The sequence below is a fragment of the Jaculus jaculus genome, chromosome 9, assembly GCF_020740685.1.
Source record: "Jaculus jaculus isolate mJacJac1 chromosome 9, mJacJac1.mat.Y.cur, whole genome shotgun sequence".
NCBI lineage: Eukaryota > Metazoa > Chordata > Mammalia > Rodentia > Dipodidae > Jaculus > Jaculus jaculus.
The window spans coordinates 137027201-137315558 of record NC_059110.1 but is presented as its reverse complement, the minus strand read 5'-3'; the positions used below and the strand labels follow the sequence as shown (position 1 = coordinate 137315558).

Here is a 288358-nt window from a genome sequence, read left to right as displayed (position 1 = left end):
TAGATTTTAGGGACAGATAGCTAATCCAGAACTTGAAGACAGGGTGTTGGAGAGGACATTGGCTGCATGTCAAGAGCAGTCCAGCCCCACATTGGCCAGAAAGGACTAGATGCAATGGATGCTTAGAGGAAGGGAAATAGAATCAGACAGGGTTCTTTTTTTCTTCCACGCAAGATCCTGTTCTAGTCCAGGCTGACCTGGAATTCCCTCTGTAGTGTCAGGGTGTCCTTGAACTCACGGCCATCCTCCTACCTCTGCCTCCCAAGTGCTGGGATTGAAGACATGTGCCACCACCCTGGCTCCAGGGAGGAGTTTTAGCATAGCACAAAGGCAGAGAAGCATGGCCCTTGGAGGTCTGTGGACGCTGGCTTTCCTGAGCACAGTGAGCAAGGAGAAAGGGACAGTGTGTGAGGCTGCACAGGTGACAGGCACCTCAGCCTGAACTGCTGAGGGCTAAGCTGCAAGGAGACAGGACCATGCTTGAGTAAAAGATGGTTCTTTATGGTGGCCTTGAAGTAGGAGTAACAGGAAGAAACTGCAGGTCCAGGACTTGGAGGAACACAGAGGTCTGAAGGAGCCAGGCCTTCCTTGCAGGCTCAGCCAGAACGGGTGAGCTCATGGGGAAAACAGGTTTCTCAGTCTAAAAGGATCATCCACCCATCTCCCCACCAAACAGCTTCCATTTTAGTCGTACAGATATCCACAGCTTTCCCACCCTGTAAGCATGCAAGTGCACTGTGGGACACACTCCCCCCACCCATAGTCATGGCCTAATTTTGGCTAGCACACATAAAAAAAAAGCAGGTCACAGCCAGGCATGGTGGCACACGTCTTTAATCCCAGCACTTGGGAAGCAGAAGTAGGAGGATCACCATAAGTTCGAGGGCACCCTGATACTACATCGTGAATTCCAGGTCAGCCTGGGCTACAGTGAGACCCTACCTTGAAAAAAAACAAAAAAGAGAAAAGAAAGCAGGTACTGCTAAGTCGGTCACCCCGATGCCACCCAGAAAAGGAGAGGAAGTAGGCAAAAACACCGGAAGCAGCCACTGGGGCGGGGCAGCGGGCTGGAGTCCAAGGAGAACCGGCACGTTGGGGGTGGTCAGCAAGCCTGGGGGCGTCCAGGGACCCGAAGCGCAGCACGCACGGGGAGACCGAAGCTCGAGAGAAGGGCGGGAACCCAGGGCTCCACCCGAGTCCACAATCGTTCCACAGCGGAAGTGAGAGGCTGTAACCTACCCTGGGGGCTCAGGGCAGCTCGGGGTCTAGACGTGCGCTGAGCGTGCGTGCGTGCGTGCGTGTGTGTGTGTGTGCGTGCGTGCGTGCGTGTGTGTGTTTTCTGTCACAGCCCTGACACCAGTTCAGCATTAACGCCCTCTGGGGTCATGTGCTTCCTGTGCCCTAGTTCTCACCTCAAATTCACCTATTAGCTCTACCACCACTTATTTTTTCATCATTGTATAAACTATATTAAAAAAAAATGATTTTTTTCCCAATTTTTCGAGATAGGGTTTCACTCTAGCTCAGACTGACCTGGAATTGACTATGTGTAGTCTCAGTGTAGCCTCTAACTCATGGCGATCTTCCTACCTCTGCTTCCCAAGTGCTGGACTTAGAGGCGTGCGACACCATGCCCAGCAAAAATTGATCATTTAAGCTGGGCATGGTGGCGCATGCCTTTAATCCCAGCACTTGGGAGGCAGAGGTAGGAGGATCACTGTGAGTTCTAGGCCAGCCTGAGGCATAGTGAATTCAGGTCAGCCTGAGCTAGAGTGAGACCCTACCTCAAAAAAAAAAAAAAAAAAAAAAAAATTGATCATTTAAAAAATAACTTATTATATAGGAGAGAGAAAAAGAGACTTGGCCACCAGACCCTCTAGTCACTGCAAATGAACTTCAGCCGCATGCACCACCTTGTGCACCTGGCATACGTGGATCCTGGGGAATGGAAGCTGGGTCCTCAGGCTTCGTAGGCAAGCACCTTAACCACTGGGCTTCTCTCCAGCCCTAGGAGGAGATCCTGAAGCTACAGCATACATTTTACAAAAATGACACATGGACCAGATCTGGGGAGAGCACTGACAGACGCATATCCCGACAGGAGACGGATGGACGTGTGCGCGTGTGTGTTTGTGTTTACATGTTTAATGAAATGTTAGAAAACATGCAGGAAAAAGCTTCCTTTTCTTAGGCCAACACTGACTGGACATTGACGCTCTCACCATGGCCCTCTTGACAATCACCCTCAGGGCTCTAAAACCCTGGCCTGCCCTGCTGGCCGGGACAGGGAAGAGTCTCCCTGAATGCTAGCCTGCCCAGAGGACCAGATCCTCTGTCTGTGGAGGAGTGAGGGGCTATCAGCTGTCTACCTCCCATGGCCATTTCAAGGCTCAGCCCCAGACCTACTTAGTCATCCCAGGGGAACCCAAAAGCTGGGCTCTGCTGTTGCATGGTGACGCAGAGCCACCTTCTTCCTTCTTGGGATGTAGCAAAGGCTAAGAGATGGTGCTTTGGAGGGAAGGTATGTCCACAGGGCTCAGGGTCCTTCCCAGGATCCCCGAGGTATGAGGGGGAGAGGAGGTGGATAGCTTTCACGCAGACCCTGACAATCTGTCCTGGGGCTGATGGGCCCATGGAGTCCTCCCTGAATGCAAGGCCCTTCCATAACTTCTCCAGACAGGCTAGGGGACAGGGAGAGAGGGAAGAAGCACATTGGGGGATCCTAAGTGTCCCCCAAATGCATGAAGTGCCTTTGTTGGAGTGTGTGCCGTCCTGTAAGCTGTCAGTACACTCCAGGCAGCACTGTCCTCTCCAGCGCTTTGTTGGAGGGTGACTGTGGTGGTTTGATTCAGGTGTCCCCCATAAACGTAGGTGTTGGGAATGCTAGGTTCCCAGCTGATGATTTGGGAATTAATGCCTCCTGGAGGGAGTGTATTGTTGGGGGCCGGCTTATGGGTATTAAAGCCAGTTTCCCCATGCCAGTGTTTGGCACACCCTCCTGTTGCTGTGGTCCACCCTCTGCTCATGCCATCGTTTTCCCCTGCCATCGTGGAGCTTCCCCTCGAGCCTTTAAGCCAAAATAAACCTTTTTCCCAGAAGCTGCTCTTGGTTGGGTGATTTCTACCAGCAATGTGAACCGGACTGCAACAGTGACCTCACTGGCCCCTCTTCCTCCTGGTGTCTTGGTCCAGAGCCCTGTGATGGCCTGCTCAGCCCGACTCTGCTTCAGAGCCCCGTTCTCGTCATGGGGCGGCCAGTGCCCAGCCTTCCTGGAATTCGGCTCAAGTAATAAATTGGGAAACTTCCTGTGACATTTAAAGCTTTTCCCACAAATAGCCTGCAAGGAGGATGTTTCAGCCCAAATTGGGCCCTGGACACCAGAAGCCGTCTTTCCGGAGCTGAGGCAGCTGCTCAGGCTGCGCACCTTGTGACAGCGGGACCTGTCCCTTGCTGGGAGCGCAGCCCGTGTTTAAGACGCCAAGTGACTCCCAAGTCTAAAACTCCTTTTATTTGTGGTTGGCTCAACGGAAGTCACCTTCATCAATCAGCAGAATTATAAAACTGTACAGGAGGTACAAAAATAGGCCGCTTAACATACATAACTTCATATCATCAAGCTTTAAAAATACACATAGAATTGTACAATCTGGCAGTTTATAATATAAAGCTAAAAGGAGGATTTGGGGTTCCACAAAGAGGACTGTATCAAACAATCAACATATACTAATTAAACAATTAACTGTCCACAGAGAAGACACATTCCACAATATTTTAAAAATCATCTAAAAATTAACATTTTACCCCGACCAAATTACTCACCCTTTAAAGACAAGACTACCTTTAGGCAGAAGGATACAGTATAACTTTTCCTTTTCCAGTTTTAAAATGGCCAGGGGTATTGTCCAAAACATTATCTGATGTGCTTTAAGTAAGTGCAATTGTAATTGGATATACTTCGGAGTAAAAATTAAATAAATATAAATAGGTTCAATAAATAGGTCATTGCAAAAAGAACACTACATAAGGTTCGCAGGTGAGAACACCGTATAGTTGACCAGTAATGCTTAGTAGGTGTATGGGGGTCCCCCCGTCACAGCTTTAGGGACACTGGGAAGGAATACTGTATCCACAAACACGTGGGGTGCAGGAGAGGCCAGGCCACACGGGATGGTCAGCAGCATGGCAAGGGCAGCTCTGGAGGGAGGCTCAGGCACACAGGTCTTTGCAGCTTTTCAGGACACACAGAAAGGACTTGCGTGCCCAGACCAACCAGAGTTACTCATGGAGAATCACACGTTCCTAGAGAAAAGCAAGAATGAGAGGAGAGACGCTTTGGATTCAAAGACAATGGCCGGAGCCTGACAGGCAGAATCTGGGCTCCGCAGTAGAAGGAAGAATGACCTTGGGGAATGCCAAGGCCAGGAGAGTCGAGTGTCGCTGCTCCCGGAGGGGGAGGTGGACAAGGAGCAGAGCTGCTGGAAGCAGATCACAGCAACAGGAAGGGCAAGTGGGGAGCTGAGGAGGCTCTTCCGGTGCTTTCAGACAGACAGACTGACAAGGACCTCATGAACAGACGGAAATCACACAGGGCCCAAGTGCACGCGTTGGAAAGGAAGCAGCTGGGAGGTGACCGCCAAGCAGCCAAAAGGCAGCTCCTGAGTGCGGGGTCACAGCACCCGCGGGAGGTCACTCCAGAGACCTCTCTTCACTGAGGGAGATAGAGCTGTCAATGATAACTGAATCCCATGCGCACACAACCTCTCTGCAAGGTCAAGTCAACCCTGACCAGGACTTAATTATTTTTAGAGTTGGTGGCAGGAAGCACAGGGCTGGACCCACTGTCCTCAGACCACTACCGCGGTCCCGCTCTGTCCTGACCGTGGGGAAAAGCCAACTGCTGCGGCACCGAGAGCAGGGGACACGTCTGTACCCAGGATTCACCTTCAGTCACCCATTGCTAGTGATTTATCAAGGGACACAGTGTTCTCCAAACGCTTTGGTGCCTCATGGAAACTGAAAAGACTCAACAAACAGCAAGAGAAATTCCGGCATGTGGGCAGGAGAGAGGTTCAACAAAAGGCAAACTTCAAACATTTCCTTCCCAACACACAACTCGATGCCACCTTAAAGATGAAGAGAATAAGCTTCTAGTTACACAGCCATCCAGGGACTGGAGAAGCCCCCAGAGACGTGCCACTGCACAGCTCCTCTGGCCTGAAGAAAGACAGCTTCCCTTGTGGGCACAATGGGAAACTAGAGTCCTACCAAGTGGGTATGTGAGATGATGCCCACAGTTCCCATGACAATGGACCCCTCTCCAGACAAACTTGAAGGGCTGACCACTGCCTGTTCCCTAAAGGTGTCGGGGAGAGGACAGACGGAAATGATGGGAACAGATTCTGGGACAGGGCAGTTTTAAGGCAGAACAGGGGCAAACCCCAAACACACGCTCTTTCCATACACCTGGGTTTTCTTGTTAGCCAGATACTTGCTGCCAACTCTTGTGAGAAACTTCACAAAGGCAGCTTTTCCTGTCTGGCATTTTATGTCTCGCCTAGCTCCATATGGAAAATGCTCAGATCAAACCTGCTGAACACACGACTTTGAGAAGTCTAAGCGGAAAGGGCATTTGAAAAGCAAGCTGAGTTCAAATGGGGATACCACACCAAGTCAGGCCCCCACAGATCTCCTTGGCACCTTCCAAAGGGAAGACAGCTACGAGGACAAGGCGAGCAGCAGTGCCCCGTGACTGTCCTGTCCGGCCACAGATGGCACTGCCCGACCTCCTGACCTGTCTTGTGCTGTCACCTCCTGGGCCATGGACAAAAAGTGCTACGGTATGAGATGTGCAGGGAGCCACTGTGGGGCCGAGGTCCCAAGGTCGAAATGGGGTGACCCATAGGTTCAAAGACATAGGACCATATAAGACAAAGCCCACATTGGCCCTTACGGAAGCGAGAGGACGGACTTCTACAGAGGCAGAGGACGCCCTGCGAGAGCGGGCCGCGCGGCAACACCCCAGAAGCCCTGTCTCAGGAAGCAGCAGTGACTCCCACTGGCAGGGCCACTCTTGCCATCCACAAAGGAACGAGCTCCAGCCTGACAGGAGTGCAGCGAACCCTCACGGGTTGGAGGAGCTGCACACAGAGCACCCCCCACCCAGCACTGGCTGCCTTTTAACCCCTCAGGCCCTGGGGGGAGAAGACAGGAAGTTTGACTAAAACTAAAGTTAAAAACTATATTAATTTTAGGGGGAAAGGTACTGATATAATTTACTTTGGCAATACATTTACCTAGTGTTGCTATACTGTTTTAGTCTTCTGCATTAGAGAATGTTCTACATTCTTGAGGGGATGGCAATATTTTGGTATGGCACAAAATGGAAAACTATTATGTCTTGCATTGCTTCTTTGCGAGTAAGCTTCAAGTTAAGTTTAAGCTTACTTATTATATAGCTTTCTTCAGTATGATCAAAATACAGTCACTAAAACTTGCCAGGAGAAACAAGCTGACCCAGGAAGCCCACAGCGACCCTGGTCCTGGGACGCACCCCACAGCTCCCACTCGCAAGGTGTGTGCTGATCTGCTGGCCTCAGGGACAGAGGGACCTCATTGCTCGCCCTCTTCTGTCTGGCTCAGATCTTTCTCCAGGTGGCTGGGATGCTCCAATTTGGTTGTTTCCCTCTGGTCCTGAAGGCCTGTCCCCTAGTCTTGGATGCCCTCACTGATGGCCAGGGAACTCTTCACATCTAGCCCCAGAGGCCAACAACGCAATCCACCATGGCCACTGTTTAGGCCACTGGTGCCCTGGGCCAGCGCTGCACCTGTTCACCGCCAGACACCCACAACATCCCCGCCGTCCACGTGCGTCAGCGGCCAGTCCCTAACTTCACCTGCCGGTGCCCACAGCTCTGCTGCTTGAGGTAACATGGGCGCTCTGGGCACATCTGTGATCAATAAGGTGCCCCCTGTCCCCATCACAACACCTCTGAATGCCCCGTATTGAGCACCCTGCTGCTTCTTGAGCCACTTTTAGCAGAGGCTGAGCGTACTGCATCTCGGCCTAACTGCTCCTAGCACACAGCGAGCCAGAATTCCTCTGCGCCCTTCCTGAAGGGCCCTGGACTGCCAACAGCAGGAACTTTAGGTAGATACGAGAGCCGAAGCGAGTTCATCCAGCACAGGGCGATGGTGCTCCTTGCGCGGCTCTGGGACGGGTCCTCCTTTGCAGACGTCCTCGCCTGTACAGCTTCTGGGCTGCCGTCTTCTCAGCTCCCCGCGGTCATGAGGGGTCCCCGCTCCCACTTGCGAGGGTCAGCGTTATCCTCTGCTAGCTGCAGAGTGGCAGCTCAAGGCACTTGGTGGGGGCAGCCTGGTCTCCCTGCTAAGCTGGCGGGCATCCAGCTCGGGAACGCAGAGGCCAGGCCCGCAGTCACAGACCAGAGGGCTTGCCCGGCTCAGAGGGCATCTGGAGTGGCTCGGGGCTCGGGCTCCGGGGGCTCATGGAAGTAGTAGGGCTGGAAGAGTCTCTCACGGCTGCACAGCTCCATGGCCTGGTAGGTGTGCGACAGGAGGCGCGGGAAGCGCGAGGTGAAGTAGCGCACGAAGTCGTCGGGCAGGGAGCCGAGCGTCTCCTGCACCTCCCCGGGCAGCTCCCGGTAGTGATGCTTCTGCAGATGGGCAGACAAGACACAGGGGCTTAGCAGCGGCCTGGCAGAGGGCTGCCTGCTCCTCTGCAAAGACAGACAGAGCTTTATGCACCCGGAGAGCCAACCCAGCTGTCCTGCGGGCTTCCTGCCTTCAGGAAGAGGCTTCCGGACAAGCAAGAGGCAGCCTCGGGAGGACAGGCGGGGCTTTGCTGGGGGAGTCGCAGGGGCCCACAGGCCTCCCATGAGCTCAAAACCGAGGGAGAATCCTAAAAGCTGTGAGTGCAGTAGGGTCACCTGGTGTCCCAACAGGTTTGGGGGCTGCTCCTGGGCCTAGGGTTGGCCCTAGGTGAAAGCTGCTTGGATTCATTCAGCACAGGCCAAGAGTATCCCTAGACCCCCAGGAGACACACAGGGACCCTTTTCTGAACCCCTGCAGAGTGTGCATAAGGTGGCTGTCGGCAGTCGGAGGGTACAGAAAGAGAAACCACGAAGGGCATGAGCTACGAGGCTCTCCCTGGAGCCTGGCTCTGCACTTCACATTCCTAGAGAGAAAACCCTGCAAGGAAGGAACAGCCTCGAACTTGACAAGTCCAGCTGAAGCTGCCCAGCCTCCGAGGAATCCAGCATGCAGAACAAGATCCGCAGAAACCAACATGAAGGCAGAGCCCTGTGCTGTGCCCCCCACCCCACCGCAGGACCCACAGCGCTCTACCTTATTTCTCATGGCTCGGAGGAGGTCTCGGACAGAGCCGCCTTTGTAGGTTCTGAATTTACGTAGATCTAGAAAAGCATTAAGCATGCAGTGGTTAATCAAGTTAAAAAAACCTCTTTTTTTACTTCCCAAAGTCTTGGGGGAGTAAGCAACTGAAGTAGGACACCAATTCCCAGTCCCAGGAGCACATGTCACCTCTCGGACCTGAAGTAGCATTCACTTCAAGTTCACCTTGTGATCCCATCCTACCAGAAATGACAACTTACAGTATGACGCTGTCACTAGCCTGTCACTCTAAGGAGCAGACATCAAACATGCATCCATGCAACCAGACCCCAGAGGACACACTCAAATGAGGTGGCGATCTGAGAAGTGGGATTTGGAGCCCAACAGCCTCATTCACGTCAAGTTCTTAGAAAAACTCTCCCCTGGGCTTCAGTATGGTCACCTGTCTGCAGGGGCACAGTGATGTTCTCCCGCCAGTCCATCTTCACCACGGCTCTCCCACCTCTCTCTAACTGCTTCACGATTGGGCCATCCAAAGACTCCTTTTCTATCCGGTCACTCACATCCTATGAGGGAAACAGGTAATAGTTGCAGGCCAGGGTCGGGAACGCTAGCACTGGAGGCTATCTCCTGCCTCCATCTCCCATGTGCTGGGATTATAGGTACACACGATCAGGACTAGTGGACTGGCTGAATTCTATTAGGCTGTCCTGGTGGGCATGCTGTGGCATATTTCAGAGCCTCAAAGTGCTAACAGCTAGTTGACACAGAAAGAAGCTGGGTTTGGAAGATACACAACTACACTAACTCTATAGTGGGTGAAAGCCTTTTTGTGTAAATTTTTTTTTTTGTTTTTTTTTGAGGTAGGGTCTCACTCTAGCCCAGGCTGACCTGGAATTCACTAAGGAGTCTCAGAGTGACCTTGAACTCACAGCAATCCTCCTACCTCTGCCCGAGTGCCACCACGCCCAGCTTGTGTAAATTTTTAAAAATATTTTATTTATTTATTTGACAGAAAAAGGGGAGGGAAGAGAGAGGGAGAATGGGTGAACCAGGGCCTCCAGCCACTGCCCTGATGGAGGCACTAACTTGGGTCCTGGGGAATCGAATCTGGGTCCTTTGGCTTTGCAGGCAAATGTCTTAACCGCTAAGCCATCTCTCCAGCCCTTATTTATTTTTTTTAATGTGAGAGAGAGGGAGAGAGAATTGGCAAGTCAGGGCCTCCAGCCATTGTAATCAAATTTCAGAAGCATGTGACCTTGCATGCATGCGTCACTGTGGGCCTGGCTTACGTGGGACCTGGAGGGTCAAACCTGAGTCCTTAGGCTTCTCAGGCAAGGACCTTAACCACTATGCCTTCTCTCCAGCCCTGTAAGTGTTGTTTTTGCTCTCTATTCTGTCCTCAATGTGACCTGGATTTGAGAATTTTCACATTACCTCCTATCAACATAGCAACTGATCTCGATCCTATATATACCCATTGCTGCCATGGAATATTGCACTGGGCCCTCACCTCCAAAGCCACTGGACTGGTTACTAAGCATCTACCATGGGCATGGCAGTGTCCTCACTAGGAGCTGGGTCAGAGCACTGGTTTTGCTTTGTTCTGTCCCCATTTTCAAAGTCTGGAAATGGTTGAGTTGTTGTTTTTTCCTCTTTGTTTTTTCAAGGTAGGGCCTCACTCTAGGCCAGGCTGACCTGAAATTCATTATTTAGTCTCAGGGTGGCCTTGAACTCTCAGCGATCAGCAATACTCCTACCTCTGCCTCCCAAGTGCTGGGATTAAAAGTGTATGCCACCACGCCCGGCAACGTTGATTTTTTTTTTTTCCCCTAAGGTAGGGTCTCACTCTAGTCCAGGCTCTCCTGGAATTCACTATGTATTATACGGCTGGCCTCAAACTCATGGTAATCCTCCTATCTCTGCCTCTCCAGTGCTGGAATTAAAGATGTGCACCACCACACCTGGCCTTAAGGAGTTTTTAAAAAGTTATTTGTAAGCAGAAAAAGAGAAAGAGAGGGAATATGAACAAGAATGAGAATGGGTGTGCCAGGACCTTCAGCCCTTGAAAACAGACTCCAGATGCATAAGCCACTTTGTACACTTGGCTCTACGTGGGTCCTGGGGAATTGAACTCAGATTCTGAGGCTCTGAAGGCAAATGCTTTAACTGCTGAGCCATCTCTCCAGCCCAAGGGTTGGGGTTTGGATGGGGAAACAGCGCAGGTACCTGGAAGAAGTGGAGCTGCTTTTCTAGGCTCCAGAAGAATGGGTGCTTCAGCACACGCTTTGCAGAGGGCCGCTGTTGAGGGTCCCTGGCGATCATTCTCTCTATCAGCTCCCGGGCAATAATGTCTTCTAAAAAAGAGGTGAACAAGACAATCCACATCACCTTTAGCCAAGAGCCACAGTGAAACACCAAAAACCTTAAAAATCTGCAACCCTTTGAGGGAAGATTTTGCTACAGGAATTGATTCTAATAAAACAAGAACTCACACCAAATTTCAGCTAGTAAAGGAATCTTACCGGTGTATTTTGTGAAAAATAAGTGTTAAAAACATCCAATACTCAAGGCTTAGGAGACACTTCTGTGTCACTTGTTACTGGATGATGAGCTGTTAAAATGATGCTGGTAAGTATGGATTGATATGGGCAGCTACTCAAGATGGAGCTGAAGCTGGGTATGGTGGGCCTGAAACCCCAGAGTTCAGGAGGCTATGGGAGGAAGATCACAGTATGACCAAGAGCAAGGCCAGCTGTGAAGGTTACACAATGAGACACTGTCCCAAATAATAAAAACAGAAAAGATTTAGTTTAAGAGTGGCATGTGAAAAAGCGGGCCGTGGCAGTGCACGTCTTTAATCCCAGCACTCGGGAGGCAGAGGTAGGAGGATTGCCATGAGTTCGAGGCCACGCTGAGACTACATAGTGAATTCCAAGTCAGCCTGGACTACAGTGAAACTCTACCTCAAAAAACAAACAAACAAAAAGTAGTATGTGAGATTTAAACCTCTATGTAGCTCAGTTTGATCTACAACTCTTCCCCCACCCCTGTAGGGCCTTGTTCTAGCATAGGCTGAGGTGGAATTCACTATGTAGTCTCAAGCTGGCTTCAAATCCACAGCAACCCTCCTGCATGTACTCCCAAATGCCAGTAGGAAAGGCTGGGCATGGTGGCACACACCTTTAATCCCAGCACTCGGGAGGCAGAGAGGTAGGAGTATTGCTGTGAGTTCAAGGCCACCCTGAGACTACATAGTAGTGCATTTCAGGTCAGCCTGGGCTAGAGTGGGACCCTACCTCAAAAAACAACAAACAAAATGCCAGTAGGAAGGGCCCTCTCATCACAAGGTAGGACAAAGAATGGCCTTCAGCAGGGCCCTGAGTAGGTCATATAGTTAGTTGATGATCTGGAGGAACCATGGAGTGATTCAGCTTTCCGAGGAGGACTGTAGCCAGCCTTCAGCAGCTCTATGAGTCAGCATTTCCCAGGACCCAGGTAAGCAGCTGAGAGGCAGAGGGCATGCACCCTAGACCACATACTTACCATGCTTGTCTGAGTGAAAACAGTCAAGGCTGCAGGCGCCCAGGAGGATGTTGGCCTGCCGCTGCAGAGACTTGCCAAAAGGGTGGCTACCCTCAGAGATGACGTAGTAAAAGACACAGCCTGCAGAGAAGATGTCCACTGTGTAGGTCTGAAAAGAATGCACAGTGGGAGACTGGCGTGGTGGCACACGCCTTTAATCCCAGCACTCGGGAGGCAGAGGTAGGAGGATCTCTGAGAGTTCGAGGCCACCCTGAGACTACATAGTGAATTCCAGGTCAGCCTGAGCCAGAGTGAGACCCTACCTGGAAAAACCAAAAAAAAAAAAAAAAAAAAAAAAGAATGCACAGTGGGAGAGGCCTCAGGTGGCTGTCGTCAACTTGTAGTCCTGCCTTCACTTCAGGCCTCTGGAAGGTGTCCTGAGATGTGTGATGGCGGATGTGACTTGCCCACAGTAGCAAAGAACACGCTGTAGTGCCGCCCCTATGTCCTGGCCACAGTCAAGGTCATCAACTTGGAGCCAAGAGCCTGGGATGCTGGCTTGGCCTCTTGCCAGCGAGAAGCCACTCACCACTCTGTGTTCAGCAACCTCAGTCTAGATGAGGAGAATGCCTGTGTTTCTCATAGGGCTGCTAAGAAGATTCCACAGGCTGATGTGTGAAAACAGCCACTTAAACCAGGACTTGGCCTCTGGGAAGGCTTCCTAAGTTGTGAGCTATCTTTAGCCCATCAACAGCAAAGACCTCATAGACAGGGAGCTGTGTGCTTGCTTTCCTGTTGTGACCCAGAGCCTAGAAGGTCTCTATACACAGTGGGTACAAGTAAAGGCAATATTTCAGCTCAAAAATAGCCCCAGAAACAAACTACCTGATTGGTTTCTAATGAAGTTGTTTTTGATGGTATCTGATGACACCTTCCACTTACCCCATGAAAGCACTGAGTCTGCAGCTAAGCTTTGTCCTAAGATTTACTCTACTTAAGAGTGTAACAGCAGGGTTTTTGAATGGGGCTTGAGGCCCCACTTTGGGGCTCCACCTCTTAGATTTCCCAAACAACTTGTAATGGAAGGTTAGAGGCTCAGCACCTTCCATGGTGGCAGTGGCAAACCTGTAATACAGCATGTTCATTCACCCTCATGCCATCCTGGTGTGGCAAGCAGAGCAGATGCCATCATTTCCAGATGGGACATGGACAGAGTCCTTGGGTGCATAGTAACACACCAGAATAAGACTAAGGTCTTCTGATTCTAAGCCTAGAACTCTTTCTTCTACCTCATCAGAATTTTCCTCAGACAGATGATAGATACAGGACAGGAAGAACAAGGCCACCACAGTGGCGCTCTCGCCTGGCTCTCCCTTCACCTTCTCCTGGTGTCACCATGCTTCCATAACCCTGGCACAGACACTGGGGGAGGAGGTGCCTTTCCTGCCTGCCTGGGCCTTGGTGAAGCTCTGCCCCAGACACTGTTTCTGCCAGCTGAGCTTGCTCTTTAAACACTCTCAGCGGATCCAGTCTAAGTGCCAAGTCTGAGGTAGGTTGAATTTGAAGAGACAGAGGGGCGGCTACAAAGTAGCTGTGGAATGGGGGGGTCAGCAGTCAGGGAGTTAAAGCTGGGCTCCAGCTTAGATGGCTTTGGACGCCTGTGCGATGGCTGAGCCTCGAGTCACAGGTCACAGAAATGCTGTGTCACATGTATGCTTAACGTAACAGAGATGAGTAACTGCAGTCAGCCAGATCTGAACCTGAAGCAAAGACCCATCACACATGGCCAGAAGGTCACTGCACATCACTAGCTAACAACAAGAGGATGGACCATCACAATACAGAACACTGTACTGGCGATCCAAGTTGGCGTCACAGACAGAGGCACCATCTGCCCTCATATGCCTCCTGACATAGTGACCTGTGATCCACTCCTTCCCCAGATGTTTCACTTGAAGCTAATGAAGCCTCTGACTTTTCTTTTAGCTCACAGGAAATAAAAAGGACAGTGAACCATGACACAGTGTCACAAGGAAACAAGCCAGAACATTCATGGGTTCTCTAATCAGGGAACAGAGCTGCAGAGGGGGCTTAGCAGGCTGGGCGTGGTGGCGCACACCTTTAATCCCAGCACTCGGGAGGCAGAGGTAGGAGAATTGCCGTGAGTTCAAGGCCACCCTGAGATTACCTAGTGAATTCCAGGTCAGCCTGGGCTAGAGTGAGACCCTACCTGGAAAAACCAAAAAGAAAAAGAAAAAAGGAGGTGGCTTAGTGGTTAAGGCACTTGCCTGCAAAGCCTAAGGACCCATGTTCAACTCTCCAGACACACAAAGGTGAGGCAAGCACAAAGTCACACATGCCCACTATGTGGTGCAAGTATCTGGAGTTTGATTATAGTGGCTGAGGTCCTGGTGTGCCAATTCTGTTTCTCTTTCAAATTAAAAAAAAAATTAAAAATCAGGGAACAGGGCTGGAGAGATGACTTAGTGGTTAAGGCATTTGCCTGAAAAGCCAAAGGACCCGGGTTCAATTCCCCAGGACCCACGTAATGCACAAGGTGCTTGCTGCCTGTGGCTGGAGTTTGTTTGCAGTGGCTGGAGGCCTTGGTGCGCCCATTCTCTCTCTCTCTCTCAAATAAGTAAATAAAAATAAAAGTAAATATTAAAAAAGGAACAAATCAAGGAACTGCATAGGTGTGGAGACTGCTGTGAAGTTTGAGAGGTAGTCAACTGTAATTGAGGCACCTGATAGGTCCTTGTATATAAAACCTAGCTGTGTAAGATCTGGGAGGATTAGCTGGGGAAATATAACTATGGGCTAACTATTAGGAAGCAGAATGGAAACAGTGCTGTTAAGAGATGGTGTGTGCTGAGGAGACAGAAGGTACTTGTGATGCTTTGATTCAGGTGTTCCCCATAAACTTAGGTGTTCTGAATGCTAGGTTCCCAGCTAATTGAGATTTGGGAACTGACACCTCCTGAAGGCAGTTTATTGTTGGGGGTGGGCTTATGGATAGTCAGCTCCCCCTTGCTAGTGTCTGGCACTCTCTTCTGTTCCTGTTGTCTACCTTATGTTGGCCAGGGAGTAATTTCCACCCTCTGCTCGTGCCATTGTTTTCCCCTGCCATCCTGGAGCTTCCCCTCGAGCTTGTAAGCCAAAATAAACCTCTTTTCAACACAAGCTGCTCTTGGTTGGGTGATTTCTACCAGCTATGCGAACCTGACTGAAACAGTACTTGTTCTTAGGATATGGGTGCTTAGTATTTAGTGGTAAAGGGCTGGGACACCTGTTCCTTATATTCACATACTTCAGCAACAGGTCAACATAGGAAGATACAGAGATCATAGCAGAAGCATTGCCTAACACAGTAATCTAAGTAGGACAGAACCTAGGACATACAGATCTCTAGTGATATGTGTCCTCACCTCCAAACCTTGAATGTGAAGTGCTGACCCTGGGTACAGTGGGCTGCGTAGTTTCCCAAGGACTGTGCCATTACTTACAGGGTTCTCCTCGCAGTCTTCACTCAGCATCTCTGGGGCAATCCAGCCTTCGGTGCCAGGTACCCCAGAGCGGCGGCTGAAGCTGTGCCTGCCCACTGCCAGCTTCTTGCAGAGGCCAAAGTCAGAGATCATGGCCTTGATCCTGCCATGTGCATTGGGCATGGAGAGGAGAATGTTGTGGGGCTTCAGGTCTCTGTGAACTAAGAAAACTCCACATTTGTTCAATGTTTACCATGGGCAGTCTCCTACAAGGGGGAGGGGGACCCTTGTTAAATGGCCCCAAATATATCTTACCATTTTTAAGTTCCTCATTTTCAACTACCTAGGGCCCCCTTCTCAAATTCTGACAGAACTTATCACAAAACTACCTATGGCAACCTCCCATGAGATAAAGCCCACCTGGGCTAGCAAGACACCCCAACCCAGGCTCTTGGCCTGGCAAAGAGAGCTTCTCACCAATGTTGAGGGAGTGCAGGTGTGCCAGGCCCGAGGTGGTCTGCTGCAGCAAGGTGATAGGCTCTAGACCAAGGTGGGCAAAATCCTTCTGCTCCACATACTGCAAGAGATATGAGGACAAGGTCACAGCAAGTGGCTCCTTGGGACTTCTTGGCCCCTGAGCTCATTTCCTTTGATACCACTTTACTAATCACATTCTTTGTCCAAATCCATATTTTCCAAAAGACCTCCTAAAAACATAGGCTGACTTACATCAATTAACAAAGCTCCAAGAGCTTACTCATTTACAATGAGAAAGATAAGGCAAGGCAGTCCAGAGCCCCATACAGGCAAATATATAGGGGAATCCAAGTGACACTGAAATATGTAGGGTGAGTCTGAAGATGAAGCAATGGGAGCTGGTGTGATGCTCTTATATAACCTGGAGTCGTCAACCAGCAACCTCCAAGCCCACAGGCCCATGCCAACCACAGCCAGAAATGGGAAGAACCAGCTAGCTTCCCCAAGGGGAAGGGCAAAGACATGCCAACTGTGGTGGTTTGAATGTAAATATCCCCCACAGCCTCCTGTGTTTGTGAATAAGCCTCACAGTCAACTCCTAGCTAGTAGTCTTTGGCAGATGGAGCCTTGCTGGAGGAGGTATGTTATGGGGGGGGGGGCTTGCAGTTTATTAGACTAGCTCTAAGCCTGGTACTTAGACTACTTCCATCAAGGTATGTAATAAGATCTTGCTCATGCCACATTTTCTCCACCATGATGAAGCTTCCCCTCAAAACTGTCAGCCTGAAGTAAACCCCTTCCTCCCGTAAGCTGCCCCTGGTCAGGAGTTTGTCCAGTAACGAGAATGTTAACTGGCACACAAACTGAACCCAAGCCTGCCTAGGACTGCTGAGCAGATCATTCCATAAGAGCCAGGGTGGGGCTGGAGAGATGGCTTAGTGGTTAAGGTGCTTGCCTGTGAAGCCTAAGGACCCAAGTTCAATTCTCCATGTCCCACGTAAGCCAGATGCCTAAGGTAGCACGTGTGTCTGGAGTTCACTTGCAGTGGCTAAAGGCCTTGGCATGCCCATTCTCCCTCTCCCTCTAACTAATAAATAAAAATAAGTCAGGAAAAAAAAAAAAAAAAAAAAGAGTGAATCTGGCCATGGTGGTGCACGTCTTTAATCCCAGCACTTGGGATGCAGACGTAGGAGGATCGCTGAGAGTTGGAGGCCATCCTAAGGCTACAGAGGGAATTCCAGGTCAGCCTGAGCCCGAGTGAAAACCTGCCTCAAAAAACCAAAAGAAAAAAAAAAAAAGAACAAATTGGTAGGTCTCAAACATTCCACGTGGGGAAAGAGTCTACACTGGCTGTGGCAAGGCTGTCACTGACTCCAGGCACCAGGAAGGCAGCCAGACCCACCTCCTGCAGGGTGGCCACACACAGCTCAATGGCAATATACTGGAACTGCCGGTCCTTTTCCGTGCAGAAGTAGCGGATCACGTTGGGGTGCTCGTCAGATTCTCGAAGCAGCTGGACCTCACGGTCCGCGAAGCTGAAACACTCAGGGAGGATCCTTTTCACAGCGACATCGCGGCTGTCGAACATGCCCCTGAGAGATGAGCAGCAGCACGTGGGTTTGGCTAGTGCTAGTCAGGCTGTGCACGCCGATGAGCCCCGCAGACCCCAGCGCTCTGCCTGTAATGCAGCAGCCACTTGAGCCCTGAGGCCCTGACCAACCACCAGCAGCCATGGTCATCACCTCCCTCCTAGCATGTGAGCTCCCTGGAGGTAAGAATAACCTGCCTTGGCCAGCACTTTGACCCTTGGCCATGCCCGAGGCCTGGCACTCAGCCTTCAATCACCCAACAGGCAACCTGGCAGGGAGGACATAGGGCTGGATAGTCCACTCACCGGTACACAATTGTGCCCTCAGCTCCATGGCCCAAGACATCCTTGGGACAGAATGAAATTTTCCCAACAATTACCATGCTGGTCTCTTCATCTGGGATAAAACAGAGTAAGATGTCATTTGACATAGCTGTCTCCTCACTGAGGCTGAAAGGCCTACCAGCTTCCTGATATACAAGTAAGAGCTGGGGTTTAAGTTCTTCCCTGTCAGGCTCCTGCTGGACAAGAGTGAGCTCAGTCTACTTCCCCTTTACGCCCAAGGTCACTGCCTCCTCCCCTGCACTTGTTTCTGCCTTGACATTTTGTGGGAGTGCATGTCTAGAAACCTCCCCAAAGACAAGGATTCTGTAGAGTCTCACATATATATTTTTACCTATATATGGCTTTATATATTTAGAGGTTAAAAAAGGATTTCACCTCAAAGACCTGTATCTGAAACACTTCAGTATGGGGGGGGGGCAGATAAAATGAAGAAATTGCTTGGAAGTCAGAGCTCTGAGGTCCACGAACAGTTTCTGTGGCAATTCCCCAGCATATGGTCCCTGACAACTGGCTAAGGCAACTTCCCAAGAGGAAAGTGGATCACAATTCGTTTTTTTTTTTTTTTTTTTTTGGTTTTTCAAGGTAGGGTCTCACTCTAGCTCAGGCTGACTTAGAACTCACCATGTAGTCTCAGGGCGGCCTTCACTTACAGCGACCCTCCTACCTCTGCCTCCTGAGTGCTGGGATCAAAGGCATGCGCCCCCACACCCAGCTCGCTTTATGGTTCTTGAATACTGCTCAAAGGAAAGGCACAACAGCAACTGGCCTTACCCTTGTCATCCTGTTCCAGCAGGGGGCTGGTGCCAGCCCCTCTGGAGGCGGAGCTGCTGGAGTGAGAGTGGTCGGAGGCTTTTGGCGACAGGCTGGGGCTGCTGGTGCCCGAGCTCTCAGAGAAGTGGCTGGATGTGTCCAGTGGCTCCGCGTCCTGGGTCAGGTCTCCATCTGAGTGGAAGGGCATCTGCTGCTGTTGCAGGAGCTGGATTTTCTGCAGCTCCTTCTGGAACCGCTGGTGCTGGAGCTGGTGCTGCTGGTGCACGCTCTGGGAAGAGAAACCCATGTGCATTTGGTGTCTCTCACTAAAATGTGTCTGAAGATAAGCAGGTAGACTTGTAAACATGAAAAAAACACATCGGCTGTTTGCATGACCCTCACTGACACAAGGCAACTGATACAGAAGTTCCAGAACACTGTGGGGGGGGGGGGGCGGGGGGCGAGGACGGTCCTTACCAGAGGGTAGGTGATGATGAAGGCCACCCAGCCGACCAGCAGGAATGTGCTCAGAATGATGGTTGCCACATCTTTGAGCATGGAGTCCACGGGGGCCTCAGACTTGGCGGGCGCACGAGCCAGCTTCTCTTCCACATCTTGAGACACAGTGGTTGGTGTGTTTTCTGAATTCTGGTCAACCAGATTGATAACCTTGTATAGAAGAGATTTGCTATGTCACTGCAAATTCTAGTCAGTGAGTGGTAACAGGGGAGACTGGCGAGAGGGAGGAGTTGGGTACGCCAGGGTTTCAGTGTCTGATTACAGGTACTCATCCACCAACCACGAGTACCTAGAGACAGGGTATGTTTGGGGGCCTCTTTGGCCATCACTGTTTGTAAGCTTCTGGGTTCTCTGGCTCTGCTTGCCATTGCTGTTAGGTGAGCTGGGAATACAGATGCATGTGCCACTGTGTCTAGCTTGTGTGCGGTCTGAGGAAGATTAAATTTGGGTTGGCAGGCTTACAGGCAAGTGCCTTGAACTGCTGAGCCACCTCCTCAGCCTAACAGGAACTTGTTTTTGCAGTTGGTGGGCACTACTCAGGCAGGCTCAAAAGTCACCAAAGTGTGAGAATTAGTGGCTGTTGAGTACTCAGTGTTAAGTAAATAAGATGTCTGTATCACTCCTCCAAGGCTCAGGGAACATCACAGAAGAGGCAGCAGAACGAATGTAAGAGCTGGAGGCTGGGAAAGAGTTCTGTGGAACTGTGTGTGGATAGGTCAGGGCCACTGCACTCAAAGTCACAGCACCTATGGTAGCCTGCACAAGGCGGGGCTTGCCAACACTGCTCCACAGTGGAGGGCAGGCTCATGAGGCCTGGCCCTCCCTGAGGAGCTGATGGCAGTTGAAGGGCGCTGGGCGAGGGGGAGTTGTTCTTTTCAATAGTATAGCCACTGGTAAGTGGTGAGAAGGAAAGGAAGTTCAGCTGGAGTGGGAGGGGGATAAGCAGTAATGAGTGTATATCTGATCAAAATACAAGTTGATGGCTGGGAAGATGGCTTAGCGATTAAGGCATTTGCCTGCAAAGCCAAAGGACCTAGGCTCAATTCCTCAGGACCCACACAAGCCAGATGCATAAGGTGGCACATGCATCTGGAGTTCATGTGCAGTGGCTGGAGGCCCTGACACACCAATTCTCATCTGCTTCTCTCTCTCAAATAAATAAATAAAAATTTTAAAAAAGATTTTAAAAAAAGAGGGGCTGGAGAGATGGCTTAGCAGTAAAGGCACATGCCTGCAAAGCCTAACAACCCATGTTTGACTCTCCAGATCCCTGTAAGCAAGCGCACAAAGGTGAGGAAAGCACAAGGTCACACAAGCCCACTCGGTGGCACAAGTGTCCGGAGTTCGATTTTGGTGGTTGAGGCCCTGGCATGCCAATTCTCTCTCATTTATTTATTTATTTTGTTTTTTCGAGGTAGGGTCTCACTCTAGCCCAAACTGACCTGGAATTCACTATGGAGTCTAAGGGTGACCTGAACTCACAGCAATCCCTTTACCTCTGCCTCCCAAGTGCTTGGATCAAAGGCATGCGCCACCACGGCCAGCATTCTCTTTTTTATTTATTTATTTGACAGTGTCAGAGCAAAAGGCAGATAGATAGAGAATGGGCGTGCCAAGGCCTTCAGCTCCTGCAAATGAACTCGAGATGTGTGCGCCACCTAGTGCATCTGGCTTATGAGGGTCCTGGGGAATTGAGCCTCAAACTGGAGTCCTTAGGCTTCACAGGCAAGTGAGTAACTGCTAAGCCATCTCTCCAGCCCTCTCTTTCTCTCTTTAAAAATAAAAATTAAAAAAAAAGAAAAGGAAGGGAAAGCTAAAGCAGGGGTGCTGGGGTGCTGGGGAGATGGCCAGTCAGTGAAGTGCTTGGACTTCTCAGCACCTGTGTCAATGCTGGGTGGGCGTGGCAGCTGCCGGTAACCCAGTGTGCAGGGTGTAAGCAGGGAATTTCTGGGATAGCCGGGCTGGCTAGACTATCTGAATCAGCTCTGGGCTGAGGTGAGAACTACCTCAGCAACAAATAGGAAAGCAACTGAGGAAGAGCACCTAATATTAATGTCTAGCCTATATATACACACACATGCACAGAAACCTACACACAAGTGTGCCCATACGCATACATGCATGAATGTACACTGCACATACACAAACAAAGAAGTGAAAAAGAACAGCATGGTGGTACATGTATTCAGGAGGCTGAGGCGGGAGGCTTGAGAATCTCAGGCTGGCTTGGGCTACACAGTAAGTGCCTTTAAAAAAAAAACAACAAAGGGAAAACTGCAAATATGTACATACATGCAGGCATGCAATTAATAAAGTAGCTACTTTCTTATAATGCTTGTTAACTTTAAGTGTACGCAATTCCAAAACTAAAATAATTTATTTATGAATTCCATTATTTTTACAAAGTTTGGAAAAAGTATCAAAAGTCTTTATTAAAGAAATAGGGCTGGAGAGATGGTTTAGCAGTTAAGGCACTTGCCTGCGAAGCTAAGAACTCATGTTCAAATCTCCAGGTCCCATATAAGCCAGACGCACAGTAGCACAATGTCACACATATGCACAAGGGGACACATGGGTCTGGAGTTTGTTCGTAGCAGCTGAAGGCCCTGGCGTGTCCATTCTCTCTCTCCCCCTCTTTACCTCTTTATCTTTCTCCAAATTAAAAAGGAGAAAGAAATAAAGAAAGAAATAGTAAAATTGGGAGACAGCTCAGCCAGTTAAGTGTTTGCCTCTTGAGGACCTGAGTCCAATCCCCAGAACCCATGTGCAATGCCAGGCATGGCAGCATGTGTGTGTGACCCCAGTGCTGTGGAGGCTGAGACAAGTGGGTCCCTGAGGCTTGCTGGCGTGGCAGTCTCGCCCAGTTGGTAAGCTCCAGGCAGATGGAGAGACTGAAGGGGTGGGTGACCCAGGAGGTGGTCCTCTGATGCCACACGCACGTGCTCACTTGCTTATGCATGCCGCCCCCCACTCCATGCAAACCAGGGCTTATTAGAAGCTCCAAATTAACCCAGATAAAAATGTAGCTTCCCTAAAAGTTCCTTAGAATCACTGAGACTTTGTGGAACAGCTTAGAAAAATTCCTGGATCTGTATTCAAGCACCTAGTGTGCTAGGTTTATTGTTACTATTTGCCCAATAAAATTAACACATAGTCTAAATTAACACAGTCAGTCTCCTGACCACACGTGAGGCCCCACAGGGTTATTTCATTTCAACACCCCTCTCTTCTAACACATCTGCCTCTGATGCCTAGTCTCCTCTTCCAGCAAGCACTGTAATTCCTTTTGTTCATGCCTCTCTGCCCCAGGGTGCAGCCTGTCTGATGGATGAGGAATGTTTCCTGAGCATGTGACAATCATTTGGATAGTACTGCTCCCAAATATTTCTTCAGAAAGTCAGTGGTGAAGCTGGACATGGTGGCACAGCCTTTAATTCCAGCACTCAGAAGGCTGAGGTAGGAGGACTGCCATGAGTTAAAGGCCAGCCTGGGTTTGAGTGAGGTCTGCTTCAAAAAAGTCAGTCTTGGTCTGCCTTATCATCACATACTCAATGTCTGAAAGACCCCTTGCTCGAGATCAGATGGTTAAATATAAAATCTGGACCATGGCTACCTGTGGATACTAGATTAAAGGTACTGACTTAGCTGCTGCTTCATAGTTTTACACATGTTCAATAATGAATATGAATGACTTTAATAAGACCTTAGAGCAACACAAAAATCACTGTTTTAGGAATCAGTATATTTCTCTAACCCAGCTAACTCCAGAGGTGACTGACAACAGACACTGTGCCCTCGACTCTTTAAAGACCATAGTTTTACTGTGCCTCTGGCTAAAATCTAAGTCTCTCAAGGGATTTATTATGACTACAGTCTTCCTCAGACCCTCCCCTAGCCTAACCCATTGGTGTCACCCCCTACTCACCCTCTGCTGGCCATGTGGGGTCCCACAGAGTACCCACTTTGTACTCCACAATGCTGAGCAGTGAGAATCAAAGGAAAGGTCTCCCCAGTCCTCCCATTTCTGACCAGGTGAAGCCAAAAGAACAGCAGCAGAAATGGAAGCACAAGGAGGAGGGCTGGGGTGTTGCCCAAAGCCTCAGGTGACCTTCCGGCTCCTGTAGTAGGCCCTTTCCACTTTTTCCTCCTTGGCTTTAGGCCAAGGTATGCTATGATGACCCCTGGTACTGCCCTATTGTGGGGACAGTCACACTAGTGACCTAGCTGTCTCAGCCAATGCCCTGGACTAGCCTCCCTCAACACCTGACAGGAAGAATCAGCACAGGTCAGTTCACTTCCTCACTCACTTCCTCAAAGTTTTTCTCCGAATCGGCAGGAATCACATTTTCCCGATGTTTGGGTAAATTGTTGGGAAATCTCTCCAGCATCTTGGTAGATGCAGACAGTGGGGTTTCGTGGTGGCCTACAAGAGGAAAAATACCTTCAATGAGAATGTTTTCCTACACAGTGTTAACAGTCAACACTAAATTTTAGCAATAGTCACTGCTCCCTGAGGAGTCCTTTCTACCAGGGAAACCCTCACACCTATACAGTGTGAGAAAATGAAAGGCAGTTACCAAAATTTGTCATCAAAACAGAAATTTTATTACTTGGTAGAATATAGGGCTCTGCTTCTTATAGTGAGAATAAAACATCTATGTTCTTGTCATGAGAGGTATCAGGACAGTTGGGATGTGTACCAAAACAAGGCCTATGCAGGGACAGGCCAACACACAGGTGAGGCATTACAATCTTGTAACCCAAGGACTAATCTTTCCTAGCATCATCACTCTACTAAGGCAACCAAGCGCCTTTCTGCACAGTTTAAGTGCTCTGCTTCTATTTTTTTTTTTATTAAGATACTTAATTTTCATTTATTTGACAGAGAAAGAAGGGGGGAGGGAAGGAAAGAGAGAGAACAGGCGTACCAGGGCTTCCAGCCACTGCAAATGAACTCCAGATGCGTGCGCTCCCTTGTGCATCTGACTAACGTGGGTCCTGAGGAATTGAACCTGGGTCCTTTGGCTTTGTAGGCAAGCACCTTAACCACTAAGCCATCCCCCCAAGCCCCACAGCTTCTATTTTTAAAAAAAAATTTTATTAGCATTTTCCATGATTATAAAAAGTATCCCATGGTAATTCCCTCCCTCCCCCTCCACACTTTCCCCTTTGAAATTCCATTCTCCATCATATTACCTCCCCATCACAATCATTGTACTTACATATATACAATATCAACCTATTAAGTAACAGCTTCTATTTTAAAAAAATATTTTATTTATAGCCCCCTAACACGACTGTGTACCAAGTACCATGTGTGGAGTACAAGGATATGTGTACCAAGATGAAAAACAATAGGAATTAGTCTGAAATGGAATTTCTTGATCTGGAAAATCCCTCTTTTTGACCTCATCTGACCTCACTCTCCCCAGTTCTCAACCTACAATGTGCTATGGCGCTTTAAGGAAAACCCACTTTCGTTGTGAGCCACCACAGGCTTTCCCTTATATACAGAGTCCTGAGAAATACTTTGTTCTGGTGCAGGACTTCCCATGCCTGTGTCACATTCCTGAGCCAGACTTCTTGGTGGGACCAGGAATCTGAATGTGGGTGACCACAGACGACTGAGGCCACTAACACGGCTATGTCCTTCCACATGCCATCTTCTGTCACAGTGTCCTTCCGGCCTGGCCTCTCCCCTAATGCTCCTTCTTACTGCCCTGAGCCCTGCCTATATCTGTTTAGCCCCTTCCAAGAGACCACTATACAAGTCACCTAGGTTCCTTCTCATCTGTGGGCTCTGGAAGCTGGGCCTTTAGTGCAAACCTGGGGTCCATAAGCATTTTTGTACAAACGGCACCGGCCTTTGCTTTATTTACTATCAGCATCAGCAGGTCCAGACTCTAGAGGAAAAAGCTCAGGGCGAGCAAGCCCTGGCTTGGACCTGGACCTCCTGCTGTGGCCCTCAGGGGCCTCTCTGAAAACGCACCGATGTCACAGCATCTGGGTCAAGATCACTGCTGGGGGAGGAGCGGGGAGGAGCGGTGACAGACCATGCCTCCAGAGCTAAGATCCATTTTATCTGCTAGATAAATGGGAAGGTGAGTTATCTCAATGCCAGCCACAAAACCCAAATCAAAGAACAGATTTGAGGGAGAAAGAGAGGGAGAGAATATGAGAATGGGTACACACAGCCTCCAGCCACTGAAAACGAACTCCAGATACATGCATTACCTTGTGCATCTGGCTTACATGGGTCCTGGGGAATTGAACCTTGAACTGGGGTCTTTAGGCTTCACAGGCAAGTACTTAACCACTAGGCAATCTCTCCAGCCCCGACTTAACCACTTTAAAAAATATATTTTTATTTATGAGAGAAAGAGAGAGAGAATATGAACAAGAGTACAGTGCCTTTTGCCACTGCACCCAAACTCCGGATGCAAGGGCCACGTCATGCCTCTGGCTTTATGTAATGGGGAACTGAACCCAAGCTGCACGTCTTGCAAGTAAGTGCCTTCAACCACTGAGCCATCTCTCCAGCTCTTAACTACTTTTTAATATCTTGTCAGATTTGTTTTCTTGCTTAAAACAACCTGTCTATTTTAAAGAGATCTCACTTTCCAACTCAGCCATACAGATTTTCCTCTACATTTTTTTGGTATTTGCATACACATCTCCTTTGTGTCACTTCTTAAATACTGGCAGGCAGTTTATAAATCCTTAATTTAATATATAAAATTGAGTACCCTTGTAATTTTAATCATTCTTGCTGTATTAGCCATTTTCCCCCTCACCACAGACACATTCACGCATGCTTGCCAAACTACTTCAGCAGAAAAGCGCAAAAAGAATCCTTTTTCCGGGTGTGGTGGTGCTTGCCTTTAATCCCAGCAGAGGCAGAGGTAGGAGGATCGCCATGAGTTCGAGGCCACCCTGAGACTACATAGTGAATTCCAGGTCAGCCTGGACTAGAGTGAGACCCTAACTTTGAAAAACCAATAAATAAATAAATGAATATAAAAATAATCCTTTTGCTACTTCCTTTGCCTACATTTGGTAAATATATGTATTATTTTCCAAGATAAAAATGGCTATAAAAATGGGAAGAACAAAGAACAGGACATTGATGGCCTGCAAAGGGAACACCTGGGACTCAAGCACACCTGTCTCCCTTCTGCAGCTCCTGAGCCCAAACTCTCCTGAGCACTGGAATCCACCCTGCCTGGCTGGAAATCTTCCCTGTCTTTGGGGCTGAGAGGCAGCAGTGTGTTGGGGGGGCGGGGTGATACAGGAAGAGAAGATCAGATTCAGGAAACTGTCATCCTGCTCTGGAGCACAGTGGCTCTCACCTCCGCCTTTGCTAGCCGTGCTCAGCACCTCGGGGTGCCCCCTCAGCCTCTACTTCCCTACCAGGGCCACTACGATGACAGTGACAGTGAGGGGTTGGTGGGCATGTGGTGCGGTATAAAGCAGACTCATATGCACAAGTCTCTGGCTTCACTCTCAGCAGGGGAAAAAATGAACGGAAGGGAAAAGGAGTCGGTCTGGCAGAATGGGAAGGAGTCGCTGCAAGATTATTAGTCTAAAGTAAGCCTGAGGAGCATAATGAGACTCTGAAGAAGAAAAGGAGAGGAGAGAAGGGGGTGAGAGGAGAGGAGAGAAACTCCCTAGGACCACTCTGCCCTGGCTCAAGGGCAGCCTCTGATTCTTCATGACCACCAGTTCTGGTTTCTTGTCAGATTACATAAACGTTATCCTTGTCCTTCATGACTCTCGATTGTCCTGGGTCTACAAACCTCTCCTCCCAAGTCACTTACAGTAATTCCTATTCCATATGAAGGGCCTCACTTTTCTTAGTTACAAAAGTTATAAAATGGACAAAACGGAGAAACCTACCTCAGGTCACTTTGATGAAAATTCTATCTCAGATAATTATACAAAGTACTTGAATTTTGGAACATTAAATAAATGCTTTTTGAGAACTGACTTGGTAACCTGGAACTTAGCAACTTCCTTTGTAGTAAATGTTCCCAGGCCTAAGTATCTTGCAAACTGGCAATTCCAGAACGTGCCCAGCAGGGGACAGCATACACCACCTCCGGCTCCCATGAGACCAGCTCTTACCTATGAGAAGCCAGTAATTCCTCAAGTAGTTCAGCTTACTCTTCCCTTTGAGTCCAGGGTCAAACTTGAGGTCTGTGCTGGGGGTGATCACACACTCCCCTTTGTCTCCAATGGTGACACCATCAGTCTGAGGGCCTTCCAGCAATGGCAGGGTGCTGCCGCGAGGCTGTGGGCAGGGGCGCGGTAAGCTGAGTGCCCTCACAGAAGAGCAATGGCCCCAGGCACTGCAGCACACCTATCCAGTTCCTACCCTGAGCCCCACAGGGAGCACTGCGCCAAGCAGTTTCTAGTGAGGGCTGGTCCGTGGCAACTAAGTGAGACACAAAGGCCCTGGGACACTGATGCCTTCTCCAATTTTTTTTTTTTTTTTTTTTTTTTTTTGAGATAAGGTCTTCCATATCCCAAGCTGGCCTTGAACTTACTACAAAGCCAAAGCTAGCCTTGAACTCCCGATCCTCCTGCCTCCATCTCTCAAGTTCTGGAATTATAGGCATGTACCACTAAGTTCCTGGTTCTTTTCAGATCTCTGTCTGGGTACAAGGGACCAGGAGGTATATGTGTACTAGGAGAAGCAGATCTGTGTGATGGGGAAGGAGGGGTAGCTACTCGTCACAATTGATGCTAGTAAGAGTATGGAGTAAACTCCATGGGTGTGCCCAATGATAGCTCAGCACTGCTAGAGCTGACAGAGGCAGGCATGGCCCTGCTGCTAGAGCAGCTCACCACCTCACTGGGCAGACAAGATACAACAAAGCCAGGCATGGTGGCGCACGCCTTTAATTCCAGCACTTTGAGGGCAGAGGTAGGAGAATCGCCACGAGTTCGAGGTCACCCTGAGACTACATAGTGGATTCCAGGTCAGCTTGGGCTAGAGTGAGACCCTACCTCAAAAAACCAAGTAAGTAAATAAACAAAAAAGAAGATATAACCAACCAGCCAGATGTGGGAAGACTAGGAGGCACAGCCAGAAGGACAGTGCCTGGAACATTCAGATAGGCAGGGTGCTTGAGGAAGGCTGGCAAGGTCCCAGGAAGCTTGGAGAGCTCACAAGAGGTGGAAGGGAGTTGAGCAGGAAAAGGAAGAAGGAGGGTATTGAAGTGGGAGAATAGCACCAACCGAGGCTCAGGAGAAGATGAACAGGGAACTCACAGAATCAGCGAGATGAGTCTGGCTGGACCATGCAACTAGCCCGGAGTAACTAGCAAGGTGGCAGAGGACACGGTGGGACTGGCTTGGGGAGGACCTAGGTACCGCTGGGGAGTTGAGACCTGAACACAACAGTAATGCATAAACTGCCATAAACTGGGCTTCTTGGTTCTGACAAGCTGCCTCTCCCACAGATCTTGCTCTCAAAGTAGACTCTGAAGCTTTCAGCTCTCTGTCCTCTTCTTAAACGGTAGCATGTGCACGTTCTTCGCTAAAGAGGAACAAAAGCCACGGAGACTGCACCTGTGAGCCCCACCACACACTTACCACGACTGCAACGCCATCATGCACCATGGAGGGGGAGGCGTACAGGCTGGTGGAGTACTTCCCAACATACAAGGTGGGTCTGGGAAACAAAAGCCAAAAACATGTGTTCTAAAGTCATTTCATGCCCAGGCTTGGGGGAGATCAGAATCACAGCCTCTAACTCACTACAAGGCACGAACCATGGAACTCCCAGACACAAGCAGGATGGCAGATGGACCTGGGTCTGCTTGAGGCACGTGAGGCAGGGGTGGGGCTGAGAGCTCACAGCAAGACCTCGGGCCCCAGCATCACCTGCCACCTGCGGAAACGCCAGCTGCAGAATGGAAAGCTGGATCTCCTCACCGGCAAGCGCTGGGGCTGGTTTAGGTCGCATCTAGGAAAACCTCAGGAAAGGACTGTCTGTGACAATGACCAGGAGGAGCCTGGACACTCAGCACCCATTACCAAAGCTCTCAGGTGACCTGCCGGGCACCCTTTCACACAAGCCACCCCCACACTGCCATGCTGCCTGGGACCCTTCGTGGATTCTAGAGGCTCATCAAAGGAGCAGACAACTTCTACACCACAGACACCAAGGACTAAAAGGCAGGGGAGAGATTCCAGGGTGAGGGTGTAGTTTAGTCAGCAGAGTGCTTGCCTAGTACACTTCATAAAACCTAGTTCCACATAAGACCAGGGATGATGGCAATATCTGTAATCCTAGAATTTGGGAGGTAGAAGCAGGAGGATAGGAAACACAAAGTCATCATCAACTAACTACATAGGAAGTTCAAGACCAGCCTGTAACACACGAGACCCTGTCTTATAAAAAGGAAGGAAAGAAAGAAAGGAGAAAAGAAAAAGGACAGAAGGAAAAAATTTCAGCCTGAGTGAGACTCTAGTCCCCCTATGTGGTGGCCTGTGCTGTCTGGAGCGTCACAGAGCCCTGTCTGTCCTGTGAGGACAGTGGGAGCTGCACCTCCACACCCTCCTGACTGCTACTGCCAGTCCTCGGTAGAGCTGGTCACCTAGGAAATCACTCATGCTTTTCTCACCAGACACCTTCCATCTGAGTTATATATATTGTAGACAAAGCTTTCATGCCCACTATCATATTTGACCTTCCTCACAAATCTATAAAGTAGGAGAAACTGAGGCACGGCATGACTTAGCAACAGGCTATGAGCAGATGGGAATGGAGAATACAAGCGTGCTGCCTTGGATACACACACACACACTGAAACTGTCTTTTTAAAACTATATGTATTTATTTATGAGACAGATATTTGAGAGAGACAGAAAGAAAGAGGCAGAGAGAAAAAGAGAATGGGCACACCAGGGCTTCCAGCCACTGCAAACAAACTGCAGACATATGTGTCACCTTGTGCATCTGTCTTCATGTGGGTCCTGGGGAATCAAACCTGGGTCCTTTGGCTTTGCAGGAAAGTACCTTAACCACTAAACCATCTCTTTAGACCTGTAATAGTCTCTTTTTTAAAAGAATTTATTTCAGTGAGAGAGAGAGAGAATGAATTGGCATGGCAGGACAGCCACTGCAATTGAACTCCAGACACTGCACCACTTTGTGGGCATGTGCAACCTTGCGCTTGCCTCACCTTTGTGCGTCTGGCTTATGTGGGACCTGGAGAGTCAACATGGGTCCTCAGGCTTCAGAGGCAAGTGCCTTAACTGCTAAGCCATCTCTCCAGCCCTGTAACAGTCTTTTTATCTTTATTTATTTATTTTTTTTGTTTTTCAAGGTAGAGTGTTACTCTAACCCAGGTTGACCTGGAATTCACTATATAGTCTCAGGCTGGCCTTGAACTCACAGCAATCCTACTACCTCTGCCTCCTGAGTGCTGGGAGTGAACCACCATTCCTGGCCACTTAAATGATTTTTAAAATGAATATAGCACAATAAAAATTGAAGTACACACACAGTTTTGTTTCTGGAGACAGGGTCTCATATAACCTAGATTGGACTCGAACTTGCTATGTACTCAAAGCAACCTTGAACTTCTGATCCTCCTGCCTTCATCAGCTGAATTCTAGGATTGTAGTCGCATACCACCACGAAGGGTTTTATGCAGTAGTGAGGATCAAACCCAGGGCTTCATGTATACTAGGCAAGCAGTCTACCAACTGACTTACAGCCCCATCCCTAGAAATACATTAAGCTAAAACATAAGTCTTATATTTGTACAATAGATACATTCAAATTGTACTGCATTCGGTTTCCCTACCCAAACGTTTTAGTTAATATTGAAAATTGTTGAGTTTGAGGCCAGCCTAGGCTATATAGTGAAATCTTATCTCAAAAAAAAAAAACAAAAAACATATATATATATATATATATATATATAATGCAAACAAAGAACTCTGGAGCATCAAGGAAAGCCCTAGGTTTTTCTATTCTGAGGTATCCAAGTGAGCCAGTGCTGGGTCCAGGCATTTTGCCCAGCCTAAGTGTCTGTCCCAAGCCCTGACTTCCTCCAGTGCAGGGCATACTTTACAGCAGCAGCTCCAGAATGCCAGGACTATGCTGCCCCTGCCACTCCCATCTGCCCCAAGTCCCTTGACTCACGTCAGCTTGCTCTTGGCCTCCGTCTCCTTGGGGAACGGGTATTTCCACTTGGTGATGCGCCCCACCTCCCCAGACATGAAGGTCAGATAGCGCAGAGTCTCCACAGCGACATTGACGTGCATCACCTTCCTCAAAGCCTCCCGCTGCCAGACGTAGAAGGCCACCACAGGGGAGGCATAGTTTTGGATCCACAGGACGTCCCCAGATTCACTGTCCACAGTTACCACCAGTCCATCACCATTGGACACAAAATGGGACATCTCTGTGCAGACCAAACAACAAAGCATGTCAAGTCTCCCCAGCTCTGCAGCCACTTCCTTTACTTTCTTGGCAAGCTGCAGTCACTTGGCTACAGGAAACCAGACTTCTGGACTATTCTCAGGTCACCTCAGAACAGTTCACTAGTTTCCGATGAACTTATTATTTAGGTTCTTTATTATCAAGACACTGAGTGTTATCTAGCTTATAAAGATAAAATAGGCTTATTCTCCCAAAGACAATTTCTTGCTGAAATTTTTTATACTACCATTCTTTTTTTTTTTTTTTTTTTGGTTTTTCGAGGTAGGGTCTCACTCTGGTCCAGGCTGACCTGGAATTAACTCTATCATTTTAGGGTGGCCTTGAACTCATGGCAATCCTCCTACCTCTGCCTCCTGAGTGCTGGGATTAAAGGTGTGTGCCACCACGCCCGGCTTTATACTACCATTCTATAAGTGAGAAAACTGAGGGGAAAGGAGCCAGCAGAGGTGGCTACCAATCTGGTATTTATAACAATCGTTTAAACCTGTGGATAAGGCTTAAGGTCAGATCTGTGTACATTTTATTCACAAAGGAACACTCAGAGACAGATGAAAAATTTTGAGGTCCTGGAACCAAAATGGTACTGAGACTTGTGAATGCCGAAGTAAGATCAAAATTAGATTTCACTGTTACCATTTGAGTTGCAGGAACATTCACTAGAAAAATAATTAGGGGTGGGCTACAACTAGGGGTGCTCTCTTTTTCTTCTTGTGGTGCTGGGGTTTGAACACTGGACCATTAGCATGCTAGGCAAGTGCTGTACCCACTGAGCCATGCTCAGCCTTAGAATGGCCTTCTTGGAGGAGTTACTGAGATATATATATATTTTTTGAGACGGATTTCCTCTGGGCCAAGTTGGCCTCTAAATTGCCATGTAATTGAAGATGCACTTGTGCTTCTAATCTTGCCTCCACCTCGTGAGCACTGGGGTTTCAGGTTGGGCCACCACATGCAGTGCTGAGGGTCAGACCCAGGGCTTCATGCACACTAGACAAGCACTCTACCAACAGCCCTATCCCCAGAACCCAGACACCAATTTTTTTTTTTTAAATTTTTATTAACATTTTCCATGATTATAAAATATATCCCATGATAATTCCCTCCCTCCCCACCCCCGCACTTTCCCGTTTGAAATTCCATTCTCAATCATATTACCTCCCCATTACAATCATTGTAATTACATATATACAATATCAACCATTTAAGTATCCTCTTCCCTTCCTTTCTCCACCCTTTATGTCTCCTTTTCAACTTACTGGCCTCTGCTACTAAGTATTTTCATTCTCACACAGAAGCCCAGTCATCTGTAGCTAGGATCCCCATATGAGGGAGAACATGTGGCGCTTGGCTTTCTGGGCCTGGGTCCAGACACCAATTTTTATTTATTTATTTATTTTAATTTTTGGGGCAGGCTCTCAGTCTAGCCCAGGCTGACCTGGAACTTGTGGTGATCCTCCTACCTCTGCCTCTTGAGTGCTGGAATTAAATACATGTGCCACCATAACCAGCATGGAAATTAATTAACTAATTAATTTATTTATTGTGGTCTTTTGAGGTAGGGTTTCACTCTAGCCTAGGCTGACCTGGAACTTGCTACGTAGTCTTAGGCTGGCCTCGAACAAACTGTAGTCTTCTTACTTCTGCCTTCCAAGTGCTGAGATTAAAGGTGTGTCAGACACCAATTTTTTAATTCTGTTGCCCACGGGCTTATAGTAAACTCCTTCTGTGACTACAGGGAGTTACCAGATACGGCCTCCACTCACTCTGGCTAAAGTAGCCCAGGGGAAGTCTGGAACCTCATGAGGAAGGGTGTCTTAAAAAGAAACCCTGCTTTCAGGGGAGACTGTTTCCTGTATGTGGAAGAGGCCAGCCCGGCTCTGTGAATGGCCCCTCACCAGGCACACTTACTATAGTCCACATCGTCCTCGGGCAGCGAAGCCGCATAGTCAAAATAGGTGGCGTTCCAGCGCAGCTCACGGGTCTTGGTGTCATACATGGTGATGGTGTATTCTGGGGAGCACAGACCAACCCATTACCACAGAGCAGCGGTGGCGCTTGCTGTTAGAATAAACAACTTCTCTTTAAACTGCATGCTTCAAAGGTCTGGCTATCCACATGGGAAGAGGAGAACTGAGGTCTCACTCACAAGAGCACACACAGCTGAGGGAAATCCCCCTCACTGTGTTCTGGAATTCACAGCACTATGAGTAACTGTTTTTAGCCAAAGGAGTGTGCCACCACGCCTGGTTTCTGTGGTGGTGGGAACTGGCTTCATGTGTGCTGGGCAAGTACCAGCTGAGCTACATCCTCAGGCCTAGGCTGATGGTTTGTTGTGCAGCAATGGATAATGGGAACACCTAAGTGCACACATTCCACCTAAAGCCAGAGCTTGTCCAGCTCACCCCAATGCCCGAGTCTATTTGAGAACAAAACAGTTTTTGTGTCTCAGTGAAACTGGAACCCCTGTCAGGTCTTACTTAAGGGAACAGGGGAACACACCCCAAGCAGTCCCAGCAGCTAGACATAGGATGCTCCAGTTTTACAGGGAGGGTACAGAATGCCGCCGTCTCAGAGCTCCTTCCTCCTCCTAGCAGGAGTGGCCACACCACTTTCCAGGGCCCAAGCTCTACTGACAGGAGCTGCTTCCCATAGCACTTCTTTTCGTCAAAGCTTCTGACTACCTGGATATTTAGATTAAATTTAATGCCCAACTGTATTGAATTCATCCTAGGAATTGTTTTTTTTTTTTGTAATTACCTCCTTCATAGAATAAAAAATAAAGAATTGGTGCTCCAGGGTCTCCATCCATTGCAAACAAACTCCAGACTCATGTGCCACTTTGTGCATTTGGCTTACATGGGTACTGGGTAATCAAACTTGGGTCTTTTGGCTTTGTCAGCAAGTACCTTAGCAGCTTAGCCATCTCTCCAGCCCTCCTTCACAGATTTTAATAGTTTTATTGGTACACAATAATTGTACATATTTCTGGGATTCAAGTTTTTTTTTTTTTTTTTTTTTTTTTTTTTTTTTAGTTTTTCGAGGTAGGGTCTCACTCTGGCTCAGGCTGACCTGGAATTCACTATGTAGTCTCAGGGTGGCCTCGAACTCATGGTGATCCTCCTACCTCTGCCTCCCGAGTGCTGGGATTAAAGGTGTGCACCACCATGCCCGGCTGGATTCAAGGTTTTTTTTTGTGTAATTTTTTCTTTCTGAAATGTTTTCTTGCTTCTTTTAGCTTTAACAAAATCACTTTTTTTTTTTTTTTCAAGGTAGGGTCTCTCACTCTAGCCCAGGCTGACCTGGAATTCACTATGGAGTCTCAGGGTGGCCGTGAACTCATGGCAATCTTCCTACCTCTGCCTCCTGAGTGCTGGGATTAAAGGCGTGTGCCACAACGTCCGGCTGAAATTCACATTTTTGTGGTAGCACTGACATATGTGAGGTACTGCCACAAAATGACTAAGGCAGGCCTCCATTGTAATAGGGCTACACCATTCACTCGTTCTAACATGTGACCACCTGTCACATATGAGGGAAGTGTCCAGCGTGGAGACCCAGCAGTGATTAAAGCAGTCTTGCACTAGAGCAGCTGAGCTGAGCTCCAGTGGGGGACAGAAAGGAGGCATGTACAGTGTGTGACTACACAGTGATGCACGTTAAGAAGTGGCTGTACAAAGGAAATCAAAGCTGGTGTGACATGACGAAGAGCTGCTAGTATGCCTGTAAAGGGACAACGACAGGCAGTGAGATGGCCGTTACCACAGGCCTGTCAACTGTCACATGTGCAGGAGAGTTGAGCTGAATGCCCCTGAACAGAGTGGGAGCTTTTAGCCTGGGGAAGAAGCTTCACAAAGGGACTTTGAGCCGAGCCGAGGAAGCAGAAGACAAGGACCTGCCAGACGCGAAACCAGACAACCTGGGAGACAAGGACACCCCACTCTGAGCCCTTAGGACAGCGCTATCTGAGAGCTGCAGGTAGTCCACCCAGTGAAAATGTCTGAAGGAAGGACATGCGTGGGGGGGGGGGGGGAGCGAGGTGGCAGCTGTATGACAGGAGCTCTGCTGGTCGCAGTCTATAACCCAGTCTGCACAGGACACTGTGGGCCACTGAAGCGTCTACAGAATAGGAGGGGCTCTGACCACTTCCTGGAGAACAGAGCCAGGAACAGAAGCCAGGGAGGAAGCCGTACCCCATCCATCTGGAAACAGGAGGACGTACATGACGAAAGCTCACTCCTTACCTGTCCGTCCAAGATACAGAAGCGAAGCTGATGGGCAGAGACTGTCTGCAAAGGCTGATGACAAGGTCTGCTGCTTCTCGCCAGTTAGGAGGTCGATGACATACCAAATGTCCTGCTTTTTACCTGAGGATACAAGACAAGCCATTGTTAACACCCATCTGCGTGCGGGAAAATACCACCATGAAGGAAGTGGTTCTAGTTGTTCAAGATGTTCTCTGTGCTAGCGGCCAGGTCTGAAATGTGAGGATGGTGAAGACATTTGTGTGGAAGTGACAAAGTAAATAGTAATGTAGACACAGTAATTTCTTGGGCCACTAGGTCTTATAATAATTTAATAACTAAATCGTGGTATACGAATTTTTCTAAACCTTATACAATTAAACTTAAGGAAGGGAGGGTATTACCATGGGATACTTTTTATAATCATGGAAAATGTTAATAAAAATTGTGAAAAAAAAAACAAGGAAATTTTTTAAACTTTCAAGTAGGATTTTATTGCTTTGATTAGTGGCCTTAAGTATGAAAAATATCTTGCCTATAAAAACCAGTACTTTCCCCATGAACTAGGATTTACACAAATACAGAAATGTACCCAGAGGTTCATCTCCCTAGTACCCATAATTTATATTTCTCTGCATCCCTAGCAATTAGACCACATGTAAAGGGGCTCACAGCTATAGTTAGCACACGCGTGAAGGGGCTTAGACTATAGTCAGCTAGTGCCTGGGACTGGTCAGCAGAGTTGTTGTACTCTGATAGTAATAAGGCAAAAGTTACCTCAACCTCTATCTCTAGTCAGTAAGCTACGTTCAGGCCACAGGTTATACCTTGCCTTGGCCAGCTGATTGAAAGATATGAGCTGGTGGACAGCACAGCCAAGCAGCACTTAGGAAGACACACAGCATATCTATCTACGGTAGGCCGCAGGGAACCCTGGAGCACGGGCTTCTGGTGTGAAGACTGGCGCCGTGACCATGATGCGCACCTTTCTGTTCTGTTCATCAGGCCTCTGTCATCCGTATATTCCTAGTTTAGCAGTAAAGTTTCCTTTCTGTTCTGTACACCAGGCCTCTGTCGTCCGTATATTCCTAGTTTAGCAGTAAAGTTTCCTATCTGTTCTGTTCACCAGGCCTCTGTCGTCCGTATATTCCTAGTTTAGCAGTAAAGTTTCCTATCTGTTCTGTTCACCAGGCCTCTGTTGTCCGTATATTCCTAGTTTAGCAGTAAAGTTTCCTTTCTGTTCTGTACACCAGGCCTCTGTCGTCCGTATATTCCTAGTTTAGCAGTAAAGTTTCCTACCCTGAAGGCCTCAGGCCCACTACACAACTGAGGATGACTTTGAACTTCTGATCCTCCTGCCTCCGCCTCTCGAATGCTGGGATTGTAAGTGTGTGCTACCAGGTGAGGTTTATGCAGTGCTGGGATCAAACCCAGGGCTTCGTATGTGCTAGACGAGCTCTCTACCAACCAGGACATCCCCGTCCAGAAGCAGGATACTGACATACCAGCGAAGGTAACAGGGCATGAGAACTTGTTAAAAGTTACACTTAGTGCTAACAGATATAGTATACACAGATTCCACACATGTACAACTTATGTGTGGATCTTAAATGTTCTCAATAAGATCTTCATATGAAAAAGGTCTGAGGATTTTTAGACTGGAATAATGTTACCAAACAGCTGAGACCATGAATGCTCTCCACTTGGCATGAGATATACCTAGTAACTTCAAGGGTCACTGTAGTCTGCACAATCCACCTACGACTTCAGCTGACCGACTGAGCAACTGCCATGTTCTTATATGCGTAGTGAACTCTCTTAAGGCATGAGCCAAAGATGACAGACACACAGTATCCTGAACAGACTGCAAGTGATGAAGAGCTGGTCAAGCTGGAAGGCCAGCTAAGGAACAGAAGATGCTCACATGGCCCAGAGGACAGAGAAAGTCTTGCTGGTCATTTCCCCTCAATTCCTAGACTTGCAGTTCCTTACTCTGGAGGACTGTGGAAGGAAGCAAGACTCCCTGTGTACCTAGCAAAGACTTGAAAGCTGGCCTGCATCTGAAAGTGAGAAATGGACATAAAACTCCCAAGGCATGAAGAGGCAATAAGCACTTTCAGTTCTTCAAAAAGAAAGCTGCTATATAAACACAGGCTATTATTACTGCTAAGATTTCAAAACAAATATAGCTCTCCTTTGTGTTACAAATGCATTGTATTGACATTTTGGCGCGCTGTGCTGCAGAAAGAAGGTGGGCTAGTGCTTTGAAATCTGTGAACCCAAAGTATGAAGGCTGTTTACATAAGCAAGCTGTTAAGTGCTGTTTCTACCCAAATACTCTCATAGCAGGAAAACACTAAGGAAGCCCTATAAATAGTAGGCAGGGCCTGATTTTCCCTCCTTAGCTCAGATTATTGCATTCACCTTAAATTTTATTCATTTGTAGCTAGACATGTTGCAATCATGAAATAACAGGCGTGGGTCAACCCAGCAGCTAAAGGCTTAAGGCTTGTGGAATGAGTAGTCATACTATGGTATCATTTTTTCCTTGGGTGGGAGGAGCCCTACCTTTATTGGTCAGCTAATCCTGGCATGAACAGAACTGAAGCACAGCTCGGACCAGAAAGGCCTTTCCCAGAAGGATCCGCAAAGGGGAGAGAGCAGCTGCTTTCTTGACCTAAAACTTTCCCTGCTTCCTGAACCACTGTCAGAGAGATCCAAGTTTTAGTGCTGAAAACAGGAACTCTTACCCATGTAAAGGATTCCATCTGAACTTCGGCATGGGGACGCCTGCACCAGTTCTGGGATGGTAAAGGGAAGTTTCTTTAAAACAGAAAAACAGAAAAATATGTTAACCAAGTCTTATGAAATTCTTATTTTACCAAACAGTTTGTTTCTGTTAGTCAGTTCTGCTAAAAAGAGAGAAGCACTTTGCAGATGGGAGTTTTTCTAACTGAAACTCAATAAGGGGTGTCCTTCCACATCCACTCCCAACAGGCCCTGGCCTCTGTAAAGACCAACTCCTTTATTTGACACAGAATGCCAAGGTCTCCCAGGTTTCATGTCAAGGGTTGGTCCCTTTCCTGAAAACTTACACAAGTAAAAACAGTCTTGGGAATTTTCAGGATGGGAGAAAGAAGTCTCCTGCCTTGAGAAATTGATCCAAACATGTGAGGCTGGGTAGGGTGACTGCTTTGAGAGTGGGAACAGGGCATTACTGCTGAAGAGGAGCACCCCTGAGACCAAATTCAAGCTTCACAGGAAGATGGCACAGCTACATGAGCAACACAAGGAGCCGAGTTCTGGCTTTTCTTCAGTTATGTGATTCTCTATTAAAAACAGAAGACAGGGCTGGAGAGATTGCTTAGTGGTTAAGGCACTTGCCTGTAAAGCCTAAGGACTCATGTTCAATTCTCCAGGTCCCATGTAAGCCGGATACACAAGGTGATGCAAGCACACACGGTTACACATGTGCACAAGATGGTGCACATGTCTGGAGTTCGATTACAGTAGCTAGAGACCCTGGCACACCAATTCTCTCTCTGATAAAAAAATTAAATTTTTAAGAAAGAATACAATTGAGTCTTTGGATTATAAAAAAGGAAATTATGGTAGGTACCAGGAAAAGAAACTCAAAGGAATCCAAATGTTTCAGTGCATTTCATCAGAAAACTGCCTTTTCTCAGCTGATATGTGACAGGTCCTTTTGGTCACTACTCATTTCAGGGTGCTTATTTTTGGAACACTGTGTTCCTGAAACTTGTGCAGATACCTGCTGTTACAGAAGAAACTCTAGGCTTCTGCTGCACTCTTATCTTTTCTCTAAGGAAGAAAAGATTTCTCCATAGCATTAGTAAACAGAACTGTCAATATTAGTTGATAATTTGGATTTTCTCATCATCCCACTATTCAAACTAAGCCTTGGGAAATGGAAAATGCCAGCAAGAGATGGTAATGCCTGGGGTCGTGCCCAATGTTTCTGAGAATCAGAAAGCTGTCACCGCCTCCAGTCTGGAGTCCTGTGCTCTGGGCCAGGCACTGCTGCAGCTCCCTCTCTGAAGCCAGGCAAGGAGAAGTACCTGCCTCTGGGGCACTAGGTGACAAGGCAGGAAGAAGACCAAAACCACCCTTGGCAAGTCAGACCTCGTTAAGTCCTAATTCCAGCCTAGAAGCTTTGGCTTTAGACACCCCTTGTCTTGACCAGGCTCAGCTCCTACAGGTTTAAAATGGGAACAACACCCGTGGTCTGCTGAGAGGCTCCAACAAGATGACTTGTACAAACCATGTTTCTCTTTTGAGTGACATGGAAAGAAAGCAATGGAGAGAGGGGAAGGTGAAGTGCGTGGAGCTCTACCCAGGCCTCTCCTTCTTCCCTCTGCTTAGTCCTACATATGCAAACCTCAATTCTGAACTAGGCTGGTGAGTGCCGACAGTGCCCTTGGCGTCTAGGCCAGAGGCTTTCTTCCTTGGCTGCGCTCTGGGAGCACACTAGGCTTTTAAGAACTACTATTGGGCTGGAGAGATGGCTTAGTGGTTAAGGCAATGCCTGTGAAGCCTAAGGACCCAGGTTCGATTCTCCAGGTCCCACGTAAGCCAGTGGCACATGCATCTGCAGTTCGTTTGCAGTGGCTAGAGCCCTGGTATGCCCATTCTCCCTCTCTCCTCCTCTCTCTGTCTCTAATAAGTAAATAAAAATGAAAATAAAGGCTTTAAAAAACAAAAGAACTACTACTGAAATAATATGCAATCAGAAAGCACTTGGAATCACACAGCTCAGTAACTGTCACAAAGCAAATGTACCTGTCACCGACATCCAGGTCAGATGAGGAGTCAGACCATTATCAGCATTCAGGTGATCCTACAGGGCCTTTTTCTAGCCATGAACTGCCCAGGGTAACTATTAGTTTTTCCTGCTTTTGAGATTTATGTAAATGAATCCTTCCATGAGTAGCTTTGTTGTGTTTGCCACGTTTTACCCGGTGTTCGTGAGCCAGCTGTGTTGTTTGTAGCTGCAGCTGTAGGCTCTCACACTAACCCTATCCCCACTGAATGGCCAGCTCACAGCATATCTGTCCATTCTACCGATGATGCTAATTATCCAGTCTATATTTGCACGTTATACAAAGTACCGTAGTACATTCGAGTGCGTGTCTTTTGGGAGAGCATACATGTGCATTTCTCTTGGGCACATGCCCAGGGAAGATATGACTGGGATGTAGGTACGTTAGAATATGCAGCCAAACCAGTTGTACCACCTGGCATCTCTGCCCATGGATAGAGCTCTGGTTGTCCCATATCTCCACCAACACAGAGTTTCTCTTTCTTTTGTTCTCAGTTGGACATTCTGGTAAGCAGTCATTCCTACTGGGTAGTAAGTGGCACTGTGATTTCAATTTGCATTTCCCTAATGACACACCTTTTCAAATATTTACTCATCATTTGACTATCCTCGTTACCTTCCCACTGGGGCATTCACTTCTTCCTTTCTTTAATTTTGGTTTTTCGAAGTAGGGTCTTGCTCTAACCCAGGCTGACCTGGAATTCTCTATGTAGTCTCAGGGTGGCCTTGAACTCATGGTGATCATCCTGCCTCTGCTCCGAGTGCTGGGATTAAAGGCATGCACCACCATGTCTGGCATCATTCACCTTTTTCTAATGATCTACAGGGTTCTTTTTGTTTCCCAAATGTGAACCCTTTGTTGGGCTCTCTTCAGAAAGAAAAGTTCTTCATTTAAAAAATTTTTATTTATCTATTTGCAAGGAGGGGGGCATGGAGAATATGAATGAGAAAGAGAGAGAATCAAAGGGGGGGATAGGTACACCAGGGATTCCTGCTCCTGTAAATGAAATACAGACACACATGCCTCGTCACTACAGGACCCTCTTGATTCCTTCAGCGTGTTGGCTGGACCAGAAGCGCCTACTGGTCTGGGTCTGTGGTTCTAAACCTGAGGTGTACAGTTAAAAGCTCACTTAGGGACTGGGGAGATGGCTCAGTGGTTAAAAAGTTTTGCTACTTATGCATGAGGGCTCCTCTGGTCAGAGGTTGTTAAGTTCAACTCCCCAGAACCACATAAAAGGCTAGGCATAACCACCCATCTGTAACGCCAGTCTGCCGGGGGACACTAGAATTACTGGGGCTCACTGAGGGACAGCAGCTCTGGGTTGAGGGAGAGACCCTGTCTCAGGGAAGTATGAGGATAAGCAAAAACAGAGGGATACCAACGTTCTCTAGTCCCCTCACATATGCACATGGGACACATATACCACACAAACAGTCTATACACACACATATAAATATGCAAAAAAAAACCACTTAGGAATTTAAGATGCTCTCAAAAAGCACTGGAGCAGGCATGGTAGCAGGCCTTTGATCCCAACACTTGGAGGCAGAGGTGGACGGGTCACTGTGAGTGAGGCCAGCCTGGGCCTACAGAGGGAGTTCCAAGTCAGACTGGGCTAGAGAGAGACCCTACCTCAAAAAACAAAAAATAAAAATAAAAATAAAATACCAGCACGCTAGTGCCCAGGTCCCATGCAGATCACCTAAATCAGAATCCCCAGTTGACTTAGACCTCCAGTGACTTCACCTGAAAACAGTTACAGATATAGTTAAGCATCCCCAGAATACACAAAGAAGCTCAACACTCTCACCGTCAGGCCTTCATTGTTTTTGCCCCCAAGCGTGTACAGGCTGCCATCGTTGGGATCTGGGAGAAAGGCAGGCCTAGAAATTAAATAATAAGTATCAGTAAACACAGCCAGGACACAGAACAAAAGATGGGAGGCCACCATACAATGATATGGGGAGGGAGGGAGGGAGGGGGGAGGGAGGAAGGGAGGAAGTGTGTGTGAGAGACAACTTCACCTACTGCTCTCTCACTTCAGGCACAGATAAATAAAATAGCCCTAGGGTGTTTGTTAGCTATTCTATCCGGATAGGAGAAAAGCAATTTGTAAGGGAAAGTCATGTGAAACTGCAAAGGTGCTATCTTTTGGTCATGGCACTGTGGATGAAGGTAAAGGCAGTGAAAAGGACCTAGGAAAGTCTGCTTTTTAATTTCCATGTCAACTGTGCACAGAACTCCATCCATTAGTATTTAGGAACAACGGCACTGTAGATAAATGGGTAGGTCAAATTTATCTACAGCTTTCAGCAAACATTTATCTTTTAAATGGAGGCAATAAAAGCAGACTCGGAAAGCCTGACATCAGAGAGAGAGCAAGCAATGGACATGGATCAAGGTCTCAGCCAGCAGATCATTACTGAACAGATGGGAGGTGGTCTTCTGGAAGGTCACTCTATCAGACAGAGCTGTGACTGGTGTCCCTGAGGAACCCTTTCCTGAACCCTTCTCATCTTGGGTTATTCCATCACTTGATGCTCTTACAGGTGACAGTCAGTGTTTCTTCAATAGCCGTCCTTTCTTTCCTTACTCCCCCACCATTCGTCTGTCCTGCCCATGACATGACCCAGTGGACAGGAAGAGATCCAGACTTTGGAAGTTTAGTTCGAAGCTCAACTTAAATTCCATCTCAGACAACCTTATAATGCCACTGCCCTCCTCCCCAAGGGAAAAGAGCCCCTCCCTACTGATGAACACTTCCATCACAGCACCTGTGAGAGTCTATACGCCTCACAAATTCTGTCTGTGTACGTGTGTCCAGCAACTGAATGAGACAATAAAGAGAGGTACTTAGGAAATCGGAGGAAAACTTACTCTTGCACGTGTGTTGGGACCTGCAGGACCGGATCTGCACAGAACAACAAAGGCATCGTCAGACAGGCTCTGGAATGTCAAGGCCCTCAGGCTTCTCAGGACCAAGTTACAGGTTGCACCAACAATGGAGGCTACCCTGCATGAGGTAAGGCATGGGAGGGAACTTTGGGAAACACGTGCACAAAGCCACAAACATGAGCTCTTACACTGGTGACTGAGACTGGACTGAGAACTGACACCAGGCAGAACCGCTGTCAAAAACCCTGCCTTCAGCCCAGCAGGTGCACACAGAGGAAGAAATAGAACACAGCAGACAGGGGACTGTGTCACTATCTGGCACATCAAGTACTTCTAAAACCCAAATCACTACGTTACTGCTGAATACCCGGAGTGGTACTACATACCCCATTAAGAAATGCTAAACTGTGGCTTTGACACCGATTTTGATGGGACAGTAAATGTATGCATGCCTTTGTAGCCACCTACAGCGATCCAGGGCCCTCAAGTGCTGATTTTCTCTGATCTACTAATTCGAGTTCTACAAAATTTAGTATAAAAATAGCATAATGGGCTGAAGAGATGGCTTAGCAGTTAAGGTGGTTGGCTGTGAAGCCTAAGGACCCAGGTTCAATTCACTCGTACCATGCAAGCCAGACGCACAAGGTGGCGCATGCTTCTAGAGTTTGCATGACTACAGGCCCTGCTGCACCCATTCCTTCTCTCCCGCTCTGCCTCTTTATCTCTCTCAAATAAATAATTTTTTAGTGTTTTTTTTTGGGTGGGGGGAGTTTTGCGAGGTAGGGTCTCACTCTAGCCCAGACTGACCTGGAAGTCACTATGGAGTCTCAGGGTGGCCTCGAACTCACGGCGATCCTCCTACCTCTGCATCCCGAGTGCTGGGATTAAAGGCGTGTGCCACCATGCCCGGCAAATAGCTAATTTTTTTAAAAAGAAAAATAGGGGCTAGAGAGATGTCTTAGTGGTTAGATGCTTGCCTGTGAAGCCTAAGGAACCCAGTTGGAGGCTCGATTCCCCAGGACCCATGTAAGCCAGATGCACATGCATCTGGAGTTTGTTTGCAGTAGCTGGAGTCCCTGGCACACCCATTCTGTGTCTCTCTCTGCCTCTCTCTCTCTCTCTCTGTCGCTCTCAAATAAATAAGAAAAATAGGCCGGGCGTGGTGGCGCACGCCTTTAATCCCAGCACTCGGGAGGCAGAGGTAGGAGGATCACCGTGAGTTCAAGGCCACCCTGAGACTCCATAGTGACTTCCAGGTCAGTCTGGGCTAGAGTGAGACCCTACCTCAAAAAAACAAAACAAAACAAAAGAAAATAAATAAGTAAAAACGAACAACAACAAAAAAGAAAAAATAGTGTAAAACACAGAAAAGGCTTTTTAAATAAAGATGTTCACAATGGCATTACAAATGAAGTAATTATTCTTCAATATAGTTATATTATAAAATATCTGCTTGGCAGAAAATGGAAACCTTGTAAAAGGCATAATAAAGTTTAGGGCATGTACAATCTCTACACTATTATATTCATGAAGAAAGCATGTTCTACAGAGAATATTAATGCAACATGCAGAAAATCTTCAATGTACATAGAAAAAACTAGATGGAAAGCAAAAATGCTAATGTTAACTTTTGTTTGTTTATTTGTTTTTTCGAGGTAGGGTCTTACTCTAGCCTAGTCTGACCTGGAAGTCACTATGTAGTCTCAGGGTGGCCTCGAACTCACGGCGATCCTCCTACCTCTGCCTCCCTAGTGCTGGGATTACAGGTGTGTGCCACCATGCCTGGCTTTAATGTTAACTTTTTAAAAAGTATAAACACCTTTCACCTTTCTGTGTCAAAATTTCTACAAAAGCAAGTATTACTTTTTTAATTGGAGAAAAGTACTTTTCTCTAGTCAAGTATATGTTTGCATGATGATAATCTAGCTGAATTTCTTCTGAGTATGCACCAAGAGGCTGAGGGTAGGTGGACGGTGGCTGAGGCAGGGATGTAAGCAGCACCAAGATGTTGTAACTGACCCAAAATCCTACCAGCAGTCAAACCCCAAGGCTACAACCAACTATGCACTTCAGAGCTGGGGAGAGGGGGCACCCCAAGATACAGGAAGTCAGCAGGAAACAGAGGGTTCCTGGGCCAACGTGTCAGTGTTTAAGAACCATGCTTGTTTTCTGGTCTTAGGAAGAGACTGAACATTCCCCATCTGTTCAGTGTAACTGGGTACCTGGGTAAGATGCTGCAAAGGTGTGGGCCAGGTAAAACAAGATTTAATTCAAACAAGATTTTTGTATGCAGAAGTGTACATTTTAGAGGCTCAAGGTAACCGACAGCTGTCCAATCCTCTTGTCACTTGAGATTCTTGAATGAAGGCAAATCTTTTAAACCTTATACATTGACTCAGCTTTAAAACTCTAGCTCTACACAAAAGCATTTTGTGCTAACAACAGAAACACACACCAGATGTGGTCTGTGGGCAACAAACAGACAACTCACTAAACCAAAAACCTCTAGAAACAGGATGAACTTTCAGTCAGCAAGCATATGTTTATCTTTCCCATTAATCACCTCTCAGTACACTCTCACAAACAGACTGATGCAAGACACAGGAAACAAAGCACATGACACTCACCCAACTGCAACAAACCAGGCAGGGTGCAATTCGGTCCCAGAAACTCCAGGTCAGCTCTAAAGCCATGCCAGCCAGGAAAGCAGAATGTCATATTCCAAAGAAAGCATGGCAGTATGAAAGGCTATTCTGTTGTTCATTTCAGCCACGCTATGGTATCACAGAGAAGAAGGACACTGCCAAAGTCTAGCAGGTCCAGACATAAGACACAGAGGCTAACATGATTTGAATCCTGTTCACAGCCTCATCTTTGCTGTATAGTATTGGCTGTCTAATGGACTCGTCTTCAGACGTGGATTTTCCTCATTTTCTATAGCTTATCCACTGCTCACCTGACACTGAGACCTCAGGCTCCAGGATGTGCCCTGCACCATAAGATACAGGAGCCAGCAGGAAACGGGATTCCTGGGCCAGCGTGTCAGTGTTTAAGAACCATGCTTGTTTTCTAATCTTAGGGAGACTGAACTCTAGGGGGATGGCCTTACATTCCCCATCTGCTCAGTGTAACTGGGTACCAGGGTAAGCTTCTGAAAAGGTGTAGGCCAGGTAAAACTCCAGTTATTAAGGTGGCTCTGACAAAGGCAAGCAAACTGCTGCTCAGCGCCTGAGGTGTTAATAGTGATGTAGCTATAGATTTGCTTCTCGTAAGTCTTGTTAAACAACCATTCGACATTTGAAGATGGTCACAGTAGCACATATGTGCGCGTTTAGCACTTCAAAGCCTGGGGCAGGAAGATTTAAGTTCAAGGCCACCTTGGGCTGCATAGCAAGACTCCCCCCCCCCCCCCCAGGTAGGGTCTCACTCTAGCTCAGGCTGACCTGGAATTCACTACGTAGTCTCAGGCGGCCTCAAACTCACAGCAATCCTCCAACCTCTGCTTCCCCAGTGATGGGATTAAAGGTATGAGCCACCATGCCCGGCTCATCTCAAGATGTTTTACTAGAGAAAAAACAATCATTTGAATCCAAGATTTGCTTGAAAATATTGCAGGAAAAAAATGTGCGGGGGCACACGCCTTTAATCCCAGCACTTGGGAGGCAGAGGTAGGAGGATCACTGTGAGTTTGAGGCCACCCTGAGACTATGTAGTGAATTTCAGGTCAGACTGAGCTACAGTGAGACCCTAACCCGAAAAACCAAAATAAGGGGGGGGGCGGTTAAGTCAGGTGTGGTGGTACATGCCTTTAATCCTGGCACTAAGGAGTCTGAGGTGTGAAGATCATTGTTGAGTTTGAGGTCAACCTGGGCTACAGAATAAGGTCAGCCTGGGCTAGAGTGAGACCTTGCCTCAAAATGAGAAAATGTGTGTGTGTGTTGGTGTGAGAGATAGATGGGGGGGAGGGAGGGAGAGAGGGGGGGAGAAATCAAAAAGAGGAAAGATGGCTTAGCAGTTAAGGCACTTGCCTGCAAAGCCAAAGGACCCAGGTTTGATTCCCCAGGACCCACGTAAACCAGACGCACAAGAAGGTGAACGCATCTGGAGTTCATTTGCAGCACCTGGAGGCTCTGATACACCCATTCTCTCTCTACTTGCCTATTTCTCTCTCTCAAATAAATAAAATAAAAATAAACACTTAAAAAAGTGGAGGCTACTCATAACTATTAAGGATGGAAAATAGGAATACAAGGAGTCATTTTCCTATTCTCTGCACATATGCTTGACATTTTCCACACTAATAAAAGGTTAAAGATAAATATCTTTGCAAAGCCAGCAAAATAAAAACAAATAAGCATCACTTGAAAATGTGCAATTAAAGATTAATAGGAAAGCTGCTTTGGATTTGATAGTGAAAATGTACCAGGCAAGATTCTTGCCTAAGACAAGTTTTCATCCATGTGAAAAGAAACCCTGGGCAAACTGTAGGGCAGTGAGCAAATACTGCTGCAAAAGGAGCCACTCTATCCATAGGGAGCCTGATAAGGAGAAAAGCCTTCCTTACCAAGCTGTCTCACTTTCAGGTGGAAAAAAGAGGGTGTTCCCTCACAAGTATAAAAATGTGTGTTATTCAAGGTAAAGGTGTGGTTACCGGTAAAGGCTATGGGAAGATACAGTTGAAAACGATGATTGGTCTCCCAGGATTGGGAAGAAACCAGTCTGCTCACCACTGCCCTGGGCTCCAGCTCCTGGTGTGCAGCTGTGCCTCAAGCAGACAACCTTTCCACTCAGAGAAGCCCACCATTTGTGACAGTCCGATCTTCCTGCTGGCCTGAGATTAAAATAGCAAAATAGGGCTGGAGACATGGCTTAGCGGCTGAGGCACTTGCCTGCGAAGCCCAAGGACCACAAGGTCACACATGCGCACTAGGTGGTGCACATGTCTGGAGTTCAATTTCAGTCTGGCATGCCAATTCTCTCTCTCTTTCTCATTAAAAAATGACAAACAGCCGGGCGTGGTGGCACATCCCAGCACTCCGGAGGCAGAGGTAGGAGGATCACCATGAGTTCATGAGACTACATAGTGAATTCCAGGTCAGCCCCGGCTAGAGTGAGACCCTACCTTGGGGGGTGGGGGGAGGATAGATGTCTATATCTTTCTTTTGTTCAAGTTTGTAAGAGTGAAAATTGAAGCATTTTTACCTCCTACTGCCTACTCAAACTTTCAGGCATTTCCAGGTTCTCATTCAAACCTGTTTGCTCTCTCAGAGTGCACATGGCTCTGGGCTGAACTACAAGGCGAGGAAGATTTTGGATTCCTACCTCCAGCTCTTTCCTCTGAATCAACTGGACAACAGTTTCCCACCAGCACCTTGGTGTCCAAGTCACTCCCCTCTTTCACTACAGACTGGTTCCAGCACTCAAGTTCCCAACTTTGTTAATAAAACCACTCATAACCTGGCTTCTTAAGCTGTGGATCACGAGCCCATATGAAACTGAAGAACTGAAACACTGAAATGTGGAGTCAGGAAAAATGTGGCATGAGAAAAAAATTTCTGGCTGTGCATGACCAAAATTAATTAAAAATCAAGTATCTGGTGTTTCTGGACGTGCTCACAGTGTCGCTGCAGCCGCAGCTCTGAGCATGCACACTTCGCACTATGCACACCATCATGCCACACACTGCCACCAAATGCTGCTAGAGACAGTCAGGTGTAAGACTGCTGTGTGTCAGGTTATGCACTGCACTATTTTTACCAAGCACAAAGAGTTTTCTGCTCTTACAGAAACATAAAGGCTGAGAATGCGGTGTACGCGTGTAATTCCAGAACTTGGGAGGAAGAGGCAAGAAGGTCTGAAGTCCAAAGTCCTCCTCAAGTGCATAGCAGGTTCAAAGCCAAGCTGTGCTAATACTTTCCGTTTTCCTACTGTCATTCCTCAGCATGCATCAAATTATCTTTGGGTTGGGTTACAATGTGAGATTTTAAAAATTGCTACTTGCCTAGACAGGGGCCATGAGGGAGGAGGAGAGGGATGAAGAGGAAACTATAGTAGATATGTATGTAGGGGAGTGCTGGGGTGAATGGCTTAAGTGGAGTCAGAGGAGAGAGTGGGAGGAGTTAGTCACAATGTCATGTTATGGGGCTGGACAGATGGCTTGGTCACTATAAATGAACTCCAGACACTTGTGCCACCTTGTGCATCTGGCTTTACACGGGTCCTGGAAAATTGAACCTGGGTCCTTTGGCTTTGCCAGAAAGCACTTTAACTGCTAAGCTCTCTCTCCAGCCCCAAACTGTCCTCTAAATACTTATGTTTACACCTATATCTTTTTTTTTTTTTTAATTTATTTGAGAGCGACAGACACAGAGAGAAAGACAGAGGGAGAGAGAGAGAATGGGCGCGCCAGGGCTTCCAGCCTCTGCAAACAAACTCCAGACGCGTGCGCCCCCTTGTGTATCTGGCTAACGTGGGACCTGGGGAACCGAGCCTCGAACCAGGGTCCTTAGGCTTCACAGGCAAGCGCTTAACCGCTAAGCCATCTCTCCAGCCCTACACCTATATCTTAATGCTACTTTCATTTCCGAGGTTAGAAAGGCTTCGCTTCCCAAGTGTCAATGACCACCAGGAGACTCAAGATTCATCAAAGTGCTTGGGAAGTGACAGTGGAGTATTCAACATTGAGACATCTCTATCACATCCTCCAAGGCTCATGGACCATTGCGGAAAAGCCAAAGGAAGGGGAGGAGTGCTTTGCAATACCATCTTCCTGACATAAGTGGCCATGGCACTCAGGACACAGAATGGCTGATATTACCTGTAAGAACTGCATAATCAGAGGAGGAAAAATTATAACACCAAAATACAAGAGAGAACAGTGGGAAAGAGGAAGGGATTTACTAAAGGGGGGATTCAGGAGGGTGAAGAGGGAGGGTGATGGTAGGGGATTATGATCATGGTTGGTCTATATGTATGGAGGTTGTCAAAAAAAGTTTAAAAACAGCCAGGCATGGTGGCACAAACTTTTAATTCCAACAGTTCGAAGTCAGAGGTAGGAATATCACTGTGAATTCAAGACCAGTCTGAGACTACATAGTGAGTTTCTGGTCAGCCTGGGCTAAAGAAAGACCCTACCTCAAAAAAAAAAAAAAAGTTAAAAAATAACATAAAATGGGTTGGGGCAGTTAAATAGGAGTTAAAGGTTCTTGCTTGCAAAGCCTAATGGCTTGGGTTCGATTCCCCAGTCCCCATGTAAAGCCAAACAAAGTGGCAAATGCATCCATTGTTTGTTTACAGTGGCTCGGAGGCCCTGGTGAGCCCATACACACATGGGGGCATGAGCGCACGCGTGCACACTCACACACACACACACACACACACACACTTTCTCTCAAATAAAGATACATAAATAAAATAAAACAAAAATTGCTCTTTGAGGCTGGAAAGATGGTTAGTGGGTAAGAGTGCTTGTTGCACAAGCATGAGGAGCTGATTTCAATCCCATACATGCACATAAAAAGCTGTAACCAAACCAGCGTGGTGGCGCACACCATTAATCCCAGCACTCGGGAGGCAGAGGTAGGAGGATCACCATTGAGTTTAAGGCCACCCTGAGACTACGTAGTAAATTCCATGTCAGCCTGGGTTAGAGCGAGACCCTTCCTTGAAAAACAAAACAAAGGCTGTAACCAGGCTAGAGAGATGGCTTAGTGGTTAAGGCATTTGCTATCAAAGTCTAAGGACCCAAGTTGGATTATCCAGTACCCACATAAAGCCAAATGCACAAGGAGGTACATGCATCTAAGTTTCTTTCTTTCTTTCTTTCTTTCTTTCTAAAAAGATTGCACTGAGAGAGAGGGGTGGGAGGGAGGGAGAGAGTGAGAATGGGTGCACCAGGGCCTCCAGCCACTGCAAATGAACTCCAGACACATGAGCCACCATGTACATCTGGCTTATGTGGGACCTGGAAAATCAAACCTGAGTCCTTAGGCTTCACAGGCAAGCGCCTTAACCGCTAAGCTATCTCTCCAGCCTGCATCTGAAGTTTCTCTGCAGTGGCTAGAAGGCCCTATCAAGCTCATTCTCTCTGTCTCAGCCCCTCTCTCTCCTCTCAAATAAATAAAGAAAAAAAATTTTTTTAAAGCTGTAACCACAATGCTTAGATGGGCAGAGAAAGGAGTATTTTTTGGGGGCTCCCTGGTCATCCTGTCTGACTGAAAAATATGAAGCCTCAGTGAGAATAATGCAGAAGTCCAGTAGCAGAAGACATCGGACATCTTCCTCTGATCCCTGCATACGTGCACAAGGGGCACAGACAACTGCATACATGTACATAGACCATGTGCACACATGAGCATCCCCCCAAAATTGCTGTTTGGACTACTGATATTAGTTTCATAAAATATTGTTAAAGAGGAACTAGGGAGATGGCCCCAGTGGTTAAGGGCACTTCCCTGCAAAACTTGCTGGCCTGGGTTTGATTTTCCAGTACCCACATAAGCCATCCACAAAAAGTGGTACAGGAATCATTCATTAATCTGCAGTGGGAGCACACTGTGGCATGTCCATAAACATGCATGCACATATGCAAATAAAGAAAAACTGAAAAAATATTAAATAGACTTTGGTTTGTGATTAGAAGTTTCCAACAGTTTTTGAAATGGCCCTAAACACTTCTGCCCTCTTGTGCATAGTTTTGAGAAGGGGGTTCTCAGAGATGATGATGCCTTGTAGTATCACATATTTATTTGACTAACATTTTTTTAAATTCTCTAGAAAAAATAAATTAAGGTAGGGTCTCTCTCTAGCCCAGACTGATCCTGGAATTCATTATGTAGTCCTAGGCTATCCTTGAACTCACAACAATCCTACCTCTGCCTCCCAAGTACTGTGATTAAAGGCATGTGCCACCACACCTGGCTAAAAAATACTTTTGAATGTTCATTTATGATACATGATACTCTGTTACACAAGGACATTGTCATACAAGTATATGATGCATGTCAAGCATATTATTCCACCTCATACTACCCTTCAAGATTTAGGCCAGGCATGGTGGTACACACCTTTAATATCAGCACTCCGGAGGCAGAGGTAGGAGGATTACTGTGAGTTGAGGTCACCCTGAGACTACATAGCGAATTCCAGGTCAGTGGAGGTCAATTCCAGGCTACAATGAGACCTTACTCAAAAAATCAAAATAAAAAAAAAGATTTAATTCTTTATATAAAAGTTAATCCATCTCATTAGTATGTGAATTTACTTGGGGGGGGGGCTTGGTTGGTTTTAAAATTTATTTTATTTACTTATTTGAAGGAGAGAGAGAGAGAGAGAGAGAGAGAGAGAGAGAGGGAGGGAGGGAAGAAGGGAGGGAGGGAGGGAGGGAGGGAGGTGCAAAGAGAGACAGTGGCAAAGAGAATGGGCATGCCAGGGCCTCTAGCCACTGCAAATAAACTCCAGATGCATGTGCCACTTTGTGCATCTGGCTTTTTACATGGGTACTGGGACACTGACCCCGCTTTATCCTTTGCCTTTTCTGGGGCAAGCACCTTAACAGCTAAGCCATCTATCTGCAGCCCAGGTTGGTTATTTATTTATTTATTTTTGAGGTAGGGTCTCAATTTCAGTCTGTAGTCTCAGGGTGCCCTTGAACTCACTCACAGTGATCCTCCTACCTCAACCTCCCAAGTGCTGGATTAAAAGCATATGCCACCACACCCGTCCCCTGGTTGGTTTTTTTGAACTTTTTTTCTATAAATATTTTTATTTATTTATTTACTTGACAGAGATGAAGAAGAAGAGAGAGAGAGAAAAAAAAAAAGAGAGAGAGAGAGGGGTGTGCCAGAGTCTCTAGCCACTGCAAATGACCTCCAGACACATGCACCACCTTGTGCATCTAGCTATCGTGGGTCCTGGGGAATTGAACCTGGGTCCTTTGGCTTTACAGGCAAATGCCTTAATTGCTAAGCCACCCCTCTGGTCCCCCTGGTTGGCTTTTTGAGACAGGGTTCCATGTAGCTCAGGTTGGCCTCAAGCTTGCTGTTTAGCTGTGGAAGGATCTTGAGCTGATCCTCCGGCCTCTACCTCCCAAGTGCTGGCATTACAGACAAGTACCACCACACCAAGTTCTTCATTTCTAATAAATGGTAAAATTATACATATACTAAGAAAGTGTTGTTTTTTTTTTTTAAATTTTTATTAACATTTTCCATGATTATAAAATATATCCCATGGTACTTCCCTCCCTCCCCACCCCCACACTTTCCCGTTTGAAATTCCACTCTCAATCATATTACCTCCCCATTACAATCATTGTAATTACATATATACAATATCAACCTATTAAGTATCCTCCTCCCTTCCTTTCTCCACCCTTTATGTCTCCTTTTAAGAAAGTGTTTTTAAAATACCTTCTTTACAATTTACTATCAGTGAATGATTTGTCTCCACTTATACCTATGTATCTAGTGTGGTGTAACAATTTCTCAAAAAGGGGTCATGAGTGGGAAAATTCAAGCAGCCCTGACCCAGAAGGCAGCCCAACTCTCACCACTCTGCGAATGCCCGTTTCTCACTGATGTGAGCTGTTGCTTCCCAGTTCTGTGTTCTCTCTCTATAATGACCATCATTTGTTTCCTAACTACAGAATCTCTTCAATGTCACTGGAACCCTTTGTCTTTAAAACCCTTTTTTTTTCGCCTCATTAATGTGGCATTGGGAGTCAGATAAACCTAGTATTATGGTAGTTTGAATAGATTGTCCCCAATGTGTTCAATTTTTTTTTTTTTTTTTTTTTTTTTTTTTTTTTTTTTTTTGGAGGTAGAGGCTCACTCTGGCTCAGGCTGACCTGGAATTAATTATGTAGTCTCAGGGTGGCCTCAAACTCAACGGCGAGCCTCCTACCTCTGCCTCCCAAATGCTGGGATTAAAGCGTGTGCCACCATGCCCAACTGTATTCAATGTTTTATTACAGTTTATAATTTAGGTCTGCAGCCACTTGGCTAGAGGAAGTGTGCTGTGTGGTGTGGCTTTTGGCTTCTCCCTCTGTGTCTGGACCTGAGAAAGCAGGCCAGCTTCTTCTGGCATTATGGAACTTCCCTGGATCTGTAAGGTTCAATAAATATCCCTTCCTAAAAAACTGTTTCTGGTCTGGAAGTTCATCTTGGTGAACCTGAAGCTGTCTGCCATACTTGGGTATAAGTCATGGCCCTGTCAATGACTATCAAGTGACTTCAATAAAGTTACTTATCTCCCTGAAGCTCAATTCCCAAACAAAAGGGAAAAAAGAGAGATAATGGGGCATCTTATGTAATTAAATTAGTATTAAATGCTTGTCAAGACTTTAATTCAGTGCCTTGAAGCAAAGAGTGATCCTTCTAAAGGCATAAATCAGATTACATTGTTATCATTCCCCCTGCCCCAGGCCTTTCATTTGATGTTCCCAATCTCCAGGTCTTCCATGACCACCTGTCTCCCCAGGATTTCCTAACCTTTCTTAATTGAAATATTCTCCACTGCACTTGCCACCTCTGAAGTTCTGTTTTATTACTGCTTTGTTTAACGCCTGGCTCTACCACTGTAAGTTCCATAAAAGTTCATCTGTCTTCTGTTGTTTGCTATGTTCCCAATATGTGAAATGCTCCTTGACCCATGGGAAGTGCTCAATGCATCTGTTGAATAGATGAATTAATAAATGTTAGTTTCTTTCCTACTCATGTTCATCTTACATATCTACTAGTGAACACTTATAAGACATACTCTAACATCCCTTCACACAGATCTACCCTTCTTCCTCCATCTAAGCCTCTGAAAACTGTTGAAAACACTATCATTTGAAACAATACTATATATACAAATATGACTAGCTGGGCTCCGTGTCACTAGGAAATTGACTTACCTACTTCTGGCTGGCCTCTGTACACTGCCTCCTCTCACTGCTGTTTCAAACCTTAACTCCTTGCCTCCTGTCCCTTTTCTCTCCACAAACAACTCTGCCTCATGTGTCACAGGTCAAACACAGGGATTCTGAAGGCATGAGCTCTCGGAGACTTATCACCCTTCACCTTCTGAAAAGTTGCCCCACTCCATCCTTTGAGATTATAATATTTTATTATTGCTGTGACAAGGTACCTAACAAAAACTATTTAAGAATTTATTCTGGCTCACAGTTTGGAGGCCTCACGGCAGAGAAAGCATGGTGGCAGGAGCAAGCAGCAGCTCGTCACCCTGGTCCACAGTAGGAAGCAGAGGGACGAATGCTGGTGCTCAGTTTTACTTTCTTCTTTTTATGTGGTCCAAGAATGGTTATCACCCACATTCAGGGTGGATCTTCTCACCTCAAATAAACTCAATCTAGAAACATCCTCACAAACATGACCAGAGGTTTGTCTCCAAGGTGACTCTCAAGACTCTGTTAAAGTTTATAATCAATATTCCCATGACAGAATCTTTCTTAAAACACATTGTCTTAGGGGCTGGAGGGATGGCTTAGTGGTTAAGGCGTTTGCCTGCGAAGCCAAAGGATCCCAGTTCCATTACCCAGGACCCACGTAAACCAGCTACACAAGGAGGCGCATGCATCTGGAGTTTGTTTACAGTGGCTGGAGGCCCTGGTGTGCCCATTCTCTCTCTAATAAATAAATAAAATATATTTTAAGCCAAGTGCCACATGTTCTCCCTCATATGTGGATCCTAGCTACAGATGATTGGGCTTCTGCGTGAGAAGGGAAATACTCACTAGCAGAGGCCAGTAAGTTAAAAAGGAGATATAAAGGGAAGAGAAAGGAAGGGAGGAGGGTACTTAATAGGTTGGTATTGTATATATGTAAGTACAATGATTGAGATGGGGAAGTAATATGATGGAGAATGGAATTTCAAAGGGGAAAGTGTGGGGGGGGAGGAAGAGTATTACCATGGGATTTTTTTTTATAATAATGGAAAATGTTAATAAAAATTATATTAAAAAAACACAGTGTTGCTGGGCGTGGTGGCGCACGCCTTTAATCCCAGCACTTGGGAGGCAGAGGTAGGAGGATCACCATGAGCTCGAGGCCACCCTGAGACTACATAGTGAATTCCAGGTGAGCCTGGGCTAGAGTGAGACCCCTACCTCGAAAAACCAAAAAAAAAAAAAAAAAAAAAGAAGGAACAAAACAAAACAAAACACAGTCTCTTAGGCTGGAGAGATGGCTCAGTGGTTAAAGGCACTTGCTTGCAAAGGCTGTAGACCACGTTTGATTCCCCAGTACGCACATAAAGCCCGATACACAAAAAGACACATGTCTCTGGAGTTCGTTTGCAACAGCAAGAAACCCTGGCACATCCATACAAACTCTCCCCCACCAAATAAATAAAAATATTTATAATTAAAATAAAATAGAATTTATAAAACCTCTCTGGTCCCCTTTTCTTCTGCACAAGATCTCCTTTCTTTCTTAAATGTATCACAGTAAGGGTAACCTTGAAAGATACATATGCCCACATTACCACCTTCATTGTGACCATACAGTGCATTCCCATTACTCCAAACACTTTCTCACACCCCTTTGGATTCAGTACTCCCAACCATCACTCCAAACAACCAATGATAGGTTATTTTATTTGTCCTAAAGTTTGGCAAGTGGAGATCACACAGTCGGTATTCTTTTGTGTTTGGCCTCTTTTTTTTTTTTTTTTTTTATTTTTTAAATTTTTTTTTTTTTTTTTTTTTTTTTTGAGAGCGACAGACACAGAGAGAAAGACAGGTAGAGGGAGAGAGAGAGAATGGGCGCGCCAGGGCTTCCAGCCTCTGCAAACGAACTCCAGACGCGTGCGCCCCCTTGTGCATCTGGCTAACGTGGGACCTGGGGAACCAAGCCTCGAACCGGGGTCCTTAGGCTTCACAGGCAAGCGCTTAACCGCTAAGCCATCTCTCCAGCCCCTGGCCTCTTCTTAAAATATATTTATTTATTTGAGAGAGAAAAACAAGGGCAGATAGAAAGAGAATGGGTGCACCAGGGCCTCCAGCCACTGCAAACAATCTCCAGATGTGTGCGCCAGCCACCTTGTATATTTGGCTTATGTGGGTGCTGGAGAATCTAACCTTGCCCTTAGGCTGTGCAGGAAAGTGCTTTAACTGCTAAGCCTCCTCTCCAGCCCTGGTTTCCTTCTCTCTACATAATGTTTTTGAAACTCATTCCTGCTATTTTTTTTTTTTTATTTTGTTTGTTTTTGGTTTTTCGAGGTAGGTTCTCACTCTGGCCCAGGCTGACCTGGAATTCACTATGTAGTCTCATGGTGGCCTCAAACTCATGGCGATCCTCCTATCTCTGCCTCCCGAGTGCTGGGATTAAAGGCATGCGCCACCACGCCTGGCACAGTCCTGCTATTTTATCACAGTTAGCTAAAATTGCTCAGTAGTATTCCACTCTTAAGATATGTAACTATTTGTTTACTCATTTACCTACTGATGGATGTTGGGGTTGTTTCTAGGTTTGGGCTATTGGGAATAAAACCTCAATCACTGATGTATTAGTGTTTATGTGAACCTGCTTTCATTTTTCCTGGGAAACCAAGAAATGGAATGGCTGACTCATGGTATTTTCACCTGACAAGGAATTGTCAAACAGCTCCCCTAACCTGCTACAGCATTTCCAATCCCATCAGCAAAAATAAGCTTTTTAAAAATGCTGATTCCTAGGTCCTTCCCCCAGGAAGCTGAGCAGAGGCAGAATCTCCTTTAGTAACATACTGTAGGTGGTTCTGAGGCTGAGCCACACAAGGAGAACTTTACTCGCAGTTCCTCTCCCACCTGTTCACCCTCTTACCACCTGTGCCTTCTCAGCCCCCATTCCTCTACCAAGGTCACACCGTCACAGCAAAATTCTGGTGACCAAATCTAACAGTCACTCTCAAGTCCTCCTTGCTGGGTGTCTACCTGCATGGCATGACAGCACTCAAGCTCTAGCGCCCACTTCCCCAGCCCCACTGCCACCCAATCACAACGTCTGGAGACTTCCTGCCCTAACAGTCCCCTGCTTTTCCTTGTACCTCCCCGATTCAATTTCCTACATTTTTAAAAATACAGCCCTTTGTTTTTTCTAAAATATTTTATTTTTATTTATTTGAGAGAGGGAAAGAGAGAGAGAATGATTGGGAATGCTAGGGCTTCCAGCCACTGCAAACAAACTCCAGATGCTTGTGCCCCCTTGTGCATCTGGCTTACGTGGGTCCTGGGGAATCAAACTGAGGTCCTTTGGCTTTGCAGGAAAATGCCTTAACTACTAAGCCATCTCTCCGGCCCCTAAGTTTTTTTTTTTTAAATTTTGATCTGCTAAATATTATTTGAAACCCATTTATTCCTTTTCATCTCCCTTACCACTGCCAAATGAGGGAGTTGTCACCTCCCACTGGACTACAGCCCAGGTGCCTAATCAGTTCTGAGACTGGGAGGCTCAGTTTCTCAAAGCCACTCTGCCTGCTGCCTAAGGGAGCTTTACAAACACCAAGTCTATGCATGTCTCTTCCACACAAAAATCCTACAATGGCTTCTGTCTGCCTCCCAAGCATCTTCTATACCTGTGACTTGTGTCACAGGCTCCCAAGCCTTCCAGGTCATAGCACTCTTACATATATAATTTGGCCCAGGCCCAAAAAAGGCTTAGTAGTCCTATTTATTAAATAGGTATGTCCAAACAATTTAGTAAGTATTTAGGATTTAGTATCTGAGAAATCATGGGGGGGTACAAGAAAAGTAAAAGAAAATTTATTCATTCTTACCCATAATCACCTTCTTACTAACCTTTCAGGTGCTGTACAACTCTCAAATCTTACTACAAACTGGACCCTGTCACCTCTTTGCCATTCCACAAAGATTTTCACATGGCATTTTATTTAGAGAAACTATTAAAACCTCAGTTTTACAAAAAATATAATGACATTATATCAAAGCCTCTACACATTCCTACCCTCTCTTCCCTACCACCTGACCATGCCAGATCCTGATACACCCACACATCACCCAAGGCCCTCCCTCCCAGGGCAGTTCCCCATTCCCTCTCTCCTCCAGCTCCTGCTCCCCAGAAGCAGTGTTATCCAGGGCCTGTGTCTGCTTCCTCCCTTCCTAAAACCACACAGCTATGAAAACCTACAATAAACTCCCTACCCCAAGAGAAGGTGTGGTCCCAGAGCCACTGTTTTGAACCCTGCCATATGGCATCATAGAAATGAATGTAGCATAAGCTCATGCTGAAATCAAGGACTTCCTCAAGCATGGTATTTGACCCTCATCAAGTACAGGCCCAAGCCTCTTCATGGTTTTCTTCTGTGATGACTTCCCCAGACTCTCTCCAGGCTTTCATGCGGATCTTCTCTGCTCATGCTTGCCTGACCTGTCTCTACCTAAGTCTGTCTGTCCTCCAGTTAAACACCCTTTTCTACAGAAAATAAGAAACAAAGCCGGGCATAGTGGCTCATGCCTTTAATCCCAGCATTTGGGAGGTAGAGGTAAGGAGGATGGCAGTGAGTCTGAGGTCATCCTGAGAGTAGTGAATTTCAGGTCAGCCTTGGCTAGAATGGGACCCTACCTTGGGGGACAGGGGGAGTCAGGTATGGTGGCACATGCTCTTAATTCCAGCACTCAGGAGACAAAGGTAGAACTGCTGAGCTCGAGGCCGCCCTTAGACTACATGGTGTTTTCCAGGACAGCCTTGGCTAAAAAAATAAAAAAGAAAAAAATAAAAAAGAAGAAGAAAGAAAATGAGAAACACCATCCATTGCACCTGGTATATACTCATAATGTCCTGGTGTGTTCCTTAAGGGCCAGGACTGTTGCATGCGGCTTCTCAGGTCTCAGCCAAGGGCTGAGCTGAATTCCAAGCACTCTGGGGCAGGCCCCATCTATTTTATTCACTGTAAAAACATACACAGCAGATAGGTAAAGCTCTCATCTAATTTAGTGACTCACCAGAGTGAGCCCCCAGGTGGTTATTGCCCAGACCTTTGCTCCCATACATAGTCCCCCATACAATGTCATCTGCCCATCTGCAGAACTGAAGGCAATCAGTAATTTAGGAGTCTGTGGTGCATATGGAATATAGTCACTCAAATAAGTTTTTCCTAATGAAAACAATAAACAGCTACATAATAAAAACTGAAAACATAGCTGGGTGTGGTGACGCACACCTTTAATTCTAGCACTCAGGAGGCAGAGTCAGAGGTGGAGGCAAAAGTAGGAGAATCGCTGTGAGTTCAAGGCCACCCTGAGACTACATTGTGAATTCCAGGTCAGGCTGAGCTAGTGTGAGACCCAACTTTAAAAAACAAAAACAAAAACAAAAAACAGCTATCTAGTCACAGTGCTGCTCATTCATTCACATTTTAAAACTACTTAAATTTATGGACAAAATAATGTGGCATTTACTTGGAAAGTAAGGAGGGGAGAGGAGACTGCCATGTGTTGATCATTACTGCAGCTGGGGGCTGGGAGCTAGCTGGGTGCATGAGGTTCTCTTGTCACTGTTCCCTTTACTTTTACAACTGTATAATAAAGCTTTTCTTCTTCTTTTTTTCCTTTTTGGTTTTTTGAAGTAGGGACTTTCTCTAGTCCAGGCTGACCAGGAATCAGTCTCCGTGCTGGAATTAAAGTCTTGGGCCACCACACCCAGCTGTATAAAGCTTTCTAAAAGGGAAAATCTAAAGACAAAATAAAACCAAAAACCAGAAGCTGAAATTAAAGCAGCAGCAGCAATTTCAGAAAACCCTTGTCACATCTCAGAAACAAACGTGGGCATCTACCACCACGCAGCTTGGCTCTCTATGAAGTGTGTGCACACTAGCAATGAAGGGCTGCTATTCCTGCTCCCACTCCCGCCTGCAGATACCCTGAAGGCCTAACCGTCCAGTTCCCCAGGGCAACTGAGACACCCCTATCCCCAAGTCCCCAGTGCCATCATAGAGACCCCTAACAATGGCTGGCCAGAACTGGTGTGGGAGTAACATAGGGGTTACAGGTCAGCTAAACATAAAACGTCTTTGATAAGGTCAACCACAATTTAATTGACTATTTGAAACTAGGGCTGAGAATGGATAACTCTCTTAGAAGTGGCACTGGGCAGACTTCTTCCTTGTAGGAAGAAATAAGAGCCCTTTGATTACAGAACCTTTGAGATCAGGCTGTTCTCTTGACACTGCTCAAAGAGCCTTGCAAGATGGTTCTCTTCCCTTCCTCAGACAGCGCTTACATTTCTGAAACACACTGCTTCTCCAGCAGCATCTCGATGAGCACGGGCTGTTCTGCCCTCCTGCACCCGGGCTCTCCTTCTGACCCCTGTGTGGCCCCACATGCTGGAGACTGACACCAGTTTTCTCTCTACTATAAACTGCTCCAGTAGAACTGAGATGCTGCAGCGTAGACTTAAGCCCACCCCTCACAGTGATCTGAAATGTTCTGGATTGGCCGGCCCTTCTGAAAGACATGTAGGGATCAAGCGACCAGAGAAAACTGCTTTGCCCTCCCTTCCTTTCCTCTCTCCCCTAATCCTTCTTTTCCATTCTCCTTTTCTTTTTCTCTCGGAAGGAGGACACCAATTCATCTATGAGTAATTATGTGTTGATACTTACTACACACATTTCAGAAGCCAATGTTGGGCACCTACTATGAGCTTGATGCTCTGCTAGGTGCTGTGCAGGACAAAGGACACACAGCAGCTTATGAAGTGAGTATTCATGGAGTGGTACAGAACAAATTGGCCCAGGACAGAACACCTTCAGTGAGACAGCAGCAGGCCCAGAGCAAGGGATGACAGACCACAGGAGTGAGGAACCATCACCCACCCAGGACTGTAGGCAGAGCAACCACGGAGAAGACTTTGTAATGGGATATGGGAGCCTGGTTGGTGGCTTATGAGAAGGGTGACAGTGCCCTGAAGGTGGGCTGGATGGCTGAGCAGGCATATTTCAGAGTACAACTAAGGGAGAAAGCAGGGTGAAGGAATCACAAGTGGGAGGAATGGTGCAACAGCCCAGGTAACACAGGCCTGAAACAGTGTGGGATGGAGGAACCAGCTAACTGAGGTCCTGACCAGATAAAGCAAAAGAAAGGAGTGGAAGGTTTTAACCATGGCTGGCAGACAGGTGGCAGTGAAGCCAGAAGGCACAGTGGTGCAGTAAACAGCCCTCGGCAGGTGGTTCATACGCTCTCTCACTGACAGAAGCAGTCGTTCTTGTTCTCTTACCTCTCAAAATACATTTCATACATTCAAGTGACCCAACTAAGGATACTCACTAGTGGCAGCTCGTTCCTTTCCTTGAAAAGTGCTTGATTAGGCCGAGCCTTAAACTTCCATTAAAGTTGTTGGTCCATGCTACAAGGTAGAAGTGGTCTTAAATGCCCCTCAAAGCCCAGCTTTCACAAGAACATTTTGACATGGACATATAATCAAATGCTTGTCAGTTTCTAAATCTTATCACAATTAGGAAAGGATGTAGCAAGTTTTCCTGACAGGTAATTTCGACAAATCACACAATACCATGATGGACCAAGATGATCATGCATAATTACTAAAGCAGCCAGGAAAACTGCCTAGAACTACTACAGCCAAATTCTATGTTCCTACTCATCTTTACCTTGACAAAATTACTGTGGGCTGAAACACTGAACACCACTATCATTCACGAAGGAACTGAAGAGCGAAGACCAAAGACCCCAGCACCTTGTGGGATGCCATAACTTCACAGAATTCAACCTCAAGAAATGGCGGTACCACAGACAGACAGATACCCAAAGGCAAACATAGGGGCAAGTAGCTAAATCACAACCCAAAAGGCACTTTAGCCACATCCTTCCACAGTCATGACCACATGCCAAAGCCAACACAGTTTAGAATACACAGGAGAGTGGAGATCTTGGCTATCAGCAGTAGGAGCTGATGCTAAGCAAACCAGGCTCTCCAGTGAGATGTTTCAGCTTTGAAACATCCCCATCATGAGATGAGAGAGGGAAGCAAGTAGGGTGCAGATAAACACGAATGGACACAAGCTGGTACTTGCTGAAGCTGAGGGGTGGGCATATGAGGTACATGACATAGTATCTTCTTGCTGGGAAATGTTGAGAAATCTTTCATGGAACTTGGAAGAGGGCTCAGTGGTTAAAGGTGTGTGCTTGCTCGTGAAGCCTGATGGTTCAGGCTCAATTCCCCACTCACCCACATAAAGCCAAACAGGTGTTTGTTTTCAGCAGCCAAAGACCATGGGGTGTGTATATGTGCATATGCAAACACACACACACACACACACACACACACACACACACACACAATAAAATAAAATAAAAATTAATTTTAAAAATCTTTCATGTAGGGGTTAGGGATTTAGCACACTGGCAGAGAGCTTGCCTAGCAAGCCCAAGGCTCTGGGGTCATTCCCCAACATGCTCCCTCCCCCTAAAATCTAAGTAAAATGCAGTTGAGTGTGGTGGCACACACCTTTAATCCCAGCACTCAGGTAGGAGAATCGCTGTGAGTACAAGGCCACCATGAGACTACATAGTGAGTTCCATGTCAGCCTGGTCTAGACTGAAACCTTACCTTAAAAAACCCCCCAAAACCTCCAGGTCCCATGTAGCCAGACACACAGTGACACAAGCGTGAAGTATCGCACATGTGCAACAAGGGGCTCACACGTCTGGAGTTTGTTCACAGAGGCTGAAGGCCCTGGCATGCCCATTCCCCCCACACACACCCCACCTTTCCTCTCTCCCTCAAAATATATATGGCTAAAAAAGAAAGAAAGAGGGCTGGAGAGATGGCTTAGCGGTTAAGCGCTTGCCTGTGAAGCCTAAGGACCCCAGTTCAAGGCTCAACTCCCTAGGAACCACGTTAGCCAGATGCATAAGGGGGCGCATGCATCTGGAGTTCGTTTGCAGTGGCTGGAGGCCCTGGTGTGCCCATTCTCTCTCTCTCTCTCTCTCTCTCTCCCTCTTTCCCTCTCTCCCTCTCTCAAGTAAATAAGAATTAAAAGAAAGAAAGAAAGCCGGGCATGGTGGCACATGCAGTTAATCCCAGCACTCGGGAGGCAGAGGTAGGAGGATCACCATGAGTTCGAGGCCACCCTGAGACTACATAATGAATTCCAGGTCAGCCTGAGCCAGAGTGAGACCCTACCTCAAAAAACCAAAAAAAAAAAAAAAAAAAAAAAAAAGAAAGAAGCCAGATGTGGTGGCACATGCCTTTAGTACTGGAGCTTGGGAAGCAGAGTTTGAGGTCACCCTGAGATTATATAGTAAATTCAGGTCAGACTGGGATACAGCGAGACCCAACCTTGAAAAACCAGAAAGAAGCATAAGTAAAATACAAGGCTGGAGAGATGGCTCAGCTGTTAAAGGCACTTGCTTGCAAAGCTTAATGCCTGAGTTTGATTACCCAGTAATCACAAAAAGCCAGATACCCAAAGTGGCTCATGCATCTGAAGTTCATTTACAGTGGCAAGAGGCCCTCTCTTTTCCTATCTCTCTCCATCAAATAAATAAATAATAAATAAAAAAGTCAGACATAGTGGTGCATGACTTTAATCCCAGCACTTGGGAGGCAGATGTAGGAGAACTGCTGTGAGTTCGAAGCCACCTTGAGACTATATAGTGAATTCCAGGTCAGACTGGGCTACAGTGAGATCCTACCTCAAAAAACCAAAAAGAAAGGGGAGGCTGGAGAGATGGCTTAGCAGTTAAGGCCTTGGCCTGCAAAGCCAAAGGATCCCAGTTCGATTCTCCAGGACCCACATAAGCCAGTGCACAAGGGGTGTATATCTGGAGTTCATTTGCAGTGGCTGGAGGCCCTGGTGTACCCATTCTCTCCCTCTCTCTCTCTCAAATAAAATATATTTTTAAAAAAGAAAAAAGAAATATATATGTGTGTGTCTATATAATATCATATTATATTAATTATATTATTATAATACAAAGAGAGTTGGGTCTGATGGTGCATGCCTAAAATCCCGGCTACTCGGGAGCCTGAGGCAGCAGGATTGAAAGTTCAAGAGAGGAATATTCAAACTACAATATATACTGGTATGAAAACTTAAAAATGAAAGGATGGGGGCTGGGGAGATGGCTCAGTGAGTAAAGTGCTTGCTATGCAAGCTTGAAGACTTGAGTTTGGATCCTCAACTCCCACATAAAACCCAGACATGGTGGCCTGTGATCCCACGGTACAGTAATATCACATCACATCACATCACATCACATCACATCACATCACATCACATCACATCACATCACATCACATCACAAATCTGGCCAGCTAGTCTAAGTGAATCAGTGAGCTCCAGGTTCAGGGAGACCCTGGTCTTAAACTGTAAGGTGGAAAATAACAGAGGACAACACCCAACATCAACCTCTGGCCTCCATAAGCATGCATATACACATGCCAGCACTCTTGAATACACATGTGTAACCATTCACATATGAACATGTGTATGCACACCACATATACATGCCAAAAAAAGTTGAAAGTTCCAGAGCTGCAGAGGCCACAAAGTGAAGCCCTATCTCAAAATAAAATGTAAAAGGACTATAGCTCAGTGGTAGAGAGCTGGCTTAGCATGTATGAGCACCTACGTTCAATCTCCCACAGCACCAGAGAGAGAGCAAGAGAGGACCCAACACATGTCCAAGATGCCCCAGAGTGAGAATGGGCTCCGTCATATGACCTCTTGCTGGAGACTTACCCACCCCGGAGGACGGCGACGAGAAGAGGTCTCAGCTTGAGCAGAGAGATGGAAAGGAGATGACACAAGCCTAAGCCAAAGAAGTTCTTGGAGATGGCCAGAACGTCATGTTCCAGCTTCCCTATCACATGCTCCCATCACTGCTCTGCAGAAAGATCTCTTACTGTTCCTGAGGAATGTGCCCTCTGCCTAAAGGCACAAACCATAAAACTCGATGATGAACTGAACTAAATGGTGGCATAAGTGACAGAGGATGCACATAAGGAGGCAAGAAAGTCCCATCTGCTTCGCAGGACTCCCCAAAGACACCCAGTCAGAAGGTTTCTGGAAGCCAACTCAGCATTCCAGAGGCCCCATCAAGGAGGGAGAAATCTTAACAGGAAGGAAAACTCAGCACACACTGGAAGTGCCTTAACAGGCCTTCAGAACCCAGCTGAGGAAGAGACTCAACCTACCTGAGGACCAAGGAAGTGACCCGGGCAGTCTCTGTCCAACACGAAGGGCATAGGGCAAAGTGTCAGGCCTGATTAAGGAGCTCTACGCCAGTGGTGGGCAACCAAAGGAGCAGAGGCTGGAAAGGCAGGTGAGGCTGAAGGTGACGGGCTTCACAGACACATGCTACAAGCTCAGAGCCAATCCCATAGCAGGCGTCGGGTGCAGGGCCACGACTGAAACATTAAGTCCATCAGGATGACATTCACCCTCCTTTTCTGTCCTTCTCTCCTGGTAAGCCCAGGTAACACTGCGCATATCCACACAGGTGACAGGGGCACTCTGGTCTATCTGGTCTGTGGAAGGGGTCTGAGGGCACTGTGACAAGCATGAGGGAGGACTGTGGCAGGTAGAGGGGCAGGACTGGTGGTCAGGAGACTGCTACACTGATCTAGAAGGCAGATTCCAAGGGCCTGGCTAAGACAAGAGGAGTCATAGCCAGATTTGGGAGATTTTTGTATGTTTGCACAACAGGACCTGATGGCCAACTGGACACTTAGTGGACAGCAACAGAGTATCACAGGAAGGACCCAAGGCAAAAAGCATCCATCCAGAGAGAAATTTATGCAGGACTACGACTGTTTTCAAGTTGCGAATAGTTAATGTAGTTCTGACTCCTGAGAGCACTCCAGAGTTAGCCACCCAAAGGACATGTCTGCTTGGGAGAGCAGCCACGATGCACAGTCAGCATATTTTTTAATTCATAGGAATGGCCAGACCCAGTCCATACCTTACTGGAAAGGAGAGAGAAGGAAACAGAATCAAGTTACTAAGGAACAACTGATAATTTAATGAAGGATTAATTGATTGTCAAAAGAGCAATAGTGGGCTGGAGGGATGGCTTAGTGGTTAAGGAGTTTGCCTGCAAAGCCAAAGGACCAGGTTCAACTCCCCAGGACCCATGTAAGCCAGATGTACAAGGTGGCACATCTGTCTGGTGTTCATTTGTGGTGGCTAGAGACCCTGGTATGCCCATTCTTTCTTTCTATCTGCCTCTTTCCCTCTCCTCTCCTCTTCTCTCTCTCAAATAAATAAATGCGGGGAGGGGGAGCAGTATTAACTAGCATTTTATGGAGAAAACATGAAGCCCTATTCCAGTCCTAGAGAAACTCAAGAGTGTGTCCAACCGCAGAAGCACAAGAGAGCTTTGCTAATGTAAAATAAAACATGTTTGCATTTACTCTGAAATTGTAGAAAACACACTCAACCCTGTTCACTGAGAAACTCAAGAGTCTGTCCAACCGCAGACGCACAAGAGAGCTTTCCTAATGTAAAATAAAATATGGACCTCCATTAGCAACTTTCTCCCACTCCTCCACCTCAGGCCCATACCTGAACAGTGGATTCCCGCCTGGGCTCCCAGATTCCTCCTGACCCCATTGCTGATCTAGAAAGGCAGATCCCAAGACGCTTGCTAAGACCCGGCATGAGGGACTAAGAGGAGGAGGCACACTCAGATTCCAGAGCTTCTCCTATGTCTCCACAACAGGACCTGGTGGCCAACTGGACACTGCATTCAGTGTCATTCAACAGAGAGCCTGTTGATCCTATAAAGGGGGGACCAGGCACTGTAGTCTGTTCGGGCACCATGACAAGGTAGTCCTGCACAGCCCTATTTGCTAAGGCAGGGTCTCTCGCTTGGACCTAAGACTTGCTAATTCAGTTGGTCTAGCTAACCAGCTGGCCTCATGCAGCCCCAGCTCTACCTCCCGAGCGCTGGAGCTCCAGGTGCGCTGCTACGCCCACCTGTCACCTACATGGCTGCTGGTCTTCACACCTGCACAGCAAGCGCTTGATCCACTGAGCCATCCCTCCAGTCAGTCCCCTGTGCTTCTTTTGTACAGAACATACGAATATTGCCCAAGCGTTTACGTGATAAATTCTGTAGAGATGATTAAACATTCTTTTCTTGAACGAGATATGGTGATACATGCCTTTAATCCCTGCACTTGGGAGTTTGAGGCAGGAGAATCACAGGTTTGAGGCCAATTGAGCTACACAGTAAATTAAAGACCAGCCTAGCCTACATAGTAAGATCCTATTTCAATAAGGTGAAACAAAAGCCAGGTGTGATGGTGCACGCCTTTAATCCCAGCACTGGGAGACAAAGGTAGAGGATCCCTGTGAGTTCGAGGCCACCCTGAGATGACAGAGTGAGTTCCAGGTCGGCCTGTCTAAACTGGCTCCCATGCTCGCTTACTACTACACTCCTGTCCACGCCCTCTTCAGAACTCTTCAGTCAAGGACACTCCCACCTTTGCCCTCTGATTAGTTACTTTTCATATCACTATGACAAATACCTGCCAGAAATGACTTAAGGGAGGAGAGATTTATTTTGGCTCAGTTTAGAGGGTACAGTACACCCTGGTAGCGAAGGCATGATATCAGGAGAGGGTGAGCCTATGTCAATGGATGTGTGAGGAAGTTGGTTACATCATCATGTCCCATTAGGAAGTAGGCGGACAGTAGCCCTCAAGGCCCATCACCAGTGACCCACTTCTAGCAGCTAGATTTCACCTTTTAAAGTTTCCACAACCTCCTAAAAGAGTGCCACCATGGAAAGAATGTAAGAGCCAAAGGAAGGGCAAGGCTCCTTACAACGTGCTCCCCCCAGACACAAAATGGCCTGGATATCCATGACCTCACACTGCCTGACACTACCTACAAAAGACCATCATAATAGGAGGAAAAGATCAAGACATCAAAATAAAAGAGACTGATTGAGATGGGGAGGGGATATGATGGAGAATGGAGTTTCAAAGGGGAAAGTGGAGGGAGGGAGGGCATTACCATGGGATGTTTTTTATAATCATGGAAGTTGTTAATTAAAAAAAATTGGAGGGCTGGAGAAATGGCTTAGTGGTTAAGCGCTTGCCTGTGAAGCCTAAGGACCCTGGTTCGAGGCTCGGTTCCCCAGGTCCCACGTTAGCCAGATGCACAAGGGGGCACACGTCTGGAGTTCGTTTGCAGAGGCTGGAGGCCCTGGCGCGCCCATTCTCTCTCTCTCTCCCTCTATCTGTCTTTCTCTCTGTGTCTGTTGCTCTCAAATAAATAAATAAATAATTAAAAAAATATATTTAAAAAAATTGGAAAAGTGCCACCATAATATGGGTTGGAAAGATGACTCAATAAAGGCTCTTACTTGCAAAGCCTAACAGCCCAGGTTTGATTCTCTAGTATTCATGTGAAGCCAGATGCACAAAGTGGCACATACATCTGGAGTTCATTTACAATGGCAAAAGGCCCTAGAATGCCCATTCATTCTCTCTCTCCTTCTACTATCTACTTACAGATAAATAAATAAAAAAATTTATTTTAGTTTTTCGAGGTAGGGTCTTGCTCTAGCTAACCTGGAATTTACTACGTAGTCTCAGGCTGGCCTCAAACTTACAGTGATCCTTCTACCTCTGCCTCCCAAGTGGTGGAATTAAAGGCATGTGCCACCACATCTGGCAATAAATTAAAAAAAAAAAAAAAGCTGGGCAGAGTGGTACACACCTTTAATCCCAGCACTCCAGAGGCAGAGATAGGAGGATCGCTGTGAGTTCAAGGCCACCCTGAGACTACATAGTAAATTCCAGGTCAGCCTGAGCTAGAGAGAGACCCTACTCTGAAAAAAGAGTTAGTAAGCACTTTATTTAGCATTCATACATATATTTTAATGCTACTCTCACTTTTGGTTAGAGAAGTTTCTCTTTTCAGATGGCATGACCACTGGGATGACCCAAAAGGCACTATGCATACATATTTAATTTTTTTTACTTCTATTTATTTATTTGAGAAAGAGAAAGAGGCAGAGAGAGAGAGGGGGGGGGGAGGGAGAGAGAGAGAGAGAGAGAGAGAGAATGGGCACACTAGGGCATCCAGCCACTGCAAACGAACTCCAGACACTTGCGCCACCTTGTACATCTGGCTTACGTGGGTCCTAGGGAATTGAACCTGGATCCTTTGGCTTTGCAGGCAAGGGCCTTAACCACTAAGCCATCTCTCCAGCCCATCAAAAAGCAACATAGGGCTGAGAAGTGATGGAGGAGTGTTTGGCACTGAAACATCTCTATCATACCTTCCAAGGCTGGGGTCCATTGCGGAAGAGGTGGCAGAAAGAATGTAAGATCCAAAGGAAGGGTAGGACTGCTTGCAATGCAACTGTCTAGACAGAAAGTGGCCTCCAGATCCATGACCTCGCAGTGCCTGGCACTACCTTCACAAGACCATCATAATAGGAGAAAGGATGATAACATCAAAATAAAAGAAGACTGCCGGTGTGGCAGCGCACGCCTTTGACCCCAGCACTCGGGAGGCAGAGGTAGGAGGATCGCCGTGAGTTCGAGGCCACCCTGAGACTACAGAGTTAATTCCAGGTCAGCCTGGGCTAGAGTGAGACCCTACCTCAGGAGGGAAAAAAAGTGTGCTTTGGGATTGCTAGCTGCCATTACTAGTGAACTGGAATTAGTTATTTGAGATATGGAATCGTCTTGGTTATTTGAGGTTTTCTTATAGTCTTTACACCTGCTTTGCAAGTAGTTTGAGAATAATCTATCATTCAGTAGCTCTGTCAACGTGTGTAAATTTAGAATCAGAAAATGAAGCTGTAACAGAAGATGCAGTGGAAGGCCTAAGGGAGGCAGAACAACATAGCAGAGCTTAGGCTTTGCAGGCACAGACGTGAGCATGAATCCCAGCTCTGTCACCTATGTGACTGGGCACCAGCTGTTTTACTCTTCTGAGCTTGTTTATAAAGTGGTTATAATTCTCATACTAGGAGGATTAAATGAAATGTGTAAATTGCCTACTAGAATAGACACATTTATTTTTATTGTTTAAATTATCAAACTGTTTTTCCTGCATTTTTATAGTTACTTAAAGTATAGAGAAAAGGGAAGACCTCCTGATTGACCCTCTCATAGATAACATCTTTAAACTGAAGTAACAAGAAAATTGTATCCATGCCCTTAATTATTTTCATCTTAATGATAATGAAAAGACCTTGGCTTGCAGGTGACATGTAAGGAAGTTGACTCACTTGTGGTGGCATCTGATGTTTCAGTACTTGTATTCTACACATCTTTCACATATTTCTCCTACTGCCTGGGGGCAGTCAGTTGACATGAATATAAGTTGTTGGGTACTTTAACAAAATGAAGGACGAAGTATAAAATTAATCAACTTGACAAGAAGCCTCTTTGTGTCCATCCCCCCCCAAATTTTTTTTTAAAGAAAAAGCTTTAATAAAAACAATTAAAATTGAGAGAGAGAGAGAGAGAGAGAGAGAGAGAGAGAGAGAGAGAGAGGGGCACTTATTGAGAGAGGGAGGGGATATGATGGAGTGTGGATTTGTGAAGGGGAAAATGGGAGAGGGAAGGGAATTATCATGGTTTATTGTAAGTATGGAAGCTGTCAATTAAAAAAAGTTTTAAAAAATACCATTATTGAACAGCAGGTATTCAAATGTGAGGTTGTGGGGGGATATTTCAAGCGCAGATCGTAATACCCATGCTTTCTAGCCCTACAAGATGCCCTTGGCTCCTTGTTCAAATGACATGTTCTCAGCAGGGCCTGTTAATGTTGTTCCCCCCACATCCACACCTAGCACCATTCCACTTCCCTGCTCCATTTTTCTTCATGCTCTTCTTACCAGAGTTTCTTTCCTGTCTGTTTCCCCTCCAGAATGAAAACTTAAGAGAGTGTTTTCATTAGTTTTGTTCTCTTGCTATAGTCTCAGGGCCAAGAACAGTGGATGCTTTTATAATATGTAACTTTTCTACATTAACAGTTTAAACATAAGTTTTGAAATACTAAGTTACAACCACAAGATTTAGAATTATGTTGCTAATTCACAGTAGCAACGTGTTAATAGATTTTGTACAAAAATATAAATTGAGGGCTGGAGAGATGGCTTAGAGGTTCAGGCGCTTGCCTACAAAGCCAAAGAACCCATGTTCAATTCCCTAGGGACCATGTAAGCCAAATGCACAAGGGGGCACACACATCTGGAGTTTGTTTGCAGTGGCTGAAGGCCCTGGCATGCCTATTCTCTTTCTCTCCTTCTCTCTCTCTCCCTATTTCTCTCTCTTAAATAAATAAAAATTTTATATATTAAACACACACACACACACACAGAGGCTATTGCTATCCAAGGCTTAATTTTAAAATGTAGTTTATGCTAGGCACTGTTTCACATACTTGGGAAGTAAAGGCAGGAGGATCAGGAGTTGAATAGTATCTTTGGCTACATATTGAACTTGAGACCAGCCTGGGCTACATGAGATACTCTCTCAAAAGCAAAACAAAACAACCCCCCCCAGTTTATTCTCAGCCAAGCAAGAGGCTCTACAACATAATAAAAACCTTAACCTTAACTAATGATAATAATTCATCTTTAAGTATCACTGAAGTCCTCCTCCCCGCTCCTCCCACCTAAGCAGTGGCTGGGTTCAACCTCTTCTGGGACTGGCTTTCCCCTGCCCTGCTTTTCAGGTAGTCGTCTTGTCTCCTCTCATCATCCCACAGTGGCTGCTGAAGGACTAACCTTAAAGCAGAGCACTGATGAGTAACTGACCTGCTCAAGCATGTTGATACTAACTCCCAAGTTCCTGTTTAATACGTCAGGCTTAACGCAGCCCATGGCCCTCTCCCCCTGCACTTCCTGTGCACCTCCACACTCCAGGGCTAGTCCTACTCCCACACCTGCAGCTTTGCAGCTTGCTCTGCTCTTTTCCAGGCCTCTCCCACTTAAAACCCCACACCCTCAAAGGCTCACCGCTGACACCACAGCTTAACCAGCATGCCCCGTGCTCGCAGGGGCACGTCACAGTGTATTACTAGAGCCTCCCTTGCTCTACATTTAAGCTCTGTCTTTGCTCCCCATCAGACCATGAACATCTTGTGACAAAGTCTCTATTTTTCTTCTTTTTTTTCCCCCAAGATAGGGTCTCACGCTAGCCCAGGCTGACCTGGACGTCAAGGTGGCCTCGAACTCACGGCTATCCTCCTATCTCTGACTCCCAAATGCTGGAATTAAAGGTGTGCACCACCACACCTGGCTCTATTTTTCTTCTTTATGTCCCATACCACGTTAAATGGAGTGAAAAACCAGGCAAACTTTCAGCTTGAAGTTATAGGAGAGAACAGGTCGATTTGCATATATCTGACTAAGTAATAGACAAGACACCCATGGTTCCCGGCACAGCTGAGCCTCCTTGTAGAAGTGGAGATCCGAGAGGCTCAGCTTCAGCAGATGTGCAGTGAAGGCAGACCACCACCGGGGGGGACACGACGACACAGCAGTCCTGCCTGAAAGTGCAAAACTGAAGGGCAGACCCTGGCATTTAATGCATGCCAAAATGTTCCTCCCAATCCTTAGTGATTTGTTGACGTTCATCTTGTACAAAACAAGAAACTCTGAAATTTAAGGAATTCACTCTTGGGGCCGGGGACATAGCAGTTAAAGGAGCTTGCTTAGAAAGCCTGAGGGTCTGGACTTGAGTCCCCAGTACCCACAGAAAGATGAATGAAGAGGTACATTTGTCTGGAGTTCACTTGCAGTGGCAAGAGACACTGGCATGCCTATTTTCTCAATCTCTCTCAAATAAAAAGAACTGCAGGTTTTTTAAAAAAAAAAAGTGGGGGCTGGAGAGATGGCGTAGCGGTTAAGCGCTTGCCTGTGAAGCCTAAGGACCCCGGTTCGAGGCTCGGTTCCCCAGGTCTCACGTTAGCCAGATGCACAAGGGGGCGCACGCATCTGGAGTTCGTTTGCAGTGGCTGGAAGCCCTGGCGCGCCCATTTCTCTCTCTGCCTCTTTCTCTGTGTCTGTTGCTCTCAAATAAATAAATAAATAAATAAACAAAAAAATTAGAAAGAAAAGGAATTCTGCTTTTATTTTGTTTTTTTTTTTCCAGGCAGGGTCTCATGATAGCCCAGTCTGGCCTTGAACTTACAGCAATTCTCCTATCTCAGCATCCCAAGAGCTGGAACTAAAGCCATAGGCCACTACACCAGCCTTCTGCTTCCACTTAAACCACTGAAAGGCTTAGCCAGTAAGAAGAGAGAGTACATGAAGCCTCAGAACCCACAGCACAAAGCAGGCACTATAGTCTCCTCAAGGCCAATCACTCCTGCTACAGCAGGCCAGCTGGGTCCCTTAAAGTTCTTGATGATCCACATAGAGCTCAAACAGGTGAGATGGGAGGCCTGTGCTATCTGGGCTGCCCTCACCTAAGGATGGGAAGCAGGTTTGCTGCCATTGTCTGTGAAAATGGCATGTCTGTGACCTTCTGACAAATGACAGCATTTTTCCATGTTGAACACCTCTTTGGAACGCTTCCTTAATAAAGGGAAAACACCTGCTGTGCTCACGAAAATAATGAGGCACAGAGCAGTGACGAACAAGAAGATGCTGGTCAGACTGGAAATTAGGATCAAATAAGAATTATTATTGGACAGAGAACAGAGATGACGCTGAAGGGCCAAATCCAGAGATTTGGGTGGCTTTGTCAAGGAAGGTTACTCTGAAAATTAAATATAATTAACTTCCCAGCTGATGATCCACACTGCTAACTACCACAAGAAGGATAAGATTAAAAAACGAAGACGTGAGGGGCTGAAGGAGAAACAAGCCTGGTCTTTCATTCCCCTCACTTCAACAACCCAATGAAGTGGTTAACCTCAGAGAATGCCAAAAGCCCTCAGTTATTTTAGGCTCTATAAAAACAAATGAGTAATTTGAGGAGTTGAGAAGATAACTTCTTGTAATTATGATTACAAGATTGTTATCATTAGAACTCAAATCTCATGCAGCTTGTCTTCATAAAGACCAACTAGCCACACCTATTCCTAAGAAGCCTAGAGCAAACTAAGTTGGAAGACTGGGCAGAAGTGGTTAAGCCTAAGCGGTAAGATGGCTACCTGGGCCACAAACATACTCTTTTCTTCTTTTTACCCCACTCTTCTTTCTTCTTTTATTAAATATCATGTAGTATTTATATATGTATAATATATATATGTTCACTTGGAAGCAGCTAAGCAAATGTCCACATCACCCCAAGACAATTCAAATTACCTTCTTTTAAAGTCCACTTGATCGAGCCTGTTCTCTTGCTGACAGCGTGTAAACTTCCATCCAGTGTTGAAACAAACAGCAAGGTTTCAGGCAGCGTTACTGTGCTCGCACTTCCAAAAATCTGCAACAAGATGTAGGAGAACCTTCACGTCAAGGAGCACCTTCACCTTGGGCATGTACAGTCATAAAAAGGCCCCACCCTCAACATTAGACTCTACAACATCCCCCACCTTCTACACACGAAGACACGAAGGCTGGAGTGCCTACATTCCCATGGAAAGCACATGTCTAGACAACAGCTGAGTCAGCAGTAGACCCAGATCACTTCATTGTAAGTGCTGATCCTATTTGCAGACAGGCAGGTTCATAACCTAATACATTAAGAACAGGAATTCTAAGCCAGGCGTGATGGCACACACCTTTAATCCCAGCACTTGGGAGGCAGAGGTAGAAGGATGACCATGAGTTTGAGACACCCTGAGATTACATAGTGAATTCCAAGTCAGCCTGGGCTAGAGTGAGAACCTACCTTGAAAAACCAAAGGAAAAAAAAAGAAAGGAAAGAAGAATGGGAATTCTGAACTGGATAGATAGATGGCTCAGCCGTTAAAGTTGTGTGCTTGGAAAGCCTGAAGGCCTGGGTTCGATTCCCCAGTAGCCAAATAGAACCAGATATACAAAGTGGCACATGCATCTGGCATTTTTTGCAGTGACAGGAGGCCCTGGCATGCCCGTACATATAGTCTCTCTCTCTCAAATAAATATTAATCCTGTAATTCAATTTCTATACCTTTAAAGGAATAATTCCAGACATTAAAAAAAAAAAAAAACCAGGACACAATAACAATCCTGCATCCTATCTTTTTTTTTTTTTTTTTTTTAATCAAGCCAGGTATGGTGGCACTCACCTTTAATTCCAGCACTCAGAAGGCAGAGGTAGGAGGATCACAGACAGCCCAAGGCCACCCTCAGAATCCATAGTGAATTCCAGGTCAGCTTGGGCTAAAGTGAAACCCTACCTTGAAAAAAAAAAAAATTCCAATGATATCTAAGGCTGAAGTAAATTGGGACATAACTCAATGTTACATATGCATTAAAACAGAACATAAAGCCAGGAGTGGATGGTGGCCGCGCCTTTAATCCTAGCACTTGGGAGGCAGAGGTAGAAGGGTCGCCATTCCTGAGATTACATATGAATTCCAGGTCAGCCTGTCAGCCTGAGCTAGAGCGAGACCCTACCTCAAAAAAAAAAAAAAAAAAAAAAATTACAGTCTGGAAAAAATGTTTATATGCATTATCCAATGAAAAGCACAGAATCCAACATTTTGTGTGGTTCTAATTATTGTCCACGCGGCCCCTCACTTGGCTAGAGTTTGCACCTCACTGCAAGGTTTCCATGGGAGACCCCGTATGTGCGCGCGCAGCCGGCAGGTTCCTAGGTACGGTTTCCCTGTTGAAACCGAGCTGTTCAGCAATGCCACACTTCTGTAATAAGGGTTTCTTTTCCTTTGCTACTAGACTAGCCACAAATTACTTGGTTCCAATGTGAAAGTCTTCAACTGAAAGCAAACCAACACAACTTGTTTAAACTGTAACAGTCTGAATTTTGGCATAAACAGTTTTCAAAATAGGAAAGCAAAACCAGCTTTCACCATTAAACCCCAAAGGAGTCTGACTCTACAATGCCTGGTCACTCTCATTAGGACCTTTACATGACCACCTTTACAGTTAATCCCTTTACGGGAAAGGCCTGGTGGTTCTCTGAGGTGGCGGGACAAACACTGTAGTCCCTGCATTCCTTTTCCATGAGGGAGAACCCACTGGTAGCAGGAGTGGGGGTGGTGTTGGAGCTGCTTCTAGAATCTTGCTCACCCCATCTCTAGGGTGTGCCTGACAGCCTGTAGGGGGTGAGGTTCAGCCCTTGACTCTGCCAGAGCCAGAACCACACGCTGGAAGGGGGAGCTATTTCCTGCTGGCTCCTGGAGCCTAAGGAAGAACAATCTGCTTTTTTTGGTTTGCTGAGGTAGGGTCTCACTCTAGCTCAGGCTGACCTGGAATTCACTCTGTAGTCTCAGGGTGGCCTCGAACTCACGGCAATCCTCCTACCTCTCCTCCCGAGTGCTGGGATTAAAGGCATGCGCCACCACGCCTGGCACAATCTGCTTTTAATTCTACCTGTGAATCCAGGAAAGAGTCTAGGAGGGAACCCTGCCTAGGAAAACACAAGACAAGGGTGGCACATGCCCTACATGAAAATCCAAAGGCCACCATTTGGGAATGGTTGAAATTATTTCCGCTCAGAGGGTCCACAGGGTAACAAGCTACAGCTGGAACTGACCTACCTGCGATGAGGAGTCTGCATGGCCCACAACAGTTACCACAGGAATAGCCATTTTGTGTGCCAGTCTTGGGATTTATTCAGGAATTGGAAAAAAAGGAAAAGAACTGAATTGAACTCTGGGTGCCTGAAGCAAAGAAATAAACCTGGGAGAGTTTTGTAAACATGTTTTCACCATATGGAAAAAAAAATGGATGAAAAAAATTAAAAACTTTTAAAAAATGGATGAAAGACAGAAAAAAAAAATACAAAAGGAAGTCTGAGAAGAAACTTAGCTCAAAGACTGCCGAAGAGAATACCTGGCTCTACTATTCCTGACTTCAGTAAGCTTTCCCTTAAGCTCAGAGACATCCCAGTCCTTACAATAAATTCCTCTCTTTGCTGAAGTTTATAAAAACTAGGTTTCTATCACTTGTAACCAAATTAGTCCACACCCATATACTTCTAAAAAAAAAAAAAAATCAGGGCTGGAGAGATGGCTTAGCGGTTAAGCGCTTGCCTGTGAAGCCTAAGGATCCCGGTTCGAGGCTCGATTCCCCAGGACCCACGTTAGCCAGATGCACAAGGGGGCGCATGCATCTGGAGTTTGTTTGCAGCGGCTGAAAGCCCTGGTGCACTGATTCATTCCCCCCCGCCCCATCTTTCTCTTTCTGTCTGTCACTCTCAAATAAATAAAAAATAAATAAATAAATCAACCACCACCACAGCCTGGCATGGCGATGCACATCTTTAATCCCTGCCCTTGGGAGGCAGAAGTAGGAGGATCATTTTGAGTTTGAGGGCAGCCAAGGACTACAGAGTGAGTTCAAGGTCAGCCTGGGCTAGAGTGAGACCGTACCTCAAAAATAAAGGAGGAAGAGGAGGAGGAAAAAGAGGAAGAGAAGAAGAAATGTGAAATTAGATTTTCTCTATTTTCTGAATTTTCAGTAATATGATCATGTAATCTGCAATTATCTTTTTTTTGTTGTTGCTGTTTTTTGAGGTAGCACTCTATCCCAGGCTTACCTGAAATTCACTATGTAGTCTCAGGCTGGCCTTGAACTCCTGCCTCTGCCTTCCAAGAGCAGAAATTAAAGGTGTGTACCACCACACCCAGCTACAATTAAGTAGCAGGAGATGTATGAATCTGTAGGATAAGAGAAGCTGGAATTTTACGGTTCTTCAGCAAGCCCTGGGAGTTCCAAGGAAGTGCTTTCCATTCCAGGGTAATGGCCAACTCAGCCACCTTTGACTAGTAATACTTAACAATCAGATCATAAGAACCCAAGAATAAGAGCTGGTGTTGTTATCAAAGCCTCAGGTCAGCATAAATAGCCACCCCCACTTCTATGTCACCACACTGAAATCTATCAGCACCCTTCATACTCATGCGGAGGAAGCCAAATGCCTTGTTTGAACAGCTGGGAGAGCACAGGAAGAGCAACTGTCTATGGTTGGCTGGTGAATCAAAATAAAGCATTATCACACAAATAGTATAGTCTTCTAAGAATTTCAGACATACAGGGAGACGGTGAACTTAGCAGCTGAGCCCTGGCTGTCAGTGACAAGGTCTACAGTACTTCCACAAGCTCGCTCACCATGGGCACATCCTGTGCCTTGAAGGCTCTTCACTGCTTCAAATTAGAAGGCGCCTGGAGAGCTGCTCTCAACATTGCCATAATCTCATTTAGGCAAATAAAAAGTACAGGCTTTTTTTTGGTTTTGTTTTGTGGGTTTTTGTTTTTGTTTTTGTTTTGTAGCCCAGCTGGTCTCAAACTCTCTATACAGCTGAAGATGATCTTGAACTTCTCATCCTTCTGTCACTACTTCCCAAGTGCTGAGATCACAGGCATATGCCATCATGTGCAGTTTTATGCAATGTTGGGGATCAAACCCAGGGATTCATGCATGTTAGGCAAGAACTCTACTACCTGAGCTACATCTCCAGCCCCCAGTAATTTTTGAAGCATGAAACTGCCTGCAATTATGGTTGCTATAACTAACATGAATTAAATATATTCCTCGATGCCTTTTGCAATACTGAGCACAGTCAAGAACTATTTGTACCTGAACACTGAAAAACACTGCTTCATGATAATGAATGTGTCTATTACCTTTGTCCAGCCATTTCAGCCTTTGGTCACTTTTCTCTGCAATAAATAAATCAAAACAGGAACAGGCTATTTATTTATTTATTTTTGTTTTTCAAGGTAGGGTCTCACTGTAGGCCATGCTGATCTGGTACTCACTCTGTAGTCTCAGGGTGGCCTCAAACTCACAGCGATCCTCCTACCTCTGCCTCCCAAGTGCTGGGATTAAAGGTGTGTACCACCACGCCTGGCTGACAAGAGCAACAGGCTCTACAACTACACAAATGCATCTGGAATTCATTTGCAATGGCTGGAGGCTCTGGTGTACCCATTCTGTGTGTGTGTATGTCTGTCTTTCTCTCTCTCTCAAATATATGAATAAAAGGAAAAAAAAAAAGTACTGCAGCATCTACCCTTAGTTTCAACAGCAGCTTCTAGGAAACTGCAAACGAGTCTGGTGTCCTTGCGCGTGGACCCACAATCGGTCATGGTGACTCGAGTGTGGCCACTGATGAGGTTCCTCATCAAAGGCAGCGTGGCCGGCAGCGCCGTCTACCTGGTCTACGACCAGGAACTGCTGGGGCCTAGCGACAAGAGCGAGGCGGCCCTGCGCAAGGCCGAGGAGGGTGTGCCCCTGGCCATGTACCAGTTCAGTCAGTACGTGTGCCAACAGACAGGGCTGCAGACGCTGCAGCTCCCAAACTCTCCAAAGCTGAACATCCCTGTCCATGAGTCCTGGAACTCAAGCCATCAGCACCGTGATGTCCGCCTTGTCCATGGCCCCCAAGGCCTGCAAGTACCCCAAGGAAGGCTGGGAATACTTGGAGGAGCATGCCAAGTAGGGAGGAAGAGCATAGGGGCTGGTGAACAGACAGGTCGGCAGAGAACGAGGGATTGGACCCCACTCTGAGGGCAGCTCTGGCCTTGCCGGCCCAATAAAGAATTTGGAAGTGTCTTTGAAAAAAAAAAAAAAAAAACCCAGCAGCTTCTAGAAACTAAACAATAAGGACCACTGCAGAGGGCAAAGAGAGAAAAGGGCAGGTAATGTCTACCCCAAACTGAATATCTATTAGCAAAAAAAGATGATGGGAAACACACACAACACCCCCACCATTACAGTCAATCATCAATCCAAACTGTACATTTATAGAAGCTATATACGACCATATGGCAACATGGTACTGTGGCAGTGCTAGTTTGGTAGAGCAAGTGTTCAAATAAAAATCTTAAACCAGGGCTGGAGAGATGGCTTAGCGGTTAAGCGCTTGCTTGTGAAACCTAAGGACCCTGGCTCAAGGCTTGACTCTCCAGGACCCACGTAAGCCAGATGCACAAGGTAGTGCGTGCATCTGGCGCTTGTTTGCAGTGGCTGGGGCCCTGGTGCCCCCCATTCTGTCTATCTGCCTCTTTGTCACTCTCAAATAAATAAAAATAAAGTAATTTTAAAAAAATCTTAAACCAAGCTGGATGTGGTGGTGCACGCCTTTAATCCCAGCACACAAGAGGCAGAGGTAGGAGGATCGCCATGAGTTCCAGGCCACCCTGAGACTCCATAGTGAATTCCAGGTCAGCCTGAGCTACAGTGAAACCCTACCTCAAAAAAACAAAAAAAAAAAAAAAAAAAAAGAAAAGAAAATCATCATTTAGTATATGTATGCTGGGATTCCTGGAATTTACCACCTGCCACCAATAACCAGGCTGCCTTTTGCAGTGAACGATTTTTGCCAGGGCTCAAATCCAATGCACAAACTAGCCCCAAAGATAAAGCGAAGGCAAACAACTTGAGTTCATTTTGGTTCACTAATGAATACATATTACACAGCATCACAGGTGAGACTTAATTAAAACAGGTGGGCAAGTGAGGGAAGAGTTACTAACATATCCCAAGTACTATGTTTTACAATAAAGTTTAGACATACAAAATCTTGAAGGCAATTAAAGCTGCATGGTGACAAATGAGTAATAAAGTTCAAGTAAATTAGCATGTGCTAAAGAATGAGAGTTTTTAATTATTAACCTTGGCAGTACTGCTTGGGGGGGGGCAGGGAACTCTCCAAAGGGGAGAGAGAGTGTGCACACGTGTTGATGTGGTGCTAGGGGATGGCACTTAATGAATAACAAAGCAGAGATTAGCAAACTAGAGTTCTTAAAGTGTTTTATAAATGTAACAATAACTATAGACTACTTTTAACCGTCTTCCCATATTATCAAGGCTGGTCTTCAACTCATGGATTCAAACACTTCTGCTTTTTAGCCTCAAAAGTAGCTGGGGCTATAGGTGACGTCACCATGCCCAGCTTCAGTTTCAGACTGGATTATTCTGCTGATTCTAATTGATTGAAAGTCACAAGATGGATCAACTGATTTTAAGAAATAAAAGATACTTTCAGGTATACCATAACAAGACAGTCTTGCTGGGCTTCAAGTAAATAAATGTACTTTGTAAATGGAAAAAAAAGGGGGGGGGGGCAGGTGTAGCTACATAGGCCTTTAGTTCCAGCTCTTGGGAAGGGACCAGCCTGAGCCTACAGAGGAAGTTCCAGGTCAGCCTGGACTAGAGTAAGACCCTGCTTTAAAAAAAAAAAAAAAAAAAAAAAAAGCGGGTGTGGTGGCACACGCCTTTAATCCCAGCACTTGGATCACCTTGAGTTCAAGGCTACCCTGAGACTAGATAGATAGTGAATTCCAGGTCAGCTTGGACCACAGTGAGATCCTACCTCAAAAAAAAAAAAAAAAAAAATAGGCCAGGTATAGTGGCACACACCTTTAATCACTCAGGAAGCAGAGGTAGGAGGATCTTTGTGAGTTCAAGGCCACTTTGAGACTACCTGAGGAAAAACAACCACAAAAAGCACCTGTGCATCAATGTCAATTCATCAGGAAGAAGCTCAAAACAGTACTCAATAGCAGAGACCCTTGAAAGGCATTAAATGATATTCAAAAGAAGGATATGTGCTTCCACAATTCTACCTGCAACACAAGGCCTGACCATGGAGGTTATGGCTGCCTTACAGAAGTGCAATGAAGTCTTTCTCAATGGATCATATGAAAGGAGAATGTACCCAATGAGAGCAAAAATAATAATAATAGTAATAATAATCAAGAATTCACCACACCACCATGAAGCTCTCTCCAAAGTGAAAACAAAAAGAAAATAAACAAAAGAAAGCTGTGACAAGCTTCTTCACTCTGCCCAGGAGAGTAGGCTCAATTCTCAGCAACTGAAAGGCCTGCCTTGGAAGGTAGTAGCAGGTGAAGGCCTAATGAGACAAACAGTAATAAGTTTATTCTAGGGGCTGAGAAGTTGGCTCACTGTTAAAGAATATTTGCTGCCAAAGGAAGGGCAAGACTCCTTACAATGCACTCTTGCAGATACAGAATGCCCTGGACATCCATGACCTCATAGTGCCTGACACTACCTATACAAGACCAATATAATAGGAGGAAAAGATCATGGCATCAAAATAAAAGACTGGTTGAGAGCGGAAGGGGATATGATGGAGAGTGGAGTTGTGAAGGGGAAAGTGAGGGAGGGAGGGAATTATCATGATTTATTGTCTATAATTATGGAAGTGGGCAATAATTTAAAAAAGAGGGCGAGAGAGATGGCTTAGTGGTTAAGCACTTGCCTGTGAAGCCTAAGGACCCTGGTTTGAGGCTCGATTCCCAGGACCCATGTAAGCCAGATGCCCAAGGTAGCGCATGCATCTGGAGTTTTTTTTTTTTTTTTTTCCCCGAGGTAGGGTCTCACTCTGGCTCAGGCTGACCTGGAATTCGCCATGGAGTCTCAGGGTGGCCTCGAACTCTCGGTGATCCTCCTACCTCTGCCTCCGAGTGCTGGGATTAAAGGCGTGCGCCACCACGCCCGGCGCATCTGGAGTTTGTTTACAGTGGCTGTAGGACGTGGTGCGCCCATTCTCATTCTCCCCACCCTTTCTCTGCCGCTCTCAAATAAAAAAATAAAAAACTTAAAAATATATATCATTAGAAAGGGGGTAAAAAAGGAATACCTGCTGCCTAAGCATGAGGACTTCTCAGTGGCAACTGCCAAGTTCTACTCCTCAGAACCCACCTAAAAAGACAGGAGTGGCCACGTACATGTGTAACCCAGTCTGCAGAGGGCAGAAGGCTCATTGCTGGGCTCACTGAAAGACAGCAGGCCCAGGTTGAGGGACAGACCCCAGGTCGAGGAGAGAAGTGCACAGCTGAGTGAGAGGACACCCGGGGTCTCCACTGGCCTCCACATGGGTGTGAGTATGTGCATCCGCCATGCATCACAGACACACACACAGTCTAACACATGCATGCATAATAAACAGCAAAAACAAAAAATGCGGGCGTGGTGGCGCATGCCTTTAATCCCAGCACTCGGGAGGCAGAGGTGGGAGCATGGCTGTGAGATCAAACTGTTCAACTCACAACACATGCGAGCCAAAGCAAGATACAGCATGCAGCTAGAACACTGGTGATCGCCGTGTCTACTTTTAAGATTGCAGGCTGCTTCCCAGTCATTCTGAATTCTCTCATGCTCAGTTTGCCTGTGTGTAGGTCAACAATAATCCATCAACCATCCAGATCCTTCTAGCCAGCCTATCAGCTGTTATACTTCCTGATATAAGTCAATAGAAGGTGACCATGACATTTGCTTTGGATGGGAATCAAGCCTCAGGCCAGGGATGCGGCAAAGGGCAAGGCCGAACTGAACACTGTGGCTGCCACTCTGAGCAGCCAAGAGTTCAACTAGCATTTGTGGCAATTCTGGGGTGTGGTGTAATCAACCACTACCCAAGACAGTTAAGATTCTTTGGTTCAGGCTGTTCCTCCTCTTTACTGGATATGACAGACAGCACCTACCTAACAAATACAGTTTATCCCTGAGCACAAAGGTAAGCTCATTTCACAAGAGGTGAATGTATTTCCCCCAAAACTGGTTGTAGGGCCCCAGGCTAAGTGTCTAAGTCCAGTCAACAGAGCTTCTGTGTGTCTTCATGCTCCTTCTGCCACAATGGGAGGAGAGACCCCATCACTTACAAGGCAGGTAAACAAGCCTTGTTCTTAGGGTGTTATCAAATTCCCTGTGGATCCTTGAAGAGTTAGGCCAAGGCCTGCACTTCACAGATATGAAAACTAAAACCCCAGGTGACAAGATCACCTAGTGGCTGGGCTTGAGAAGACACACGGAAGGGCAATAACTGCATTTCAGACCCGGGGGAATTGAGAAACCTACTAGGCTCATTTATCTTGATGGAGGAGTATCTTCAGCTAAACTAATGCAGGGCTGACTTAGACTATAAATTCCTGAGGCCACCACCAGCCTTACAGAAACCAAACTTGATCCTTTTGAATATGCATGTGCAGTTCAGCCCATGACTTTGGAACCCTTTCTTGTGTGGAACTCCAACGGGAAAGTAAATCTCAACCACACAGCAAAATGTTTTTTCCTGATAACAGAGTCTACTCCAAAACTGCCACCTTTTCCCTTTACACTTGGTGGGGTGGAAGGGGTCAATAGAAGCTGGATAAAGGCTCTAGTTAAATGAAAACTGCCCACAAACAATTGTATTTATAACATAATTGCCACCTATCCTTGCCAGATGTTACTAAACATATGATAAAAGTTAAGCATTATGAAATCCGCCCCTGGCTGAGACACCTGGTGAGACCCCAGCTAGACTATCCAGTCACTCATCTACCAACAGAGTCCTCCACACCACTTTCCACTCCCAGTTAGCTAGATAGTCATTGAAGTTGTGGGGCTCCACGCAACACACATCAAATAGCAGGGCTCCTTACTGTTTCTGGGATGTATCATTTTCCAGATGAAAAGGACTGAAGAGATCACCTTCCCCAACCCTCTCCCTGCACGAGAGGAAAGCACGGCTCACAGAGCTGAAGCGAATTGTCCAAGGCGCTACAGGGAACCTCACACGCAGAGCCAGCTCAAGACCTCTGCCTCGCTTCTGGTCCTTCGCCTACTACACCTACACTGTAATTTCATTACTTTAAATCATGGTTCCCTGGGAGCCATAAGCATAAATTATGTCAGGCCTAAACTGGCTAAGCTCCCCGCCAGCCCACTAGGGTAGGTGAGGACCAGCACTCTGCTCTGACATGAGGGCTGGGTCTGCTGGAGGAGCCAAAATGTAACTGACACATACCAAACAGCACTGCAAATTATGCAGGGTGGGGCCTTTACAAAAATGTTCTGGATGAAAATTCCCAGATCCTACTATAGATAGGAGTGGAAATAACATCACAAAAAGTCAAAGGTCACAGCCTTAACCACCATAAAACAACAAAAACAAACAAACAAACAAAAAAAATCCCAGACTGGAGAGATGGCTCAGTGCCTAAGGCACTTGTCTACAAAGCCTAAGGACTCAGATTCAATTCCCCAGTACCCACATAAAGCCAAAGGCACAAGGGGGCACATGCATCTGGAGTTCCTTTGTAGTGGCTAGAGGCCCTGACACACCTATTCTCTTTCTATCTGCCTCTCTCAATCTCTCTCAAATAAATAAATATAATATTCTCATTTAGCCAGGCATGGTGACTCACACCTTGAATCCCAGCATTCGGGAGATGAGTAGGAGAATCGACATAGGCCACCCTGAGACTATGTAGTGAATTCCAGGTCAGCCTGGGCTACAGCGAGACCCTACCTGAACACCCCCTCCAAAAAAAACACACACACACACACAAAAAAAAAAAAAAAACACACAAAAAAGCTCATTTTATTTATTTAAAAGAGAGAGAATGGGCATACCAAGGCTCCTAACCACTGCAAGTAAATTCCAGGTGCATGTACCACCATGTGCATCTGGCTTACATGGGTACTAGGAAATTGAACCTGAATCTTTAGGCTTCACAGACAGCACCTTAACCACTAAGCAATCTATTCCAGCCCTGAAATAATTTTTGTTGTGGTTGATGTTTGTTTGTTTTTCAAGGTAGGGTCTCACTCTAGCTCAGGCTGACCTGGAATTCACTATGTAGTCTCAGGGTGGCCCCAAACTCACAGCAATCATATCTCTGCCTCTCAAGTACTGGGATCAAAAGCATGTGCCACCATGCCCAACTTAAAATATATATATATATATTTAAAAAAAACCTACAGGGCTGGAGGGATGGCTTATCAGTTAAAGCATTTGCCTGCAAAGCCAAAGGACCCAGGTTCAACGACCCAGGACCCATGTAAGCCAGATGCACAAGAGGACACATGCATCTGGAGTTTGTTTGCAGTGGTGGGAAGCCCTGGCACGCCCATTCTCTCTCTCTGCCTCTCTGAAATGTGTGTGTGTACATACACACATATACACGTATGTTAAAAAACAAATTATTTTATTTACTTAGTTTTTTTCTTGGTAGGGTCTCACTCTAGCTCAACCTGACCTGGAATTCACTATGTAGTCTCAGAGTGGCCTCGAACTTAGAGTGATCCTCCTACCTCTGCCTCCCAAGGGCTGGGATTAAAGACATGTGCCATCTTGGCTGCCTTATTTTATTTACTTTTAAGTTTTTTTTCAAGGTAGGGTTTCACTCTAGTCTAGGCTGGCCTTGAACTCACAGCGATCCTCCTACCTCTCAAGTGTTGTGATTACAGGTGTGCTTCTTTTGGTTTTTCAAGGTAGGGTCTCACTCTAGCTCAGGCTGACCTGGAATTTACTATGCAGTCTCAGGCTGTCCTCAAACTCATAGCAATCCTCCTACCTCCACCTCTGCAGTACTGGGATTAAAGGTGTGCATCACCATGCCTGGCTATCTGTCAAATATTTTAAATATATATTTTTATTATTTGCAAAGACAGAGAGAGAATGAATGGGTGCACCAGGGCCTTCTGCCAACTGCAAACAAACTCCAGACACACATGCCACTTTGTGTATCTGGCTTTGCATGGGTACCAGTGAATCAAATCCCAGCCATTAGGCTTTGCAAGCAAGTGCCTTTAACTACTAAGCAATCTCTCCAGTTATAATAGATATCCTCAGGTTGCTGGGATGAACTTCCAAATAAGGCACAGTTATGGAGGAAGGGATTTATTGAAGCTTACAGATTGATGGGAAGTTCCATAATGGCAGGAGGAGCTAGCCCAACAACACAAGCATATGCACTTCAGGAACTCCACAAAAGCAGAGCTCAAGCACTCTGGATATCTTTAGATTGGAACTGCCAAATCCACCCCCACAATTTAGGGCTGGACTCTAGGATCCACCCACAGTGATATCTCCTCCAGCCATACAACTGGAGATCTAAATTACAAACTTTAATATCATCAAGATAAATGATATCTACTGGGGGACTACAAACTACCACATCAGCCCAAGTGTATTTTATTTTTAAATAATTTATTTATTTGCAAGAAGGGATGGAGGCAGGGAGGGAAGGAGAGAAAGAATGAGCACACCAGGGCGTCATGCCACTGCAAACCAACTTCAGACACATGCACTACTTTGTGTAGTTGGCTTTATATGGGTACTGGGGAATCAAACCCAGGCTGTCAGGCTTTGCAAGCAAGCACCTTTAACCACTGAGCAATCTCTTCATACCAACTTTATTTTTTTAATGATGTCAAATTATATATAACTGGGGTTGGGGAGATGGTTCAACGGGTAAGAGCACTTGCCACAAAAGCATGAGGACGAGCACCCATGTAAAAATCGGTTAAAGGGCTTGCTTGCATAGCCTGCCTGCCCAAGTTTGGTTCCTCAGTATCCACATAAAGCCAAATGCACAAACATTTGCAGTGGCAAAAGGCCCTTGCGTGCCCATATTCACTCTCATTCTCTCTCAAATTCTTTTCAAATCTCGCAAAAGAACCATTTTTTAAAAATATTTATATATTTATATATTTATTTATTTGGGTAGAGAAAGGAAGAAAGAGAATGGATGCACCAGGCTTTACGTGGTTACTGAGGCATTGAACCCAGGCAGTCAGGTTGCTCAAGCAAGGACCTTTCCAGCCCCAAGGACCCATTTTAATGAGCAGCCATAAACTGATGGGCCTCCCCCTCTCCATAAGCTATACTGCTTCTCTAAGAGAAGGAAGCGGCTCTCACAAAACAAAGAGATCAGATAATGACTTTTTCATGTTTAAAAGCAAAAAAAAAAAAAAAAAAAAAAGAGAGAGAGAGAGAGAGAGAGAGAGAGAGAAAGAAAGAAAGAAAGAAAGAAAGAAAGAAAGAAAGAAAAAAAGAAAGAACGAACGAATGAACACCTGATGGGCCAGGTTTGGTGGTGCCGTCTTGTGATCCAACACTTGGAGGTGGAGGCAGGAAGATCAGGAGTTCAAAGCAGCCTTGGTAACACAGCAAGTACAAGACTAGCCTGGATTACATGAGATTCTGTCTCAAAAAAAAAAAGAAGTTATACCATCAGATTTCCAGTTTCAGTGTAGGTTTCTACTTCTGGCTCAGTTAAGAGGGCATCTTTGTGCAATTCCCATCCATTTGGACAGAGGAGGTTAAGTAACTTAACTAACTACTAAGAAGACTGCACTGGCACCCCATCTTACAGTTGTGGCTTGTACGTGACTGATGACCTGGAAGAGAGGAGTAAGGCCATAGGCACCAGCCAGCATGGAGCACGGCTGCTTATCAAGTGATGGGCAGGAAACAGAAGCAGGAAGGAATACCAAACAAGGAGATAGTCAGCCACTGGGATCAAGGAAGAGGCCTTTGCAGACATCAAGGAACAGAAAAAAGAAAAAATGGCTGTGCAGGGAAAGGGAGGAAAAAGGAACAATTTTTTATAGGTCACATTCTGCTGTCAACAGGCCCTATTCTCGCAGGAATAGCTCCTCTTCATGTCACCAAGCTGTCTACTCTCCGTAGACCATCTTATTAGGTCCACAAAGGGCATACACTGGCATCTGGACAGTGTGTCCAGATGGCTGAGAGCTTCCAAATGGGCTTTTTTTCCTTCTGAAAACTAATAACATCTCTCTAAATGCACAGGCAGAAAAACAAATACTAAGAATTTCAAAAGCAGGCTGGGCCTGGTGGTACAAACCTTTAATCCCAGCACTTGGAAGGCAGAGATAGGAGGATCAACATTGGTTTGAGGCCACCCTGAGACTACACAGTGAATTCCAGGTCAGCCTGGACCAGACTGAAACTCTACCTTGAAAAACTAAAAATAACTTAAAAAAAAAAAAGCATTTCAAAAGACAAAGCCCCAGGGCTGGGGATAACTGCTCAGTGGTTACAGGGACTTCCTTGCAAAGCATGCTGTTCCAGGTTGCATTCCCCAGTACCTACATAAAGCCAGAAACACAGTGGCACATGTATCTGGAGTTCATTTGCAGCAGCAAGAGACCCAAGTGTGCCCCTCTCCCATCTCAAGTAAACCACCAAATAAAAATTAAAAAACAAGCCGGGCATGGTGGCACACGCCTTTAATCCCAGCACTCGGGAGGCAGAGGCAGAAGGATCACGGTGAGTTTGAGGCCACCCTGAGACTACAGAGGGATTTACAGGTCAGCTTGAGCTAAAATACCTGACTGTCCTCTCTCCCATCATCCCTCACCTAGAGCACCACCACTGGTGTGAACAGACGGACAGGGCCAGCTGGGATGGGGAAGGTGGAGACTCCGGGCTGTTTTGAAAGGAAGAAGAGCACCACTTCTGGAAAGACTTTTCGCTTGACGTTACTACGCCTTACGTCCTGGGGTTGGATTTCAGCCACCTGGAAACTGACTTAAGTAGCATACCACTTTCTAATGATGTAAACAATTCTATAAATATTTGTGAAGTATAGGACAGTGTGATATGATTGTTAAAAGCCCAGATTCTGGGCCAGGTGTGGTGGCACATAACTTTAATCCCAGCACTTGGAGACAAAGATAGGAGGATTGCCGTGAGTTCGAGGCCACCCTGAGACTACATAGTGAATGAATTCCAGGTCAGCCTGGATTAAAGCAAGACCCTACCTTGAAGAAAAAGAAAAAAAGATTCTAGAACCAGGTGACCACCGCTGACCAATGTGTACCTTGGCTTTCTACTATAAAATGAAGGTAATAGTAAAACTCTACTTAACGTGGCTTGGGGAAGGGCCGACCTGAGCTAATATATGCAAAGTCTCAGAAGAGTACACACTACATAGTAAACACTATATTGATGCCAGTTTTTATTAATCAAGAACTGTGTGAGATATAACATGACAATCTAATCATGCCAAACAAAGCTGGGTGTGATGGCCATGCTTATAATCCCAGCACTTGAGTGTTGGAGGTAGAAGGATCAGGAGTTCAAAGCTATCTGTGGCTACAACACTAGTTCAAGTTCAACCTGGGGTACATAAATGAGACCTTGTCTCAAAAAGAAACTAAAACCAATCATCATCCTAACAATGGAGATCAATCGCCACGCTCCCAGAGCCTATTATAATAGGAAACTGCAGCAGTCAAATAATCACACAAAGGGAAAATGACAAGTTGCTTCAAGTGCTCTGAAAGACAAGAGGGAACCACAGAGTGTAGCAGATGACGATCTGGTCTTGTGACGGGGAGGAGGGCTCAGTGTCAAAGGTCTTCCTGAAGCAGTGACATCTGAGGTCAGATCTATGGGGTTGGGAAAGAATTCCCAAGCAAAGGGAACTGGCCTGTGCAAAGGCCCTGAGGCTGAGGATGATTTGCAGGGTTTAAGGACCTAGTGTGGCTGGAAAGAGGAAACAAAGGAGGGAATGGGAGTAGAGGGGGTTGAAGAAGGCAAAAGCCTGAGTGTGCACTAGCACAAAGTAGGCCACAAAACCCAGAACCTTTTTTTTTTTTTTTTTTTTTTTTGTATTTCAAGGTAGGGTCTCAGTCTAGCCTAGGCTGACCTGACCTGGAATTCACTATGTAGTCTCAAGGTGGCCTGGAACTCTTGACGATCCTCTTACCTCTGCCTCCCTACTGCTGAGATTAAATGTGTGTGCCACCACTCCGGGGCAGATCTTGTTTACATGTGTGGTTAGTCACCTCTGCAGCCTACAGGAAGAACAGGAACACACATATGCTGTTGTAACATAAGGAAAGATCTAGAATGAAAGCCCCTCTCCTGAGGTCATGAACTCCACACACTAAACACAGACCACCTGTGGGCACACCCAGCTGGGCTTCCCCTGTGTTTGAATTTGCACTTGCACCAGACTACAGCTGAGTAGCCTCGCTAGTTTACAGCTCATGGTGAGGATAACATACCAAACCTTCACGGGAAGCTTAAGGAGGCTGCAAGGCAGACCCCACCAAGGTCTGCTGGACAACCCCTTGTGTGAGGGTCTTCTCTGGCTAGCCACCTCCCACTGACTCATAGGGTTCCCCCTGAAGGCTAAAACATTTATCCTGTTCTTTCTTGTGCTTGTAATCTCCCAAACACTCTGTTATCTCCACTCCATCTCTGGTGCTGACTCTGTGTGACTCAGTTTCCCATAGGATTTTGTATCCATTCCAGTGCAACTTTCTCTAAAATAGGGAAGATATAAAATCGTCCAGACCCAGGTCAGTGATTGACTCAGTCTCCATTACTCAAATAGGTTGGCAAATAGTCGAAAAATTTATCAATCTCTTCCAGGCACTCCCTGCTTCATCCGTCTTCCTGTTGACTGACTTCAGTTTCTCTAATGACCCAACCCCACCCCCACTGGACTCTTGCTGTTATCCTATTCCTACAGGAAGAGTTAGGAAGGCACCGGAACTCCAAAGCCTACAAAACTACCTTCAAGGAGCTGACTACCAGCAGAGGACAAGGAAAAAGAGCAAGTTTCACTACTGTGCCTCTTGACAGGGGGCTTGGAGGACTTGGTGTCATCCCCAAGCCTTGCCCAGAGCAATCCCCAGCTCCAAAGCCACTCTACCCTCCACAGCTTAGTTCTCTCACTCTTCACCTCTTTTGTGTTCATGACTCCAACCATGTGAACTACCCTCTCTAAGCTCCAAGTTCAAAAGCAAACAAAGTTCTTTGGCTACCCCCATGAGCCTGGCACATACTTAACACATGGTTTTGGAGGGAATGAATGCAGCAGAATGAATTGTATATGTGTCTGTTCTTGTTTGGGTTTCAGTAAAGTCAAGTTCCACTGCTCCCAGTACCAGCTTTGGATTCTATGAGAAGAAGAGAGGGATAAGGCCTTGCATCTTTGAAGCACAATCACGTAAGACTTACTAGGCCCTCCTTAGCCACAGGCTTTGCTGTAGATTCTTCTAGCCCCAGCCAATTAAAAAAATGCCTAAAACCCATGTTAAGAATTTGACTGTAGCTGGACGTGGTGGCATACACCTTTAAGCACTCAGGAGGCAAAGGTAGGAGGACCGCCGTGAGTTCTAGATCACCCTGAGATTACATAATGAATTCCAGGTTAGCCTGGGCTAGAGCGAGACCCTACCTTGAAAAAACAGAAAGAATGAAAAAGAGGAGTATTTCAGAGTGTAGAAGTCCTGATACCCTTGAATGTAGTCATTCTGTCTGATCTTGCTACCCCAGTATCTCCACTTATCTCAAAAATTGCAACATTAGATATTAGTAATCATCTGACTCACTTGAAGGTTTAGGGTTGGGAAAAGACATAGCAAAGAAATCAATAATGCTGAATAGGACCAAAAGACTAACTTCTAGCTGTACATATGTGCTATAGACTCTGAAACTAATCATCACTTAGAGCAAAAGGGAGCTCCCTACTTCTGTCTAACCACAAATCAGATAAGGGACTGAAACTCTACTGTGCACTGAGAACCCCAGAGATTTCCACGCACTGAGCCCTCAGAGCAAGATTAGGGTTGGTTTTAGAACAAACCGTGGTTTGATTCTCAGCTGAGCAGCAAAGCTACAGAAATACTTAATTGCTCCATGTAAAGGAAGCCATTTTCTTCTTTGTAAAACTAGACTCCACAACTGGAAAATGAAGACCACTGGATTGTTCAGAGGCAGCAGCACCTTGATGTCAGATTCCTCAACTCTGGTTTCACAGCTTCCAGACTATTTTAATTTATATGGTGTATTTCTTAGTTTTTGGTTGCTGTGACCACATACCAGACAGGAAGCCTTAAAGAAAGGTGGATTTATTTCGCCTGACAGTTCAAGGTTACGGTCGGTGGTGGAGGGAAGGGTGGTGGCAGGAGCGCGAGGCAGCTGGCCACCCCTGGTCCACAGCGAGGAGGCAGAGAGAGATGAATCCTGCTCAGCTGCCTTCCTTCCCCTTTGTACTCAGCCCGGAGCCCAGACTGAGCATGGCGCTGCCCGCAGCTAGGGTAGGCCTCCTACCTCAACTAAGCTAATCACAGGCATTCCCAGAGACTTGTTTCCATAGCAATTTTAAATCCTATCAAGTTTACAACCAGAGATTAACCATCAATTCTGGAGATGTTAATAATACTTCTATAATGAGAAAAAAATTACTTTTGGTTAATTTTAAAAATACATACATATACATTCCACATGCATATTTGGGAACAGACCTATCACAATTATCAAAGAATTACTGACTCTGCTCTCTGAGCCATAAAGATTTCTGAGGATTTCCTTAACATAGTCTTAATTTTTTTTTCCTCATTATCATTAAAAAAAATCAACTACACGAGCCGGGCATGGTGGCACACACCTTTAATCCCAGCACTCGGGAGGCAGAGGTAGGAGGATTGCCATGAGTTCGAGGCCACCCTGAGACTACATAGTGAATTCCAGGTCAGCCTGGACCACAGTGAGACCCTACCTCAAAAACAACAACAAAAAGCCAGGTGTGGTGGCACATGCCTTTAATCCCATAGTCCCAGCACATGGAAGGTAGAGGTAGGAGGACTGCACAGAGTTCGAGGCCACCCTGAGACTACATAGTGAATCCCAGGTCAGCCTGGGCCACAGTGAGATCCTACCTCAAAAAAAAAAAAAAAAAGAATCACCAGGAACACATGTGTTTGCTCAGGATTTTCAGACACTCCTGAGAGCTGGTGGCCAGTCCTACAGATTAGACAAGATACAAACTGGAATACAGACCTGTATATTAACCCTGGCACTAAGTGATACAATCCTTCTGTCTGTATGTATGTGTAAGGCAGAGGGCAATCTCAGCACAGTGGTCAGAGAAAGCCCCCAGGCATCTTGTGCCCATCTCCACCAAGTAGACCTAAGTTCCATGAGTGCAGCTTGGGAGCTATCTAACCTAAATGACTTTTTTTTTTTAAATTTTGTATTCTTATTTATTTACTTGAGAAGAGAGATAAAGAAATAGGCAGGGAAAGAGAGTAAGAGAGAGAGAGAGAGAGAGAGAGAGAGAGAGGGAGGGAGGGAGGGAGGGAGGGAGGGAGAGAATGGGCGTGCCAGGACCTCCAGCCACTGCAAATGAACTCCAGATGCATGATTTTTTTTTTCCCCCCTAAGGTAGGGTCTCACTCTGGATCAGACTGACCTGGAATTCACTATGTAGTCTCAGGGTGGCCTTGAACTCACAGAGATCCTTCTACCTCTGCCTCCCGAGTGCTGGGATTAAAGGCATGCACCACCACACCCAGTATCCTTTGGTTTTGTAGGCAACCGCCTTAACCACTAAGCCATCTCTCCAGCCCCTAAATGGCATTCTTAATTTGGGAAGGTACTTAGAAATAAGCCTAACAAGTGACTTTTCTAGTTCTACTGCTTTGCTTTGCAGATAAGGAAGGTTGGTAGTGTGTAAATGTGTGTGTTTACCGAAGTCTCACATCACTCCTCACTCCAATTCCCCACCACTGAATGGATGCACTTTTATTATACAGATGAAGAGACTATAAATTACATTTTTTGCACATGTGTATAGTGTGCATGCATGCACATGTGTATGTATGTGTGTGGAAGCCAGAGGACAATCTCTTTGAGATTTTCGAGGTAGCCCAAGCTGACCTGGAATTCACCCTATGTAAGTGACCTTGAACTCATGGTGATCCTCCTACCTCTGCCTCCCAAGTGCTGGGATTAAAGGTGTGCACCACCATGCCCAGCTTTTTTTTTTTTTTTTTTTTTTTTAATGCAAGAGAGTTAGAGTGAGAGATGGTAAGAGAGAGAATCATCAGCACATCAGGACCTCGAACCACTGCAATCGAACTCCAGACACATGTGCCCCCTTGTGCACATCTGTGACCTTAAGTGCTTGCATCTGTGCAGCTGGCTTATGTGGGACCTGGAGAGTCGAGCCTGAGTCCGTAGGCTTCACAGGCAAGCACCTTAACTGCTAAGCCATCCCTCCAGCCCGCACCTAGCATTTTTACATGGGTGCTGGGTAGAGCTCAGGGCCTCACACTGTGAGGCAAGCACTTCACCTACTGAGCTCTCTCTCCAGCCCCATAAATTACATTTTAAACTGCTAACATGACCAACTAAGTCTACTCTTCCACTCAAGGAGTGCAGAACTGGGGCTGTCCACTGGGATTTCCATTCAACTGCAAGGAGTTGAGGTGCTGGAAGTGACATGGCTCTCTAGGGAGAGGCCGAGCCCTGCCTCCAGGATATCCAAGATCCAATTCCACTGACAGGTCAGCTTGGCTCCAAGTGGAAATGGAGATTTGGGTCAGTCTAGTCAAGGTGGTACTTGGTGAGTTTCCTTTTGCTTCTATAGCCAGTGAATAGAATTATCGGGCTGGAGACATGGTTTAGCAGTTAAGGTACTTGCTTACAAAGCCAAAGGAACTTGGTTCAATTCCCCAGGACCTCCATAAGCCAGATATACATGGTGGTGCATGCATCTGACTGAGTTTTTTTGTAGCGACTGAAAGCTGTGGCATGCCCATTCTCATTCTCTCTCTCTCATTCATTCCCTCCCTCCCTCCCTCCCTCCCTTTCTCTCTCTCAAGTAAATAAAGTTTAAGCCAGGTGTGCTGGTGCGCGCCTTTAATCTCAACACTCGGGAGGCAGAGGTAGGAGGATTGTCATGAGTTTGAGGCACCCTGAGAACACAGAGTGAATTCCAAGTCAGCCTGGGCTATAGTGAGACCCTATCTTGAAAAACCAAAAAGAAAAAAAAAATTTAAATTAGAATTCTTGGGCTGGAGAAATGGCTTAGCACTTAAGGTACAGCTAAAAGAAGCCCTTCAGGACAGCCGCTATTAGCTCTCATGGGGAAAGGGAAGACATGCCACCAACTCTACTCTCCTGTCAGTTGCTTCTAATATATATAAGACTATCCTGACAGGGAAAAAAAATTTTTTTTTTCCAATGCTGGTGTTCAAGCTCAGGATCTCCTACCTACTAGGTAAGTGTTCTCACCTCTAAGCTACATCCTCAGCCTAAAAACTTCTTTTTCTGCCAAACTTAATGACGCAGGCCTTTAATCCTAGCACTTAGGAGTCAGAGGTATACGAGGGTCACTGTGAGTTCCAGGCTAGCCTGAGACTACAGAGTAAGTTCCAAGCCAGCCTGGACTAGAGTGAGACCCAACCTTGACCAAAAAAAAATTCCTTTTCTAAAACATACTTTTAATAGATACAATAACTGCACATATCCATGTACACCCAATGTGTTACTGATAAATATATGGTGCACACACACAATGTGCAACAATCAAGTCAATATCATTTATCATTTGTATTGGAAACATTCAAATTCTATCTTGAAATCTACAATAAATTACTGTCAATTATAGTTACTCCATTGTGCTACTGAACTCTTCCCTCTGGTCTAACCATATTTTTGTACCCAATAACTTGCTCATCTCAATCCTTCGCTCAAACCCGTCCCTTAGCAGATAAACCATTACTCTGTGTGTGTGTGTGTGTGTGTGTGTGTGTGTGCACGTGCTGGTGCTCAGGCGTGTGTGTGCATGTGAGGCCAGAGGTCAACACTGGGTGTATTCCTCAGTGGCTCTCTACCTTATTCTTTGAGACAGCGTCTGACTGAGCCTGGTGTTCACCAATTTGGCCAGACTAGTACCAGGGGCTCCTCCTGTCTCTGCCATACCACATTTGAGACACAAACACTTGTCTTGATACCTGTGCCTTTTACATGGGTGCTGGGGTTCCAAACTCAGACCCTCATGGTGGTAAGTACTTTACTAACTAACCCATGTCCCTGCCCCTATTTATTTTACTTTTATTTCTTTGTTGAGCAGGGCTTTACGCTATGTAGCCTAAGCTAATCTAAAATTTGCAACTTTTAGCCAGGCGTGGTGGCACACGCCTTTAATCCCAGCACTTGGGAGGCAGAGGTAGGAGGATTGCTGTGAGTTCGAGGCCATCCTGAGACTTCATAGTGAATTCCAGGTCAGCCTGAGCTACAGTGAGACCCTACCTCAAAAAACTAAAAAAAGTAAAATAAAAAATAAAAAAATTGCAATTTTCCTGCTTCAGCCAAGCACTGAGATTACAGACATGTGCCACCGTGCCTGGACTGGCAACCACTAGTCTGCCATCTGTTTCTATGGCATCAACTTATCTGGCTTTCGAATGAGAACATGTGATATGCTTGTCTACATGTGCCTTATCTCACCACAGGACCCTTCAGTTCCATCCATGTTGTCACAAGTGACAGCCCTTTATTCTTTTTCATGATGGATACTATTCTACTGTATATAGACAGGTCTTGCTGTGTGGAGTCATCCAGTGCTGAGTATCTCCTGAGCCGATACCTTGCCTACTGTGAGAGGTGACGTGCAGAACATGGGAATGTGGCAGTGTCACTGACTCACACGCGTCACTCTTGCACACTGTGCAAGCCCAGCTTACTCCTTCTACAAATTCCTTGTCTCCACTTCCCTAGCTACTGCATTCTTGCTTATAAAACCACAAGGAAGACTTGACCTGTTAGGGATCTGTGAGGGAATCTGGGAAGCTGTACTGTATCAATTCTCAGGCCTTGTAATAAACCAAGAAGATAAAAATAATAAATAAAGCCAGATAGGGTGGCTCATGCCTTAAATCCTAGCACACAGGAGGCTGAGGTAGGAGTATCAGCCTGGATTAGAGTGAGACCTTGCCTCAAAACAACGACGACAACAACACGTGCCTGTCTAAATCACTTATCTTTCAATAGCCAAGGGTATGTGAATATAAGGCCAGCTACCAGGTCATTGATAACAGCAAGTTCAAGTTTATACTCAAAGAAAAAAGTACCCACGGCTCCTGCATTACATTTTCTAAAATTTTTTCTACAGTTATTTACTTATTTATTTGACAGAGACAAAAGAGGGGGAGAGAGAGAGAGAATGGGCGCACCAGGGCCTTCAGCCACTGCAAACAAACTCCAGACGCATGTACCATCTTGTGTATCTGGCTAATGTGGATCCCGAGGAATCAAACCTGGGTCCTTTGGCTTTTGCAGGTAAATGCCTTAACCACTAAGCCATCCCTACCAGCAACCCCCTTTTCATTTTTTTTTTTTTACATTTATATATTTAAGAGTCCTTTTTTTTTTTTTTTGCTTTTGTTTTTTTGAGGTAGGGTCTCACTCTGGTCCAGGCTGACCTGGAATTAACTATGTGGTCTCAGGGTGGCCTCATGGTTATCCTCCTACCTCTGCCCTCCCAAGTGCTAGTATTAAAGACGTGTGCCACCACGTCCAGCAAGAGTCCTTTTTTAAAAGTTTATTTGCTGAGCATGTTGGTGCACGCCATTAATCCCAGCACTCAGGAGGGCAGAGGTAGAAGGATGGCCGTGAGTTCAAGGCCACAATGAGACTACATAAGGAATTCCAGGTCAGCCTGGTCTAGAGAGAGACCCTACCTTGAAACACCTCCCTAAAATAAAGCATATTAAAAATTATTTTATTTATTTGAGAGAAAGAGGCAAAGAGAGGGACTGGGTGTGCCAGGGCCTCTAGCCAGTGCAAACGAACTCTAGACGCACGTGCCACGTTGTGCATCTGGCTTTATATGGTTATTAGGGAACTAAACTTGGGTCTTTTGGCTTTGCAGGCAAGAACCTTGAAAAACAACAAAAAAAAAATTAAAAAAGAAAGAAGGAAGAGGAAAAAAGTTAACTCCATCAAAAAAAAAAAAAAAAAAAAAGGAAGGAAGGAAGAAAAAAAGCAGGGACTGGAGAGATGGCTCAGCGATTAAGGTGCATGCCTGTGAAGCCTAAGAACCCCAGTTCAATTCTCCAAGTCCCACATAAGCCAGATGCACATGGTAGCACATGCGTCTGAGTTCATTTGCAGTGGCTAGAGACCCTGGCATGCCCTTTCTCACTCACACTCTCTCTAATAAATAAATACATAAAAATAAAATCTTAAAAAAAAAAAAAAGCAGGGCATAGTGGTGCATGCCTTTAATCCCAGCACTCAGGAGGCAGAGGTAGAAGAATCACTGTGAGTTCCAGGCCAGCCTGAGAATACTGAGTGAATTCCAGGTCAGCCTGGCTAGAGTGAGAACCTACCTTGAAAAACCAAAAAGAAATCCGGGCGTGGTGGCACACACCTTTAATTCCAGCATTTGGGATGCAGAGGTAGGAGGATTGCCATGAGTTCGAGGCCACCCTAAGACTACACAGTGAAATTCAGGTCAGCCTGAGCTACAGTGAGATCCTACCTCGGAAAAACAAAAACAGAGAAAAGTTAAATTGAGCAATACAGTCTTGTATGTTAAAACATAATGGTGGGTGCTGTTTCCAGTCCTGCCACTCACTACCAGAACCAGTCATCCCAACCTCTCCATAAGGTGAGCTGGCGGCTTCTCTGGCAGAGTGCTGGGTGACATCACTGGATACATGCAAGTGCATTTGCTCTGTCCAGGATTAAGGCACAGGAAATCTAAAGGTCTCAACCTGGCTGCACATTCGTCACCTGAGGCTTAAGCCCTTTTTTAAAACGGTGCCAGGCCTTTTGCACGGTGATTTGGATTTCCTTCACGTGGGACAACACCTGGACATGGCCTTTTACTAGCTTCCCAGGTGATCCCAGATGGCTGGTTTGAGCTGGGGCCAGGAAGCACGTCCTCAAAGAGCGCATGTCCTCCCTCATGGCAGCTGTGGCCTTCAGTGCAGAGGCTTCGCTCATGCCAATGGGCCCCTTAGGAGTGAGCCATGGGCCAATTTTTTCAAGAAGAGATTCAATTTGTCTTAGTCAACAAACTCCTCTGGCTCAACCAGAGATCAATGTCAATACCAGGTTCTGGGGATCTGACAGCCCTATTTGTTCAGAAAATTTATGAAGTTCAGTTTCCATGACAAACACAGCCAAGACCTAGACAATTACTCCCTCATCTGAAATGGGGGGGGGGTGATAATCCACTGGAGAACAAGATGGCTCTGAATTATAATTGTGAATTATCAACTAAGTAAATCATGTTTAATACATAGACAACCATGGATCAAGGTTCATTTTTCATAGTGAGACATCATGCTGAGTGAAAAATGAAAAGGACATGGAACAATCACCAACCATTAATCTCAAGGGGCTTGGCAATGGAAAAAGTTAATCTCACTGCTGATATGAGGAGCCCATTAAGAAAATGCCACACATTTGGGTCATGTCCACTCAAGCAAACATCCTGCAAGCCCCTCGAATTGCATAAAAACATACATTACCAGTGAGATTCCATTAACAGACAGCTGTCTATCTCTCCCCATCTAACCCTCAAAGTCCACAAACCACTTACTTGATGTTGTAACAGACCCTTGCTTTATTGATCTTAATGAGCCTCAAAGAGAAATTCAGTATTTGCTGACTGCCCACTACACACCAGGCTGAACTTCACAGGGAAGGTAAAGGCAAGGCCATTCTCCAGCCTCCAGCATGGTCATCCAGAGAAGTCACACACACAAACCCAGGGCACCTTCCTGGCCCCTCCTCTCTTATACTCTCCTTCCCAGAACCACCTAGGCTAACCTGAGTACCTCCCCTGTGGTCTGTTGTGGTCATGGTCACTTTTTCCTATCATCCCAGGCCAGCTCCCTTGTAGAACCATTTGGGAGGCGGGCTCTTCTGCGATGGCCAACTGAGCCAGCCCGGTGATTAGAGAGCTCTATCTTTTCAGGAAGGAGCAACTTCAGTTAAAGGTTTCTAAGATAAGACTTTCAGTTTTGCTATTTCAGACATATTACAAGGCAAGATGTTACTGAAAAACATGCACCTGCTTGGATATTATTAGACCTCAAGCAAAGAAATTAGTTTAAACGAGAAACTGGATTGACTGGCCTCTTCACCTCTACTCTCTTCAGAGCTGCTTCCATTGAAAATAGCCCGACTTCCTGACAGAATGTCTCAGATGAAGGCAGAGCCTCTACCACAATCTGTCTTCACACTGCCACTAAATGGGGTAGGAAGGAAGCCACGACTCTTGTGGGTGGACATGGATCATCATCTGAGAATTTTCCAGAAGCTTTCAAGCAAGCCTACCAGATTGACCTTCTCCAGACCTCTGGAAGACTCATGGCACCCCTACTCGGTTCCCTCCTTGAGTTCAAGTGGGGAAACTGGACTGATGGATCCATTCATTCCCCTCCCTCTCCCTCTCCCTCCCTCCCTCCCTCCCTCCCTCCCTCCCTCCCTCCCTCCCTCCCTCCCTCCCTCCCTCCCTCCCTCTCTCTCTCTCTCTCTCTCTCTCATGACCTAAGCACCACAGGAGCAGCTTTTGACAGGAGCAGGAAGATCGTGTCCAAAGTTCCTTCCACCACTCAAACATGACCTTGGATGGGTAACCAGGCCTCTCTGCCCCCAATGTTGTGTTTTTTTTGTTTGTTTGTTTTTTTGGTTTTTCAAGGTAGGGTCTCACTCTAGCCCAGGCTGACCTGGAATTCACTATGTAGTCTCAGGGTGGCCTCGAAGTCACGGTGATCCTCCTACCTCTGCCTCCCGAGTGCTGGGATTAAAGGCGTGCACCAGCACGACCGGCTCCCAAATTTCTTATCTATTTTTCTAGAGGGTAAGAGTTCCAACTTGGATGGGAAGAATCATGCCTGACAGGAAGTGGGGGTGGCATATGCCTGAACCCCACTCTCCAAGGCTCTATCTAATATGTTCCCACTGTTAATGAGGGACAGACATTGTATTCCTTATGGAAAAGAAAATTACAGCATGTGCTGGAGAGATGGTTTAGTAGCTAAGATGCTTACTGGCAAAGGACCTAGGTTTGATTCTCCAGTATCCATGTAAGCCAGCTGCACAAGGTGGCGCATATAGCTGGAGTCTGCAGAGGCTACAGGCCCTGGCACGCCTATTCTATCTACCTACCTCCTTCCCTATCTCTTTCACAAATAAAACGAAATAAAAAGTTTTAAATCAATAAATAAACTAAAAATTTAAAAATTACAACTTGTTTGACTAGATGGCCAAGATACCACATATGGTAGTTTGATTCAGGTGTCCCCCATAAACTTAATTGTTGTGGAAGCTAGGTTCCCCAACTGGCGACAATTGGAAATTAAAGCCTCCTGGATGTGGTGTATTGTTGGGGGTGGTCTTATGGTGTTATATCCAGCTCCCCCTTGCCAGTGTTTGGCACACTCTCCTGTTGCTATTGTCCACTTTATGTTGGCCAGGGGGTGATGTCCACCCTCTGCTCATACCATCATTTCCTCTGCCGTCATGGAGCTTCCCCTCGAGCCTGTAAGCCAAAATAAACCTCTTTTTCCCACAAGGTGCTCTTGGTTGGGTGATTTCTACCAGAAATGCAAACCTGACTGCAACACCATGGTACAGTCTAATACACCTGGATCCAGTGCCCCGGGGAGGCTGTCCATTTATTCATATATGATATCAGAGCACAAAATACTCCTAGAATTTTTTTAAACAAGCTTCTGGCAAGTTTTATTAAAGAAAATTTTTACATGGTTTACTTTTCCCCTGTCTGCTCTGGCATGCTTCTAATATCAGAATCACCTGGATCAATGAGAGACAGTGTGCATACTATAGTATTTACCACATGCTGTGCCCAATTCAATATTACTGCCACCGTAGTGATGGACATCAGTTCTGGCCAACATAGCCTAATATTCTATTTCAGATTTCCTCAAAGCTGGGCAGTGATTGGCAAGTTCCAATTTTGGAAATCTGCCCTGTCTCATCACCTACAGAGTCTGCTTGTGCCCCTGCATGTACTTTCCATTTTCCACAACAAGTCGGAGCCTGGACTCCAGGGACATTTTCATCTTCTTTGAGGCCATCTTCCTAAGGGCAGGACGGGTCCCAACCAAAAGCAGTAGCCAAAATGGCCAAAGAGCAAAGAAAAAAAAAAAAAAGCTATAATTTTTTTTTTTTTCTTGGAAAGTCCCTTCAAAGAATACACTTTTGAATTCCCTACGTGGTAGAAGGTCCTGCTGATTTAAGAATGGATTTCATTTCAATAAACAAGTAAAGAATCTAATCCAAAGTGTCCTCAATAAACATTGCGTTCAAACTAAGTAATAGAGCTGTGGTCAAAATTGAAACATGACTCATGTAAAAGTAGTACAAGACGACTGGAAGGAACTGGAATAAGTTATGTAAGGATCACTGGTTTAAGAGTAAACATATGAGGCTGGAGAGATGGCACAGTGGTTAAGGCATTTGCCTAAAAAGTCTAACAACCTAGGTTCGATTCTCCAGTAGTCATGTAAAGCCAGATGCACAAAGTGGCACATGCATATAGTTTGTTAGCAGAGGCCCTGGTGTGTCTGTCTGGCTGTCTATCTGCTTGCAAATTAATAAATAAATAAATAAATAAGTAAATAAAATATTTAAAAAAATAAAGTGCCGGGCATGGTGGCGCACACCTTTAATTCCAGCACTTGGGAGGCAGAGGCAAAAGGATCACCGAGAGTTCGAGGCAACCCTGAGACTCCATAGTGAATTCCAGGTCGGCCTGGGCTAGAGTGAGACCCTACCTTGGAAAAAAAAAAAAAAGTGGGGCTGGAGAGATGACTTAGCATTAAGGTGCTTGCCTGCAAAGCCAAAGGATCCAGGTTCGATTCCCCAGTACCCACATAAAGTCAGATGCACAAGGTGATACATGAGCCTGGAGTTCATTTGCAGTGGCTAGAAGACCTGGTATGCCCATTCTCTCTCTCCCTCTCTATCTATCTGCCTCTCTCTATCTGTCTCTCTCTCTCTCTTTCAAATAAATAATTTTAAAAATAAACATGTTTTTAATATTTTTATTTATTTATTTGCAAGCAGAGAGAGAGGAGAGAGACAGAGGGGTAGGGAATGGACATCCAGGGCCTCCAGCTGCTGCAAACAAACTCCAGATGTATACACTACTTTGTGCATCTGACTTTACATGGGTACTGGGGAATTGAATCCTGGCTGTAAGGCTGTGCCTTAACTGCTGAGTCCCAATATATGCTTTTTAAAAGCTTTCTTTTTTAGTTATTTGTTTTTTTGTTTTAAAGTTATGTGATGATGAAGTAGATAAGTTATTAAATAATATAACTAGAAAGTTATAAATGGCATAACCAAAAAGTTAAAAAAAAAAAAAAAAAACTGATTCGTATAACATGTAAATTGACCAAGGAGGAGTAATAATTTTGAAAGTGACACATGGTTATAAACAAGTTCAGGTATGTTTGTGAGAAAATAAGTCAAAGCAAAAAAAAAGACAAAAAACCTAAGGTGTTACTTTACTGTCAGTGCTACTATGATCTTCCCAGGAAGCACAGCGATAGGGACAGGCCACATGTTTTACGGACAGCAGTCTCCACCAGGGTAACCAATACATTAGCACTTGATTTATGAACAGTCTTGGGGCAAAACTTGAAAAGGCCTCCTAAGCCACCATGCAAAAAAATCTTTGCAGGAAGCAGGCTATCCTTGAAACCAAAGCTTTAGGGTTACCCTGAGGTATTTCAGGGTGCTCCTGAATGCCACATCTGCTCTGATGATCTGAGGGCTGGAGAGATTGCTTAGTGGCTAAGGCACTTGCCTGCAAAGCCAAAAGAGCCAGGTTCAATTCTCTAGTACCCACATACACCACATGCACATGGGGCGCATGCATCTGGAGTTTGTTTGCAGTGGCTAGAGGCTGTGGCACATCCATTCTCTATCTCCTTTCTCTCTCTGCTTGCAAATAGATAAATAAAATTTAAAAAAAAAAGAAAGAAAGATAATCTGAAACCACTGCATACCAAAGATGGCTGCAAAGGAGCTGTTTAATAAACCATAACAAAGCATTTTTTACATAGCTCCTAGGTACATGGGGTGTCAAAGACACTATACAGTTAATACCTGAAAATATAAACAAAACATTTTCACCCACCTTAAAATCCACATTGCTTATTTTAAAAATGGCTATCACAAAACCAATTTAAGCTTAGTTTTGTGTCTCTGGAAACAGCACCACTGCTTGAGGGTTCAGAGTAAATCAGTACAGATTCTGCAATTTCAGTTCTTAGAACTCATTCCCTGCAAATAATTTAAGTTCAATATTTAAAAATACAAAAGTTAGTTTAGCAACAACACGGTTCATCAAATTGTTCCCAGTGGTGAAAATAATTAAAACAGCCTCAGGGTTGGAGAGATGGCTTAGTGGTTAAGGCGTTTGCCTGCAAAGCCAAAGGACCCCAGTTCAATTCCCCAGGAACTACATAAGTCAGATGCTCAAAGGGGTGCTTGTACCTGGAGTTCACTTGCAGTGGCTGGAGACCCTGGCATGCCCATTCTCTTCCTTCCTCTTTCTCCCTTCCTTTCAGTCTCTTTCTCTCAAATAAATAAATAAATAAATAAATAAAACATATTTTTTAAAAAATTAGAGCCGGCATGGTGATACATGTCTTTAATTAATCCCAGCACTCGGGAGGCAGAGGTAGGAGGATCACCATGAGTTCAAGGCCACCCTGAGACTACATAGTGAATTCCAGGTCAGCCTGGACTACAGTGAAACCCTATCTCGGGGTTGGAGGTGGAAGGAGGCTGGAGAGATAGCTTAGCAGTTAAGGTACTTGCCTGCGAAACCTAAGGACCCAGGTTTGACTCCCCATATCCCACATAAACCAGATGCACAAGGTGGCACGTGTGTTTGAAGTTTGTTTATAGTAGCTGAAGGACCTGAAGTGCCCATTCTCTCTTTCTGTATCTGCCTCTTTCTCTCTCTCCCTCAAATAAATAATCAAATATTTAAAAAACAAAAAAAAATAATTAAAAATAAATAAATAACAGCTTCAGGGCAAGGCATGGTGGCACATGACTTTAATTTCAGCACTTGGGAGGCAGAGGTAGGAGAATCATCATGAGTTCAAAGCCACCCTGAGATTACATAGTGAATTCCAGGTTGGACTGAGCTAGAGTGCGACTGTACCTCAAAAAGCCAAAAACAAAAAACAAAAAAGGCCTCACTATCTAAATGGTTGAGTAGTCAAACTGAGATATGTCCATTCAGAGAAGTACTATGCAGGCACAAAGAAAGACAGAAAGATCTCCATGTTTCAGTGTGGGGAAGAAAAGTATGACCTGTATCAGCAGGAAGAATGTCTAGGAGGATATACATCAAGATGTTAGGAGATTACCCACCAAAGAAAGTCAAACCAAAACCAGGAAGAGCTACCTTACTCACTTGTCGGTGTCCTCAGCTACACTGGGGGGAGCATGGGAGGTGGCCCAGAGGCTTTTGGGAAAATGGTCTGGCAGTTTCTAAAAAGGTCAGACTAGAGTTAGCATAGGACCCAGCAATTCCACTCCAAGAATGAAAATATCCACTCAAAGTACAAATAACCCAAATGTCCAATTACTGATGGCTAGACAAAATGTGATGTACCCACATACGGGATGTTCTTCTGCAATTAAGAAGGGAAGGGGCACTGCTGACACGTTCTACATGGGTGAGCCTTGAGAAGAACATGCTAGATTAAGGACGGTAGTTCTGATACCACACACTGTATGAGCCCATTCATGTGCAATGCCTAGAAGAAGACAGCCTTGAACTCACAGCAATCCTCCTACCTCAGTCCCCCAAGTGCTAGGATTAAAGGTGTGCATGCACTACCATACCTGTTGTTTCTTTTTTTAAGGTATGGTCTCACTGTGGTCCAGGCTGACCTGGAATTCATATGTAGTCTCAGGCTGGCCTCAAACTCACAGTGATCCTTCTACCTCTGCTGGGATTAAAGGCATGCACTGCCACGCCTGGCCAGGTTCATACTTAAAAAATTTTTTTAAACATTTGAGAGAAAGAAAGAAAAGGCAGAGAGAGAAAATGGGCATTCCAAGGCCTCCTGTCACTGCAACCACATTCCAGATGCATGCCACACTTTGTTCATCTGGCTTTACGTGGGTACTGGGGAACTGAACCCAGGCTGTCAGGCCTTGCGAGCAAGTGCCCTTAATGGCTAAGCCATCTCTCCAGCCCTCAAAAGACTTTTAGAAATTTCTTCTTGTTATCATACAGAAAGCAGCATACACACAAAAACTGTGAAGAAAGGCAATATGCCTTTCCTTTGAATAATGAAAAATGGAAAAAAAAACACGCATGACCAGCCAGGGCAATTGCTAGGCAACCAGACGCTTAGCCTCTGCCTGTGGCTGGACACAAAAACTCAAATACTTTTTTGCAGGAATGATGGTTAAATTTTTTTTTAAACAAGGGTTGTTTGTTTGTTTGTTGTTTTTTGTTAAGTTCTACTTTTCCCAGTCTATATCTGGTCTGCAACACTCTTCTTTGTAGCTCTGCAACATGTTGCTCTGAGGTAGATGAGTCTGAAACCAAATATGGGACAGTGTACAGACAAAGATAGGAAGCCATTCTAAGCTTCTGGGAAGTACATCCCACCAGCATATGCATTATTCACAGAGTATGATTCACTCTTCCTATTTTTTAAGCCAGCAACACACTCTAATCGTATTGCTAGGCTACAGACACCCAAGTTATTTGAAGATGATACCAACTGAATCCATTAATTGACAGCTTAGGCATTTCTCCCCTGTGTCATTTCTTTGAGGGAAACATTTGATCATTATAAGATATGCAAAATACTGGATTTAAAAATTACTTTTGGGGGCTGGAGAGATGGCTTAGCGGTTAAGCGCTTGCCTGTGAAGCCTAAGGACCCCGGTTTGAGGCTCGGTTCCCCAGGACCCACGTTTGCCAGATGCACAAGAGGGCGCACGCATATGGAGTTCGCTTGCAGTGGTTGGAAACCCTGGCGCGCACGTTCTCAATATCTCTCTCTCTCTCTGTCTCTTTCTCTGTCTGTCACTCTCAAATAAATAAATAAATAAATGAACAAAAAAAACCTAAAAAAAATTACTTTTGGGTCTCAAAAGCAAATAGGTTTCTAATGAAAATGAAACAGCTATCTAATGATTCTTCAACATGAAAAATGGGAGACACACTAGAGAAATGGCTTAGTGATTAAGGCACTTGCCTACAAAGCCAAAGGACCCAGGTTCAATTCCCCAGGACCCACATAATCCAGATACACAAGGGGGTGGATGCATCTGGAGTTCATTTACGGGGCTGGAAGCCCTGGTACATCCATACTCACTCTCTCTCTCTCAAATAAATAATTTTTTTTTTTTTTTTTTTTTTGGTTTTCTGAGGTAGGGTCTCACTCTAGCCCCAGCTGCCCTGGAATTCACAATGTAATCTCAGGGTGACCTCGAACTCATGGCAACCCTCCTACCTCTGCCTCCCAAGTACTGGGATTAAAGGTGTGTGCCACCACGCCTAGCTAAATTAAAAAAAAGAAAAAGAAAAAGAAAAAATAAACAAAGAAAAGTTGGCTGGAGGGATGGCTTAGCAGTTAAGGCACTTGCCTGTGAAGCCTAAGGATCCAGGTTTGATTCTCCAGATCCCACGTAAGCCAGATGCACGTGATGGCACATGCATCTGGAGTTCGTTTGCAATGGCTAGAGGCCCTGGCATGCCTATTCTCTCTCTCTCTCTAATAAAGAAAAAAGAAAAATGGGAATCAAAAACCTGAGGTAAACAAATAATTACCTCCCTGACATGAAGGTGAGACTGTTCCATCACACAATGTGAAAATGAAAACAAAAATCTTATATAGCTCACTGGATTTATAATTCAGGAATATGATCCATCATAACATTCCTTTTTTCTTTTCTCTTTTTGTTTTTTTTCCCAGGTAGGGTCTCTCTCTAGCAAAGGCTAAATCTAGAATTCACTCTGTATTCTCAGGCTGGCCTTGAACTCACAGCGATCCTCCTACCTCTGCCTCCCAAGTGCTGAGATTAAAGGTGTGTGCGCTGGGCGTGGTGGCGCACGCCTTTAATCCTAGCACTCGGGAGGCAGAGGTAGGAGTATCGCCGAGAGTTCGAGGCCACCCTGAGACTACAGAGTGAATTCCAGGTCAGCCTGAGCCACAGTGAGACCTTACCTCGAAAAACCAGAAAAAAAAAAAAAAAAAAAAGGTGTGTGCCACCATACCTGGCTTGAAAATTCTTGAGAATAGGTCTCATACACACTTTCCCTGGCATTCTAAAATGCCATCCTTGAGCTACAGAAATGGCTCATTGGTAAAGGCGCTTGCCTGCAAAGCCAAAGGAGCCAGATTCAAGTCCCCAGAACCCATGTCAGCCAGATGCACAAGGAGGCACACACACCTGGACTTCATTTGCCGCAGCTGGAGGTCCTGGTGCACCCATTCTCTTTCTCTGTCTCGCTCTCTCTCAAATAAATAACAGAAAAAGAAAATAATAAAATAAAATGCCATCCTTCCTCAGAAAGCTGAATTAGTGAAATATACATATGCATGCAAGTACAGTTTAATTTCATGATCAATAGTACTGATAATGTAAACTTAATGAATCATTCTCCTCATGGCCACAGTATCAATAGCTCCCTATCTCCCACCAGGGTAATGCATGCAAGTGATAACTATCAAAATGACCAATAAGGACATTTCTGGTTGGACTTATCTCCCAGATGTACAATGTGTTTCTAGACACACATGGTCCTCAGTTCTCAGTGATTTTTTTTTTTCTTAACCCTTTACCAAATCAAAATACTAGCTAAATAAAGGTGGTATGTTTTAGCTGAGCCGAGAAGGTATTTGGCCTCACATGCTTCTGATCATTTTGATTTCTGAATGATTTAGCACCTGTGTAACACTACCCAACACTAGATACCAGACAAGGGTCTAGAAGGAAAGGGAAAAACTCAAGCCAATCATGGCGGTGCACGCCTTTGATCCCAGCACTCGAGAGGCAGAGGTAGGAGGATGGCCGTGAGTTTGAGGTCACCCTGAGACTACATAGTGAATTCCAGGTCAGCCTGGGCTAGAGTGAGACCCTACCTCAAAAAAAAAAAAAAAAAAAAAAAAAAAGAAAGAAAAGAAAAAATGGTCTGGGGGGGGACTCCAAAATGTTAGGAAGTTAGCACTTTTTGTATTTAGCAAGAGCCTCATTCAGGTAATAAGGATCTTGGAACTTAGGCGCACACTTTTGAAAGAAAATCACAGTATCACCACCAATACGGTGGTTAACACTGTCAAAAAAAAAAAAAAAAATTCCCAGCAGAGACATAATATAGCATTTAAAAGGTGATGCCATTCAGTAAAAGGCACTTTGGAGAAAAGATAAAGAGAGCATGCATTTATTATTTGTTATATGCAAGGCACCTTCCTTCAAACATGCCAGCTACTCCCGTTTCACACCTCAAGAAACAGACTCCCTGTAAGGAAAACTGCCCACCCGAGGACACAGCTAGCCAGTGACCAGCGAGAACACAAGTGTGACTTTCCAGCCACTGTGTCTGCACAACATCCCGCTGCTTACTTTAAGTACAGATAGGGCTGCACATTTCACTTACGATTTTCAAATCATAACTCTTACCATGTTTGGAGGTGAAACACATTTACTGGGAAACACTGTGGGCGTAGAATTCTTTTTTTTTCACCTTAAGAGCTGTAAAGCAACTTTTTGATAAGGGTCTGGAGTACCTGGCAAGTTTGGGTTTCTAAATACAATTTGGAAATATTTACATGAACTGAAACTATAGTCTCAACTAAAGCTAAATAGTTATTTTTGGCTCCTTACCCTACCTTACTCAATAAGGAAAACACTAGAATCTGGCAAATGAATAGTAAATTCAAAGATGGGGGTGGGGAGGAAGCCAATTACACCTACGCCCTGAAGATATGAAATGATTGATTATATGTCAAATACTTGTTTTTTCTATTTCTACTCTTATTTGTGAGCAGCTGCTAGGCAGTAATGAGCTAATCCAAGGGAAAATGTTCAAGTTTGAAACCTGTTGAGCCTAGTTGTGAAGTTCCTATTTAATTATAAGAAAAGCTTTTCTAGGTTCTGTCACAAATAAAGTGTATACACATTTTCTTTTAGAAAAAAACTGAATTTGAAAAGGGTGAACTTATTTATTACCCCAATAGTTTCCAAACCTTTGTGACTCCAGAAGCACAGACCATTATTTACCTAAAATATATGAGTTCAAAGAGTTTGCCACAGAGCTAACAATGAGGCTGGCCTGCGGATCCACAATGTCAACCCTCCGCCTGGACACCTGGTACATGATATGCCATATTAAAGGGAACACAGTACCTTCAAAGAGGTCATTAAACAGAACTTGTACAAATATGTCACGCGCACATCCTGAACAAGACTTTTAAAAGAGCACTCACTTCTTCCAACCATAATAATAAGAAAGCCAAATATGATCACAAAATGTCCTCCTTGGCCAAGGTGCCCATATGCGCGGCCTGAATGAAGGTAATGAAGACAATATACACGGGATCCTATCATTGCCCCTGAAAAGATGATGTTTCCCACACGTGAGAAGACAGTTTTTCTGGGTTTTTGTTTGTTTGTTTGTTTTTGACATGGCTCCAACTGTGGCCTCTATTGGGTCTTAAAAGAGCCCAATACCCGCAGCTTACTTGGCTTAGTAAATACATTAGTTCAGACCCTGATCAAACCAGAAGAACTGGCAGCAAAGCCCTTGTGGCTCCACAAATACCAAGAAACCTACAAAGACAGGTAGGCAGAACCGAGTTGGGTAAAATAATAATAATAATGCTAACCCATTCCCAGTTGCATTCGCTTCTCCAAGTTGCATTTTGTGAAAAGTTCAAACAAGCATTGGAAACTCCACTTTATTCCCTTTCCCCGCCCTAGGTCACACACAGGTGTCCTTCCGCGGCCAGCGCAGGCACAGCCGGGGGCGTGGGGGGGAACCACCTGTGCGGGAGGGTCGGGCAGGTGGGCCTCCTCCTACCCAGGGCCTGAGCCTTCTAAGGGGACACCTCCAAGTTGCGTCCGAGCTCCCGGAGCCCTGGGAGACGCTGACCGCGACAGCCACGCTGGCCACGGAGACGCCTCGGCGTGGCCGGCGACGGCGGTGATTCCAAGCCGGGAAGACGCCTGACCGCCCGTCGCCGCTCCCGCCACCGCCAAGCCCCGAACTGAGGTCTCCCTCGCCCCGGACACCGCGCGACCCTCCCCAGGTCACGACCCGGCCTGTCCCCGCGCCGCCGCCGCCGCCGGCGCTACTCACCCCGGAGCCGGGCAGCAGCAGCCGCAGCAGCAGCAGGAAGAGCAGCCGCCGGGCCGGCATGGCTGGGACGCGGTCCTGGCTCCGAGCCCCGCCGGCCGGTTCCGGGGGCGTTGCGGACTGACGACTGGGCGGGGGCGCCGCGACGACAGCACGGCACCGGCGCAGCTTCGGCGGACACAGAGCTGACTAGGCGGCGGCGACACCCCCATTCCCAGACCTATAAGCGCCGGCTGCCGCCGCTTCTTCCGGTCCGGGCGGGGCCTTGGGGCGTGGCCAGCGTCGGGGCGGGGCCTGGGGCGGGGCCTGGGGCGTGGTCGGCGTGGGGGCGGAGTCGGCGCGGGAGCCGCGCGGTGGGCGGGGCTTGCTGGCCGGCTGGCTCCTCCCTGTCCTCGGGCTGCGGCCGCCTCAGCCGTAGAACCGGGCGCGCGGGGGTTCGGGGCTGGTGGGACGCGGTGCTTTTGAATGGAGGGAGCTGTCCAAGGCTGGGGGAGACTAGCAGCCACTTGCGGCCCCGGAGCCCAAACGAAGTACCCGCGGCTTCAGACCGCAGGGACGGCAGCGGCCCCGGTGCCCAGCAGCCCGGGGTCAGCCTCCCCCGACGTGTGTCCTGGAGAGAGCGAAGGGTTTCTGAGGCGGGCGGACATCCCTGCCAACCCGGGCTTCGGCCCCGCTGCAGTCTCTCAAGTTCACGGCCCAAGATCCCTCAGCTGTGCCTCATCCAGCCCGAGGTCCTTTTCCTGCCTGGCCTTGCGCTCAGGAATTACCCCCAAGTCACCACCGCCCAGCAGCCATCCCCTTCGTTTTGAAATAAGCCACGGCCAAGTCATTCACCAAAAATTATGAGAAGGAAATGGTGTGAGCTGCTCTTGTCGTTATGTGTTTACGTGACCTTTGGAGACGTAGCCTCCTGAAAGCTTGACCTCGTGACGCTCCAGATGACATGTGTCACAACTCATGGGAGTGAGTTGGTAGGCTGAGGACTCCAAGGTCTATTTGAGGGCTTGTGGAATATTAAAATTAAGGACCCCTCCACACATACACACACAGGTCTGTGGTCACTGGATCCCAAGTTGCCCTCCACTGAGCTGGGAGAGGGAGGAATTCATGTTAATTGAAATAGAATAAACTAACATTCAGAGTAAAGAGAAGTATTTTTTTATTTTTGTTTACTTTTATTATTTTGAGGGTGACACACAGAGAAAGAGGCCCTGGTGTGCCCATTCTCTCATCCTCTCCCCTCTCCCCTTTCTGCCTCTTTCTCTGTCACATCCCTTGTGTTTTTTCCAACAGAATTAAGTCTAGAAGTAGAGGCAGGCATGATGGCACAGACATGTAATCCTAGCCCTGAGAAAACAGAGGAAGGAGTATCACAAATTCACAGTCAAGAGCTGGAGAGATGGCTTAGCAGTTTAGGTAGTTGCCTGCAAAGCCAAAGGACCCAGGTTTCATTCCCCAGGACCCATGTAGGCCAGATGCACAAGGTGGCACAGGCATCTGGAGTCCATTTGGAGCTGCTGGAGGCCCTAACACGCCCATTCTTCCCCCTCCCTCTTTTTCTTCAATAAATAAGAATAAAATATTTTTTAAAAAGAATTATAGCCAGGCGTGGTGACGCACACCTTTAATCCTAGCACTCAGGAGACAGAGGCAGGAGGACTGCTGTGAGTTTGAGGCTACCCTGAGAATTCAGAGTAAATTTCAGGTAAGCCTGGGTTAGAGTGAGACCCTACCTTGAAAAAAAAAAAAAAAAAGCACGGTCAAGCTAGGTGATGTGGTGCACCTCTTTAATCCCAGCACTTAGAAGGCAGAGGTAGGAGGATTTCTGTGAGTTCAAGTCCACTTTGAAACTGCACAGTGAATTCCTGGTCAGCCTAGGCTACAGCAAGACCCTACCACAAAAAATAAAGGGGGTGTGTGACTGGAGAGATGGACTAGTGGTTAAAGCGGTTGCCTGCAAAGCCAAAGGACCCAAGTTCAGTTCCCCAGGACCCACATAAAGCCAGCTACACAAGGTGGTATATGTATCTGAAATTTGTCTGCAGTGGCTAGAGGCCCTGTTATACCCATTCTCTCTATATATCTGCCTCTTTCCCACATGCACACAAATAAATATATAGCACACATAAATAAATATTTTTAAAACTCCAAAGCTGGGCGTGGTGGCACACGCACATTAATCTCAGCACTTGGGAGGCAGAAGTAGGAGGATCACTGTGAGTTCAAGGCAACCCTGAGACTACATAGTGAATTCCAGGTCAGCCTGGGCTAGAGTGAGACCTTACCTCGAAAACAACAAAAAACAAAACAAACCAAAAAATGTCTAGGAAAGGAACTCGCTGTACTGTAATTCCGGCATCTTGCTGACTATTGAAAATGTCGCTGTGACCCTGGTAAGGTAGCAGATGAAACACAAAAGGGAAAGCTGACCTCAATGTGACTCATAAATCACCTTTAAAGATCCCAAGAAAAACAAAAGTCATCTAAGGAACCCAGGCCAGGAAGGAATATTTATCTGGCATTCAGCTGGACCAGATCTCCAGGTTTTGATTGACTGTTCTCAGAATTCCCCGCACCCCAGCGCATCCCAGGCTTAGTGAGCATACACGCCACGCGTACTTCTTCTTCCACAGGTGTCACAGGCTAACAAACAACTATATATACATACATATATGTATGTATGTATGTATGTATATTTGGTTTTCCGAGGTAGGGTCTACCTCTAGCTCAGAACTGACCTGGAATTCACTATGTAGTCTCAGGGTGGCCTTGAACTCATGGCGATCCTCCTACCTCTGCCTCCCAAGTACTGGGATTAAAGGCGTGTGCCACCACCCCCAGCTTATTTTTATTAACCAGGCATGGTGGTGCATACCTTTAATCCTAGCACTTGGAGGCAGAGGTAGAGGATTGCTGTTAGTTTGAGGCCAGCCTGGGACTACAGAATGAATTTCAAGTTAGCCTGAGCCAGAGTGAGACCCTACCTTGGAAATATCAAAATATACATATACATATACATATACATATACATATACATATACATATACATATACATATGCATATACTTGTCTTTTTTTTTTTCACTCTAGTCCAGGCTTACCTGAAATTCACTATGTAAGCTCAGGATGGTCTTGAACCCAAGATGACCCTCCTAGCTCTGCCTCCCAAGTGCTGGGATTAAAGGCATGCGCCACCACCCCTGGCTCATCTATAGCTTTAGACAATTTTTTAGTTATAATGAAAAAAAAAAGCTGACATCACTGATAAATACAGAAATAGAAATGTTTTAGGGCTCTTTTGAAATGGACCAGCCCATAAAAAGACCTGGGCTGGAAAGATGGCTTAGTGGTTAAGGCACTGCAAAGCCAAAGGACCCAGGTTCAATTCCCCAGTACACATGCACAGTCAGATACACAAGGTGGTACATACGTCTAGAGTTCATTTGCAGTGGTTAGAGGCTTCCTCCATTACTGACACAGAATATCCAGGGAAGAGTCTAGAAACCTGTGTATTTTACAGTTTCCTCAGGTGACTAAGGGCTGCCAAGATCTGGGCTCCAGCATGCTGCCTACCTCCATAGTTAATCATTGTGCCTACCAAGCCTCAGTGTTTATTTTAGCAAATATTGCCCCCTAGTGGACGAAATAATGAGTTCCAAGCTTGTTTTTGTTTGTTTTGTGGTAAGGCCTAGCTCTAGCCCAGGCTGACCTGGAACAATTTACTCAGTGGTCCCAGGCTGGCCTCGAATTCATATGGATCTTCCTACCTCAGCCTCCCAAATGCTTAAAAGCATGAGCCACCACCCTAAGCACATTGTAAACTTCTGCAATAATTACTAGGTTGACTTGTAGATAGCTAAGTGAGATAGCGGCTACTTTTGAAGAAGAGTATCTTAAAAAAAAAAGGCACTAGATGAATGGGGAGGGAGGGAGGGCATCAAAGGGGTGGGAAACACTGATCTGGACCCAAACAGCAATGGTACCATAAAATTCTACTTCCTAAAAGGCAGACCAAATGGCTGAACCTTCACTAGACCCTTACAGGAAACACCTGAACCACAAGACACTGGAGAGGTAGGATCAAGACTAACCTAAATCTTCTACATCTTCCCTCCTTCCCTCTCCCCCTCCCCCCCTCCTCTCTAACTCTTATATATTAGTTATGTTTTTCCTCATTTTCTTAGTGGACACTGACCTGTAACCCCCACTACCAGCATGGGGCTATCATCCACAATGAGCTTTTGATCAGAGAAACCTACAAGGTTTCCTAAAACAATGACAGACTTTTGTCAGAGTACTTGATGACCCACCAAAGGTTAGTGGTAAGACCCTATTGCTGATGCCAGAAGGTGCTATATGGGCAACTGGGGGAAATGACCAATATCTGTCCAAGCAACTCATGGTCTAACCTAATTAGCAACAAATAACCTGGTGTGATGCCCACACAAGTGCAATAGTGGCACACAGCCATGGTGGGGAACCAACTGCCCTCGATTTGGCTAACTGATCCCCTCAGTGGTACGAGACCCATAGCTGGAGCTGGGAAACAAGTCAGAACCATATCCAAACATAAGCCCACTCTCCAATATCAAGCTACCATTAATCATAGGCTACAAGAGGGCCTACACCTATTAAACTCTCTATCAAAAAAGTAAGTGTTATCTCAATTTTACAGGTGCTAACTTACTCTCCGTTGGAGAATCTGCTTCTCTTTTTCAGATAGATGCAGATCCTAAGGAGAGAGCTGCCCCAACATACCTCAAAAGGGGCCCGACTGAAACTAAAGAAAATTGGTGAAACAAGCAAGGGTGCTGTTTTCCTGATGAACCAGATACCAGCACAAAGGGGAAGGAGACCAACACAGAGAAAAATCAACTCCTACCAAATCAGAGAGCCAGAGCCTCAGAGGCCCCCAACACCTCAGCACTGAAGCAGACCAAAAATGAACCCAACATGGCTCAGGGAAATTTTGCGGAAGAGGGGGCGAAAAGAATGTCAGAGTCACATGTTGGGTCATGATATGCAGAGACATTTATCATACCAATAACTGTGGACTAACTCCACAATGCATGACCCATTTACATCAACAAGGAGGGTCCTTTGGGAGGGGGTAGATCATGGATGAACCTAAACAATAGTACCAAACTGCCTGTATTTGCTGAAAAGAAAACTAATAAATTAAATTTTAAAAAAAGGCAGGATAGAGAGATGACTTAGCATTTAAGGCACTTGCCTGCAAAGCCAAAGAACATTGGTTCAATTCCCCAGGACCCATGTGAACCAGATGCACAAGGTGGTACATGTGTCTGGAGTTCTTTATAGTGGCTAGAGACCCTAACACACTAATTCTCTCTACCTCTTTCTATCTCTGAAGTAAATAAAAATAAAAATAAGAGTGTTGGGCATGGTGACACACGCCTTTAATCTCAGCATTCAGGAGGCAGAGGTAGGAAGATCACCATGAGTGTGAGACCACCCTGAGACTACATAATGAATTCCAGGTCAGCTTGGACCAGAGTGAGACCCTACCTCAAAAAAAAAAAGCAGAAAAAAATTTTTTTTTTGTTTTGTTTTGGCTGGGTACAGTGGTGCATACCTTTAATCCCAGCACTTGGAAGGCAGAGGTAGCTGGCTAGAGCAATACTCTACCTCAAAAAAACCAAAATAAATAAATAATATAAATAACAAAAGTGAAAATCAAAGTGCATCTGGATAGCCAGTATGGTAGCACACACCTTTAATCCCAGCATTTGGGTCACCCTGAGACTACATAGTGAATTCCAGGTTAGCCTGGGCTAGAACGAGACCCTACCTCAAAAGAAACAAGAAAAAAAAATTACAAAAAAAAAGCTGTAAAACCAGAATGGAAGGTCATATTTAAAACGTCAAGTAAGACTCAAGGGATGAGATCTTCATCAAAATAAAAAAAAAAATCAAATCAGATTTTTTTCAATTTTTATTAACATTTTCCATGATTATAAAAAAGTATAAAAAGTATCCCATGGTAATACCCTTCCTCCCCCCCCCCCCCCATTTAAGGGAAATTTAAAAGCTGAGGTCACAGGGCTGGAGAGATGGCTTAGTGGCTAAAGGCATTTGCCTGTAAGGCCTGACAGCCCAGGCTCAATTAACTGGTACCCGTGCAAAGCCCGATGCTCAAAGTGGTACAAACTTCTGTAGTTTGTTTGCAGTGGGAAGAGGCCATGGTGTTTCCATTCCCTCCCTCCCTCCTTCCCCTGCGCTATTTGCAAATAAATAAACAAAAATATTTAAAAAGGAAAAAAAAAAAGAGCTAAGGTCACTAGGAATCGTTTAGTTCTTAGGTAAATAGAACTTTGGCTCTTCTTGTAGGGTGACGGGAAAAGATTGTGATTCTTATTCTGAGAACTTCCATTTACCACAGTGTCACACCCACTCCTGGCACTACTGTATCCACTTTCAAGCAAATGACTTTAACTGCTGATATACGTCTCCAGCCCCTATATCCACTTGCTTTTTTTTAAAAAAAAAACAAAAAACAAAAAACTTGTTTTATTGACAACTTCCATAATTACAGATAATAAACCATGAGCATTTTCTCCCCTTCCCCACTCTCCCCTTCACAAATCCACTCTCCATCATATCCCCTCCCCCTCCCAATTAGTCTCTCTTATTTTGATGTCATCATCATCTTTTCCCCCTTTTTTTCCTTTGTTTTTTTTTTTTGTGTTTTTTTTTTTTTTTTTTTTTTTTTGAGGTAGGGTCTCACTCTAGGCCAGGCTGACCTGGAATTCACTATGTAGTTTCAGGGAGGCCTCGAACTCTCTGTGATCCTCCTACCTTTACCTCCCAAGTGCTGGGATTAAAGGCATGCACCACCACACCTGGCTCATTTTTTCCTCATATTGTGAGGGTCTTGTGTAGGTAGTGCCAGGCATTGGGAGGTCATGGATATCCAGGTCACTTTGTGTCTGGAGGAGCACATTTTAAGGAGTCTTACCCTTCCTTTGGCTCTTGCATTCTATCTGCCACCTCTTCTGCAATGGACCTGGAGCTTTGGAAGGTGTGATAGAACTGTTTCAGTGCTGAGCATTCTTCTGTCACTTTTTCTCAGCACTGTTGTGCCTTTTGAGTCATCCCAAGGCCACTGCCATCTGAAGAGAAGCTTCTCTAACCAAAAGTAAGAGTAGTATTAATATATGGGTATGAACATTAAGAAAATGCTTACTGGGCAGTTTGGTCAGCATAACCCTATATCCACTTTCTCCTGGGGGGCGGGGGGGGGGAGAAAAAGTGCTTTTCAGCCAGGCATGGTGGCATACCTCTTTAATTCCAGAACTCACGAAGCAGAGGAAGGAGGACTGCCATGAGTTTGAGGCTGCCCTGAAACAACATAATGAATTCCAGGTCAGCATACACTAGACTGAGACCCTTTCTCAAAAAACCAAAGGGGAAAAAAAGTGCTTTTCGGGCTGGAGAAATGCCTTAGCGGTTAAGGGCCTGCAAAGCCTAAGGACCTAGGTTTGATTCTCCAGGTCCCACATAAGCCAGATGCACATGGTGGCTCCTGCATCTGGAGTTTGTTTGCAGTGGCTGGAGTCCCCGACATGCCCATTCTCACTCTCTCTCCCCCCCACCCATCTCTCTGTCTTTAATAAATAAATAAAAATTAATCTTAAAAAAAAGTGCCTTTCCCCCCTCCAGTGCTAATGTTCAATCTCTGGGCCTTGTACATTCTGGGCAAATACTCTATCACAGACCTACCTCCCCAACTTATCCCTTATTATCAAGGCTACTATTGATTGGTTGGTTGCTGTTATTTTGAAATGTTGAAACACCTGCTTTTAGGGTAAGGTTATCTTGCACAATAGTTCAGTGGGGTATTTATCATTAGCTACATTTAACAGAAGACATAGTGACCCTGCTATGGTGGCACATGCTTGTAGTCCTAGCATTTCAGTGAGGTGAAGATCAGCAGAGTGTGGTAACATATTCCTTGAATTCCATCACTCCAGAAGCTGAGACTGGAGGATCTCCATGAGTTTGAGGTCAGTGTGGGGCCACAGTAAGACCCTACCTTGAAACCCTTTCCCCCAAAGCACAGAGTTGGAGGTTAACCTGGGCTACACAGTGAGTTCAAGGTCAGCCTAAGTCACATAGAAAACCATGTTTCCATACCACCTATAGCCCAGACACGTGACACAAGCATGCAATGCCACACATGCCCACAAGGGGTGCAGGCATCTGGAGTTCATTCACAAGGGCTGAAAGGCCCTGGCATACCCAATCTCTCTCTCTGTCTCTTTCTCTCTGTTTCTCTCTCTCTCTCAAAAGGGGGGAGGGGTAGGTTGTGGTGGCACATGCCTTTAATCCCAGCACTCGGGAGGCAGAGGTAGGTGGATCACTGTGAGTTCGAGGCCACCCTGAGACTGCATAGTGAATTCCAGGTCAGCCTTGGCTAGAGCGAGACCCTACCTCAAAAAAAAAAAAAAAAAAAAAAAAAAAAAGGAAGTTGGGGAGGCTGGAGAGATGGCTTAGCCTTAGCGTTAAGGCACTTGCCTGCAACCCAGGTTCCATTCTCCAGGTCCCATGTAAGCCAGAAGCACAAGGTGCTACATGTGTCTGGAGCTCTTTGCAGTAGCTGGAGGCCCTGGCATGCCCATTCTCTTGGTCTCTCTCCCTCTCTGTCTCAAATAAAATAAATAAATAAATAATTTTTTAAAGTTTATAAAAAAAAAAAACAGAAGATACACTAAAATTTAGGAGAGCAGTCCAGTCAATAATATACAACTAGAAAAAAATCACAACCTGAACCTGGGGTGAGTATGTAGACACCCACCTGTGACCCAGCACTCAGGAGGCAGAGGCAGGAGGGTCAGGAGCTCAGGGCCATCTAAGGCTACATAGTAAGTTTGAAGCTACCCTGGGCTACAGAGGACCCTGTCTGAAACACAGACACATGTGCACACATAAGAACCAGAGCCGGGCATGGTGGCTCATGCCTTTAACCCAGCACTCAGGAGGTAGAGGTAGGAGGATCCCCATGAGTTCAAGGCCACCCTGAGAATACATAGTAAATTCCAGGTCAGCCTGGACCACAGTGAGGTCCTATCTTGGAAAAAAAAAAAGAACCCAGAGATCTACTGAACTTCAGAGCTCATCTACATATCCTTTGACATGCTCCGCCCTTACCTGGTTGTTATTCCTCCTTCTGCCCACAGGGTGTGTGCAAGTGTGTGTGAGTGTGTGTGTGTGTGTGTGTGTGTGTGCATGCATGTGTATGTATAAGACAATATACTTAGGTGAGCTATAATTCCAGCTGGGTAATAGCCTCAATTGGCAATCCCTGGAATTACAATTGTCCCTCCATATTCATAAAGATTAGTTTCAGGAGCCCTCTATACATACAGATACCAAAATCCCACAATATTAAAGTCCCTCATATAAAATGCCATCACAATTGTGTGTATCTATGCCTATCATCTGGTATATTTTAAAATCATCTATTTATTTATTTGTTTTTGTGTTTTCGAGGTAGGGTCTCACTCTAGCCCAGGCTGACCTGGAATTCATTATGGAGTCTCAGGATGGCCTGGAAGTCATGGTGATCCTCCTACCTCTGCTTCCCAGTGCTATTAAAGGCATGTGCCACCACGCCCAGCTGTCTTTTATTTTATTTATGTTTGCATGTTTATTTGTTTCTTTTTTTTAAGGTAGGGTCTTGATCTAGATGTTTCAAAAAATTTTTGTTTTGAGAACTGGGCGTGGTGGTGCACTCCTTTAATCCTAGCACTCGGGAGGCAGAGGTAGGAGGGTTGCGGTGAGTTTGAGGCCACCTTGAGACTCCATAGTGAATTAATTCCAGGTCAGTCTGGGCTAGAGTGAGACTCTACCTCAACCCCCCCCGCAAAAAAAATTGTTTTGTTTTGTTTTGTTTTCCAGGCCGATCTGGAATTCACTATATAGTATCAGGGTGGCTTCGAACTCATGGTGATCCTCCTACCTCTGCCTCCCGAGTGCTGGTATTAAAGATGTATACCACCATGCACGGCTAAAAAAGTATTTTTTTTTTATAAATATTTTTTGCTCATTATTTATTTATTTGAGAGTGACAGACAGAGAAAGACAGATAGAGGGAGAGAGAGAGAATGGGCGAGCCAGGGCTTCCAGCCACTGCAAACGAACTCCAGACGCATGCGCCCCCTTGTGCATCTGGCTAACGTGGGACCTGGGGAACCGAGCCTCGAACCGGGGTCCTTAGGCTTCACAGGCAAGCGCTTAACCGCTAAGCCATCTCTCCAGCCCTAAAAAAGTATTTTTATTTATTTGAGCAAGAGAGAAAATGGACACGCCAGGACCTCCAGGTGCTGAGCCATCCCTCCAGCCTTGTTGTGTATTTAATGTGGTATGTACATGTGTGTGTGTGTGTGTGTGCATGGTGTGTGCATGTATGTACATCCTTGCAGTACTCATGTGCTCCCCTGCAGCAGGGTGTGCTTGTCTGCAGCCCAAGTGGAACCTTGTAAATCCCGCTCCATGGGTGTCCCACTCCTCCCCACCCCCATCCCTGTTCTTGTTTTGAGCGGGAGTCTCTTACTGATTCCAGAACTGTTCTTGGAGACTGACACTGAGATTGGTCCTCGTCTTCCACCTTGTCTGAGGCAGGGTTTCTTGTTGTTCATGGCTGCATTCACCAGGCTAGCTGGCCTGGGAGCTTCTGGAATACGCCTAGAGCTGCCTCCCAACTTCACCATGGGCGTGCTGGTATCACACGCACCTGCCACGGCATTTGCATTGCATGGGTTCTGGGGCTGCAAACTCAGGTACTCACGCTAGCATGGCAAGCACTGTATCCACTCAGCCATATGCCCAGCCCACTCATCTGGATTTTGTGTTTTTGAAGTTTGCTCTGTGGTTGGTGAATCCTCAGGTGTGGAACTGACAGACACGAGTGCAACTATACTCATGGCTACTGTAAGTTTGCAGGAGCGCAATGAGGGGCATTGCCTCAAACGACAGGTGGAGTCTGCTGATCTCTTGGAGTTGTGCACAAGAACAGCTAATGGAGAATAGCAAACAACCCCACCCCAGCTTCCGTTAGGAGCCAGTTCCAACGGCTCCGAAATGGTTCCCTGGCTGTTGAGTGCTTATTTCACACCCATGTATGCAGAGGCTACATGCCACCAGGGCAAAGTGTCAGGGATTTATAGTATGTTAAGAGTCTCAGAGGCCTAAAGCCAGGCTAGTATGAAAGTGGCCATCCTCTCAAAACACCTCCACTTCCGCACTGTCCCCTTCCAGTCCCCTGGGGTCGGGTCTAATTCCACAGAACTCTCTGGAAACTTCTCTCAGGCAGTTCCTAAACATCCTTCCACTTGTAAAATCTCAAAGGCTCTGCTTCATCCTGTTTTCCCTTGGGCTTCTGTTCAGTTCAGATATGTTAAGTTCTTGAACTATTTCCTGGCTTTCCTCCCACCTCCAGGTGCTTTTTCTCCTTTCAGACTTTCTTTTTATTTTATTTTATTTTTTTGGGGGGGGGTTGTTCAAGGTAGGGTCTTGCTCTAGACCAGGCTGACCTGGAATTTACTCTGTAGTCTCGGGTCTCAGGATGGCCTCAAACTCAGGGCAGTCCTCCTACCTCTGCCTCCCAAGTGCTGAGATTAAAGGCATGCACCACAACGCCCAACCTTTTTAGATTTTTTTTTCCCTTCAAATCTATGGGAATCCGACTTCTTATTTTAAAATTTTTATTTATTATTTACTTCCAAGCAGAGAGAGAGAGAGAGAGAGGGAAAGAAAGTGAAAAACAAAGGGCCTTTAATTTCAACATTTGGGAGGCAGAGGTTAGAGGATTGCTCTGAGTTCGAGGCCAGCCTGAGACTACATAATGAATTCTAGATCAACCTGGGCTTGAGCGAAACCCTTCTTTGACAAACAAACAAACAAACAAACAAAAAGTTTCCTGGAGTTGGAGAAATGGCTCAGCAGTTAAGATATTTGCCTGCAGTCTAATGGCTAGAGTTCAATTCTCCAGTACCCAAGTAAAGCCAGATGCACAAAGTAGTGCAAGAGGTACGAAGATTGCTGTGAGTTCAAGGGCAGCCTGGGGCTACTGAGTGAGACAATATGCCTTTAGTCCCAGCACTCAGGAGGCAGAGGTTGGAGTATCATTGTGAATTCAAGGCCACCCTGAGACTACTTAGTGAATTCCAGGTCAGCCTGGGCTAGAGCAAGACCCTACCTCAAAAACAACAAAAAAGGGCTGGAGAGATGGGTTAGCGGTTAAGCGCTTACCTGTGAAGCCTAAGGACCCCGGTTCAAGGCTCGGTTCCCCAGGTCCCACGTTAGCCAGATGCACAAGGGGGCGCACGCGTCTGGAGTTCGTTTGCAGAGGCTGGAAGCCCTGGCGCACCCATCCTCTCTCTCTCCTTCTGTCTTTCTCCCTGTGTCTGTCACTCTCAAATAAATAAATAAAAAATTAACAAAAAATATTAAAAAAAAAAGGTGGGGGTGTGGAAGGCTGGAGAGATGGCTCCGTGCTTAAGGGACTTGCCTGCTGCAAAGCTCAGTCACTCTGGTTCAGTTCCCCAGCACCCATATAAAGCCAAATGCAGTAGGTGGCACATGCATCTGGAGTTCCTTTGAAGTGTCTAGAGCCCTTGGCACACCCATTCTCTGTCTGTCTCTCTTCTCTCTATCTGTCTCTGCTTGCAAATAAAAATAAATTTAAAAAAAGGCATTTTCTTGCAAGCCTGATGGCCCAGGTTCAAATCCTCAGTACTCACATAAATTCAGATACGCAAGGTGGCATAGGCATCTGGAATTTGTTTGCAGTGGCAAGAGGCCTGAATGCATTCACTCTCTCTCTTTCTCTCTACTTGCAAATAATAATAGATACATTAAAATGTTTATTTACTTGAGAGAGAGAGAGAAAGAATGTGGCCATGCCAGGGCCTCCTGCCACTGCAAATGATTTCCAGAAGCATGTGCCACTTTGTGCATCTGGGTACTGGAGAACTGAATCTGGGTCATTAGGCTTTGCAAGCAAGTGCCTTTACCAGTGAGTAATCTCTCCAACCTGCAAATAAAAATTTTAAGTGAAAAATTAGGGCTGGAGAGATGGTTTAGCTGTTAAGGCATTTGCCTATGAAGCCTAAGAACCCAGGTTTGATTCTCCAGTACCCATGTAAGCTAGATGCACAAGTTGACACATGTGTCTGGAGTTTGTTTGCAGTGGCTAGAGGCCCTGGCATGCCCATTCTCTCCCTTTCTTTCTCTTTCAAATAAATAAATTAAATTTAAATTTTCAAAAAGAAAAATTACCTTCATATGTAAGATTGAACACTTTGAACATTGAACAGCTTTCTGTCAAATGATCTACAGGGAGAGGTTTACAGCTCAGCTCCAGAAAGATTTCTCAGTGACCCACAGCCTAAGCATGTGATGTCTTCAGCAATAAGGTCTTATCATCTAGTTCTGTTGGGAAACCAAGAGCCTTAGCAATAGCTGTGGTCTTTTAAGTATGAGCTCCCCCAGATTTATGAACCTCCTGACTCCTCCTCTTGTCAAGAGGGAATATTTTGTAATATTTTTATTTTTATTTATTTGACAGAGGGAAAGAGAGAGAGAAACAGAGAGAGAGACAGGGGAGAGAGAGGTGTGTGTGTGTGTGTGGAGGGGGGGGGAGAATGGGTGCGCCAGGGTCTGTAGCCACAGCAAAGGAACTCCAGATGTGTTGGGCCTTGAGAGGCCTGGGTGTGAGGTCTAGTGGAACTTCCTGAGTCTAGCTAAAGTTTGGTGATCTGCCTCTGGCCAGCTAGGACTCAGCAAGACGCCTAATGGCTTCTGGCCTGCTACTTCCCTACGAGTTGGAATTCCCACTGGCGCTTGGAACCAATTATCTCAAAGGTCGCAGTTTACTATTGGCCCTTACCTCTCCCCCCATCCTAGAATCCCCACCTTTGTTCCCAACATTATATTGGCAACCGCCTGTAACAATAATGAAGTTCCTGCTTTGACAAGACTCCGGACTCAGTGTGGTTTTTCTCAGGTGACTAGGAGAGGTTCTGAGTTGTCCCATGTTTACCCTCTTCCTCAACCCCTTGGGAGGAACCAGCGGGCCTGGTCCTTCCTCAGCACTACCTCCCCGCCAGGGTGGAGCCCAGCACAGATGCATGCGCCACTTTGTGCATCTGGCTTACGTGGGTCCTGGGGAATTGAACTGAGGTCCTTTGGCTTTGTAGGCAAGAGTCTTAACCGTTAAGCCATCTCTCTAGCCCAAGAGGGAATATTTTAATTTGGAGGGATCTACTATACAACAATGGCATTAAAAGAAATCTCGCCAAATATATGCAGGGCTGTACAGTGGACACTATGACACTGCTGAAGGAATTAATAACACCTAAATAAATGAAGACATAAACCTTGCTCATGGAATGAAAGATAGTACACAGCAGTTTTTCTCAAATTGTTCTGTAGATCCAACACACAATCAAAATTCCAGCAGGCTTTATTTATTTATTTGAGTGTGACAGAGAGAGAGAGAGAGAGGGAGAGGGAGAGAGAGAGAGAAAGAATGGGCACGCCAGGGCCTCTAGCCACTGCAAAAGAACTTCAGATGCATGTGCCACCTTGTGCATATGGCTCATGTGGGTCCTGGGGAGTTGAACCCAGATCTTTTTGGCTTTGCAGACAAACACCTTAACTGCTAAGCCATCTCTCTAGCTCTGCAGCAGGCTTCTTTTGTAGATATTGACAAACTAGCTTCAAAACGTATTTTGGAGCTGGGTGTGGTAGCATATGTCTTTAATTACAGGATCTGCAAAACAGAGGTAGCAGGATCACCATGAATTTGAAGCCAGTTTGGACTGGAGACCCTACATTGGGGCAAAAAAACGTACATTGCGCAGACAAAGGACCTATTATAGACAAGAATTTTGATAAAGAACAAAGTTAAAGCTATTATACAATTGTTCTTGTTAATTACCACCAAGTTATAGTAATCAAGACTGCAGTATTGGCAAAAAGATAGATAATAGCAATGTAAATAGAATTAGAAATAGATCACATATGATCAATTGATTTTAAAAAATATATTTTATTTTTATTTGACAGAGAAAGAGGGAGAGAGAGAGAGAGAATGGGTCCGTCAGGGCCTCCAGTCAGTGCAAACAGCTCCAGACACGTGCGTCCCCTTGTGCATCTGGCTGAAGTGGGTCCTGTGGAATCGAACCTGAGTCCTTTGGCTTTGCAGGCAAACACCTTAACCGATAAGACATCCCTCCAGCCTGATTAGTTGATTTTTTTGACAAAATATGAAAATAATGCAGTATTCTTAACTTTGTTTTTTTCTTTTTATTTATTTATTTATTTTTCTTCTCACTCTAGGTCAGACTGACCTGGAATTCACTATGCGATCCTTCTACCTCTGCCTCCCGAGTGCTGGGACCAAAGGCACGCCCGCCTTTTTTTTTTTTTTTTTCCAATTTGATTTCACAAACTCAGCTCCTAACCTAGATGTTGGCCCAGAATATTTTACATTTACATGTCAGGTATTAGTTGTATTGTGTTTACAAAGCTTGCTTTTGTGTACTGCATGAGACGCAATAACTATAAAAGACTCCACGGAGTTTAGAACTCGGCTCAGCGATCAACAGCCTGTTTGCCCCACTCCGATCTCTACGGTACGAAAGTGACCACTCTATACCCTGGAGGACTCCGAGGGAACGGCCAATTCTCGGGCCCCTCCACCTGTCCGTGACTCTCTATTGGTCACTAGCCCTAAAGCCCGCCCTACAGCTTCCGGCGCAGCGCCTCTAAAAGCAAGCCGCTTGGCAGTTCCGGTCCTTCGGCGACGAGGAGGACGAGGAGGTGAGGCTTGTGCCCATTCGGGGCCGGGCGCCTGGGCGGGCGGCGGTCGCGGCGGGCGGCGGTGATGACATCCCATGAAAGCACGCGTTAGACTGCTGATTCTGGTGATGCGAGTTGGAGTCTGAGCCGGCTGCGGTGGGGCCCGCGGGCGGGGAGGGACGGGCGCGCACCCGCTCACACGCTGTCTTCTTCCCAGATCGCCGCTGCGAAGGACGTGGCGCTCCGCCGATGTCTTGGGCCCCTGCCCGCCTTCCCGTCTAATAAAATGGCTTGAGCGCAGCGCTGGTGTCCGCGTGTTTGTCGGCCTCGGGGTCGCGCTGCCTTTGAGCCCCCGCCGCGCCTGCACGTGGCCGCGGGGGTCTAGCTGCGGCGCCACAGTACGCGCTCGCGCATAACTGGGGCCGCTTGGCCCGCCGCGGGCGGCCCCTTTAACCGCGAGCCACATCGCCGTTCCCGGGCCTGGAGGGGGCAGGCGGTGTTCACTCGGGGCTAAAGTGCCCAGGGCGCGCGTATTCGCACGCTTTTCCCTTCCACAACATGTCCGCTGGCCTGGGTGATTTCCAACCCAAATGGGATGTGCGATCAGGTTGGAAGTTGGATTGGACAGGAGCTTCATACTTACTTGAAAGAGAAAGGCACATGGAAAATGGACGCGCCAAGGCCTTTGGTCTACAAACTCACTCCAGATGCATTCGCCGCCTAGGGTACTGGAGAATCGAACCTAGGCTCCTTGACTTTTGCAAGCGCCTTAACCGTTAAGCCACCTCAGCCCAAACATAACTTGAAACCAAGTGTATGGGCAGTGACTCGGGTCTGTAATTAACCACCCTTGGCAGGCAGTTTGTGGGAACCCTGATGGAAAAGGGGAAAGGCTGACCATGTGCTCAGTGGTCGAGTGATGCCCTGATGGGCGAGATCCATTTGGATAAGCTACCTAAATTAATGTTTGATTAACCGCAGGTTGTTAAACATTACCTTAGACTTAAAAATACAGGTTTTTAGCTAAACGTGTTATTCGCCTTTATTCGTAGCGCTTGGAGGCGAAGGTAGGATAGCCAGGAGTTCGAGGCCACCCTGAGACTACAGAGTGAATTCTAGGTTAGCCTGGGCCCGACTAAGACCCTACCTCAAAAACCAAAAAAATTACAAATATACACACATACAGCATCTTTTTTTTTTTTCCAAGGTAGGCTGACCTGGAATTCACTATGTATTCTCAGGGTGTCCTCGAACTAATGGTGATCCTCCTACCTCTGGGATTAAAGGCGCCACCACGCCCGACACAGCATCTTGAGTTCCAAACGTTAAAACTATGCAAGCAAACTTCCTCTTGGTCACTACACCAGCCTAAGGCTTTACACTATGATTTCAGTTACACGTAGATAATTTTTGAAAAGATCGAGACAATGGGCACCCCATGGCCTCCAGCTACTGCAAATGAACTCCACATGCATGTGCCACCATGTGCACCTGGTTTACATGTGGGACCTGGAGAATCGAACCTGGGCCTTTGGGCTTCACAGGCATGGTCCCTGACTGCCAGGCCACCTCTTCAGCCCCCACCCCTCCTTTTTTTTAGTTAGGTGTAGGGTCTTGTTCTAGCTCAGGCCGATTTGGAATTTACTATGTAGTTTCAGTGTGGTCTGGAACTCCTGGTGATCATCCTACCTCTGCCTACCAGCTGGGATTAAAGGTAAATATATGCAGTACTTAGTAAGCTGATGAAATAAACTTAAAGAGTGGGCCAATATTTAAGGGCAAGAATGCACATGAGGAAGTATGGGGGTTCAATGAAGTCCCAAATACAAGCATTACTAAACTCCAATCAAGGAACACAACTTTTGTCCTTATGTCAAATTCAACTCATTTTACATTTGAACAGAAGAGAAAATGGGGCCTGTTTTGAACCCATTATCCTTAGTACTGGGGGGGGGGGCGGTTATTCTGTGAGAGCTGTGCTAAGGCCCAAACAGACCAAAATTGTCAATAGACTTCAAAATTTATGGGAGCAAATCTAGAAGCAGAAATTTTTTTTCCTGAGATTTCAGTGAGGCAAGTCCTTTGATTTTTTTCCCCCTCCTTCCCCCATTCATCTTATAAAGCTGAACAAGGAATCCTTTTATTGGTTCATAAGCGTGATGATTGGGTGTTCACGCTCTTGAGTGCCTCCCTCTAAAGCTTGTTACGCTCTGGCACATAACCCATCTGATGTGAAAAAAAATAAAACTGAACAAGGGGTGGGGAGGCCCCAGGTGCCCTGCATTCACTGATATGTCCTTAGCCAACTGGACTCAAATAACTTACATGCTTATCTGGTGTTTGACATGAGATATTTATTTTGTGAAACAATGGAAGCGATTGTAAGTTCCCACATACTATTAAGTGCAATAGGTACAGTGTGTAATCACACAGTAGTGCATCAGTCTTGCCTTCAGTTATTGCACAAAAAGACCAGTGAACAAGACATGCGGACTCAGGCAAATAGGTCTACACAGTGAGAAATTAGAACAGTACACTGACTGGAATGGTAAAATAATTTAAGTCAAATGTTTTAATGGTGCAATTAAAATCAAGGGTCCAAATACATTTTTTTCAATATATTAATTTCTTTAAAGTCACGTTCAGGCAAGGTGCTGTTGAAAAAATACTATTAGCTTTGTCCACAGTTGTTAAATTATCAAAAGTTACCTAAGAGGTAATATTGATGTAGCTTTAAACAAAAAAGCTTGCTTCTCAAAGCAAATTTATACAATGAGCCCTCAAACTTGTAAACTAAACATTCTGACACAAATGCATGAGATTAAGTTGGCAACATTAAAGGTCACATGTCTGTTGAGCTGTTGTGTTTGATGTTAAGCAAACTTGGTCTTGACTAAAAATTAAGGAGCAGTTCTCCATTTTGGCCATTAGAGAAGGAAACTGCCCACAAAACTCCCAAACCAATCAGTTTACAAAGCACTCCTACTTGAAGTTTCCTGGAGCCCACTGGAAATGCCAGATGGGGACCTTGGCTCTGGCATCCTGGCCCCACCTGATCTGCTGGAGAGCAACAAAGTCATTAAGCAGTGTTTGACATTGTCACATGTACTCATGTCTCAGGAAAACAATCAGGATTCCTTAGAAGCAAGGTGATTGTACTTCATTGGTAAAATGCTTGGGATGGATGGGTTTGATCTCGTGGCTCTGCCTAATTAATGTTCCCTGTCCCCACCCCAGCTGAAAGTGTGTGTGGTGTGTTCTATGGCTACTTGCTTCCAAAATGCACAACATGAGCAAAAGTCGCTATGCCTATCTTTACCACCGATGAAATGGCTCACAAAATTCCACTCTCCACATGAGCCACCATGTTGACATTCTTGAAGTGTGGGTGCCGCAGTCAAGTGCACTAAGTGAAAACTTCCATGTGCACCAGCTGCCCGAGGCGAAGCTTTGGAGGAGGCCAGGGGAAGCCTTCCAGTCGTACAGCTTGGCTCTCAGTGCCTTCATTGGCTGCCGCAAAACTGGCAGACTTAAAATGTGTGCGCCACCATGATCGTTCCTTCAGACTCCTTTGCCAGTCAAAGCTTTGCAGCAGGCAATCCAGACGCTTGTCACTGAGTGTGGGGAATGACACCTCACAGTGGAATGGGCACTGGCAGGCAGAGGGCAGAAGCGGTCTCTTAAAGAGACAACTGTGGCACCAGTAAAGGCCAGTGCCACAGCACAGGTGGCAGCCACTAAACCCTACACTTTGAGCTAGGTCTCATAACACTGGGAGTGCTCCATCTTCACTCTTCACAGCTGGTCGGAGCCCTCCACACACGGGTCTTTCAGGAGGCAGGATGTGGAGCGAGGGTCCATGGCTGAGTGCATGATGGGCACATAAACATCGTCCATGTTTGGCATGACGAAAACTTTCTGTGGGGAGACAGTAAGGAGCAGCGGGTAAAGGTATCCTTTGACCTCCCCTCCTATCTGAAATCTGCACATTCCTCTCCAGTTCCTCCACCACAGTTAATTTAAAAAGCACTGAGAGCTGGGCGTGGTGGCGCGCGCCTTTAATCCCAGCACTCGGGAGGCAGAGGTAGGAGGATCACCATGAGTTCAAGGCCACCCTGAGACTACAGAGTTAATTCCAAGTCAGCCTGGACCAGAGTGAGACCCTACCTCGAAAAACCAAAAAAAAAAAAAAAAAGCACTGAGGCTGGGCGTGGTGGCGCACGCCTTTAATCCCAGCACTCGAGAGGCAGAGGTAGGAGGATCACCATGAGTTCAAGGCCACCCTGAGACTACAGAGTTAATTCCAAGTCAGCCTGGACCAGAGTGAGACCCTACCTCGAAAAACCAAAAAAAAAAAAAAAAAAAAAAAAAAAAGCACTGAGGCTGGGCGTGGTGGCGCACGCCTTTAATCCCAGCACTCGGGAGGCAGCGGTAGGAGGATCACCATGAGTTCGAGGCCACCCTGAGACTACAGAGTTAATTCCAAGTCAGCCTGGACCAGAGTGAGACCCTACCTCGAAAAACCAAAAAAAAAAAAAAAAAAAAAAAAAAGCACTGAGGCTGGGCGTGGTGGCGCACACCCTTAATCCCAGCACTCAGCAGAAGTAGGAGGATTGCCTTGAGTTTGAGGCCACCCTGAGACTGCATAGTGAATTCCCGGTCATCCTGTGCTAGAGTGAGACCCTACCTAGGAAAAAAAAAAAAAAGAACTGAGGAATCACATCAGTTCATGAATATGGGAAATAACATCCGCTTTATTGCAAATTCTTTGACCTTATGTATAGATATAAAATAACATGATGTAATAAACATTAGATAAAAAATTAAGAGAATTGGCTTAACTGTTAACAATATTTTAAAATTACTGTATTCAGAATGCTTGTTTCTAGTAAATTTAGCCTTTTAAATCTGCACAAGATGTAAGCTATTTTTTATTTATTTATTTTTTGGTTTTTCACTATGTAGTCTTAGGCTGGTCTCGAATTCTACTTCTGCCTCCCGAGTGCTGGGATTAAAGGCATGTGCCACCACACCCGGCCGTAGGAGTAAGCTAATTTTTTCCCCCCACGTCAAAATCACACAGTTACATATGAAAAAATTCCCCCTATTGGGCATGTCAAAGGATAATAGTGGTTGACAGTAAAAGTACTATGCCTATCTGTTTATAAAACAATCATCTTCAATACTCTCACAGAAACATAAGAACAAGCAGGCACCATGGCAAGCATCTTTCATTCCCAGTATGTCTGAAAAGTACCCACTGCAGTCTGCCAGGCCCTGCCCAAAGCCCACATTCTAACAGGACCCAGGGATTTGACAGAACAAAAAACTAAAGGCCTGAGATTTTCTCTCCTATTTATGTTCAAAGTATTTTCCCATTTGATAAAAATAACCGCCCTCCCCCACCCCTGAAATTGGCCATTTAATCTTTTTGTTGTTTTTGAGGTGGGATCTCGCTATAGTCCAAGCTGACCTGGAATTCACTATGTAGTCTCAGGCTGGCTTCAAACTTCTACCCCTGCCTCCTGAGTGCTGGGATTCTATGTGTGCGCCACACATCTAGAGAGGCTGCCCTGCTTTGAACATCTGATCAAATGGCTGGGGATGTAGCTCAGTGGCAGGGTGCTTGCTTAGCATAAGCAAGTCCCTGGGTTTGACCCCTGGCACCACAATGAAGCAAAACAAAGTCTGATCAAGCCAGGGTGCAAAAGCTCATCTCAAGGACCTCAGCTGTGCTGTTTTCACTGTTGGTGGCAGAATGCAATAACAATAAACAGTCTTCGAGGATGAGCTCTGTCTTATAAAAGCCACACACTCAGCAGGCTCACTAGTACAAGGCATTATCACACTGTCCTTTGACTCCCATCTTCCCAGTTTTCTCTAAAGGTTGCTAATATTCTGTGGGAAGGGTTCAAGGCCCTGGGTTCCACTCTCAGCCTTTAAATTCAGCAGGAAACTCAAGACAGCACTATGGGTTTACCTGAAACTCTTGCTCCAGTTTCTTCTCTATCCAGTCTGTCACGTGAACTAAAGTTACTTCCCTGTCTCCTAGTTTTGGCCGAGCTTTCAGCTCTATATATGGTGGCTTCCGAAAACCGTACCTTTTTGAAGAAGAAAATAATCACATTTAGAAGGAAAGAAAGGAAGTAGGTAAGCACTAGCAGCAAACACTTCTCATTTACACAGGGTTGTATCACTAAAACTGTTCTCTTATTCAAAACTCTCTCCATAGCTAACAGCTCAACACCAGTGAGCTGTGAAGGGCTGGAGAGACGGCTTACCACAAGGTGGCGCATGCGTCCTTTGTAGTGCTAGAGGCCCTGGTGCGTCCAGTTTCTCTCTCTCTCTACTTCTCTTTTCCTCTCTCTCAAATAAATAAACAAAATATTGGGGAAAATAAAGTGAGTTGTGAACTCTCTGGGTTCACTACACAGTATATGAGGGCTCTGGTGGATTTAGATTATCTCTGACTAAGAGGGGAAGCCTGGAAGAGGTCATGAACTGGGTATTGTCTAGTTTTTGATTTTCTTAAAGTAATAATGACCTTTTCTTCCTTCCTTTTTTTGGTTTGCCTTCTTTAAAATAATTTTGTTTGCTTATTTTTATTTATTTAAGAGCGACAGAGAGAGAGAGAATGGGCACGCCAGGCCTCCAGCCATTGCAAACTCCAGACATGTGCGCCCCTTTGTGCATCTGGCTAACATGGGTCCTGGGGAATTGAGCCTCGAACTGGGGTCCTTAGGCTTCACAGGCAAGCGCTTAACCATTAAGCCATCTCTCTAGCCCTTGGTTTGCTTTTTGAGGTAGGCTGTAGCCCAGGCTGACCTGGAATTCACTATGTAGTCTCAGGGTGGCCTCAAACTCATGGCAATCCTATCTCTGCCTCCCAAGTGCTGGGATTAAAGGCGTGTCTGGCTCCTTTCTGGTTTTTTTTTTTTAATTTTTAAAATTTTTATTTATTTGGGGGGAGGCAGAAAAAGAGAATGGGCATGCCAGGGCCTCTAGCTGCTGCAAACAATCTCCAGATGCATGTGCCAGCCACCTTGTGCATCTGGCTCATGTGGGTCCTGGGGAATTGAACCTGAATCAGATGTACATGCATGAGGGCCTGAGCCCAGTCTCTAGTGCCTATGTAAGAGCTGGGCTTGGCCACATGCATGACTGAAACCCCAGGGCTGAGGGAGGTAGAGATAGGAGGATCCCTGGGGCTTACTGGTCAGCCAGTCTACCTGAAAAAAAATGTTGAACTCTAGCTGGGCATGGTGGCGCATGCCTTTAATCCCAGCACTCGGGAAGCAGAAGTAGGATTGCGAAGAGTTTGAGGCTACCCTGAGACTACATAGTGAATTCCAGGTCAGCCTGGTCTACAGCAAAACCCTACCTCAAAAAGCCAAAAAAATAAAAATAAAATGCTGAACTCCAAGTTCAGTGAGAAACCCTGTCTCAAGAAAGTAAATCAGATGGAGGGATGGCTTAGCAGTTAAGGCATTTTGCCTGCAAAGCTAAAGGATCCAGGTTTGATTCCCAGGACCCATGTTAGCCAGATGTACAAGGTGGTACATGCGTCTGGAGTTTGTTTGCAGCGGTTACAGGCCTGTCTCTCCCTCTTTCTCTCTGTCAAATAAATAAAATATTTTAAAAAAAAAAGAAAAGAAAGTCAGAGAGTTACAGAGGAGGCCACCAGATATCCTCCTCTGGCCTCTGCATGAGTACACATGCGCACGCACATGTGTACACACGCATACTCTACACACAGAGAGATATATGCCTTATAAAAACCAAGGAAAGCACATGAGTTCGAGGCCACCCAGAGACTACATACTGAATTCCAGATCAGCCTGGACTAGAGTGAAACCCTACCTAAAAAAAAAAAAAGATGCTGAACAGATAAATAATTTATTTCAGTGATTCTCAAATGTGGTGTAATCATGCAATGGCCCCTCAAGCCCTGCCATCTTGGGGAGGGGCCTGGCAGAGCTGCTTCTTCAAGTCCTCAGGTGATCCTGACACACAGCTGGAGTGGAGAAGCCCATCCTTGGACAGACCTCCTACCACAGGTACCAAGTACATATGCTCCAGTCTCAATATCAAGGGCTAGCTCCTGGGGGAGGTCCTAAGTGTCTGGACCCTGCTGGATATATGATCCCCATCTGTCAAGTAAGGAGACCATGAGGACTAACCAGGGATTACAGCCCAGGCCAGCAGAGAATAAAGGCTCTCTACAAAGGAAATGGTCATGATTGTTTGGGGGACGCAGGTCTCCCATGTAGCCCAGGCTGTCTTTGAATTCACTACGTAGCCAAGGGTACTGTGAACTTCTGATCCTCCTACCTCCCTCCATCTCCTTATTGCTGGAATCACAGGCATGGGCCACCACACCCAGGTTATGTGGAGCTGGGACCCAGGGTTTTGTACATGCTGACAAGCATCCTACCATGTGACATCCCAGCCCCAGTTGGCTTTGGAGAGGAGGAAAACAGAAATCGCTCCTCCTATAACCCTCAGATACCCCGTAAATTTCCCTTTATATGAAGATGAGTCCCCAAAGGTATGTGAGCTGTCCACAGAAGAAAGCATGACAGGATTTACAATGAATGCCAGCATCCCAGGAAAGGTGCGTGGAAGTGTCTCTCTACTAAGGGCAAGCAAGCTGGGCCTTTTTGAAAAGCAATCACTCAGTGCCCTTCCTGCGTACCATATCCGGTCAGTCGGCGGTGGTGGGATATTGACTGCCAAGGTTCCTCGACATTCTTGGACTTCCACAGTTAGCAGCAGGGGTGTGTTGGAGACTTCTTCGATTTTCTTCTTAATGAACTCTGTTTCTGTTGCTTTTTGGAAATATTTTGACTTGGTAATTTTATCAACAAACCTCATAATCTTACTTGTTCGATGACCTCCGACATACCTTCAAACGAGACATAAAAGTGTGTTAGTAAAAACAGGGTTTTTGGGCTCTGCATTCATTTCCAGATGTTTCTCCATTGCTAACACTGGGGACTGGGCCATTCTGAGTCAAGAGGTGTACTGTGCATTGTGGGGTGTTTAGCAGCTTCCCTGGTCTCTGTCTGCTGGCAAAAACATTCTCCCAACTCATAACAACCAAACATGTCTCTAGACATTGGCCCTGTGGGGACCAAGTCACTCTTGGTTGAGTACTACTACTCTAGAAAAGGTGTGAAGGTCAGACAGAATCATCCCTGCCTTAACAACGGAGAGAAAGCACCTCCCTCATACCACTCAAAGACTCACTACAGAAGTCCTCATTCGGGTTTGTGTGATGGTTCAGCATTTAAGGCATTTGCCTATAGCGCCTAAGGACCTGGGTTCAATTCCCTAGTACCCATGTAAAAAGCTAGATACACAAAGTGGCACATTCATCTAGAGTTCATTTGCAGTAGCTGGAAGCCCTGAAGTACGCATTCTCTTCCTTCTTGTCTGTCTCTCTTTTCTCCTTCCCCTCCCCCTCTGCTCTCTTCCTCCTCCTTTTCTTCTTTCTCTTTCTCTCTTTCTCTGTGCTTGCAAATAAATAAAAATTTTTAAAGTCCCTATTCTACTGGAGAATCTCACATCTACAAATAGCAAGTCACAAATCATGCCACATTATACCAATGGGAACACACAGCCCAAGTCTGAGTGAGAAGTCTATTTCAAGGGGTTTGGAACACTCCCCTCTTTCTCTTTAGGGTTCAGATTTTTAGAAACAGTTAAACAAAAACTGCTATGTCAAGCTGACGTTTTGGCTGGTCAAGACAAGCCTTTGCACAAGGTCATGGCTACAATCACGCCTTGCTCTTTAAGTTCTCTGCTGCTCTAGAGCATGAGGAGCAGTATGTGTGTAGAAAGCCCGTCTTTGTGGGTGGGATGATGGTGTGGGGTTGAACCAGGGCCCTGTGCATGCCAGGCAAGTGCTCTACCACTGAGCCATATCTCAGCCCTGACCTGCCATTCCAGGTCAAGCAGCTAGATTTTAAACACAACTGCTCAAATGTCTGAGCTCTCTTCTCATCTTCTGGAGGATTTCAAAGTGAGTAGGCTGATATTTTCTTTTTTTCGAGGTAGGGTCTCACTCTAGCTCAAGCTGACATGGAATTCACTATGTAGACTCAGGGTGGCCTCGAACTCATGGGGATTCTCCTACCTCTGCCTCCCAAGTGCTGGGATTAAAGGCGTGCGTCACCCCGCCCAGCTGGGATTTTTTTCTTTAAAGATTTTTATTTATTTATTTTTTATTAGAGTCAGGGAGAGAGAGGATGGACGTGCCAGGGCCTCTAGCCACTGCAAACAAACTCTAGACCTATGTGCCACCCTGTACATATGACTTACGTGGATTCTGGGGAATTGAACCTGGGTCCTTAGGCTTCGCAGGCAAGCACTTTAACCACTAAGCCATCTCTCCAGCCCCTGCTTCCTCATAGTCTTAGTTTTGAATGACTTTTAAATAATTGAAAGATCCTTACAGAAAGATTACTTCACCATCCAAGTAACAGAAAAAGAATTCTCGCAAACAGCAGCTAAGTCATCCATGTACTCAAAATTCACCAAAGGAATAATCTGAGTAGTTCAGCCTTGCGGGACCCAGCCAGTCACAGCAAGCAGATCTCTCCATCAAGGAACACGGAGCTCTTCTGTCAGCCACCAGGAGGAGTTGTTGCGCAGCCTGACGGCTTAAGGTATGCTGCTCATGATAAGCCTTTCTACTCAACTTCTCTATTACTCACGCTGCAGGAGAGAACCATGAGCAGAGCTATATCCTCTTTTCTCCTTGAGGTCTGTAAACAAGCCACTGATGTGGGTGTTAATGGAGAAATCATTCACTAGGTACGCAGGAGGAGGAAGGTCAGAGAGGAAAGAATGGCTCTCTCAGCTTGGCCTCCGAGCCCTGGAGTGGCTAGAAGCCCTGGTCTACTCACCCTTCAGCTCCCGGCAGCAGCTGTTTGTCTCCAGTATTGGGCTCTGGGGCATCATCTTCATCAGAGGAGCCGGCACTGGACGATTCCTCATCACTGTCAGCCAGACAGAACGCCCGGGGCCTGCAACTGAACAGCGGCAAAGTCACCACCAGCAGAGCCTGTTCAATGAAGGCATACACACACACACACACACACACACACACACACACACACACACACACGTTTATGCACACAGTCAACGCCAGGGGGGCCGACACAGAACCTCTACCACATATTGTCACTGCCTCCTAACCCAAGACTTCTTGGACTGGCTTACTTACTCAGGAGATGACAGCACCAAGAGCCCTGACAGGATGCACAGGACTTGGGCCGAGGACGGTTTGCTTTTGAGCATGCAACAGTGTGGGTGGTGAAGTGGGAGGCAGTCACAGAAAACACAGTGATTAGTCTAGCACGAGCCAGTGGGAAGGGCAAGAATGGATGGCTGGAGGGGTGTGATGGCAGCTCATGTTGATGACACGATATGACATCCTCACCAAAGATGAGGAAGTACAGGCAAGTCCTTGGCTAAGTCAACTGTGAAGCTTCCTGGTTTAGTTACCCCTCAAAACGTGTCCCCCCCCCCGAGGAAGGGTCTCACTGTAGCCCAGGCTGACCTGGAATTCACTATGTAGTCACAGAGTGGTCTCACACTTGTACCATCCTCCTATCTCTACCTCCCTAGTGCTGGGATTAAAGACATGGACCACCATGTCTGGCTCAAAAGTTTCTTTTTTTTTTTTTTTTAATGTGTGTGGGGGTTCAAGGTAGGGTTTCCTTCTAGCCCAGGCTGACGTGGAATTTACTAATGTAGTCTCAGGGTGGCTACGAACTCATGGTGACCCTCCTACCTCTGCCTCCCAAATGCTGGGATTAAAGTTGTACACCACCATGCCTAGCTTCAAAAAAGTTTTGACTCCTTCCTAGCAGAATTACCTATCTTTCTCCACATCTGCCCCAAGTGTTGAGAGTCACAGAAAAATCCACCAACCACAAGGTGCAAGTCTCCAGGTACGCCAGGAAGCGGCTGACAGAAGAACTTCCCTGGACAGCTCAACTTCCATGACAGCTTTGGTCAATGGCCTCACTATGGAGAAGTCCTCACTAAGTTCTTCAGGTGGCACAGCCCTCTGAGGTGTGCTGGGGCTTTCTTGGCTGAGCTTCTGCTCTGTGAAGGCAGCTCCTTCCCTAGACCATGGCTTTGCTTCTGACAGGCCAGGCCAGGCCAGCCCTGTCTCTAAGGCTGAGGGACTTAGCTAGGGATGAGACGTCTGAAGGGAAGATCAACAAACATAGACCCACACTGTTGGCCGGGATCAAGCCACTGAGACAGGGGAAGGCAGTGGAGCTCAGGCCCAATCTCCCTGCTGCTGCTGCGGCCCTTTGGTTTTCCTCTGACTCCTGGCTGGGCTACCAAAGTCCAGTGGGCAGTCGCTTCCTGACCAATGGGGGTCAAAAGTGGAACACAGCAGCATGCATGAGGGCGGGCTGAGCTCTGCCCTGAAACAGGAGCTGGCTGTAAGGAGATCCTCAGTGTCCACCCTGGCAGCACACACCGATCCTGCTCACCCCGACTTTGAAAGAGGGCCAGCATGGCCCCAGCAGCCCGTGCTTTCACTCTGAAGGAACTCTCCCTGTGCACAACAGAAGCGTGTCACGGCCAGTGGCCCTCGACCCACTCTTGCTCGCCTTTCTACGGCAGGCCTGGCTGGCCCAGGAAGTGCTTCTCTGCTCTCAGTGGTCACAGGGCTGCTTCAGGGGTTCATGGGTGCATCTCCCCCACAGAGTTCTTAGTCTTCAAATGTACAGAGCAGGATGTGATCCCCAAGAAAACCTGAACTGATCTTGAGGAGAGTCAGAGAGGTAAACTGGCAAAGATTACGCAAGCGCCCTACTTTACCATCAGCACAACAGCTGCGCGCTGGCTCCTGAGCCCTGGGCTGCCAGGTATGGAGGCTGCTGTCTTCCAGCACAGAGGGCTCCAGCAGCATCTGGGATCACCGTGAGGTCTGTTGAGCCATGGCCCCTTGTGTCCCCACCAATAAGTGTCATCTGGCACTTCCTTTCCCTGGGCAGTAGATGCCAAAGGCTGAGTGCTGCAGTGAGCTCTCAGGTTCCTGAACTAACCCTCTATGGGACAGAGAACAGGCCGAATTTTGTGGCTTCAAGTAAATAATTTAGATCATGCTGATCTGTGAAAGCCTATCGGCTGATATGAATTCTGATTTTGACCAAGTGGTACTGTCTGCATGTGGTGTTGTATCCGGTAGCCCCCAGTGTAAATTGTGTGACTAAATATTTGGCTCATATTAAGTTTTTATAACTCAACCTGCATTTTATGAACTTGACCTTGCGACATCAGCAACAATTTCAAAGACACACATCACAACCTCACAGAGGATATTTTGGAGTGTGAAGAGTCTAATGGCTTTAAACACACCTCAGAATTCCATGAGAACCACCTGAACAGGCTCATTCCAGTTATGCTGCCTATGCTAAAAAACCTTTTTAGGGGCTGGAGAGATGGTTTAGCAGTTAAGGTATTTGCCTGTGAAGCTGAAGGACCTAGGTTTGGTTCCCTAGTATCCATACAAACCAGATGTACAAGGTAGTACACGTATTTGGAGTTCATTTGCAGTGGTTAGAAGCCCTGGTGTGCCCATTTTCTCTCTTTCTCTCATAAATAAATAAAAAAATCTCTCTCTATATATAGCTGGGCGTGGTGGCACACGCCTTTAATCCCAGCACTCGGGATGCAGAGGTAGGAGGATCACTGTGAGTTCGAGGCCACCCTGAGACTCCATACTGAACTCCAGGTCAGTCTGGGCTAGAGTGAGACCTTACCTTGAAAAACAAACAAACAAACAAAAATATGTGTGTGTGTGTATATACATATATATATATATATATATGAAATTTAAAAATCACCACAAGAAGAAGATATTTCATAACATTTTTCTGTGAAAAAAATGGCACTTTAGAAACATAAAACAGGATTCAAATTCCTAAAGTGGAGATTTTTTTCCAGTCAGTCTAAAGAAGCCTGGCTTGCTCAGGAATATGTCTGTCCATCCTCTGATCAGCCAGAATTTATGAATGTGGAACTGGGCCATGACGGCCACGTGAACAGCAGCGAATGTGGAGCACATGAGTGGCAAGAACACAGGGACCTGAAGTGATGCTCGAGACTGCCTTTCCAGTGGAGACCCTTGGCTGACCCCTGAAAGGGCTCCTTGCACAACTGCCTCTGACCAAATGTTGCTTTGTCTTGACTCCATGTAGTAGATCTCCCCACCTGGCCCTTCCATCTCTCTCAAAATAGTGCTGGATATCAAACACAGGGCCTTGCACATGCTACACAGTGTTCTACCTCTGACCCACAGCCCCAGCCCCAGCCCAGAAGACGTCATTTGCAAGACTGCTTTTGCCATGGCGCTTTGTGTCCTAGGCAGCTGTTTTTATAACTCTGCTGTCACGAGGTTAGACTGATGGAGCTCAGCTGTGAGGGGGTGAGATGGGGGCAGCATGACTGACTACAGGCTAGGTCAGGACCCCAAATACTTTTCAACTGGGGAAGTATGATAGACTCTCTGCCAGGAAAGCCTCATGCCTACTCCAATCTTAGTCCTCTGGGGCCCCAGGACTGTGCCTTCAGGTCTGGGAACATGATGGAAAGACAGACTTCCTTGTGGCTCCAAGTGGGAGCAGACCAGACTCAGCACTCACAGGGCACGAGGTGCTACACGGGAGTTGATAAACACCACTCACCAGAGAGTACAAATCCAGAGTGCCGAGTCCAAACACATTTTAACAAATAGCAGACAAATGAAAGGAAAATAGCAAATACAGGTTAGATTGCACACAGCAGGTGAAAGTACAGGTTACATTGCATATAGCAGGTAACAGTTTCAATAACGTGGGTAAATCAGATTAATCTGTGCAAAATAATGATCTTGAAGGTATAATCCAACTCTCTCTGTCTGCTATTACCTTAAGTCGTAACTGCTGGGCGTGGTGGCGCACGCCTTTAATCCCAGCACTTGGGAGGCAGAGGTAGGAGGATCGCTGTGAGTTCAAGGCCACCCTGAGACTAGAGTTAATTCCAGGTCAGCCTGGACCAGAGTGAGACCCTACCTCAAAAAACCAGAGTCGTAATTAAGCAGAAAAAAAAAATCTAAAAGCCTATGCCTTATATTTAGATCCTGCAGAGGTGGCCTCCTGTGGCATTTCCCTGCCATTTATAGTGTCAGTTGGAGGACTACGGATGTGAGAAGCAGCATCTTATTTTATTTTATTTTTTTTTCCGAGGCAGGGTCTCACTCTAGCTCAAGCTGACCCAGAATTCATTACGTTGTCTCAGGGTGGCCTCAAACTCTCAGTGATACTCCTACCTCTGCCTCCAGAGTGCTGGGTTAAAGATGTGCGCCACCATGCCCGGCTCAGCAGCATCTTTTAATTTGGCAAAACAATAACATCTGCTGTATAGTAAGAACAGTCACTTTTAAAGTGTTTGGGAATAGAAAAGTTCAACCTTATCTATTCTAGGATTCAAAGGGGAAAAAAAATCAGGCTTCTAGAACTATCTCACATTTTGGAATATTTCTTTTAAAAATGTGTGTGAGTGTGTACGGGCATGGGAGCCACAGTGAATGTGTGGAGATCAGAGGACAACCTCGGTGTCGGTCTTGCCTTTCACTTTGGTCGAAGCAGGTTCTCATTCCTTGCCGCAGTTTCCTGTCTCTGCCTCCCATCTCGCCACAGGCATGCTGGGATCATAGACATATGCTAGGTGTCTGGTTTTATATGGGTTCTGAACTTGGGTCATCATGCTTGCTCAGCAAGCACTTTACCCATGAAACCATCTTCTCAGCCCAAGTTTGCAGTATTAGATCAGATTACCCTAGGCAGCAGATGTACTATCTACAAAGAGAATAATTTACTAAGCAAATCAATAGTATATTATTTCAGGAAAATGCTTCTCAGAGCATTTGTAGTGCATTCTCTTGGCTACAAAAATCAACCATCTGGTTATAAATAATTCTGACCTGGTGATTAAAGCAGCAGACCCACAAGGGACCTTAACCTGCTCCACATATTGCTGTCTGGCTAAAAGCTGAAAAGCTTTTGGAGTGAAGATGTACAGACCAGTCTGCCTTGCCTGAGTCAGTGATGTGCTCTGGGTAACTGAGACTCTGCCAGTGCCAATACTAACGGGTGCCATGTGCTGTCACGTCTGAGTGGGGGTGGGGTGGTCGGAAGCTCACTCTATGATCCAGGAGCTCTGGCACCAGCACTTGCTTGCCATCCAGGGGGTCTCATTCCCACGCCTCCTGCCTGCTTCTCAGAGGCTGCAGGGAGAAGCTGCCCCCGCCCCCGGCCAGGATTGGTTAGTAAATTCATATATTGCCCCTTACCCTTCTTTGCCAATTTCTCCAGCCTTCAGGGCTTCAGCAAGAGGCTCTTTACCTAGTTTGGTCAAATTCATTTTGGTCTCAAGAGTCATCAGAAAGGACCCATTGTAGGACATTTCCAAATCGATCCAGAGTCCTGGAGAAACAGTAAACAACAACAACAAATTTTTTTTCCCTCCTCCCCAGAAATGTATCAATGACATGACAGCATAAAAAGTAATTTTTTTTGTTTCTTTTGATTTATTTGAGAGCAACAGACACCGAGAGAAAGAGGCAGATAGAGAGAGAGAATGGGCACGCCAGGGCCTCTAGCCACTGCAAACAAACTCCAGACGCATGTGCACCCTTGTGCATCTGGCTAACGTGAGTCCTGGGGAATCGAGCTTCGAACTGGAGTCCTTAGGCATCATAGGCAAGCGCTTAACTGCTAAGCCATCTCTCCAACCCATAAAAAGTAATTTTTAAGTTTTTTCCCAAGGTAGGGTCTCATTCAGGCTGACCTAAAATTCACTATGCAGTCTCAGAGTGGCCTTGAACTCTTGGCGATCCTCCTACCTCTGCCTCCTGAGTGCTGGGATTAAAGCATGTGCCACCACAGCCAGCTCAAAAGTATTATTTTAAAAGCTCTTCAGTTTGGCTTCACATTATGGCTTGCACTACCAAGGCATGAAGAGGGCTAGGCTAGGAGGAGGCTCTGCCACCAGGATGCAAGAGAAAAGACTGAAATGCTTCTCATATTTGGCGAATGGAAGCACTACCGTCCGTTAGGATGGTCTTGGGAACTCAGTGCCCATGGCAGTGCTGGAAGGGCCCTAGCCTCTCTCCGGCTTCTCCTCCTCACATTTAGTAAGAAAACACATGCTCAGAAGGAAGACTTGAACCTGGCCACAGCTAGGATGGGCAGCTGGCTGGAGGTGGAGAGGAAGTGAGGCTATTTCATTGTGACCAGACACATCACAGAGCCGTAGCCTTTCTCTTAAATTATCCAGTGTTTGGAAAGGAGAACAGAAAAATGTGTTGATCTTTTTGGCTAAGCATAGTGATTAACATGATTTTTAGAACCCTTTTCTTTCTAGAAATTGTCAAGTAATGGAAACAAAATGATTCCTAGGAATATCCAGGCAAAGCTGGGAAACACCTTGGTGACCGAGTTTAGCAACTCATTCCTGGGGGCTGGAGAGATGGCTCAATGGTTAGATGGTGGTATATGCATCTGGAGTTCACTTGCAGTGGCTAGAGGTCCTGGAAAACACATTCTCTCTTTCCTTAATCAATCAATCCAAAAAAAAAAATTAAAAACTTATTCCTGAGGAAGACTCTTGCCAATGAGCTCATATCCAAGGGGCTATTCACTATGGAATTTTACTAGACTAGCCACTGACCAGTATCTAAAGCACGAGAGATATCTCATGACCCTCTGCTACTGGAGGAGCTTATGGCCTGGCAGGTGAGATAGGGTATGTGGTGATTTGTTTCACTCCCAGAGCTATATAATATCTTGTGAATTTTTAATCAAAACGTGATCCTTCCAGTGAGCATTTAAATGTTAATAAACTTGTATAGATCCCCACAAGATAAATGACAATATCTACAAGGAAGCAGGAAATTAATTTAAAACCATTATTCATACAGGGCAGTATTTTCCGTTGGTTATATTAAATAACCTTTCCCCTACTAGGCTACCCTCAGATGAAAGCATTCCAGAACCCTATGAAGTACTGATCAGGTAAGTTCTTACTAAAGGCAGAGTAATTCTCATTTCATTTTCTCCCTTCTCTCCCCCTTTACCTTCTTCCTCCTCCTTCCTCTTCTGTGCCTTCCTTTCTCCCTGAGGTAGGGTCTCACACGAGTCCAGTCTGACCTGGAACTTACTCTGTAGTCCCAGGCTGGCCTCAAACTTACAGCGATCCTCTTACCTGTCTCTGGAGTGTTGGGATTAAAGGCATGCACCACCACACCTGGCTTCAATTTCCTCTCCACTTGACACCCCCCCCTCCGCCCCAGGTAGGGTCTTGCTGTAGTCCCAGTTGACCTGGACTTCACTACGTAGTCTCAGGATGGTCTTGAACTCATGGCAATCCACCTATCTCTGCATTCCAAGTGCTGAAGGCATGCGCCACCACACCCAGCTCTTCTTTTTTTATTTTATTTTTATTTTTTATTTTTTATTTTTTTTTTGGTTTTTCGAGGCAGGGTCTCACTCTGGTCCAGGCTGACCGGGAATTAACTCTGTCATCTCAGGGTGGCCTTGAATTCACGGCAATCCTCCTACCTCTGCCTCCCGTGTGCTGGGATTAAAGGTGTGCACCACCACGCCCGGCTTTCTTCTTTTTTTAAAAATAAAATATTTTGGGCTGGGGAGATGGCTTAGCGATTAAGTCACTTGCCTGCAAGGCCAGAAGACCTAGCTTCGATGCCCCAGGACCCATGTAAGCCAGATGCAAAAGGTGGTGCATGTGTCTGGAGCTTGCAGTGCCTGAAGGTAAATTTTTTTTTTTTAAATTTATTTGCATGTGTGTGTATGTAGACACACCAGGGCCTTTTGCCATTGAGCTCAAACTCCAGATGTTTATGTTACTTTGTGCATCTGACTTTATATGGATATAGAGGAATTGAATCTGGATCATCAGGCTTTACAAGCAATTATTACCTGCTGAGCCATCTCTCCAGCCCTTCCATTTTCAACAAATTCTTCTTCTTGTAATTGAAGATGATTATTTTCTTTAAAAAAAGGTTTTTTTTTTTTGTTGTTGTTGTTTTCTTTGTTTTGTTTTTCGAGGTAGAGTCTCACTCTAGTCCAGGCAGACCTGAAATTCACTATGTAGTCTCAGGACAGCCTTGAACTCAAGGCAATCCTCCTACCTTTGCCTCCTGAGTGCTGGTATAAAAGGCGTGTGCCACATGCCCGGCTCTAGATACTTTTTTTTTTTTTTAATTTATTTGAGAGCGACAGACACAGAGAGGGTGTGCCAGGGCCTCCAGCCTTTGCAAACGAACTCCAGACGTGTGCGCCCCCTTGTGCATCTGGCTAGCGTGGGACCTGGGGAACCGAGCCTCGAACCGGGGTCCTCAGGCTTCACAGGCAAGCGCTTACCCGCTAAGCCATCTCTCCAGCCCTCTAGATACTTTTTGTTTTTAAAATATTTTCATTTATTTACAATCAGAAAGAGAAAGAAGAACGGGCACACTAGTACCTCCAGCCACTCAAATGAACTCCAGATGCATGCGCCACTTTGTGCATCTGGCTTTACGTGGGCACTGGGGAATTGAACCGGGATCCTTAGGCATTGCAGGCAAGCGCCTTAACTGCTGAGCCATCACTGCAGCACAGAAGATGGTTATTTTCCATGAATGATCTGGTTTAATTAAGTTATATGCAGGTCAACTATAACCATTTTCTTTGCAGGAACACCTACAAAACTGTTCACTTCTAGCAGTTAACAGTCTAAATTAGCTTACTTTTCAAAATACTGTTTCTGTGGAAATAAAGGGCACATGTGCTGTAGTAAAGACATTTCGTCCTAATCACTTCCACTAGGAAGGGATTAGTGTAAAAGGCTGGATAATAATTTTAACCCTATTACCCCAACATCACAACTCCCTCCCTCCCCAATGGCAAACTCACTTTGGGCCAGACTCATCAGGAACTCACACCATCCTCCTACCTTAGCCTCCCGAGTGCTGGTACTAAAGGTGTGTACCACCACGCCCAACTTTAAAAAAATATATACACTCTAATAAATATATTTTTATTTGGGGAGAGGGGATATATAGCACCAGGGCTTCTTACTGCTGCAAACTTTATACATCTGGCTTTATGTGGGTGCTGGGGAATCAACCCCCATCAGCAGGTTTTGCAAGCAAGCGAGTACCTTTAAGCACTAAGCCATCTTGCTAGCCCTTATGTCTTCTTTTTGAACAACTGCTATGGTATATGGTATATGCTATAGTAAATTACCAGTTCCAGGACCTCCACCCATGGTATGGGTCACTGCTATTGGCCAGGAAGGCCAAGGGAAACACACTGCGCCCATTCACGTGGACTGGGGCTCGAGTTTCACTGGCAGTTTCTTGACCTCTGCACAGCAGTCTCACCTGCACAGGGGGACCACTCTGCCCCGGCAGGTGGCTTCCTCTCCTCTGTGACTAGTCTACTCTGTCCCTTGCTCTAGCTTCACATACTGCTGCTGCCACAGAGAAAAGGCTGTATGCAGCATCCAGAATACAGGCGTGGGCCACCATACCAGACGTTTTTTCCCCTAATATTTTTATTTATTTGTGAAGACAGAGTGTGTATGGGTGTGGCAGGGCCTCTTGGTGTTGCAAACCAACACTAGATGCATGCACCACTTTGTGTATCTGACTTGAACCTGGGGCTTAAAACTGGGCCAGTATACTTTGCAAGCAAGTGCTTTTAGCTACTGAGTCATCTCCCCAGTCCACGCCCAGCTTTTCATGTGGGTAACAGGGATCAAACTTCGGCCATCTCAGGCTCTCGTTTGTGTGGAAAATGCTCTTACTTGAAGATCCATTACCCCAGCCCCTCATTTTTTTTTTTGTTTTTTTGAGGTAGGGTCTCACTCTGATCCAGGCTGACCTGGAATTAACTCTGTCATCTCAGGGTGGCCTTGAACTCATGGTAATCCTACCTCTGCCTCCCGAGTGCTGGGATTAAAGGCGTGCGCCACCATGCCCGGCTCATTTTTTATCTTTTTGAGGTAGGCAGTCTCAGGGTGGTCTCAAACTCAGCAGTTCTCCTACTTCGGCAACCTGGCTTAATTTTTTAAAATATTTTATGGCTGGGAGTGGTGGTGCACACCTTTAATCCCAGCACTTGGGAGGCAGAGGTAGGAGGATCACCGTGAGTTCGAGGCCACCCTGAGACTACATAGTGAATTTCAGGTCAGCCTAGACTAGAGTGAAACCCTACCTGGAAAAAAAAAAAATAAATAAAATAAAATATTTCTGGCTGGGCAACCTTTAATCTTAGCACTCTGGAGGCAGAGGTAGGAAGATTGCTGTGAGTTTGAGGCAAGCCTGAGACTACTCAGTGAATTCCAGGTCAGCCTGGGCTAGTGCAAGACCCTACCTTAAAAACAAAACAAAAATTTATTTATTTATGTATTTATTTGAGAGAGGGAGATATGAGAGACAGAAAGAGAGAGAATGGGCATGTCAGGACCTCCAGCCACTGCAAACAAATTCTAGATGCATGTACCTTGTGCATCTGGCTATGTGTGTACTGAGGAATCAAATCTTGGTTCTTAGGCTTTGCAAGTGCCTTAACCACTAAGCCATCCCATCTCTCCAGGCCTTCCCCCTCCCCCTCCGCTTTTTTGGTTCATTTTTTTTAAAATTTATTTGAGAGCGACAGACATAGAGAGAAAGACACATAGAGGGAAAGAGAGAGAATGGGCGCGCCAGGGCTTCCAGCCACTGCAAACGAACTCCAGACGCGTGCACCCCCTTGTGCATCTGGCTAACGTGGGACCTGGGGAACCGAGCCTCGAACCGGGGTCCTTAGGCTTCACAGGCAAGCGCTTAACCGCTAAGCCATCTCTCCAGCCCATCCCCTCCGCTTTTTTGAGAGTATCTCATATAACCCAGGCTGGCCTCAATTTGCTATATAGTAAAGTCCTTCTGTCTTTACCTTGGAAGTTTCAGGATTACAGAAAGGTACCACTAAGTGGCTGGGGATAAATATTTTAATCAACCAGGCTAGTGGTGCATGTCTTTAATCCCAGCACTCAGGAGGTAGAGGGTAGGAGGATCACCATGAATTCAAGGCCACCCTGAGACTACATAGTTATTCCATGTCAGTCTGGGCTAGAATGAGACCTTACCTTGAAAAATGAAAAACAAAAGTTTGAGCAAAAGTACCCTGCAGGAATATTGTTTCCCCCAGAAACTAAATAGGTTGTTAAAGGAAAATTCTAGTGCTGGGGTGGGATACCTCCCAGGGGTTTTGGTCAGGGAGGTCCCTAAGGCACTCAAAACAATACAGGATCTGCTGTTGTTGATAGTTACACACCAGAACTAGATGGCAAGAACCTGTAAGACTCCACATTCTTTGGTTGTAGGACACTGGGAATTCAAACTGGAACTGAGCTGGAAGCCTCCTTCCTACTGGCTAGCTGTCATTGCTCTACCACTGGATCTGAGGCCTGCACCATGAAAGGACATTCATGAGTGGTACTGAAAACTTAATCAAAAGCCTAGGGCTAGGAAGGACATAGGACCTAGAAGGGACGTTACTACTGTTGTTTGCTAACTGGGTATGTTGTGCCCATCAAGTTGCCCTGTAAATATTTATGTTAATATCTGTAGATCAGTGTTCTCACCTTTGGTCGGATGGCAGTGACTAAGGGGGAAACTCAAAACTTAAAAGTGCTGAGAAAAGTGATTGTTGAGTGCTCAGCACTAAATGGGATATCTCTGTCATACCCTCCAAGGCTCAGGGAGCACTGTGGAGGAGGGAACGGAGAAAATGTAAGACACGGATAAGAGGAGTGCTTTGAAACACTATCTTCCAGACATGAAGTGGTCACTGAATTCATGACCTCAAAGCAACGGTCATTACCTGCAAAAGACCTGCACAATATTGGGCAGACTGGACTCGTGTGAGACCCTACCTCAGGGAGAAAGGAAGGCACAGAAGAGGAAGGAGGAGGAAGAAGGTAAAGGGGGAGAGAAGGGAGAAAATGAAATGGGAATTACTCTGCCTTTAGTAAGAACTTACCTGATCAGTACTTCATAGGGTTCTGGAATGCTTTCATCTGAGGGTAGCCTAGTAGGGGAAAGGTTATTTAATATAACCTCCTTGAGGGCAGACTTACTTTCTGCTTTGGCTTTCTCAGCTACTAAACATCTTTTTGCTAAAATAAGCCTCGGTTACTTACTTGTATAAAAAAAGGGTTGAAAAATTTAAAAGTCATAAACTGAAAATAAATATTTGAACAACTTAATAGGATGCACTTACACTCACAGGAGGATAAGGAGGCCGTTTTCCCATTAGACACAAGAGGAACTTCCTTCTAGGGTAATGACTTGGCAAGCAGCAAGCTCTCTCAAGACTTGGGAATATGTGCAGCTCAGAATGTCAGAATGGAGCTGGGAGGCTTCTGGCTTATATATAGGCTGACAGATACAATGAACAACCAGCAAAAAAGAAAAGAAAAAACAAAAACAAACAAACAAACAAAAAGAGTTGGGCGTGGTGGCTCACGCCTTTAATCCCAGCACTTAGGAGGCAGAGGTAGGAGAAATGCTGTGAGTTCCAGGCCAGCCTTAGACTACATAGTGAATTCTAGTCCAGCATGAGCTAGAGACCCTATCTCAAAAAACAAAAACAAAAACCTAGAGTTGCTCTCTTTCTTTGGGGAACAGCTAATATGGCCACAATGTGAAGACAGAGACTGGAATCCTAAGGTGGAACATAGCTAAATGCTGCTACACTGGATGAGTGTCATAATGGGCCTCATTTAAAACGGTGCTTTCTGGGCTAGGGAGATGGCTCAGCAGTTAAAAGCACTTGCTTGCAAAGCCTACTGGATTCCCCAGTATTCATGTAAAGCCAGATGCACAAAATGGCATGGGCATCTGGAGTTGGTTTGCAGTGGCAGGAAGCCCTGTTATGCCTCTAACTCACTTTCATACACACACTCTCTCCTCTCTGCAAATAAATAAATAATAACATGCTGCTTTCTCCAGGCAGCTCATGGATATGCTCAAGGACAAAACCCAGAAGTCCAGGAACAACTGACAATGACCATGACAAGCTGATATCTTTGTACCAGAGGAGAGCTCTCCATTCTCTAGTTCTGTGGGAGAGGAGGTGGTTACCACCACTGCCCTGGCAGAAATGATGGCCAACTCCCAAAGTGCCATTGATTTGTTTTGTTTTGTTTTCCTTGAGGTAGGATCGTACTCTAGTCTAGGCTGACCTGGAATTCATTCTGTATTCTCAGGATGGCGTTGGGATCAAAGGCATGCACCACCATGCCTGGAGCTACTGATTCCTACCTAGGAAGTATATGTTTAAGAATAAACATATGGGCTGGAAAGATGGCTTAGTGGTTAAGCGCTTGCCTGTGAAGCCTAAGGACCCCGGTTTACGGCTCAAATCCCCAGGATCCATGTTAGCTAGATGCACGAGGGGGCACACGCATCTGGAATTTGTTTACAGAGGCTGGAAGCTCTGGCATGCCCATTCTCTCTCTCTCTCTGCCTCCTTCTCTCTCAAATAAATAAGCAAAAATAAAAAAAAAAATTTTGAAAAACAAAAGAATAAACATATGGTAGCCCTGAGAACAGAGTGAATTCCAGGTCAGCCTGGGCTAAAGGAAGACCCTACCTTGAAAAACACAAACAAAAAACAAACAAGAATAAAGATAACAGCCTGGCGTGGTGTCACCTTTAATCCCAGCACTCTGGAGGCTAAGGCAGGCGGAACACTTTGACTTTGAGGCCAGCCTGGGTACAGATAGCTGCTAGGTGTGATGGCAGACACCTGTACCTCCAGCATTCAGGAGGTTTGGGCAAGAAGGCCAGGATTTCAAGGTCATCGTCCTCTGATACATAGTGAACTTGAGGCCAACATGTGTTACATGAGAACATGTCTCAAAAATAACACAAGAATAAAGATGTCCTCAGCCACCTGGTTCGGGACTTGGACCACAATGTACAAGTAGTATGAAAGACGTGGCCGCATGTCCTCAGCGGCAAGGGAAGCCACAATCGGAACAGGCACTCTTTACCTTTTCCAGGGTTTCTAGTTGACCAACCCCATGGCCTCAGTAAGTGTCCCGCATAGCCACACACAGCTGGTGGTTTTGCATAGCAGCATCCTGTCTTGTTACTTTAAATTTATTTTTATTATTTTCTTTTTTTTTTGGTTTTTTGAGATAAGATCTTACTCTAGTCCAGGCTAACCTGGAATTCACTATGTAGTATCAGGGTGGCCTTGAACTCACAGCGATCCTCCTACCTCTGCCTCCTGAGTGCTGGGATTAAAGATATGTGCCACCAAGCCTGGCTTTTGTCTTGCTACTTTTAAAGGCATTAGTTTCTTTGGGGCAAGCTTAACAGGGTACCTGAAAAGACCCTAGAACTCTACTTATTCAAGCTGGCCCTTACATTTCTTGTTCCTCCATTTCCCTCTCCTCCCCCCACCCCTCTGCCAGGTCTCATTCTAGCCCAGGTTGACCTGGAACTCACTATGTAGTCTCAGTGTGGCCTTGAATTCATGGTGATCCTCCTACCTCTACCCCCTGGGTGCTGAGATTAAAGGCGTGCACCACCATGTCCAGCTTCTTACTATCTCCAAACAAAAAAGGATGCCAAAGAAAGAATCTCACTCTGTAGTCCAGGCTGGCCTGGAAGTTACTATGTAGTCCAGGCTGTCCTCAACTCATGGTTATCCTATTGTCTTCCTATGTGCTGGGATTATCTGTGTAATCCCACAATCCTAGCTGCAAAAGAATTTTCCTTCCACAATACAACACAGATATCAATACCCTAAATAGCAGTAATAATAAAATAGCAACTAACAACAATAACCACGCACTATTCATGCTGCCTTTATTGTATTAGCTTGTGCAGTATTCATGACAACACTCATGGCAGGTAGGTGCTGTCAGAGTCCCCATTTGAGAGCCCTGCCATCTCACTCCAGGGCTGGTACTCAGAACCATGCTTTATGTTGCTTCCAAAAGTGTGTTTAGGGGCTAGGAAGATGTCTGGTTAAAGACACTTGCTTGCAAAGCCTGTCAGCCCAGGGTTCAAATCCCTAGCCACCCATGTAAAGCCAGATGGGTATTTGTTTATAGCAGCAAGAGTCCCTGGTGTGTTCTCTCTCTCTCTCTCTCTCTCACACACACATACACACAAAACAAGAACAACAACAACAAAACACTAGGCTGGAGAGATGGCTTAGCAGTTAAGGTGCTTGCTGGCAAAGCCAAAGGACACAGGTTTGGTACTGCAGGACACCCATAAAGCCAGATGCAGAAGGTGGTACATGCATCTGGAGTTTGTTTGCAGTGGCTAGAGGCCTAAGCATGTCAATTCTTTCTCTCTCTTTTTGAGGCAAGCCTAACAGACTGGCCTTTTTTTTTTTAATGTGGGAGGGAGAGAGAGAGAATTGGCATACCAGGGATTCCAGCCACTGTAATTGCATGTGTCCCCTTATGTGCATAAGCGACATTGCACACTTGCATCGCTACTGGCTTATGTGGGACCTGGAGAGTCGAACATGGGTCCTTAGGCTTTGCAGGCAAGTACTTACCTTAACTGCTAGGCAATCTCTCCAGCCCTCTCTTTTCTCTATCTGCCTTTTTTTTCTCTCTCTCAAATAAACAAATAAAATGTTTTAAGTGAAAAAAACCCCCAAAACTCCATAATTACTTACAAAGCTGGCAAGATGGCTCAGTAGTTATAGGCACTTGCCACCCCATGGAAGCTGCCAGCACCTGGGAGACAGAAGCTGGGGGACTGCTGCATGTTTGAGGTTACCCTGGGCTACATAATGAGTTGTAGGCCAGCCAGAGCTGCACAGCAACAGTTAGACACTGTCTAAAAGAACAACAACAACAAAGCCTGGGTTTTGTGGCTGGGCTGGGATGTGGCTTAGTGATAGAGCACTTGCCTGGCATGTTCAAGGCCCTGGGTTTAATCCAACTGTACCTTAAAAAAAAAGATGTGGCTAAAGTAAAACAATCCAACCAGCGTTGGCCTAACATCCCTTCTCTGGGTCATGTGCTTCCAGCAAGCACATGAAAATCAGAAATAATTTTCCCAAAGGGTACAGGATTTTACAGGTGGCGCTTCTTGAAGCTATTAAAATCCCTTTGCCTGGGCTGCATTTCCCTGGAAGTGAGCTCAAATTCTTTTAAAATATATTCTATTTGTTTATTTGAGAGAGAATGAGGCATGCGAGGGGGGGGGGATGGGCACGCCAGAGCCTCCAGCCACTGCAAATGAACTCCAGACGCGTGCGTCCCCTTGTGCACCTGACTTATGTGGGTCCTGGAGAATCAAACTGGGATCCTTTGGTTCTGCAGGCAAATGCTTAACTGCTAAGCCATCTCTCCAGCCCCGTGAGCTCAAATTTTGCAGGGGTGGGTTTAGCAAGTCACCCTAGGTTTTAATTCCCCTAAAAGGAAAGGCTCTCCCTTAAGCTGGGCATGGTGGTGCATGCCTTTAATCCCAGCACTTGGGAGGATCGCCATGAGTTTGAGGCCACCCTGAGACTACATAGTGAATTCCAGGTCAGCCTGGGCTACAGTGAGACCCTAACTCAAAAAACAAGAAAAAAAAAAAAAAAAAAGGGAAATGGTCTCCCTAGAGCAATGGAATTCAAGACACACTTGTTACATATGCATATGTGGTACATATGGGCAGTGACAGGCAGCATATGGGACGGTGGTCCGTCCCATAAGAGTATATCATTGAAACCTGAGCTAGAGTGAGACCCTACCTTGAAAAAAACCCAAGAGTATATCCCTTAGGACCTAGCGGCACAGTCACCTAAGTCTGGGTGCGCACCCTCTATGACGTGCACACAATGAGGCAGCAACTATTGCTGGTTCTCAGAACACATCCCAGTCATGAGGCAACACACAGCTGAGTTTCTTCATGTTTTGCATAGGCATCCTTTGCAGACTTGGAAAAACCTAACTAATTTGATCAAAAAAAATTTTTTTTGTTTTGTTTCTCAAGGTAGGGTCTCACTCTGGCCCAGGCTGACCTGGAATTCACTATGGAGACTCAGGGCGGCCTCGAACTCACGGTGATCCTCCTACCTCTGCCTCCCGAGTGCTGGGATTAAAGGTGTGTGCCACCACATCTGGCCCCTAATTTTATCAAATTTAAACAATTTTATAGGCTTTATTTCTTTTTCCGTCCTTTCTTTGGTAACATTTTCTGCCTTGTTACATAAATAGGCAGATCTCTACAACTTGCTCTGAAAGTTAAATAAATCTCAAATGTATGAAAAACCAGCAAAGCTTTGATCTACGTAGTTGAGCAGTCTTACATGGCTCCTTTTGCCAAGGAACAAGAAAGAAGCTTGAGACATAGGTCTCCAATGTAAGGTGGCAGAGTTCAAAGCTATAGGGCTACATCTTAGACGCTGCAAAGCTCGCCTTAGACCTACACCCTTCTCCTCAGAAATTTCTATCAATTCAGGAAAGGACAGTCTTAGATTAAAGATGCATACACATTAGAAAATCTAACAGGTACACACACTATTACTTTTTAAAAGTCTGGCTGGGTGTAGTGGCACACGCCTTTAATCCCAGCACTCGGGAGGCAGAGGTAGGAGGATCACAGTGTGTTTGAGGCCACCCTGAGATTCCATAGTGAATTCCAGGTCAGCCTGGACTAGAGTTAAACCCTTATTCCAAAAACAAAAATAAATAAATAAACATAAAAAAAATAGGGTTGGAGAGATGGCCTAGCCGTTAGGGTGTTTGATTGCAAAGTCAAAGGACCCAGGCTCGATTCCCCAGGACTCATGTAAGCCAGATGCACAAGGTGGTATATGCATCGTCTTGAGTTCATTTACAGTGGCTGAAAGACCTGGTACACCCATTCTCTCTCTCTGCCTCTTAATCTCTCCCTCTCTCTCAAATAAATAAAATTAAATTTAAAAATAGAAAATTTAAAAAAATATAAAAGTCTGCTCTCAGGAGGTTTTTGTTAGCTGATATTTTTTCAGTCTGTTACCAGTCAATACCTAAAGAGGCAAAGAGCAGAAGGCAGGGAGGCCTCACGGTCACAGGAAGGCAGGCAGTATTTGTCCACTGGAGGGCCAAAGATCCGGCTATGCAGGTAACGCAGCAAGGACACACCTTTGCAGATTGTGTACGGGGTTAAAAAACTCTCAACTGCTTGTGAAGCATTCAAATCTTTTCTAATTTTACTCCCAGTGTACCTGACATGGTCAACCCTAGGATTACCCAGTTGCATGAGGAGGCCTATGCAGAATTGAGGGGTTATAGATAACCTCAATAGGCAGGGATCAGGTGGACTTCTAGACTGTCAAATTCTCAAGTCTGTTCACATTTAATATCAATGTGATGTTAAAAACAAGGAGATGTAGGCACCCTGCCTAATGAAATATTGCTAGAGAGATTTGCAGAGCTGAGAACTGTAGTGACAAAAGATCTCTTCATATCTATATCAGGTGCAATAGCTGAAAAATGATTTCATTAACTATGATTCAAGAGCCATCTGATATAGCCATAGAGAAAAAAATTGCTCCTATTCCTTACACATTCTATAAAATATTGACTTCAAAACTCTAATCATTCTCTTGAAAAGCTATATTTACTTTCCCCCTATCTTGTTCCTGGGCCATTTGGAGAATAATGTAAGTATGGGAAAAGCAGCACGCATAAGGAATTCTACTGTACAGCCATAACTGAGCTAGGTGGGGTGGCACTGGTCTGCAACCTTAGCACTGGGGTGGCTGAGACAGAAAGATGGAGAGTTCAGAGTCTGATGGGCTACAGTCTCAAAAGGAAAGAGAGAGAGGGAGGGAGGAAGGGAAGGGAAGGAACAGAAGAGAGGAGTGGAGGGGAGTAAAGGGAAGGGAGGAGAGGGAAGACATCAGTGACATCTATTCTCATATGCAAATAAGCTAAATTTGCCCACCTAGGGGCTACTCTTTTATTCCTTTCTTTTCAACCAAATTTATGCATATTAAATTTTTCCTGTGAGGTCCTTTTAAAGCCGTATGACACAAAAGACATATACATCTGTATATAAGTCTGAAATGTAAGTCCTCATGATTCTATTTTTATCCTCTCCACATTCATATCAATTCTTTTTCTTCCACCTACAAAATTAGACATAAATATTTTATCTGTGGTATGTTAAAACCTCAAATCTGAGAGCTACCTTCCAGTAGAAAGCCTTGCTCTCAAAATACTGCTTCTGAATATATGCCTTCACATTTCAAATACTTGGGAGGATAAGGAACATAAGAGATGTGGTAAGACATTAAGATCAAGAAACTGGCAACCCTTGGGGCAAAGAAAGGATGTGTTGTGATAATATGGAGAGAGCGAGCTTCTAGCAAGGAGCTAGAACCAGGACAGATGTGCATGTGAGGCTCATTAGAGAAGAGTGGGATTAAAACCCAGCCCACTGCCTCATGCCAGGGGAAGGGTTACAATCCCCACAAAAGCTTGGGCACCATCCACTGACACAAGGGTGTACTTGGACTGGAGGCAGCCCCCTATCAATCTGGGAGGTTAAGAAAATGAGAGAGAATATATTTTTTTTAAAAAACATATTTATTTGAGGGGGGGGGAGAAGGAGGGAGGGAGAGAGAATGAATGGGTGCACCAGGGCCTCCAGCCATTGCAAATGAACTCTAGACACATGTGCTACCCTGTGTATCTGGCTTACATGGGTCCTGGGGAATAGAACCTGGGTCCTTTGGCTTGGCAGGCAAGTGCCTTAACTGCTAAGCCATCTCTCTAGCCCGAGAACATATTCTTTATCAGCTTAATGCTGACTATTAAGAACAAAAGCTGGGCTGGACCCATGTAAGCCAGATACACAGGGTAGCACATGTGTCTGGAGTTCATTTGCAATGGCTGGAGGCCCCGATGCACCCATTCTCTATCTGCCTCTCTCTCTTTCCCTCCCTCTAATAAATAAAAATAATTGTAAAAAAAAGCTGGGTGTGGTGGCACATGCTTTTGATGACAGCACTGAGGTAGGAAAATCGCCATTAGTTTGAGGCCAGCCTGAGCAATAGATTGAGTTCCAAGTCAGTCTGGGGTAGAGTGAGACCCTGTTTCAAAATACCAACACAAAGCCAGGTGTTGTGGTGCACATCTTTAATCCCAGCACTTGGGAGGCAGAGGTAGGAGGATTGCTGTGAGTTCGAGGCCACCATGAGAATAAAGAGTGAATTCTAGGTCAGACTGGGTTAGGGCAAGACGCTACCTCAAAAAACCAAAAACCAAAAAACAAACAAACAAACAAAAAACCCAACATAACAAAGCCAGGTGTGGTTGTATACTCAGGAGGCAGACAGAGGGGGATCACCATGAATTCGAGGTCATCCTGAGACTACATAGTGAATTCTAGGTCAGTCTGGGATAGAGTGAGAACCTACCTCGAAAACAACAAAAAAATTAAAACAAACAAACAAACAAAACACCCTCCCTGCACATACAAGAACAGCAGCAGCAAAAACAAGAACAAAAGCTATTCAGTGTAAAATAGGATGGCTAAGATTCCAGTTTCGCCCAAACACAGGCCTCAGTACTGAATCTGCAGCAACAGAACATTTACCACTTACATACATGATCATTACACTCTAAGAGTCAAGTAAGAGTTACCTTGGTGATCAACGTAAGGCTTGAAGGCCTGAAGAATTTTTGGCACAGCCACACCCATGTCAAGTTCTGTCAGGGTTAGCTCGTTCATAAAGTAGGGGAGCTACAGAAAAGAAGCAAACAATGAGTGAAACCCATTAGTAACCTAGTAACAACTGTAAGGTAAGCTAGAATTCAATATACTCTGAGGAGATGGAAGTCAAGGCTTTGGGCACATATCATGTATTTAGCTGGATTTAGTTATATTGAAACCATACAAGCCACAGCAGTGAACGGGTGGCCAATTCCTTGTTCTTGTGGAGCTTACACTAGAGAGGGAGAAATAGACAAATGCTATAATCTCACAAAGTGGAAATGAGACAGGAGTGTGGATTCAATTAGGAGTGGCTAGTGTGGCTGAAGAGATTAGAGAAGGTATCTTGCTAAGGAGTGGCATCTGACCTCAGACTGGCCCATCGAGAAGGACACAGAATTGGGAAAGTGGGATTTAAAAGAAATTTATTTATAAGCAGAGAGAGAGGGAGGGGGATAAGAATGGGTATGTCAGGGCCTCCTGCCACTGAAAACGAACTCTAGAATCATATGCCACATTGTGCATCTGGCTTTGTGTGGGTACTGGAGAATCTGAATCCAGGCTATCAGGCTTTGCAAGCAGTGCCTTTAACCACTGAGCCATCTCCCCAGCCCCCAAAGTGGGATTCTAACAGTGGGGAGTAAGAAATTGCTACTTTTTTGTGGTAGTGATCTATGGGTCTACTTTATTGTTTGGGAAGTTTCCACTTTATGGTACAGAGAGGAGAAACCCAGCCCCTACTTTTTTTTTAGACATTTTAAAAACTTTTATTTATTTATTTATTTATTTATTTGAGGCAGAGAGAGGGAAAGAGAGATAAGAGAGTGAGAATGGGCATGCTAGGGCCTCTAGCCACTGCAAACAAACTCCAGATGCATGAGCCACCATGTGAATCTGGCTTATGTAGGACCCGAACAATCAAACCTGGGTCCTTAGTCTTCACAAGCAAACACCTTAACCACTGAACTATCTCTCCAGCCCCCCTACATTTAAAAAAATTATTTGTAGAGAGATAGAGGGAAGAGAGAGACAAAGAATGGGCATGCCAGGGGGCCTCTAGCCACTGCAAATGAACTCCAGATGCAGGTACCACTTTGTGCATCTGGCTTGACATGGGTACTGAGGAAATGAACCCAGGTCATTAGGCTTTGCAGGTAAGTGTCTTAACTGCAGGGCCATCTCTCCAGCCACCTGTACAACATTTTTATTCTAAAATACTATTTTATTTGAGGGGAGAGAGAGAGAGAGAGAAAATGAGAATGAGAATGAGAATGGGAGTGCCAGGGCCTCTAGACACTGCAAATAAACTTCAGACACTTGTGCCACCTTGTGCATCTGGCTTACATAGGTACTGGGGAATCAAACCTGGGTCCTTAGGCTTGGCAGGCAAATGCCTTAACTGCTAAGCCATCTTTCCAGCCCACCCTACAACTTTTTTTCTTTTTCTTTCTTTATTTTTTGTTGTTTAAAGGTATCACTTTAGCCCAGGCTGACCTTGAATTAGTCTCAGAGTAGCCTCAAATTTATGGCAATCCTCCTACCTCTGCCTCCCAAGTGCTGGGATTAAAGGCATGTACCATCACACCTGGCTTTTCAACATTTTAATTTAAAGGTTTATTTATTTATTTGTTAGAGACAGAGAGAGAAGAGAGAGAGAGAGAGAGAGAGAGAGAGAGAGAGAGAGAGAGAGAGAGAGAGAATATGGGCGTGCCAGGGCCTTTAACTACTGCAAATGAACTCCAGATGCATGTGCCACTATGTGCATCTGGCTTACATGGGACCTAGAGAATTGAACCTGGGTCCTTAGGCTTTGGAGGCATTTGCCTTAATGGCTAAAGCCATCTCTCCAGCTCTTCTCCAACATTTAAAAAATTATTATTATTATTTTTATTAACAACTTCCATGATTGTAAACAATATCCCATGGTAATGCCCTCCCTACCCCAACTTTCCCCTTTGAAACTCCATTCTCCATCATATCCCCTCCTCCTCTCAATCAGTCTCTTTTATTTTGATGTCATGATCTTTTCGTCCTATTATGGTGGACTTTCTTCCACATTTTTTTTTGGTTTATTTTTATTTATTTATTTGAAAGCAACAGACAGAGAAAGAGGTAGAGTGAGAGGGAGAGAATGGGCGCGCCAGGGCTTCCAGCCACTGCAGACGAATTCCAGATGCGTGCGCCCCCTTGTGCATCTGGCTAACGTGGGTCCTGGGGAATGGAGCCTTGAACCGGGGTCCTTAGGCTTCACAGGCAAGCGCTTAACCGCTAAGCCATCTCTCCAGCCCTTTCTTCCACATTTTTAAAAGTAGAAATAGCAATAGACATTTCATTTTCACACAAATATGTTTATTTAAGAGAAAGAGGTAGGTTGGGGGAGAATGGGCATGCCAGGGCCTCTAGTCTCTGCAAACAAACTCCAGACACATACACCACCCTGTGCATCTGGCTTATGTAGGTACTGGGGAATTAAACCTGGGTCCTTTGGCTTTGCGGCAAGTGCCTTAATCACTAATTCATCTCTTCAGCCCTTACCATGTGTTAAAATCCTTGGGGGGGGGGTAGGGCGGGGATAACAAATCCCCTTGATTCATGGCTGGCTATTTTCTACCACTCCATCCTCCCAGCCACATTCCACATGTTACACAAGATGTTGGCCTGAGTAAACTGTATCCATGGTCACTTAGTTGGTCTGTTTGTCAGTCTGGTCTGTCTCTCTTTCTTGATATCCAGCTTCTGGTTGGATTTGGCCACTGGGATCCTTCAGCGGGTAGAGGAATGGAAGGTACAGGGAGAAATGTTGCTGGGCATTTGTCCCCTGCCTCCACTGAAGGTCAAAGCTCCGTGAGACAGGCAGCTCTCTCCCCACACAGACACCTGCCCACAGCCTGGTAATCACTCTTTGCTGGTCCAGGTGGTTTCTCTACCTCTCCTCTGGTTGTTCATGGGAGTGTGCCATCTGTTTCCAAATGGGTCCTCATGAATGCTCCCAAATCTACCAGTCGGAATTTATCAAAAAGGTAATAAAGTCAAAGTACTGGAATTTGCTCGTAAGTCGCTCCTTTATCTCAATATTGTACAATTAATTCACCTATATTTCCTCTGGTCAAGTTGTCTGTTATTTTCTTAATCCTTATTTATTTATTTTTGGTTTTTCGAGGTAGTGTCTCACTCTAGCTCAGGATGACCTGGAATTCACTATGTAGTTTCAGGGTGGCTTCGAACTCACTGCATCCTCCTATCTCTGCCTCCTGAGTATTGGGATTAAAGGTGTGCGACCCCTAACCCAGCTCACCTCTGATTTATTTTTATTTTTATTTTTTTGTTTTCACATTTTTTTTTTAATCGGTACAGAGTTTACTAGTCATACAACATGGCTCACAAAAGTGATGGGACATTTCAGTGATGGCATGATTTGTGGATTGGCTCCTTTTACCCAGATGATGACAAGACATTTTTCAACAGGACCCCAACACCTCCACCACCACCACCACGAGACAAACAGAATGCAAGACCATCACAACACAGCTAGGACAGGTTCCATGGACACACGTTTCAGTGGCACTGACGCCTCCGGATGGGATGGCTATTTTCACAATTTTTATTAACATTTTCCATGATTATAAAAAATATCCCACGGTAATACCCTCCCCCCCCACACTTTCCCCTTTGAAATTCCATCATATTACCTCCCCATCTCAATCATTGTACTTACATATATACAATACCAACCTATTAAGTACCCTCCTCCCTTCCTTTCTCTTCCCTTTATATTTCCTTTTTAACTTACTGGCCTCTGCTACTAAGTATTTTCCTTCTCACGCAGAAGCCCAATCATCTGTAGCTAGGACCCACATATGAGGGAGAACATGTGGCACTTGGCTTTCTGGGCCTGGGTTACCTCACTTAGTATAATCCTTTCCAGATCCATCCATTTTTCTGCAAATTTCATAACTTCATTTTTCTTTACTGCTGTCACCTTTGATTCTTTCCAGAGGTAAAGACAGATCATCTTAGAGAGTAGTCATGTCTGTAATGAACGTGTGGTGGGGATGGCTTTTGAATATTCACATTAAAAAATTATTTATGGGCTGGAGAGATGGCTTAGTGGCTAAGGCATTTGCTTGCAAAGTCAAAGGATCACTGTTGGATTCCCCAGGACCCATGTAAGCCAGATTCACAAGGGGGTGCATGCATCTAGAATTCGTTTGTAGTGGCTAGAGGCCCTGGCATGCCCATTCTCTCTCTCTCTCTTCCCATTTTTCTTTCTCTCAAATAAATAAATAAATAACTAAATAAAATATATTTTAAAAATTCATTTATGGGTTGTAGTGATGGCTTACCCGTTAAGGTACATGCCTGCAAAGCCTAAGGACCCAGGTTCAATTCTCTAGGTCCCACATAAGCCAGATGCACAAGGTAGTGCATGCACCTGGTTTGTTTGCAGTGGCTAGAGGCCCTGATGCGCCCATTCTCACACTCTCCCTCTCTCTTTCTCAAATAAATAAATAAATAAATCTTAAAAAAAATTATTTAGTTGACAGAGACAGAGAGGGAGGGAGACACACCAGGGCCATTTGCCACTGTAAATAAACTCCAGATGTATGTGTGTGTATCTGGCTTTACATGGATACTGGGGAAATGAACCTGGGCAGTCAGGCTTTGCAAGCATGCACCTTTAACTGCTGAGCCATCTCTCCAGCCCTGAATATTCATTCTTGAATTGGCTCATGCTGTATTTGGAAAACTTTGTCTCAGGTATCAAGTTAGGTGTGGATGACCTCTATCAACCTTCAAAATGCTGGCTGGCCAAGAAAGTCTCCTACATAGTGGCCACAGTGCTTTTTGTCTATAATTGTCATTCCAGAGCCTGCCCAGTTAGAGGCTTCTGAGACCAAGGAACAGACCACCTCCACTAGTGTTTCTACGGGAACTAGAGCCAACACTGAGCCCCTGCAGGAGCACGGCTAGCACTTCTCTTCTGCCTCACACCTCCTTCCCGCACCCCATCCTGTAGCCTATGGTTCCCAGAAAGGTAAAGGATGGACCTGAGACAGGTCTTATGATAAAGGTGGGGTCTGCAAGCAAGTAGTGGAGTCCATGGTCTCTACCAGAGAGAGGGGCAATGAGCAGGGCCTTTCCTAGTATTCACCCTTCTACCTACCCCCAAGAATCTAGACTGCCTGTGGCTAACCCCTTGCTCGGCTCTCTGCCCCAGACCAGCCTACTCCCTACGCGCAGAAGGCAATACAACTGCTTCTTGGTGCCACTCAACCAGAAACCGAGGTTTCACCCTCAGGGACAAAGGAGCAGAAACCCAGGGGCATGTCCTTTACCCCCTACATAAACTCAACAGGGACAGGACAGTCAGGTGGATGGACATGTTCTTGGGTGGTGGGTGATAACAAGGCTGTGTGTGTAACAATGGCTGCACCTGCTGTCATCAGCACAAGCGCTCCAAGCCAAGAGTGCACTTGCTGTTGGGCAGAAATCCAGCTCATCTTACACCCATCCTGGGGTGCCAGGCGTCCGGCCGAGCTGCTCTTTCACAGGGAGTCACTATATGCAAGGGTGATGATGTGAGGGTGCCGGGTTTGGAACTATTCTCTCACCCCCATTTACTCCTCTGTCTGGGTCTCCACTGGTCTATGGGCACTGCATATAGCAGCAGCTCAGGTTGGGAGATGGGGTGGGCATAGTTGGCAACAGAGGGGCTAGAGGACCCCCCCCACACCTGGTACCCTGAAGTCTGGCAGTGTTGGATCTACTCATCTTCATTCAGTTCTACTTGTCTCCATTCTAACCTTTCAGTCCTTCTGACCTCAAAGAGAAAACTGAAGTTTAAATCTATGATCTGTAAGAGCCGAAATGACAAGCAAAAAAGAAAATAAGAACAGAAGGCTTTCCTTCAATTTCCTCTGGAACGCAGGAGCCTTCACACTCCGCCATGTGGGGAGAAGCGCTATGACTTCCCATTTCTGGCTCAGAGAGGGGCCAGGACTGCATCCCCATGCCTTTGGAATGTGTGCAGGCCATCAGTGCCTACCTGGAACTCCTGCATGCCCTCTCTTTTTCATGCTCCCAGGAAGCACAGCCCTCTACCTCTGGGAAAGGAGCAGGACAGCTCCCTATGGTGGGCTTTGATCTGGATGGAACTCCAGGCCTTGTCGTTTTGAAGGAGACAAAGATGCCAGAGCACTTTATGTGGCTACTGATGTCTTATCTCTCAACATAAAGGATCATGGCTGCTTGTTCCCCTGTGGATCTGGTTAGCAGGAGCAGGATCAACCCTCAACAGCACACACTGGCTGACCTTGTCTCCCAAAGCCCTACCCCAAGCTCTGCCTCCAAACCCACTCTTCCAGGCCAGAAGGCAGTCTGTCTTTTTAAGGATGGGAGGCTGGGTGGCCTGCAGACTAAACCAGAAAAGATTCGGTTCTTTACTCAGAGGAAGGACCAAAAGCAAACTGAAGCCATGTGTATATTTTCCTCCTAATCTAACTTTCCACTCATAGTTTCTTAACCTGGAGACTTTGAACTCCCAGAAATGAAGGTCAGATGTATGAGCATGCATTTTTCTAGGGCAAGGCTCCACAGGTTTCTGTTTCTCAAAGGTTCTGATCTATAATAAAAACAACAAAACAAAACAAAACCCTCAAAGCCACAGCCATAAGCCTGATCACGGAAGCACTTCTTATCTCGGCGGAACTTTCCTATGAGGCTTACTTCCAAGGAACCTCCACAGCTCTCCCAGCTGGCAAATGCACCCTTTGCTGACAGTCCTGAGAAGTACCTATGCACTTTAAACCCACTTCCAAGTGGGCCTGGCCTAGCACCAGCAGGGTTTCTTTAGCAAAGAGAGAGCCCAAAATAAAGTGCTATCTGGCCCAAAGCAAAGGTCAATTGCAGACACATATAGAGGCCAACCCTGATGGCCCCAGCTGAGGGAAGAAAGGCAGGTTGTCAAAGGGCATTGAGAAGTCCAAGATTTCCTCAAGTGTGCTCAATGGTCTGGCCCACTTTGAGTGCAGGTGAACTGTGTATAGAAAATTTAAGCTTGCTTTTAACTTAAAGAAAATGAAGGCTGGAGAGATAGCTCAGCGGTTAAAAGTACTTGCTTGCAAAGTCTGAGAGCCCAGGTTCGGTATCCACATAAAGCCAGATACACAAAATTGTGCATGTGTCTAGAGTTCATATGCAGTGGCAGGAAACCCTGGCACGACTAGTTTCTTTCTTTAATAAGTAAATAAGTATATAAATAATTTTTTTTTTTTCCTGAGGTTGGGTCACGCTCTAGCCCAGACTGACCTGGAATTGAGTTAGTAGTCTCAGGGTGGCCTTGAACTCACCACGATCCTACCTCTGTCTCCCAAGTGCTGGTATTAAAGGTGTGCGCCACCATGCCCGCTAGATACTTTTGCTGTTGTTTATTTATTTATTTATTTGAGAGCAACAGAGAGAAAGAGAGAGAGAATGGATGCACCAGGACCTCCAGCCACTGCAAACAAACTCCAGATGCATGTGTTACCTTGTGCATCTGCTTATGTGGGTACTGAGTGGCAGTTGAGTGTCGAACTGGGGTCCCTAGGCTTCACAGTCAAGTGTTTAGCTGCTAAGCCATTTGCCAGCAAAGCCAAAGGATCCTGGTTCAACTCTCCTGGGCCCATGTGAGCCAGATGCACAAGGTAGTGCATGCATCTGGAGTTTGTTTGCAGTGGTTGGAGGCCCTGCTGTGCCCATTCTCTCTTTCTCTTTCATAAATAAATAAATAAATAAATAAATTTTTAAAAAGATAATGAAACTATACAAGATGACTTAGTTTTAGAAGCTCACATTTTCTTAAACAAACTGGAGATGACCATCTTGCAACACAAGAGAAAACACAAGACAGTTGACTCAGTCCCCAGATACAGTGTCACTGACCAAGGTCAGTGTGTGATCCAGGTCAGGTGTGGCGTTTGAGAACTTTCTTCCCTCATATGCTGTAACCAGTGTTTATTCATTTAGGACCTAAGGGCACAGAATACCTGGGAATGAGGAGGTGGGGAAGTAGACGCCTCTTATGTGAAAAGCAATACCTTGATTTTGCTGAGTTTCATCTGGATTTTCTTAGACACCACATCAGACCAGTATTTCTCACCCAAGAAGTCCCAAAATATTCTTCCAAGCAAGGCATTCACCCAGGCTTCCTGTTCTTCCTCCTCAGAGGGTGGGGCCTCTGGCAACTGGAAAAGAAAAAGGACCAAAATTAGCTGGAAAACAACTGGAGAGTGAGACAGGTGCTAATTTTCATAAAGCCTCTGAAGGGCCTTCCTGCAGAATCAGGGACACGTGACTGTGCTTCTCTATAAATTACGATTCCCACATTTTGTCAGTGAACAGAAAAAAGGAGAAACAAAAGCTATACCTTCTCAATTTTTTCCACCAGTCTTCTTGTGAACCAGATAATACCCATAGCATTAGCTTAGATAAACTGCCCTGACGCTCCCCCGCCCCCCGCGCCCAGCCCCCTCCAAATTCACTTGGTACTAATGACTTATCAAACATCTACCTTTTCCTAGCCAAGGCTTGGGCCTGTATTTAGTATGCTCATTCCTCATCAAGGTTTGGTCTTACCCTTGCAGAGTCAAGATATGCTTGGGGCCAGGTGTGGTGGCACACACCTTTAATCCCAGCAGGGAGGCACAGGTGGAAGGATCATGATAAGTCTGAGGTCAGGCTGGGCTACAGTGAGACCCTACTTTGAAAACAACAAAACAAATGTACTTGGGGTGCTTAAAGACCCGGATGCCTGGGCTGCAGAGCGGGCTCTGTGGTTAAGTGTGCTTCCTGTGTAAGCATGAGGGCCTGAGGGGTCAGAACCTACATAAACAGCTGAGTGTGGCCACACACCGCTGTAACCCTAGTCCTGTAGGGGACTGGAGACAGAAGAATTGCTGGGGCTTGTGAGCAGCAAGTGTGACAATCAGCAAGAGACTTTGTCTCAAGGGGAAAACAAGTGGGTGAGTGATAGAGGGACACCTGACCTTCTCTCTTGACCATTGCAGGTAAGCATGTGCATATACTATTTACACAAACTAATCCTGCAACCGTCACACCGCAGAGTTATCAAATAAAGCAGCATTGGCAGTTTCCAAAGTCCCTCACTATGTGAGGAAGGGGAGGGGACAGCAGGGCTGGATGAGGGAGCTGCTCTCAAGGCAGCCCTTCTCTCCAGCCTCACTTCCGACCCATCCAGTGTATCCAAACATCAGCTGTGGCCAGTGGATGAGCAAACATGTCTCCAGTATCCTAGCCAGGCTATTGTGGTGGTTTGATTCAGGTGTTCTCCCATCAAGTTAGGTGTTCTAAAGGCTAGGTTCCCAGCTGATGGACATTTGAGGAGGTGTATTGTTGGGGATGGGCTCATAGGTGTTATAGCCAGTTTCCCCTTGCCAGTGTTCAACATACTGTCCTGTTCCTGTTGTTTACCTGATGTTGGCCAGGGGGTGATGTCCACCCTCTGCTCATGCCATCGTTTTCCCTGTCAACATGGAGCTTCCCCCTTGAGCCCGTAAGCCAAAATAGACCCCCTTCCCCCTCCACAAGCTGCTCTTGGTTGGGTGATTTCTACCAGCAATGCGAACCTGACTGCAACAGCTAGTTATTAGACTATGGAATCTGCCCTAGTGAGGGCCGAGGGAAAGGATAAAGCGGCAGTGTTCACTGGGAGTGCCATGGGGTATAGGGTTCGTGCACTGGAGGGCTAGGACTCTGAGGAGTGGGTTGTCAGTATGGCTGGTGCCCTACACTGCTGTACAGGACCAAGAACAGACTCCTCAGGTCTCCTCGCATGTCAGATACCCAAGAAATACAAAAGCCTTACTTTCACTTGAGGGGTGAGAGCTCGGGGCTGTAGTTTGTTCTCCTGGTTCTCTGCTTGTTCTGTCCTAGTGGGGAAGAGGCTTGCTGGTATGACAAGTATTGCTCTGTGCGGAGGCTTCTAATTAGACTACAGCCTTGCAAAAACAAGCTTTGGAAAGCCAAGATCCAGAGACAGAGAAATGTAGAAATCTGTGGCCAGTGCACCCTTTCCCCTTGTGGTTTATATAAACACTTCCGGGCCACACATGCCCTGGCCATGCACTGTCCACTCTTACTCCCTCATGTCCTGCACTTGTGCATATGTGCAGCCACGACCTGTCTAGGCATCTGTATTTGCTGCATGACGCGACGCTGTGTGCCTACCTGTGGCACAGCGTACAGGTCACGTGGCTCTGACGCTGGCAGTCTGGCTCCTAGTGAGACCCTCATAGTCTGTGTCATGTAGCTACACGTGCTGGTTCTGAGGCCTGGTTTCTGAGGGTCTCGATCCGGATGAGGCACACATGGAGCCTAGGTGCAAGCCCAGCAGACTGCTCAGCACCCACCTGTCTTGTCATGTCACGGCTGGGCCAGTTCTTTGGGAACCCAGGGGATCATCCACGTATTATTTATTTATTTGCAATGAGAGAGATAGAGAGAGAGAAAGAGAGAGAGAGAGACAGAGAAGGAATGGGCACACCAGGACCTTCTGTCACTACAAATGAATGCTAGATGCATATACCTACAATGTTTTGCATCTGGTTTTATGTGGATACTGTGAAATCAAACCTAGGCCATCAGGCTTTGCAAGCAAGCACCTTTAACTGCTGAGCCACCTCTCCAGCCCCTCCCCTCATATATTTTTTTAATTTTTAAAAATTTATTTGTGAGACAGAGAGAGAATGGGTGCACCAGGGCTTCCAGCCACTGCAAACGAACTCCAGACGCATGCGCCCCCTTGTGCATCTGGCTAACGTGGGTCCTGGGGAGTTGAGCCTTGAACCGGGGTCCTTAGGCTTCACAGGCAAGCGCTTAACCGCTAAGCCATCTCTCCAGCCCTCCCCCATATTTTTAAATCACATGTCATTGCCTGAGACATGTTTTGGGAGTTCTTCAAATCTGGATGTTTTCCAAGGTCTTCCTTATGAACGCTGGTGAATCATAAAGAAGAAAGCAGGGTGCTTGCTCCGTGAGTAACATGCTGCGCAGACATGAGCATGAGTTTGGATCTCAGTGTCAAGTAGATGTTGGGCATGGTGGCTTGTGCCTATAATCCTAGAGCTGGGGAGGCAGATACAGAAGGACCCCTGAGACCTGCTGGCTAGTCTACATGAACTGGTGAGTCTAGGGTTCAGTGAGAGCCCATGTATCAAAAAAATAAGGGCGAGGTATGGTGGTGCACGCCTTTAATCCCAGCATTCGGGAGGCAGAGGTAGGAGGATTGTTGTGAATTCAAGGATAGCCTGAGACCACATAGTGAATTCCAGGTCAGCCTGGGCTAGAGTAAGACCCTACCTCAAAAAACTAAGAAGAAAGAAAGGAAGAGTTACTGAAGAAAACACCCAAAGTCAACCTCTGGCTCCCACACACATGCACATATGCACACACCTATGGCCACACATACAAAATAGAGGGCTGAGATGTGGCTCAATTGGTAGAGTTGTACACTGTGTCATGGACTTAATGCCCAGCACTGAATATAATGAGCACAGGGATGCACATCTATAATTCCAGCACTTGGGAGGTGAATCAGAAGTTTAAGGCTACCTTCAGTTTCATAATGAGTTAAAAGTCCAGCTTGGGCTACACGAGACTCTGTCTCAAAAAAATTAAGTTGGGTGGTGGTGGCGCATGCCTTTAATCCCAGTACTCAGAAGGCAGAGGTAGGAGGAGGATTGCCATGAGTTCGAGGCCTCCCTGAGACTATATAGTGAGTTTTAGTCAGCCTGGGCTAGAGTGAGACCTTAACTCAAAAAACCAAAATAAATAAATAAATAAGTAAATAAAATAAATACACATGGCTCCTTCCGTTTCACTCTGTTCTCTATGGCCTTCTCTGGTGCTATCATGTCTTTGGACACTAAGGCATTTTCTACCACCAAGTCCTATTTGGAAGGGCAGAAGTCTGCATCAGAAATTGCTTAAGGGGTTGGAGAGATGGCTTAGTGGTTAAGGCATGTGCCTGCGAAGCCTAAGAACTTATGTTCCAATCTTTAGGTCTCACGTAAGCCAGACGCAGTGATGCAAATGCAATGTTGCACATGCACACAAGGAGACACATGCGTCTGGAGTTCGTTTGCAGTGGCTGAAGGTCCTGGTGCACCCATTCTTTCTGTCTCTGTCTCAAATAAAAATTAAACAAAACAAAACAAAACAACAACAACAAAAAAGAAACTGCTTAAGAACTGGAAAGATGGCTTAGCAGTTCAGATACTTGCCTGTGAAGCCTAAGGACCCATGTAAGCCAGATGTACAAGGTGGCGCATATGGCTGGAGCCCCTGGTGTGCCCATTTTCTCTCTAACTGCTGCTGTTCTCTCTCTCTCTCAAATGTAGGTGTCTTTAGGCTCAAGGGGAACAGGTTTGTACTGCACAGATTACTGAGGAAACACAGTCTGAACACAGTATCCCCCAGGCTACTTGGGGAGTGCCAAGCTGCTATTCCTAAGACTCACCTGTCTTACTTAACGTAGATGACATCACAGATAACTTTTTCCCTTCCCAAATGGGAGCATGCACCCCGTATCAGTCTTTCTTTGCAACCATCATTTTCTTTGTTTTTTGGTTTTTCAAGGTAGGGTTTCACTCTGACCCAAGCTGACCTGAACTTCACTATGGAGTCTCAGGGTGGCCTCGAACTCACGGTGATCCTCCTACCTCTGCCTCCCGAGTGCTGGGATTAAAGGTGTGTGCCACCATGCCCATCTTGCAACCGTCATTTTCACAAGGAACCAGTTTCACATGAAGCAGCAAGAAACAAAGGCTGTTTCACAATGTGCACAGTTCTGAAATAAATGCCACGCGGCTGCCTTTCTTTCTCATCAGTTCCTGTTCTAACACAGCCGTTTCTCCACAGTCACGCTGGGAACAAAGAAAACACCCAGAGCAGCAGAACACTGACAATGCTTCAAAGAAGCTTCGTGAACCAAATCAACTCAACAGGCTGCTCGGAAGAACACACTTCCAATGACTGCCGTAAAAATTTTAAAGCCAGAAGAATAAATTTGCACACATTTCCTAATACTGCCATTTGGCTGCAGGGAGACATGAGAGGAGAATATTCATTGCACCATTTTACACACACACACACACACACACACATACACACACACACACAGAGAGGGGGGGGGTAATTTCCTAAGCATGGCTCCAAAAACACTGCAGACAGTCAATGTTCCGAAGCTGAAGCAAGGCCATTGAGACTGTCTGAATAGCTCTCAAGATGATGAGTTTTATTAAAAATGAACTTTGCAAACCAAAATAGCATGGATTTTCTCAGTTTTGTGGGTTATATTTCCTATGCCATGTGGCTAGCCTCGCCTCTTGATATAACAGTTTATTTATTTATTTATTTTTTTGAAGCAGAGTCTCAAAACACAGGTTAGGCTGACCTGAAATTCATGTGGCCCATGCTGGCCTTGAACTTATGGCAATCCTTCTGCCTTAGCCTGACTGCTAGAATTACACGTATATGCCTCTGAACTCAGCTTCAGCCTTTTATTTTATTTTTTTTACAAGATTATAGAACTCAGCCGGGCATGGTGGCGCACACCTTTAATCCCAGCACTCGGGAGGCAGAGGTAGGAGGATCATCGAGAGTTCGAGGCCACCTTGAGACTACATAGTGAATTCCAGGTCAGCCTGAGCCAGAGTGAGACCCTACCTCCAAACACCAAAAAAAAAAAAAAAAAAAAAAAAAAAAAAAAAGACTATAGAACTCAAGGCATTTGCCTGCAAAGCGTGCTGGTCCAGGTTCAATTCCCACATAAAACCAGATACAAAGTGCCACATATGTCTGGAGTTTATTTGCAGTGGCAACAGGCCCTGGTATGCCCATATACTGTCTTTTTCTCTCTTGCAAATAAATTAAAACAATTTTTTTTTCGATGTAAGGTTTCGCTCTACCCCAGGCTGACCTGGAATTCACTGTGTAGTCTCAAGGTGGCCTTGAACTCATGGCGATCCTCCTACTTCTGCCACCCAAGTGCTGGGATTACAGGTATGTACCACCACACCTGGTGGAGGGTCTCACTCTAGCCCAGACTGACTTGGAGCTCAATCTGTAGTTCCAGAACTTAACAGTGACCCTCCTGCCGTGGCCTCTGAAGTGCTGTCACTAAAGGCATGAGCCACTATGTCTGGCTATATTATGTTTAAAAAAATTTTTTTTGTTCATTATTTATTTATTTATTTGAGAGTGACAGACATTGAGAGAAAGACAGATAGAGGGAGAGAGAGAGAATGGGCGTGCCAGGGCTTCCAGCCACTGCAAACGAACTCCAGACGCGTGCGCCCCCTTGTGCATCTGGCTAACGTGGGACCTGGGGAACCGAGCCTTGAACCGGGGTCCTGAGGCTTCACAGGCAAGCATTTAACCGCTAAGCCATCTCTCCAGCCCTATACTATGTTTTTTTAAAAAAAATTTTACAGGGCTGGGCATGGTAGCACACGCCTTTAATCCCAGCACTCGGGAGGCCGAGGAGGAGGATCACTGTGAGTTCAAGGCCACCCTGAGACTACATAGTGAATTCTAGGTCAGCCTGGACTAGAGTAAGACCTTACCTCGGGAAATAACAACAACAAAAAATTATATTTATTTGGTTTTTCAAGGTAGGCTCTTGATCTATCCCAGGCTAGACCAGCCTCAGCGTCTCTCTTTCTTCAGCGCCTCCACTGAAAAGCTGTGGAAGTGTCTCACATAATGTGAACCCTGCAGACTCAGGCCTGGAGAGTGGTCTTCTCTCCCAGACAGGGCATACATACTGTGGGCATTCATGACACTAGCCTGTGGAGTGTCTCTTCCCAATGCATCCACACTAGCAGTCACGCTATCCCACTTTAGGCATTCTTAAACAGTTTCCTATTTAAATCTTCTCCCAGAAACACTTAGAAACCAGTTCTCCCTGCAATCATGGTATATTTTATCATTCAAATGGAATTTAATAGCCTTAAAGTTTTTTGAATACTAACTTGTTTTTAATCGTTATAGATATAAGTAACTGCCAATAATACTTTGGATGCATACAAATCTTACCTCTGTTCACTGACTAATTACACCTCTGGGTATGCTTTTTATTTTGTGGGAGGTTTGAGGTAGGGTTTCGCTCTACCCAAATTAATTAGAATTCACTATGTAGTCTTAGGTTGGCCTAAAACTCACAGGGATCCTCCTACCTCTGCCTCCCTAGTGTTGTGATTAAAGGCATGACATGTCACCACATTCAGCTCTGGATGCTTTTTGACATTGGTTCAGATCCTGGAGTACCAGCGGTCTCACAATGACCCATTCATCTCCCGACTAGAGCTCTAACTTGGTCAGCATCAAGCAATGGGACAGAAAGAGACTGAGAATATGGATGTGATCCTGACATGCTAGAGCCCTCTCCTCAGAGAAAGAAATTAAAAAAAAAATTTTTTTTGTTTATTTATTTGAGAGTGACAGACAGAGAGAGAAAGGGCGGGGAGAGAGAGAGAGAGAGAGAGAAAGAGAGAAAGAGAGAGAGAGAGAGAGAGTAGGCACGCCAGGGCTTCCAGCCACTGCATACGAACTCCAGATGCGTGTGCCCCCTTGTGCATCTGGCTACCGTGGGTCCTGGGGAATCGAGCCTCGAACCGGGTCCTTAGGCTTCACAGGCAAGCACTTAACCACTAAGCCATCTCTCCAGCCCAAGACAGAAATTTTTTGTTTCTTGGTTTTCAAGACAGGCTCTTGCTCTAGCCCTAGGTTGACCTGGAACTCCCTCAGTAGTCCCAGGCTGGCCTTGAACTCACAGTGATCCTTCTACCACGGCCTCCTAAGTGTTGGTAATTAAAGATGGGCACAACCATGCCAGGCTACCCCACCAAGGAAATTTTTGTTTTGCTATTTTATTTTTTTAAGCCTCTTATTGACAACTTCCATAATTCTAGATAATAAACCATGAAAATTCCCTCTCCTCCTTCACTTTCTCCTTCTCCAGAGAAACTTTAAATTGCTTATTTATTTTTTTGGTTTTCCCAGGTAGAGTCTCACTCTAGCTCAGGCTGCCCTGGAATTCACTATGTAGTCTCAGGCTGGCCTTGAAGTCACAGCCATCCTCTGCCTCCTAAGTGCGGAATTAAAGGTGTGCGCCACCATGCCTGGCTTTTCCTTTCCTTTCCTTCCCTTCCCCTTCCCCTTCCCCTTCCCCTTCCCCTTCCCCTTCCCCTTCCCCTTCCCCTTCCCCTTCCCCTTCCCCTTCCCCTTCCCTTTCTTTTCTTTTCTTTTCTTTTCTTTTCTTTTCTTTTGTTTGAGGTAGGGTCTCACTCTAGCCCAGGCTGACCTGGAATTCACTGCGTAGTCTCAGGGTAGCCTTGAACTCACAGTGATCTTCCTACCTCTGCCTCCTTTGCGTCACCATGCCTGGCTCTTAAAATTTCTTTTAAGAGAGAGAAGAGACAGAGGGGGAGAGAGAGAATGGGCATGCCAGGGCCTCAGCCACTGAGATTGAATTCCAGACAGTTGTGCCATGTAGTGGGCATGTGAAACCTTGCACTTGCCTCACCTTTGCACATCTGGCTAACATGGGATCTGGAGAGTTGAACATGGGTCCTTAGGCTTTGTAGGCAAGTGCCTTAGCTACTAAACCATCTCTCCAGCCCCCCGGCCCCCCAAGAAACTTTTTGAATAGGGTCTATCAGATGCAGCAGGAGGGGGAAGCAGGAGGAAGTGAGAGTGGATGGGACAAAGCCCAGAGCTTGCCCCAAGCATCTTTTGCACAAAAAAAGAGTGGGTATTTTAACTTGGGATGGTGGCCAACACTGATAACATTACAACTTGAAAAATGTCAAAACTTCCTTTGTGTCTCTGGCGTCTTTTGAGTCCCTCCCTCTCTTGGACTCATGACATGTCAGAGAAACAATATGGACCTTAGGGGTTATCCCATCTTTACAGCAGGAAGGATGAGCACCATCGACAGCCAACGTTGACAAATGAGACTGACACAAAGTTCTTATACAGTTGTATAAGTGGCTTACACTACTTCATGCTTTTGAAGTTGTCCAGAAGGTGACATTTGGGGAAATCAGGGAACCAGGCATTTGCCACCTTCCTGCTGGGAAGGAACGTTAGTGCAACACTAAAGGAAGAGAATGTGGCAATATCTAACCAAAGTACATGTGTGCTCACCTTCTGACTGTCACCCCACTTCCAAGACACACCCCCAGCAGCATAGAACACACTCATTTGTAACTGCAAAAGATTGGAAATAGCATCTACGCCTGAGGAGAGACCGAATGAACTGCACAGAACTACGGCACACACTATTAATTCCAGTATGCAGGAGGCAGAGGCTGTGAGTTCAAGGCCATCCTGGGGCTACAAGGAAAGTTCCAGGTCAGCTGGGCTAGAGTGAGACCCTGCCTCAGGAAAAGAAAAAAAAAAAAGAAGAAGAAGAGAATAAACCAGAGTTCAAGAGAACAGGATCATCTGGGGCTGAGTGGCAGAGGCAGAGAGAGAAGGAACAGCACAGGGGAAATGAACCTTTTCTGAAAATGCCTTTGCATGGGGCTTTTGGAATCATGTTAATGTTGAGGGGATGAATGGAGGGAAGGAGTCGGGGAGGGAGAACACGAATGCAAGGGAGGGTTTCATTCGCTCAGTAACATAATTAATATGAAACCGGCAAAGAGCCATCTGTACTGACTTGTAAAGAGAACCTGAGATGTGACACGAGCGGCACAGGAACACTGTGGCAGATCTCACTTTCCAGCAAACAGGACAGCAGTATCAGAAGCCATGGCCGGCCTTACCTGGGAGCGGGGCGCTCCCGTGACTGCCCTGACAGCAAACAACCACCCAGGCGGCGCTGCACTTCCAGACCAGGTCATAGAAGACCGTGCCGCTTCCTCCCCGCTCTGCCTCGAAACCTTGCCCTGGGAACCCTGCCACGCTGAGGGAAGACCGGAGGTCCTGCTGAGCTCAGTCAACAGCCAGCACCTATCTGCCCCCTGTGGGGGTGTTTCTTCTTGGAAGTGGGTACCCCAGTCCCAAGTGCAGCCTCCCCAGGAGGCCCTGCATGGAACAACCAGAAGAGTTTACTAAGCCTTCCCTAAATTACAAATCTGTGAGGAAGTAAGTAATTTTTGTCTGAAGCCACCACTTTTAGGGCTGTTTGCTAGGGGTAGATGACCAACAAGTACCCCTTATTCAATAGTGCCCACTCTATCCCAGCACCCAAGACCAGGAGGAACTTAAAGATGTGGATAAGGGTCTCAAGGAAAAGTCAATTAGACTCATGGCAAAACTAGCCAACTGATGGGAGACAAAATACGCAGTGCCTGCATCTGAGGAGGCTCAGACTTGACGGTGGGGGGCTTTCTGACCTCAGCGGCCTCTGTGTGATGGCAGGCTCTAATTTCTGTTTGCCATACTGAACCTTGAAATTACCAAGAAAAGATGAAATCATTGCTGCCTACTCTGTCTAAGGGGGCAGGAAGTGCAATGTGGCTTAAAAAGATTTCCATCTGATTTAGAAGAGGGAAAAGGAGCTTGTATACTTAAAGGGCTAAGTGCCAAGGGGATAGAGATCACCTGCAGCAAAACTGGGCACAGGGTCTGGACGATGACCTCATGGCGACTCACAGCCGCAGTGACTGCCTGTTCTTCCTTATCCTGTTGAGTGTGCATGTGGCATGCACACGTGCAGATGTGCACAGCTGTGCACATGCATTCGGAGGGTGGAGAAGGATGTCACGTGCCCTCCTTTGTCACTCTTCTGTCTTATGTCCTTGAGACCGGGTCTCTCACTGGCCCTGGAGCTCACACTGGCTTTTTGGCTAAACTGGCTGCAGTGAGATCTCTCTTGCTTTGCCCTTCCTCAGCACTGGGCTCACAGGTGTTCATGGCCACACCTTTTTTTTTCCTGTTTTTTTTTTTTTTTTCCCCAAGGTAGGGTCTCTATCTCAGGCTGGCCTGGAATTCACTATGTAGTCTCAAGGTGGCCTAGAGCTCACTGTGGTCCTCCTACCTCTGCCTCCTAAGTGCTGGGATTAATGCCACCACGCCTGGCTTTCTTTGGTGTTTTGAGACAGGATTTTAATATGTAGCCCAGGCTGTCCTCAAAGTTACAACAATTTTCTTTCCTCAGCCTCCCAAGTGCTAAAATTACAAATGTGCACCATCACACCCATCTTTTGTTTTGCCTTCTAATGTGAAGACACCATTCAGAAAGCAAGCATTTTATCAGACAATTTTCCCATGTAGTGCACAGCTCTCCTCTCAGTTTCCTGGGTCTCATGTGAGTCGGACAGTCAGTCGATGGCTCTGGAACAAAAGGAATCTGGGGAGGAGGGATTCATCACTGGCAAATAGGGCACTTCTAGAAGAGTTCCTATCATCCTCTCAAACATGGAGGGAGGTCTGTTTCCACAAGAGCTGGTGATACAGGACAGTGGGCAGAGGTGGCAGGCCTGAGGCTGGCAAGGGCATGTGGTCTTTGCCCTAACAAATTCACATAGGTCAGACAAGTTGCCTCTTCCACATAGAAAATGACCAGTATAGCAGACACAAAAGCCAGACAAAGGCACAAGAGGAAGGCGTCACATGTTCCTTATGAGGGATAGCAACTTGCTCATTCATCAAACATGATTAACTGTGATAAGAGGGCTGGGTGTTCTGAAGGTAAGGTCTGCGCCTTAAAACAGAAGGGCAGGGCTAGAGAGATGGTTCAGCAGTTAAGGCACTTGCCTGGAAAGCTTAAAACCCAGGTTTGATTCCCCACTACCCACATAAGGCCATTTGCACAAAGAGGTGCATGCATCTGGAATTTGTTTGTAGTAGCTGGAGGCCCTGGTGCACCCATTCTCTCTGTCTCTCTCTCTGCTAATGCAGAAATAAAATAAAATTTAAAAACAAACAGAATGGCACAGCAGGGATGGGAGGCCTTGGGTCCACGTAGACTTTAGAGTGGCCATCAGTGTGACTCATGGCAAGTCAAAAGGCACCAGGGTCCTCGGTCAGATTCTGCTTATTACAAAATGAAGAGAACCCTATCTAGTTTGCACAAATGTTTGTAAGATCAGGTAATTCTGTTCATATACCTAAATGAGCCTGGGTATGGCAGGCTACAACACTGATCTTGTCCTAGATGATCCTACATCAATGTCCAGCTCATTATACTCTGAGATCATGCTCATGGAATCCTTCAAAAGTGTTGGACACAACTGAGGAGAGCCTACACTGCTGCTGAGGAACCAGACCTCTATCACCAGCGACTTTGCGACCTTCCTATCAACCATGCTGTGGCTCAGGTCCAAAAACTTGGTGTCTTCTTGGCTTCCCTCCTCCCATACCCACATGGGCCTGTCAACACCACCAGTCAGCACCTCCTCATTTCCCGCCATTACCACCTGCATCTCAGCCCACTCTCCGCTCCACCGGGTGCCCCACCCACTCCTTCACTCTAGTGCTGCTTCTCCCGAGATCCACTTGCCACTGCAGATGTAAACCAGAACTAGGTCATTCCCTGCTCCAAGCCTCCCAGGGCCTCCCGTCTCCTCAGAACAGAGCAAAGAGGCTCTAAGATATGTCTAAGATATGAAGAGGTTCACTGCCTCCCCCTCTTGTATTTGCTCACCATCCAGCTTCGCAGCTGTACCTGGGGCATCCCAATCCCATTCCATTCCCGCTCTGGGACCATTGCACCCCCTGGAGCCCTCTGGAATACTCCTCTGACACATATCACCATGGCTCACTGCCTGGGTCCCTCACGTTGCAGTCCAAAGGTCACTTCCTTGGAGACAGTCACTACCACCCACATAAAATAGCAGTGGGGCCTCTTTCCATCCCCTTTACCCACCTTTAGTTCTCATCACTACCTGATGGTGGCTTGTTGTGAGCTCCCTAAGTGCTCTGGTAGAGCACAAGGACCCTTCTACATCTTGCTCATCACTGTCCCCCCGAGGCCCAGAACAGGGAGGGCCTGGCACAACTCCCTCCTGTGTGAAAACACGAGTGTAAGAAGAGTGGAAGGGCCTGGGCCAGGCAGCTTTACCTTCTTTGCGGCCGTGGGACTGCTCTCTGCACTCTGCACAGGGCTTGTGTGGGGGCTTTGGCTGTCCTGGGGCACACAGCGGCCCATGTACACGCTGTAGTCCAGGAGCATCTTCTGCCGCACGCTGCCCAGCAGCTCCTTCGGTCTGGGCTGGGACGTGATTTCCTCCATGCTGCCTTTGCTGCTGCTGCGGCTATGGGTCAGGTGCCCCGAGGGACTGCTGTGCCTGCTGTGGGCAGGCAAAAGTCCTGGGAGGGAGAAGGGATGGCTATTAATACAAATGAAGAAAATCACTATGAAAACCAAGCTCACTGTTGGAAATGTCTCTAAACCAAGTGGAAAGCAGATATAAAATGTAACCAAATGGTCCAGAGCAGGATACTGTGACCTCCATAAAGAATACATGCAGCAGAGGGACAGGATATGCAGGTGGTGGCGCACACCTTTAATCCCAGCATCCAGAAGCTAAGGTAGGAGGATCACCGTTGAGTTCAAGGACAGCCTAAGACTACAGAGTGAATTCCAGATCAGCCTGGGCTAGAGCGAGACCCTAACTTAAAAAACAAATGAAAAAATGAAATCAAATGACTTAAAAAATATTTACAAGGTATTTTCCCATCCTGAGAAATACTTTCTGCTCTAATGATAGACAACTTAAATTTTTTTTTTTTTTTTTTTTTATTTTGAGGTAGGGTCTCACTCTAGCCCAGGCTGACCTGGAATTCACTATGTAATCTCAGGGTGGCCTCAAACAGTGACCCTTCTACCTCTGCCTCCTGAGTGCTGGGATTAAACGCGTGCAGCACCATGCCCAGCTTAAAATTTTTCTTAAAATTTGTTTAAGGCTGGAGAGATGGCCTGGCTGTTAAGGCACGTGACTGTGAAGGCTAAGGACACAGGTTGGATTCCCCAGCACCCACACAAGCCAGATGCACAATGTGGCATGTACATCTAGAGTTTGTTTGCAGAAGCTGGAGGCCCTGGCACACCTACTCTGTCTCTATTTTCCTCTTTCTCTCCTTCTCTCCCAAATAAGTAAAATATTTTTAAAAGACTAAGAATGTGTGTGTGTCTGTATATGGGCACACCAGGACCTCTTGCTGCTTGCAAATGAACTCCTGACACATGAGCCACTTTGTGCATCTCACTTTACAAAGGTACTGAAGAACTGAACCCAGGCCAGCAGGCTGTGCAAGCAAGTATCTTTAACCACTGAACAATCTTTCCCAGTCCCTGACATACAATTTTTATACACTTTTTATTCTCCAAAATAGAAGAATAAGAATAGTGCATTATATCTGGTAGGTTTTTTTTTTTTTTTTTTTTTTTTTTGGTTTTTCAAGGTAGGGTTTCACTCTAGCCCAGGCTGACCTGGAATTTACTATGGAGTCTCAGGGTGGCCTTGAACTCACAGTGATCCTCCTACCTCTGCCTCCCCAGTGCTGGGGTTAAAGGCGTGCGCCATCACACCTGGCAGTTGTTTTTTTTTTTTTTTTTCTGTTTTGTTTGGTTTTGCTCCTGGTGATCTTTTAAGAAAAGGTAAAATTCAGTACCAATGTACTCTCCAGTCAGAACTGCCTTGAAAATGCTACTGGGGCAAACAGAAAGAAGCGAATTGTTTATCCACAGTTTATAGCGATTCCAAAGATGCTACCTTTCATTCAACAGATCATTCATCAAACTTTCTCTGGGTCTTTTCTGGGCTAAAAGGTACAACAAGGCAGAATCCCTGCCCTTGAACTCAGACTCATGGACGGTAAGTCACAGTGCTCTGTAACAGGCACTGTTAAGAGCCACTGACCCTGGTGCTAGCATCCCCACAGTGACACCTAGGTTGTCTTCTGAGGGAGGCTTTGTCATTTTCCTGGTCCAGGGAGAACATTCTAGACAGAGGGACCAGCATATAACAAGCAAGGACAGGCCACAGTCTGTTTATTGGTCATAGAAGGATTCAGTGACCCCCGTACAGAAGACATGCAGCACGAAGACAGGTTACTGGGTTGGAGAGAGAGAGAGAGAGAGAGAGAGAGAGAGGCCAGTACTGCCAAGTGCTTCAACCATTACCCTGTCGAAGCAGATGTAGTGGCACACACCTTTAGTCCCAGAGCTCAGGAGGCTGAGGTAGAGGATTGATGTGAGGTCAAGGCCAGCCTGAGACTACTGAGTGAGTTTCATGTCAGCCTGGGAAAAAGTGAGACCATACTTTAAAAAATAAATAAGCCTGGCGAGGTGGCACATGCCTTTAATCCCAGCATTTGAGAGGCAGATGTAGGAAGATCACTGTGAGTTCGAGGCCACTGAGACTACATAGTGAGTTCCAGGTCAGCCTGGGCTAAAGTGAGACCCAAACTCAAAAATAAATAAATAAATAATAGAAACAAATAAATGGGTATCACTGCAGGCTAAACACATTCACCTGCAAATGGACCCATTGCCAGTGAAATGACTTTGTATAAAGGACTGTAGAAGGTCCATCTAAATGGTACACAGCCATCAGAACACATGAGGTGGTAGAGTAACCAACTCAGGGTGAGCTTCCTGTATGCCCAGCTGGCACTTTCCCCCAATCTCTCCACAGGCCCTTTAAAAATGTATAAACACTTAGTACAAATGCCATTACCTGACTTGCTTCCAGAAATGCCAGGTGGCTTCTTGAGGTCTGCCTTCAGCTTAGATGCCAGAATGAATCTCCTAAACCACTCCTCTTTTTCTCGGCCAGTTCTCCCAAACAGATACAGCGTCTGGTCTCGCTGGCCAGCCCGTGTTCCCTCTGAAGGCTGTGCTGGCTTCTTGGGGTCTTCACTCCCCAGCTCCTTCTCAGTTGCTGGCTTCTCTTCACAAGACTCCTTATCGGTCTGTGCTTTAGACATAAAATCATCTTGCCGACCAAGTTCAATACAAATGGGGTACTTTTTATTCCAGATTCGTTTGCGAGCCAAACTTTTAGGCACAAGATAAATCTATGAAGAAAGGCAAATGAAGGCTTACATACCAAAGAGTGACTACATTTACACTAAAATTATTTGTATCAAATAAGTTTTACTACCTGACTACAGAAACTGGAAAAATTTGTAGAAATGACTTGTTATTCCTTAAAATTCCATAATGTACATGTTTAAAAATTATACAAGGGCTATAAATATCTATACTTCTTATTTATTTTATTTTATTTTATTTTTTGAGGTAGGATCTCACTCTAGCCCAGGCTGACCTGGAATTCACTTTGTAGTCTCATGATGGCCTTGAACTCACAGCAATCCTCCTACCTCTGCCTCCTGAGTGCTGTGATTAAATGTGTGCGCCACCACACCTGGCTTAATATCTATAATTTTAATACTGCAATAACATAATAACAACATTTAGCCATTTATCACCAGATACATACAGATACCAACTGAGTGACCCCACATGAAACAAACCGGAGGAAAAAGCATCCATTAAGACCTGGATGGGATGCTTGAGTCAATGTTGGATATCAACTCCTCAGTACTCACATAAACCAGATGTGTATGATAGCACATGCATCTGGAGTTGGTTTGCGGTAGCTAGAGACCCTGGCACACCCATTCTATCTCTTTCTAATAAATGAATAAAAATATATTTAAAGAATGCAGGCTCCCAAGCCCAACTCAAAGTTGCTGCATCAAAACCTGCATTTCAGAAGATGCCCATGTGATTCACAGGTACATGAAGGCTTGAGAGGTGCTGTCCCACTGAACACTACTTCTCAACAAACTTGTTAGGGGAGATGTGGTAAGGCAGTGAAGATTCCACATGTGTTTCATTCATTTAAAGCTCTACTTCCAAAATTACTAGGGCTCACCTTGCTGTCTGAGAGGTCGTAGATTTTCTGGCTGACGTAGGTGACCTCTGGCTTTGTTTCGTTATAGCTGGCCCTTCTGGATATGTTTTTGTTGGGCTTTGAAAGTCTTAACGTTCCACCCTCAAGCCGGACAAAGACTGAATGAGTCAAGGTTGCATGGTAAGTTTCTGGATCGTAGTTGTAAATCTCATTCATCCATCCCTGATGAGAGAAACTGCCATTAGTAAAGTAAGCACGAACATAAATCTTTGCCAGTGGGAGAATGATGAGCACTGTGGCATTCAGGGCACTCTAGTGCAGGTGTGGGCTCCCTGACAACTACTTGCTGCTGAGACAGGTTTAGGCAGGATGATGGGCGTTCGGGGTCATGTGGTGTGGTTTTGATAAACAGAAATTCAGACGGGGAATGGCAATGTTCATTATCCTCCATGTAAGAACTTTTTTTTAAAATTTTTTTGTTTTATTTAGTTATTTGAGAGCGACAGACAGACAGAGAAAGAGGCAGAGAGAGAGAGAGAATGGGCACACCAGGGCCTCCAACCACTGCAAACGAACTCCAGACGCGTGTGCCCCCTTGTGCATCTGGCTAATGCGGGTCCTGGGGAATCGAGCCTCGAACCGGGATCCTTAGGCTTCACAGGCAAGCGCTTAACCGCTAAGCCATTTCTCCAGCCCGTAAGAACCTTTTTTGTTTGTTTGTTTTGAGGTAGGGTCTGACTCTAGCCCAGGCTGACCTGGAATTTACTCTGTTGTCGTAGCCTGGCCTTGAAACCACAGTGATGCTCCTACTTCTGCCTCCAAGTGCTGGGATTAAAGGTGTGAGCCACCATGCCTAGCTCTTAAAAAAATATCTATCTATCTAGATATAGATATGGATATACAGGCTGGAGGCTTAGTGGTTAAGGCAAAGCCAAAGGACCCAGGTTTGATTCTCCAGTACCCACGTAAAGCCAGATGCACAAGCTGGCACATGCATGTGGAGTTTGTTTGCAGTGGCTAGAAGCCCTGGCATGCCCATTCTTTATGTGCCTTTTTCCTTGTCTATTTCTCAAATAACTAAATAAAATAAAAATTATTTATTTACTTATTTATTTGCAAGTGCCTTTAACCACTGAGCCATCTCTCCAGCTCTAGGCCTTGAACTGTTGATCCTTTTGTCTCAGCCTCCTAAGTAGCTGGAATTTATATATTTATATATATATATATATATATATATATATATATATATATATATATATGTATTATACGTAGGCTTACATCACCAGGTCCAGCTCGGCACATCCATCTTTCGTATGTTTATATATAAATACTTTTGTGTGTGTGTGGGAGAGAAGGGGCCTCTTGCTGCAAATGAATGCTTGTCAAGCTCTACATGGGTGGATGAAGAACTGAACCTCTTGCCACTGCTGCAAACAAACTCCAGACACATGTGCCACTTTGTTCATCTGGCTTTATGTAGGTACTGGAGAAATGAACCCAGGCTGTCAGGCTTTGCAAGCAAGTGCCTTTAATCACTAAGTCACCTTTCTAGGCCAAATGTATCTTTTACTTTCTTTCTTTTTCTTTTCTTTTCTTTTTTTTTTTTTTTTGAGGTAGGGTCTCACTCTAGCCCAGGCTGACCTGGAATTCACTCTGTAGTCTCAGGGTAGCCTCGAGCTCATGGCAATCCTCCTACCTCTGCCTCCCGAGTTCTGGGATTAAAGGCGTGTGCCACCATGCCTGGCTTATTTTCTAATATAAGTTTTTACTGCCATTAATTTCCTTCTAAATATTATATGTGCTAAAACTCTTGATTTTTAAATTTAATTCAATTGACAATATTTTCTAGTTTCCTTCATGATTTTATCTTTGAATGCACAAGCTATTTAGAAGTATGCTGTTTAGGGCTGGAGAGATGACTTAGTGGTTAAGACACTTGCCTGTGAAGGCTAAGACCCATGTTCAATCTCTCTCCAGATCCCACATAAGTCAGATGCACAAAGGTGATGCAAACACAAGGCCACACACATGCAATAGGTGGCGCAAGTATCTGGTGTTCAATTGCAGTGGTTGAGACCCAGACATACCAATTCTTTCTCTCTCAAAAAAAAAAAAATAAATAAAAATAAAAAAGTATGCTGTTTAATTTTCAAACATTTGAGAATTTTGTAGACACCTTTCTATTTAAGACATAGTTTAATTACATTATGATCAGTGAATATTCTTTAAGTAATTTTATTTATAAACACTTATTTTTATTTTTTTTTTCTGGTTTTTCAAGGTAGGGTCTCACTCTAGTCCAGGCTAACCTGGAATTCACTATGTAGTACTCTCAGGCTGGCCTTGAACTCACAGCAATCCTCTTTCCTTGGCTTCCTGAGTGCTGGGATTAAAGATGTGTGCCACGGAACCTGGCTAAAATTATTTATTTATTTGGGAGAGAGAGGGAGAAAAAGAGAGAGAAGAGGCAGAAAGAGAGACAGAATGGGGACACCAGGGCCTCCAACCACTGCAAATGAACTCCAGACACATGCACCACCTTATGCATCTGGCTTACATGGGTACTGGGGAATCAAACTTGGGTCCTTGGGCTTCACAGACAAGCACCTTAACTGCTAAGCCATCTCTCCAGCCCCCAGCTAAAAATTTTTTATTTAAAAATTTTTTCAGGGCTGGAGAGATGGCTTAGTGGTTAAAGCGCTTACCTGTGAAGCCTAAGGACCCCGGTTTGAGGCTCGATTCTCTAGGACCCACGTTAGCCAGATGCATAAGGGGGCTGGAAGTTTGCAGTGGCTGGAAGCCCTGGCATGCCCATTCTCTCTCTCTCTCTCTCTCTCTCTCTCTATCTGCCTCTTTCTCTCTCAAATAAATAAGTAAAAATGAATAAAAAAATTATTAAAAAATACTTTCCTCCAATAAACCTTTAAAAAGTAAAAAAAAAATTTCAGGGGATGGAAGATACCTTAGTGGTTAAGGTGCTTGCCTGCAAAGCCCAAGGACCTAGGTTTGATTCCCTAGTACCCACATAAAGCCAGATACACAAGGTGCTGGGCTTAAAGGCGTGCGCCACCAGACCAGGCAGGCTTCCAACTTTCATGAGGTTCCTGTGGTTCTGAACTCAGGTACCAGGGCTTGTGCAGCAAACACTGTGTTCATTGAGTCATCTTCCCAACCCCTAATTTTATTATTATTATTATTTTTATTTTATTCATTTTTTGTTTTGTTTTTTCAAGCAAGGTTTCACTCTAGTCTAGGCTGACCTGGAATTCATTCTGTATTCTCAGGGTGGCGTTGAACTCACGGTGATCCTCCTACTTCTGCTTCCCGAGTGTTGGAATTAAAGGTATGCACCACCATGCCAGGCTGCTGCTTCTTCTTCTCCTTATTTTATTTTATTTTTTTTAGGTAGGGTCTCACTCTAGCTCAAGCTGTTCTGCAATTCACTATGTAGACTCAGGGTGGCCTCAAACTCTTGAAGGTTCTCTTACCTCTGCCTCCCAAGTGCTGGGATTAAAGGTATATGCCACCACATCTGGCTTCCTAATTCCATTAAAAAAAAATTACTGGGCGAGAGATGGCTCAGTGGTTAAGTGCTTACCTGCAAAACCTAAGACCCCAGGTTCAATTCCCAAGTACCCACGTAAAGCCAGATGCACAAGGTGGCACATGCATTAAAATTCATTTGCAGTGGCTAGAGGCCCTGGTGTGCCCATTCTCTCTCTTAACAAGTTTTAAAAAATATTTATTTATTTGACAGAGAAAGAGAGAGAGAGAGAATGGGCGTGACAGGGCCTCCAGCCACTGCAAATGAACTCCAGATGCATGCACCTTCTTGTGCATCTGGCTAACTTGGGTCCTGAGAAATCGAACCTGGGTCCTTTGGCTTTGTAGGCAACTGTCTTTAATCGCTAAACCATCCCTCTAGGCCCCCCCCCCCACTTTTTAAAAAATATTTTCATTCTCTTTCTATCTGTCTTTTCTTTCTTTCTTTTATTCATGAGAAAAAGAGAACAAGTGAGAGATAGAGAAAAATGGTGGACCAACGCCTCCAGCCACTGAAATCTAATTCCAGACACGTATGTCACCTTGTACGTTTGACTTATGTGGGACCTGAGAAGTCAAACATGGGTCCTTAGGCTTTGCAGGCAAGCACCTTAACTGCTAAGCCATCTCTCCACCTCCCATTCTCTTTCTAGCTGACTCTTTCCCTTTCTCTCTCTCTCTTTCTCAAATAAATAAATGTAAAAATAAAGCTAAGGCTTATGGCCAAGAATATAGTCTATTTTGGTGAGAAGTCTTATTTTTCTTTTAGTTTTTGAGACAGATCTTGCTATGCTGCCCAAGCTGGCCTTAAGCTCAAGATCCTCCTGCCTCACTCCCCCAGGTTTAGAGATAATAAATACTATCATAGATCTTTTATTTTATTTGTAAGCAGAGAGAAGAGGAGAGAGGAAAAGAAAGGGGAGGAGAGAAGGAAGGGAGGGAAGGAAAGAGGAGACAGACAGAGCGAATGGGCACTCCAGGGCCTCTAGCCACTGCAAATGAACTCTAGATGCATGCGCCCCCTTGTGCATCTGGCTTATGTGGGTACTGGGAAATCGAACCTGGGTTCTTTGGCTTCACAGGCATACAACTTAACTGCTAAGCCATCTTTCCAGCCCTTACTGGTACAGTTCTATGTGTACTTGAAAAATGGGCCTACTGATCTTATTGAATAGTTTTCAAAAAATGAATGCCTTAAAAAATAAATTTATTGGGCTGGAGAGATGTCTTAGCAGTTAAGGCACTTACCTGCAAAGCCAAAGAACCCATGCTCGATTCCCCAGGACCCATGTTAGCCAGATGCCCAAGGTGACACATACATTTGGAGTTCATTTGCAGAGGCTGGAGGCCCTGGCATCCCCATTTTCTCTATATATCTGTCTCTTCCTCTCTCTCAAATAAATTAAAAATAAAAAAAACAAATTTATTTATGGAGAAACCCACATTAAGTGCTTTTTTTGTGGCAGGGGGTTTAAGGTAGGGTCTTGCTCTAACCCAGCTGACCTGGAATTCACTGTGTAGTCTCAGGTTGGCCTCAAACTCATGAGGATTCTCTGACCTTTGCTTCCTGAGTGCTGAGATCAAAGGCGTGTGTCACCATGCTCAGTTCATATCAAGTTTTTAGCTTATTCCTTCATGAGATTTAGAAAATAACACAAAAACTATAGGACGTGAACTGGGCTCCAGCAACACATCAACTCATCTGTTCACAGGACAGACACACTGCTATCATCTGCCCTGTCCAACAAGCTATGGCTGGGTTACTGTTTCTGGGAAACATCTCTCAACTGGTTAGCAAGGGCAACCTTTCCCACAGTGTTTCAGGGAGCTGGATTTTAGCCACAGAGCCCGGCGCTGGGCCCTGGAGCCTGAAGAGCAGGCCCCTCCCAGGATCTGGCTGCCCTGCAGCACACAGTGCTTAGATGAATAAACACTTCTCCTTCTTTGCCGACAGCTCTGTCAGACACAGGTCACCCTCTCCACTCACAAAGCTCCACCTGCCATACTCTACAGTGGCAGAGGTAAGACACCTAGGGAAGAATCCAGAGTGACTTCCCTTGGGACAGCCTGCCTCCACATCTCAAAAGCCCAGCTGTTATGGCCTCTCCTTCCCTTTCACCCGCAGACCCCCTCCTTCCTGAACTACCACAAGTCCTTTGCTTTGTGCTAAAGATCTACCAGAGGCTAAAGTCCATGGCTGCCAACACATACCACCCACAGATCAAGATTTGGATTGCACATCTATTGTGAATAATCATTTGTTAGCTTAAGTGAGACCTTACCCTGCTCATATTGGATTGCGTGAAAGGCGGCTGATAAAACACAGGCACTGTGTAAAACTTCTGCAAAGAATCTGACAGGCCTGAGTTCTGATCCTGCCAACGATCTGGGTGATGCTTAGTCCTTGGACCCAGCTTTCCCCACCGTGAAAAGGTTCAGAATACCTGACATGCTTTCTGGTCTCCATTCTATGCTTAGACTATACTTTTTCTCCATAGTGACAGTACTTTTTTTTTTTCCCAAAAAGATTTAAGTCAATCATTCTGGCATTATGAAATACAATTTGTTTCAGTTGATTCTCATCCCTCCTCTTCTCCCTCATTCCCTCCCCTCCCACATTCTTCCTCTTTCACTTTAATTAATTTATTTTTATTTATTTATTTGAGAGCGAGAGAGAGAGAGAGAGGGAGAGAGGGAGAGAGGGAGAGAGAGAATATGGGTGCACCAGGGCCTCCAGCTACTGCAAATGAACTGCAGACACCTGTACTACCTTGTGCATCTGGCTTATGCGGGTTCTGGGGAACAGCCTTGAATTGGGGTCCTTAGGCTTCACAGGCAAGTGCTTAAGTGCTAAGCCATCTCTCCAGCCCACCTCTTTCACTTTACATGTCACATGGTGTTGGAAGCTTAATCAAAAATACCTGAGGCTAAGCCAGGCATGGTAGCTCACAAATATAATATATATATATATATATATATATATAACAATATATATATTTAACATATATATATATATATAAAACAAATATAATCTCAACATTCCAGAGGCTAACATTCCAGAGCTCTGTGTGCTCAAGGCCAGCCTGGGCTAGTATGAGACTTTACCTCACAAAACCAAAAATAAAAAAGTTTATTACTACATGTGATTGTTTTGGGTGGGAGAGATTGCTTAGCAGTTAAGGCACTTGCCTACAAAGTCTAAAGACCCAAGTTCGATTCCCCAGAACATTCATTCCCCATGTAAACCAGATGCACAAGGTGGCACAAACCTTTGAAGTTCATTTGTGCCAGGGCACACCTATTCTCCTTCTCTCTCTCAAAAATATATAAATAAGGGCTGGAGAGATGGCTTAGCGGTTAAGCGCTTGCCTGTGAAGCCTAAGGACCCCGGTTCGAGGCTCGGTTCCCCAGGTCCCACGTTAGCCAGATGCACAAGGGGGCACACACATCTGGAGTTCATTTGCAGAGGCTGGAAGCCCTGGCGTGCCCATTCCCTCTCTCTCCCTCTATCTGTCTTTCTCTCTGTGTCTGTCACTCTCAAATAAAAATTAAAAAATATATATATAAATAAAATATAATAAAATAAATACCTGAGGCTACGGGGCCATTTGCATTTAATCCACCACATATGGTAACAGTACTTTTTTTTTTTCAAGGTAGGGTTTTACTCTAGTCCAGGCTAACCTGGAATTCACTATGTAGTCACAGGGTGGCCTTGAACTCACAGCAATCCTCCTACCTCTGTCTCCCTAGTGTGCTGGGATTAAAGGCGTGTGCCACCACACCCAGCTCAACAGTACTTTTTGAGGTATAATTTACACAATAAGAATGAACAAATGTTAGTTACATTTAAAAAATGCTAGTTATTTGTATGTGTGCATGCGCGCGTGTGTGTGTGTGTGTGTGTGTGTGTGTAAGTATGTGGAGGCCAGAGGATACCCTTGGGCATCGTTCTCAGGAACATCATGCACCTATTTGAGATAAAAGTCTATCATCAGTCTAGAGCTGGCCTAGACTAGCTGGCCAGCAAATGCCTTTGCACCACCACACCTGGCAATTTCTACATGGGTTCTGTAGGATTGAACTTGAGTCCTCATGCTTGCAAGGCAAGTACATTACTGTAAACTGAGCTATTTCCCCAGCCCTAAATTACAATTACTAACGTTTACAGGGTGGGGCAATCACCCGGTGGTTAAAGGTACTTGGTTGCAAAGGCTATAGGCCTGGGTTTGATTCCCCAGATGCCACATAAAATCAGATGCATAAAGTGGTACATGTGTCTAGAGTTTATCTGCAGTGACAAAGGCCCTGGCATGCCCATAACATCCCCCATCTCAAATAAATGAAAATATTTTTTAAACTTAAAAATATTCACAATAGGGCTGGAGGGTTGGTTTAGTGGTTAAAGCACTTGCCTGCATGCCAAAGGACCCTGGTTTGATTCCCCAGGACCCATGTAAGCCAGATGCACAAGGGGGCGCACACATCTGAAATTTGTTTGCAGTGGCTAGAGCCCTGGCATGCTCATTCTCTCTCTCCCTCTCTCTCTTTCTCCCTCTCTGTAAAATAATAAAAAAATAAAATATTAAAAAATCTATTCACAGTAATAGCTGATATTTAGGCTCACAGCATGTTCCAGATCCTTGGAATGCATTATTTCCTTCACTCTGCCAATTCCCTACGTCATTACATGCAGGGCATGTGACAGGTAAATGGTTTGCCTCTCATGGTCTGGAGACTGGCGTATCTGGGAATTGACATCAGGTCTATCTGACTCTGAGGTGTGGCATCCTATCCTGACCCTTGGCTCTGGCCAGCCTGCAGCCTAGCTATTGCCTCATCACCCTTCAGGTCATGACAAAGATGGACTTCTCTCAGGAAAGCAGCTTCTCTCCTACTCTTCTCCCTTCACTTTATCTGGCAATTGTCTGGTTTACTTAAGTGAGCAGAGTAGGGGTCAAGGACCAGCCTGCTAATCTCATAAATAACAAATGTTCATTGGCTGACCACATGAATGGAGCTTGATTCAGAGGGCAGCTGTGAGGATTCAATTAAATCCTTGGACATCACAAGTTGAACAGGCTTGTGCCTCCGTGACCTATAAGTACAGTGCTGGCTGCATACCTGGAGACACATGAAGGAACAAGACGAACCTTTACTGAAAAGGAGCCTTGGTCACTGTCCTCAAAGAAAGCCCAGGCAAAACTGCACAAATAGCACAGGGCAAGAGAATAAGGAACCCTAGAATCATGAGAGTTGCCTTGTCAGACAGGCCGACATGGTGCAGAATGGTCCTTGGCTCTGCTTCAGACCCCTCTAACTCTGCCCCTAAGGCAGCTCTAGGCACCCCAACCAGGTCTCCCTTGTAAAACCAAATCCCCCTTTCATAACACCAACAACCAGATTTCTCCTGGGCTTTAACAGCTCCTTGGATTCAGCTGCAGGTGGAATTTCTTGACTTCAGCAGTCAGCTCTCCAGGCCTGCGTAGGAGAGGAGTTGCAAGGCCTCACTCTGCTCCCTACACAACCCCCACTGGTGTCTGCTCACCTGCACTACAACTCTCAACTCTAAATTTACCCAGCAAGGTATTTCTGGGGCTTTATTTTGTTACAAGACACATAAGTGGTCCTAGCCTATAGCTAGTACCTTGTCCCATAGCAAGAGCTTGGTAGAAAAACTGAGATCTCTCCACCCACATCATCCTGCCTCAGACAAGCTTCATTTCTTTCTGAACCTAGAACTGCTAAAATGGAGAGAGTGCCCACTGCTGGAACAATGACCCAGTCAGCAGGCTGCAGCTGTCTGGCCCACAGACTGGTCCTGTGATGGCATTTGTCAAAGGTCAGGGGTTTCTCTCCAATTCTCTGCTGGCTTTAGAAGCCATGTTTGGCTGAAAGTAGAAACCACAATCTATAAAGGGGCCCATTTAATCCTTGGAAAGATTAAATGCTACAATTAACCTTTTGCAAAATAATAAAGGCTGGAAGAAGGACGAGAGTGTGCACTTTCAGTTAGAGTGCCAGTGAGGAGTTCAAGGCCAGTGTTCTCTTGCTCAGCTTGACACGGGGGTGACTGGAGGGAAGCAGTGAGAACCCGCTGTTTACAGTGAGGCACCTGGGCTGACACTGGTCGACACTGTGGCACATTTTGACCCTGTGGCTGCACTGGCATGTGGCCTGCCTGTCACTTAGATTCTGGTTCATCCCTCCCTTGGGCCTAGTAAGAAGAAACAAGACCTAAAGTGCAGGCCAGGGCCAGGCCTGCAGCCATCACCTCGGGGATGCACAATAGATGGTGGGGTGACTCTTCTGCCCCCAAGTAAATGAGAAGCAGGACTCTGTCTTTACCAGGTGTGGTGCTTTGAGTCAGGCGTCCCTCATAAACTTAGGTGCTCTAGATGCTAGGTTCCCAGCTGATGGAGATCTGGGAATTAACACCTCCTGGAGGGAGTGTATTGTTGGGGCGGGCTGATGGTTGTTATAGCCAGCTTCCCCATGCCAGTTCCTGTTATCTCCTGTTCCTGGTGTCTATCTGATGTTGGCGAGGAGGTGATGTCCAGCCTCTGCTCATGCTGTCATTTTCCCCTGCCATCATGGAGCTTCTCCTCGAGTCTATAAAGCCAAAGTAAACCTTTTCCCCCATAAGCTGTTCTTGGTCAGGTGTTTTCTGTCAGCAATGCAAACCTCAATGCAACATTGGGCTTGGTCCCTGTGACGTATTGATGGTTGAAAACCGGAGCCATCAGTTAAAACTGCCTCATAGTTAACAGAGTTTGAAACTAGAAAAGAAATAGTCTAGTAATATTATAGAACTTTAGATGCAAATTTAATTTTGCCCATGAAAGACAAAGCAAACTTCAGACACACGACATTCGTACAATGAATGATGGCCTCAACAGATAGCCAGCATTTAAAATAAATGCTACTCACAGACACTATGGAGAACATTAAAAATAATAAATAAAAAAGGTCCATTAAGGGAGGGAAGTGCTAGCATCAATACTACCCACATCCTCCAAAAGAGTATTTCAAGGTCACCTTCACAGCCCCATCACTGGAATCACTGGAGTGAGGGGTGAAGCCTTAAGACTGTGGGCCCTTCTCCTTCAGAGGAGCATCTCCAAAATGTCAGGCAGGTCTTAAATGGCAATGCATTTTAAATTATAATGCACTGCAGAGGATAATGGAGATAAGAAGTTCTCAAGTAAGGCAGACAGATAAGATGGTCTCAGGTGAACCACAGTAATAACCAAGGCTTGATTTATGTTAATTTGTTAATGCATAATAAACATTAGATTACATTAACAAGTAGGTGTTGAAATCAGAGATCAGCAAGCAAAATAAGACAGTAGCCTCTAACTTTTCAAATCACATAGCCTATCAGTTAAACAATCTTTTCAATCTGTCCTAACAATATTTGCTTTTACTTATAAATAATAATACATATTCTAGTACTGCTTCTTTTTCCACCCCCAGTAGGGTCTCACACAAGCCCATCCTGACCTGGAATTCACTCTGTATCCTCAGGGTGGCCTCCCCCTACCTCTGCCTCCCGAGTGCTGGGATTAACGGCGTGTGCCACCACGCCCGGCTTCTAGTACTGCTTTTAAACAAAGAAAACAAGAGAAGAGAAGCAGAACAACAGATGTCAAATAGCTCTAAATCCATATTTCAAAGTCAAACAGATAATTCCTGATGTTTCTGGCCAAAGGTCATATGGTCATCTAAATGTCAACTATCATAAGAGTTACTTCCTTTAATTGTATATATGTAAGTACAATGATTGAGATGGGGAGGTAATATGATGGAGAATGGAATCTCAAAGGGGAAAGTGGTGGGGGGGGGGAGGGAGGGAATTACCATGGGATATTTTTTTTATAATAATGCAAATGTTAATAAAAATAAAAAAAATAAAACGAGCTACTTCCTTTAGCTAGAGAAAGCAAAAACAGAGGCTGGGGAGATGGCTCACTGGTTAAATGTGCTTGCATGCAAAGCCTGAAGGTCCAGGTTCCATTCCCTGGCAGCCATATGAAGCCAGATGCACAACGTAGTACATGTACCTGGAGTTTATTCACAGTGGCAAGGGGTCCTGGTGTGTCCACTCTCCCCACTCCGCCCCCACATAAATAAATAAATATTTTTTTTTTGGATAAACACGTTTATTTGTAAATTTAGTCAACATATATAATTGACCTAAAAACTTCAATAGGATAAATTTAAAAACCACTTGGAAGGCCATCTCTATAAAAGGGATTTCCCCAGGACAGTAACCAGATGTAACCCTGACCCCAAGCCAACTTAAGTGGCAGAGGCCTAATAACCTGGAGCTATGCTCCTCCCCAACACGTTCACACTAAAACTCTGCAAGGAACGTAGAATTCCTTAGAAAGGGATAAAAATAAACAAAACCCCTCAAACCTAGCTATGACACAACACAATGAAAAGCTGCACTAACTAGTTTAGATTAGTAACAGATGCTGGTGTGAATAACTTAAAATAAATAAATATTTTTATTTGTGTGTTTTTTCAAGGAAAACCTTAAAAGAGCCAATAGATAAATAAACAACAACAAAACAAACACAGGGTACCTGCTTGTATGTGAGGTCACTGGCAATATTTCTAGCAATAAAGCATATTAAGAAATACCTGTGGGCTGGAGAGATGGCTTAGGGGGTAAGCGCTTGCCTGTGAAGCCTAAGGACCCCGGTTCGAGGCTCGGTTCCCCAGGTCCCACGTTAGCCGGGCGCACGCGTCTGGAGTTCGTTTGCAGAGGCTGGAAGCCCTGGCGTGCCCATTCTCTCTCTCTCCCTCTATCTGTCTTTCTCTCTGTGTCTGTCGCTCTCAAATAAATAAAAAATTATTAAAAAAAAAACAAAAAAAAAAAAGAAATACCTGTATTATAAAAGCCATACATATCAGGAGGCAGAGGTAGGAGGCTCACCATAACCTTTAGGCTACCCTGAGACTACATAGTGAATTCCAGGTCAGCCTGAGCTGCAATGAAACCCTACCTCAACCCCCCAGGCCCACCCCCCCAAAAAAAAGCCATACATAAAAACTCAGGTGACCCATTACAGGGGCAGGTTATTTTCAGTTAAGTGTAAAACAAAGAAATGCTTTTATGTTTTTTTTTAAATATTTTATTTATTTACTTGAAAGAGAGGGAGAGGGAGGAAGAGGCAGATAGAATGGGCACGCCAGAGCCTCCAGCCACTGCAAATGAACTCCAGATGCAGGTGTCACCTTGTGCATCTGGCTTATGTGGGTACTAGGGAATACAACTTAGGTCCTCAGGCTTCACAGACAAGTGCTTTAACTGCTAAGCCATCTCTCCAGCCCTGCTCTTATATTTATTGCACCAACAAAAAGCCACCCAAGCCTCTCAGCTACACTACTGTAATAAGGTCATTTTCTCCCAATGACTTGTTTGCTCTAATTTCTTAAAATTAAGAACCTACAGAATTGAGATGGGGAGGTAATATGATGGAGAATGGAATTTCAAAGGGGAAAGTGTGGGGGGGAGGGAATTATTATGGGTTTGTTTTATAATCATGGAAAATGCTAATAAAAATTTTAAAAAAAGAACCTACAGAATTGAAATTAAATTTGCTAGAAAAATTTCTTCTCAAAACTAGTACTGTCTTCTCTACAAAACTGCTTTTATTTGCTTATTTTTGGCCATGTTTGGGATAGAATCCAATGCCTTTCAAATACTAGTTAAATACTCTTACTACTGAGCTACATCCTAGCTTTTAATTTTCAGTGACAGGGTCCCATCATGTACCCTAGCAAGCCTCCAGCTGAAGATCCTCCTGGGGTCAAGGGAGGGGAAGGAGGAGAGGAGGGGGCAAGAAAAGGATTAATCAAAATTAAAGATGTCATGAATAAGCTATATGGAAACCTACTTCCTCACTAGCTAATACACATGTTAAAAAAAAGAGAGAGAGAGAGAGAGAGAGTTAGAGCTGGGTGTGGTGGTGCACACCTTTAATCCCAGCACTCAGGAGGCAGAGGTAGGAGGACTGTCATGAGTTCAAGCCCACCCTGAGACAACATAGTGAATTCCAGGTCAGCCTGAGCTAGAGTGAGACCCTACCTCATAAAACCGAGAGAGAGACAGAGAGAGACAGAGAGAGTGTGTGTGTGTGTGTTAGGGCTGGAGAGATGGCTCAGAGGTTAAGGCATTTGCCTGTGAAGCCAAAGGATCCAGGTCTGATTTCCCAGGACAATGTAAGCCAGTTGCATGAGGTGGTACATGTGTCTGGAGTTCATTTACAGTGGCTGAAGGCCCTGGCGTGCCCATTCTCTCCTCCTTCCTTCCTTCCTTCCTTCCTCTCTCTCTCAAATAAATAAAAGATAATTTTTTTAAAAAGAGAAGTTAGCTGGCGTGGTGGTGCACACCTTTAATTCCAACACTCAGGAGGTAGAGGTTAGAGGATCACTGTGAGTTTGAGGACAGCCTGGACTACAGTGAGAACCTAACTCAAAAAACCAAAGAGAGAGTGAGTTGAGTTGGGGCAGCAGAAGCACCGTATGGAAGTGGATAATGTACCCAAAAGCCACAGGTCATTACTAGAAAAGTCAGTGTCTGGGTGGGATCCTTCCAGTGAGTTTTTGGTCAGAGGCTTCTGATGGCCCCAAAACACTACAGGCTATGGCCAAGGCTCTTGGCTGCCCACCAGAACTAGATAGCAAGACCCTACTATTGAAGATTCCACATGCTTGGGCCGCAGGTCGCTGAGAAATCAAGCTAGAACTGAGCTGGAAGTCTCCACTAACTAGCTGTCATGAGCTGGAAAGAGCTATGCAGCCTGCTTGGGGAGAACCATCATCAATGGTCTCAGCCAGCAGTGGACCCTGCAAGTTCTATGGTTGGCCAGCCAGGCCAAATGTACAAATTGTTGCAATAGTGGCATGTATGTCATGGGGGGAAACTAACTGCTGTCTGATTAGATTTGAGGCCTTCTCCATGGAAAGAAATTCATGCCTGGCAGTGAAAACCTAATAAAAAGCCTATGGCTGGCCACTGTGAGATGGGCCAAGCACCAGGGATAGACACCATTCTTCAGTGGCTGCTAGAGCGCCTGGAAGCAAACAAAGCAGGGAGATCAGTGAAGACAGGAAATGGAGAGCCAGGATCCACTGATAAGACAAAAAGATATCTGCCAGACACAAAGTGGCCACAGTATTCATGACCTCTCAGGAGCTGACACTGCCTAAACAAGACCTGCATGAAAGAAGGGAAAAATGATGACATGAAAATAGAAGAGAGAAAGTTAAAGAGGAGGAGGACTGTGAGGAGATTATGATCATGGCATATTGTCTATACGTATAAAAGTTGTCAATAAAAAGTTAAAAGGGCTGTTCCTGACCCCCTCCTCCCACTAGTTAATAATATTTATGTTAACAAAGAGAGGGTTGGCTGGGCATGGTAGTGCATGCCTTTAATTCCAGCACTCAGAAGGCAAATCTCTCCAGCCTTTTTTTTTTTTTTTTTTTTTTTGGTTTGCTGAGATAGGGTCTCACTGTAGCTCAGGCTGACCTGGAATTCACTACATAGTCTCAGGGTGGCCTTGAACTCTCGGTGATCCTCCTACCTCTGCCTCCCGAGTGCTGGGATTAAAGGTGTGCGCCACCACGCCCGGCTCAGCCCTTGTTTTTGTTTTTAAGACAGGGTCTCATGTTGCTCGGGCTGGCTTTGAGCTCCTTATCTTGTCTCTACCTCCCAAGAACTGGCATGCACCACCATGAGCAGCTCAAAATTACTCTTTTATATATCCAAATCAAAGCCTTTATTTTGGGAACCCAATTATTAAAGCAGCCTGTCCTTTTTATTATATAAATCTGTACATGAAAGAAAAGCTTTCCAAAATTCATTTTATCTGGTCTCTGCAATAGTATAAATATAATTTTCATCAAATTTCTAGACTATAACTTTGAAAAAGAGACAGATAATCACTCTGGAAACGACATCCTTCTGATATGTTTTGCTGGTGGCTTATACGTCTGAAATAAGGAATTTTCTCATAAATATAATTCAGCACTGCATCTGCGTCACACACTCAAATATAAATCCAAGAACCTTACGAAATCTTTGGCAAGTTTCTCATTATAAAAAGGTGGGAAAACTGTCATGCAAGAATGGCACTGAATGAAAATAAACCCCTGGCCAAGTGACAGTAGATTCCTAGGGAAGGAGGACCATTCAGTTTGGTTAAGAATGCTTAACTAACAAACCAAGGGTACATGCTCACTCAAGTGTCTCATCCAGCCACACCCAGGCCCACTCATTTCTGGACCTTCTAGCTGGGAACTCCAGAAGAATACTATGCAGAGTGTCCCTATGGAGACACCCTGGGAGTGTGGGCAGACAGGAGGCTCTCTGTCTTGACCCACCGCACCCAGCTCCCCAGGCTTTGCGTCAGGCCCACTTCGTACACTTCCACAGCCGCCCTTGTTTTCTTGCCATTCAGCCGGCTGGATGCTACGTGTTGCTTCTCACCCCCACGCATTAGAGCAGGCTTTGGAGGTGGTCCTGAGGATTTTTTCGGTGGCCTTCGTGGTGGTTCTTATACTCCACACACTACTACCACTGGCAGCCGAGCTCGGGGGGAGGGGAGGGAAGCTGTGCAGCCTGAGCAGCCACACCAGCTTCAGAACGGCCGCTGCCCTGCTGCAAGTTGGCCTTTCTGGATTACCGCCCATATACCCATCCCTGCTATGGCACCATGTTTAACTACAAGTCTCTGCATTGTAGAATGGATACAAAAACTTCCCTGATAAAGCACAGAACCTGACTCCTCTCTGTTAACAGTCACACAGAAGTGAAACTACTATGCTCCTCAAGGTGCTTATGGAGCCAGACTCAGGACTATATGGGCTACAAGCACTTCCCAGGCCTGTCAGTGGAAATCTACACAGCTCAGAGATTGAAATCATGTGGTCTCCTACAACAGTCTATTTTATTTTGTTGAGACAGGATCTCATTGTGTAGCCTAGGCTGGCCTTGAACTCAAGGTCCTCACAATCCCAAGTACTCTCAAATACAGGATCACAGCTGTGTACCACTACCTTCAGCATCTAATCACCTTTCTGGGGTCCCACCAGCTCTCAATATTGCCATACTGGTAATTAAATTTCAATATGAGTTTTTTTTAAATTTTTTTAAAATTATTTATTTATTTATTTATTTGAGAGCGACAGACACAGAGAGAAAGACAGATAGAGGGAGAGAGAGAGAATGGGCACGCCAGGGCTTCCAGCCTCTGCAAACGAACTCCAGACGCGTGCGCCCCCTTGTGCATCTGGCTAACGTGGGTCCTGGGGAACCGAGCCTCGAACCAGGGTCCTTAGGCTTCACAGGCAAGCTCTTAACTGCTAAGCCATCTCTCCAGCCCTCAATATGAGTTTTGATGGGACAAACCAAAGCAACAACCCTGTTTCATAAAGCAACTAAGGCGTAGCTCCTGGGTCACTTCACAGGCATGAACCTGGAGACAGAAGAGACAAGAACTCACCACTAGACCCATGTCTCTCCCCTGCCACTGAGCACGCACCATTCTTTCCCCTTTGACTCCAGGAGGGCAGCTACATGTGCACTGGCGAGAGAGAGAGTGAATGCACATGGGAGCCACTTGTTGAGGGTCAAGCAGCATGTTTCAAGTCATATGAAAGACGAATCATCTTTGCTTGAGAAAAGAAAAAAAATGTTCTAAACCCAGTAAGTTTCAGTATTTTTCTTCATCTTAAAAGATCATTCCACGGCCTGGGGAATGTCGCCTGATTGGCAGAGTGTTTGCCTAACATACACAAAGTCCTGGGTCTGAGACTCAGGACCATGTAAACTAGGCATGGTGGCACATGCCTGGAATCCAGCATTTGGGAGGTGGAGGCAGAAGGATGAGGAAGTTCAAGGTCATTCATGGCTATGTAAAGAGTTTGAGGTCAGCATGTGATGCAAGAAACCCTATCTCAAAAAAAATCACTCCTATCAACTGTAAGCTAGGAATTAAAAAAAAAAAAAACAGTCTTTAGGAATTTCTCTCTTTTTTTTTTTTTAATTAAAGAGGGAGAGAGGGGAGGAGGGAGAGAGAAAGACAGAAAGACAGAGAGGGAGAGAATGGGTGTGCCAGGGCTTTCAGCCAGTGCAAATGAACTCCAGATGCACGCACCACTTTGTGTACCTGCTAGGGCTTGAATGTGAAGTGTCAGCTACAGACTTATATGTTTAAATACTTGGCTACTGGGTAGGAACACTATTTTGAGAGGTGTTAGGTCACAGACAATCTTTGTCATTGTTGTTTTGGTCTCACTGTAGCCCACACTGACCTGGAGTTCACTATGTAGTCTCAGGGTGGCCTCGAACTCATGGCAATCCTCCTACCTCTGCCTCCCAAGTGCTGGGATTAAAGGTGCGTGCCACCATACCTGGCTTTCTTTCTTCTTCTTCTTCTTCTTTTTTTTTTTAAATAGGTTCTCACTCCAGCAAGGCTAACCTGGAACTCACTCCATAGCCCAGGCTAACCTGGAACCCACAGCAATCATTTTAACCTCAACCTCCCAAATGCAGGGATCAAAGGTGTGCACCACCATGCCTAGCCCCAGACACTGTTCCTTTAAGAGGACAGGGTTAGTTCTATGGAGGTAAAGTAGCCACACGCCACTCCCAGGTACAGTGAGAAGAGTTGGAAGCCTGGGTGGTACAGCAGGACCAGATTTATGATTCCTTCTCTCAGCAACTAAGTCACATTCATCCTGTAAAAAGAGGCCTTATCCTAGTTAGAACCCAACCCCCCAAACATCATATAATTATTCTCCCTTGACCACCTTTTTTTTTTTCGAGGTAGGGTCTCACTCTGGCTCAGGCTGACCTGGAATTCACTTTGCATTTTCAGGGTGGCCTGGAACTCATGGCGATCCTTCTATCTCTGCCTCCTGAGTGCTGGGATTAAAGGCCTGTACTACCATGCCCGGCTCCCCCTTGACCATTTTGAGAATGTGCGTGCAGAGTGACTAGCATCAAGAAAGGAATTCCACCTAAACATCCACTTCAGTGCCCCAAGTGAGCTAGCCGACTTTGGGGCTCAGGCTCACCAGGCTGGTATCGTGCACTAGAGCCTCCTGCTCCTGTCTGCTGACCTGCGGCCAGTTGCCTCTTCTCTGCCATCGAAGACCAAAAGGTAATCCCAGCTGCCACGTGTTCCCTCCAAAGTAAATCCTTTCTCCCCTACATTGTTTCTGCCATGTACTTGGTCACAGTGATGAGAGAAGGAATGAATATACTGACTATATCTTCATTCACGTAGGGACCCATGCATTCCTTCAGCAGTTACTCATCACATGCTGTGGTGCTTCCAACCAGATGTTCCCCACAAACTCATGTGTCCTGAATGCTTGGTCCCCAGCTAGTGGCAATTTGGGAGGTGGAGCCTTGCTGGAGGAGGTATGTTTCTGGGGTTGGCTTTCAGGTGTTATAGCCAGCTTCCCCTTGCCAAAGCTCGGCTCACTCTCTTGCTGTGGTGTTCCGCCTGCTAGGGCAGAGGGGATATCCAGTCTCCACTCATGCATGCTTGCCCCTTGAGACTGTAAGCCGACGTTTAACTTTCGTCCCATCAGCTACTTTTGGCCAGGTGCTTTGTCCCAGCAACGAGAAGGTGACTACAACACAAGCCTAATACACAGCAAGTGCTAACATATGGAACTGACCAGATAAACATGGCCTGTGCATTCACGAAGCTTAGTGTCAGACAACAAGTGGAGCTAGCTGTGCTTCTGAAATTTGGGGACAGTACAGGGCTGCGGCTGGAGAGGAGCTGCCCAGCTGAGGCCGTTTTCAATTTGGAGGTCTGGGTAACTGCTTCATCCCAGTGGAACACTGATGGATAAGAGGCATTGCTTCCTGACCAAAGGACTGCACCCAAGAACTCTAACACATAGGACAGGGATTGGCAAACTGGCAACACAGCTGCATCCACCATTGCCCTGTTGTCTATGGCTGCTTTGGATGTATATGGCCTCTATTCCCTCCATGAATGGCTGCAATGAAATCGTATGGCCCACCAGCCTAAAATATTTACTGTCTGACCCTTTAAGAAAAAGCAGGCTGAGCCCTGGGTGGAACTGCAAGGTGAGTAAGGCCTGGACCCCTGAATCAACATGTGAAGGATGTTACCCACACACTGGAAACACCCATAATGAGCTGGCATGTGCATGTGATCAAGAAATAAACTTCCAGTGTTTCACCAATGCTACTGTTAACCTAACTCATCCCAACAGTAAACCACAAGTCCAATGTGAAAGTGGAAAACAGGGTGCCAAAGTTAGACTCCAATATCCTTCCTTCCTTATCACAACATTTGGACCCTAAATTTAATGTCAATGCTGACAGGTGCTTTAAAGCTCCTTATCTTAAAAGGATTCCCAAGAAAATGACCTCCCACTCAGTAAAACTAAGCTCCAACATCATTTTCATTTGAAATCTTTAGCTTACAGCAAACAAAAACTCTCTTCAAATTTATAATAGTGTCCCCCCCCCTTTTTTCCTTTAAAGTAGGGTCTTGCTCTAGCCTATGCTGATCTGGAATTCACTATGTAGTCTCAGGCTAGCCTCAAACTCACAACAATCCTCCTACTTTGGCCTCCTGAGTGCTGGGATTAAAGGTGTGCACTATCACACCCAGTGTGGTTTTTAAAAATATTTTTATTTATTTGCGAGGAAAGAGAGAGAGAACGGGCTTGCCACGGTCTCCAGCTTCTGCAAAGAATTCCAAATGCCTGTACCATTTTGTGCATCTGACTATGTGGGAATAGAACTCAGGTTGTTAGGCTTTGCAGACAAGCACCTTAATTGCTGCACCATCTCTCCAGCCTCTAGTGTCCTTTTTCTGAACAGAGAACCACATTTAACCAAGTTTCTAAAAGCAGCTCTGCACACCAAGTCCAGCTCAGGCTAAAATGTGTCTTTCCTCATTAGTAATGAAACTACTATAAACAAGTTAAGTCCAAAAATGAATTACACTGGTAAGAGATGGCTCCTCCCCATAGTTATTACCAGGATAGATACTTAATCTGACTGTGGTATTTAGAGGTGGGCCTCCAGGAGGTGACCAGGATTAGATAAAGTCATCAGGGTGGAGCCCCACATTGAATTCTGCTGGCTACATGAAGACATGGCAGGACTAGAGAACATATACTTATCTGTGCTCCCTGTCACCTGCCATAGTGCCCTGTGTGCCTTGGGACTCTGCCAGCAAGAGCCATCACCAGATAAGCTCCTCAAGTTTGGACTTAGATCCTGCATCTGTCTCTGCCTCCACATGCTGAAATTGCAGGTGGGTGCCACCAAAGACAGCATCTTTTTTTTTTTTTTTTTAACTTTTCTAGCTTGTAGTAATATATGATTAGCAACAAAAAACAAGACTAAGATTTATTTCTTAAAAGAAAAGTTGGGCTGGAGATATGGCTTAGCAGTTAAGGTGCTTGCCTGCAAAGCCAAAGGACCTTGGTTCAATTCCCAGAACCCACATAAGCCAGATGCACAAGGTGGTGAATGCATCTGAAGTTTGTCTGCAGTGGCTTAAGGCCCTGGCATGCCCATTCTCTCCTTCTCTCTCTCTCTTTGACTCTTTCCCTCTCTCAAATAAATACATACATAAATAAATAAAATTTTCTTTCTTTTTTTTAAAAGTCTTGCCTGCATGGCTGGGAGACCTTGGGCAAATGGAACCTCTCCTGTCTTCCATTTCTTCATGAGCACATACCCTAACTGAAAAGGCTTGTGATGAAGATTGAATGAGACCATATACCCAAACGCAGCCAGTTACTATTGCTTCAATCATCAGATCAAAATGACCGGACTGTCATAACATTAAAATCCCACAATGGCATCCTCCAGGTAGTTGGCAAAATATTGACATACAGCACTGCTTGGATCAACACTGAAGAATAACTGTATTAAAACTAACATCTTTGGGGCTGGAGAGATGGTTCAGCAGATATCAGTATTTACTGAGCTAGCAATAGAGCCTGAATTCAAGCCTCATCAGTCAAGCAAAAAGCTGGGTGTGATCACGCATACCTGGAACCCCAGTGCTGGGGGAGCAGATGCATGTATACACACCATGCATGTGCGTGTGCATACCCACATATACTAAGACTGCACACTCATGTGGGGGGGATTAAAATCTTCCAAGACAAGTGAGTGCTCAATGGTTTAAACTGAATTCCACAGTCAGTAGCACTGGCATCAACCTCAGCTCACTTCCCTTTGTTGGCATTAGCACTGACTCAGCGGAGCACATGTAAACCAGCTAAGTCGTGGCCCCAACTCTACCAAAACATGGAGCCACCTTGCATGATGAGTCACTCTTGCTCCACTTCATGTTAATGCTAAGCTAAGAACATCACACCCTCAAGACCCAACATCAGCTTTCCTTAGAAAAGAAACAGTCTCATGACATATCACTTGTGAAAAATAGAAAAAAGGTCAGGTTGCAAAATATATGATCCCATTAAATCAAAAGCAAGGGTGGGTGGGTATGCATATGTGTGATATAGACTCATCCAGCTGAAGATGGTAAAAAAAAAAACAAACAAACAAACCCAAAAGTAGTATATTAAATCATTAATTGTGTAATTCCCTTCCAGTGGCTTAGGCCTGGTGGCGTGTGCACACATGCGCACAGCTCCAAGGAAACTAAATTCTTCTCATACATCTCCTACCATGGCAGCAAGGGCTTCCAAGTGAAGATCCAGGTTGAATTTCTGCAGAGAAATATCATGGGGAAAGAAGGGGCACACAACAGGCTCCAAATGACTTGATTTAATGGCAAGGAAACTTGAACCAATGACCATAATTCAGAGCTCAGGATCCCTCATGTGTAAAACTTGAAGCATCAAATGCCTTTTGTTGATGTGAAGTTAATTTTACAACATATATATATATACATATATATATATATGTGTATATATATATATATGACAATTCTATGTTTGTTCTGAGAATCTCATGAAGCATACATAGTAACTAGGAAATTTTAATAGCATAAATAGAAATTCTGATACATTTATCCTGCACTCTGACAGATCATGTCATGCACCCACCAGAAGGCCCAAATGCCATCTGACATGCACAGAAAGGTGACATTTTTTTTCTAGCCCACATCCCTCTGTGCACAAAGAGAAGACAGCAGCAAAGACCACCCGCTGACATTTATTTACTGGCCTCTTCCTTCTTGTCTTCTCTTGCAACTGGAGCATTTAACCTGATTCCAGGGGCTCAAAAATACTGTACTACAACAAGCACTTAGCAGGCAGCAATCCCTGGCAAGCTTACAGACAGACCTAAACAGGAACTGGATGTGTCGCTTTTCTAGGGCCATGAAGAATTCCAGAAAACTACCAGGTGAATTAGCAAGTGTGAGCTACAATAAGCTAAGTCTTTTGGCTTCCTGAAACAGACTCCCAAATTCTTTTTCCCCCCAAATCTTATTTATTTGCAAGCAGAGAGAGAGAGAGAGGAGAAAGAGAGAATAAAATGGGTTCACCAGGGCCTCTAGCCACTGCAAATAAACTCCAGATGCATGAGCCACTTTGTGTGCATCTGGCTTTTTGTAGGTACTGGGGATTGAACTTGGGTCATTAGGTTTGGCAGGCAAGTGCCTTAACCACTGAGCCATCTCTCCAGCCACCCCCTCCCAATTCTTAAAAAACAGTCCTGTTGCAAAAACCTTTAACAACCAGCCTCAGAATTAAGTCAGCTCTACTTACTCCCCGTGCCTGCCCGCAGGTAGAAGCTTACCTTCAGAACTTCAGGTTCTTTGATGTCCAAAGATCTGGTGTTCCAGTGTTGCAGAGCTTTACGTGACTTGTGATATCTGTGAGCACTTGGTGGTGTAAAAAACCAAATCGTGCAAACCGCAGTCATGAACCCCAGGCCCATGCCCAGGAAAAGCCCGCTCATGTAGTAGGGGAGAGGGAGGATGAGGTACGCATAGACACACATTATCAAGAAGCCCAATGTCTTCACGGGTAACTCTGGGTGCGGCGTGGCTTCATCCGCCTCATCCTCACTGTCCAGAACCCCACTATCATCCGCAAGCACCTCGGGCTTGAGGGGGACATCTAGGGGCTTATCAAGCCTTCCCTCACCCTCAGACTCCAGCTCAAAGTCCTCCGCGTACAGCTCACAGAACTCTTCATCCTCTTTGCTCACTAAGGCAGACAGAGAACATTTCTCAAGAACAAGAGAACTTGTTTTCAGGCCTAGATCCTTCAGACTGCTCGCCTGGGAACCCTTCACTTCCACCTCTTTCACAGGTTCTTCGGTGGACTTGGGGTGGTCACCCCTGGGGATGTGGGAGTCACTGCTGTCACCATCTCCCTCAGAGTCACACTCCTCTTCCTTAATGCTGTAGTTGTTATTGCTTTCCAAGTGCCCATTCAAGCTGGACAGGTTGGAAAGTTCTGAAGCACTTGAAGATAAGGCTTTGGGCCTATGGCTGCCACTTTCTTCTCCCATGATTTTGCTAAGGAGCTGAAAAGGCTCATAGATGACTTCTGAAAGGCGTCGTTTAGTGTCTTCGATTTTCGCCTCCATTTCGGGCACTTTGAAAAAGGAGCGTGTATCGGAAGGGGACGTCAGTGGGGAGGAAGGAGCGGTTTTGGAATCACCACCTGTGTTCCGTGGCTGTGTGAACTGCTTGAACAGGTGCAAATTCAGCTTGGAGTCAGGTGGTTTGTAGGACACGGTGTCCGGGTCCTGTCGAGAGGTGTCTGTGGACAGGGACTTGACCAGCGTCTTCATCAAATGCCTGTGCCTTGGGGGGTGGGGAGAATCTCTTGGCTCCACCTCAGTTGACAGGGACTTCACCAAGCTCATGAAGGGCTTTGTGCTGGAGAGGGTGGAGGACGAGGCACTGGACGAGAGGACAGGAGACTTGGAAGGAGAGGACAATGGGGAGGAAGAATTGGTTTTCTGCTCGGAAAGGGACGACACACTGGGAGAGCTAGCTAAGGGCACCGACGAAGATGTCCCTGGGGACAGAGCCGGTGGCACTGTACTTAATACTTGCACTGCTGGAGCAGAAGACTCCAGCAGCTTTACAGTGTTCTCAGACATGGGCAAAATGGCAGGGGCCTCAGACCCAGACCGTCCATCTGCCAGGGCAGGTGAGGCAGCGGGGCCTGTGGCATCATGGCCACCCTGTGGCTCAAGATACAGATCCTCCTTGGCTTCGAGCCCCGTTACAATGCTTTGGTCATCTAGCCCCTCCTGAAGATACTCCCTGAACTCCTCCTCCTCTTCCTCCTCCTCCTCCCCGGATGCTGAGAAGTGAATGGCAATGGTGTCTCGGGACACAGACCTCTGCACGTGCACTTTGGGGGCTGATGGTTTTGGCATGTCAGTGGTTTTCTCGGCATGGCGACCATTCAGACTTGTCATCGCCAGCTTCCCAAGGGCTCAGGCTCTACGGAAAACAGAGAGAAAAGCAGGAGTCAGAGAGGGGCTTCTCTGTAGGAGGCACTGCCATGCGTGGATCAGTGTGCGGATGAAGCCCAGCTTAAAAGGCAATTATGCTTTTACTGGGCAGAGGTCCACTGTTTCTCACTTTGGAAGGTTTAATATTTTAATTTTTACTAGGTAAGTTCCAGTTAGGCATTCTCTTTTATAGAGCACACAACACAGCAGCGTTTTAAATGCCAATCTGCCTCACTCCACAACATCTGAAAACTGTTTCCCTCCTTTTAACTGGTTCATTTCTACCAACACTTCTCTAGAGTGAAGCCTGAAGCACTTGCACAACAGTTGTCACCAGCAGTCCCCAGGATACATGGCAGCATCTGGTGCTCCAGAGGCTCTCAGAACAAACCCTTAACCCGTGTCTTGAAGCTGTAAGATGCTAACCCAGGAGAGGTGCTGCTTCCCCTGCAATTCTCACACAACACTCATACTCTCTTGCCACTGCCTATAAGTGGCAAAACACCTACCCACGTGTGGAAGTCTGTAAACTAATTACCATGGCCTGTTGGTTTCTTTGCTCTCCAATGGCAGGTACCATCCGGCCAGAGTATTTGGGCAGCCATGAAGACACTACTATGTTCTGAGGCTTCAGATAAAAATACCACACTGTAAACTGAATCCATTATTCAAAAAAAAAAAAAAAAAAAACAACACCCATGAAATGTCAATGCTGTAGCCTATGGCCAATCTAGAACTCTAATGAGGACTGCAGCGACAGGTGTGGGGCCATCTCTCTGCCCTTCTGGCTAGAGAGAAGGTAGATACTTGAGAGCTGTAAAACAGAAGATGCCAGGCTCACCTGTGACATCCAATACATGGCATCTCTCCATACCCACTTACTGCCTTTTAGCCTGGTACTTACTACACAGCCCAGGCTGTCCTCAAACTCATAACCTCCTGCTTCTCAGTGCTTAGACTGCAAGTGTGTACCACTACACCTGGCTGGCTACTTACATTATTATTACTGGGCCTCATGTCAGGCCTCACAAGATGGAATTCTACAAGTGGACAGAGATGCCAACAAAAGAGCCAAGATGTGAGTAGATATGATCAGAATATATTACATACAAAATTGTCAAAAAATTAAAGTAGTAAGCATGGTGGCACATACAGCTCCAATTCTCAAATTGCTATCTGCTGGGGATCAAGCATTCAGAACATATAAGTTTATGGGGAAAACCTGAATCAAACCACCACACCAGGAATAATTCAGTTTTCTGCCACCAACTTTTATAAGGGTAAATAAAAAAGAAAATTATAGAGGCAATTCTAAAAAAAAAATTGGTGCTAGAGCCCCCATGTGGTGGCACATGCCTCTAATTCCTGCACACAAGAGGCAGAGGTAGGAGGATCACCATGAGTTCAGGGCACTCTGAGACTACATAGTGAATTCCAGGTCAGCCTGGGCTAGAGTGAAACCCTACCTCGAGAAACCTAAATAAATAAATAAATAAGTAAATAAATATGGCACCACCATAGTGCTTAGAAGAAGTGACAGAGGAGTGCTCAGCACTAAAAGATCTCTATCACACCTTCCAAGGCTAAGGGTCCATTGCGGAAGAGGTGGCAGAAAGAATGTAAGAGCCAAAGAAAGGGTAGGACTCCTTACAATGCACTCTTCCAGACACAAAATGGCCTGGACAACCTATGACCTCAAAGTGCCTGGTACTACCTATAAAAGACCAGTAAAGTAGGAGGAAAAGATGATGTTGTCAAAATAAAAGAGAGACTGATTGAGAGGGGGAGGGGATATAATGGAGAGTGGAGTTTCAAAGGGGGAAGTGGGGAGGGATGGAATTACCATGGGTTATTGTCTATAATTATGGAAGTTGTCTACAAAAAAAATACATACAAGTAGCTAACATACATGTGGAAAAATAACACTAATTATTAGGGCAACGAAAATTAAAACTACAAAATTACTTTACACCCAGAAATGGCTGCAATGGAAAAAAGAAAAGTGTTAGCAAGGATGTAGAGAAATCATGTATACTGTTGGTGAGGCTGCAAAACAGTCCAACTACTAAGGTAGTTACTCAAATAGAAAGCAGAATGGTAAGCCAGGTGTAGTGGTACATGCCTTTAATCTCAGCACTTGGGAGGCAGAGGTAGGAGGATCACTGTGAGTTCAAGGACACCCTGAGACTAGATGGTGAATTTGAGGTCAGCCTGAGCTAGAGTGACACCATACCTCAGAAAGCCAAAAAAAAAAAAAAAAAAAAAAGCAGAATGTTGACTGTTACCAGGGTTGGGAGAGAAGGAAATGAGGAGCTTAAAAAAAAATATATATAGGGCTGGAGAGATGGCTTAGCGGTTAAGCGCTTGCCTGTGAAGCCTAAGGACCCCGGTTCGAGGCTCGGTTCCCCAGGACCCACGTTAGCCAGATGCACAAGGGGGCGCACGTGTCTGGAGTTCGTTTGCAGTGGCTGGAAGCCCTGGTGCGCCCATTCTCTCTCTCTCCCTCTATCTGTCTTTCTCTCTGTGTCTGTCACTCTCAAATAAATAAATAAATAAAATTAAAAAAAATATATATAGAATATATATGTATATACATATACATATACATATATATATATATATATATATATATATTTTTTTTTTACTTACTTGAAAGAGAGAGAGAGAAAGAATGGGCTCACCAGAGTCTCTAGCCACTGCAAACAAACTTCAGATGCATGCGCCACCTTGTACATTTGGATTACATGGGTACTAGGGAATTAAATCTGGGTCCTTATGCTTTGCAAGCAAGTGCCTTAACCACTAAGTCATCTCTCAAGCCTAGGGAATTGTTATTTAGTGGACATAGAGTTTTCTAAGTGAGACTGGCTGCACAACAATTTGAACTGTTGAACTAAACTACTGTACAGTTACTACTGAGATGTATAGTCAATGGCTAAGATGATAAAACTGTTACTTCAATTTGAAATTCTTCTTTACATATATAATTAAAATAATTTGGTGGGCTAGGGAGATGGCTCAGTGGTTAAAGGCACTTGCTTGCCAAGCCTGATGGCACAGGTGCAATTCTCCAAAAAAGCCAGATGCACAAAGTGGCACATGCATCTGAAGTTCGTTTGCAGTGACAAGAGACCCTGGTGTGCTCATTTTCTCTCACCCTGCTTTGCAAAAAGTAGAAAAAAAAATAGGGCTGGAGAGATGGCTTAGCAGTTGGGGTGCTTGCCTGTGAAGCCTAAGGACCCATGTTCTACTCTCCAGATCCCACATAAGCCAGATGCACAGAGGTGAAGCAAGCGCAAGGTTGCACATGCCCTGTAGGTGGCGCAAGCATCTGGCGTTCAACTTCAGTGGCTGAGGCCCTAGTGTGCCAATTCTCTCTCTCTGTGTGTGTCTCTTGCTCTTAAAACAGAAAATCAAATTTAAATTTCACCCATTAAAACTCTCCTTTTTTTTTTTTTTTTGTTTGCCAAAGTAGGGTTTCACTCTAGTCCAGGCTGACCTGGAATTCACTATGTAGTCTCAGGGTGGCTTCGAGCTCATGGTGATCCTCCTACCTCTGCCTCGCAAGTTAAAACTCTTAATGAAATAACTTAATATTTTGAATTATTTATGCCAGCTCAAACTTCAAATAGCCAGGCAGGATGGCTTATGCCTGTGCTCTGGGCACACTCGAGGCTGAGACAAGAAGATTGTCAGTTTGAGGCTAGCCTGGGAAACACATGAAGTTCCAAGTCTGTCTAGGTTTCATAGTGAGACAGTGTCTCAATAACAAAAACAAAAACAAAGTAAAACAAAATAATACACCTACCAGACATGGTAGCACACGCCTTTAATCCCAGCACTTGGGAGGCTGAGGTAGGAGGATCGCCATGATGTCAAGGTCAACCTGAGACTACAAAGTGAATTCCAGGTCAGCCTGGGCTAGAGTGAGACCCTACCTCAAAAATAAAAACAAAAACAAAACAAACAACAACAACAACTACTACAAGAAACAGCTGGAGAGATGGCTTAGCAGTTAAGGCGCTTGCCTGCAAAATGGAAGGACCCAGGTTCTATTCCCCAAGACCCACGTAAGCCAGATACCAGGGTGGTGCACATTTCTAGAGGTCGTTTGCAGTGGCTGGAGACCCTGGTGCACTAACTCTTTCTTTCTTCCTCACTCTCACTCTCTCTTTCAAATAAATAAAAATAAAATTAAAAAACACACACCTTGTGTTGTTCTTTAGTGCTTACACTTCAGTGTGGTGAATTCCAAGATAACTGATGTGAATGCATCCACAGCTCCACATACTTAAGAGGAAACAAACCAACCCACCAACTTGGAGCCAAATCCTTTCTGCGCCTTGGCCTTGGCCAGTGATGTTCCTGGAAAGCAGGACATCCTGCCTGTTTTTCTCCATCAAAGCTACTGTCCCTGAAAAGGAGTTTGTCTCAGTAAGATGGAGGAAATTTCTAATAAGTGTTTACCACTCCAGAATTTATATAGGATTCTTTATTCCATCCAGTCTACAGATAAGAAACAAATCAATGACTTCCATCTGACATGAGCAGCAACAACAAAAAAAGCCAATACAGGCTTCAAACAGGAGCCAGTTGTCTTCCCTGTTGTGAGCTCCACAAGCTATCAGTGGAATCAGAGTGGAATCAGAACACCAAAACATCAATAAAGCTTACTGAATTTCCAGATACCCCAAAAGGGTTAGCAATCATCAAGCCATGAAAAAATCAATCAACAATAAATCAGATTGCACAATGAGAAATGAAGAACTATTTCAGACTCATTGTTGGCATTTATTAACAGAGATAATAGCTTTTCTGAATCTGCACCCCCACCCTTTGGTTCAATTTTCTAATAGCCTCTCTTCCTACCTCCAGCTATATTTGTATTCCATCCTGGAGTCCTACACCAGGGCCATGAAAATGCTTTAACAAGCAACTCCATTATCTCGAGCACACCTGCTCAGTGCAGCCTTCCTAAACCAAATAGTCCTGCCGCTCCTGCGCTAGCTTAAGGCAGAAGGGAACAAGCCATTTTGACTGACAACGGAACTCGCCTCCAGACAGCACAGTCCTGTGGAATACTAAGAGGAAAGTTTGCTCTCAAATGGTGTCATTTCTCAGGAACATCCCTAATTCATCAAGGTCATCATCAAATTTGTTTTTGTAAAATGGAGCTTTCTACACTGTGCTGCCCCTGAACATGTGTGCATTTAAGCATCTGACATATGGAAGTACTGCCTAGTACCTTGAGCTATATCAGTCAAAAGTTTTCATTCAAAAACTTCTGGCAGAGGAAAAAAGCAAGCTGTGTTTTCTTACAAAGGATGCCTTGATGCCTCTCTGTGTATTTTAAATTGGAGTTGATTTTGAAAAAGGGGAATGAAAGAGGCATAAGAGCAACTTTCTGCCTTGGTGCCACATAGAATATTGAATCTGGTCACCAGCAGCCATATTAGAAAAGCAGGTCTGATTTGATCTAAAATCTCAAGCACATCTTAACAGCCATCTCTTGATTCATTTAAAGTCAATGAAGCAGCTGTTCTAGTTTGTTGATACTATGCCTCACAAATATATATATGTATGTATAGCTAGCCATGGTAGATAATGAACTAGTACTGGCCTTAGCTTCACTTAAAGAAAAAGACAAGATTCAACTGTTAGTGTGAGCAGTCCTCCAAGACTTTTAGTCCTGGATTGGTAGAAACTTAGGAACTCCTTTTCCATTAAATTAGGTTCCTAAGTGCCATAGTCAGCTGCTGGGATGAACTTCCAAACCAGGTACACTTTATGGGAGGAACAGGATTTATTGAAGCTTACAGATCCATGGAAGTTCCATCATGGTGGCAGAAGCTGGCCCCTTTCACAGGTCCACACAGAGAGAAATAGCACCACCAGCACCAGAAGGGAGCACACTCCAGGAACCCCAGGCAGAACTCAAGCAATCTGCATACCTTAGGCTGGAATTCAGATCTGTCCCCTAACACACCTTAGGGCTGGACCCCAGAATGCACCCACAGTGACACCTCCTCCAGCCAGGCAGCTGAAAATCTATTAAGTTACAACCTTGAATAAAACTCCTGAATCTATTGGGGGAAATCCATAACCACCACACAAACCCTACAACCAATGCCTCCACCCACGCAGGAAGATCCACACCACCACCACCTGGCACACAAGGCTTACACTGATAATAAACCAGCAGGGCCACCCTCCCACCACTGCTGGAAAAGTGCCACATCCCGGAGTAACAGGCTCAAATGTGTCCCTTATGATTAGAATTTCTCTTTATAGCCTGGTGTGGTGGCTCACGCCTGTAATCCCAGCACTTGGAACACAGAGGTAGGAGGATAGCTGTGAGTTCAAGGCCGCCCTGAGACTACACAGCGAATGCCCGATCAGCCTAAACTAGAGTGAGACCATAGTTTGAAAAACAAACAAACAAAAAATTCTCCTTATAGGTCACTACATGTTTCTAAAAATGAAATCAGATTTAACTCACAATAATGCATTCAAAACTAGGCCACACCTCCAGCACCACCATACCTGGTCTGTAGACGTCTATAAAGCCAGTGCCATGCACTGGGGTGGAAAGGGAACCTTAGAGACAACAAGTGGACATAGCAGAATGGCACTGAGATGAGGGCAAAACCTCTAGAGTAGAACTGAATACTCAGGCTAGACATGATGGCACACACCTGTAGTCCCAGCACTTCAGCGGAACAGGCAGGAAGAGCAGGAGCTTGAGGCCAGCTTCTGCTACAGGAGACCTGACTCAAAAACCAATCAAGAGCTGAAGAGATGGCTTAAGGCACTTGCATGGAAAGCCCAAGGACCCAGGTTCGATTCCCTAGTACTCATGTAAAGCTAGATGTACAAGGTTGTGCACACATCTGGAGTTTTTTTGCAGTGTCTAGAGGCCCTGGTGTTCCCATTCTATCTGCCTCTCTCTCTCAAATAAATAAAGTATTTTAAAACAAAAACAAGTAGGGGCTAGAGATATGGCTCAGCAGTTAAGATACTTGCCTGCAAAGCCTAACAACCCAGGTCCAATTCCCCAGTACCACATAAAGCCAGATACACAAAGTGGTGCATGAATCGGGAGTTTGTTTGCAATAGCTGGAGGCCCTGGAGCACCCATTCTCTCTCTCCCTGCTAGGAGTGGTGGCACATGCCTTTAACCGCAGCACTCAGGAGGCTAAGGTAGGAGGTAACTTGCTTTAAGTTAGAGGCCTCTCTGAGATTACATAGTGAATTCCAGGTCAGCCTGGGCTAGAGTGAGACCCTACCTTGATAAACAACATCAAAACAAAACAAAAAGAGCCAAACAAGCCAGGCGTGGTGGCGTACGCCTTTGATCCCAGAGCTTGGGAGGCAGAGGTAGGAGGATCGCTATGAATTTGGGGCCACCCTAAGACTACATAGTGAATTCCAGGTCAGCCTGGGCTAGAGTGAGATGCTACCTTAAAAAAAAAAAATCAACCAACCAAAATAAGTATAGTATAGTTTCCTAACTATAGCTTATCATTAGCTCTTCCCATTTTGTCCTCAATAGCTCTGAACCACCTGGAGCTATCAAGCAGGGTTATAGGTAGTGAGAAAGGTGCTTATTTACTTATAAGCAAAGAGAAGGAGACAGAGAGTGGGTGCTCTAGGTCCTCCAGCCACTGTAAATGGTCTCCAGACATGTATGACTGACTCTTTGAGCATCTGGCTTTAAGTGAGCACTAGGGAACTGAACCCAGGTCATTAGGCTTTGCAGGCAAGCATCTTAGCTGCTTAGCCATCTAGCCCCATTTCTTTCTTTCTTTCTTTCTTTCTCTCTCTCTCTCTCTCTCTCTTTCTTTCTTTCTTTCTTTCTTTCTTTCTCTCTCTCTCTCTCTCTCTCTCTCTCTCTCTCTCTCTCTCTCTTTCTTTCTTTCTTTCTTTCTTTCTGATTTTGTGAGGTAGGGTCTCACTCTAGCCCAGGCTGACCTGGAATACACTATGTAGTCTAAAGGTGGCTTCAAACTCATGTCTCCTCCAACCTCTGTCTCCCAAATGTTGGGATTAAAGGCATGTGCCACCATGCCCAACAGATTTTTAAGCTTTATTTTGAAATAATAATAGGCTCAGGAAGTTAGGTGAATGACAAAAGGCATATTCACCTTAAAAAAATGTCCTTTTTGGGCTGCAGAGATGGCTTAGCAGTTACGTGCTTGCCTGTGAAGCCTAAGGACCCCGGTTCAATGCTCGATTCCCCAAGACCCAAGTTAGCCAGATGCACAAGTGGGCACATGCGTCTGTAGTTCGTTTGCAGTGGCTGGAAGCCCTGGCGTGCCCATTCTCCCTCTCTTCCTCTCTTTCTCTCTCTCTCTCACTCTCGCTCTCACTCTCAAATAAATAAATAAAGATAAAACAAAAAAAAATTTTAAAAAAATGTCCTTTTCTTTTTCAAAGTAGGGTCTCACTCTAGCCCAGGCTGATCTAGAACTTACTTTGTAGCCCAGGCTGGCCAAGAATTCATGGTGATCCTCCTACCTCAGCATCCAGAGTACTGAGATTAAAGGCATATATAACCTCACCTGGCTCATCTTTCAAAAAATTTCTGTGTTTGTTTATTTTCCAAGGTAGGGTCTCACTCTTGCCCAGGCTGACCTAGAATTCACTGTGTAGTCTCAGAGTGGCCTCAAACGCACAGAGACCCTCCTGCCTCTGCCTCCTGAGTGCTGGGATTAAAGGCGTGCACCACCACACCCAGCCTGTGTTTTCTTTTTAATATTTTATTTTATTTATTTATTAGTCAAAGAAAGAGAAAGAGGAAGAGAGAAAGAATTGGCATGGGTCACCATGCCTGGCTCTTTCAAATTTTAAAGTTAAAGGAAATCACATTTTGGACATAAACCACTTGTGCATTCCAAAGGAGAAGTGAAACTTGCCCTTCTGAGGAGCTCCTTAAGGTCTTTAGTAGTCAATTTCAAGACATCACTGACACTCAAGTACATGAGCAGTGCATGGAGCAATTGCCACAAAGTTCCTCAAGACCACCCGGATGAAATGATTCCATGAGAAGTTAACATTTACAGAGGGCTTGCTCTGCACCAGGTACCAGGCTTAGCACTTTGCGTAAACCCTTTCTTTGTTTTCTTTCGTGTGGAACTGGGACCAAGCCCAGGGCTTTGTATATGCTGGGCAGGCATTCTACCACTGAGCTGCATGACCGGCCCTGTGGAAAGCTTTCCATTACAGAAACACAATAGCCAGTCTAAGGTAGTATGTTTCTAAAAGCAAAGGTGTTGGGTCAAATGGGTTCATATTTTAATTAACTAGTTTATGTTTTTAAAATTCAGGTTTGAGGGGCTAGAGAGATGGCTTAGCAATTAAAGGCACTTGTTTACAAAGTCTGACAGCCTGGGTTCAATTCCCCAGTACACACATAAAGCCAGATGCACAAAGTGGCACATGCGCCTGGGGTTCCTTTGCAGTGGCAGGAGGCCCTGTAGTGCTCGTTTTCATTGTCTTTTTCCTTGTAAAAAAAATGATCTCAGGGCTGGAGAGATTGCTCAGTGGTTAAGTCACCTTCTTGCAAAGCCTAACAAGCCAGGATTCAACACCCCAAATGCTCCAAGTGGTACATGTGTTTGGAGTTCATTTATAGTGGCAAGAGACCCTGGCACATCTATTCTCTCTTTCTACATTTAAAATTTAATTAATTAATTAAAAAAAAAACAACCTCAGGTTTGAGCTGGGAGTGGTAGCACATGCTTATAATCTTAACACTGGAGAGGCTGTTTGTAAACCAATGTGGGATATAGTGTGAGACTGTCTCAAATAAATAAGTGAAAAATCAGGGCTGAGGTGTGTATGTAAGCAAACAATGGGGAGTTGGTGAGAGAAGATATGGCAGAAGCCTCCCAAAGACCACTTGGGTGCTGGCCTTTGTGGCACTGACAAGCTGGCACAGATGAGTTGAGAGCACATTCTAAGTGGCAGACAAAGCAGGGGACTAGGCAAACCCAAGGCCAAGTTCAAGACCTGCGAAAGTAGATGCTATTATGTTCCTAGCAGAGACTCGATCCTTACCTGGCCAGCTGCCACCCTGTGTCCTCCCTGAGGAGAAGCACTTGCCTCTACGCCAAGAGGGAAAGGTCCACAGTCAACTCACCACTGCTGTGGACTACGCCAAGAAAGACTGGACCTGAGGCAGCCTTGTGATGGGGCCCAAGAGCTCTGCCCATGTGTGAGATTCTGACAACTGCTAGCTGGTCACTGAAAGACATACCAAGTGTGGCCATGAGGAAGCTGAACCAGGAGCTCCAAGAGGAAGCAAGACTCTTACATGGCAGTGGGAGCCCATTCACTTTTCCTCTCAGCTAGAAACTCAGGAGACTCCTCCATTGTCAAGGAATTTTCCAGGAGGTTCTAAATTCCACCACACAGAAGATATGTAAGAGTCCTACTTTTCCATTTTGCAGAAGAAATTCTTGGCAACTGTTAAAGTTAGGCAAAGGAAACCAGGGTGCACTTCAACTTAGTAATGTGCCTAAGGAAATTAAGTTAAAAATATTTTTCAAATAGCCCATTTCACATTAGCAGCACTTGTAATCTCGAGCCTGCCTTGTTTGGTCCAGCAGTAAAACCATCCCTTACATGTTCTGGTCATAGGTAGAGTGCTGTCAGGAACAAGCCTCAGGTCATTGCACAGTATATGCAGGACAATGGAGGTCAGGCATCCATCTGGTCTCCTCAGGCATCCTGCTGCCCTCACCCTCCACTGCCCTGGCTGCCTTTGCTCTGGCTGTGACAGAGGCCAAATTCCCATCATATCCTCTACTCCCGTGTTTCAGCCATTCTTTCCCAGTACGCACATCACCCCAAGCACAAACTCCAAGCTGTGGATTCAAAGTACCCACCTCCACGTTCCCACCAGCCAGAGGGCTGATGAGCCTTCTTATTCTTCCAGAGACATAACTCAGTGCCCTCGCATGAAAAATGAACCTCTTCCTCTTTCTTTTGTTTTTTGATTTTCAAAGTAGAGTCTCACTCTAGCTCAGGCTGACCAGGAATTTACTATGTAGTCTCAGGTTGGCCTTGAACTCACAACAATCCTCCTACCTCTGCCTCCTGAGTGCTGGGATTAAAAGGCATGTCCTACCACACCTGGCCCTCTTTCTTTAAGAAAATATGAGGTGGTAAAGCAATCTACACATTTAATGCAATCCCTATCAAAATTCCAAAGGCTTTCTTCATGGAAATAGAAAAAACAATCCAAAAATTCATTTGGAATCACAAAAAACCTCGAATATCTAAAATAATACTGAGCAACAAAAAAGAGGTTGGTGGTATCACCATACCTGATTTTAACCTATACTACAGAGCCATAGTAACAAAAACAGCATGGTACTGGCACAAAAACAGACATGTAGATCAGTGGAACAGAATAGAGGACCCAGATGTAAGCCCAAGTAGCTATAGCCACCTGATATTCGATAAAAATGCCAAAAATACTCATTGGAGAAGAGACAGCCTCTTCAGCAAATGGTGTTTTGAAAACTGGATAAATATCTGCAGAAGGATGAAAATAGATTCTTCTCTCTCGCCATGCACAAGAATTAAGTCCAAATGGATTAAAGACCTTAACATCAGACCTGAAACTCTGAAAGTGCTAGAGGAAAAAGTAGGGGAAACCCTTCAACATATTGGTCTTGGCAAAGACTTTCTGAATACAACCCCAATTGCTCAGGCAATAAAACCACAGATTAACCACTGGGACCTAATGAAATTACAAAGATTTTGCACCGCAAAGGACACAGTGAAAAAAGCAAAGAGGCAACCTACAGAATGGGAAAAAATCTTCGCCAGCTATATATCTGATAGAGGATTAATATCTAGGATATACAAAGAACTCAAAAAGTTAAATAATAAGGAATCAAACAAGCCAATCAAAAATTGGGCTATGAGGCCGGGCATGGTGGCGCACGCCTTTAATCCCAGCACTCGGGAGGCAGAGGTAGGAGGATCACCGTGAGTTCGAGGCCACCCTGAGACTACAGAGTTAATTCCAGGTCAGCCTGGGCTAGAGTGAGACCCTACCTCGAAAAACCAAAAAAAAAAAAAAAAGGGCTATGGAGCTAAATAGAGAGTTCTCAAAGGAAGAAATACGAATGGCATATAAGCATCTAAAAAAATGTTCTACGTCACTAGTCATCAGGGAAATGCAGATTAAAACTACATTGAGATTCCATCTCACTCCTGTCAGATTGGCCACCATCATGAAAACAAATGATCATAAATGTTGGTGGGGATGTGGAAAAAAAGGAACCCTTCTGCACTGCTGGTGGGAATGCAATCTGGTCCAGCCATTGTGGAAAACAGTGTGGAGGTTCCTAAAACAGCTAGAGATTGATCTACCATATGACCCAGCTATAGCGCTTCTAGGCATATATCCAAAGGACTCATCTCATTTCCTTAGAAGTACATGCTCAACCATGTTTATTGCTGCTCAATTTATAATAGCTGGGAAATGGAACCAGCCTAGATGTCCCTCAACAGATGAGTGGATAATGAAGATGTGGTACATTTATACAATGGAGTTCTACTCAGTGGTAAAGAAAAATGAAGTTATGAAATTTGCAGAAAAATGGATGGACCTGGAAAGTATTATACTAAGTCAGGTAACCCAGGCCCAGAAAGCCAAGCGCCACATGTTCTCTCTCATATGTGGATCCTAGCTACAGATGACTGGGCTTCTGCGTGAGAATGAAAATACTTAGTAGCAGAGGCCAGTAAGTTGAAAAGGAGACATAAAGGGTGGAGAAAGGAAGGGAGGAGGATACTCAATAGGTTGATATTGTATATATGTAATTACAATGATTGTAATGGGGAGGTAATATGATGGAGAATGGAATTTCAAACGGGAAAGTGTGGGGGTGGGGAGGGAGGGAATTACCATGGGATATATTTTATAATCATGGAAAATGTTAATAAAAATTAAAAAAAAAAAAAAAAAGAAAATATGAGGTGGGCATGGTGGCACATACCTTTAATTCCAGCACTCAGGAGGCTGAGGTAAGAGGATTGCTGAGTGTTCGAGGCCACCCTGAGATTACATAGTGAATTCCCGGTCAGCCTGGGCTAGAGCAGGACACTCTAAAAAACCAAAAGAAAGAAAAAGAAAATGTGAAGGAGAACAAGGTAAGGGAAGGCCTAGCCCAGTTTTCAAGAGCTACTTACAGGCCCGGCCACTCTCCCTGTCATTAACACACTGCCTACCGCCTGTTCCTAGGCCTCAGAGACTGCCACAGCCTGTGCTCACAGCCAGCTAGAGAGAGTGAGGCAGAAAGAGTTGGGCAGTAGTGGTGGACCCCCGTGTGCAGGCCTGGTCCTGGGAGCCCAACCCCACCCTCACTGTTTTCAGGAAATTACTGAATTACTTAGTTAGAGTCCTAGTTATATTCTTCACTGAGTGATTCTGAACTTCAGCCAGGTCTTCAATTTTGCCTCCCTTCTTTCTCCATATCAGATGCCTTGGAACCCAGTTCACTGAGAAGGTGGTGGGAGATGCCATCTTATCTCACATAACCCAACTATATACACCTATCATTTTTCCCATCCCCAGACCCTCTCCGGCTCCAATCAGATCCAATTCTAAACCCATCAAACCTGTGAGTCCCCTCACTCCCACCCACCCCACCCCATTCTCATCTATCATGGGATTATCAACAAGGCTTTTAACCCAAATGGTCATCTCTGAGGTTCTCTACCTTAGTCCTCCAGACCACTGTAGTTCAGATGATGCAAGAAAAAGAGTTCTAGTAAGGAAATCAAAGGTCCTGTGGGTAAGCTCAGGCATTCTCCTTATCCACCTGGTCAACAGACTTCTGAGTCGGAATTCCATTTCCAATCCAGCTCAAGCGTATGAGTCAGCTTTGATTCATGTAGGTCAGTTTTTCATTCAACAGAAACGAGACTTTGGGAGAGCATGGAGGAACTAGCCCTGCTGCCTCTGGCACACAGGGGCCCATGCCATGCAGCATGTGACACAGTCACAGAGCTCTGAGCACAAAAAGTCTCTTGGGAACAGCTGAGCCAGGAAAGACCTCAATAACGTCCATGCATCACCAGGAAAGGCACCATCAGGGAGAACACATGAGGACTTTAGACTGGTCCAGAGATTGAGCAGAGCTTCCAATAAACATGCATAGGAACTTGATGGAGGTTAAGTTACAAGGTGAGGGCAAAAATCCAGCTGCCACTGGGCATGGCGGCACACACCTTTAATCTGCTCAGCACTGGGGAGGCAGAGGTAGGAGGATCACCATGAGTTTGAGGTCACCTTGAGAATTCCAGGTCAGCCTGGGCTAGAGTGAAACTCTACCTCGAAAAAACAACCAACCCCCCCCCCACACACACACAAAAAAAATCAAGCTACCTATATGCCAAAATTATTCCCAAGATTTCTGATATTTTCTACAAATTACTGTTTAGGTGCTTAAGTAGTGCTTTGTAGCCACTGTTCGGATCCATTCAAGTCAGCGTATCTTAGTGACTGGCTACAGATTGCAGCCAAGACTGGATGCAGGCAGCTGCGTCTATCACTGCACCCCTAGGGAAAGGGACAAACCCTCCTGCACTGGCCATGCTCTGGGACATCTGCTTGTCGGTAGCAGATACTATACTCACTTTAGTATCAAGCTTCTGTAATTTTAAGGTATAACAGGCGTGTCTCCCTTAAGGACTTAAGGTGAAAGGAATATGGTTAGATTCCTGAAGTGTAGTAAGAGTTGAATGACCAACAGTACCGCACACACAAAAAATTCATTAAGGGAGCTGGGCGTGGTGGCGCTCCCAGCATTTAGGAGGCAGAGGTAGGAGGACTGCCATGAGTTCAAGGCCATCCTGAGACTACAGAGTGAATTCCAGGTCAGCCTGAGCGAGAGTGAGACCCTACCTCAAAAAAAAAAAACCAAAAAACAAAAAAACCCATTAAGGGGCTAGAGAGATTGCTCAGTGGTTAAGGCACTTGCCTGCAAATTAAGGACCCTGGTTCCACTCCTTAGTGCACATGTAAAGCTAGATACACAGGTGGTGCATACGTCTGGAGTTCATTTGTGGTGGCTAGAGGCCCTGGTGGGCTCATTTTTTCTATTTGCCCCCCCCCCCACTCATTAAGAAGTCAAACCATGAAATTAAACAGGCTCAGCTTCCGAACCTTGCTCCCTTGCTATCAGCATGTGACCCTGACGAGTCATATAAAATGAAGACAACAAAGCCTCCCTCACAGAGGATGTTAGAAGAATTGAGAAGTAACACTTACAGATGTGAGCTATCATTATTATTGGCATCTGCAGCAGGCCTGAGCACATCTTTCTTATTTGGGTCGACTTAGCCCATTCACAGGCACCTCTTCTCCAGCCTTCTCTAATCTCCAGAATGAAAGTGTCCTGACTGTCTGACTTTAGGTTTAGTTCAGGAAGAAGCTGTGACCACTGATAATGGCAGGCACAGGCCAGTGTAGCAACAAGGAAAGGCTGGTATGCTGAAATACACAATGGAAAAGCAGAACTTTGCATGGCATGTGCACACTGACTACAGGTAGTAAAAGGAACGCGTACGCAACAGGGCCTAGCTGGCTACAGAGAGCAGCAGTAGTAACAGTTGGTGTTTCGTTGTGGAGGTTATCTTTGTCTGCAATCAGTGTAAGGCTGGTCAAAAGGACCATTTCTTTCTTTCCTGTTTTTATTTTTTATTTTTTATTTTTTTTCTTTCCTGTTTTTTAAAGGGCAATCTTTCCAGAAATCTTTTTATTTATTTATTTGAAAGAGAGAGACAGATAAAATGGGCATGCCAAGGCCTCCAGCCACTGCAAATGAACTCCAGATGCATGCACTCCCTTATGCATCTGGTTCATGTAGGTCCTGGGGAATTGAACCTGGGTCTGATGGCTTTGCAGACAAGTACCTTAGCCACTAAGCCATCTCTCAAGCCCAATCAGATCCATTTCTTAAATGATGCCATTGAATGAGAGCAGGAGTTTACATTAATCTCTTTCTGCTGTTGGTTTTGTTTGCTTTAGAGATAGGGTCTCACTCTACAGGCCAGGCTGGATTGGAACCCACTATAGGGTCCAAACTGACTTTGAACTTGCAGCAATCTTCCTGCCTCAACCTCCTAATGTTGGGATCACAGGTATGAATCACCATACTCACCTAGAGGATGGTTTAGAAACCAGTTTCTGAGCTCCCTCATATCATTCAGCATCTTTTTATCTGCCAGCACAGTCACACTTTGGAAGCAGCTGACCTCATGCTGAAGAGGGGCAAGAGTTAAGTGGGTAATCTCAGGTGTAAGGCCTCACCTGTCACCTTGTTTTGGGCAGAGTCTCTTGCTGTTTGAAGCTGCATACACCAGACTAGCTGGCTTACAAGCTTCCAGAGATTCTCCCTTTTCCACCTCCCATTTCATCATAAGCACACTGGGATTATAGACATGAGCTACCACATCTGGCTTAATATGAGTTCTGGAGATCCAAACTCAGGTCATGTTTGCACAACAGGCACTTTTACCCAGTTGGCCATCTCTTTCCTCCCTCTCTTCCTTCCTTTCTTCTTTTCTGTTTCTCGTTTTGGAAGGTTCTCACTCTAGCCCAGGCAAACCTAGAACTCACTATGTAGCCCCAGGCTGGCCTCAAACCCATGGCAATCCTACTTCAGCTTCCAGAGTTCTGAGACTAAAGGTGCATCACCACCCCAGCTTCTCCTACTTTCTTTCTTTTAAAAAAATATTATTAATGTATTTATTTGCAGAGAAGGGGAGAAGAGAGAGAGAGGGAGGGAGAGAAGGAGGGAGGGAGGGTGGGAGGGAGAGAATATGAATATGGGCATGCCAGGGCCTCTTGCCACTGTAAATGAACTCCAGATTCAGGCACCACTTTGTGCATCTGGATTTACATGAGTACTAGAGAATTAAACCTGAGCTGTCAGGCTTTGCAAGCAAATGCCCTTAACCACTAAGCAACCTCTTGAGCCTCCATTTTCTTAATCACAGGAGAATTAGGCAAAGGAGAGATACACAAAATCTTAAACACACAGATGACCCAGCCATTCTCTGTCATCCCAGGACTTACCACAATTGAGCAGTGGAGACTGGAAGACACATAGTTTGATTAAAAATCATTCCCCATGGGCCAGAGAGATGGCTTAGTGGTTAAGGCACTTGCCTGCAAAGCCAAAGGACCCAGGTTTGATTCCCCAGGACCCATGTAAGCCAGTTGTACAAGGTGGCACATATGTCTGGAGTTCATTTGCAGTGGCTGGAGGCCCTGACATGCCCATTCCCTTTATTTCTGTCTCTCTTCTGTCTCTCTCTCAAATAAATAAATAAATAAAATATTAACAAAAGAAACAAAAAAATTAAAAACATTCCCCAGTAATCATAAGCCCAGTTGTGTGTATACACACACACACATACTCATATTCTCTCTCTCGTCATACCCTGGGAATTGAGATCACTAGCCTAAAACAACGTGGGATAGTAGGAACACACTACGCTTACACAGAGAGGCAATGGAGCAGGAACTCAGCAGGAGTACAGTACCAGCTACTCCTGGGAACTCATAATTAATTGGTTAATCCAGTCTACAGTACTCTCAAAGACACCACTTCCAGGCTCTCACTCTGTAAGACACATCTTCTCCTCCTGCAGGTCAGTCAGTCAGATGTGTTAAATGAGGAATCAGAAATAGAAAGCTGCTGCCATGGGCACATGACACAAAGAGACCATGTCTTCTTCCTGATCTTTGCTGCAAAGGTGCACGGTATTTAAGTGGGGCTCTGTTCCCAGCCCTTCAGACCAGACGGGGCCTCCACAATGTCCAACCCTGAATGTCTGCCTTGGCACCTTCTTAAAGGCCACACACAAGGCAGAAGACAGAAATGAGGTGTATGGAAAAGAGGTAGGTGGAATAAAGAAACCTGGATGAATGAAGGAAGATGAGAAATGCTGCTTCTTGGCAGATCAGAGAAAATTAAGCACAAGTAGCTTTTCATAACCAGAAATCTGAGTCCACAGCACAGAACCAGACTGCCTGATCTAATTTTGGAGGTGCCTTAAGCCTGATGGCTGTACAGGGGCTCTGCTGATGTTCCAAAGAAACATCCACTGTGAAATTGCGATCTTGATAGCTTTCTGTTCACTGGTCTGATGACCAGCCCACAGGAGTATCCTGCTCTTTCCAGATGATTAGTAGTGAGGGTGTTATGGGTTATTTTCTTCTGTCATTTGAGAGTCCTCAGAGAGTGTTATCTGCCAAAGCACGACACCAAAACAGGCATAAAGGATTCAGGCCATCCATGTGCAATCTGAAGCCAATTAAATACTGCTCAGAGAGCTCAATGCCCCAAATTGTTCGCCATGGTACAGCTGACACCAAGGCTACCTGCAGAGAGCATAGGCTCAGCAGTCACCTGGCTGGCTCTGCACTTCTTGACCTGTCAGCTTAGGTTCCCAATGGCAGAACCCCACCCCATCCCAACACTCGAACTGTTGAGAGAGAATAAATGGAACAGCACTTCATAAGCTATGAGGTGTTCGCATTAGAAGGTCACAATTAACCTTACTGCCTTCTCCCTTTGCCTCGTCATGATAGAGTAAAGTACCACACCAAGATGTCCCGTCACTTGTTCTCAAAGGCCTGATCAACCTGGCGGTTATTCTACTTAAGGAAGATGTAGAATGGTTTATTTATTTATTTATTTATTTATTTTGAGAAAGTATACAGTTTTATTTTTCTTCCAAAACCTTATGACAGTGACTTTATTTTTTTTTTCTTTTTTAGCAACTTTAATTTTTACAATAAAGAATACCACTATGGGCGCACACCTTTAATTATAGCGCATAAGAGGTCAAAGCAGGAGGATCGCTGTGAGTTCGAGGCCAGCCTGAGACTGCATAGTGAATTCCAGGTCAGCCTGGGCTAGAGTGAGACCCTACCTCAAAAATGGGGGGGGGAGGGCTGGAGAGATGGATTAGTGGTTAAGGCACTTGCTTGAGAAGCCTAAGGACCCAGGTTCTATTCCCCAGTACCCATGTAAGTCAGATGCACAAGGTGGAGCATGTATCTGGAGTTCATTTGCAGTGGCTAGAGGCCCTTGCATGCCCATTCTCTGTCTCTATCTACTTTTCTCTCAAATAAATAAATAAATGAATAAAAATTAAAAAACCAAAAAAGTTAAAAAATAAATTAAAAAGAATAAAAAAAAAAAAAGAATACCACTATGGGCTAGAGCAGTAACTTGGTAGTTAAAGTGCTTGCTTGCAATGCCTGACGACCTGAGTTTGATTCCCAAGTACCCACATAGTGGCAGATGCACAAAGTGGCACTTGCATCTGGTGTTTGCACAAGGCCATGGCACTCCCATATACACACACTCTCTCCTTGCAAATAAATAAATAAATAAGAATACCACTATGCAGTGACTTCATCAACTCAGAGAGAGGCCAGGTATGATGAGAAATGCCTGTGATTCTACTTCTAAAGCTGAAACCAGAGGATCACCGCAAGTTAAAACAAGCCTGGGCTGCACAGTAAATTCAAGACTAGGGCAGGGGAGATGGCTCGGCACTTAAAGGCACCTGTTTGCAAAGCCTGCCAGTCTGGGTGTGATTCCACAGTACTCATGGAAAGCCAGATGCACAAACTGGCACATGCATCTGGAGTTCATTTGCAGTGGCAAGAGGCCCTGGCACACCAATACTTTCTCTCTTTCACTCTCTCTCTCTGCTTCTAAGACTAGGGCTGGGGAGATGGCTCAGAGGTTAAGGCACCAACCTGCAAAGCCTATCAACCCAGGTTGTTCCCCAGTACTCATGTACAGCCAGATGCACAAAGTGGCACATGCATCTAGAACTTGTTTGTAGTGGCAAGAAACCCTGATGTGTCCACTATCTCTCTCTCTCTCTGCTTGCAAATAAAATTTCTGAAAAATTTATAAGTTGGGCATGGTGGCACATACCTTTAATCCCAGCACTTGGGAGGCAGAGGTAGAAGGATTGCCATGAGTTCAAGGCTACCCTGAGACTACACAGTGAATTCCATATCAGCCTGGGCTAGAGTGAGACCCTACCTCAAATACATACACACACACACACACACACACACACACACACACACACACATATCAGGGCCTCCAGCCACTGCAAACAAACTCCAGATGCATGTGCCACCATGTGCATCTGGTTTATGTGGGACCTGGAGAATTGAACCAGGGTTCTTAGGCTTCACAGGCATGAACCTTAACTGCTAAGCCGTGTCTCCAGCCCCCAAAATATATATTTTTTTATAAAAAGGCTAGCCTGGGGCTGGAGACACAGCTTAGTGATTAAAGTGTGTGCCTGCAAAGCCAAAGGATGCTGGTTTGATTCTCCAGGACCCACGTAAGATGGATGCACAAGGGGGTGCATGCATTTGGAGTTCGTTTGCAGTGGCTAAGGGTCCTGACGTGGCCATTCTCTCTCTCTGCCTCTTAAAGGCTAGCCTGGTCTATGTAAAGTCTCACTCTAGCCCAGGTTAACATGGAATTCACCACAAAATAAAATAAAAAATGCAGAGAGAAGAGTCAAAAGACACCTTGATGTTTCCAAATTCCCGTTTTCACCTATGAAGATGCACCAGAAGGTCTCTAAATCATAATCACAACCACCTCTGACAAGCAGCCCAAGCCCTGAGAGTGGAGTCAGCACTACCTCATTTCAGCCCTCAGCAACTGCCATGTCTTACTTCTATGTCTTACAGAGAAGAAAGCGACTAACTGAGGCCTGGGCAGCTTACTGAGGTAATAAAGCTATTAGCTAGCAGAAGTAGGCTCAGGATACTCTTATCCATGTGTCATATTGCTGACTTAGCTATTTCCACTGACACAAACTTTATCATATCTACTGATGGGAGCAGCGATCCTAAGGGACTTGAATCTATAGAAAACCCTGGAAAGCAGTGAAATGTGCAAGGAAAAAAGAAGCTGCAGTGTCCCACAGAATGGACTATAATACACAATAGTCTGTTACCATGGGTTTCAGAAAACCTGTCCAGGGTAAGCAGCAGTCTTTTAAGGGTACATGTTCTGTATCATTAAGAGTTGGCATTTCACAGCCAGGCCAAATGAGCCAACAGGTGCAACAGTGTCACGTCTGTCATGGTAGAAACAAACTGCCCTTTAATTTGACTGGCGGCTTGCTCCATGGGAGGGAATACATCTCTGATACTGAAAACCTACAACAGGGGTAGTCATGAGCCCTAGGGGTATAATGTCTGCTGCTGTCTGACTAAGTGTATATACTATGCTCACCAAACTGCCCAGTAAGCACTTCTCTTAATGTTCATACCCTTATATTAATGCTACTCTCACTTTTGGTAGAGAAGTTTCTCTTTTCAGATGGCAGTGACCTTGGGATAACTCAGAAGGCATCATGGTGCTGGGAAGAAGTGACAGAGGAGTGCTCAGCACTGCAATATCTCTATCACACCTTCCAAGACTCAGGGTCCCTTTGGAAGAGGTGGTGGAAAAAATGTAAGGGCCAAAGGAAGGGTAGGACTTCTTACAACGTGCTCCTCCAGACACAAAATGGCCTGGATATCCATGACCTCACAGTGCCTGACGCCACCTACACAAGACCATTACAATAGGAAGAAAAGATTATAACATCAAAATAAAAGAGATTCTGATTGACATGGGGAGGGGACATGATGGAGAGTGGAGTTTAAAAGGGGAAAGTGGGGGTAGGAAGGGCATTACTATGGGATATTGTTTACAATCATGGAAGTTGTTAATAAAAATAAATTAAGAAAAAGAATTGGCATTTCATAAACTACAAGTTTATAGCAAAAAGAAACTCAGTACTTCCCTCAGTATTACCCATCCTATCCTGCCCCTCTATTCCATTGCTACATAAATTAAATGCTGCTCTTTTGAGACACGGTCTTGCCATGTAGCCTTGGCCGGCCTCAAACTCAAGATCCCTCTGCCTCAGGCTCTCTGTAAGTAAATATTCTATTCCACATATAAATGTCATAAAACTACCCTTTGTGTGCTATGGGGACACATCTCCATCCTTAGGGGAATTGGTAACAATAACAATTAGCCTTGGGCATGCTGGAACACTTCAAGAGGCTTCTATGAAAGTCCATGGATGGCAAACAGTCATTTATATTATGGTACCTGGTGGCTTTGTTCATGACTCAGTCTTCCCATTTATCCTTGCTAAGGCAGCTGCCTCCGCATATTTTTCCCTATGGAACATATTTCATGAATTGTTAATCTAAATGGCTCAAGGCACTAACATACAGGAATTTTAAAAATAATACCTAGTTAAAAAGAAAACTCTTTATTCCTCCTTCAATTTATTATGTAAATGCTTTTTTTGCATTTGGAGTTGATTACAGATCTAAAACTCTGTTAATCTCACAATTTATTCACTATTACAGGTCTGTTTGCAAAAACATTTTATTATTATTTTTATTTATATATTATTTATTCACCTTTTTTTGAGGTAGGGTCTTACTCTAGCCCAAGCTGACCTGGAATTCACTATGGAGTCTCAGGGTGCCCTTGAACTCACGGTGACCCTCCTACCTCTGCCTCCCAAGTGCTGGGATTAAAGGCGTGCGCCACCACGCCCAGCTGCAAAAACATTGTAATGTCAGTGAAATCTTTCTAGTTATGCTGCACTCAAGCTCTCAGTACTTATCTATATATCTGGCCTCACAGTTCACAGAGCAGGACAGTAACCAACCTGCCCTCAGGGAGCCTAGAGAGAGGGGATCAAGTAATCAATGTCAGAGCCAGGAAAGAACTGTAAGGACTCCAAGAGAACACAGCCAATAGGGAGCTGCATCAGTGTGGGCCTTAGTCATGGGAGGGTCCCTGAGCAAGTGAGAGCTGGGCTGGCGTCCTGGAATGAGTGGAGTGGCTTGCCAATGGCAGGAAGGGCAAGAAGTAAGACCCGAGTACAGCTTACGGAGGAATCCGAAGAAGCTCCTTGGGCAACTACCATGGGCACAGAGTGAGTAGAGAAGAGGTGGAAGCCGGGCCACACAAGACCTTGAAGGCCACACTGGGGATCTGGTCTTGTCTGAATGGGAAGGACTAAAAGGTTACAAGTGATCTGGAGGCGATCATATAGAAACTGTGAGAAAGTTTTTCTATTGAACATAGAAAACACTGACAAGAGGCAAGAAAGGGCCTAGAAGGGCTAGCTAGACTGTAGGACATCTGAGGTGACAGACCATGGCAGCCTTTAGACAAGAAGAGATTTGACAATCAGGAGACATGAGTCCCCACCATGGCTGAATGTGAGAGAAAGGAAAACAGCATTCTTAAGGACAAGCCCAGGCATTAAGGACAGGGGTCCTGTCATGTCTGGAAGTAAGAGATTCAGTCTTGAAGGGAGTGGAATAGGTTCAGTTTGTCACATTATGTGACCTCCTAGAGTATAGCTTAAATCAGAAAGTTCTGGAAAGTTCTGCAAGTAATAAATTCTGCAAGTAATGGTTCAGTAACTATACCATGGCATGAGACAAATGGTTCTTCACATACAACCCAAAACTAGTAGAAACAGAACTTGTTGAATGATAAAATATATCTTGAAATAATGAACTCCTAACAATACTGTGCAAGCAACATATATAATAAAATAATTTCAGAGATGTCTGCTCAAGTTCAACTTTACAAAATATGTCTTTCAAGAGAAACTTAACTCCATCTACTTTTCAATGTATAGCCCTTTAAATTCTGACACCCTAACTTAAATTTAGCAGAAAACAAGAAACGTGGAAGTAGCTGGGCATGGGGGCACACACCTTTAATCCCAGCACTCAGGAGGCAGAGGTAGAAGGATCACTATGAGTTTGAAACTATATAGTGAATTCCAGGTCAGCCTGGGCTAGAGTGAGATCCTACTTCAAAAAACAAAAAACAAAACAAAACAAAGAAAAAAAAAAACAGAAAAACAGCTAGAAAGGGAACGTAGGTTCACAGGATTATTATGCCCCAAATGCATCAAGACTCACATTTAATCTTTATGGTTTTGGGAAGCAGGAATTATGCTGCTTTTCAAATAAGGAAACTGAGGCCCAGATATTGAATGACTTGCCTAAGGCCTCACTAACCAGTATAGGCAGACATGGAGACCAACCAAGTCTAGGAACTCCTCTGGCCAGGAAAAACCAGCAGCTGCCATTTTCTGGAGCCCAACTTCTGCCTTGAAGACCAAATTGAAATGTCTTTTATCACCTGTATTCAGCAGTTGCTACCTTAGATTCAAGATTCCTTCCTCCCCGCCTTCCTTCCCTCCTTCCCTCCCTTTCTTTCTTTCTTTCTTTTTTTTTTTTTGAAGTAAGGTCTCACTCTAGCCCCAGGCTGGCTTCAAACTCACAGTGATTGTTGCAGTCAGGTTCACACTGCTGTTAGAAAACACTCAACCAATATCTTATGGGGGAAAAAAGGTTTATTTTGGCTTACAGACTTGAAGGGATGCTCCATGATGGCAGGGAAAATGATGGCATGAGTAGAGGGTGGACATTACCTCCTAGGCAACATCAGACGGACATCAGCAGGAGAGTGTGCCAAACACTGGCAAGAGGAATTTGGTTATAACATGCTTAAACCAGCCCCCAATAATACACTGCCTCCAGGAGGCGTTAATTCCCAAATCTCCCTCAGCCGGGAACATAGCATTCAGAATACCTAAATTTAAGCCAGGCATGGTGGCGCACGCCTTTAATCCCAGCACTCGTGAGGCAGGTAGGAGGATCACTGTGAGTTCGAGGCCACCCTGAGACTACATAGTGAATTCCAGGTCAGCCTGGGCTACAGTGAGACCCTACCTCAAAAACAAACAAAAAACAACAACAACAACAACAACAAAACCAGAATACCTAAATTTATCAAACCACATTGATCCTCCTACCACTGCCTCCGAGTGCTGGGATTAAAGATGTGTGCCACCAAGCCCAGCTTTCCCTCCCTCCTTTCTTCTCTCCTTCCCTTCCCTCTTTCTTTACAATCAGAGCCAGAATGGACATGTCATGGCCACTTTGTGCATGTGGCTTCATGTGGGTGCTAGAGAACTGCGCCTAGGATGTCACATTGCAAGCAGGTGCCTTTAACCATTGAGCCATCTCTCCAGCCCCAATTTTTCCGCTCCTCTCTTGCTTCCCTCCCTTTCTTTCACTCTGTAGCCCAAGCTGACCTTCAACTCATGGTAATGCTCCTGCCTCAGCCAAATGCTGGTATTACAAACATATCCCAGCATACTTAATTTTTTAACGAGCTGCTTTTGTTAACTCATCCCTTCTGCTGTAGCTGAAGAGAGTCAGTAAACACATGCTCATTAGGCTGAGTTTTATTTATAATTGCTTATAGAATTTAGATCAAAATGTAAACACAAATCTGAAAAAAACAAATGCTTGTTTTCCATCAAATACCTTGTGCATGTTTCCAACCCCAAGCCACTGAATAAAACTGTAGATAAAGCTATCCCTAACTTGCAAGAAAATTTTCAAAAACTTTTTTTTTTTTTTTGGTTTTTCAAGGTAAGGTCTCACTCTAGCCCAGGATGACCGGGAATTCACTATGTAGCTCAGGGTAGCCTTGAACTGACAGCAATCCTCCTACCTCTGCTTCCCAAGTGCTGGGGTTAAAGACGTGCACCACTACACCCGGGCAAAACCAACTTTTTAAAAAATTTTTTTTATTTTTACTTATTTATTTGAAAGCGACAGACAGAGAGAGAGAGAGAGAATGGGTGCACCAGGGCCTCCAACCACTGCAAATGAACTCCAGATGCGTGCACCCCTTGTGCATCTGGCTAACGTGGGTTCTGGGGAATCTAGCCTTGAACCGGGGTCCTTAGGCTTCACAGGCAAGCGCTTAATGGCTAAGCCATCTCTCCAGCCCAGCCAACTTATTTTTAAGCCAAACTCTCAATTAACTTTCCTTAAGAAATAAGACTAGCAGTAAATCCCTTGGCAGACCATAAAAGGTCAACAACTTAAACTAAAAACTAAGGATCTGTGTGCTCACAGGAAATAGTGCACAGTCCTTACAGATGGTACTCCATTCCTGTGCCCTACACAGACCTGGGGGCGTATGTTAATGAAATCATGACAAGAAAGGAACGAACACTAGGCAGTACAATAATTACACAATGTTTAAATTCTGATATGCTGGGGTTACATGGAGCACATGCTTATTTTTTTTTTTAAGTATTTTTGTTTATTTACAAACCCTTGTGTCAAGGGCTGACTTTCATTTTCAACAGATTGCAGTCAGGGAGAAACCCCAACCCATGTTTTATTTATTTATTTATTTATTTATTTATTTATTTTTTAAAGACAAGATCTTGTTATGTAACTCTAGGTAATTTGGTACTCATTATGTAGTCCAGACTTGCTTCAAACTCATGGCAATCCTCCTGCCTCAGCCTCCATCCAGAGTGCTGGGATTACAGGCATGTGGCACTGAACCCAGCTAGTGCTCCATGGGCTTGTATTTGAACATATGTATGTGTGCACCTGTATATGTGAATGCTTGTATATGCAGCTCTTGACAAGAGATGTTTCAGTAGGGCATGGTGGCACACACCCTTAATTTTAGCATTCAGGAAGCAGATGTAGGAGGTTAGCTGTGAGTTCAAGGCCAGCCTGGAACTACAGTATGAGTTACAGGAGCCTGGGCTACAGTGAGACCCTTTATAAATAAGAGAGAGAGAGATATTTCAAACCCCATTAATTCTGAAGGTACTTGAAGTAAAAGCACTTCTCAACATGGCACTGCCACCCATGGCCGGAAGTGGTGAAGGTGGCACTGCAGAGCAAGAGGTGGAGCTTGAAGGTACAAAAGGAAGAAGACAGCAAAGGCCATGCAGCCTCAGACACATCAGGTGGCTTCCTGGCACCATGGCAAGAGTACATTCTCCAACTTACACTCTGGGCAACAACCCCAGCTCTGCCCTCACCCGCTACGTGACCTTAGGTGAGTTACATAATCTTTCTGTGCTTTAGCTTTTCACCTGCAAAGAGGGAGAAATAAAGTCTACCTCCCAGCATGAGTGTGGACATGAAAGGGTGCTATATCTGTGTCCTTGGTTTGGCATGAGTGCCCTGGTCTGTGAAGGCGAGCAGGTGTGCGATCAGGTATGGGAGCAGGCCAAGCAAGGTGGCAGTAACAATGGGCTGGTAAGAGTGCTATGGTGGAGCTGGGCGTGGTGGCACACACCTTTAATCCCAGCACTCGGGAAGCAGAGGTAGGAGACTCCCAAAAGCCCAAGGCCATCCTGAGAATACGGAGTGAACTCCAGGTTAGCCTAGGCTACAGTGAGATCCTACCTCAATAAACAAAAACAAAACAAAACACAAGAGGGCTGTGGTACTGAAGGAAGATAGATGCCCATCAATCTGCCAGTTCTAGCCCTCTACAAATTCTATTTATTAGTGTGCTCTTGGACCTCTAGGGGTGATGAACAGGATATATGTGTGGAAAAAAAAATGCTTTAAATGGAGGCAGTACTGCTGGCAGAATAACACTGCTTCCTAAAGACAGGTTATAATTTTGTGACCCAGTGCTTAAAATTGATGTTCAGAAGAAAAGGAGCCTCAAGCCAGCAGCTGCAATCCTGTGCCCACGCTGTGTGGCGGGGCTTAGGCAAGCTCCGGTCAGCTGGCCTTTGATGCAGTTTCCATTCCATGGACTGCATTCCACAGATCAGACCTTACCGAGTGACTAATGGTGGGCTGGTGTGTGCTAAAGACAGCTGGACACACAAAACATCAGACAGCAAGGTTCAGAGCCCAGCTCAGGAGCCAGTCAGAGCAGAAGGCTGCTTGTTTCTGCTCTGAACACAGCCAGGCAGCAGGCAACTTCATCATTCCTCTGTTCTTGCCACAGGAGAATAACAATAAGAACAAAACAGCCGGGTATGATGGCGTACACCTTTAATCCCAGCATTCAGGAGGTAGAGGCAGGAGGATTGCTATGAGTTCAAGGCCAACCTGAGAATACATACAAGGCCAACCTGGACTAGAACAAGACACTACCTCATAAAACAAATGCAAACAAACAAACCAGACATGGCCAGAACACTGTCTCAAAAGGAAACAGGCCCCAAAGTCCTGATTCTTAAAAATGTCCATCAGGGGCTGGAGAGATGGCTTAGTGGCTAAGGTGCTTGCCTGCAAAGCGTAAGGACTGGAGTTCAACTTCCCAGTACCCATGTAAAGCCAGATGCACAAGATGGCACATGTGTCTATAGAGTTTGCCTGCAGTGGCTAGAGACCCTGGCACGCCCATTCTCTGTCCACCCTCAAATAAATAAATAAAATGTTTTTAAAAAATCCTATCCAGACACAAAATGGCCTGGATTTCTATAACCTCGCAGTACCTGACACCACCCATACAAGATTATCATAACAGGAGGAACAGCTGATGACATCAAAATAAAGAAAAAAAATAAAGAGACTGATTGAGAGGGAGGCAGATATGATGGAGAGTGGAGTTGTGAAGGGGAAAGTGTGTGTGGGGAATTACCATGGTTTATTGTCTATAGTTATGTAAGTTATAATTAAAAAATCTAAATATATATACTAAAAAAAGTCCATCAGAGCTGGAGGGATGGCTTAGCGGTTAAGGCGTTTGCCTACAAAGCCAAAGGGCTCAGGTTCAATACCTCAGGACCCATGTTATCCAGATGCACAAGGGGGCACATGTGTCTGGAGTTCGCTTGCAGTGGCTGGAGGCCCTGGCATGCCTATTCTCTCTCTCTCTGTCAAATAAATAAATAAATAAATAAATATAAAAAAGTCCATCAAGGGCTGGAGAGATGGCTTAGCAGTTAAGCACTTGCCTGTGAAGCCTAAGGACCCCGGTTCGAGGCTCAGTTCCCCAGGTCCCACGTTAGCCAGATGCACAAGGGGGCGCACGCGTCTGGAGTTCGTTTGCAGAGGCTGGAAGCCCTGGCGCGCCCATTCTCTCTCCCTTTATCTGTCTTTCTCTCTGTGTCTGTTGCTCTCAAATAAATAAATAATTTTTAAAAAAAAAAAGTCTACCAAATCAATTTGTCTCACACAGGGTCTGCAAAGAAGCCTCATGGAATTAATTCCATAACCCCAAATTTGTTGTAAATAGTTGGCCTTTGTTCAAATGCTCTACCCTCAGAAGGATACTCATGAGTATCTTACCCTAACAGAGAAGCTTTCCTCTCCCTCATTCTCTTTAAAAACAGTAGTGGTCTGTTGTGGTGGCACACGCCTTTAAACCCAGTACTTGGGAGGCAGAGGTGGGAGGATTTATGTGAGTTCAAGGCAACCCTGAGACTACAGAGTGAAGTCTAGGTCAGCCTGGGCTACAGTGAGACCCTGCCGTGAAAAGCAAAAACAAAAACACAAAAAACAATGCTACTACCTGACTTTGTACCACATGTCCATCACTTGTTACCTGTCACTCCACAAGATAGATCCTCTACATGGCAGTTCCCTGGTATGTCCCGATGCTGGCACCCAAGAAGCACTTTATTTATTAAATGACTGAATGAACACCACATAAAACCTAAGCAAGCCAGAATGGTGGCACACACCTTTAAACCCAGCACTGGGGAGGTTGAAGTAGGATGACTGCTGTGAGTTCAAGGACAGCTTGGGAAGAAGATCCTGCCTAGTAAAATAAAGCAAACTATCTATGTCCTTATTAGAAAATTTCAACAACAAAAAACAAAATACTTTCAAAATGATGGGCATGGTGGCTCGTGCCTTTAATCCTAGCACTCAGGAGGCAGAGGTAGGAGGATTGCTGTGAGTTTGAGGCCACCCTGAGACTACAGAGTGAATTCCAGGTCAGCCTGGACCAGAGTGAAACCCGACCTGGAAAAAAAAAACAAAACAAAAATCAAAAACAACAAAGTTTCAGCTAGGATGGGCTTGATAGCAGGCCTGTAACCCTAGCACTTGGCAGGTGGAGGCAAGAAGACACTTAGCTACACAGCAGATTTGAGTCCAGCCTGAGCTACATGAAACCCTATCTCAAAGTAAAACAAAAAGAAAGAAAAAGGAAGAAGGGAGAGAAGAAAAGTAGTTTAAAATTTTTTTTTTTTATTTGAGAGCGAAAGACACAGAGAGAAAGACAGATAGAGGGAGAGAGAGAGAATGGGCGCGCCAGGGCTTCCAGCCTCTGCAAACGAACTCCAGACGCGTGCGCCTCCTTGTGCATCTGGCTAACGTGGGACCTGGGGAACCGAGCCTCGAACCGGGGTCCTTAGGCTTCACAGGCAAGCGCTTAACCGCTAAGCCATCTCTCCAGCCCAAGAAAAGTAGTTTAGATGATAAATTCAGCCATTTATGGCCAAGTATGTCATAGAAAATGAGCATCAGCTATGTTGCTTCAGAAGGTACCACATCGTGACGTGGTTGCTATAAGAAAGTGAGGTATGACTTTGCTCAGCTCTACGCAACAGCCTCCGTTCCAGGAACACAAGCCTTCCAGCTTTATAGGACCATAGACATGGCATAGAAGCTCTGTGCAAAATGTTTCTGGGAAAGCTCATTTATCAAACTGAAATTCCAATCTAGCTGCTATGTCAATGAAAAAGATCTTTCAGGAAAACGGGAGATACATCTGGGTGATGCTAACTTCTCAGATCTTTATTGGATTTTTTTTTTTAAGCCTTCTATGTGAGCTACCACCTACCATGGTCCAGAAATAGAAATCAAAGAGCTCTTTCCACCCCAAGGACTCAGGGCTCTAGACCTGTGGTTCTATGCATTGGAATTGCCCCACTTCTAGCCCAGAGGACACTCATGGTTAAGTAGAGCAAAGAACAAGAAAGCAGGACACAAATCTAATGCTTGCAGTTTTGCAAGAGAGACATATTTTGAGACAAGGTCTTGCTATGTAGCCCTGGGTGGCCTGATACTTTCTATGTAGCCCAGGCTTGCCTCAAACCTGTAGTAATCCTTCCAAGTGCTAGGATTACAAGTATATACCACCATGCCCAGCTACAAGACACTTTCTTTTTAATTTTTTTTAAAATTATTTATTTATTTAAGAGAAAAAGATGCAGGTAAAGAGAGAGAGAGAATAGGTGCACCAGGGCTTCTAACCACTACAGGTGGACTCCAGATGCATGTGCCACCTAGTGGATCTGGCTTACATGGGTACTGGGGAATTGAACCTGGGTTTTTAGGCTTCCCAGGCAAGGGCAAATGAAGTTCGTTTGTAGTCGCTGAAGGCCCTGGCATGCCCATTCTTTCTGCCTATTTCTCTCTCTCTCTCAAATAATAACATAAATAAAAGAAAGAAAGTGCTGGGCTGGAGAGATTGCTTAGTGGTTAAGCACTTGTCTGTGAAGCCTAAGGACCCCAGTTCAAGGCTCAATTTCCTAGGACCCATGCAAGCCAGATGCACAAGAGGCACATGCATCTGGAGTTTGTAGTGGCTGGAGGCCCTGGCACTCCCGTTTTCTCTCTATCTGTCTCTCTTTCTCTGTGTCTGTCTGTCACTCTCATATAAATAAAAATAAACAAAAAAAATTTTTAAAAAGAAAGTGCCTTGAATCATTGGGCCATCTCTCCAGACCCTACAAGACTTTTTTTAAGGGAAAGGAATTTTTTAAAATTTTATTTATTTATTTGAGAGAGCAAGAGGGAAAGACACACACACACGGGGGGGGGGGGGGGGGGGGAGAGAATGGGCATGTCAGGACCTCCAGCCACTGCAAACGAACTCTAGACACATGTGCCACCTTGTGCATCTGGCTTATGTGGGTACTGGGGAATCAAACTGAGGTCTTTTGGCTTTGCCAGCAAACGCCTTAAATATCAAGCCATCTCTGCAGCCCCAAGACACTTTCTTAAACTCATGTATTTCACTCTCAAGTAGGAGGCTTCTGAAATCACATTATGCACAGTGCAAGTAATGTACTGCCTCCTTCATAACTAACAGAAAAAAATAATTCATCTAACAAATTAGTTTTGAAGTCTATCCATTTATAAGGTCAAAGGCTACAATCGGTCTTTTTAACTCCAAGGAGAATGAGCACATGAATAATCAGAAAAATAAATGCGGGGTGGATACTCCTTTTTCAAATACACATGCTAAGACTTCCCTTATACAAAAATATCTTCTTCAAAATGACCTGTACAAGAAACAGTATGCCATACCTCCTGGAACAATGGAGAAGTGCTCTGGTAAGAGTCCATGGCTCTCTCAAAATGAGGCCTGGCTGCAGGTCCCATGCCCTACTAAATCTGGCTGTCCAACAATTCATGAGGAACATGGCAAACTAACACTTTATCCCTCCAGTGAAAACGAGACTGTCGCAGCAGTGAATTACCTTTCTAATATCCTCTTCCAACTCTGCAACTTTTCATTTTCCAAAGGTCCTCAACATTTATATTCATGCAAAAGTTGCTCTGTGCACATGTGTGGCTTCTGGAGAAAGAATCCAGTGTTCACAGTCCCAAAGGATTCGAGTCCCAAAAGAAGGCTGACATCATCAAAAAATTTTTTTTGTTTATTTTTATTTATTTATTTGAAAGAGAGAGAGAGAAAGAGGCAGAGAGAGAGAGAGAGAGAGAGAGAGAGAGAGAAAGAGAGAAAGAGAGAGAGAGAGAGGGAGAGAGGGAGAGAGGGAGAGAGGGAATATGAATGGGGACACCAGGGCCTCCAGTCAGTGCAAACTAACTCCAGACATGTGCGCCCCCTTGTGCATCTGGCTAACGTGGGTCCTGGGGAATTGAGCCTCGAACCGGGGTCCTTAGGCTTCACAGGCAAGCGCTTAACCACTAAGCAATCTCTCCAGCCCAGAAGCTGACATCATTTTAAAGAATACCTGCGATGGTTTGGATATGACATTCCCCCAAAAGCCTCAGGTCTAGAGCCGCAGGATTCAGTGGGGCTTTGGGAGGCCACTTGGACCATGAGGGTTCCCACTTTATCAACAGAGTGATCCATGGATGAGCTCATGTGTTAGTGGTTATTCAGGTAGTGCCAGGTTTGAGGGTGCACATCTGTGACCCCAGGCCCTGGGAGGCAGGAGGGCAGTGATTTGTGGCTCGCCTGTGCACTATATTAAGTCTTAGGCCAACCCAGGATACAAAGAGACCCAGTAAAGCTGAAAGAGGTTGAGCCTGCAGTGGGTAAAGCCCTCAGCATGCAAGCTTGAACACCTGAGTTCAGATCCCTAGATCGTGTGTAAAAAGCCAAAAGCTATGGCAGGCTTCTGTAATTGCAGCACACTGAGGGTAAAAAGGGAGGTAGAGACAGAATTTCTCACCAAAAAAACTTAAATAATGATAATGAGTATTGTTAAAAAAATACTTTTTCCTAGGAGGAACACTAACAAGCCAGACTAGTAGCTCACACAGTCCTTTGGTGGATGCAGAGCTGTCTTTTCCTAGTTTCTGACACAACCTGCTGCTGGACCTTGTGGCTTCAGCGCTGAACCGACAGAGCAAGAACTAAGTCAGTAAAGTCCTCACTCGGGATTGGGGTTCCTGGAGTTGTTTTGCATTCGTAAGTGGAGACGGATTCCACTGCAGGCCTTGATAGTTCATAAGGAGTTTTTTTGTTTCCCTGAGATACATTATTTCATCCAGCTTCCCAAGATAGATTAAATTAAGCGTTGAAATTTCAATGCTTCAGTACAACACTTAAAATGCAGAGCACATCTCCACTCAACTTTCCTCCTAAGCAAGTTTTTTCCTCCTTAGACATTTTCTATATCAAAATATAACCCTTCACTCACTATCCTCAGTGTTCTCTGCCCCTCAACAAACAAAGCTCCACATATTTAATTATTTTTAACATCCTACAATAACATAGATGTACATTTTCTCCTCTCACTGTTTCTAGGTTTTTTTTTTTCGGGGGGGGGATTATGTGTGTGTAGCCATTAATGTGAAGGTGAGAGGACAACTTGTGGCTCTTGGTCCTCTCATTCTCCTTGCTTTGAGACAGGGTCTCTCTTCTTGTTTTTGCTGCCGGGAAGGCCATGCTAGCCAGCTCCAAAGCTTCCGGATTCTCCCAAGTGCCTACCATTGCTGTGGGTACACTGGAATTATACATGTGCCCCACTTTTGCATCTGGTTCTTTTACAATAGTGCTGGGGATCTGAACTCTGGCTAGCCTGGGCCATCTTCCTAGTACACACACACACACACACACACACACACACACACACACACGGGGGGGGGAGAGAAGGGGGGGAGCCAGGTGTGGTGGTGCATGCATTTGATCCCAGCACTCGGGAGGCAGAGGTAGGAGGATCACTGTGAGTTCAAGGCCACCCTGAGAATACAGAGTGAATTCCAGGTCAGCCTGGGCTAGAGTGAGACCCTACCTCAAAAAAACAAGCAAACAAAAAAAAAGATAGACAGGATTTTAGTACATGAACATATGGGAATCCTGTTGCCCTATTTTGTCCCCCTCCCCCATGCTTATTCCACTGAACACACTCCAAGTAGTCCTTCTGCTTTGATGGTTCATTATTTTGGTCCTCCTCCATCCTCTATGTCAAAATTTGATGGGCTCAGAACTGTGCATGTCTTGTGGGGTAATGACAGCCATTGTGAGATCACAGATGCATCATTCAGTTCATGCTTTCTTCTTGTCCTTCTTATTTTTCAAGGTAGAGTCTCACTCTGGCCCAGGCTGACCTGGGATTCATTATGTAGTCTCAGGGTAGCCTTGAACTCAAAGCAATCCTCCTAGCTCTGACTTCCGAGTGCTGGGTTTAAAGGCATGCTCCACCATGCCCAGCTCATGCTACTTCTTTTTGTTTTGATTTGAGGAGTTTTGGTGCAGGGTCTCATTCTATCCCAGTCTGACATAGAACTCACTCTGTAGTCCATGCTGACCTCACAGTGATTCTTCTACCTCAGCCTCCTGAGTGTTGGGATTAAACACATGAGCCTGGCTTATGCTATTTTTAAAATTTCTCTTTTTATTTTTGTGTTATTTGGTTTTTATGAATTCTTATTCTCTATGTGCCTATTCAAAAATGAAAATTTAACTATTCTAGAACTCAGGAGGAAAAGATAGGAGGATCACTACAAGCTCAACATCAGCCAAGGCTAAATAACCAAACTATCTCAAAAAACAAGCAAACAAAATTTATTATCAAACAAGTTACATAAGACTGTCTACTTCCCTCTGCTCTACTGTGGGGCTGCTGGGATCACATACCTTCTGTTTCTATAAGCAGCAGAAGAAAGTAGCCTGGTTACTCTCAAAACAGACTTTCATTACAAGCCCACCAGTTACCAATATTTTTTCACACATGTGGTAGTTTGGGTATTTCTTCCATAAGTGGCCAAAGGAACAATAAATGTGAGGCCGACAGATGATTGCTTGTTCTTCTGGGAGATGATCTTTCTCCACCATTTCTTCTAAACCAAAAGGTACCATTCTACTTGAAAAATAGTTTTAGAAAAAGGTCCTTTTACACTATTTTTTCCAGGATGACTACATAATCAGGAGAAATTACAATCTACTGAGAAAATTCCAAAATAATTTCTAACTCTACTTGCTATAATGTGACAATTCTCTTAAAAGTCTAGAAAATGAATGATTTTGAGCTGTCTCAAACCCATTATCTTAATTGAAATCCATTTAGTGGCATAGTTAGTTCCTTTTCAAGTCACACAAAAGCATGTATAGAGTAGAGCCCTGCTTATTAACTCAAGGAATGGTATGCCTATACTGTATACGACAGCAAAGCAGTAAAGAGTTTAGCCTCACAATATCGTACCCATTAACATGGCCCAAGTGAATGCTGACCCTGAGATCCTCAAGCACTCACACATACAAATGAGGTACTGAATGACACCCCTAAACTCAAAGTCAAGAAAAGCAGACTATTATTGGTCTTCTATCTGGTATTCATTACCGAGTTTGTCTTCCACATTTTACTATTTTCTTTCAAATACACTGGACCAGCCAGGTATGATGGAATGTGCCTAATAGCCCAGCTGCTCTGGAGACTGAAGCCTGAGAATCATGTGAATCCAGAAGCTCAAGGCTAACCTGGGTGAAATGTTCAGAACAATTCCTAACCCCCCACCCCCAGGCTCCCCAAAGAAGGAGGAAGAAAGATTATTACTGCTACAACTACTACTGGACTTTTCTTTACCCTGTGGTCATGGAATACAACCTAAACATTTGACTTTGGGATATCCTATACGTTTCAGTAGTTCACATTAAAATGGGTTTGCGTAGTAGGAATCTGGATCGATTGGACGAGATGGAAGGCAGCCCAGAGGCCTAATAGCAAGCCATAGAACAGGTAGCTTAGAAGGCTGAAGAGCACAAGAAGTCATCTCTACCTGGAAAATTAAAAGCCAAGCCCTGATGTTACAGAAAGCTCTGGGAGTCAAAGAGGGCTCTCCCCTTGGCAGCCAGCCAGATGAGGGAGAGGAAGTGGACTGATGGCCTGGATCTTTCCATAATGACACCAGCCCCCAACTCAAGTTTGTTAGGGATTTTATAGTACAAGCATGGATTACGTGACAGTTGAGCAAGCAGGTTCCAAAAGATTTACAAAAATATAACAGTTTGGCAAACAAATATTACCATGGGGTGTAAGTGGTAATTACAGTAAAACCTGCAATAAACTGTAAGAGAGGGACAGGGGCAATAAATAGCCAGGGGCAGGGGCAGCCTCTCTAGTCACCCCTCCTCATTTTTTTCTTATCTTGGGGGCTTTGCACCGTTCAAGTTTTTTACTGACTTTGTCTGTATTTAAAATCCACCGCGCTGACTCTTCATTAATTTTAGATGGGTCTCACGGCAGGTTTTCTGTAATTACCAACAGCTTGCATTACCAGCTCATGAGATGGCTGATCAACGAAGAGATCCAGTTACTTAAGCACAGCCTCCCAGACCACACACCCACCTTCACAGGAAGGTGTTTGCTGCCAACCATCTAGGAAGTCCTCATAAGCAACAGGAGAAAGAGAGGTTCCTCCAAACCTTCTAAGAGCCTGGCTTCTCAGAGCACTGAGGATGAAAGAGAGGCCAAGAGGTTTAAACAGCCAAAAGCAAAAGATGATCATCTTAGATTGCAACTAAAACTTCTGAAGGGGGAGAGATGGCTCAGCAGTTAAAGGCATTTGCTTGGAAAACCTGACAGCCCAGGTCCAATTCCCTAGTACTGCCAGGTTTAGTGGCGCACGCCTTTATTCCCACCACTCACGAGGCTGAGGTAGGAGAATCGCTGTGAGTTTGAGGCCACCCTGAGACTACACAGTAATTTCCAGGTCAGCCTGGGCTAGAGACCCTACCATAACAAAACAACACAACACACACACACAATTCCTTAGTACCCGCATAAAACCAAATGCACAAAGTGGCACCTGTTACTGGAGTTCTTCTGCAGCAGTAGGAGGCCCTGACACACCCATTCTCTCTCTCTCAATTTTTTTTTTCTTTTTTTGGCTTTTTGAGGTAGGGTCTTGCTCTAGCCTAGACTGACCTGGAATATGTAGTCTCAAGGTGGCTTTGAATTCACAGTGATCCTCCTTCCTCTCCCTCCCAAGTGCTGGGATTAAAGGCGTGCGCCACTGCACCTGGCTAAGCAAGGTGCTTTTTAACCACTGAGCCAGCTCCAGCACTCTATGAGGACGTGACAGATGACACTGCTCGGAACCGGGACGCAGGCACTCATGCTTGTGCAGTGAGCATGTGAGCCACTGAGCCCTCTCCTAGCCCCGCTTCGTTTATTTTTAAAGTAGGCACCTAAGTATGTTTTAGAAGTTCAATTTGTTTTTCAATATTTTTGTTATTTCTGCCGGGCATGGTAGCACACAGCTTTAATCCCAGCACTCAGGAGGCAGAGGTAGGAGGATTGTTTTGAGTTTGAGACCACCCTGAGACTACATAGTGAATTCTAGGTCAGCCTGGGCTTTGGTGAGATCCTATCTCGAAAAACAACACACACACACACACACACACACACACACACACACACAAGCTAAAATATTTTTATTCTTTTCTGTTCAGCTACTTTCTCATTATGATCTTGGTTCCAGGAGTAAAAATGCTGGTGAGCGATGGGAGGCCCCAGATGTCATCTTCTTAGAGTGGGACTGGACCCACTGTCTCTCTTTTGTCTTGCCCAAACTCCCAGGACATCCACAACCCAAGAGAATGTGATCAATACTCTACCTCTCTTACTCAAAACAATAAAATTAATTCTTCATGGCCTGGGAAGAGGGAAGAACACCAGTTCAGAAATCTCATATTCTCTAAGCATCTTTGAAGTCAGCTTCTGCGAATGGAAGGGATGAGTCCCAGTAGGGGGGACCTGAAGCACAGCGACCAGGTTGCCAAGCTGTCCCTGAACCCCTAACTCTCTTCCTCTTCATCACATAGCTCTCATTGCCTAACTCAGAAGCTAGAATGTGTTTTGTGATTTTTTTTTTTCTTCTCTAAGATTTTGGCACCACAAATCAAGTTTCCTGAAATAAGATTCACTTTAGGCTATTAAGCCTCCTATGAACACACTCTCCATCATGGTCAAGCCTTATGACAAAAACAAAGTCGACCAATGAGTTTGGTCTCTGGCTCAGAACATGATCAACAGCCATTTCTGCTAGGAGTGCTAGCCTAAAAAAATTAATGTTCCTGCTTTACTATTAACCTATGCATCAGGATCAAATACCACTCATCTAATCCCTACAGGCTTTAGCCTACCCTGGGAAATTAAAACAAAAGCAGCTCCTGTCCCCTGGGCTTTCCACTCCTCTGACTTATTTTCCCCTTCGATCTCACCTCTGAACATAGCTGGGGCAGCAGCTCAACTTTCCCTGAGGACAACTCTCCAGGACTCATAAAGCAAGTATTATTAAGCTCTAGTGGGCATCGGGTAGATGGGAAGCTGGGGGGACACATCAAATTAGTCAGGGTGGGGCTGCAGCATGTGCAAAGCCCGGAGTCTAATCCCCCCTCCACTTCTCCCTACCTGCTCTCAGAGGTAGAATTATCAGCAAGAAGTTATCACATGGTGCACTTACAACAAAATGCACTTTATGCAAACATCTGCATGCTAGACTACACCTGCCAGAGGTTTGCTTTTAAATCTGTCTATGGAAAAGAACATTGTTGCCTTGGTCTGGAAGACAGAATCTCACAAAGACATCACCTGCTGCCCGTCTCTTTCCATAACAACTGAAAATGTTTTCCATCAGCTTCCATGATCAGAGCCACATGAGTGAATCCCTCGGAGGGGTTTCTTCTGGGGCACATAACCCATACATCTAGGCTCTACCCCCAATGCTAACTGATCCCCATATTTCCCTAGCTGTGCCGAAGGCAACCACTGCAAAGTGGCCAGGGCTGCTCATCTTTGACACGAGTCTGTAGACACTTGAGCCCTTCCCTTGGGGATGTTTTCAACCAGCTTCAGTGCCAGTTTACATGCAGAAGTACCTTCCTGATCACCACTTTGGTGCCAAGACAGCTGCTACACTGTGCAGATCTCCTTGTTATATGGGCCTGCAATTTTCCTGTGTCCTTAAAATATACAGCATGGGGCTGGAGAGATGGCTTAGCGGTTAAGCCCTTGCCTGTGAAGCCTCAGGACTCCGGTTTGAGGCTGGATAAATAATTTTTTAATTGTTTGTTTATTTTTATTTATTTGAGAGTGACAGACAGAGAAAGAGGCAGAGAGAGAGAGAATGTATGTTCCAGGGCCTCCAGCCACTGCAAATGAAGTCTAGATTTGTGCGCCCCCTTGTGCGTCTAGCTAACATGGGTCCTGGGAAATCCGGCCTTGAACTGGGGTCCTGAGGCTTCACAGGCAAGCGTTTAACCACTAAGCCATCTCTCCAGCCCAATAAATAAATATTTAAAAAAATATATACAGCATGAAGCATTCTTCTTCTTCTTCTTCTTCTTTTTTTTTTTTTTTTTTGAGGTAGATAGTTTTACTCTAGCTCAGGCTGGTGTGGAATTCACTATGTAGTCTCAGAGTGGCCTTGAACTCATGGGGGCCATCCTACCTCTGCCTCCAGAGTGCTGAGATTAAAGGCATGTGTCACTATGCCTGGCCAGCATGAAGCATTCTTAACCAGACTTGCAAGTCCCCTGGAAAACATGTCAACCTGATCTTCATTAAATACTTCCTCTTGAGCTGGGCTTGGTAGTGCCAAAGTAGGAGGACAGCTGTTAGTTCGAGGCCAGCCTGGGACTATAATGAGTTCTAGGTCAGCTTGAGCTAGTGAGACCCTACCTCCAAAAAACAAAATGCAAAAAAAAAAAAAAAAAAACCAACAAATTTTCTTGGGCTGGGGAGATAGATCAGTGGTAAGAATGTTTATCAGGAAGAAGGGAGAGACAGAAACAAAAGAACCAGTCTCTTTCTTCCAAAAGGATATCACCCAAGAAACCACTTGTGATATCTCATTAACCATTTTCTCTTCCAGCCTCACAATGACCCACCATCTTGGCCTTAAGTCTTTCAACTTCACAGATGAGGGGAGCATCAAGGTTTTTCCTGTTTCCCTGGCTCATTGTGTAGACACGGTCAACTGTGCAGTCCTCAGCACATTTGGAAGTGGACCTTAGAAGATAGCACTGCCAGGTCTAAATGCAAGCTGCCCCTTCTCTCCAACAGGGTGTCCCCTAAGGGTAAGAAGCCTCTTGCTCCCAAGGAGCAACCACAATTCCTTCCTGCTACTGTTGAATCCCTCCTCAGTGTCCAGCTAGTAAAAGTTTTTGTGATACCAAGGGCTAGAAGTAGATGCTTGCCAAGCAGGACACCTGCACAGACAAAGCCCTGTTTGGCTGATGGGAGGGAGGGAGGGAGGGAAGAGGGAGAACAGGGGACCCACATGCGTAGTACAGCTCTCCTCTGTGAAGGTGACTACTACATCCAGGCCATGGACTGTACAGGAAACACTCTAACCTGAAGGTCTCAGATTACAGCTTACACTTCTAGGGACATAGTCAGCAAGAGATGCCTCCAGAGGCTGAGCACAGGACCGGTTCTGATAAGAGCCCACCATCAAACTCCATCCTTCCATGTGGCAGGCTAGCACCTTTCAAGTCTGGACTGTGTCTATAAGGTGCTTCCTCTAACCCTACTCCACAGCTCCAAGGAAGGATCTCCATGGATTCTTCACTTCCCCTTCTGGGTTATTTTAATGTAAAATTAGTCCATCTTTCCAATAAGCCCATGTTTTAAAAAGTTTCTTGTTCCTTGGTGCACTTGCGTTTAACAAGTACTTCAGAAGCGAGGACAAAGGCAGACACTGTGCTAGGTTCTGATTACATAATCATGAGCAAAATCAACAAGATCCCAGGCCGCAAAGCAGATGTCAATTAGAGAACATTACAACGTGTGATAATCACTACAAAGGGTAAGAACAGAGAAAGAGGGTACAGTGGGAGCAGGGTTTCTTGCAGAGAGTTCAGTTCCTGCCAGGTCTAGCTACTGGGCTGGAGTGATGGTTTAGCAGTTAAGGTGCTTGCCTGCAAAGCCTAAGGACCCAGGTTTGATTCCCTAGTACTCACATAAAACTAGATGCACAAAGTGGTAGCACATGTATCTGGAGTTTGTTTGCAGTGGCTTGAGACCCTGGCGTGTCCATTCTCTCTCTCAAATAAATAAATAATATAAAAAGGGGCAGGAGAGATGGCTCAGCAATTAAGGTACTTGCCTGTGAAGCCTAAGGACCCAGGTTCAATTCTCCAGTGCCCATGTAAAGAAGATGCAAAAAGTGGCGCATTCACTGGAAGTTCATTTGCAGTGGTTACCGGCCCTGGCATGCCTATTCTCTTTCTCTCTCTCTCTTTTCCCTATTTCTCTATGCTTGTAAATAAATGAGTTTTATATATATCTAGCTGCCTTCTAGTGAGGGATGAAAAGGTGGTGAGTGCACCTGGAAGGTAATATACCAGAAAGAAATGGACAGATGCTAGGACTGAAGAAGGCTGAAGTCACATGTTCAGAATGAGATCTTATCCCAGGAGCAACAAGAAACCTTCACAGCTTGCACAAAGATGAGACATGACCACGCCAGAAATTCTCACAGACCACTCTGCCTGGATGTGAGGTCAGAAAGGAGAAGTAGATGTGGGCAATGCAGGGCTGCTGCAGACTTCCAAGCAAAAGATGGTGTGGTGGTTTGATTCAGGTGTCCCCCATAAACTTAGGTGTTCTGAATGCTAGGTTCCCAGCTGATGGATATTTGGGAATTAATGCCTCCTGGAGAGAGTGTATTGTTGGGGGTGGGCTTATGGGCTTTACAGCTAGTTTCCTCATGCCAGTGTTTGGCACACCCTCCTGTTGCTGTGTCCCACCTTATGTTGGCCAGGGGTGATGTCCACCCTCTGCTCATGCCATCATTTTCCCCTGCCATCGTGGAGCTTCCCCTCGAGCCTGTAAGCCAAATAAATCTCTTTTTCCCAGAAGCTGCTCTTGGTTGGGTGATTTCTACCAGCAATGCGAACCTGACTGCAACAGATGGTATCTCACCTAAAGCAGTGGCAAGTGAGGCCAGACAGAAAAGAATCACATTCAAGAGATGCTTACAAAGCCAAGTGTGGTAGCACACACCTTTACTCCCAGCACGGGGGGGGGGGGGGGGGGCGGAGAGGGGGGAGAAGTAGTAGGAGAATCACCATGAGTTTGAGGCCAGCTTGAGACTACACAGTGCATTCCAGGTCAGCCTGGTCTAGAGTGAAACCCTACCTTAAAACAACAACAACAACAACAGAGATGCTTACATCAGCACTAGATAAGGCGTGGTGAATCACAAGGAGGAGGGGTTCGGCTGGCCTCTGCAAATGCGGCTGTGTCTGCGTCTGCGGTGAGGAGGAATGTCAATGACCTCCAGCAGAAAACAAAGCTGTGAAAACTCTGCAACTCACTTCTCGTGGCTGAAACTGTCATCTTCTTTAAATGTACATTGACCAACCATCTACTACACATTGGCGATAAAGACATGACCAAGGCAATCGGTGGCTTCTGCAGCTGTCACCTCTGAGCCCCTGGGTTACCCTGAAACAACTTTGAAATCCTCTGGCAACAAACACAACTCCAACAAGGACTGGAGTGATCCTGTCCCTCCAAGCCTTCAGACAAGCCACTCCCCTGACTCCTCTTTCTCAGAGACACTATACAGTGAATGGCAGCTCAGAAGTGCATTCCTCATTTAAGAGCCTGGGCCCTGGCGACATTCCCAGCATCAAATCCAACTTCCCTGGGTCTTGGAGCTCTGCACCAAGGACCATGAAATCCGCCAGGTTTGTCCTTTTGCCCCCAAGCAAGCACCGTTTCTCTCCAAGGTAATGAGCTTAGAACTACGGGTGACTTGTACTCTCACTTGTTGCCCAAATTAGTTTGTAGGTGGAATCTACCCTCCCAAGACCTGTGGTTCTTAGCTCTGACCCTGGTTTTTTATGGAGGTGAGGATTAAACCCAGGGCCTTGTACATGCCAGGCAACCATGCTACCCAGTGAGCCACACCATCAACCAAGATTGATTTGGCACTGTCTAATATGGCTATCTAAAGCTATTTAAACTAAATCTACCTAAAATTCAATAAAACTGAAGCTTCACTTTCTCAATGGCATTATTACCATTCACGTGGTTACACGTGATAAGTGCTACCGTATTGTAGTACAGATCCAGAACACCTCCAACATGACAGAAAGCTCGGTTGCCAAGTGGCCCACACAAGCATTGCTACAGGATCCCTACCACACTCAAATTTAAATGTTCTTTTAGGGCTGGGGAGATGACTCAACAGTTAAAGGTGCTTAATTGAACCTAACAACCCAGGCTCAATTCTCCAGTACCCACACAGAGCCAAATGCACAAAGTAGCATATGCATTTGGAGTTTGTTTGCCATGACAAAAGGCCCTGGGCATCCATTCATACTCTCTTTCTCTACTTGCAAATATAAATAAATGAAAAACATCCCCTTAAAAAAAAAAAAAAAAAGCTGGCATGGTGGTGCACGCCTTTAAGCCCAGCACTGTGGAGGCAGTGGTAGGAGGATTTCTGGAAGTTCAAGGTCACCCTGAGACTACATAGTGAATTTCAGATCAGCCTGGGCTAGAGCAAGACACTACTTTGAAACTAACAAACAAATAAAAATAAGCTAGGCATGGTGGCACATGCACTCAGGAGGCTGAGGTACGAGGTTCACCAAGAGTTAGAAGCCAGTGAGTCCCAGGTCAGCCTGGGCGTAAGACCCTTCCTCAAAAAAAGGGCTGGGGAGATGGCTCAGCAGCTAAAGACACTTTCTTGCAAAGGTCGTCAACCTGGGTTCAAGTCTAGATGCACAAAGTGGAACATGCATCTAGAGTTTATTTGCAAGGGCAAAAGGGCCTGGCATCCCATTCTCTATCTTCCCCTTCTATCACTCTCAAATAAAAATATTTAAAAATAAGCAAATAAAATTACGAAGTTATGAAATTTGCAGGAAAATGGATAGATCTGGGAAGTATTATACTTAGTGAGGTAACCCAGGCCCAGAAAGCCAAACATCACATGTTCTCTCTCATATGTGAATCCTAGCTACAAATGACTGGACTTCTATGTGAGTAGGAATAAAACTCAGTAGCAGAGGCCAGTAAGCTAGAAAGAAGATATAAAGGGACTAGATAGAGAAGGAGAGGGACAGGAGCTGTAGATCATTGCCAGAAAATTTTCAGTGCCAGGAATGGGATACCTTCCAGTGAGTTGTTAGCCAGGGAGGTCCCTGATGCCCCCAAAACATTATAGGCCATTGACAAGGCCCTTGGTTTCCCACCAGGAATAGATGCTAAGACCCTATTGCTGAAGACTCCACATACTTGGGCTGCAAGGCCACTGAGAAATCCTACTGGAACTGAGCTGATAACCTCCTCCATGTAGACCAGCTGACAAAAAGCTGGAAGAAGCCATTCTACATGTAGTTCAATGGGAGAAAGAGATACCACCAGTGAAAATACTCAACAGTGGACACTACAAGCCTTATATTTGGTCAGCCAGCCCAAATGAGCCAACAGGTGCAATAGTGCACATCTGTCATGGTGGAAACCAACTGCCCTCCAATAGGACTGGAGGCCCGCTCCAAGGGAGGGAATACATCCCTGATACTAAAAAACTTAAAATAGGGGTAGTCATGAGCCCTAGGGGTGTAGCATCTGCTGACGTCTGGATAAGTGTATATACTATGCTTATCAAACTGCCCAGTAAGCACTTCTCTTAATATTCATACCCTTATATTAATGCTACTCTCACTTTGGGTAGAGAATCTTCTCTCTTCAGATGGCAGTGACCTTGGGACGACTCAGAAGGTATCGTGGTGATGGAAAGAAGTGACTAGAGTACCGAGTAACATCTCGATCACACCTTCCAAGGCTCAGGGTCTAATGTGGAAGACGTGGCAGAAAGAATGTAAGAGCCAAAGGAAGGGTAGGATTCCTTACAACGTGCTCCCTCCAGACACAAAATGGCCTTGATATCCTTGACCTCATAGTGCCTGACACTACCTACACAAGACCATCATAAGAGGAGGGAAAGATCACAACATCAAAATAAAAGAGACTTAATGAGATGGGGAGGGGATATGATGGAGAATGTAATTTCAAAGGGGAAAAGTGGGGGAGGGTATCACCATGGGATATTTTTTATAATCATGGAAAATGTTTTAAAAAATTGAGAAAAAATAAAATAAGATTAAAAAAAAGAAGGAGAAGGGGACTTAATAGGATGGTATTGTGTATACGTAAGTAGAACAGATTAATGGGGGTGAAAAGGCCTAAGTGAGGTCAGGGGAAGACACTGAGTAAAGAAAAGGTAGAGGGAGGGCTAATCAAAATCTAACAGGATATATAAGTCATATGGAAACCTACTTTTTTGGACAATGGAACACTCAAAAGCCATAGATCGTTACTAGAAAATTTTCAGTACCAGGGATGGAATACCATCCAGTCAGTTGTTGGCTAGGGAGGTCCCTGATGCCCCTAAAACATTACAGGCCATTGCGAAGACCCTTCGTTTCCCACCAGGAATAGATGGTAAGACCCCTATTGCTAAAGACTCCACATACTTGGGCTGCAAGGTCACTGAGAAATCCTGCTGGAGCTGAGCTGAAAACCTCCTCCATGTAGGCCAGCTGACAGAAAGCTGGTAAAAGCTATACTGCATGCAGTTCAATGGGAGAGAGAGAAATCACCAGTGAAGATACTCAACAGTGGACACTGCAAGCCTTATATTTGGCCAACCAGACCAACTGAGCCAATGGGTGCAATAGTGGCACATCTATCATGGTAGAAACAAACTGCCTTCTAATTGGACTGGAGGCCCACTCCATGGGAGGGAATACATTCCTGATACTGAAAACTTAAAACAGGGGTAGTCATGAGCACTAGGGGTGGGTGTAACATCTGCTGGTGTCTGGCTAAATGTATATACTATACTCACCAAAGTGCTCAGTAAGGATTTCTCTTAATGTCCATATCCATGTATTAATGATACTTTCATTTTTGGTTAGAGAAACTTCCCTTTTTAGATGACAATGGCCTTGGGATGACTCAGAAGGCACCATGGTGCTGAGAAGAAGTGACAGAGGAGTGCTCAGCACTGCAATATCTCTATCACACTTTCTAAGGCTCAGGTTCCATCGCAGAAGAGGTGAAGCAAAAAATGTAACAGCCAAAGAAAGGGTAGGACTCCTTACAATGTACTCCTCCAGACACAAAATGACCTAGGTATCCATGACCTCACAGTGCCTGACACTACCTACACAAGACCATCATAATGGGAGGAAAAGATCATGACCTCAAAATAAGAGAGAGACTGAGCCAGGCGTGGTGGCGCACCCTTTAATCCCAGCACTCGGGAGGCAGAGGTAGGAGGATCTACATAGTGAATTCCAGGTCAGCCTGAGCCAGAGTGAGACCCTACCTCGAAAAACCAAAAAAAAAAAAAAAAAAGAGAGACTGATTCAGAGGGGGGAGGGGAGATGATGGAAAGTGGAGTTTCAACAGGGAAATTGGGGGGAGGGAGGAAGTTATCATGAGATATTGTTTATAATTATGGTAGTTGTCAATGATAAATAAATAATAAAAAATAAAATAAAACCCAAAAGTTTATCATAGGTTTTTCAAGGTAAGGTATTTCTCTAGCCCAAGCTGACGTGGAATTTACTACATAGCCTCAGGGTGGCCTCAAACTCACAGCAGTCCTCCTACCTCTACCTTCCGAGTGCTGGGATTAAAGGCATTGCTAGGTTCATAGAGAGATTTTCAACATCTTTACTTGTGTCCTTTGGTTCTATAAGTGGACATTATAAATATAACTTTAATATATACCATTAAAATACTGCTTTTGTTGTTGTTTTTCGAGGTAGGGTCTCACTGTAGCCCAGGTTAACCTGGAATTCACTACATCGTCTCAGGGTGGCCTCAAATTTACAGCAATCCTCCTACCTCTGCCTCCCGAGTGCTGGGATTAAAGGCATGTGCCACCATATCCAGGTTACAATGCTGCTTTTTATTTTATTTTATTATTTATTTATCTATTTATTTATTTGAGAGTGACAGACACAGAGAGAAAGACAGATAGAGGGAGAGAGAGAGAATGGGCATGCCAGGGCTTCCAGCCTCTGCAAACGAACTCCAGACGCGTGCGCCCCCTTGTGCATCTGGCTAACGTGGGACCTGGGGAACCGAGCCTCGAACCGGGGTCCTTAGGCTTCACAGGCAAGCGCTTAACCGCTAAGCCATCTCTCCAGCCCCCTACAATACTTTTTAATCACTTTCATAGTTTGGGTTTTGCACAAAATTCATTTAAAAATAGCCTGTGACTTTGCTAAAGCCAAGAAAGGGACCAAAATTTTATGATCCACTATAGACAATACTATGTTATTTTTGTTTTGAGCATGGTGGTACACGCCTTTAATCCCAGCATTCAGGAAGCAGATGTAGGAGGATCCCTGTGAGTTGAGGCCAGCCTGGGACTACAGACTGAATTCCAGGTCAGCCTGGGCTCAAAAGGGGGTGGGGAGCTGGAGAGATTGCTCAGTAGTTAAGGTACTTGCCTGTAAAGCCTAAGGACCCAGGTTTGATACCCCAGTACCCATGTAAAGCCAGTTGCACAAAGAGGTGCATGTATCTGGAGTTCGTCTGCAGTGGCTGGAGGCCCTGGCACACCCATTCTCTCTTTCTATTGGCATCTTTCTCTCTGTCTCTGAGATAAATAAAATAAAATAAACAAAAAAAAAAAAAGAAAAAATGTTTTGGCTCAGAGGGAGGCTCAGGAGGTAAACACAGAAATCTGAGAAAGAAGACACTTGAAAGGTCACAAGACATCCTTCCCAAGGTTACAGATGTCATAAAGAGACTCTCTCTACAGCCAAGGTGTCTCCAAGTTGTACAGTGAGCTCCATAGGTGCAGCTTCCGTGAGCTGTCACCTATGCCAGGGTGGGCTTTTCAGTAATGCAGCTGCCTTTGAGTCACCCATGCTTCAGTAAGGAACCCCTCACCCTGCCAGTAACCCCAATACACTCATTTAAAATAAAAAATGTTTTGGCCTTGGATATTTTAAACTCACATGGTCTCAGGCCCCCTCAAGCCCTCATGCTTGGACAGGAAGTGCACTTAACTGCTAAGCCATCTCTCTAGCCCTAACAGTATTTTTTTTTCCAAGGTAGGGTCTCACTCTAGCCCAGGCTGACCTGGAATTCACTATGTAATCTCAGGATGGCCTCAAACTCACAGCTACCCACCCACCTCTGCCTCCCAAGTGCTAGGATTAAAGGTCATGCCTGGCTTTAGTAGAAAAAATTTAAAATTCTTGACTTCCAGCCCAAAATGATAACTACTAACATGTTTAAGAATACTGCTTAAAAGATGCCATTAGTTTTTTTAAAATATTTTTATTTTTATTTAAGAGAAAAAGAGGGAAACAAAGAGAGAGGGAGAGAATGAGAATGAATATGGGCCTGCCAGGCCCTCCAGCCACTGCAAACAAACTCCAGATACATATGCCACTTTGTGTATCTGGCTTATATGGATTCTGGGGAAATCAAACCAAGGTCCTTTGGCTTTGCAGACAAGCACCTTAACCACTAAGCCATTTCTCCAGCCCCAAGACACCATTAGTTTTAAGAAAGGACTGAGAATTGGATAAGAGAATAAACCAGCTTTAAATTAGCAAAAGAGAAATGAAACTCATAAAACGCATATTGTGGGCTGGTGAGATGGCTTAGTGGTTAATGCATCTGCCAGCAAAGCCAAAGGACCCAGGTTTGATTCCCCAGGACTCACATAAGCCAGATACACAAGGTGGCACATGTGTCTGAAGTTCGTGTGTAATGGTAAAGGCCCTAATGGGCCCTCTATCTGCCTTTATCTCTCTCTCTCAAATAAATAAAGTTCCTTAAAAATTAAAAATAAAATAAATAAAATGCATATTGTGACTCTGAACAGGTACTTGCAGGAGCAATCGAAAGTGTGGGTTTTGATCTCAAATCCTAAATAAGCTTCTGGCTGAAGATGGCTCCTCTTGCCCTGTGCCTCTGGCCACATAAGCCAGGGAAATGCTTGGGTGTCTCAGTTCCAATAATCTTCTTAGGGGAAAGCCCTCAGAACCAATGTTCTAGGCAAATCCAATGGACAAAGGTTACTCTACTGTTTCAAAGCCCACGCAGGCTTCCTCCTGCGAACTTCCACAAGGTCAGGTTCTCCTCAGTAGTTCAATGCATGCTCACAGTGACCCACCAATCGCTTTTGTTCACAAAAGAAAAACCTTCCCTTTCAAGACTTAAGTCTCCTTTGACTCCTATAGGAGTTACTCTTTGGGTTTAACAAAGTTCCCCCAATTAACTCAGAATTTAAACAGTTATCAGTATATAGTAATAGATAGAAATCTGTAACCTTGAAGCAGGGGTCTCTTCCCTTTCAACCCGGAAAAGCTCCCAGGTACCTTGACTGAAAGGGTTCTAAAACAATGTGGGACCCATCTGAAGTAACCATGAACTCACCCTGGGGAACCAAAGAAACCAGAGTTCTACTCCTTGACCTTGCTGTGTGATATTGGCCTAATTATTTAACCTCTATGAGGGGCCAGAGAGATGGCTCAGCAGTTAAAGGCAGTTGCTTGCAAAGCCTAGCAGCACAGTTCAACTCCCCAGTACCCACATAAATCCAGATGCACAAAGTAATGCAAGCACCTGGGATTCGTTTACAGTAGCAGGAAGCCCTGGCACACCCAACTCACATTCTCTCTCTCTCTCTCTCTCTCTCTCTCTCTCTCAGGTAAATAATGAATGTTAACCCTTCTGAATCTCAGTTTTCTCATCTTAAAATAAGATTCATAATAGTATCTACTACTTACAGCATGTTGTGAGGTTTAGAACCAAGTAGAGTACTCAGCACCTAGCAATTTTCTACAAATGACTGCTACTTACACTGTCGTAACTGGCTTTTCAAAGCACTATCACAAACAAGCACATGAGACTCTGGAAGTCTCAAAGGAAAGTCTGGCGTGGTGGGGCATACCTGTAATCCAGCTATTCTGGAAGCAGAAGCAAGTTCAAGACCAGCGTGGGCTACAAAAAAGCCTGTCTCAAGAAAACAAAAGGTAGTTCTGAATGAAGTAATTTCCTTCCAACCATTTAGTAGCTCAGAGCCTTAGATTCATAAACTCCTATAATCTGAGACTATGTTGGGGTAGAGGCAGAAGAAATGAAGTCCTTCTGGTAGAAACCATTTACACCTCGGAAGAATGAAGCAGTGTGCTTGGGATCCTGGGATAAGAGGTGACAGCAGCAGCAGGGCTTGAGCCAGGCCTCCCAGCACCAAGTCCAGGGCTCTGTTTATCTTAGCCCGAGCTCGGCAAGGGCTTCTGTACATTCAGGACCTCTTAGCAGCCCTCCTTAGCAGTTTCATGGACAACCAAGCACTGTGATGACTTGGGAGAGAAGTGACATGCAATCTTGAACACAACCTTGAGTCACTTTGCAACTTACATGTTAAGAATTCTTACATCAGCATGGGGTTCTAGTCTTTGTATACTGACATTTATTTTTAACCTGGAGTTTAAAGTTGACAAATTCCTTAATGAACAGGCAGGACAAAAGGAGCTGACTGGCCATGGCTCATTAGTTCCTGAAGTTAATGCTTCTCGAAGGGACAAGAGTCAGCCAAAGGGTACAGCTCCAAGCAAACTGGAAACTGCTCCTCCAGCTTGGGGATCCCACAGATCTTGGATTAACTCTGGGGTTACAGGAGCCACCCATGGTTAACCATTCACCCTGTCACTTGACAGCATCAACTGTTACTGGGTGTCCCTGAAAGCCAGGCACATGAGTGACCTCACTTAATCCTATCAATAATGGACTGGCATCTCCATCTAAGCTAAGACCACTGACACATTATGTACCAAAAAAAAATTTCATGCTAGGCATGGTGGCCTTTAATCCCAGCCCTCAGGAGGCAGAGGTAGGAGAATCACTGTGAGTTCGAGGCCATCCTGAGAATACAGAGTGAATTCCAAGTCATCCTGGGCTAGACTGAGACCCTACCTCACGTGCCACTGCCAACTACAACTGTCAAACGTGGTAAGTTCTGTTGTTGTTGTTACAAATGTATGACAGGGACTGGGGAGATGGCTCCTAGGTGACAGTGCTTGCTGTAAAAACAATGAGGACCTGAATCCAATCCCCAGCACCCATATAAGAAGCCAGGCAAGGGCATAAGCCCAGTCCTGGGGGGAGGGGGACAGAGACTGATGAATCCCTAAGCCACACTCATCAGCCAGTCTGGCCAAAAGTACAGCAGCTCACCAAGAGACTTCAGTCTCAAGAAAACAACACAGAAAAGCAATAGAGGACACCAGATATTCTCCTCTGACCTCCACACTTCTGTGTACAGGGCATGTGTACATCTGCACACACACTTATGTATACATACACCACACCAGACACTGCACACACTACATATACAAACACACCCAACAAAAGAATATGAGACACTGTGCTGGCATTGTTGAAATGTGAGCACTGCCCCCACTTTACAGATAAAGAAACTGAGGGACACAAAGAAAGCAATTTACCCAAAGTCACAGACCTGGGAAGCAGAAACACTGGAAATCAGACTCAAAATGCCAGGTTTGCCTTTTTCCCAGCGGTACAGCTAGATTTCCCAAGGAGCCATGCATTCTTCAAAACTATACCCCAAAACTGCACATGGCAGAGGCAAGCCCCAGCTGCTAACTGCTCTCTTTCATGGCCCGCCACAGACTCATAAATTGCCACAGCTCTCTGAACATGTCCGCATGAACCTGTCCTGTCATAGTCCACTCACGTGGACACTGCTCTACATGAACCCCTATAAACTCCATGCCCCTCCTAGGAAAGGTACTACAGTACAGTGAAAAGAAAAGCACACTGAAATTCCCACTCCATGTCTAACCGGCTCATCAGCCTGGACAAGTGACTAAACAACCCCAACAGAGGCTCAGTTTCCTTGTCCATAACAATGCATTACCACCACTGCCCTCAAGGTGACTGTCACAGAAAATACAGCTTTTCAAGTTCCACCTTCTGGTTTGGGACATTCCTTGTGACCTCAACAACTCTTACATGGGACCCTAAGGATATATATTAAGGGTCAGACAGACTTCGCTGAAGGTTAGTCTGGCAAGTTTAACTGGAGGCATGTAGAGGACAAGGACATGCTCCTGTAAAGAGCTTCCTAACTTATGAATAAATGAAGTGCTAGGGGAGGGGGGAGGGGGAGGGGGGAGAAAGGCATCTTCCATTGAAAGACATTGGTAACAGACACAGTTTTATATTGACTCTGACAAATGAAACTCATCTTTCAAGATTCAGTCCCATACCAAAGTAATTCTCAGTGTGAAGAACTTCCTTCTCCCTTTGTTTTGATGTCCAGGAATGTTCTGTGCATTTCTTCCCCCTTCCTCAAGAGCCTCAGAAAATGAGCTCTGCATGTGGAATGAAACTCTTCCCCCTCTCCCAGACCCTTTTCCCTCTCCATTATATCCATAATGCCTAGCCATATGGCACAGTAGAGACTAAATAAAAATATGTTGAGGGGGCTGGAGAGATGGCTTAGCAGTTAAGCGCTTGCCTGTGAAGCCTAAGGACCCCGGTTCGAGGCTCGGTTCCCCAGGTCCCACATTAGCCAGATGCACAAGGGGGCGCACGCGTCTGGAGTTCATTTGCAGAGGCTGGAAGCCCTGGCGCGCCCATTCTCTCTCTCTCCCTCTATCTGTCTTTCTCTCTGTGTCTGTCACTCTCAAATAAATAAATAAATAATAAAAATAAAAAAAATATGTTGAGGGCTGGCAGGATGGTTTGCTGGTTAAGGCATTTGCCTGCAAAGCCAAAGGACCCAGGTTCAATGCCAAAGGACCCACGTTAGCCAGATGCACAAGGGTGTGCATGTGTCTGGAGTTTGTCTGCAGTGGCTGGAGGCCCTGGCACACCCATTTTTTTCCCTCTTTCTCCTTCCCTCCCTCCCTCTTTCTCTGTCAAATAAAAAAAAAATACATATGTTGAGAGAGGGGGCTGGAGGGATGGCTTAGTGGTTAAGGAATTTGCCTGCAAAGCCAAAGGACCCAGGTTCGATTCCCCAGGACCCATGCTAGCCAGATGTACAAGGGGGCGCATGCACCTGGAGTTTGTTTGCAGTGGCTGGAGGCCCTGGTGCACCCATTCTCTCTCTCTCCCTCTTTCTCTGTCAAATAAATAAACAAGTAAAAATAAAATATTTTTAAAAAATGGCTCTGTGGTTTAAGACCCTTGCTTGCAAAGCCTGACAGGAAGGGTTTGATTCCTCAGTACCCATATGCACAAAATAGTACATGCAACTGGAGTTTGTTTACAGAGGTAAGAGGCCCTGGCACACCCATTCATATTCATTCTCTCCCCTGCCCCCATCTTTGCAAATGAATAAAATATTTTTTTATTTTTTTTTTAATTTTTATTAACATTTTCCATGATTACAAAATATATCCCATGGTAATTCCCTCCCTCCCCACCCCCACGCTTTCCCATTTAATAAAAATATTTTTAAGAATTTTCTTGAAAAAAATTTTTTTGTTTTGTTTTGGTTTTTCGAGGTAGGAACTCACTCTGGTCCAGGCTGACCTGGAATTCACTATGTAGTCTCAGGGTGGCCTTGAACTCATGGCGATCCTCCTACCTCTGCCTCCTGAGAGCTGGGATTAAAGGCATGTGCCACCATGCCCGGCAAAATATTTCTTTCTTAACTTCAGGTAATTTCTTTTTGTCCAAAACACCCGCCAGTTAGCCTAATTTGCTGCTTTTTCTAGCAGCATTCCAGCCACATACTTGGCATAGGATACATCTCTAATTTCTAAATGCTTCCACTCTGGCTTCAAACTTAACCCAAACCACTGCTCAGCTTGTCCTTCCTCTTCATCTGTCCCAGCCTTTCGGTTACCTGTCAGTGGACTCCATGACCACCATGTTCTGATCTGAGTCAGTTTGTTCATCGCCTACCTCTCAGCGACTGAAGTTTTTCTCAAGTTGAAGGTGCAAGCAGGGCTGAAAAGATGGCTCAGTGACTAAGGCACTTGCTTGCAAAGCCTAATGACTTGGGTTCCATTCCCAGTACCCCCGCAGCAAAGCACAAAGTGGCGCATTAGTCCAGAGTTTGTTGGCAGTGGCAGGAGGCCCTTGTGCCGCCCATACTCTCTGTCTCTCTCTCCCCCAAATAAATAAAGAAATATTTTTTAAACATATTTATTTATTTCAGACAGAAAGATAGAGAGAATGGCTACACCAGGGCCTCTAGCTACTGCGAACGAACTCCAGATGCACGTGCCACCAGCTTGTGCATCTGGCTTATGTGAGTCCTGGAGAATCGAACCTGGGTCCTTTGGCTTTGCAGGCAAGTGCCTTAACCGCTAAACCATCCCTTCAGCCCAATAAATATTTTTTAAAAGGTGAAAGCAAATGCATCCCATACACCTCCAGCCTTTCACATTCCCCTTTCCAGGTCTCCAAGGCCACTCCCAGAGAAACTCAGGTGACAAAACCCCTAGCAAATCCCAGACTCAATTCTTACCACCCAGGTAGCTGGTTTCTCCACAAACTCAGACCAACTACCTACCAATTTCTGGGAAGACTCTGAGAGAGTAGTTTAACGGTTGGGAAGACTCTAGTAGAAATGGTGGTTTCACTCTACCAATACCAGATAAGCTTCCGATATGTTATTCCATTCACAAACCCAGACTTTTAAAACTTTCCCTACCCTCCCCCCATCAAAGAGTCACTTGCACCTCATTCTTCCTTACTCTTTTCCGTAGTAAAGTCACTCACTGCTTCTCTTCCAGTTTACACGTGGTTCTTGAAATCATCGCTCTATATCCTTAGGTAAGAGTTATCATCAAAACATACACAAGGCCCATTCCTCCCAATTGTGTGAGTGGGGCACGTGACGGTGTTAGGGCACTGGGACTTCAAACAAGAACAGGGCACAACCTTAGGAAGCCCACGCTTCTCCTTCAAACTCTAGAAAAGCACGTTCCCCCCTATACAGCGTTTACAAAACCCATTGACAAAGTACTCCTGGGCTCTGGGGAGGGGAAAAAAAAAAAAGAGCGAGGGTGTTAACAGACTTTGCCCTTACATTTGATGCCATGTAACCATAACAACCGATGGTTTTAAGTAATCATCAACCCACCGAGGGGCTAAGTTTCCCAAAAGCCATTTTCAGAGGAGAAGGTGGCCCCCTGCACCAACTGCTGCGCGGACTCTGCGCTCCTGGGCAGCGGGTGGTGCAATGATGCACGGCAGGCAGGCTGTCGGGTTCCTTCTCCGGCTCCCCCACCCCTCCACCCCGGGGGCTTGAGGTTTGGGCTCACCTGCCTTGCCACCGTCATCCCCACGCTCCCAGCCGGGCAGCCTGGCGTTAGGCCTCGGCCCAATGTCACTTGTTAACCTTCCGACTGCCCAGGTTTCGGTGCGCTGCCGCGCCGCCTCCCACCTTCTAAAACACACAAACCGGCCGCGGCCGCCCGAGCGCAGACAGCCTCTGACAGGTCCGCGCGACAGTAACTGCGGTTCGCCACTCGCAAGCTTCTCCGCGGGCGGCCGACGGGGGGGAGCGGCAGGAGATCAGGAGCCACGGCGACCCAAGCGTCCGCCGCCTTCCTTTAGGTGGGCAGGTGGACGCTGTCTGCCGGCCAGGGGAACCGAACCCTCCACCTTCCGCCGCCCCGCCCGGCCCCAGAGGAGGCAGGACTCTCGGGACGAGGGAGGGGTAGCGGGGAGCGTCACGGGTCGGTGTTCCCGTCCGTCCACGCCCCGGCCGGCCGCGGCAGCAGGGGAGAGGGCTGATCCGTACCCCGCTGCGCCAACGGCCGCGGGGACCCGGAGCTGCGGTGTCCCGCCCGCCTCAGCCCAGGCCTTCTCCGCCCGCCCGGCGCTCGCTCCGCCGCCGCCGCCCCTCCCCGGGCTCCGGGCGCGCTCACCCCAGATCCGCTGACGGCTTCATGGTACAGCGCCGGCGCCCGTCCTCCGCCGCCGCCGTGCTTCCAGGTCGGGCTCTGGCTCCGGCTCTGGCTGGGGCCGCCGTCCGGACGCCCGCCCGCCCCCGGGCCCCGCCCCGCCCCGCCCCGCCCCGTCCCGCTGGGGGACCCGCCCCGCTGCCGGGGCTACCGCCGCCAACCAGAGGGCGGAGGGGGCGGAGCTAGCCGAGAGCCAGGCCCGAACAATCTAGCCCCTGACAGGCAGCCGAGGGGAGGACGCGCAAATGGGCGGGCGATTAGTCGGGGCTGTTAAAGGGGCCGCTGCCCTGGGGGCTAGAGAGGAGTTACCTGGCTGAATCCCCGTGGGAGGGATAAATGGTTCTGCTTCCCAATGAGGCTGCAGTGCGTGTCCCACCCAGCTCTCTCTGCGTTTCTTCATTTCCTTTTTCTGCGTTCTAGCAACAAGTGTCTCTGATGGAGAGGAAAACTGTTGTTACAAAAATCAGTGAACTCTCACAGCTTAACGAGCTGGATTCTGTTCCCCAGTACCCACATAAAGCCAGATGCACAAAGTGGTGCATGCACCTGGAATTCGTTTTGCAGTGGGTACAGGCGCTGGCACACCCATTCTCTCTCCTTGCAAATAAAATATTTTTTAAAAAATTGAAAAAGGAGGGCTGGAGGAATGCCTTTGCGGCTAAGGCATTTGCCTGCAAAGCCAAAGCACCCAGGTTCGATTTCCCAGGACACACGTTAGCCAGATGCACAAGGGGGCGCACGCGTCTGGAGTAGTTTGCAGTGTCTGGAGGCTCTGGCACACACCCATTCTCTCTCTGTGTCAAACAAATTTAAAAAATTTAAAAAGAAAATAAGAAATATGAATACATAATTTAACATTTTAAGTGTTTTATTTACTTATTTGCAAGGAAAGAAAGAGAGAAGAGAATGGACACACCAGGGCCTGTAGCCATTGCAAACAAACTCCAGATACATGGGGCACTTTGTGCATCTGGCTTTATGTGGGTACTGGGGAGTTGAACCTGTGTCCTTAGCCTTTGCAGGCAAATGCCTTCACCACTGAGCCATCTCTTCTGCTCCAACTCAATATCTATATAATTTTACTAGTTGAAAGCAGAGAAATATAGACACAGAGAGAGTATGGGCACGCAAGGACCTCCAACCACTGCAAACGAACTCCAGTTGCATACACAGCTCTGTGCATTTGGCTTACATGGGTACTCGGGAATTCAACTCAGGTCATTAGGCTTTGCAGGCATGCACCTTAACCACTGAGACATTTTTCCAGCCCCAGTTAAATATTTTTTAAAGGCAATTTTCCTTTTCCCAACACCTGATCATAACAACCAATCTCAAACTGAATTGTTGCTAGATTTTAGAGTTTAGAACTTATCTGGCATAAACTACCTATTTTAAAAGGCGGTGTCTGGCGCCCAGAGAGGGAAAGTGATTTCTAGAGGTGAATTCTCACTTAGAATGAGCTTCCTGGGATAATGATAGCCTGTTTACATGTCTCACCTGTGAAGTTACAGGGCACTGAGGATGAAGGGTAAGCAGAACTGTGTTCAATACTGGCACAGTGACCTCAGCTTATCTGCCTTACCTTCTATATCAGTGGGTCCCAAACTTCATCATCGGAACATCCCAGAGGATTTTACCATGCAGACTCCCAAGTTCCACCCCAGAGTCTCTCTGATTCATTTTTAAAATGTTCATTTAAAATGTATGTTCATTTAAAAATATTTTATTTATTGCTTAGTTGCAAGGAGAGAAGAGAGAAAGAATGAATGAGTATATTAGTCTCTCTTGCCACTGCAAGCGAATTCCAGAGGCATGCACCACTTTGTACATCTGGCTTTATGTAGCTATTAGGGAATTGAACCGTGGACCATCAGGCTTTGCAAGCCAAGTGCCTTTAACTGCTGAGCCATCTCCCCCAGCCCATATATTCATTTTTCAACACCCCTCTTTCCAGGAAACCTGACAGGGTGGTGGGGTGTGGGGTTCCAAGGGTCACACCCAGAAGCATATTTCAAATCTATTAGTCATGAGATTCAAATTGGTAATATGATTGAAGACTTGCCAGTAAAGCTAGGAACTATGTGATGAGCAACTCAAAACAGCTCCGTGAGTGTGACCTGGTGAGAATGGAATTTAGAAGGACACTGGACCTGGGAGCAAAGGCTGAAAGCTTGAACACCTGCAAGAGGGAAAGGCAAGGTTGAGGCCTAGACTTTGAGGAAGTCAGGTGCTCTGATCAGTCCGTGTAAACATCTTAATGACAAACACACCCTTGCCCATCCTCATCAGTAGGCCCAGTCATAACCCAAAGAGCAGACCTTGCCCTTTTGATGCCACATTCCAGTGTCATCTAGCCCTGTCCACCCTCCTGGCTATGTTCCTTTACCTGTCCCAGTGTCTCGGGTACCTGCATGACCCAGAAGTTGCTGCCCTGGATTTGGAAGTCAGCCCTTTCCTACCTGAACCTCTCCCACACCAGTGCCCAGCTGTTGGACAGTCTTCCATACAACAAGCCTATCTTTGCTATGATGGGCACTATGTTTGATGGGCATCTCAGTGCATGCATTAGCCTAATGACTGCCCAGGATCACCTTCCTTAGCCTTCTCAAAAGAAAGTGAACTACTGGGCTGGAGAGATGGCTTAGTTGTTAAGGCCCTTGCCTGCGAAACCAAAGGACCCAGGTTCAATTCCCCAGTACACAAAGTTAGATGCACAAAGTGGTGCATGGAGCTGGAGTTCCTTTGCAGTGGCTGAAAGCCCTGGTGTGCCCATTCTTTCTCTCTCTCCTTCTCTCTCTCAATCTCTCTCTCTCTCTCTCTCAAGTAAATAAAAATAAAATGAACTATTGCCAGGTATGGTGGCTCATGTCTATAATCTCAGTGCTTGGGAGAGTAAGCCAAGGAGGGAAGAATGGATGGATGGATGGATGGACAGAAGGAAGGAAGGAGGGAGGGACAGAAGGAGAACTATGAATCATGGGCACCTGGAAATGTACAGCAAGTATACTTGTCAGTGGAGACTGTGATGGTTTATATTGACTGTCAATTTGCTAGAATCACTTGTGAGGGATTATGTAGATGAGGTGAGTCTCCATGCTGGTCTGAGAGGGATTATTCTCATTTGATTAATTAACTATGGGCCCCTTCTTTCCACAGGCTGGGGCCCTGGACTATTCCAAAAAGGAGAGAGCTGAGCACTAGTGTTCATCCCTGTCTGCTTCCTCACTGTGCTGAATGTGATCAGCTGTCTCACACTCCTGCCACCAAGTCTTCCCCACCGTGAGGGACTGTAACCTGGAAGTACAAGTGGAAATAAATCTGACCTCCTTTAAACTGATTTTTGTCAGGTGTTATGTCCCAGCTATGAGGAAGTACTTGATACAGAGACACAGCCTAAAGCTCTTGGCCACATCTCTAAGCTGTCATCTCAGAAGGAGAGGGTGGTGGCTCTGAAATTGCAACCTTGCAAGGATGCCTCTCAGAGTGCCCACCACCCTCCATGCCCATACATAGCCCTCCACAGATGTTAGACCAATCAATTCATCATCAACATGACCTCAAAACAAAGGCAACAGATCTAGCATAAAGACCTGGAAGGAGCTCTTCTTTTTGTAAAGTGAGGAATTTGGATACTTAGAAAATATGAACAAATAGTAACAACATTAATGCCTCCCATTAAGAAGTTACTATAAAGCACTTCTGTTTATGTTCACACCCTTATATTAATGCTACTCTCACTTTTGGTAGAGAATCTTCTTTTTTCAGATGTCAGTGACCTTGGGATGACTCAGAAGGTATCATGGTGATGGAAAGAAATGACCGCAGTGCTCAGTACTGCAGTATCTCTATCACACCTTCCAAGGCTCAGGGTCTAATGCAGAAGAGGTGGCGGAAAGAATGTAAGAGCCAAAGGAAGGGCAGGACTCCATACAACATGCTCCCTCCAGACAAAAATGGCCTGGATATCCATGGCCTCACAGTGCCTGACACTACCTGCACAAGACCATCATAAGAGGAGGAAAAGATCATGACATCAAAATAAAAGAGAGATTGAGATGGGGAGGGTGTATGATGGAGAATGGAGTTTCAAAGGGGAAATTGGTGGGAGGGAGGGTATTACCATGGGGTATTTTTTATAATCATGGAAGTTGTTAATAAAAAACGAAAATAAAAATTAAAAAGCAGGATGATAAATAAATAAATAATAAAATAAAGTAAAATAAAAAGGAACCAAGATCAGCAAAAGAAAAAAAAGAAGTTACTATACTTGCCGGGCGTGGTGGCACATGTCTTTAATCCCAGCACTTAGGAGGCAGAGGTAGGAATATTGCCGTGAGTTCGAGGCCACCATGAGACTCCATAGCGAATTGCAGGTCAGCCTGGGCTACAGTGAGACCCTACCTCAAAAAAACCAAAGGAAAAATAAAAGAAAAGAAAAGAAGTTACTATGCTCCAGATACAGTGCTAAGTCCTTTGAACATCGTAATTCACTGAAACCTTGTAATAAATAGCCTTGTGTGATAGGTATGATCATGATCTTCAACATTTTGTAGGTGTCGAAACTGAGGACGGGTGATGTGTCTAAGACAGCGAGGTTAGTTAAAGGAAAACCCAGCAGCATACACGACCCTAAGAACCAGGCTTCTCCTAACTGCCATGTTCCAGTGCCTACCAAACGCAGGGTAAGTGCAAAAGGCAGGCAAGAGAAGAAAATGTCATAATTTGCATCAAAAGGAAATATCATACAGGAACACAACTTTGGAGTTTAAGTCTGGTTGCTCTAATTTATTATCTGCTTGTCCTTGATTTAAACAAGATATGTAATGAAATCTCTAGATCTGGTGTCGCAATTCCACTTTGGCATGGCTGCAAGTTTCCTCATCACTGATAAATCCCTCAGCAGTAAGCCCAAGTTCTATGCAGGCAGGACTAGGCCTTTATTGACTGCAGAATATACCAGTCATGTAAAAATCTAAAAGGGGCAACCACGTGGAGGTTGTTAAGAAAAATCAGAAAGTTAGTTTAAAAAAAAAAAAAAACCTGAGCCCGATGACTCACATCTACAACCCCAGCACTTGGGAAGCTGAGGCAGGAGGATGTCCTTGAGTTTGAAGCCAGCCAGGGCTATATAGCAGACAAGGGCCTGTATATGTAGCTGTTTGTAGAGTGCCTACTTACTATGCATGAAGCCTTGGGTTGGATTTGCAGCACCACAAACCTAGAAGTGATGGCCTACACCCGTAATCTCAGTATTCAGGAAAGAGAGGCAGGAGAATCAGGAGTTCAAGGTGATCCGTCCCTGACTAGACATAGAGTTGAGGCCAGCCTTAGCTACAGGAGACCCTGTCTCACAAAGCAAAAACAGGGGCTGGAGAGATGGTTTAGCATTTAAGGCACTTGCCTGAAAAGCCAAAGGGTCCAGATTCAATTCCCTAGTACCCATGTAGGGCCACATACACAAGGTGGCACATACGTCTGGAGTTTGTTTACAGTGGCTAGAGGGCCTGGCATACCCATTTTCTCTATCTTCCTCTTTTCTCTCAAATAAAAAAACAAAAAAAAATGTTTGTGAGGTAAGGTGTCACTCTAGGAATTCACTATGTAATCAGTTTCAGGGTGGCCTTGAACTCATGACGATCCTCTTAAATCTACCTCCCTACTGCTGGGATTAAAGGCATGCACCACCACACTCGGCTCAAAAAAAAAAAAAAAAAATCAAGCTTTGGGGACATGGCTCAGCATTTAAAGGCTCTTGCTTACAAAGCCGGCTGGCTTGGGTTCAATTTCCCAGGACCCACATAAACCCAGATACAAAAACTGACACATTAGTCAGGTGTAGTGGTGCACGCCTTTAATCTCAGCACTCGGGAGGCAGAGGTAGGAGAATTGTTATGAGTTCCAATCACCCTGAGACTACATAGTGAATTCCAGGTCAGCCTGGGCAAGATCCAGATCTTAGCTTGAAAAAAAAAACAAAACTGTGTCTGCAGCTCATTTGCAGTGGCAGGAGATCTAGGTGTGCCTATAAACATGCGTGTGTGCATACACACCCCCATCACACACACACACACACACACACACACACACACACACACACACAAATTTAAAAAAAAAAAAAAAGGAGTGCTGTCACTGAATCCAAAGGAGAAGAGATTGAAAAGGACAACGGCCAAGGGTCAGGATGGAGAGGTTCTGAAAAGCACATGATTTCTTAGGCTTGAGAGATCAGAAGATTAGTGGGGTTGTAGGGAAAAGCAATGTAGTTGGGGCTGGAAATGCTGAAGTTCACCATAGGATGTAGAGGCTGGTGAGGAGAGGACTGAGAAAGGGTCCAAAGAGGCTGTGGGGTACAAGGAGTCACCCTGAGGCAGGAAGCTTCTGGTTTTTAGCTCCTCAATAGAAAGGAAGGTAATCACACTCCCTCCCCCCCCCCCCCCGTTTTCTTTTTCTTTTCTTTTTTTTTTTTTTTGGTTTTTTGAGGTAGGTCTCACTCTAGCTCAGGCTGACCTGGAATTCTCTATGTAGTTTCAGGGTGGCCTCGAACTCACAGCAATCCTCCCACCTCTACCTCCCAAGTGTTGGGATTAAAGGCATGCACTACTACACCCGGCTCTCTCTTTCTCTTTTTAAATTTATTTTATTTTATTTTAGAGAGAGAGGGAGAGAGAATGAGCACTTCAGGCCCCCAGCGACTGCAAACAAACTTTCAGACGCATGCGCCACCTTGTACATCTGGCTTATGTGGGTCCTGGGGAATTGAACCTGGGTCCTTGGCTTTGTAGGCAAGCGTCTTAATAGCTAAGCCAGATCTCCAGGCCGGAAGGGTAATCTCTTGAGAGTGGTTGAGGAGCTGATAACCAAGAGGGGTTGTGGGAACCTGTGAAGGCCTCTGAGAGGAATGAAAGAGGGAGTGCGCTGGGCAGCCCAAAGGGTCTGTGCATTGGAGGCAGCACCAGGGCTTTCGGATTGCATGGAAGAATTCAGGGCCTGTGGTTCCATCAGGAACAGAAAATATTAAACCTGGGAGTGTTAACAACAGGGTGGTGGAAGTGATTTGTCACGGGTTCTGTGTTGGATGGAGAAGGAAGGAGACCCAAGACCCAGATGTTGTGTTCAGGCACAGGGGAGGCTAGACTGTCAGAGGTAAATAATTCCAAGTGATGACATGATTAAGTATGGCCGCCAAAATGGAGGTGTGTTTGTTTGTTTCAAGATAGGGTATCACTGTAGCCCCACTGACCTGGAATTCACTATGGAGTGTCAGGGTGGCCTCGAACTCACGGCAATCCTCCTACCTCTGCCTCCCCAGTGCTGGGATTAAAGGCGTGTGCCACCATGCCTGGCCGAAATGGTGATTTTTATAGCCAGATGCAGAGAAGCCAGAAGTGAGAAATGTCAACCCCCCAAGAGACTGTTAAACAGATCTATGAATAGAAATAGTGGACCTTTGTCATTTTCACCAGACAATTCCATTCAGGAGACAAAGGTGGTCTGTATTTGGGTGAGTTCTTAGGCAAAGAAAATGTTTGGATCTGCTTTGGCCAGGGATGCCTATAAATCAGAGCTAAGAGCTCATGTGTGAACCTTATGGGGTGTGTATAGCCAGGGACCATACTTAAGGCTAAGGGGACTGAAGCAGGGATGGCGGCAGAAGCACTTCAGAATGTGTTGTTGGCGTGGCTACATTTTTGGCTGCTTAGTTTATAGGAGTCAGGGTCAGGATGCCTTCTGGTGCAGAGGGGAAGTAGAGGGCTTTACCTATTGGTTCTTACTCTCATAGCTGGAAGGGTTTGCACAGGGGCCTGAGCCCTGCTTCCAGGATGTACTGGCTTGGCATAGAGTGGCTTTCCATATCTCCTAAGCTACTGTGTCAATAGAGTCCAGGGCTGGGGATCAGAAGTTCCATGTGCATACCTGAGGCAAAACAGGGTCAGGTGTACCTGCCAGAGTTAGTGGGAGGAGTTGCAAATCTGGCCGCTCTAGCAGTGACTGGCACAAAAACTATTTTCAAAAGGAAAGCCTTTTTTTTTTTTTAATCAGCTTAAAAAAAAAAGATTTACAGCTGGGTGTGGTGGCACACTCCTTTAATCCCAGCACTCGGGAGGCAGAGGTAGGAGGATTGCTGTGAGTTCGAGACCACCCTGAGACTCCATAGTGAATTCCAGGTCAGCCTGGGCTAGAGTAAGACCCTACCTTGAAAAAAAAAAAAAAAAAGATTTACAATACTTTGATTTTATAATTTCCAATGCTAAGAATGCCACTTTTGCATAAACATGTAGTATAAAATGGTTGAAGTATATTTAGGGCCTGTAGTGGTTTAAATATATAGACCCATGGACTCGGGTTTAATTCTTGAGTCTCCGGTGGGTGGAGTCCTACTAGTGAAGAGGTATGTCACCGGGGACAGATATAACTTAGGCCCTGAGGTATGTGGAGAGTAGCCAGACCTCTGGCTGTTCATGTTTTACGGTGCTGGCTATTAGTGCTGCCTCTCTGCTACGTATTCATGGGATTGAGCCACCTTCTTCTGCCATTGATGGTATTACCTGGAATTTTTTTGTTTATTTTTATTTATTTATTTGAAAGTGACAGACAGAAAGAGGGTCAGTTAGAGAGAGAGAATGGGCACATCAGGGCCTCCAGCCACTGCAAACAAACTCCAGGCATGTGCGCCCCCTTGTGCATCTGGCTAACATGGGTCCTGGAGAATTGAGCCTTGAACCAGGGTCCTTAGGCTTCACAGGCAAGTGCTTAACCACTAAACCATCTCTCCAGCTTCCCTGGAATTTTTTTTAAATTTTTTGTTTATTTTTATTTATTTGAAAGAGATGGACAGAGAGAGAGAAAGAGGTAGATAGATAGAGAGACAGAATGGGCATGCCAGGGCCTCTGGCCACTGCAAACGAACTCCAGACACGTGCGCCCCCTTGTGCATCTGGCTAACGTGGGTCCTGGAGAGTCGAGCCTTGAACCGGGGTCCTTAGGCTTCACAGGCAAGAGCTTAACCGCTAAGCCATCTCTCCAGCCCTCCCCTGGAATTTTTAAGTCTGAAATACACCCTTTCCTCCCGCCAAAAGATTTATTTTAGTCATTCATTTGAGAAAGAGAGAGAGAAAGAGAGAGAGAATGGGTGTGCCAGTGCAAACAAACTCTAATGCAAGTGCCACCTTGTGCATCTGGCTTGAGTGGGCCCTGGAGAATCAAAGTTGGGTCCTTAGGCTTCACATGCAGGCAGTTTAACCACTAAGCCATCTCTCCAGCCCACAAACAACATTTAATTTTTTTTTTTTTGTCATTTTGAGCTGGGGTTCAAGATTGTTTCTATCATTTCTCAAGTCATGTAACCCCAGAGAAGTTTCTGAATCACCCTGAACCCATTTGCTCATCTATAAATTGAAGTTGTTCACATTACATGCTATAGGTCTGGGATGGAGCTCAGATGATAGGGTGCTTGCCTAGCATTCACAAAGCTCTGAATTGGAGCCCCAACATTGCATAAAACAGGGCCAGGCATGGTGGCACTAATCTATTTATAATCTCAATACTTAGGGTATGAAGTTAGGAGGATCAGAAGTCCAAGGTTATCCTTGGCTATATGGTGAGTTTGAGGCCAGCCTAAGATACAATGGAGCCTGTCTCAAAAAAAAAAAAAAAAAAAAAAGGGCTGGCGAGATGGCTTAGCAGTTAAGGTGCTTGCCTGAAAAGCCAAAGAACCCAGGTTCAATTCCCTAGTGCCCACATAAAGCCAGATGCACAAGGTGGTACATATGTCTAGAATTCTTTTGCAGTGGCTAAAAGGCCCTGACATGCCTACTCTCTCTCTCAAATAAATAAATAAATTAATTAAATTTAAAACAAAAATAAAAGTTTTAAAAGATTCTGTGCATATATAATACATAGAATAGCATCTTTGGAGAGAATGACTGGTTATGGAATGTGCTGTACACAGGAAATCAATGGACTAATGTGTTTAAACTCAGAAGTGAAAGATATCGTATGGCAGCAGGAAACCAAACGGCCTCCACTACTACTTCAAGTGACCAAACAGCTTATATCTGCTGTGACAATATATATCTTGGAATTTCCCAGATAGCATCCATTTAAAATAATCTTTCGTGTTGGACAGTACATAAACTCATATTGGAAAGACAGTCACCTTGAACTTGGACCAGAAGACAGCATTATTATTATTATTATTATAGGTCTATTCCATCAAGAAAAGAACACAGGTGCCCAGCATGGTGGCACACTCCTTTATCCCAACACTTGGGATGCTGAGTTAGGATTGCCATAGTTTGAGGCCAGCCTGAGCTACAGTTATTTCCACGCCAGCCTGGACTAGAGTGAGACCTTCCCTCAAAAAGTAAAATAAAGATAAAATTGGAGCTAAGGAGATGGTTCAGTGGTTAAAGATGCTTGCTTGGAAAGCCTGCTGGCCAGGGTTTGATTCCCCAGTACTCATATAAAGCCAAATGCAAAAGTAGTGCATATGTCTGGAGAGCTTGCTTTTTTTGTTGTTGTTGTTGAGGCAGGGTCTCACTCTAGCCAAGGCTGATCTGGAATTCACTCTGTAGTCTCAGGCTAGCCTTGAACTCATGGGAATCCTCCTACCTATGCCTCCCAAGTGCTAGAATTTCAAAGGTGTGTGCCACCACACCCAGCCTCTGGAGAGCTTTTGCAGTGGCAAAAGGCCCTGGTGTGCCCCTCCACATATATCGCACACACATGTGTATAAATAAATAAATAGATTTTAAAAAATATTAAAATAGAGCTGGAGAAATGACTCAGTGCTTAAGTGCACTTCCTAGTCAAGTGTGAGAGTCTAAGGGGAACTGATGTTTAAAATCTCCAGATCCCAAGTAAAACAGCTGAGCTGGGCCATGCACACCTGTAAACTCAGTCCTTCAGGAGAGCAGAAACCAGAGAATTAAAGAAGATTAAAGGAGTGTGCCACCACACCCAGCATTTAAATTTTATTATTTATTTGAGAAAACATACAGAGAGAGAGAGAGAGAAAGAATGGGAGCACCAGGGCCTCCAGCCACTGCAAACGAACTCCAGATACATGCACCACCTTGTACATCTAGCTTACGTGGGTCCTGGGGAATTGAGCCTTGAAATGGGGTCCTTAGACTTCACATGCAAGCGCTTAACTGCTAAGTCATCTCTCCAGACCTTAAAATTTATTTTTTAAAATGTATGTATATATATTTTATTTATTTATTTGAGAGAGATACAAAAATATGCAGGTAGAGTGACAGAGAGAGAGAGAGACAGAATGGGTGCGCCAGGGCCTCCAGCCACTGCAAATGATCTCCAGATGCATGCACCCCCTTGTGCATCTGGCTTACATGGATCCTGGGGAATTGAACCTGGGTCTTTTTGGCTTTGCAGGTAAGCACCTTAACCGCTAAGCCATCTCTAGCCCTAAAATTTATTTTTTTAAAAAAGAGTATGAGCCAGACATGGTGACACACGCCTTTAACCCAGCACTTGGGAGGCAGAGGTGGGAGGATTGCTGTGAGTTCAAGGCCATCCTGAGACTCCATAGTGAATTCCAGGTCAGCCTGGGCTAGAGCGAGACCCGACCTCGAAAAACCAAGGGGAAAAAATAATAAAAAAGAGTGTGGCCAGTAATGATGGCACACACCTTTATCCCAGCCCTCACCCTGTCACTTGTCACCCGAGGGGAGCAGCCTTGTTTGCACAGGTGAGCTGATTAACAGCACAAGCCTTTCAGAAGAACCACATATATTGGAAACACCAACAGTACCACTCAGAAGAGGAGGAACCAAACCCACAGGTGGAGGGCTCCACCCCCTCCCCCACACCCCACTGTAACCATCTGCCTGCTGGGCCTGTGCTATCCAACACAGCAGGAAATGGCTTGGGGTTCTCTGTCTGAACATGATAGAAGCCAATTTAGAATATACATATTAGAAGCACAAAAGAAAGAGAACACCCATTTTCTCCCAACTTATTAACAATTTTGTATTTCTTTTTGTTCTTTATAAAGCATGCCTTTATTTTTAACATTATATTCATACACACACACACACACACACACACACACATATGTTGTTGTTGTTTTTGAGGTAGGGTCTCACTCTAGCCCAGGCTGACCTGGAATTCACTATGTAGTCTCAGGGTGGCCTAGAACTCACAGTGATCCTTCTACCTCTGCCTCCCGAGTGCTGGGGTTAAAGGCTTGTGCACCACCACACCCAGCTATTTTTATTTTTTAAAGATTGATTTTTATTTATTTATTAGAGACAGGGAGAGAAAGAGAAAATGAGCATGCCAGGGCCTCTAGCCACTGCCAATGAACTCCAGATGCATGTACCACCATATGCATCTGGCTTACGTGGGACCTGGAGAATCAAACCTGGGTCCTTAGGCTTCGCAGGCAAGTGTCTTAACCATTAAGCCATCTCTTCAGCCCTCACCTCAGGTTTTTATATATGCAATGAAGATGAAAGACACACCTAGAGCCATGCATGGTGGTTTATACCTATAATCCTAGCACTGGGTAGGGTGAGTTTCTAGCCAGCCTGGGGCTACAGAGTGAGTTCTAGGTCAGCCTGGGCTAGAGTGAGACCCTGCCTAGATAAATAAATATGTATTTTTTAAAGATACTCTAGAAGTCTGCCGGTGGAATGGCCCATATTCCAAAGACTTGAGGCTTCTTTCCAACAGTGAGTACCAGTTGGGCAGCTGTATGAGTGAGCCACCTTGAAAATGGACTCTTCAGTCCCATTAAGCCCTCAGACAAGTGCAGCCCTGGCTGGCAATTTAAGTACAATCGCATGAGACATCCTAAGCCAGAACTGTCCAAAAATACTGTTCCATAATTCCTAACCCACAGAAATGTTGAGAGAAGGCTAGAGAGATGGCTTAGCAGTTAAGGGCTCTTGCTTGCAAAGCCTGACAGCCCAGGTTTGATTCCCCAGTACCCATATAAAGCCAGATGCACAAAGTGGTGCATGAGTTGCATATGTATGGAGTTCGTTTGCTGTGGCAGGGGGCCCTAGCATTCCTGTAACTCACTCTGTCTGCTTTTCTTATTCTTAAAAAAAATTATTTATTTATTTGAGAGAGAAAAAAACAGGCACAGAGGGAGAGAGAGAAAATGGGCATGCCAGGGCCTTCAGCTACTGCAAACAACTCCAGACATATGCACCATCTTGTGCATCTGGCTGATGTGGGTCTTGGGGAATCAAACCTGGGTCCCTTGGCTTTGCAGGCAAGTGCCTTAACCAGTAAGCCATTTGTAGTAGCTGAAGGCCCTGGCACACCCATTCTTTCTCTCTCTCTCCCCCTTTCTCTTTCACTATCTCTCAAACAAATTCATAAATAAATAAATTAAATATATATATAGTTAATTAACATATATATATATATATATATATATATATATATATATATATATATATATATATACACACACACACACACATTGCTGTTGTTTTGAGGTAGGGTCTCACTGTAGCCCAGGCTGACCTGGAATTCACTATGTAGTCTCAGAGTGGCCTCAAACTCAAGGCAATCCTCCTACTTCTGCCTCCTAAGTGCTGGGATTAAATGCATCCACCACCATGTTCAGCTTTCCCACAGTATTTTAATACCACATGAGGGTGCTAAGGTGGGATCCAAATTATAACTCAGAGCAACGGGTGTCTCAGCTGGTCACAGAGATGTACTGTAAGCTGACTATTGATTCCTTGGGGCTAATATAGCCCAAGATAATTTGGCTCTGGATGGGCAACACTTAATTCTGCACAATTGCTGCAGTTGTGTGCCCATTCTCCCTCCCTCCCTCTCTCCCTCCCTCTCTCTCTCCCTCTCTCTCTCTCTCTCTCTCTCTCTCTGTGCTAGGCGTGGTGACATACATCTTTAACCCCAGCACTTGGGAGGCAGAGGAAGGAGGATCACCGAGGATTTTGAGGCCAACCTGAGACTGGTAAAGCGAGACCCTACCTCGAAAAACCAAAATAAATGAATAAAGAAAGAAATAAAGAAGGAAAAGAAAAGAAAAGAAATTGTGAGAGGACTGTTTAGCATAATTTTAAACTGAGTTTTGAATCAACAGATAATTAACACAACCTGTGACTGACTTGAACAATGAAATGAGGCAGAAGTGATTTCTTGAACTTCTGAGCCCAGGCCCTTCTTAGGGATCTGAAGCTTTCACTTAGAGCCATATTGTAAGAAGCCCAGGCCACATGGGGCACCCCCTCCCCACAGGAAGGAACTGAAGTACACTAGGTTGAATTCCCATTGACTCTCCCAGCAGTGAACGCCAATGGCTGTCTCCCCAGGTGAACCATCGTGGAGGTTCCTAGACAACTGCAACCCTTTGCTGTCATGACATGGAGTAGGACACACAGCTGAGCTTGGTCAACCTACAAAAACCTAAGCTTGAGGGCTAGAGGGATGGCTTAGTGGTTAAGACATTTGCCTGCAAAGCCAAAGGACCCTGGATTGGTTCTCCAGGACCCATGTTAGCCAGATGCACAAGGGGGCGCATGCATCTGGAGTCCGTTTGTAGTGGCTGGAGGCCCTGGAGTGCCCATTCTCTCTCTCTCCCTCTTTCTCTGTCAAATAAATAAATAGATAAAAATAATAATTATATACTCAGGAAGCAGAGGTAGGAGGAGGCTCACTGTGAGTTCGAGGCCACCCTGAGATTACCTAGTGAATTCCAGGTCAGCCTGGGCTAGAGTAAGACCCTACTTTGAAAAATCAAAAAAAAATAAAAATAAAAATTATATATATATATATAATTATATTAATTATATATATATATATATATATATAAATTTGGTTTTTCGAGGTAGGATCTCGCTCTATCCCAGGTTGACCTGGAATTCACTAGGTAGTCTCAGGGTGGCCTCAAAGTCACAGTGATCCTCCTACCTCTGCCTCCCAGTGCTGGGATTAAAGGCGTGCGCTACCAAAATAAATAAATAAATAAACCTAAGCTTCTGCATTTAGGTGTGGTGTGATGGGCAGCAATATTTGACCCTAATGCTAACCCAAACCCTGGCACATAATTTTCGGAAGCTTTTCGGGAAGAGGGCCAGTAACTGGGGATTGAACCTAGGGCCTTGTGTAGACGAGGAAAGCACTCTATCACTAAGCTAATACCTCAGGTGTATCAGAAGCAGCTTTTGGAAGGAAAGGGTTTACTTCAGTTTACAATTTTGGGGGAAGTACTTATTATGGTGGGGAAAGTATGACACCAGCAGACAGGCAGTGTCATGTCGTCACACCACTTAGGAGGAAGTGAAAAGTATAGAAGCACCAAGGAGGTTTGGACTATAACACCCCAAGACCTGCTCCCAGGGGTACACCTTCTTCCGAAAGGCTCCACCTCCTACCCTCCACAAACTTCCTGAACAGCACCACCAGCTGGAGATGAAGTATTCAAACACATGTATCTACATGCAAACCACAACACCAGCTCCTTACTTTTTTTTTTTCTTCTGTTTTTCCTCTCACATTATCCGACAAGAAAATTTCTGATGTTTGTGATCTCTGTCCCTCACCTAATGGCACTTCCTTCTTCCTTTTTCTTTTCTTTCTTTTTTAAAAATATTTTATGCCTGGTATGGCGGTACACGTCTTTAATCCCAGCACTCACTCGGGAGGCAGTAGTAAGAGGATTGCTGTGAGTTTGAGGCCAACCTGAAACTACATAGTGAATTCCAGGTCATTCTGGGCTAGAGTGAGACCCTACCTAAAAAAAAAAATTATTTATTTACACACACACAGAGAAGAGAGAGAGGGGGTGCACCAGGGCCTCTAGCTACTGCAGATGAACTCTAGATGCATGTGTCACTTGGTGCATCTGGCTTTTGGTACTTAGGTATTTAGGTAGGTGCCAGGGAATCAAACCTGGATCCTTAGGCTTTTCAGATAAGTGCCTTTACTGCTGAGCTATCTCTCTAGCCCTCTCCTCCCTTTTTCTGTGGCACTCATAAGCCTCAGGCACCTGCTTCCTTGTGAAGCTCTCTGGCTAATTTCTAACATGGGGCTATGAGAACTTGGCCAGAAGAGAGCAGGTGAGGCCCTCCCCTGCACAGATGGCTCCTGCTCTGTTTAGTCAGAGGAAATTGGAAACCTTCCTAATAGGTCTCTGGGACACACAGTCAAAGAATGAAATGAATGTTGTTTGTCACCTACCTTTCTCCCAGACAAGTCCTATAGCTGCCTATTGGTTCAAAAATAAATGACTGGCCTCTTCATAGCACCCAGGACCTGGGCTAACTTTCCTAACACAGAGAAGCCTAGGGCCATCATGAGGGGGTGGACAAGGGTGGAGCAATCTTTATCCTTCCCTCTTAAAAAATAGACATCAAAAACAAAGATGTCAAAAGCTAGCCTACGGCCACAAAACAAATGTAGCTCACTGCTAGATTTGGCCTCACTTCTGTATTTCCAGTCCCCTGCCCCTCCCTTCATACTCTCCGTGCCTCCTATGCCACTCTGAACAACCGGTGGAGTGACCCACTTAAGTCATTACTGAGAAAAGTGACTGACCCTTTCTAAGTCATTCACAGTCATGATCATCGTAATTAGCAAAGCCTCGCTCATTAAGCTATGAAGGTATCTATCTGCCCCAGACTTTAGAAGTCAACCAGTTTCCAGAGGCTGGAGTAGCCATGATGTCACTCACAGATTCGAAGCTGGGCAGAAAGCACTGACTGAACACTGGCTAGGCCCTGGGTGACTTGTGAGGCTCTAGAGACACAGCAGGTGTAGAGTCCATCACTGGAGTCTGCCATCTAGTGGTAGATGCCTATGTCCGGGCTGGAAGATGTCTCAGTGGGTAGTGTTTGCCAGGCAAGCCTGAGGACCTGGGCTCAAATCCCAGCACTGAGGAGGAGGAAACAAGGCATTACTGGGGTTACTTGTTAGCTTGTCTAGCTGAATTGCTGAACTCTAGGTTCAGCAAGAAATCCTGTCTTGGCTGGGCATGGTGGCACACACCTTTAATTCCACCACTCAGGAGGCAGAGGTAGGAGGATTGCCGTGAGTTCAAGGCCACCCTGAGGCTACATAGTGAATTCCAGGTCAGCCTGGGCTAGAGCAAGACCCTACCTTGAAAACAACAAAAAATAAAATAAAATAAAATAAAACAATAAAATAAAATAAAATAATAAAATAAAATAATAAAATAAAATAAATAAAATAAAAAAATAATAAAATAAAGTAAATAAAAAAAAATAAAATAAAATAAAGAAAAGAAATCCTGGGCTGGAGAGATGGCTTACCAGTTAAGGTGTCTGCCTACAAAGCCTAGGACCCAAGTTCGATTCCCCAGAACCCACATAAGTCAGATGCACATGGTGGCACATGCGCCTGAAGTTTGTTTGCAGTGATTAGAGGCCCTGGTGTGCCCATTCTCTCACCTTTAAATAAATAAATAAAAACAAAAAATACTTAAAAAAGAAGTCCTCTCTCAAAGAAAAGAGAGAGAGAGAGCTGGAGAGATGGCTCAGTGGTAAAGGCTCTTGCCTGCAAAATCCTGCAACTCGGGTTCAATCCTGGATTCAATTTCCCAGTACATATGTAAAGCCAGGTGCACAAAGTGGTGCATGTATCTAGAGTTCATTTGCAGAGGTGAGAGGCCCTGGCATGCCAATCCTCTGTCTCTCTTTCTCTCTGCTTACAAAAATAAATAAATAAGGGCTGGAGAGATGATTTAGTGGTTAAGGCACTTGCCTGCGAAACCTAAGGACCCAGCTTTGATTCTCCAGGTCCCACGTAAGCCAGATACGCATGGTGGCTCATGTGTCTGAAGTTCGTTTGCAGTGGCTAGAGGCACTGGTGCAGCCATTCTCTCTTTCTCTCTCCCCTTCTATCTCTCTCCAATAAATAAATAAAAATAAATTTTAAAAAATAAATAAATAAGGTAGCAAACAGCTATAGAGGAAGATACCTGATGTCAACCTCTGGCCTTCACCACAATTACACATACACTTGTGCCAACACACACACACACACACACACACACACACATGCAGGCACGCACACACACGCGCGCGTGTCAAAGTCCTTCCTTTGATTTTTTTGTTTGTTTCTTTGTTTGTTCAAGGTAGAGACTCTTGCTATAGGCCAAGCTTACTTCCCTGGAACTCACTTTGTAGTCCCAGGCTGGCCTTGAACTCGCAGCAATCCTCCTACCTCTGCTTCCTGAGTGCTGGAATTAAAGATGTGTGCCACCATGCCTGGATCTTCTCTGGTTTTTTTTTTTCTTTTTTTTTTTGCCAGTTTATTGCAGAACACCAGGTCCAGCTCCAGTCCCTGTATTTTGTTTGTTTGTTTCGAGGTAGGGTCTCGTTCTAGCCCAGGCTGACCTGGAAGTCACTATGTAGTTCCAGGCTGACCTCAAACTCATTATGATCCTCCTACCTCTGCTCCTGAATCCTGGGATTAAAGGCATGTGCCATTAAAGGCATGTGCCACTACAGTCAGCTCTTTTTAAAAAATATTTTATTTGTTTGTTTATGAGAGAGAGATTGGGCACACCAGGATCTCTGGCCACTGCGAAGCACCACCATGTGTACTTGCCTTACATGGGTCCTGAGAAATCGAACTTCAGTCCTTTGGCTTCAAAGGCAAGTGCCTTAATGGTTAAGCCATCTCTCCAGCCCCTAATTCTTTTATTTATTAATTATTTATTTACCTTACTTATTTGGGATAGATAGAGGGTATTACTATGGGATTTTTTTTATAATCATGGAAAATGTTAATAAAAATTGAGAAAAAGGGCTGGAGAGATGGCTTAGCAGTTAAGCACTTGCCTATGAAGCCTAAGGACCCCGGTTCGAGGCTCGGATCCCCAGATCCCATGTTAGCCAGATGCACAAGGGGGCGCACGCGTCTGGAGTTCGTTTGCAGAGGCTGGAAGCCCTGGCGCGCCCATTCTCTCTCTCTCCCTCTATCTGTCTTTCTCTCTGTGTCTGTCGCTCTCAAATAAATAAATTAAAAAAAAATATATATATATACATATGGCATATATAAAGTATATATATATATTTGTTTTTTCAAGGTAGGGTTTCATTCTAGCCCAGACTGACCTGGAATTCATTATGTCATCTCAGGGTGGCCTTGAACTCACTGAGATCCTCCTACCTCTGCCTCCCAAGTGCTGGGATTGAAGGTGTTCACCACCACACCTGGTTTAAAAAAATATTTTTATTGGGGGCTGGAGAGATGGCTTGATTACCCAGTACCCTTGTAAGCCAGATGCACAAGGCAGTGCATGCATCTGGAGTTCCTTTGCAGTGGCTGGAGGCCCTGGTGTGCCCATTCTCGATCTCTCCCTCTTTCTGTCTCTTCTGTTGTTCTCAAATAAATAAACAAAAAAGTTTTTAATTTATTTATTTACAAGAAGAGAGAGAATGGGTATGCCAGGTCCTCTTGCCACTGCGAAGGAACTCCAGATGCATGTGCCACCTTGTGCATCTGGATTATGTAGGTATTGGGGAATCTAATACAGGTAGTCAGGTTTTACAAGCAAGCACTTAACTACTGAGATGTGTCACCAACTGCAATTTCACTTTATTTCTGGTTTTTAAAGATAGGGTCTCTTTCTAGCCCAGGCTGACTTGGAATTCACTATGTAGTCTCAGGCTGGCCTTGAATTCAAACTCACAGCAATCCTTCTACCTCTGCCTCTTGAGTGATGGGAATTAAGGCATGACCCACCATGCCTGGATTTAAGTTGCTTTTTATTTATTTGTTTTAAACTATTTTATTTATTTATTTGAGAGAAAGAGGCAGGTAGAAAGGGGGGGGGCTGGGGGGATTGCTTAGTGGTTAAGGCATTTGCCTGCAAAGCCAAAGGAACCAGGTTCGATACCTTAGGACCCACATTAGCCAGATGCACAAGGGGGCACATGTATCTGGTATTGGTTTGCAGTGGCTGGAAACCCTGGTATGCCCATTCTCTCTCTTTCTCTTTCTCTTCCTCCCTCCCTTTTTCTCTGTCAAATAAATAAAAATAAAATATTAAAAAAAGAGAGAGGGAGAGAAAAAGAATGGGCCCACTAGGGCCTCTAGCCACTGGTCTATGATGACCACCTCTTGTCTCTACTGCCTCTTACTCAATTTTTAAAAATACTTTTATTTATGGGGGGGTAGTGAGAATAGGTACGCCAGGGTCTCTAACCACTGCAAACAAACTCCAGACACATGTGCCACCATGTGCAACTGGCTTACGTGGGACCTGGAGAATTGAACCAAGGTCTTTAGGCTTTGCAGATATATGCCTTAACCACTAAGCCATCTCTCCAGCCCATTACTCTTGGGTTTCACATTCAGTTCATACTTTTCAGCTCACAGAAGTCTCCTCACAGAGAAAATCATGGTTTTCATTCTTAAGGAGGAGCCTGGGGACTGGGGACGTGGATCAGTAGATAAAGTGCTTGCCACTCAAGCCAGAGTAACCATGTTTGAGAAGTGAAGAGCCAGGAGCCATGGAAGGCTCCTGTAATCTTGGCACATAGATGGCGAGACAGAAGGCAGAGAGGGATTTTATGGAAGACGTGGTAAATGAAGCAAAGAACAGCAACAGCAGGGCAAGATGCAGAGAGAAACCCTGCCTCAGATGGGGGAACGTGAGGAGGGATCTGAAGTCGTCCTCTGACGTCCACATGCTATGCAACGTGGTCCCCCTCCCCAATACACACTCACGCACGCACGCACGCGCGCACGCGCACACACACACACACACACACAAATTCCAAAACCAAGGAGCAGCTTTGGAAGGTGACTTGGGTCTTCCTGTATGTCACAGCTCACTGAACACCCATGTGGAAAGCTGAACCCTGGACTGCATGCCTGTCACCCCAGCACTGATAGGTCATGGG

The 288358-nt window shown here is 45.6% G+C and overlaps 2 protein-coding genes, 1 long non-coding RNA gene, 2 other non-coding genes and 2 pseudogenes across 10 annotated transcripts; 5 read left to right on the top strand and 2 right to left on the bottom strand.

The window, feature by feature from the left end:
- Positions 1–3486: 3486 nt before the first annotated feature.
- On the bottom strand, positions 3487–113549 carry Ern1 (endoplasmic reticulum to nucleus signaling 1). 2 transcript variants are annotated; one of them, XM_045158552.1, is made up of 22 exons: positions 113452–113549; positions 75742–75862; positions 43476–43509; positions 42409–42481; positions 38505–38577; positions 35755–35877; positions 33422–33523; positions 31214–31475; positions 28651–28729; positions 27178–27343; positions 23361–23476; positions 19012–19203; positions 18556–18823; positions 17746–17836; positions 17254–17443; positions 15852–15951; positions 15396–15595; positions 11914–12061; positions 10597–10724; positions 8810–8933; positions 8362–8429; positions 3487–7670 (listed from the first exon to the last, which is right to left on the bottom strand). In XM_045158552.1, the coding sequence occupies exons 1-22, from the start codon at positions 113509–113511 to the stop codon at positions 7458–7460; spliced, it is 2931 nt and encodes a 976-aa protein (XP_045014487.1). In that variant the 5' UTR covers positions 113512–113549; the 3' UTR covers positions 3487–7457. The 2 variants fall into 2 exon arrangements, 1 of the variants encoding a protein (XP_045014487.1); XR_006638915.1 differs by lacking the exons at positions 3487–7670; positions 8362–8429 and having other exon boundaries at positions 8918–8933; positions 11914–12033; positions 15318–15595.
- LOC101607717 lies at positions 80636–80990 on the top strand (annotated as a pseudogene).
- Positions 113550–129282: 15733 nt separating the features above from the next.
- On the top strand, positions 129283–129575 carry LOC123463456. The gene is made up of 2 exons (XR_006638950.1): positions 129283–129400; positions 129493–129575. It is a non-coding gene; the product is annotated as an uncharacterized LOC123463456 (long non-coding RNA).
- On the top strand, positions 129355–129423 carry LOC123463846. Its single transcript, XR_006639218.1, has one exon. It is a non-coding gene; the product is annotated as a small nucleolar RNA SNORD104 (small nucleolar RNA).
- A 35-nt stretch (positions 129576–129610) lies between the features above and the next one.
- Positions 129611–129743, top strand: LOC123463884. The gene has a single exon (XR_006639254.1). It is a non-coding gene; the product is annotated as a small nucleolar RNA SNORA76 (small nucleolar RNA).
- A 1666-nt stretch (positions 129744–131409) lies between these two features.
- On the top strand, positions 131410–131507 carry LOC123463894 (annotated as a pseudogene).
- Positions 131508–131609: 102 nt separating this feature from the next.
- Tex2 (testis expressed 2) lies at positions 131610–267562 on the bottom strand. 5 transcript variants are annotated; one of them, XM_045158290.1, is made up of 12 exons: positions 267444–267562; positions 209284–210952; positions 185961–186161; positions 184758–185097; positions 182138–182385; positions 169143–169289; positions 160995–161094; positions 145639–145771; positions 140186–140311; positions 137971–138180; positions 135256–135376; positions 131610–133193 (listed from the first exon to the last, which is right to left on the bottom strand). In XM_045158290.1, the coding sequence occupies exons 2-12, from the start codon at positions 210925–210927 to the stop codon at positions 133071–133073; spliced, it is 3393 nt and encodes a 1130-aa protein (XP_045014225.1). In that variant the 5' UTR covers positions 210928–210952; positions 267444–267562; the 3' UTR covers positions 131610–133070. The 5 variants fall into 5 exon arrangements, with proteins under 5 accessions (XP_045014225.1, XP_045014227.1, XP_045014226.1 ...); XM_045158292.1 differs by lacking the exon at positions 267444–267562 and adding an exon at positions 266835–266960; XM_045158291.1 differs by lacking the exon at positions 267444–267562 and adding an exon at positions 223980–224041.
- Positions 267563–288358: the final 20796 nt, after the last annotated feature.

Bases quoted from the DNA above. Each gene is read 5' to 3' on its own strand.
- Tex2 (XM_045158290.1), bottom strand. From the start codon at position 210,927: ATGACAAGTCTGAATGGTCGCCATGCCGAGAAAACCACTGACATGCCA. The intron at 169,290-182,137 runs GTAAAGCTGCCT...TTTCTTTTCCAG, and splicing joins GTCCCACGGCCGCAAAGAAG to TTGCCAGAGGCCCCACCCTC. The intron at 133,194-135,255 runs GTAAACCCATAG...GTCTCCCCACAG, and splicing joins AACTGGAGCAAGAGTTTCAG to AAAGTTTTCGTCATGCCAAA.
- Ern1 (XM_045158552.1), bottom strand. From the start codon at position 113,511: ATGCCGGCCCGGCGGCTGCTCTTCCTGCTGCTGCTGCGGCTGCTGCTG. The intron at 33,524-35,754 runs GTAAGGAGTGAG...TGTGCTCCCCAG, and splicing joins TCTGTATCTTGGACGGACAG to AATACACCATCACCATGTAT. The intron at 19,204-23,360 runs GTGAGTGAGGAA...CTTCTATACAAG, and splicing joins CGGAGAAAAACTTTGAGGAA to GTTATCAATCTGGTTGACCA.